This window comes from Budorcas taxicolor, chromosome 8 (assembly GCF_023091745.1).
Source record: "Budorcas taxicolor isolate Tak-1 chromosome 8, Takin1.1, whole genome shotgun sequence".
NCBI lineage: Eukaryota > Metazoa > Chordata > Mammalia > Artiodactyla > Bovidae > Budorcas > Budorcas taxicolor.
Window position 1 is genome coordinate 115,460,322 of NC_068917.1, and position 286,681 is coordinate 115,747,002.

At 51.8% G+C, this 286,681-nt stretch overlaps 2 protein-coding genes across 2 annotated transcripts; both read right to left on the reverse strand.

Moving 5' to 3' along the window:
* Window positions 1-11,840: 11,840 nt before the first annotated feature.
* On the reverse strand, window positions 11,841-45,010 carry TPO (thyroid peroxidase). Its single transcript, XM_052645320.1, has 16 exons — window positions 44,917-45,010; window positions 41,639-41,723; window positions 39,126-39,295; window positions 36,986-37,118; window positions 31,554-31,683; window positions 29,748-29,954; window positions 27,842-28,348; window positions 26,571-26,826; window positions 25,874-26,044; window positions 24,875-25,112; window positions 23,549-23,757; window positions 22,937-23,107; window positions 17,176-17,307; window positions 16,299-16,398; window positions 12,679-12,811; window positions 11,841-11,879 (listed from the first exon to the last, which is right to left on the reverse strand). Exons 1-16 carry the CDS (start codon window positions 45,008-45,010, stop codon window positions 11,841-11,843), a joined length of 2,775 nt encoding a protein of 924 aa, XP_052501280.1.
* Window positions 45,011-52,344: 7,334 nt separating this feature from the next.
* SNTG2 (syntrophin gamma 2) lies at window positions 52,345-132,094 on the reverse strand. Its single transcript, XM_052644572.1, has 17 exons — window positions 132,077-132,094; window positions 129,130-129,267; window positions 119,701-119,757; window positions 119,561-119,618; window positions 110,069-110,112; window positions 109,915-109,956; window positions 106,353-106,440; window positions 104,318-104,409; window positions 93,241-93,368; window positions 83,380-83,509; window positions 81,147-81,185; window positions 73,766-73,882; window positions 67,249-67,320; window positions 61,306-61,512; window positions 58,656-58,748; window positions 57,026-57,136; window positions 52,345-52,476 (listed from the first exon to the last, which is right to left on the reverse strand). The coding sequence occupies exons 1-17, from the start codon at window positions 132,092-132,094 to the stop codon at window positions 52,345-52,347; spliced, it is 1,566 nt and encodes a 521-aa protein (XP_052500532.1).
* Window positions 132,095-286,681: the final 154,587 nt, after the last annotated feature.

A 286,681-nucleotide genomic window follows, 5' to 3' on the forward strand; every position in this document is an offset into this window, starting at 1 on the left:
ACGGCCAACACTGCTGCAGCCTCGTGGGGTCAGAGAACAGGAAGGAGACCGGCTCTTGGGGACGATCTAAGCTTCACCTGTGGTTTGGGTATTTCAAGGACTTCCCGGATGGCTCAGTGGTGAAGAATCCGCCTGCCAGTGCAGGAAACATGGGCTCAATTCCTGGGTCAGGAAGAGCCCCTGGAGAAGGGAATGGTAACCCACTCCAGTCTTCTTGCCTGGGAAATCCCATGCACAGAGGAGCCTGCAGGGCTAGAGTCCACGGGGTCACAAAGAGACAGACACGACTGAGCAACAACTAACTCCGCCACAAGGGTGTCTCAAGCATCACCCTTTCATCTCTGGGCTCTGAGAGCTTCTTTGATTTCCTTCTTGTTCGTTACAAGAGTCAGTGTGCTGGGCAGAAGCCAGCTTACTCTTCGTTATTCTCCTGACACCTCCATTCCACCTGCCTGCCTTTTGGCCTGGCCTGACGTCTCCGGGTTCCCTTTCTCTTCGTGTGAAACAAGACAAAGAGCGTCTTCCTTGTGCAGTGAGACGTCACTGGGTGTGGATTTCCTCTTCGCTTCCACCCCTGGAGACAGACACCGAATCTTGTTGACGCCAGGAGATTTCAGAGGCTGAGCGGACACCCTCTGGCTGAAACGCAGAAGGTGTACGTGGAGTCCCAGCATTATATCCTAGAGCCATCAGAATCTCGTTGCCAATGATGAACATGTAGCTCAGCCCACGGAGGGGACATGAACTTCCCTGGGAGGCCCATGGGAAAGCGAGAGCACTCAGGGAGGCTGGCCGTGGGCGAGCTCCTCTCTGCGTCCTCTCGAAGCTGCCCCGACTCTCAGCGGAAGACGTGGATCTCGGCGGCCTCCAAGTTCCCACCATCGGCTCCCCCAGAAAGATGAGCTCTGTCCCCCTTCACGAGGCCCTGTTCACAGCCTGGGAAATGGCTGTGATCGGGTGGCCTGGGGCAGTGCCCTCCACCGGGGCTGCCCCCGTGGACTGAGGACACGGCCCCTCACATGCAAAACCCCTCCTGGGGAGCGAGCCCCCCTCCAGCAATAGGGGGTCTTTGGGCATGCTGGCCACAGTCAGAGCCGGGGTGCAAGCTGTCATCACAGCCGTGTTCGAGTGCCGCACGGGCAAATCGCGCCTTTAACTACAAGGGAGCCGAGGTCCTTGGCAGGAAACACAGCGCGATCAGGCGTGTGCTCTCGGGACAGCTGGCAGCCATCGGTCACCTCGCCCTCCATTGGGGTTTCTCATCTCAGGGCAGCGGTCAGTGGATCTTACAAAACTCAATGTGTTTCCTGCAGATTTGCCCGAGGTGCCCTTGTGGGAAGCTGATTTCCTGGCATTCTTGTGATCACTGGTGCGCAGGAAACCATTAGCAACCTGGATTGTCCATAAACCAGGAGCGATGGCTTCAGGCCCACGCAGCCTCCTGGCATCTCCCAGCCGGGCCGCTGGACCTGCAGTGCGGTTCTGTCAGGAGGCTGCGTGCTGGGGCTCTGGGAGGCGTCTCTGGTGTTTGGCTGGAGTTGGAGCTGTTGGCGCTGAAGATTAGTCCCAGCACCGCTGGCACGCGCTACCTGGGCCTGACCTTGCCCGGGGCTTTCATCTCAGCAGACGGAAGCTCCTGACCAACCCCTCTCCAGCTTTCTGGTTCACCTGCCGCCCCAGCCCGAGGCTTCATCCTGCAGGGATTCCCGTTCCCGGGACACAGAGCCACGAGAGACGCTGACCCAGGCAGAGCGGCCGGCGTCCCGGGGCTGCGTTTGCTGGGTCCTCACCCCGCATCCTGAACTCCCTGCAGCGGGAGGACCTGTGTCCCCTGCGGGCAGGCCGGCAGAGTCCTTGTTCCACACGCCGCAGCATCAGTCCGTGGATTTCAGGCCCGTGGCCGGCCCCGCCTTGCTGGCCCCGCCTCCACCCCGCCCCTCTCTCGCCCTGTCCGCTCCGTCCAGGATGGCAGCGCGTCAGTTCTGAACGTGGAAACTGGTCGATGCCTCAGATGACAGGGACATCTTGGGGGAGGTGCTGGCCGTCCCACCTGGCTCAGAGCGGCCCCCAGCATCCCAGGCAGCAGCCCCCGTGCTGGGCGGAGGCCCGGTTGGATCTCCAGTCTCCCCTGAACACCCTCTGGGACCGCTGCTTCCCCGGCGCTCAGGTCGGTGACCTTCTCGGTGACCTGGAAGCCCCGCCCGAGGGGCTCTCCTTTCAGCAGCCTGCCCCGCCCGCTGCCCCGCACTCAGGGTGTCACCCTGCTTCTGCGATGGAAAGTCGAGCTGGCCGCGGCCTCTGCCCACGCCTGGAGGGTGGGCCAGCGTAGTGGGCCCCGGGCGTCTTGCTCACCCCAGCTCCACCTGCCCCGACCTTTGGATCCAGAGGGCCTTCTTCTGGCCCCAGCTCGGCTCCGTCGGTGCCCTTCTCGCTCACATCCGCCAGCGCGTCTCCCTGGCTCATGCCTGTGTCGTGGTGACTGGGTCTGCCCGCCGGGTTCCCCGTAAGAGCACATCAGTGAAGTCAAAGCCACTCAGTCGTGTCTGACTCTGTGACCCCATGGACTGTACAGTCCATGGAATTATCCAGGCCAGAATACTAGAGCGGGCAGCCTTTCCCTTCTCCAGGAGGTCTTCCCAACCCAGGGATCGGACCGAGGCTTCCCGCATTGCGGGCGGATTCTCTACCAGCTGAGCCACCAGGGAGGCCCGCGCCTGCATTCAGGCAGCAGGAAGCTAAGCTAGTCATGGTGTCTCACAGAGCGGAGCCTCTGGAGCTGGGCAGCGAGTGGCCCTCTCTGCTGTGCCGTCCTGGTGGTAGGGCCCTTGTCCCATGGAGAGAACCCTCCTTCCCCACCACACCAGCGGCCGCTCTGACGGGGGGCTGCCCCCGCGTGAGTGTTTCTGGGTCTGTGCCGCGTCTCTTTGCTGCAGCCTGCACTGTCCGAGCTGGTGCAGGGGTGGGAGCATCTTCTCGACGCCTGGGCGGAAGTGACTCAACTGAGTCTCTTCTGCAGGACCCTCCATGTCCACAGGGTCCTGGCCTTTCCCAGCGTTTTTTGGTTTCAGCCTGTTGACTCCCTGCAGTGGTTAGGGTTGGTATCGCATTGAATCCAGAATTTAATCTCAATTCGGTTGACTTTGTAAACACTGAATCCTCCCATTCATAAACATGACATATTCCTACATTTTTTAAAGGCTTCTTTAATAGGCTTTGACAAGGATTTATGGTCTTTTCCAAAGATTTTACACATTTTTCTTAGGTTTTAGATTTTCTACACATCCAATCTTTTTTTTTTTTTTTTTTTTTAATAAGGACAGTTCTGATGGTATCCTTCCCATCTTCTATGGCACTGGGTGCCCTGCTTGTTCTTGGCCTGGATGGTGATTTGTAGGTGGTCAGCCTCTGTTTTTTTTTTTTTTTTTGCATAAATAGAGTTGGTACTCAGAAATGGTTTGTTGTTTGAGAAGTTTTGAATCTATTACAGTAAACTTGGGGCCATTTTTCTGCCTTCTTTATGCCATTTTGAAGATACTACTTTTGCAACATGTAACTGCACCAAATTATCTAATTGAGCAACTTCATGGTTCAAAATGTCGAAAGTTCACAAATGATAGTTTTTGCGTGTATTGCTGGACTGTTAAGCCTGGACGATATGAACGGCTTCCTTTGTGTTAACAGTAGCTGTCTTGGTAACAATATGGCTCAGTCCGAGGGCCCCGGGTACCTTCACGGTCTGAACGGGTCGGTAGAGTCACCTGCACCGAATCATCAGACTTCTGTCTGGAAGTGTGCAGCCTGCTTCCTGTAGCCCGTGGCTGAGTGCCCGGCACAGGACGGGGGCGGGGGTCAGAGAGCGGGTGGCACCCGTCTGAGGGTGGGCCTCTGACCTGGCGCAGGTGATACACAGGCTCAGCTCCTTGTCTCCCTGATTCTCGTCCAGCCAAGCAAGCCCAGCCCTGACTTGGCAAGTGGCCTCTGTCTGGAAACATTCAGCTTCACTTTCCTGGTGTGGAGGGTGGATCATGGTGTAAGGGGCAGAGTCTCGGGGTCCCCGGGGCGGGGTGCTGGCAGGGCCCCCCAGGATGCGCTTCACTGTTTTGTTTCTGCTTCTTAGCCTTGCCAAGACAGAGGGTGTTTGAGTCACCATGGGCGGGCCCCGAGGCGGCCACTGCTGTCAGGAAGGCCGGCTGCTCAGTGCTCGCAAAGCACTGTGGCCAGGCAGGTCAGCAGGGCTGCGCATGCACCCCAGTGGGTGGATGGCTGACTGCTCCCAGGGGTGCAAGTCCTTGAGCCTGAAGTGCTCAAGTCACAGTTTCCTTGTTCTCCTTGGCCCTGCAGACGCAACTGAGGATGCCCGTCAGGGCGGCATGAGCAGCCCTGGCCACGCCGGGGGACAGCCCGCAGGGCTGGAGGCTGTGAGGACAAAGGATGGGTCCTCAGAGCTGCTGAGGGCAGGCTGGCAGCCGCGGGGCTGGCCAGCCGTTCCCAGACCCTCCGGGCTGACGCACCTGCTCCTACCTTCAGGCCAGGTGCTGGGGAAACCTGGACACGGCTCGGGAGGTGATGAAACAGAGGTTGGTGGCTCTGCTCCAGCTGACCCGGGGCCAGCCTGGGGTCACTCCGGCCAGCAGGGGCGCACACAGCCTCCTCCTGTGCTTCTGCGCAAGGATGCCATATTAATACAGACGGCTGAGGGGCCGTGCTCTCGGCCAGCAGCCCGGCTCCTGCGGGACGCTCAGCTGACATGTGTTTGCTCCTGAGGCACGTCACTGCCTCCTGGACCGCGGACCCCCAGGCCGCCCCGGCCACGCTGTGCTTGGGCCACTTTAAACAGAGACATCTCCCCGAGCACAGAACTACGACAGCACCCATCGGGCGTGAGGAGGCCCTGCGCCCAAGCCAGCTGGAGCAGAGGCTGGGCGCCGACCACGCTCGGTGATGCCCGTTGGTGGCCTTGAGTCTCGATTCGGGGTCACGAATGCGTCTCAGAAAATAGGTGGTTTGCAGACCTGGAGGAGACCTAGGAGGGAGGCGGCTGGCCACGTGGGGGCAGGGGCGGTGGTCCTGCCGATTCCGGCGCCCCCTGCTGGCCCCGTCGGGGGGCGGTGGTCCTGGCAGAGGGTGGTGGTCCTGCCGAGTTTGGTGCCCTGTCTGGCCCGTCAGGGAGCGGTGGAACCGTCAGCGGGCGGTGGTCCTGGGCGAGTCTGGTGTGGTCCTGCTGATTCTGCTGGCCCCGTCAGGGGGCGGTGGTCCTGCCGAGTCCGGCGCCCCCTGCTGGCCCTCTCCCCTCCGTGCAGGAGCCGAGGCCGGGCTGTGCATCTCCGGTTCCCGCTTCATTGGAAGGCGCGGCTCTGCTGGGCCCCGGGGCTCTGTTCACAGCCCCCCGACCCCCGTGCTTGGCCTGCTCCACGGAGGACATTTCACCTGGAGCGGAGGGACCACGAGCTCCCCAGCGTCTGAGGGGCCGGGGACCTGGCATGTCCCCCGAAGCGGGTCTGGGCTCCCTGAGCTGACCCAGAAGCTCCCGTTTTCCCAGAGAGCCGCTGCAGGGCTGACCGCCTCCCAGGCCCTCCGGGGTGGGCCGTCCACCTCCCAGCGCCTCACGCTCTGAGTCGGAGCAGGAAACGCACACATTTTGGCTGGAAACCAGCAAAACCAGTCAGCGCTCCACACACACGGAAGCACTCCCCTGGGTGAAACCGCAAACCCCGGGAAAGATTGGTCTCGACAACCATGTCAGCCCAGGCGTTTCCAAACGAAAATTGTTTTTCCAGTTTGGGGGTTGGAGAAAAGTGGATTTAAACACTGCCAACAAAAAATAGTTCACATGGCAGTTTGAGACAACTCTATTTTCTCAAAAAGGATTTTTACAGCCCAGAGACCAACTTTAGAGAGATTTGAATGAGCTTGTGCTCAGCGTCCGAGATGTTTGTAGAAAAGAGATGGGAAACTACGGCCAGCCCCCCAGCGACCTGGGTCCCCCTGCATGGAGACTCACATCAGGACCCCCAGGGTTGCCACTGGCACCAGTTAATAATTTTATATTGGCGTATCATTGATTTACTGTACTGTATAGCTTTCATAAGTACAGCAAAGTGATTTATTTGGTTTTATATATGATCTATACATGTGCACTTTTTTATATTCCTTTTGGATTACTTTCCATTATAAGTTATCACAAGATGTTGAATGTAGTTCCCATGCTACGCAGCACGACCTTGTTTATCTGTTTTATAGTGTGTCTACGTCAATCCCAAACTCCAAAATTATTCCTCCCTCAGCTGTTCCCCGCTGGTAACCACACACTGCGTCCTCTGGTCTGAGTCTGTTTCCATTTTGTAAATAGATTCATTTGTACCTTTTTTCCTAATATATTTTACACATAAGTGATATCATGTGATATTTGTCCTCTGTTTGACCCCCGTCACTTGGTGTGATCATCTCTAGGTCCATCCATGCGAAGGCATCACGTCGTTCTTCTTGATGGCTGAGCAACACCCCACTGCCTGTACCTGGCGCACCTTCCGTCCCCACTCCTCTGGTGAGGGACACGGGCTGCTCCGTGTCCCAGCTGCGGTGAACTCTGGGCTTCGTGCATCTTGTCAAGTTAATTGTCTCCGTCATCACTGCAGTCCCACTGAGCCTGAGAGTGAGGCGACCGGAGGGGGCAGAGTCTGGGCCCCACGCGGGACACCCAGGCTCAGAGATGGGAGTGGTGTTCAGGCAGGCTGCTCTGAGCGTCCCTTCGATGACGGGCAAGGGAGTAGGGCTCTGGGACCAGCTGCTGTCCGCTCCAGACCCGAGACTACCCACCTGCTCTCTGCCTTCAGCGCCGAGCTCCTGGAAGCAGCTGGAAGGCTCCTGTGAAGCCCGGCGCCCCCTGTTCCCCTCCCCAGTGGATCTGCAGGTTTTTGGAGTTTGGGGGATGAAACAGCAAGTTCTCTGCCCTGAAATAACCTCCCAGGCCCCAGATGGAGTCGCTCCTCCCGGGACCTTCAGGTGCCCTCATGTAGAGACCCCGCTGCCCCCAGGCCCAGCACCGTGGTCAGCACACCCCCCCGCGCCAGGCCGGCACTGGGCTCCTCACCCCAAACAGGGCCGACGGGCGCCCCAGACGCTCCCTGCTTCTATTTTTCAGTCTTTCTTTTTGCAAAAGGTTCCTGCCCCCACCCCACCCCACCCCACCCCTCCCCTCCCCTCCCCTCCCCTCTGCCAGTTCTCGCAAAGCAGGCTCTCCGCTTGGTGCCATGCTGAGTGACGTTTAAGTGATGGTTGCTGCCATCACTTAAGCGGTCCCTCGACTTCACTTCCTGTGACACCCCCAAGCTTCGCCAGCCGGGGCTTCTCTGCACACCTGGCCGACCGGGGGTTCCGTGTTCCTAGTTCCCGTGGTCACCGGTGGACCGCGTCTGTCTGTCTGTACTGAGCCTGTGCAGCGACAGACGGACAGAAGCAGCTGCTGAGGTGGCCGGGCTGCTGATCGCAGGCAGGCCTCGGAGGTAGTCAGCCTGCCCCCAGTGATGAGGCCTGGGGCCCAGGGGAGGCCGGTGTGGAGCCTGGAGGGCCACCGAGGATCCCAGACTCCCGTACTCCCGCTCTCGGGGACAGGGGGCAGGGGAGCGGCTCTGAGACTCATAGTCCACCAGACTGGGTAATTTTCCTCATAAAGTTCTGTAACACAATCGCAAATGTAAGTGACCCTCTCAGCCCCCAGTTGGGTCTGTAACATGAGAGGAAAGTCATTTATGAATCTGAAGAGACGGATTCCAGCTGGCACGCGTTGTAAAGCTCTACACAAATCACCTCGCGTTCTCTCTGGCAAAGCCGTGAGCTGCTGCCAAACTCAACACCCCACCCTCCTATTTCCCCCAAACCTTCCTTTTCTGGCGGTAGATCGTCGCGGCCTCAGCCTTCTCCCCTTCCTCTGAATTTCTGTGGTCCGCCCTGGCAATGGCAGCTTCTGAAGGAAGCATTTCTTACAAAGAGTACCATGTCCCCCCGACGATGAGCTGCCCCGATGCAGGTCGCTGTAAACCTAGGCCTTGGCTGGAGAGCGGCCGCAGACTGCCGTCCGCCCCGGGAGTGCAGACGGCGACGGTCGGGGAGGCCGGGCCGTGGACGCGGGCCGGGAAGGCAGGCCCCCGAGCACAGGCCCGGTGGGGAGACCGCCTGGGTGCCGCCCGCGGGCAGGGTGCCCCCTGAGGGCCCGGGGGCCGTGGCCAGAGGACGCAGCGGCACACGAGCGCCATGCCCCATAGGGCTGCCGCTTGCCCCGGGAGGGAACGCTTGCCGTTTCTCTGGTGGCCTTTAGCGCACCCTGCTCGCTCACCTCCGACGTGTGGGGCTGGGTCCTAACGCTGCGCACCCCGGGGCCAGGCCGGGAGCGGCCTCGGCGGGTGGGAGCCGCCTCGGCGGATGGGAGCCCCGGAGAGGCCGCGGCTGCACGCGGTCCACCGGGCGGCCGGCCGGCGCCCACGGCGGGCCCTCTGCGCTCTGGATCAAAGCGCCGCGGCCTGGCCCCAAAACAAGTTCCGGAAACTGGAACCCGCTACCTTACGTCTGCGGAAAACATCTCCAGGAGTGCCTCCGCCCGCTAAGAAAATAGGTTTCCCAGCTGAGGTTTCCACTGCAGCCGCAGGCCACTGTTGAGGGACCGTCTCCGGCTTCCCAGCAGGCCAGCCTGGGGGTCTGCGGGCTGACCGGGGAGCCGCTGGCGAACGCGGTCGAGGCTGCACCGTCCACACCATGCGGCGCCCCCCCCACCCCCCGCAAGTCCTTGCCGGGTTTGGGGGACGAGCGACCACCCTAGAGAAAGCTACTCCCCCACCCCACCCCCACGGCCGTGGGGCCAGAGGCGCAGCCTTGAGGGGGAGGTGGGACAGGGTTGCCCTTCTCCAGCGCAACTTCCCGACCCAGGAATCAAACCAAGGTCTGCGACACTGCAGGTGGATTCTTCACCAGCTGAGCGACCAGGGAGAGTGCTACCCGTTTCTTTTGCAACGTAAGTAGTAACTGCAAAACTCTTAACAGAAGTCGTAGCAGAAGGCTGAAACATGCGCGGCCCTGCGGTTTTCCGGGCCCCGCGGCCCCGCCTCTGAGGACACCTTCTCGCCTCCATCCTCCCAAAGCAGCACCGACACCAGCCGGGGCTCGGCCGCGTCCACGCGACGCAGGACGCGGGCTCTGAAGAGGGCGCTGCAGGGGGTGGGGCCTGTGGGGCACGAGGTGCGTGGATGGACTCGGGGGTGGCCATCCCCGGGGGGAGCCCCCACTTTCATTCTTGGAGATTTTGACGCCACTGTCTACCCAGGCTCGATTCTGCTGTGTATTTACTATATTTTTTTCATCTTACGAGCTCAGTGCCAACCAAGCCGAGTGTATCTCACTGCAGAGGGTGCCTGGACACAGAGTCCCCTTCACCTGCGGGGGGGGGCCGGGGGTGGGAAGGGTTCGTGCAGGAGGGGACACTGGCGAGTATTTTGTCTTCAGACCTACAGGTAAGACGCCTCCTGAAGTTTATCACTGATTAAAAACAACTGAGAATGTTCGCAGTGAAATAAACTGACTCCTGCGGGAATCTTTCTGAGAACATTCCCTGCATAGGAAGTGTGTTTTGTCCGGAAGTTGGGGCATGTGGCAGGGTGGCCCTCACGGTGGGCGCATGCCTGTGTGGTCCCCGGAGGCGGGGGCGGGATGGAGGGGTTGGAGCAGAGCAGAAGGGCGCTGACACGCACTGGCGCCCTGCCTCGTTCTCTGGGCCTGTCTCCCGTCACTTGAGTCCTGCTCTTCAAGGGCCAAGTCAGAGAAACACTGCTGTGTCCAGGGACACGTTTCATGGCTGAAACTCATTGTGGAGAAGTTCGCTTTCAGCCTAGAAGCCTTGTGAATAAGCAGAGGTAAGTGTGGAAAAGTGCTTACAACTCAAGGGCTTGTGGGACCTTGGACCAGCCCAGAGGAGAAGCCGAAGGACACGGACGTGCTGTGCGTCCTTAAGGCTGGGGTGCTAAGAGTCTGCCCCACACATTCACCCCAGTCCTGAACCCTCCACTTCCCCTTCGCTTGTACAGATGAGCCTGAATTCCACCCCAAATTCAGATAGTTCTTCAGGACGTTGGCCCACTTTGCTCTCAGTCTGCTGGCTTCTGAGTAAAGCTGCCATTCCTGCCCCACCACCTCACCTCTCGACTTGCTGGCCCGCTGTGCTGTGACCCCAGCGGGACCTGGCCCCTCGGGGTGAGAGCCGACAGGGACGGCGATGAGACTCGAGTCCCAGGAGAGGACGCGGGTAGAGGCAGAGGCTGCCCGTGATCGAGGCACAGATGGGAAAAGACCCCGATGCTGCGAGGAATTGGGGGCAGGAGGAGAAGGGGACGGCAGAGGATGAGATGGCTGGATGGCATCACCGACTCAATGGACATGAGGTTGGGTAAACTCGGGGGGTTGGTGATGGACAGGGATTCCTGGCATGCTGCCGTCCATGGGGTCGCAAAGAGCCAGACACGACTGAGCGACTGAACTGAACTGACCCCAAAGAGGCAGTCCTCTCAGTGGACACCTGGGGGCGCTCAGGCAGACAGCCACGGGCAGAGATGCCCGCGTCCCCCAGCAGGTGGTGCCATCCTCCCACAGAGCGGGTGGCGCAGGGGCCAGCTTCCTCTCAAGGGAGGGTGGTCGGGGGTCTCCTGTGGTGGCCTAATTGTTGTTTAAGGGGTCTTATATCAACAATAAGAACTAGGAACACGGGACAGGCTGACCTAGGACCTACGAGAGGTGGTATTTTCAGGTTACAAAGAGTAACAGCTGCTTCTCAGCGCAGCACCTTAACACGCAGAGCAAACCTTCAGTTCCCGGCCAGCTGCCTCCTTGTTGGCACAGAGCTGAGCTGCAGGGTCTTGTCTGTCCCCACCGTCCCGTGGTCTCAGATCCCGACAGGCGCAGGCCACAGACACCTCTCTGCCCGGTTCTAACCAGGAGGAGGCTCCCTGTGTCCTGGGGAAGGAAGGACCCAGAGGGGTGGGGGGGGGCCTGTCTGGGGCCGAGCCCAGCACCACCTCCCAGCTGTCACCCCCTGCCCAGTCTTGCCGAATCACCAGCTCCCCGTGTGAACAGGGTGACGCTCCCCCAGGACCGCCCACGAGCCCACGGTGGCCCCTTGGAGGATGATGGAGCTGAGGAGGGGACAGGGAGGGGCAGAGAACGCCTGGAGCTGTGGGCATGGGGCTGGGAAGTGGGGCCTGGACTCCAAGTCCGTCGGCAGGTTCCCAGATGACCGGATGACTCCCTGACCCTGTCCCAGCCTCAGCCGTGGAGGACAGGAGGGAGGGACGCGGGTCCAGGTGCCCTGGGGTCGCAGTGGGTCCAGAGAATCAGCGGAGGAGGGGCGAGGCTGGGCGGAAACCCAGTGGAGGTGGGCGGTCACGCAAGAGGGAGCAGAAAGCAGTGAGACAGTGAGGCCCGTGTGGGGGCAGGGAAGCGATCTTTGTTCCTCTGGTGGAGGGGAAGGTTCGTAAACACGTAAAATTCTAAATCCTTTCTTATGCCCCGCCCCCAGGAGGGGCCCATCGGCATGTTTACTAAACATAAATAGGCATAAGACATAAATACATTCTCATGGCCGCCCCCTCCAGGAGGGGCCGCCAGGTGTGCTTACGAAAAGAGTCAGACGACCGGAAGGTGATGGGATTTATTCACCCGGCCTGGGCAGCGTGCCCTGATCAGGCAGTGGGCAGCGTGCGAGGGTCTGGTCACTCCGCCCCACGAGAGTCCAGGTGGGCGTAAGCGCTGTCTGACTCTGGCCCGTGAGCGGCACACGCGCCCCGCACAGGGGTGGGGGCCTCCTACTTGCAGAGGAGGACTTGGGGTCCACAGGCCGGGCCCTAGGGAGAGAGGCCCTGGTGAGCTTCAGACCAACCGGAAGCCACGTGCCGGCCCCCGGGGGCTGGTGAAGCGGCCGCCCGGGTGCTGCTCTGGGGTCGCTACAAGGGCCTGTTTGGGGGCCTCGTAGCCCCTCCTCGCTCGGGGGGAGGGGTCAGTATTCTTGGTTCCAGGATTGCAGGCAGGTGCCAAGGCTGATTTCACTCCACCTCCAAGGACCGGATCATTTTAGCTCTGACCACCACCTAGCCCTGAGTTCCAGGCAGGCCCCGGGGAACAGTAGTGACTTTTTAAATATAACACCATTGGGGTCATTCATGCTTACAAGGTAAAAGTAGTGAAAAGCAAGCTTAGACTGATTTTTTCACACTGATTTTAACTGTTTCCTTTTCTTAAGTAGCGCACTGTAAAAGTAGATGCTTTCTTTCAGCTTCTGGCTCCTCTCCAGGCAGCAGGCACTTGAGACAGTGGATGCTGCCGCCTGAGAGGGACCCTTGGGCTGGAAGCCTTTCGTACAAATGAAAAGCATCTCCATTCCTTTCCCTCCGTGTCCTTGATTCCAATGTGCCTCTACATTTTAAAAAGTAGGTTAACACTTTGACAAATTAGCATCTCCAATGAATGCAGTTCATAGGAGAAGGAACCGGGCAGAGGGAAGGTGCCTGGGGGTGGAGCTGGCGTCAGATAGAAACACGAGGGCCAGGCTGATGCGCCCGCAGCCCCAGTGCTTCCGACGACTTCCTGGGTCTTGACAGACACCCACGAGGCTGCAAACCTCAGGAAGGCCCGCTGTGAACCCACCTGCTCTGCAAGCCCCGCAGGAACATCCTGCGGCGGAGCGCACACGTCCCGGGGTTTCCCACGGCCCAGCCAGGAAGGTCCTTCTCCCTCTCCCTCCACGGGCAGCAGCGAGGACTTGGGGTTGGCGAGCATCCTGTGGATAAACGTGCCCTCTCAGGGGTCATCACCTAGAGGGGCCCGCTCTGGGCAGCCTCCAAGGGCCCCTCCTAGCAGCACCAGCTCGCTCCTCAAACATGGAGACGCGCTTTAGATTCAAGCCAACATCTTGGTTTAGAAAACAAAACTGGAAATTCCGTGGAGTGCGGCTGGAGGCAGATGCCAGACGCCTGGCCCTGCTGGAGCGTGCGAGGAGACTCTGCCTCGGGGAGCCCAGCACCACCCCGAGTGCAGGGCGGGAAGGACAGCAGAGGTCATGGTGTGGAAGTGGGGGTCACTGGACCACTTCTCAGACACAATCTCATGCTGAGCCAGTGGGGACCTTCAGAAACGTGTCCAAAGAGGGGACGCCTGACTCAGGGTGGGCCATCAGCCTTCAGTTCCCAGCGACCCTGGGGGAGGGCGTTGGGGGGAGGGACGGGTGTTGAAGGGGCTGGGTCCCAAATAGGGGGTCCCGGGGCCCTGTGGGGGTAGGAGGGGAGGAACAGGGGATCTGAGACGGTACCCATGGAACACGGCATCATGGGCTCTGCCGGGCCGGGGGCCACGTGCGACAGCAGCCTCCCTGGATGTCAGGACAGGACACCAGAGTCTGGGTCCCCTCACTGGATGGCAGGGCAGGAAAACGGGGCTGAAACTGCCTCCACTCAGCCCCTTAACACAAGAACACAGCTCTGTGCTTTTCTCAAAGAGAAACTGATAAATAGCGAAACAGCTATACTCTGCAGGACAGGCCCAGGCATCTGCAGCCGCTCTTAGAGTGACAGTGAGGGGTGTGTCCTCTAGGCCAGCTCTGGGCTCTGGCCGGCAGAGTGGGCGAGGCCAGCCTCCCAGCGTGCCACCTCCCTGTAAAGAGGTGGGATGGGGAAGCAGGTGTGCTGACTCGAGGTGCGAGTACAGAAGGTTAGCCCTTGGGCCCAGGAGAGGCTGCCCCGCCCGGGTCCCCATCCCAGCTTCTCCAGGGTAAGTGGGAAGCATGCGAATTAACGCTTCTTTCCCGCTACAATTGCATTCCAGTAGAATGCAGCTGCCAGCTGCCTATGGCACAGGATAAGGCTTGTCCTAAACAAAGAGACTCTGAGGACTTCCAGCTCAGGCCCTGAGACTCAGGTGGGGAATTAAACCTGGGACAGACGATGAAACAAGCGCACGTGGGAGGAGCTGAGGTGTGCGCCCCACGGTTCCCGCCGGCAGACTGACGACTGACTGGGAAATGTGATCTGGATGAGATGTACCCTGAAAGGTTGACCTGAGGTGTTCAGACCGCAGGACTAAGTAGGCAGAGAAGCTCTCAGGACTGGAGACTGATCAGCAAGATGGATGTGCCCAGACAACTGACCGCAAACCAGGCCTTCAGTGCCAAAGTTGCAGAGAAAAACATTTATCTCAGCGAATATGATTCAGTGAGATGAACAATGTAAACAGCCGTGTTTCTACTGCAGGAAGAAAGCTGCTCGGACAGGTGGTTTGACGGCGTTCACTGTGGATCCGTCTCTCAGTGGAAACGTGTCCGTGCTGGTATATTCCTGGCTGAGATTATGTTAATCGTCATTACCCCAAAATGTACAGGCTTAGATCTAAAATGGTAGGGAGGAATAAATGTGGGGGGCGGGAGAATTGACACGGAACGAAGGTCAAGGCCCCCAGAGCACCTGAGAGGTGTCCTCAGAGGCATCTCTCAGTCTCTGTCTCTCCCGGCATCTCTCTGTCTCTGTGTCTCTGTCTCTGCGTCTCTCTGTCTCTGTGTCTCTCCCTGCGTCTCTCTGTCTCTGTGTCTCTCTCTATCTCTCCCTGCATCTCTCTGTCTCTCTCTCTGTCTCTCCCTGCGTCTCTCTGTCTCTGTGTCTCTCTCTATCTCTCCCTGCATCTCTCTGTCTCTGTGTCTCTCTGTCTCTCCCTGTGTCTCTCTGTCTCTGTCTCTCTGTCTTCATCTGTGTCTCTGTCTCTGGCTTTCTCCCTGGTCCCTCTCTGTCTCTCTGTCTCTGTCTCTCTCTCTGTCTCTCCCTGCATCTCTCTGTCTCTGTGTCTCTCTCTGTCTCTGTGTCTCTCTGTCTCTGTGTCTCTCTCTGTGTCTCTCTCTGTCTCTCCCTGCATCTCTCTGTCTCTGTCTCTCTGTCTTCATCTGTGTCTCTGTCTCTGGCTTTCTCCCTGGTCCCTCTCTGTCTCTCTGTCTCTGTGTCTCTCTCTGTCTCTCTCCATTGTCTCTCTATCGGTCTCTGGCTCTGTCTCCCTGTCTGTCTCTCCCATCACCCCCCTCCCTTCCGCCGGGCTGGAATCATCAGGGCCCCAGCGTGCAGATGCGCAGGGGCTCAGAGGAGCCTCTGGGAGGAGGGGCTGTGGTTTAGGCTCCTTCCCTCGGGGCTCTGAGGATGCAGGGTATCCAGGGCCCCGCGGGGACTCGGGGGCTCACGCAGAGGTTCGCGTGGTCCCATAAAGAACTCCTGCCCCCACCACCCCCGCCAGCAGTCTCCCTCCCCCATGGGCTGACAGGCGGCTCAGGTAAGAGACACTTTGCAAATCAGAGGCGTGTCTGTAGGGGATTCTCCAGGCTCCAGAGTCTGTAGTCACGTGTGGTGGGCGCTTCCCTCCCAGAGTCCCTCAGGAAGGTGCTCATTTATATTGAAGAAAACAGCTGTTTCTCCCAGTCGCAGGGGGAGGCACAGCATCCTCATAACAATAAGGGGACTGGTGTTTGGCTGCAAGCTCTGCAAACGCAAAGCTGCACCGAATGCTCCGCCATGGCGACACCAGCTTCCCAGCGGGTGTGTTCAGCAGGTGGCTACAGGGCTGCTTGCCTAAGCCCGTCTCATTTTCATTGCTTAACTGATTTCTTGGTATCCAAGGGTTTTAAGAACTGGTAATAACTAAGCTTTCAGGACCAGGGGATTGTGAAAACACAGGGGCCATTCCCTGACACCACACCTCTCTAAGGCTCCTGGTCTGCAGTCAGGGTAAGTCATCTACCGGTGTGCGGGAGGCGCTGAGCTCCCGGGAAGGCAGGCGCCCAGCACAGGCCTCTGGGAGCAGAGGGTCAGCGTGACGTGTGGACACGGGCTGGGGGCTGCACCCAAGTCTTAGAAGCAGGACTCCTGCAGCAAGCAGGGGAGAGCTGGCCCCAGGCTGACCTGAAGGTCTGCTCTTGAGGGAAGGGGGAGGAGTGAAGAATTAGGTTTTACTCAGGAAAGACCTCTCTGCTCTGAGAAGCCTGCGTAAGAACAAGAACCTTCGTCATTCAGCACAATGGCTTAATCGGACCAGCGATCCGGTATCACCGAGTCTCCATCCAGACAGCGGACACCCTCTGCCGTGTAGGGTCGCTCACCCTCATTATTTGGGACTGAAGGCAAGTCAGGAAGCAAATGGCTCTAGACACAGACGGGCACCAGTGGAAACAGCTGGCGATCGCCACCAGCTTCAGATCAGCCGGGCCCAAGGTGGGGAGCCGCTGCAAAGTGGGGACTTACCACCTGCAAACCACCGTCCAGGTGAGGCCAGCCAGACCGCAGACGAGCACGGCGCCCAGCACCAGGGAGACCACAGACGCCCGCGGGAGCCTCCCGGAGTCTGGAACAAGGACGGAGCTGGTCGGTGAGCCTGCCCACCCAGGACTGGGGCCAGCCTGCCCGCCCGACCCCAGCCCCGGCCCAGGTGCGCCAACCCTGGGAGCCTGGCAAGCTCTGTCCCGCTGGCCGTCCATTCCCAGCTGGCCTCTGCTGCTCTTGGAGCTGAGCTCTGCTCCTCCCGCGGGAGTTTACTGAGATGTCTTGCCCTGGTAACAGGTGTTGTACAGGAGCTGGAAGCCAAGTTAAGATTCCAGACCTGCAGCTGCGAGGCTGTGTGACCACGAGCAAGTTGCTTACCCTCTCTGTTTTGCACACGGGTCTCAAACAGCGTGCTTCTCCCCTCAGAGACAGTTCAGGGGGGCTAAAACTGAGCGTCTGCAACAGGGTCCGCACAGCACCCCGGGGGTTCACAGCCTTCTGTGTCTCAGGCACACACCTGCGGGCCCTGCTCCCACCCAGTGTCCGAAGATGTGGCAGTGGGGAAGCAAGGCCAGACGATGACCTGCAGTCACCCCGAGTGTGGGCACAGACACCCCCGGCGGGCACAGACACCCCCTGGTGGGCACAGACACCCCCGGCGGGCACAGACACCCCCTGGCGGGCACAGACACCCCCTGGCGGGCACAGACACCCCCGGCGGGCACAGACACCCCCTGGTGGGCACAGACACCCCCGGCGGGCACAGACACCCCCGGCGGGCACAGACACCCCCCGGCGGGCACAGACACCCCCCGGCGGGCACAGACACCCCCGGCGGGCACAGAGGCCGTGGCCTTACCCACACAGGTCCTGCCATCCTCGCCGGGCACGTGGGGGTCGCGGCACTCACACTGGAAGCCACCCTTGGTGTTCTTGCACTGCGCGGACGCGTGGCAGGGGGGGTCCATTCCATCTTCACACTCGTTGATGTCTGCACACGCGACGGGAGGTCAGTGCCCAGCCTCTGTGCCCCTCCCCAGGTCAGCCCCTCCCCAGTCCTGTGTCTAGGCGGGAGCAGGGGGACGTCACCCCAGGCCAGGGCCACACCTCCCGGCTCCTGCCCTTTGAAGAACACCCCCTGCGCCCCCCAGAGGCCATGTGCCCCTCAACCCCTCAGGACTCTGCTCGGCCCGTGGCCGCCTTCTCTCGCCCCGTCTACGGCGGCCACCAGGCCCGTGACCCCCCACTTGGCCTGGGAAAGGCCCCTGGGACGTGGCCTGGAGGCACAGGTCATGCGGGCCGCTGGGCCTTGCTCAGATGTGGAGACTCGGCCTCCCTGGGAGACACTGGTGCTGTCCGAGTCAGCCCATCCCGAGCTACAGCCTCCAGCCCGATGGTCCACACGGGGCCTCCACCGCCGAGGGAACGCCGGGCGTGCAGCGGGAGCTGAGACCTGCTCCCTGGGCTTGAGCTGAGCTCCCAAAATGGGGAACATGTGCAGCCCCCGCTGTCTCCCTCCTGAACCCATGACTATGCCAAGTCCCCAGGTTCCCGTGTCTAAGTAACAAGCCCCCTATTCGGGCCGATTCCAGGAGACTTGGGCTGGGGCAGGCGTCAGAGATTCTACGTGACCTACACACGCACTGCATGACCACACACCACCCCGGGAGGGATGCAGAGCTGGTTAGCATGGCATCAGACGCATCCGGACGTCGCCAAGTTAGGCCCAGCCGGGTTCCTGGGGAGCCACACTCTGACGGAATCCGGGAGGCCTCACCCGCCATACCCCCTGAGTCCACCGCGCTCATGGCTAAGCCCTCACCTGACGGGGAGCCTGCCCCAGCCACGCCCATGCCCTCCGGGGCAGATCTGGACGTGTGACGAGGCAGAAATGCCCTCACCCCCTCGGTTTCCAGGCAGCAACCTGTGCCGTCGGCTCATCTGCAGCTGGAACCTGGACGTCGCCCGGAGCCCCTCTCTTGCTGCCTAGTCACCCTTCTCGCACCTGGAGGGAGCATCCGCCCCTTCCCTGCTGCAGCCCCCGCCTCCCCCAGGTCCCCCTCCATGCTTCAAAGTCTAGAGGCTGGGGCCCTTCTGAGACAACACTTTTAGAGTCCCCAGAATTGGAATGAAAATCTTGTATTGTGACGACCTGCACACAACAGGAAAGTTACCACATTCCCTGCTTTTCAGGGCACACTCTGGTCGAATTAGGTACCTTCACAGGCCGTCAACTAGGACCACGCTCCATCTCCGGATGGTTTCCTCTTCCCAGATTGAAACTGTGGAACTGAGCATACTGGGTCTTGCTTTCATTTCATTCCCTGTGAACCGGCCCGATTCTTGCCTGAGTCCACCTCCCTCGCTCTGAGGTCCTGCTAACGCGGCGGACGTGGGGGCGCTTCTCCCGCCCGGGAGGCGTCCTGCTTCCGCTCCGTGGTCTCTGCTCTGGGTCCCTCCAGGAGCAGGAATGCTGGGCCCCCGCAGGGAGGAGACAGGTCTCGCCAGGAAGCAGCGACCTCCAGTGGGGACTCGGCTCCCTCGATGCCTCCAGTGAAAATGCTTCTGCTTCACTGCAGGACTGGCTCTGCCAGCTCCGTCCCACAAGCCTCCCTGGGGTTCCAGCCTCTGCTGGCGGCTCTGTCCTTCCCTGGTCATTCACCTGTCAGCAACTGTGAGGTGGCTCCTGGGGCTTCCTTTCTAGAAAGACGACTTAGGGACGGGGGCCCCTGGGAGGGCACCCTTTATCCAGGCAAACAGTCCCTGGAAGGCAGTGATGCCCACAGGCACTTCTGCGTGAGGGCAGTTATGTGTGTATGCACTGGGGGTTTCCTTTTAGTTCTTAAGTTGAAGTATAGCTGCTGTAAATATTGTAAAGTTATTTCATATCATAATATTATATGTTATATTATACAAGTTACAATGGGTTGGTGCTAGTGGTAAAGAACCCGCCTGCCAATGCAAGACATACAAGAGACACAGGTTCCATCCCTGGGTCGGGAAGATCCCCTGGAGGAGGCCGTGGCAACCCACTCCCCTGTTCTTGCCTGGAGAATCTCATGGACAGAGGAGCCTGGAGGGCTACAGTCCATGGGGTCACAAAGGGTCAGACACGACTGAAGTGGCTTAGCACGCATGCATGCACGCAAATTCTATTACACAATTTATATTATGTTCAGTTCAGTCGCTCAGTCGTGTAAGACTCTGTGACCCCATAGACTGCACCACACCAGGCTTCCCTGTCCATCACAAGCTGCCGGAATTTACTCAAACTCAGCTCGTCCATTGAGTCAGTGATGCCTCCAACCATCTCATCCTCTGTCATCCCCTTCTCCTCCTGCCTTCAACCTTTCCCAGCATCAGGGTCTTTTCAAATGAGTCAGCTCTTTGCATCAGGTGGCCAAAGTATTGGAGCTTCAGCTTCAACATCAATCCTTCCAATGAATATTCAAGACTGATTTCCTTTAGGATGGACTGGTTGGATCTCCTTGCAGTCCAAGGGACTCTCAGGAGTCTTCTCCAACACCACAGTTCAAAAATATCAATTCTTCACTGCTCAGCCTTCTTCACAGTCCAACTCTCACATCCATACATGACCACAGGAAAAACCATAGCCTTGACTAGATGGACCTTTGTTGGCAAAGTAATGTCTCTGTTTTTGAATATGCTATCTAGGTTGGTCATAACTTTCCTTCCAAGGAGTAAGTGTTTTCTTATTTCATGGCTGCAGTCACCATCTGCAGTGATTTTGGAGCCCCCCAAAATAAAGTCAACCACTGTTTCCACGGTTTCCCCATCTATTTCCCATGAAGTGATGGGACCAGATGCCATGATCTTCGTTTTCTGAAAGTTGAGCTTTAAGCCAACTTTTTCGCTCTCCTCTTTCACTTTCATCAAGAGGCTTTTTAGCTTCTCTTCACTTTCTGCCATAAGGGTGGTGTCATCGGCATATCTGAGGTTATTGATATTTCTCCCGGCAATCTTGATTCCAGCTTGTGCTTCTTCCAGTCCAGCGTTTCTCATGATGTACTCTGCATAGAAGTTAAATAAGCAGGGTGACAATATACAGCCTTGACGTACTCTTTTCCTATTTGGAACCAGTTTGTTGTTCCATGTCCAGTTCTAACTGTTGCTTCCTGACCTGCATACAGGTTTCTCAAGAGGCAGGTCAGGTGGTCTGGTATTCCCATCTCTTTCAGAATTTTCCACAGTTTGTTGTGATCCACACAGTCAAAGGCTTTGGCATAGTCAATCAAGCAGAAATAGATGTTTTTCTGGAACTCTCTTGCTTCTTCCATGATCCAGCGGATGTTGGCAATTTGATCTCTGGTTCCTCTGCCTTTCCTAAAACCAGCTTGAACATCTGGAATCTCACAGTTCATGTATTGCTGAAGCCTGGCTTGGAGAATTTTGAGCATTACTTTACTAGCACGTGAGATGAGGGCAATTGTGTGGTAGTTTGAGCATTCTTTGGCATTGCCTTTCTTTGGGATTGGAATGAAAACTGACCTTTTCCAGTCCTGTGGCCACTGCTGAGTTTTCCAAATTTGCTGTCATATTGAGTGCAGCACTTTCACAGCATCATCTTTCAGGATTTGAAACAGCTCAACTGGAATTCCATCACCTCCACTAGCTTTGTTCATAGTGATGCTTTCTAAGGCCCACTTGACTTCACATTCCAAGATGTCTGGCTCTAGATTAGTGATCACATCATCATGATTATCTGGGTCGTGAAGATCTTTTTTGTATAGTTCTTCTGTGTATTCTTGCCACCTCTTCTTAATATCTTCTGCTTCTGTTAGGTCCATACCATTTCTGTCCTTTATCGAGCCCATCTTTGCATGAAATGTTCCCTTGGTATCTCTAATTTTCTTGAAGAGATCTCTAGTCTTTTCCATTCTATTGTTTTCCTCTATTTCTTTGCACTGATCGCTGAAGAAGGCTTTCTTATCTCTTCTTGCTATTCTATGGAACTCTGCATTCAGATGCTTATATCTTTCCTTTTCTCCTTTGCTTTTCACCTCTCTTCCTTTCATAGCTATTTGTAAGGCCTCCCCAGACAGCCATTTTGCTTTTTTGCATTTCTTTTTCTTGGGGATGGTCTTGATCCCTGTCTCCTGTACAATGTTTGAACCTCCATCCATAGTTCATCAGGCACTCTGTCTATCAGATCTAGGCCCTTAAATTGATTTCTCACTTCCACTGTATAATCATAAGGGATTTGATTTAGGTCATACCTGAATGGTCTAGCGGTTTTCCCTGCTTTCTTCAATTTAAGTCTGAATTTGGTAGTAAGGAGTGCATGATCTGAGCCACAGTCAGCTCCCGGTCTCGTGTTTGCTGACTGTATAGAGCTTCTCCATCTTTGGCTGCAAAGAATATAATCAATCTGATTTCGGTGTTGACCATCTGGTGATGTCCATGTGTAGAGTCTTCTCTTGTGTTGTTGGAAGAGGGTGTTTGCTATGACCAGTACGATCTCTTGGCAAAACTCTGTTAGCCTCTGCCCTGCTTCATTCCGCATTCCAAGGCCAGATTTGCCTGTTACTTCAGGTGTTTCTTGACTTCCTACTTTTGCATTCCAGTCCCCTATGATGAAAAGGACGTCTTTTTTGGGTGTTAGTTCTGGAAGGTCTTGTAGGTCTTCATAGAACCGTTCAACTTCAGCTTCTTCAGCGTTACTGGTCGGGGCATAGACTTGGATCACCATGATGTTGAACGGTTTGCCTTGGAAATGAACAGAGATCATTCTGTCGTTTTTGAGATTGCATCCAAGTACTGCATTTCGGACTCTTTTGTTGACCATGATGGCTATTCCATTTCTTCTGAGGGATTCCTGCCTGCAGTAGTAGATATAATGGTCATCTGAGTTAAATTCACCCATTCCAGTCCATTTTAGTTCACTGATTCCTAGAATGTCAACGTTCACTCTTGCCATCTCCTGTTTGACCACTTCCAGTTTGCCTTGATTCATGGACCTGACATTCCAGGTTCCTATGAACTCCGGGAGATGGTGATGGACAGGGAGGCCTGGCGTGCTGCGATTCATGGGGTCAGGAAGAGTCGCACACGACTGAGTGACTGAACTGAACTGAACAGATGCAATATTGCTCTTTACCAGACGGTGCTTCCATCACCAGTCCCCTCCACAACTGGGTGTTGTTTTTGCTTTGGCTTCATCTCTTCATTCTTTCTGGAGTTATTTCTCCATTGATCTCCAGTAGCATATTGGGCACCTATCGACCTGTCTCTCCCATCAGGAAGCTTCCATAAGCCTCTTATCCGTCTCCATCAGAGGACAAACAGACTGAAAACCACACTCACAGAAAACTAACCAATCTGATCACCTGGACCCCAGCCTTGTCTAACTCAATGAAACTGTGAGCCATGCCGTGTAGGGCCACCCAAGACAGATGGGTCTTGGTGGAGAGTTCTGAAAAAACGTGGTCCACTGGAGAAGGGAACAGCAAACCACTTCAGTATTCCTGCTTTGAGAACCCCATGAACAGTATGAACAGTATATTAAGTTACATTATAATATTAATACACGTTATCCTTAATTTGAAAAATGCAGACACCAGGGTCGAGTCGTGCAGAAACACACCCACTGAGCCACTGACCTCGACAGATGGGGGGCTGGGAGTCCCAGCCGTGCCGGGTGCAGGTGAGCTGCTCGGGCCCTTGGAGCTGGAATCCGTGACGACAGGAGAACACCAGCAGCCTCCGCCCAGACTCGTTGCAGAGCAGGAAGCCCCCATTCTCCACGTTGTCCGGGAAGCCACAGGCATCGTCTGGGCGAGGTCGGCCGGGGACCACAGTAAGCGCAGCATGCCTTCCGGTCCCTCCGCTAGGGCTGCACCCCCCAGCCTCCCAGGAGGGTCAGGTCCCCAGGCTCCTCCCTCCAGGCAGGATCCCTGCCCAGCTCTGGCCCTCCCGCCGCCCCCTGCCCGGGTGAGGCCTCTAACTCCTCCCCTCGTACCAGCCTTGCCCAGGCTTCCCACCCATCCCCCGGAACCCCATTAATCAAAGGTGATCACAGTCCACACCGCACATGGCGGGGATGGGTCTCAGCCATCTGACCATGCTCCCGAGCCTGGGAGCTGTAGTCCAGGGAGCAGCTGAGCAGGGGGACGCCCCCAGACAAGCCTCCCCTCCCCTCCCCTCCGAGACATGGGGCTCCCGCTCCCAGACCCCGACCTTGACCTTCGAAGAGAAGCTCGTGATTCTGTTACCTGGAGGAGGGGCCTCCCGCCAGGCACGCAGGTCCATCCCCGGGATGCGGTCACATGACTCGAAGTCCTGGGGCCACTGCCCCACCCGGAAGGCGTCGCGGGGCACGTGGGTGAGGCCCGTGTTGTCGCAGATGACACGGGACAGCGAGTGCCGGCCCAGCTCGCGCCGCTGGGCCTCGGTGAACACCCCGTGGTGCTCCCACCAGAACCTGCGGGGACAGACGTGAGGACACTACTGTGAGAGCCCAGGCTGGGCCCGCGACCACGCCTGCCCACCCTGGTGCCCACCCTGCCCCCGCCGCAGGGCACCGCGCCCGGCCGTCCAAGGCCTCGGGGGCAGGGCCGCCCCACCAGGTGGTGACAGTGATGCAGAGCAGCTCCAGTTCAGGAGGGGCTGCAGCCTCAGGAGGGGCCACAGCCTCAGGAGGGGCTGCAGCCTCAGGAGGGGCTCCAGCCTCAGGAGGGCCTACAGCCTCAGGAGGGGCTGCAGCCTCAGGAGGGCCCGCAGCCTCAGGAGGGGCTGCAGCCTCAACTTAGGAGGGCCCGCAGCCTCAGGAGGGCCTGCAGCCTCAGGAGGGGCTGCGGCCTCAGGAGGGCCCACAGCCTCAGGAGGGCCCACAGCCTCAGGAGGGGCTGCAGCCTCAGGAGGGCCCACAGCCTCAGGAGGGGCTGCAGCCTCAGGAGGGGCTCCAGCCTCAGGAGGGCCTACAGCCTCAGGAGGGGCTGCAGCCTCAGGAGGGCCCGCAGCCTCAGGAGGGGCTGCAGCCTCAGGAGGGCCCGCAGCCTCAGGAGGGGCTGCAGCCTCAACTAAGGAGGGCCCGCAGCCTCAGGAGGGCCCGCAGCCTCAGGAGGGGCTGCAGCCTCAGGAGGGGCTCCAGCCTCAGGAGGGCCTCCAGCCTCAGGAGGGGCTGCAGTCTCAGGAGGGCCCACAGCCTCAGGAGGGGCTGCAGCCTCAGGAGGGCCTGCAGCCTCAGGAGGGTCTCCAGCCTCAGGAGGGCCCACAGCCTCAGGAGGGGCTGCAGCCTCAGGAGGGCCCACAGCCTCAGGAGGGCCTCCAGCCTCAGGAGGGGCTGCAGCCTCAGGAGGGCCTACCATGCAGGACCTTCCGCGGGGCCCTCCTCCAGCCTGATGGACAAATCACAGGGCAATTCCAGTGCTGAAGACAGGCTCCCTTCCTCCCCAGAGGCTGCATCGCCATCAGAGCCCAGAGTGGGTCTAGGCCCCAGAGCGCTCCTCTCTCCCCGTCGCATGAAATCCTGCCCTGCGAGAAGAGCCCTCTGCACCGCCAGCCCTGGCCCCTCAGAGGGAGCTGGTTGGGTCCCCTACCGGTCCCCATCCCTCAGGGCCTTCATCTGCTTTCCCACGAGGCAGGCGAACAGCGGACCAGTCCGCGCCCCCGGGAGGCAGCTCTCCGCCAGGCCGCCCAGCCACACGTCGACGTTGTCAGGGTGCCCGTACAGGTCCAGGATTCTGTCGGCCATGCTCCCGTTGGCGGTGGCCGCGCCCAGGTCGGCCCGGGTCTCCAGCCTGGACAAGCCGCAGAACTGCCGCCACTCATTGTACCCTGGGGGAGAGGGCCAAGGCTGCCTGTTCCTGGGGTCCAGACGCCCCCCACCCACCTGCCCGCCAGCTGGGGCTGTGGCCGAAGGGTCTCGGTCACAGCAGCACCTGGAGGCCCCATGCCCGGCAAACCTCGTGCCGGACAGTTCTAGCCCGGATGGCGGGGGCTCTCAGAGCTTGTCCATAGACCAGCGGGGAGTCCTGCCCTGCTGCTCGCTGCTGGCCTGGGCGGTTCCCCAGGACGGCTCAGCCTCGGCCTGGCACCACGGCTGGGACGGGCTCTGGGACATGCATTCTGGGCAGCGGGCATCCCTGCTGCCTGTCTCGGATGCCTGGCAGACTCCTGTCTCCCCACCTCCTGTCTCCCTCCCCGGGCACTCAGTGCCCTTGTATTTCTATCACAGAGTCTAGGCCTGACGAGAGGGTCCTCACTCTCCCCAGCGACCAGGAGACTGGACCAGAGACAGCCTGGAGGCAGTGGGGTAGTGCCCACTGGCCCCAAGGACGGTCAGAGAGGATCGGGGGAGGTGGACACTGCATCCTGGGGCCCAACATGCTGCTGTGTGTCCGGGAAACAGCCTCGCTTCCCAGACTCACTCCTGCTGGACACCTGGGCCCCTTCCCCGGCAGGGGCTCAGGACATCGGCTGCTCCAGGGTCTGAGAAAAGCTGAACAGCCTTCAGTCTCACAGCTAATGTGCCTTACAAGCCGCTTCCTGGATGCGGGCAAAGCCATAGGTTCGGCCCTCTGCACACGGAGGCCCACCTGGCAGGCCGTGGTCCCGGCCCCGCTGCAGGTTGATGGACGCCAGGTCCAGGGTCCCCGCGTCCGACAGCACGAAGAGCCTCTCCGTCAGCTCCTCGTTCAGCAGCTGGTGCTGCACCTGCAGCTTGGCTGGTCTCGCCAGCAGACCCCGCATGACGGGGTCCACGCCGCCTGGAGGAGGCAGGAAAGAAAGGCACGCCCTCAGCTGAGTCCGGGTAACAGAACCAGGCCTCGACGGCACACTAGGCTGCTTCTGAACAAACGTGTCTCATGAGCTCAGGAACTCCCCGCGCTCCCCCCCCACCACCCAGGGATCGCCAAGTCTCCCGGCCCTTAGGGCGCCGCCTGGTGGTGGACTCCCCGTCCGGACCCCACAGCCCGACCACCACGTGCGTCGGAAGCGACCGGATGGCGGCTCAGGGGCAGGGCGGCGGTGTTTCTTTCTGAGCCACAGAAGCATTACAGCAGAAGCACGCGCTCGCTGAGTCTCAGGTGCCGACCAGTGAGAGCAGCCCAGGTGCTGAGGGCGCCAGGGCCCTCCTGGGAGTTCTGGAGACTCGGGCCCCGGGAGAGAGCCTGACGACCCGGGCTCGCCGTTTAGAAAGCGCCTGGGCAGCGCTGCTTCCCTCGAGAGCGTCCAGCCAGCACGCAGGATGCCACTGGCTCTTCTCCTCGAGGGTGGGCCGGGGGTGCCTACCTTCCTCGAGGAGCCGCCAGGGCCGGAAGAAGGCGTCCCTGAGTGGCAGGCGGGACCCCGGGTGCTCCTGGAAGCGGGCGTCCAGCCGCCGCACCAGTGGGTGGATAGCGGCATGGCCGAAGCGGAAGGCAGCCGTGGAGAACACGTTGGACACGGTGGGGTCCACGCTGGGGTCGTAGCCTCTGTAGGGGCCCACGTGCCGCCCAAAGGCCTCAGGGCCCAGGATTCTGGGGACATAATCGCGCAGCGTGATGATCTGCGGACAGAGGAGAGCTGGTGGGAGCCCGGCCCAGACACGGGGTCCCAGCCCGGGCCACGGGGAGGGCCTTCTTCCTGCACAAGCCTGGGGGCCACCGCAGCTCCAGGGTTGTCTGTGGGGTCATGCCGTCTGGCAGGGGAGCAGGAGGCAGGAACGCTATCTGTTCCAAACAAGTTCCCGGGCTCTCGGCCTTTGTGGGGTTGGGTTGGAGACAGCCCCAGCAGGGCTCAGCGGCCTCTGCTCTGACCCCTCGTTGCCTGGGCTACCAGGGACCAAAGGCGGACAAGGAGCAGGCCCATCCCATCTTGAGGTCGCCGTGTGGATCTGGACGAGAGCCACCTTCCTCCTTTGTAACTCAGGATCTACAGGGTCGCGGAGGGTTAAAGGGCTGCTGTCCAGGGTCTGCTGCAGGAGCGCCCACGTCAGAGACCAGCAAGCAGACGCCACCGACTTAGAACGAATCCAACCCCCTCCCCCCGCCCGTGAGACCAGTGGGCTCAGTAAACTGTCTGACGGGTGCCAGCAATTTCTCCAACATCACTCAACTGAGAATGGCCAACTTGACACTCCACCCAGTATCCTCTGATTTGAGGTTTAAAATATCATAATCAATCTTTTTGCTGATTTGCAAATCTCATACAGATTGCTTTCCCTTTTGCTTTTCTCCATTGTCTCCGAAATAAATCACAGTAATCGGTGGATCCCTCTCAAAGGGTTGCCATGAGGATTAAATGAGTTAAACCACCCTCTCCCCCCACCCAGCACTTATAATAGTCTTGGCATCGGGGGAGCACCGGTGGGCCGTGCGTTACTACGGCTTAGGCGGCCGCGGTCTCCTGCGGAACAATCACCGCCAGAGCGATAATCGTCCTCCCAAGGGACGCGGGGCTTCCACGGGGGCGCCAGGGCCCTAGTATTTCAGAAGTGGCGGAGGGTGTATAAATCTCACCCCAGGGGCCCACGCAGCCCTGCGCGCCGAGGCGTGGCGCCCACGAGGCCTCGCCCCGCGCACCTGGTGCAGCGCGCCCACCACCTTGCGCGCCTCCTGGTAGGCGGCGTCCGCGCTCCAGTGCGCGTTGAGGGCCTTGAGCGCGGAGGCCAGGCGGTTGTGCTCTCGCAGCCACAGTGTGTGCAAGGCCGCCAGGGCGGGGACCTCGCTGGCGCGGCCGTCGCCGGCCAGGAAGCAGGGTGCGCGGGCTCCGGGCGCGCCGGGCTGGGGAGCGCAAGCCGGGGGCGCGGACGGCGGCGCGAAGGGCAGGAAGGCGCGGCCCGCGTCCCGGTAGCGCACGTTGACGCGCAGCAGCCCCTCGGCGCTGGTCCAGTTCCGCAGCCGCCGCTCCGAGGCCGCGGAGCTGCCGTACACGGTGGACGCGTCCAGGAACGAGGTCAGCCCGTTCATCTGCTGGCGCGGGTTGGCGGAAGACAGGTTGCCGAACAAGGTGCCTTGGGTCCCGGTGCCGCAGGCGGCCGTGGAGCGGTAAAAGGGCAGACAGGCGGGGCCCGCGGCGTTCGCGGGGAGCTGGGGGAGCGGGAGTCGGGTTAGCGCGCGTCCCGGGCCCCTCCCCAGAGGCGCTAGGCGCCCGGGCTGCCCAGCCCCGACAGCACCTCCGTTCTCCGCCTGCCCGGGCGCTCTTCCGCGCGCAGCCCTCCTCCCGCTCAGGGGGATCGGACTGACACGCAGCTGCGCAGGCGCCCGCTCCCCCAGATTTCCCTCTGGGTTTGCCCCGCCGGCGGGGGCCACCCCTGTGGATTCCGGCAGTGTGGGCGTGAGGCTTGGGGCTGGCTCTCCTTGCCTCTCCCCCAGCCAGGAAGCTCTTCGTGGGGCCCGCATCTCCCCAGCCCCCTTCCTAGCTCAGGGCGTGGGGGATCGCTGCTCAGCTAAGGGTTATGGAGTAAACGTGAGTGAGGACTCCCAGCCCCCGCAGGCTGCTCATGGGTACGAAGTGTCCCTCCCAGCCTCGGAGATAGTTTCTTAGAAGTCTCTGTAGGAGAAGTACAGCGAAACGCCTGCCGGTACATCTTCCTTGCAGGCAGGGGGGAAACCGGAAGAATATTAACAGAACGGTTCCGCTAGCCCTGTCAAAAGCGCCAGGCTCCGGCCCGAGGCTAGTGGTTGAATCCCGGGGTCTGTTAGGAATTCTGCCCCGGATTCAGGGCAGGGCTGTTCTCTGCTTCGCTACGGTGACAGCTGACAATAGTAACAAAGCTGGAAACGACCGACCCCAGTGCCCACCAGTAAGCGAACTGGTTAAAGAAGTTGTGATTTGAACACAGTTGGGTAAGGAGGGCCATTTAACAGCCCAGTTTCTGTCCATTTGATGACGTGGAGCCGCGGGTAAGGTTTATTAGTAAGCGGCTCACGCTGGGTTCACATCATGCACGCAGTAGGACACAACAGATGTGCGTAAGGTGTGTGTGCGCGCGCTCAGTCGTGCCCGACTCTCTGTGACCCCATGGACGGCACCCGCCGGGCTCCTCTGTCCATGGGGTTCTCCAGGCAACTATACTGGAGTGGGTTGCCATTTCCTCCTCCAGGGGATCTTCCTGGGATCAAACCCGCGTCTCCTGTGTCTCCTGCACTGGCAGGCGGATCCTTAACCACTGAACCACCGAATAAGGTATAACACACAGATAATTTTAATTTCTTTTTGTTTTGGCCCTGTGGGGTCTCAGTTCCCCCACCAGGGACTGAACTGGCACCCTAGCCCCTGGACCACCAGGAAATGCCCATACAGATAATTTCATACCCATATATGTGCAGATAGTTTCTAGCAGAAAATACAGGAAATTCCTCACAGCTGTAACAACCCCCAACCCCCGCCCCGGGAACAGGACGAAGAGTGACCCGTCCGTGTTTGACACTTCAAAGTGGTATCTGTTAGTTTCATAACAAAGTGAGGGACGTTCAGAAATCCTACCTGTATGGGAAAGCATGGGCTTCGGGGCTCGCAGGTCAGCTGGCAGTCGGCCCCCGCCCTGGGGGCAGGGGTGCCCGCGCTCTGCGGCGTGAAGGCGACATCGTGATCGATGTATTGGCCCCAGGCCGTCAGGAGGTCAGAGTACCGGTCATCCCCCGTCACAGCCTCATTGGAGGCGTGTATGATGTGCCTGGTCACCTCCCGGACCTGGAGGGGCAGACCAGCCATCACGTGCAGGAGCCACCTGCCCGCAGGCGTGGGGAAGCCGGTGCCTGGCAGTGAGGGGCCAAGGGCATAGCCTGCATTTCAGAGGCTCCGTGCCACGCTTAGGGCCCGGGAGCTCCTGGGGGAAGATGGGATCCTGGAGACCCCCGACTGTCCTCCTTGAGATTCATTGCTCTGTGCTGATTTGGGGCCAAGAGGGCAGGAGGAGGAGGGGACGACAGAGAATGAGATGGTTGGATGGCATCACCCACTTGATGGACATGAGAGTGAGCTCTGGGAGCTGGTGATGGACAGGGAGGCCTGGCGTGCTGCAGTCCATGGGGTCGCAAAGAGTCGGACATGACTGAGCAACTGAACTGAACTGGTTTCTTCATTTGTAAATAAATACAAAATGTCCATCTTCCGGGAGTGGTGTGGAGATTAAACTGAATCCTCCAGGGATTAGCTCCAGATAGTCCGTGGCTGAGAGCGGGTGCCTAGTGCCCGGGGGTGAGGGAGAGGGCTGCTCCCCGGCGTTGAAGCCCGTGGAGTTTGCCTGGCCCGAGCTCAGACCTGTTTGGTGTCAGCGGCTTCTTTTCTCCACTTCTTTGTGACCCTGAACGTGTACGCCTGCTGTCCTCTGCTTGTCTCTCTACTGCATTTGGGGGCAGACTTGCTTTCTGGCTTCACTAGCCCCAAAGGAGGGAGGCTTTGCCCCACGAGGGGTCGCACCCAGAGCTTCCCCAGCCCTGATTCAGATTACTCAGAGGATGGGATCTGGGACTCTGAAAACGACGAGAGTTAGACCAGACCTGGGATTCTGCGTTGCTGCTGTGATGGCTGAGACAATGGGGGCCTTGGAATGGGGTAGGTGGGTTTTGCAGATGGATTGGGGCTAACATTTCTGGGGTCAGAGGGTGGACTGGTACCAGGGTGATGGCCCCCGAGATGTCCACGCCTGCATCCCTGGAGCCCGTGGCAACATCACATGGCTACAGGGACTTAGCAGGTTTGGTGACTGAAAGGACCTGGAGATGGGGGTGAGCCTAGATTCCAGGGGGATCTGATCTAAACACACGGGTCCTTAAAACCTGAGACCCTTCCCTGACTCACAGGAGATGCGACTTTGGAGCAAAGGCACAGAGACGCAGCCTTGCCGGCATGGGGGCCCCGTGAGCCAAGGCCGGTGGAAAGCACCCACTGCTTCGTTCACTGAAGCCGTCAGTCAGACTGGGGGCTGGCCACCCATTTTTGGACCCAAGAGACCAGCAGATTAGGTTTGAGTTTATTTGACAAATGATTGGCCTCTGGGAGCAGGTAGAAATTGCCATCTTTGCCTAAATGAGTGAATTCATAAGTGTCTTTGAACCTGGCCAGTTCTCTCTCTATTTGTAACTTGACTCTGCGTTGGTCCATCTGCTCACTGGCTAGTCAGAGCCACAGTTCCCGGGCTACATGGTAAGTAGCCACCACCCCGACCCCAGCAGGGGCACCCACCAGGGCCTGACCTGTGGAGCAGGGTCTCAGCAGAGCTGGGCCCCCAGGGGAGGGGAGGTTTGCCAAGCTCTGAGACGCGTGCAGCCCTGTTCTAGCAGCACTGACCGGAGGCAGGGGAAAGCCTCTGTACAGGAAGTGGGGGTTCCAGCCTCGGGGCTCACTGATGCCGTCCTCGTAGGCGGGGGGCAGCCATCTGGCCAGCGCTGTGTTGGAGGCTCCCCAGCGAGGGTGGTCTCTGTGGAGACAGAAGGGCACGGGCTGTGTTGCAGTACAGGAGGAGGAGGGAGGCAGTGACGGGCCGGTGCTGGGACCTGGCGTCACAGTCTCTGGGTGAAGCCACGTGGTGCGGCTGCTCCCTGGGGGTGACTGGAGGTTGAAGCCCTTGGTCCAGCGGGGGCCACACGCCCCGCGGTGCGGAGATGCTCTGGGGATGCGCTGGCGCCGTGGTCTCCGGGAAACTGACTTCTACAGCAGCCGCACGCGCCCTCGCCCAGCGCCTGAACCAGTGCGAGCTGCGCGTCCAGTCCACGTGCTGGCGCCCCCGCCGCCCAGCCTCCGCTTTTCCTCTGAGGCTGCCTCTCATCCGGAACTCGGGGCGCGCCACAGGCACCCCCAGGGCTCCCCACAAAGGCGCGCCCCGATTCCTCCGAGCAGCCTCCCTTGGGCACCATGCAGCCCCCCGGGCAGCTGCCCTTTCCTGTCGCCCGTGTTTACCTGGAGGACAAAGTTTCTGCTAGAAAGTGAGGTCGCTGGAACTTCCTGAAGTGTTCTTGATTCAGAAGTGGGATGGCTGTATTCATACTTTTATTTGAATCAAAAATAAGTCAGGCTTTTTCTGGGAGAGAGTAACTGTCAGTTGGTTGGCGGATCAGACAATGAGATGGACTCAGTCAAAGGGGAAAATGGGGATGTTTTCTCTAAACAGATGGATCTGCAGTTTCGATCTACTGGTCAAGATATATTTTGACAAAAACATAAAGTTCCTGATAAGGCAGAGTTCTGCCTAATGTCATTCTGATTTTACAAATGACTTTTGAGCCTGACTTTTGTGTCATGAAGGTGCCTCAAGGAGAACGGTATTAATAAGAATCAATTGATAAGAATCAATCAAACTGGAAAAGGTCAGTTTTCATTCCAATCCCAAAGAAAGGAAATGCCAAAGAGTGTTCAAACTACTGCACAATTGCACTCATCTCACACGCTAGCAAAGTAATGCTCAAAATTCTCCAAGACATGCTTCTATAGTACGTGAACCGTGAACTTCCAGATGTTCAAGCTGGATTTAGAAAAGGCAGAGGAACCAAATTGCCAACATCCGCTGGATCATCAAAAAAGCAAGAGAGTTCCAGAAAAACATCTATTTCTGCTTTATTGACTACCCTTTGACTGTGTGGATCACAAAAAAACTAGAAAATTCTTAAAAGAGCCTGGGAATACCAGACCACCTGACCTGCTTCCCAGGAAATCTGTATGCAGGTCAGGAAGCAGCAGTTAGAACTGGACATGGAACAGCAGACTGGTTCCAAATCAGGAAAGGAGTGCGTCAAAGCTGTATACTGTCCCCCTGCTCATTTAACTTATAGGTGGAGTACATCATGAGAAACGCTGGCCTAGATGAAGCACAAGCTTGAATCAAGGTTGCTGGGAGAAATATCAATAACCTCAGATATGCAGATGACACCACCCTTATGGCAGAAAGTTCAGAGGAACGAAAGAGCCTCTTGATAAACGTGAAAGAGGAGAGTGAAAAGTTGGCTTAAAACTCAACATTCAGAAAACGAAGATCATGGCATCTGGTCCCATCACTTCATGGGAAGTAGATGAGGAAACAATGGAAAGAGTGAGAGATTTTATTTTCCTGGCTCCAAAAATCCCTGCAGATGGTGACTATAGCCATGAAATAAAAAGACACTTGCTCCTTGGAAGGAAAGATATGACCAACGTAGACAGCTTTTTAAAAAGCAGAGACATTACTTTGCCAACAAAGGTCCATCTAGTCAAGGCTATGGTTTTTCCAGTAGTCATGTATGGATGTGAGTTGGACTATAAAGAAAGCTGAGCACCAAAGAATTGATGCTTTTGAACTGTGGTGCTGGAGAAGACTTTTAAGAGTCCCTTGGACTGCAAGGAGATCCAACCAGTCCATCCTAAAGGAAATCAGTCCTGAATATTCATTGGAAGGACTGCTGCTGAAGCTGAAACTCCAATACTTTGGCCACCTGATGTGAAGAACTGACTCATTTGAAAAGACCCTGATGCTGGGAAAGATTGAAGGTGGGAGGAGAAGGGGACAACAGAGGATGAGATGGTTGGATGGCATCACCAACTCAATGGACATGAGTTTGAGCAAGCTCTGGGAGTTGGTGATGAACAGGGAGGCCTGGCTGCAGCCCATGGGGTCACAAAGAGTCGGATACGACTGAGCGGCTGAACTGAACTGAACTGAAGAATCAATATGTCCCAGAAATGTTTTTCACAACGAGAAAATGAGAGACTAATGGTTGGTAACTAGTCCTTGAGCAAATCAGATATGAATAGTAAACCTATACCTAGGTGATCAAATATGTAAACGTATAAAATAAACACATGAATATAAACATTTACAAAATATAAGGATAAAATACCTACAGAACATATGGGAAAGTAAAGGACTGTGTAAAAGGAGAAAATAAAATACTTTTAATCATAAAGGATCCGACACGTAGGAAAAAAAACAAATCAGAATGAAAGTGTTCGCTCAAGAGAAAAGAAGAATGTGGGAGTTTTCTGTTAGAGAAAAATTTGCTCTGTTCTATAAAAATGGATTCTTCTGTTCAAAGCTGTGGTGCTCAAGGCCCCTCGGTCTTTATCAACACAGCTGTATGGCAGTGATAGCCATTTGGGTGGTTGGTGGTGACAGAGTCTCCCAAAAAGACAGGAGCGAGGCTGGAGTTTGCGGGTGAGCAGGAGACCGCTGTGCTAGGCTCTCTGAGGTCACGCTCAGGGTCAGTTGAGTCAGAGAGACCGGGATCTAGGCTTCTCAGCTTCTTTCCTGCATCTGCTGTTCAGGCAGTTAGAACATCTAGGCAGTGAAGGCTACAAGAACTGGGCAAGCTGCTAAGGGTTTTTAAAGCTTTCAAAGTATTTATAAAAATAAATACCAAAAAATCAATGGCTTTCAGAATTGAAGGAGACTCGTGTACCCCAGTGTTCATCGCAGGACTGTTTACAATAGCCAGGACATGGAAGCAACCTAGATGTCCGTCGGCAGATGAATGGATAAGAAAGCTGTCGTGCATATACACAATGGAGTATTACTCAGCCATTAAAAAGAATACATTTGAATCAGGTCTAATGAGGTGGATGAAACTGGAGCCGATTATACAGAGTGAAGCAAGTCAGAAAGGAAAGCACCAAGAAAGGATATTAACACATGTATGTGGAATTTAGAAAGACGGTAACGAGGACCCTGTACGCCAGACAGCCAAAGAGCCACAGATGGAAAGAACAGTCTTTTGGACTCTGTGGGAGAGGGCGAGGGTGGGATCATTTGGGAGAATGGTGTTGAAACACGTATATCACCATACGTGAAATAGGTCGCCAGTCCAGGAGGTCTGATGCATGAGACAGGGCGCTCGGGGCTGGCGCACTGGGATGACCCAGAGGGATGGGATGGGGAGAGAGGTGGGAGGGGGATTCAGGATGGGGGACACATATACACCCGTGGCAGATTCATGTCAATGCATGGCAAAACCGATACAATATTGTAAAGTAATTAGCCTCCAATTAATATAAATAAATGAATTTTTTTAAATCGTGGTTTTGACGCTAACTTATCATTACCAATGGACTGTAACACCCACCCATCGTTCTTATGTGGATGTGGCATCTTTGTGTCCTGCCTGAGAGGGAGAGAAGCCGTGCGCTGAGGACCGTCTGACCGTCTCTAAGCGCCTGTTTGAGGCGGGGCCGCCGGTGGCTCCAGACCCTGGAAAAAAGGCTCTTCCTCTCTCCTGTGGCTCCCGCCCAGCCCAGCTCTCAGGAGTGACGCCCCCTTCTGTCTGAAGGACAGGGAATGGGCGTGAATTCTAGCATCAACCCTCCGCTGCTCTCTAGCACCACTGAAGGGGCTCGCTTTAGGACCACGTTTCATCAGCGGCAGTGAGTCAGCATTCACGTGGTGTTCTGAGCAGTTACAGCAGCCGCTCTTTATCGAAATCCCATAAAATGTGGCTCTTTGCCTCCACACGAGTGTTAGCCTGACTGCTGAGGCGACAGGGTTTTTGCTGACTGACTGTTGGGTTTCAGCAGCTCCTGGGAGGGCACGTGGTCTCCATGACCGTCTCACTGGGGTCAGAGCCCAGCGTCCTGGGCAGGACCCGGGGCACCGTGGAGGGGCCTTGTGGCCCCCGGGTCAGGTCCCCTAGGCTCCTGGCCGCGCTCTTGGAAGCTGCTTGACTGGGGTGGGATAACCCAGTCCCCAGAACGTGGTTCCTTTAGTAGCTTTGCATTAGTGAGCTCACTGGGGATGGTCGCAGAGCTGACAAGCAGCGGGGGGAGACGCCTCTGGAGGGGAGTTTCACAGGGGGACAGGTATCCCCCCCATCAGGATCTGTCTGAGCACCAGCTCCTCTCTCCCGGGCCCCAGGAGCCTGACAGTCTCTGGGCCTCTTCTGATAAGAACTGGATGTGAGAACACTGGCGTTTGGAGCGGGCAGGTCTGAGCCTGCAGAGAATCAGTGACCTTGCGGCTGACCCTCAGCACAGTGGCCCCAGCAGCTCATTGATAAGACAGCAAACCTGGCTTCAAGGCGCTGTTACTCCAGGTCCCTGGGCCAGTGTTTCATGATTTGGGCAGAAAGAGAAGTGTAACATTCCTGTTGGTCATTTGGATCTGGTTACTGTAAATACTGGGACGCAAGATACCGTCGTCACCACGGAAGGAGAGAGACTTGCCTTCACCCACATTTCCCTGGACGGCACGTCCACTCGAGCCCGCCAGCAGCGAGGCTGGGCTGCCCCCTCATCAGGGTCGGGGTAACAGCAGAGAGGGCAGCCCTGGGCAGGGGAGATCAGGGCCTGGTCCTGCTGTCCCCCACACCCGTCTGCGGGTGCAGTCTCCCTGGAACCGGGCCCTGGGGCTCACTGTGCAGGGGTCTGGAGGCGGAGGGGTGACCTGGGACAGCTGGGTGCTGCTAAGTGGACTGACCTCCGGACAGAGCGAGCTGAGAGTGGACGCAGACATGCAGAGAGAGAGACGGGAGAAGACTGGGGTGGCCCCAGGGAGGCCGGGGAGTTTCACAGCGAGCATCCTGGTGACAGTGGTTCTTATCTGCCTGGGAGCTGAAGACCTCTGAGACCTGTGTCTTACTAAAGACACGCACAGGAGTGCTGGGGACGTGGGTGTAAGGGACAGGCTGGACCGCTTCCTGTCGCCGTGGAGAGTCAGTATTATGCACTTTCTTTAACAAAATCCCAGATGATCCAGGGACCGCCCGTCCTGACGGCGACTGTCATGTTCAAATCCAATTTGCGGGTGAGGCGGCCCTGGGAGGTACCTGTTGTTGCAGGCGCCCGTGATGAGTCTGTACTTGCTGACCAGGCAGGTGGCCGGACATCTGGGCGGCAGCATGTGAGGCAGGCATCCGGACAGGTTTGCGATCGCGCTCAGCAGCCCCTCCGAGAGAGCATCTGAGGGAAGGCCCCGGCGTCAGGCCTGTGCTGTGGCGACGACCTGCCTGCCCCGCGCCCGCCCTAGCCTCGCCCCACCCCTGCCGCAGGACTCACACGGAGGCTTTGCCCCTCTTGGCGGGAGGCCCTCCCTTCTCCTTGAAACCAGCCCTTTCTCATTTACCCTTCTTCAGTGTATTCATTGCTAAGAATAGGAGATTTAACGTTTTTTCTTTGCTTTGTGATCTTTCAGAAAAGCGATTCTGAGAGTCCTGGCCCCAGAGATGAGCACTGGGGGCCTGGATGTAGAACCCCGGGTTTGCCGCACCCCAGCCCTAGAGGATGTGAGTGCACGGCCTTGATCAGCCCCCGACCCTGCCTCAGATGCTTCCTAACGATGTCCAAGCATCCCTCTACAAACCCGCCTTTTCCCCTTCGTGTTGATGCTGTTGGGTCCTTCTTACAAACCTCTCTAGTTTTAGGGCCCCAGAGAACAGCCTGTTCTTTCTTTTTGCCGGTTCTGTTGCTATTTGTGACAAATACAAGCAAGGACTCTTAGCTGAAGAAATCGTCGTTTCTCCAAGATGGTTCGTATAAATCTTCGAAGACAATGCCGTAAAACTGACCAGATGCTAACGCAATGAGACACTCACTAGCAAATTCACTCCCAATTTCAAAGGGAGCTTCTTAACTATTACTGCTCACTGCACAGCCTCTATGGAATGACTCTGTGGACACTGAATAAAGCTTAGGCCACAGTTTTGTCCAGCTGATGGAGAAATGGGCATTCCCGAACAAAACAGGCAAAAATTCTTCATACCAGGAGATGCTCAAGCAGACACGAGAGTTTAACAAGTGAAGTCCACAAGAAGGACCACGATTGTAGCTGCATCAATACAGAACCAGCATTGAGACGCATCTGGGGGAGGGTGCCAGCGTTAGATGGTAGATGCCAACTGGTGATGGGCTGGTAGGGGCGTCTGGATCCTGTTGCTGGTGCTGCATTCTGAGTTTTCTAGACTGGCTATGCTGATGACGGGAATAACGAAGAGCACCCTAGATCACAGGGGTCTTCAGTTCTGCACCTTTGCCTGGACTGAACCCGTCCACTGAAGCTCCAGCCGCACCCCTTTGGGACTCTACAGCGAGAACACAAGGCTGAGGACTTCTGGCCGCAGTCATCGCCGCAGGGCAGGACCGCGGGCCAACAGTCCTTAGAAATGGCTTTCAGCTGCTTCAGCGAAAACCTTTTCAAACGGGTCCTTGGTTGCTATGAAGTTGGTTAAACTGAACTGCTAAGCTTAGTGTCTGCGAATTCTGGTTAACCTTAATTTAGCTGAGTGTCTCATTCTAAAGTAAATCAGCATTAAACTAATCTACAGCTAGTTGGGAGGAAAACCTCAGACACTGCGTAGCTCGTGTCACCACACAGGAAAAGTCTGCAGAAGTTCACTGGAACGGACCCTGCTTTTCCAGTTCCTCATCCGAGGACTCACCGCCGGGCCTCACGTTCGAAAGCACTTCCGTTCTGAAGTGGAATGGAATTCCACTTAAGCGCCGCTCTTAAGTCAGCGGAGTCCTTGGTGGGACGCAGCCCCCGGTCTCCTGGTCTGCCTGCGCCCAGCCGAGTGGACTGCGGCGCGACTGCTCCTTTCGGGGCAGCACGTTCGACCCCAGAGGCCCCGGCAGGTCCTCAGAGGCAGTTTGCTCAGCAGTGGGACGGCCGTCCTGGTCTCCCTGGACCACGCTGCCTCCCCCAGAAACTTGTTTCCTCGAGTTTTAACCATGCCGGTGGGGCCTTGGAAGACCCTTCCAGTTACTTCACACCATAGAGCAGGACGCTGAGATTGCTGAGCCGGCTCTCCAAACTCAGCCTCAGCAGCAGAGCAAAGCCAGGACGGCGTGACTCTTGACCAGAGTCTCAAGAGCTGCCCGCCTGCCCCGTGAGCCAGCGGGCGGCACAGGCCTCGCACCCTGCTGGGACCCTCCCCAGCTCCCCGCGCTCGGCCCTGCCCCCTGGGCGCTCACCTGTGGGCAGCCGGGAGGGTCCAGACCGCAGGTGACCCCGTCTCACCGCCTCCTGCACCGAGGCCTCCATGACCTCCGCCGCCCGGGATGCAGCGCGGCTCGCGGGCTCAGGGAGTTTGGAAAAAGACAGAAGTTGCGATGGGGAAATGACTTCCCTTTTGTGGAGGTTTCTAGGCACAAAGAGGAGTGAGCGCGTGTGTGCCAAGTCACTTCAGTCGTGTCCGACTCTCTGCGACTGCAGGGACGGCAGCCCGCCAGGCTCCCCTGTCCGGGGACTTCCCCAGGCAAGCATACTGGAGTGGGGTGCCTGCAGGGGCTCTTCCCAACCCAGGGGTTGAACCCACATCTCATTATGTCTCCTGCACTGGCAGGAGCGATCTTGACCACTAGCGGCACCTGGGGAGCCACAAAGAGCAGATGTGAAGTCAGCTGTTCTTTTATGGTGTTTGGTGACCTCTTCATCATCAGTCATGTGAGCCTGAATCACAAGCGAGGACCGGGGATTCAGTGAAGGGACAGGACGTGAGTGCGGACGGTCTGCTGGAAGGTGAAGGGGCTGACGGGCTTGCCACGCGAGCTCGCTTGCTCCTTGCCACAGCTGTGTGAGGTCAGCCTGCTGGTCAAATCCAGGGAGTGAACGGGCTTGCTCATCGCCTGCCCATTCGCTGTGCGTCTCCATGGCAGCAGAGATCCTGGTGCTTTTAGGACACTTTTTGACAGTGGCTCATGTGTGTGTGTGTGCCGTTGATTCACGTTATTCTTTGTGATAGACTTTCATTTTTGTTTTGATAAGGTGGTCTCACATCTTATATGGATATTTTTTCTAGCCTACTGTGAAATAATGGTTTTTACGGCAACCCACTCCAGTGTTCTTGCCTAGAGAATCCCAGGGACAGGGGAGCCAGGTGGGCTACCGTCTATGGGGTCGCACAGAGTCGGACATGACTGCAGTGACTTAGCAGCAGCAGCAGCAGCAGTGTTATTTAAGGATATTTTAAGGGCTTCTAGCAAAGAACCCGCCTGCCAGTCCAGGAGCTGCAAGAGACACGGGTTCAGTCCCTGGGTCAGGAAGAGGCCCTGCAGCAGGGCATGGCAACCCATTCCAGTGTCCAGGCCTGGGAAATTTCATGGCAGAGGAGCCTGGCAGGCTACCGTCCACAGGGCCACAAAGAGTCAGACACACTGAAGCGACTTCACACAGAAGCACACAAGGCTGCTTTAAGCACTAATCAATCTTTCTGAGGCCATCCCTGTGAATAAGTAAATTATGTAACTTGAAAAGAATCCGGTTGGACATGTGGGTCCCCACCACTGGGCGGGGCTCTGGGAGCCAGCAGCCGTCTTGGTCCCAGACCCCGAGGCCCTGAGGCTGTGACCCCTCGCGTGCACACGCTCAGCGGAGCAGCTCCTCACGGCTGAGCAGCAACAGGCCAGGGACTCAGCTGTCTGGGGCTCTGGTTCCAGTGGGGCCGCCTGTTTTCAAGGTTTCAATGGCTTTCCTTCTGCTGTTACTAAAATCCACTGTTAGCACAGTAAGCAAGTAGCCTTGGTTTCAACATTTGCATTTAAGACGAAGCCCCCAGGCCACACATTTTGTCAACTCTGTGTCAGGAGTGAGTTCCCCCTCTGAGAAGGCAGGTCACCTGGGGACGGGAGGGGCAGCCCTTCACAGCCCCGCAGAGTCGTCCTGCCCCTCCATGGACAGCCGACACTACGCTTGTGTTCACACTAACAGAGTCTGACTTCATGGGAAATATTTCTTCTCTTTTTTTCCCCTTTGATTCAAATTTTTATGAAATAAATAAAACTTGGTTGCAGCCAGTATGGACGACAGGGCCTTTTTCTGGCGGGAATAATAGAAATTTCGAAATAAATCAACCCCGGCCTTGTGATATTTTGTGTCTTGAGAGCTTATATAATTATCGCTTAGTTTCCAACAAAATAGCACACTTGTGAAGATAAAACCTGTGTTTTAGATTTTCGTTTGTTGTGCTTGGAGAGGAAATGGCAGCCCACTCCAGGATTCTTGCCTGAGAAACCCCACGGACAGAGAAGTCGGGCTGCAGTCCATGGCGTTGCAGGAGAGTCAGACACGACTCAGCAGCTAAGCAACAGATGAGACTATAATATCCTCAGTGTTGATTCTGTTTAAAATCAAGGTGTTTCCTAACGACTCAAAAAGACGGTGGGCAGATTTAATTCCTAGATAAAGTTACACCTGTGTGTCTGGACGCCCCCCCCCCCGCCCCACCGCCCAGTCTGCGGGCAGTTTTCCAGGAGCCAGGCCTTTCGAACCGGGAAATACTGAATTCCCGCTGCGTCACTGCCCTCTGCTCTGTTTTGCTAAGAGAGAAACTTTGAGGCTGAATGAGGGTCTCAGTTACTTGCACACGATCCTAGAAGCATGAATCAACCATGTGAGTTTCAGCTCCTAATTTGTAAAATGGGGGACATCGTGAAGAAGACCAGCAGATCCATGCAGACGCCCCACCGCCCCCTCCCAAGCACCGTACCTTCTCATCGCAGCATAGATGGACTTGTCCACCAGGAGCCTGCTGGCCTCCACGATGCCCCTGACCTGAGACTCCTCGGTCTCTCCTACGAATGAAGCATCACAGGATCAGACGGAAATCCACAGTCTCCACCCCCTTAGGTTTCTCCTTAGGTGTCCAGCTCGATGCAGCGACGACCAGGTGGTTCCGGGCCTCCACCCGGTTATGACTGCCCTTCCTCCCTTCCTTTCCCTCCCCCCTCTCCCCCAGGCCCCCCTTCCCTACCCCCTCCCTCTAACCCTGCGCCCCTCCCCCTCCCTCTAACCCTGCCCCCCTCCGCCCATCAGGGCCCCCACTGCCCCTGGTCCATTCGAGTCTGACTCTCTCCTAACAGCCACAAGGCCAAGGCGTTGGAACATTTGCCATAAACGCCTTTGCACTTCAGTCTCGACTTTGCACAAACCCCTAGAAACGAACCACGATCCATGTGGTGATAAAGGCACGTGGTTTCCACGATAAGTACTCTGCGTGGAGTTTTAGAGAAAGAACTTGAAGACTTGATACACAAACAGTCCTACAGTTCACAGACCCGCTGTCAGGAGAGGGCACCTGTTCCTGAGTGTTTATCAGCCAGATTCCCACATGCGTGTTGTGTCCACGAGCGGCCCTGGGAGGTGGGCATGAGCCTGGCCGCAGCCCTGCCATCTCTAAGGCCCCACGGGGAGGAGCAGCCCACCCAGCAGAGACCCCAGCCTGAGGGGCGCCCCTGGACACACGACGGGCACCCGTGGTCCAGGCCTGGTCCTCCTGGCCCGTGCCCTCTGCGGGCTCTGGACAGGTGACAGGGAGCCACCGACGGCTGGTGTCTGTGAGCCTGAGTGACATAACCCAGCTCAGACAAGAAGTCTGCTGGTTTGTCATGGAGGTTGTGGCTGTGGACAGATGTAACTGATGAGGGTGACATGTCAAAGAAAGTCCAACCCTTCCGTATGAAAGATAGCTAAGCAACCAGGACCTGCTGCGTAACTCAGGGAGCTGTGCACTCAGGATTCTGTAACAGCCTCCAAGGGGAAAGAACCAGAAAAGGAGCGCGTGCACACACACACACACGTAAGTGTGGGCGTCTCAGTCGGCACCAGGGGTGAAGAACGTTCCAGCCAGTGCAGGGGACACGAGAGACCCAGGTCCGATCGCTGGGTCCGGAAGACCCCCTGGAGGAGGAAATGGCAACGCACTGCAGTATTCCTGCCAGGGAAATCCCACGGAGAGGAGCCTGGCGGGCTCCAGTCCACGGGGTCACAAAGAATTGGACATGGCTGAGCGACTTAGCACAGCTCGCGTAACTGATTCCCTTGCTGTACACCTAAAACTGACCCAGCCCTGCAAATCAGCTACGTGCTCAGTAGCTCAGCCCTGCCTGGCTCTCTGTGGCCCCAGGGACTGCAGCCCGGCAGGCTCCTCTGTCCGCGGGGTTGTCCAGGCAGGAACACTGGAGTGGCTGCCACTTCCTCCTCCAGGGGAGCTTCCCGACCCCAGGACTGACCTGCGTCTCTGGCACCTCCTGCGGTGGCAGGCGGACTCTCCTCCGCTAGCACCACCCGGGAAGCCCTGAGTCAAGTACACTTCCATTAAAAATAAATAAACAGAAAGTTAGCATGTCATTGTTTCGTTTAAAATGACTGATGGTTTATCAACTGGAAAAAGCGTCATTGTATTAAAGATTATAAACTTTAAACACTATGACTAATAATATTTTCTAAATAAGTAATTTTCAAAAGTAAGCAAATAACTAGTCAGCTTTGAAATACTCTAATGAATAGTACATTAGTACAAAGTACAGTGCTTTTTTAAATCAAATTATGTTGTGTATTATTTAGATATATACTAAAAGTTAAAGAAAAAACCTCTCAAAGGCGGGGAAATAGTAAAAATTGCTCTAGCAAAGCTGTAACTTTCCCAGTTCTTAAAAAATGCGTGATTTCTCACACTCGGAGCTCTTGTGTGCAGGCACTTCTGTATTTTATCGAATAGATCTTGCTCGTGAGGACTTTGTTGCTATGGTTTGTAGAACGAGGTCTTTGATAAGTGTGAAATGAAATGACCAATTAGTTCACAAACATTTACTGCAACTCATCCTGTGCCAGGTCTTGGGGTGGTGGGTTTACTGGGCTTGGAGCACGAGGGGCATTTAAGATGGAGCTGGCCCTTGTGTTTTCTAGTTTGTGTTGTCCAGACAGCACACACTCAATACTTGACCCGGAGCGTCTCAGAGGTGCTCACAAATAGGACCGCAGACAGCACGCACTCAATACCTGACCCGGAGCGTCTCAGAGGCGCTCACAAACAGGACCACAGACAGCACGCACTCAATACCTGACCCGGAGCGTCTCAGAGACGCTCACAAATAGGACCGCAGTAGAGAGCTTTCCAGTCCCCTCCATTTCCGGACAGGAAAGCGGCCCCGTCAGCAGCGTGCAGGGGCGGAGCTGCACCCTGGCCTCCTCTCGGCCTCAAAGGCCAGGTTGATTTCTCAAGGAGCATCTAAGTCCACGAAGGGCTTTGGAGCAACCAATTGTCCATGTGGCCACGAAGCCATACTCAGTGGCGCTGGAGATGTGGGGCTCCCAGCAGGAGGCTCGCTGGGGCTGAAGGTGACTGTGGGGGTTCGGCGGCTCACCAGGCTTGCGGGTGCCCAGGGTCTCCAAGGAGGGGCTGGGGGAGCAGAGCGGCCACCCCCGATAACCCCAGCGGGGCGAGCCTGCCTGGCAAGGCCCCTGGTGCAGACACCGGCAGCCAGAGAGCCTCCCGGAGACGCCCTCCTGCGTCATTCCCTCCAGGAACATCCTTCTCTGTGTTTGAGATTTTTTTCTTTCCTTTTTTTCCAAAAAAAAAGCAGAGTTTGAGCTGTGATGATTTCAACCACAGCACAGCTGTACCTTTCTCAACTGAATTTGGCATTGCGGCCCCCTGATTCCAGAAAACACGACACAGAAGTGACTTAATGAAAAATAATTGTGTGGTCAAGGAGCACACAATGACTCCCAAAGAAATGTTTTTTAAATATATGAGCAGGTAAAACTGAAGATTTCTGTTGCGTAATCATAAGAAAGTCAGTTATTTTTCAGAAAGAATTGTGTTTTAATTCTTCTAAACTCAAGAATTATCGTTCTTTTCTTCAAAAGCCAAACAAACACTGAAGCAGTCTTACCTGACTCTGGAGAACTCAAGATGCTTTCTGATCTGGTAGCTCCAAGCAGTTCCTTTATGATTTTGGAAGACCGTAATTTATCGCTACTCACCCCAAAGGAGGCCCCCGGGTCTCAGGAGGAACGAGAAGATGGCTCCGGCACAGGTGACGGCCAGCACCGCGCCCAGCACGGCCCGTGCCCGCATCTGCGAGGAGGCACATGTCAGGCGGCCCCCACGGGGAGCCCTGTCTCCGCTCCTCTGCGCAGTGGTGCCTGCGTCCTGTCGGCCCCCCTCGGCCTGGGTCTGACTCTGGGGGGCTGATTGCCTGTGGCAGGGACCGGCCTTGCCTACTCGACTGTCTGAAAACAGATCTTTCCTCTTGGGCAACCGTGGTCCCCAGAACAGCTCAGCGACAACCTATTTTAATTCATGGGGATGTTGAATGATGTAAAATTTCTGGGAGTAACTACTAGGAATAAGATAAATCTATTTCCTATAATGCATCTTGGTTAAAAAAAAAAAAAGAATAATACAGGGAATTTAGACTTTAGAAACGAGGTAAGTAAAATTCCTAAATGGATATAGGGTTTCCTACAACTTTCTTTTTCCTGCTTATAGACCGATCTCAGAACTGCACAGCTGTTAAGACAAAGCAGAAGATTCCTCGTTAAATGTCTCTCTCTTCCTAACCTCCAGCTTTCTGTTGATATTTTTGGGCCACAGACTTTGTGAAACTGGGTGGAGCCCAGAGTGCACTGGGGGCCGCTGACTGCGGACCCTCCCGGCCGCACCAGCAGGCAGTGCTTCTGCGCTGAGATCACAGGAAGCCTGGCATCGTTCGCCCAGAGTCCCTCCTCCCGCCAGCTCCAGACAAGCCCGGGCCCAAACCGCCACCTCCCTCAGGCCACTTTGCAGGTCTCAGTGACAGATTGCTCCTAGAAAAAAGTAAGATACAAGGCCTGACCTTCTCTGCTCAGCCTGGAGGCAGGTGTGCAGGGCAGGTGACCCGTGGACACGGCCGGCCGCCCCGGGGCCTGGCCTCCCGCCTATAAAGCGGCTCTGGGTCCTGCCTCCCACCCACGTCACTGAGCTGGACCGGCTCCCGACCCCGGGGTGGCTGGACGTGGGCCTCTGTGTTGTCACAGAGTGCCGCCTGCTGGTGGGTCAGGGAGCAGGTGTGACCTCACCGGGGCCAGCTGGGGTTGAGGCCATGGAATAAGAAAGAAAAGGAAAGAGAGCCTAAGTGTTGGCAAAGAAGGAACCAAGGCCCCTAGGAACCCTGGCGCGGTCCCCTCTGGCTTTTCTGCGTGAAATTCTGTGTGAAGAGCACCGTGGTCTTCAGAGGCGCCGGACTCTCCAAGAAGCCCTGCCGATGGCCCTCCGTGACCCAGCCTGCAGCCCCGTTTCCTGGAGGGGATGGAGCGTGTCTCCCAGTTTGTGGGGGGCAGCTTCTGAACCTCTGCAGCCTCCATCTGAGTCCCGGGGTTTTTCTCTTCGATGCATGAAGATCGTCTTTCTCTTCGTCTTCCCCCCTCTCTCCTGGGACTTGGTCAAGCCTGAGGCACTCTGTGGACATAGCCCGCCAGGCTCCTCCATCCATGGGATTCTCCAGCAGAAATCCTGCAGTGGGCGTCCGCCTCCTCCTCCAGGGAGCCTTCCGAGCCTGGGATCGACCCGGCACCCCGTGTGCCTCCTGCGCTGTTTACCAGCTGAACCATCGGGGAAGCCCCGTCTCCTCTGGGACTTCTTTGAGCCTGGAGGAGGCTTCTTGCAGGACAGCTGAGGTTAGACGCTCACACCCGTGCAAGGCCTCGCAAGGCCTCTGAGCATCGGGAGGTCCCTGAAGCCTCAGAATGCCATCGTCAGTGTTGGAAGGCTCCCTCTGCAGGGACCACAGGCAGACAAGCAGGCGGGGCATCCCTTGACGGTTTTGGTGATTCCTCCCTGAAGCAGTGGGGACAGGCTGGGACGGCGAGAGGAGGGGCCAGACCCGGCCGTCAGGGAGCCAGGGACTCAGAGACTCGCTTTACTGAGAACTGGGACCCCCAGCAGGCTGAGTTTGCCACCTGAAGTCTTGGGGACCCGTTCTGACTCGGGAAACGGTCGAAGGAGGGAGTAAGGAGCAAGGGGAGTGGTCCAAGCTGGGGCTCGGGCTCTGAGCACTGGAGCTGCGCGCAGGCCGGAGCTGCAGGGGTTTGCTTGAGGAGTGCGGGGGGCACAGCGGGGCTGCTGCCTGACACGCGAGGGCTCAGGGAGATACGGGCCAGGAGCCTCTCCTGGACTCTACTGGTGACGGCTGTCAGGGCCTGGGGTGAGGGTGATCCCAGAGGAGACCTGGGACCCCGAGAGCGATCCCGGAGGAGACCTGGGACCCCGAGTCCTCAGCGGACGCCACGTGGACGCTCAGAGGGGGTCAGCGTGACACAGCCTCGGAGGCCAGCCCTGATGTGGCTGTGTCCTCGCTGTGGCCGGCCACGTCCGGGGGCAGCGGGTCCTTGAGCTCTCATGACCCTTGCGGAGCCCGGAGTCTGTGTGGTGCCTGCTGGAGGGTGTAGCGTCCCTCCCACTGAGCCCTCAAGGGTTTCTGGCTCAGTGGTGCCCCCGCTGTGTCCTCACCGGCAGCTCAGAAGAGCTCAGGCTGAGCAAACGCATCAGGCAGTGACGGAGCCTGGGGCCTCGAGCCTTCACGCCTACCTGGGGCTCTGAGAGTTTGACGGAAGCTCAGCCCCATAGCCCTGCCCCGAGGGGGCGGGGGGCAGACCGAGGTCACCGTCCTCCAGGAAAGAGAGGGAACAAGGGGCAGCTTTATTCTTGCTTTTGTGCATTTGAGTCACTTTAAGGGATGCTGGAGGTGTTGGTGGACGTTGAGAGGGTCTCCGGCTTTTCCGGTTTATTAAACACTCTGATACCTGTTTTATATTGTGCATCAAGAGTGCTGATATTTGATGAGTTATAAACAAAAACCTATACGGCTTTCCTGACATGCCCCAGTCACTGCTGACAGACAGTCTAGGAAAGGGGGCCATTTGGGAGGTTCACGTGGACTCTTGGTGAAGAAACATGTGTCCACGGCCCCGGGCCCTCCACCGCCAGTTCACACGCAACCCATGGACGCGGTCTATGCCAGGGACCTGCTCCGCCCCCTGCCACATGTGGGCCCCTCCTGTCCACGATGAGGTGGCCACCGCAGGCGTGGTCCTGCCTGGGTCCCTGGGGGGGCTCTCCATGATGCCACCCCCAGGCCACGTGGGCAGGGCCAGCCCGGGCACATCAGTGGTCCACGCCTGGGCTCTGGCTGGGAAAGCCCTCGAGCCCACCCCACTGGTGGGACCCCAGGTGTGGGCTCAGCCCGAGGCTGCGGGGCTGGCAGGGATCGCCCGACGCCCGCTCTGCAGTGTGGGCTCCAGGGCCCCTTTTGTCCTGCAGTGTCTGGTCTTCCAGCCAACCCTCACCCCTGCTCCCACCCCCGAGGAGTCTGGAATTCACCCTGACAGATGGGCGCTCGGAGTCCCATTTCTGCAGAGATGGGTCCCCAGTGGAGACTGGCGGCTGGTTTAGAGGCGGGTGTGGTACCTGTGTCCTTCCACTGCAGATCCAAGGCGGGGTTCGGGTGGGTGCTCCTGGGGGCCAGCGGGGGGTGAGCCTGGGGAGGGTGGGGTGGGGGCAGGGGTCAGCCATGTCCTCCGAGGCTGGGAGGCAGTGGGTGCTCCTGGGGGCCAGCGGGGGGTGAGCCTGGGGAGGGTGGGGTGGGGGCAAGAGTCAGCCATGTCCTCTGAGGCCAGGCGTGAGTGGGTGCTCCTGGGGGCCAGCAGGGGTGTGAGTCTGGGGAGGGTGGGGTGGGGGCAGGGGTCAGCCATGTCCTCCAAGTCCGGGCCTGAGTGGGTGCTCCTGGGGGCCAGCGGGGGTGTGAGTCTGGGGAGGGTGGGGTGGGGGCAGGGGTCAGCCATGTCCTCCAAGTCCGGGCCTGAGTGGGTGCTCCTGGGGGCCAGCGGGGGTGTGAGTCTGGGGAGGGTGGGGTGGGGGCAGGGGTCAGCCATGTCCTCCGAGGCTGGGCGGCAGTGGGTGCTCCTGGGGGCCAGCGGGGGGTGAGCCTGGGGAGGGTGGGGTGGGGGCAGGGGTCAGCCATGTCCTCCAAGGCCTGGCCTGAGTGGGTGCTCCTGGGGGCCAGCAGGGGTGTGAACCTGGTGAGGGTGGTGTGGGGGCAAGGGTCAGCCATATCCTCCAAAGCCAGGCGAGAGTGGGTGCTCCTGGGGACCAGCGGTGGGGTGAGCCTGGGGAGGTGGGGTGGGGGCAGGGGCCAGCGGGGGGGTGAGCCTGGGGAAGGTGGGGTGGGGGCAGGGGTCAGCCATGTCCTCCAAGGCCGGGCCTGAGTGGGTTCTCCTTGTGGCCAGCGGGGGGGTGAGTCTGGGGAGGGTGGGGTGGGCGCAGGGTCAGCCATATTCTCCAAGGCCAGGCGTGAGTGGGTGCTCCTGGGGGCCAGCAGGGGGGTGAGCCTGGGGAGGGTGGGGTGGGGGCGGGGGTCAGCCATGTCCTCCGAGGCCAGGCGTCAGTGGTTCTCTTGGGGGCCAGCAGGAGGGGACCTTGGGAAGGTGGAGTAGGGCAGGGGTCAGCTGTGACGTCGGTTCTCTGGAGAGAGCAGAGTGTATCATCCACAGAGGTGTTGCTGGACGGACCTGGGCCCAGCTCCTGGGATCACACATCCTCTGAGACCTCAGCGCCCAGGTGCCCACAAGAGTGCCTGGACCAATGCCTTCGACCTTTCAGAATCAGAGGACGCTCTGTCCAGGCTGAGGAGAAAGGCCCAGAAAGGCTCTGTAAGGGCGGCGTTCGCATCACCTCTATTGCTCACAATTTCTGCCACAAGGACATGAGATCAGAAAGCAACTCTGTTTAAAATTCTGTTAAAGATAGAAGGAATTTTTAAAAAGTTCTCCCTTAGGCTTAGTCATGAGTGACTGACTTGCTGGGACATGAAGAGAGTTGATGTGGAGGGCATATTCGGCTCTCGCCGATGAGAATCCTGAATAAACTCAAACCTGCAATGAAGCGTCCTTAGCCTCACTGCAACGTGAAGGAAGTTTACATTCTCACCCAGGCTGCTGGAGGAGGCTGCACGTTGTAACTGCGCGATTCTACTCAGTCACTGCAAAGTCAAATTACAAGTATTTCTAGATTTTACGTACAAGTGCCTGTGTTTTCTGTAAGCCAGGAGTTCCCCCCACTCACCGATCTTCAATAACTTTGCAAAATGAGTTTTCTGAATGTAGAAGCTTGACAACAAGGATGAAGATGGAATGCTGTAGAAAGGACACATTAGAATCCAGGAGTCCACGCTGAAAGGGCTCTGTGGCGAAAAGCCCTGCACTCCAGGTTTGTGTTTCCTTGTGGCAAAACTGGGGCAAATTTCCCGGGAAGCAGAATAGTCTCCTGGTGAGAGGATTTACAGAAACCACGGGCTGAGCAAACGTGGACGCATGTTTCCCAGGCCAGGCGCCTGGAGGAAGGGTGGGACGTTGCACACGTGTGACCGCGTGCTCCTCCCGGAACATCCTGACAAGGCCCTGCCTTCCTTTCTATTTTCACACGAGGAAGCGAGGCTCAGAGATGCCGATGATCCTGCCAACAGGCGGATGCCCCCCTGGTGCTGGTCTGAAGGAGACTGTCACGAGGATGGCCATCTCCCCGGACCTGCCCTGTCCAGTCGGCCCCTGCTCACCCCGAGCCCAAGCGGGTGTCCCCATCATCTGTGGGCCCAGCCCCCCTCACAGGCTCATCCTCCTGGGCCCCCATCCGGCTTCCCAGGCATCCATCCTGCATCCCTGTGGTCCTTCCAGCCCCGGGGACACCTCACTGCATGGTCTGGCCTGACCACGCGGCATAACGTGGCTGTTCCCGCCTCTGCGAGACATGTTTACATCATGTTATTCTCCGAGTGATGATCACCATCTCGTCCGTGAGCACTGGCCCCTTTTCTGGCTCATGGTGGAGTAGCAAGGCCACGGTTCCTCGCATCACCAGGTCAGAGGTGGAGTAAGATGCAGTCCTTACTTGTATCTGACTGTTTAACCCATTGTAACCCACATGGATTATTTTATAATGAATAGTGAGTTAAAATGTGCATTCCGTTTAATTCAATTTAATGACAAATACCCAATACTTTGTGTGCTAGAATATTTGCACATAAAATAAACTCACAATTTTTGATGTATTTTGTCATGTATTCTCTATGATAAAAGTGAATTTTATCAGCCCAGGTGGACAAGAAATTAGTCTTCCCTTTAAATTACGCTGGGCTGACTTTATCCCGGGGTTTAGCCTGTTAGGAGCTTTGCACAGTGTCCACTGTGTGTTTCCAGCAATCCTCTTTCTGATTGACTTCCCTGGGCTTCCAGTGGGTGGCCGGTGTCCCCTCTGCCCCACGGCGGGTCTGCAAGGCAGCCAAACGGCACGGTGTCCACTTGTCCAAGGCGGCCACAGTGGCGGAAAGGCCTCCTGAGATGGGCGCCCTGTGTACACAGCCCTGTGTCCAGCAGGGACACAGCTACAGAGAGAAAAAGGCTTTTCTGTGTGAAGTCAAGTTGGCTGTCAGTGACCACGGCATCTTTGTATCCTTTTCTTTTTGAAATATTAGTGTGCATATGGGCCTCCCAGGTGGCTCAGTGGTAAAGAATCTGCCTGCAGTGCAAGAAACTGGGTTTGATCCTTGGTTAGGAAGATCCCCTGGAGGGGGAACAGGAAGATCCCCAGGAGGGGGGACAGGAAGATCCCTGGAGGGGGAACAGGAAGATCCTCTGGAGGGGGAACGGGGAACCGGAAAGGACCACCCACTCCAGGGTTCTAGCCTGGAGAATGCCAGGGGCAGAGGAGCCTGGCGGGCTGCAGCCCATGGGGTTGCAAATAGTCGGACTTGACTGGGCACACCCAAAGTCCCAGCGTATCCCTCCCTGCCAGCCTTTCCCCTTTGGTGACTGGGTCTGCTTTCTGCGTCTGTGAGCCGGTTTCTGTCCTGTAGCTGAGCTCCTCTGATTTAAGCTTACACATGTGTGCGATCTCGCCGGGTCTTTGTCTTTCCCTGACTCTGTGCTCAGTGTCGCCACCTGCAGCTGATGGAGGTACAGGACTGTATTTGACGTCCTGGGGTAAATTAATGAAATTCAAAGGAAGACTTTTCATTCTCGGGGAAAATAAATGTGGTGAGCTCTTGGCATTTCCTCGCGTAGGCTTTCTGAAAATAGTGTGGGTTTCAGCCGTGTGGGGTGCAGCGTGAGCTGCTGGTGCCTCCATGCGGTCTGAGAAACGTGGGTGAGGGAGTGTTTCAACGCGGAGTTGAGTTTTCTCAACCACAGCTCTGCCTGAGGGGAGGCTGCATCCCCCGTCAGAGTGAACAAGGCTGATTCGTCTCTGGAAACTAGTGACATATTTTATTGGTATCACAACTATAGGATCATTATAAAATCACACAAAGTGGCACTATTGTGCAGGAAATAGTCATCTCTTAAGAAAATAGTTTAACTTTCAGCAGTCCACGGAAGCTCCGCTCAGCTGCTACACATGTATCTTCCGGCGATGCTCTGAGTGTCCATGAACGCGGGGTCCACGGACGCCACCTTCGCAGCCATGAAGGAGTGGACGCAGTGCAGGACGGCCGTCAGGTCCTGGAACTCCAGCTCCTGCCAGAAAAGCGCAACGTGCTTACACCGAGCGCAGCGTGGCACAGCACAGAACTCTTGCAGGCGCTGCGCTCTCAGGCCACTAGCAGTGGGCTCAGAACAGACACGCACAGAGCAGGAAGCGCTGCCACCAGCACGGACACGCGGGGTTTGGGGGGCTTCGTGCACGGACATCCTGACTGATGGGGTGAACTCCCGATTTCCGGTAACTAACGTGGGCTGGCACTCAGGTCCTCTGTGCGGAACCCTGAGTCCATCTGTGTTGGGTCCTCAGCCTCCACAAAGCCTAAAGCTCACGGTGGTCCCTGCCTGGATGTCACACAGCCGGGCTCACTGTGTCACAATTTAGGAGACGGAATCTGGCTTCACCTGCACATGTGCGAATATACATGCACAAATGCGCCCCTCTACAGATGTGCATGTGTCTGCGTATGTGTGTGCACGTGTCTGCGTATGTGTGTGCACTTGTCTGTGTGTATGTGTGCACGTGTCTGCATATGTGTGCGCACGTGTCTGTGTGTGTGCACGTGTCTGCGTATGTGGGTGCACGTGTCTGCGTATGTGGGTGCACGTGTATATGTGTGCACGTGTCTGCGTGTACGTGTCTGCGTGTGTGTGCACGTGTATATGTGTGCACGTGGTTGCGTGTGTGTGCACGTGTCTGCGAGTGTGTACGTGTCTGCGTGTGTGTGCACGTGTATATGTGTGCACGTGTCTGTGTGTTTGTGTGTGCACGTGTCTGCGTGTGTGTGCACGTGTCTGCGCGTATGTGTGCACGTGTCTGTGTGTATGTGTGCACGTGTATATGTGTGCACGTGTCTGCGTGTTTGTGTGTGCATGTGTATATGTGTGCACGTGTCTGCATGTATGGGTGCACGGGTGTGCACCTGTTTATGTGTGCACGTGTCTGCGTGTGTGTGCACGTGTCTGCGCGTATGTGTGCACGTGTCTGTGTGTATGTGTGCACGGGTGTGCACGTGTCTGTGTGCACGTGTTTATGTGTGCACGTGTCTGCGTGTGTGTGCACGTGTCTGCATGTATGTGTGCACATTTCTTCGTGTATGTGTGTGCACGTGTGTGCGTGTATGTGTGCACGTGTCTGCGTGTATGTGTGCACGTGTCTGCGTGTATGTGTGCAGGGTGCACGTGTGTGCGTGTATGTGTGCACGTGTCAGTGTGTATGTGTGCACAGGTGTGCACGTGTCTGTGTGCACGTGTTTATGTGTGCACGTGTCTGCGTGTGTGTGCACGTGTCTGTGTGTATGTGTGCACGTTTCTGCGTGTATGTGTGCACATTTCTTCGTGTATGTGTGTGCACGTGTGTGCGTGTATGTGTGCACGTGTCTGTGTGTATGTGTGCACGGGTGTGCACGTGTCTGTGTGCACGTGTTTATGTGTGCACGTGTCTGCGTGTATGTGTGCACGTGTCTGCATATGTGTTCACATGTCTGTGTAAACGTGCACCTGTGTGCACGTGCACAGCGTGCTGCAGGCATCCATGCACATGCGTGCACATGCATGCATGCACGTGTGCTGCTTCTGGGGTCAGGCAGCTCCAGCAGGGAGCTGGCAGCCGGGCTCAGCCCCTGCTCTAACCCTGCTGCCCAGCACACAAGTGTCGGGCTCAGCCCCTACTCTAACCCTGCTGCCCAGGCAGGGAGCTGGCAGCTGGGCTCAGCCCCTGCTCTAACCCTGCCATCTAGGCAGGGAGCAGGCAGCCGGGCACGCAAGTGTCGAACTCAGCCCTTGCTCTAACCCTGCTCCAGGCAGGGAGCTGGTGGCCGGGCTCAGCCGCTGCTCTAACCCTGCCGCCCAGCACACAAGTGTCGGACTCAGCCCCTGCTCTAACCCTGCCATCTAGGCAGGGAGCTGGCAGCCAGCATGCAAGTGTCAGGCTCAGTCCCTACTCTAACCCTGCCGTCCATGCAGGGAGCTGGTGGCCCGGCTCAGCCCCTGCTATAACCCTGCCGTCCAGGCAGGGAGCTGGTGGCCAGCGCGTGAGTGTCAGGCTCAGCCCCTACTCTAACCCTGCTGCCCAGGCAGGGAGCTGGCGGCCGGGCTCATCCCCTGCTCTAACCCTGCCGTCCAGGTAGTCTCCTCTGCAATTCATTCATCCTAAGGATCTAGATTTTTATTAAACTCCTTAAACGTTTCATTGTGGCTGAAATACTGAGTTTAAATATGATCTGCAGCTTAGTCTAATTACCAACTTCTGAATGTTTTAATACCTTGATCTTTTCCTTAATTAGGTAAAACTCTCAGGAAGCCGAGCGGGTCTGCACTGAGCTGTCAGACTACAAAGAACTAGGTTCCTGAACTTGAGGAAACACTCCTTCTCTCACGAGCCTCACTCTCGGGAATGCTGCGTCTCTCACAAGGGTGATGCTTTCAATCAATGTATGAGTGTGAACGTCGCCTGCGCGGCCTCCGTAAATCTCCTCTGGAAATCGCACTTCTTCGTGGAGCCACCCACGTTACCCTCTCACGGCACACACAGCGGATGTTCATCAGAAAATGTCGTGAGACAGCAGAGGGCCTTCTGACGAGCAGCGGCCGCCCCAGGCTCTTAGCTCTCCCGGAGCGTAATCTAATGGCCCGACGCCTGAAGCAGTGAAGAAGCGTGTCCGACTCCTTGAGATCCCATGGACTGTAGCCTACAAGGCTCCTCTGTCCATGGAATTTTCCAGGCAAGAATACTGGAGCGGGTTGCCATTTCCTTTTCCAGGGGATCTTCCCGACCCAGGGATCGAACCCGGGTCTCTCACATTGCAGGCAGACGCTTTACCCTCTGAGCCACCAGGGAAGCCCGAGGAGAGCTCTAAAGTCTTCTGTAACTAAGAGCAGAGCTTCCACTAGGCTGTGGGAATCCACACTTTGCTGCTGCTCAGTCCCTCAGTCGGGGCCAGTTCCTTGCAACCCCGTGGGCTGCAGCACGCCAGGCGTCTCTGTCCATCACCAAGTCCCGAAGCGTGCTCAACCTCACGCCCATCGAGTGGGTGGTGCCATCCAACCACCGCATCCTCTGTCGTCCCCTTCTCCTGCTGTCCCCAATTCCTCCCAGCATCAGGGTCTTTTCTAATCAGTCAGCTCTTCGCATCAGGTGGCCAAAGTACTGGAGTTTCAGCTTCAACATCAGGCTTTTCAATGAATATTCAGGACTGATTTCCTTTAAGATTGACTGGTTGGATCTCCTTGCAGTCCAAGGGACTCTCAAGAGTCTTCTCCAGCACCACAGTTCATAAGTGTGAATTCTTTGGCGCTTAACCTTCTTTATGGTTCAAATCTCATATCTGTACATGACTACTGGAGAAACCATAGCTTTGACGAGACAGACATTTGTTGACAAAGTGACGTCTCTGCTTTTTAATGTGCTGTCTAGGTTGGTCACAGCTTTTCTTCCAAGGAGCAAGCGTCTTTTAATTTCATGGCTACAGTCACTGTCCACAGTGAATACAAACTGTATTTCAAAGGAAGCCTTAACCACTGTCTTTCCCAAAGAATTAAACGTGGAGATTGAGTAAAGCTATACTTGAAAGAGATGACTGTTAAATAAATGAATGAATGCCTAATGTAAATGAATATCCTGTGTAATTTCCCTCTGAAAATGTCCCAAACAAATACAACTAAACGTGACACTCTCTAGGAATAACCGTGCACAGAACAGTTTCTTATGTCTTGTTCTCCGGGAACTCACATCAGGGCACAGCCACTTTCTGGTTCTCATAATACGAAGGCTCGCACGTCTGGGGTGGAGACAGGCCCACCAGGGGTCAGGTGTGGGTCTTCCACTCGGGGGCTTCGTGACCCAGCTCTGCTCCGAGCCGCAGCGCTGCTGGGGGCTGTGGTGTAAGCGCTCCCAAGGCACTGACGACGGGCTGGCAGAGTTCAGAAAATTCCTCGAGTGGCTCCCTGTGGGGAGGTGTGGCAACGTGGGCCAGGCCCGCTCAGCCGGGTGGAGGCAGCCGGGGTTCCCTGCACACCCTCAGCAGCCTGCGTCCAGCACCAGAGGCCGTGGGGGAAGGACAGTATCCGGTCAGCTCCTGGTCAGCTCCGGGCCTCTCCCACCCAGCGGTTGGCAGAGCAGCCTCAGGGTGGCCAGGGCTGTGTCCCCAGGCCGGGTGATGCTGGGCTCTGACCTGGATTCGGGTGGGTGCACCTCCCCTCTCTCCACATAACTTGTTATGTCCAGATCCTTTGAATTTACAGAGCAGTGTGTCCTTAGTATCACAGGTAAGTCATCACATAATGCAATTTGTACAACTCTTCCCTTAAAAATTGACTTCTGTATGTTTAACCATTGATTTCCTGCTAATATTTACTAAGAAACTTGTGCTTTTCGGTGGAATCAAGTAATGGGTTTCAATGACTACGGTTTTAGGATATTAAGGCCTCTAACAGGAGACACACCCTGGGTTCCCATGACACCCTGGCTGACTCCGAGGAGGGTTCACACTTGCATTCTGGTGATTCCACAGGCCAGGGGAACCGCACGCCCGGCCCCGGACACCCGGTTCACTCAGGCAAGGCTGCACCGTGGACGAGTCCCTACCTTCATCTCGATCTGCTTGGTGTCCAGACTCTGAAACAGCAGCTTCACTCGACCTTTCCCGTTGTCGGAAGACCCCTTCAGCTGGGAGAACTTAAACCTCCAGAGCACAGTCTGTAAAGGAAGGCAGTCCTTAGTGCTTTAGACCCAGGAGCACGTTTATTCAGTTAACATCAGCCAGTGCTGTTAAAGAACCTAAGCAAATGCAGACGCCTGCTGGGTTATCTGTGTGCAGAGACGCCTGTTCGGTTACCTGTGTCACACACGCCCGCTCGGTTACCTGTGTGCACAGACGCCCGCTGGGTTACCTGTGTGCACACGTCTGCTGGGTTACCTGTGTGCACAGACGCCAGCTGGGTTACCTGTGTGCACAGACGCCTCCTCGGTTACCTGTGTGCACAGACGCCCGCTGGGTTACCTGTGTGCACACATGCCTGCTGGGTTACCTGTGTGCACAGATGCCCGCTCGGTTACCTTGGTACACAGGTTTCTGCTTGGTTTCCTGTGTCACACACGCCTGCTGGGTTATCTGTGTGCATACACGCCTGCTCGGTTACCTGTGTCACTGACGCCCGCTCGGTTACCTGTGTCACACATGCCTGCTGGGTTATCCGTGTGCACAGATGCCCACTCGGTTACCTTGGTACACAGGTTTCTGCTTGGTTTCCTGTGTCACACACGCCTGCTGGGTTATCTGTGTGCATAGACGCCTGCTCGGTTACCTGTGTCACTGACGCCCGCTCGGTTACCTGTGTGCACAGATGCCTGCTCAGTTACCTGTGTGCACAGATGCCTGCTCGGTTACCTGTGTGCACAGACGCCCGCTCGGTTATCTGTGTCACACACGCCTGCTGGGTTACCAGTGTGCACACATGCCTGCTGGGTTACCTGTGTTATACACACCTGCTGGGTTACCTGTGTGCACAGATGGCTGTTGGGTTATCTGTGTACACACACGCCTGCTCAGTTACCTGTGTGCACACATGCCTGCTGGGTTACCTGTGTGCACAGATGCCTGTTGAGTTATCTGTGCACACACACACCTGCTCGGTTATCTGTGTCACACACACCTGCTGGGTTACCAGTGTACACAGATGCCTGTTGGGTTACCTGTGTACACACACGCCTGCTCAGTTATCTGTGTACACACACACCTGCTGGGTTACCTGGGTCGCTGAACAAACTGCTCCGAGAACATCACTCGGTGTCGGGTCAGATTTGACTATGAAAAGGAAAAACTCAGCAGTGGTAACTTTCTAGGAACCACCTGCAGAATCATTATCTACACAGAATCATGAATGGCTGCTAAGGCTCGCACGTGAAAGTGAACACTCCCCGCTCATCAGCTAAAGGGCCCACAGTGGTGCTTAGAAAGAAGTCCTTGTTTATTGGGCACGGACGTCACGGTCACACTGACTGGCTCCTGTTGGCTGATGTAGTGGCAGCCCCGTCCGGCTCTGGGCCTGTGAGGTGCTGGGGCCCTGAGCTCTCAGAGAGAGGGTCACCACGAAGGAGCCCGTGCAGAGGACACGGCCGTAGGGCTGGTGGTGCCGCAGCCGTGGACGGGCGTCACAGCCCTGAAATGTAACGCACGCTCCGCCCACCGGCCCGCCCCTGGCTGCTCGGCACATACCTTGGTCTTGCTGTCGAAACAGGTGAATCCGAGAGCGAAGTCCACCGTGAAGCACAGAGTGTCCCCTTGCCCGCCGCACGCATACGTTTTGGACTAGAAAAAAAATCAATTGTGGGAAAATATCTTTGTAAAATGAAGCTTCACATTGATCAGGTGGCTTCAGTATCCTCTGCAGAAGGAAATGGCAGCCCACTCCAGTACCCTTGCCTGGAAAATCTCAGGGAAACAGGAGCCTGGTGGGCTGCAGTCCATGGGGTCGCCAAGAGTTGGGCACGCCTGAGGGACGGACACTTACACTCACACTATTCGCCCCCATCAAAACCTGCTTTTATTTATTTTTTTTCAAAACCTGCTTTTAGAAACCCGAAGCGCTCGGAGGTCCCTGGGACACAGCTCTCGTGGCGCCTCCCACGCTGGTCCGCCGGCAGGTGCAGAAGCCGCACCGTCAGCAGAGGTGCCGGTCTTAGCAAAGTGGAGCCCGACGCGTCCTCCAGAGACTCTCTAACCCCAGACCACAACTCCCCGTGACGCCACTTGCCCCATCACGTGAATGAGCGCGCGCTCTGCTCTCACAGGCCAGCCTGCAAGTGCATCCCGAGACACGAGGCCCGGCTGCGCTCGGGAGACCTTCCGAGGGGTCTGACCCAGAACAAGAGCAAAGGACAGACGCAGCAGAGACTCCACTGAGCTCTGCGCCCGGGGCCGCAGGAGGGAGGCTGCTGTGGGGGTGGGCGGGGTGGGCGGGGCGACCCCGACAGGCTCGGGGTTTGCGAGCATCAGGCGATCGATGCCCACAGCTCCTAGCACTGCTGGCTGAGTGTGAGCAGCAGAGGCGTGGTCGGTGCTCCGGAGGCTGCTCTTCTGTCCAATTCTCAGCTAAGCGCATGGATCCTGGCACAGCGGTGGTGACGCCAGGCATGCCAGACCCACGAGGCAGGAGCCAAGGGTGAGCCCTCCAGCCCCCGGGGGACGGCGCGCCTGCCAGTTCTGTTTCAGGAGACAGTTCCTCCCGCAGTGACATTTCTGGGCTACATTTCCTGTGTCCTTCCATAACACCTTTGGGGAATCGGGTCAACACCGAGATACTTGAGCCAACTTGCTGAGGAGGACACTCCCTATGAAAGGATAAGGTAAGTTTCCCCAGGCAAGCTTCTGCCCCTGTGGCAAAACGGCTCCTGGAAGACGATGCTATCGGGGGGCGGGACCCCCTGTGCAAGGGCGCTGCGCCGGCTGGGGACATGCTCCTCACTCTGAGGCGGGGGCGATAACTGGGAGGAAGCTGCGGTCAGACCCACCTGCTGACCCTCGAGAGTCTCCAGGGAGGCAGGGGCGGCTGGAGATCACCTGGGGTGTGGGTGGTGCAGCGCCCGTGTGGAAGCGGATTCTGGTGCGTGGGCACAGGGGCTGATGAGGGCCATTGTTGGCTCCTCCCCGGAGTCTGTGAGTGCGGGCTCAGCTCCCCCACCAGCCCTGGAACCCCAGGCTGAGCAGTGGATCACGAGGGGACTCGGGCCCAGCCACCAGAAGGCCAGCCCTGGGCCCCTCACACTCCACGGCTAGCTGCATCAGGACGCAGCCTCACCGCCAGCATCTAGTGACCTCCACCCGGGCGGGGCCTGGCAGCCGTCGGGGCCAGGGACCAGCCCTCCAGCAGTGTGCCCCCCGCAGTCAGCCCTGTCTGCACGAAGGCACCCATCCTCGCTGGAGCGCACAGCTCCGGTGTCCAGGGGGTTGTGTGCCGCTGGAGCCTCAGGACACCTCCAAGGCTGGGAAAAGTAACCGGCCCACCTAAGACACAGGCACACAGAACTGGGCGAATTGAGGGAACAAAGGAATGTTTCCCCAGGGACGGAGTAAGAGGATCCCGAGAAGGACTAAGCAAAGTGGAGATAAGAGATCCGCCCAACAGAGCTCAAGGTAATGACCGGAAAGACGCTGAGAGAACTTGGGGAGGAGACGACGCAGGGAGAGGTTTACCAAAGAGTCAGGGACATAAAGAAGGAGCAAGGAGAGCTGAGAAGTTAAAAATACGCCAGGAGGAGCCCTCAGTAGATTAGACGACACGGGAGCAGGGCAGGACGCGGGAGCACGGCAGTGGCAACCATCCATGCTGAACAGAAAAAGAATGTTAAAATGAGGGCAGTTTAAGAGAGCTCTGGGACGACTTTGAGGTCATTATTTTTCACATGATAAGGTCTCAGGAGGGGACTGCTCCATCCACACACACCTCGAGCTGTGGGATTTATCTCCTGTACCGAGGAGGGAGAAACGACCCAAACGCTTGAGTGTGTTATGCTCCTCGTTGGGTCAGTGAGTGTGAGGAATGGCCATTAAGTGCTTGAAGAAATGCCAAGCGTCCAGGGACTGCTCAGGAAACATGGTGGATGAGCAGGGTCCAGGGACCCAGCCGTGCCCTCAGTGAGGGGCTTCCCTTAGCTGGCATCCAGGCCCCTTCCTCACGCTGAACACTGGGGTGAACGAGATGAAAACGCCCACCTTGCTTCCTTCCATGACCTCCCACTGTGGCTCCCGACATGGTGGATTCGGGGATCTGGGCAGGGTCCCCCCGGCTTCTGCTGACGCGTGATTCCCGGAATTACCACCATGCCAGCTCTGATTCAGGTCGCTCAGAGATGAGCAGGCCGCTTACCCCCGTCCTCTGCACGGCCCGGAAGGTGGCTCTCTGGAAGGACAGCTCCCAGGCGGCCAGCTCACTGCCCAGCTCCACACCGAACACGTGGCTCCCGCCGTGGCCCACGAGGACACTGAAGCAGAAGGGCGCGTGGTCCCCGCCGTCAGGATCCTGGAGGCCCGGGGAGAGGCTGGCTTGTGCCCAGCAGTTGTCTGGGAGCCAGAGCTGAAACAGATAGGGGTGACGCCAGTTAGAGGGGATGGCCCCTGGGACCTGCCTGGGCCGCGCTCCACAGGGGACCCCCCGCGGCAGAAGGCCCCCGACACCGCTGCGGCAGAGACAAGCCTGTAAGGTAACATCCGTGCGTCAGCTGTGTCCCGCTCCCGACGCGCCGCAAGCGCCTTTCACCTGCATTATCAGTGACCAGTTTCTGTTTCCACGTCTAGCTTCCAGGACAAAGATAAAAGTGATGAAGTGTTTGTGCTGAATTCAATGAGACCCCCCAGCTGCGCCCCCAGGCCGTGGCCTCAGCCAGGGAGGCAAGAAAGCTGCTGCTGCTGCTGCTGCAAAGTCACTTCAGTCGTGTCCGACTCTGTGTGACTTCAGTTGTGTCCGACTCTGTGTGACCCCAGAGACGGTGGCCCACCAGGCTCTGTCGTCCCTGGGATTCTCCCGGCACAGAAAGCTACATGCAGGAAATAGGACATCAGGTCATGAGCCAAGAAGAGCAAGCCTTCCTTCGGTCACAGACCTGACTTCTCAGAAACTCTGTCCACAGCCACCGGCCTTGAGTGGCAGGACCAAAGAAGGAAGGACCCTTAGCAAGTGTCTGTGTGGGGGACACTGCAGCTGAGTTCTTTCCTACACTGGGTGTGGTTTAGGGGGCTGGGCATTTCAGTAGAATAAAAACAGGCTTTGGGGCTAGACAAAAAACACTTGGGACCTTCCCGGCCAATTGCCAGCTGTTGACCTTGAGACTTTACTTCTCTCCGAGCCTCCCTCTTGAAGTGCAAGTCTTGGGCTAATTAAGGGACGGCAGCAATGAGGCTGCGGCTCCTGCAACCTCACCCCGCGGTTCACATTCCGTTTACGCCGAGCGCGCTGGCCGCCGGGCTCCTGAGCGCCGCAGCGACTGCACCAGCAGCGTCCTGCTTCCAGCCGCCCACCCCGAGGCGCCCCCGTCCCAGACCCTGCGAAGACAGAGGGCACCTAACGATCACTCTTCGGGAAACAAAATGCAAAGACTATTCTAAAAATCACCTGACTGGAGAAGGAAATGGCGGCCCACTCCAGTATTCTTGCCTGGGAAATCCCACGGACAGAGAAGCCTGGTGGGCTGACACAGAGTCAGACACAACTTAGTGGCTGAACAACGGCGATAACGACGAAGACGGACAAGCTCTGCAGGGCCGTGGCGCCAGGGCCCCCGCAGCTTCGTCTGCTGTCTCTGCAGCACTTTCATCTCTGCTGTGGCCATTTAATCGTTTGAGCTGGGTGCTGCATTTGTGCAAAACCCTTGTTTGCATTGTGTAAGTATGAAAAATACCAAAACAATTGTGAAAAGAAAAATTAATCTGCGATCCCAAGCTGAAGATAACCTGGAAAATTAGCACATTCATCATGTCTGACCGCCTTAAAAAAATTACCTGGATTTTTCCTGCTTCTATTTATTAGAAAATATTATAGCCGCAATATGGGAAATTTAAAAGACAGATAATTCCATTTTGACTGCCTTTTTGTCATGTAATTTGTTTTTACAGCCCCTCCAGGCAATGTTTCCAGACTCCAAATCCCTGGTGGCTCAGCTGGTGAAGCGTCTGCCTACAATGCGGGAGACCCAGGTTCGATCCCTGGGTGGGGAAGACCCCTGGAGGAGAAAATGGCAACCCACTCCAGTATTCTTGCCTGAAAAACTCCATGGGTGGAGGAGCCTGGTAGGCTACATACAGCCCATGGGGTCGTGAAGAGTTGGACGCAGCTGAGCAACTCCATTTCTTTCTTTCTTTCACGCCTCTTTGTATACATAATTCTATAAATGTGATTTTAATGGAGTACTTAAAATACACGGCCACACTGAAGCTTTATTTCTCAATGGTTTTTGAACAATTCGTCCAACGTTCACTAATTTAAAACATCACTGAATATTTCCGTGTGCACAGCTATCTGACTCTTGTGACTTTCCCGTGTAGAGTCGGCTCCTAAGACTGAGTTCGTCTGATGGAGCAGTCATGTGCGTGAGTCTTCATCTGAATGGACAAACCTCAGCTCTATGTGCAAGAACAAAGCGAAGAATTAAAAACAGCCTTTGCCCAACCCAAGAAATCCCCGGGGAAGGGCACTTAAGGGTTTCGCAGATGTGGCTACTTCCTGCAACTAAACCTGTTGAGCCCCACCAAAAAACGGCGCGACGCTGGTGCTGAGACATGGGTGAGGTCACTGACCATGCGCAGCTCAGCCCCAGGTGCCGCCCGTGGCCCTTCTGGAGACAACCAGCTCAGTTCTTACGAACTGCAACGTCTCATTATGACTGGAGGCTGGGATCAACGACAAAACTAAGGTCCCTGAGCCGCTGTGGAGACTGAGTAAGTGGGCCCCCATGCCTTTCCCGCGGCCTCAACCGCTGCCCCCGCCCCGTGCCCACTGCCGCCACCTCCCCAGGTCTGCCACCCTCGGAGCAGCCGTCTGAGTCCTCTCTCTGCCCCTGGAGATGGAGATCTCGTTAAAGCCGCCGCCAGCTCTGTGGTGCCCTCCACGCCCCTGGAGGGTGAAGGCCCAGGAAGTCACCCTCCCTCCGAGGGGCCCAACCAAACTGCAAAACTATCTCCACCTATGGAGACACCGCAGAGGCCCTTTCCCTTTGTGGGGGGGTGACCAGGGGCTGGAGGTGGGGCCCACCTGGCCCACGCTCGCCTCCTCATGCAGCTCAGGGGCCCCCTGCCCCTTGTTCTAGGGGAGCTGAGGTCAGTCTGCCCGCACTGAGCATCGTCCCTGTCCAGCTTGGATGGGTACGGTTTCTTCCAGCGGGACCTGAGGAGGGTCCTGCCATTATTCACAAGGGTCCAGTGAGCAGCAGCTGGAGAACAGGTCCCAGAAGGGAAGCTAGAGAGCTTCCTGCAAGGCCAGCGGTGCCGACGAGCGAGACCAACCCGCACTCACAGGCGGGATTTCCAAGCCGAAGCGCTGCTTGCATTTTGATAGAGACTTCCTCCCATCGGCACCAACCTTTCCATCTTTGACACTCTAGGCGGCAAACATACCACTTCATGATTTTCACTTGCATTTCTTTTTTCATTTCTGTTAAAAAATTTTTATTATTGGAGTAAGGTTGAGTTAGGGTCTCAGTGGTAAAAGTGGAGAAGAATAGGCTCGGTGGTAAATAATTCATCTGCTAATGCAAGAGATGTGGCTTCGATCCTTGGGTTGGGAAGACCCCCTGGCAGAGGAAATGGCAACCCACTCCAGTATTTTTGCCTGGAAATCCCATGGACAGAGGAGCCTGGCAGGCTACAGTCCACGGGGTTGAAAAACAGTCAGACGCACTGAGCAGGCACACACACGGGGCTGATTCCCAATGCTGTGTTAGCTTCAGGCGCACAGCGAGGCGATGCCGTTACACAGATGTGGGCGAGCTCTGCTGCAAAGTCGCGTCCGACTCTGGGATCTCATGGACTGCAGCACTCCAGGTCCTTCACTATTTCCTTCACTATTTCCCCGAGTTTGCTCAAATTCACGTCTGCTGAGCTGGCTATGCTACCGAACCATCTCATCCTTTGCCTCCACTTTCTCCTTTCCCAGCATCAGGGTCTTTTCGAATGAGTCAGCTCTTCGCATCAGATGGCCAAAGTATTGGAGCTTCAGCTTCAGCACCAGTCCTTCCCATGAATATTCAGGGTTGACTTATACACGTATCTATGATGTTTCAGATCGTTTTCCCATTTAGGTTGTTTCAGAACATGAAGCAGAGTTCCCTGTGCTACACAATACGTCCGTGTTGGTTATCAGAATGCAGACCGTCCACATTCTTTGCCCCAGAAATTCCACCCCTACACATTTTTCTTGGTTATATACTTGCACTCATGTAAAATGAGTTATTACATTGTTCGTAATTTCAAAAAAGGGAACAAATTAAATATTCCTTGATAAGGGCTTGCTAAAACAAAGTATGATATATTCACAGAATTAAATACTAGTCAGCGGTATTAAAGAGGGGTCTCCTCTTTGTGTATATTGAAGATCCGCAAGTTAAACCGCAGAGCAAAAAGTGATGTGAGGGTTAGTGCATACGCTTCCATTTGCAGAGGGAAGAAAGAATCATGTATATAAAGTAAAATAGGGTTCAGCTGCGCTTCGGGCCATGGGAACCTGGGCCCCTCTGGCTCTGGCGAGGCTTTTGGAAGTTACTCCCGAGTCTGTGCTTCGGAGCCTCAGCTGGAAGACGGGCACTACGAGGATTCCCTCCTGGGGGGTGTGGGGGGCAGGACTAACTCAGGAGGGAGACGGGGCGCTCAACGAAGGGAAGACACCGTTACCAAGCTCCTCTGCCAAACAGGTGAGTGACTTTAGTTCCACTGAGAAATGCGGAAGGGATGCTCCTATGTGGGGCGGGGGGGGGGTATCCATGCAGGGATGCCTCACCGTGGAGCAGTGTTTTTATTATCCACTATGTGGGGCTGCTTATAATTTCGTCACAATTGCAATCAAGTCTGATTGATTCAATTTTCTCATCTCTTTCATGGTGAGTGTGAAATACAGACACATGACTTTAAGAACTAGAAAAAGGAATTTATGGAGAGAAGAAAGTGTTGCAGAAACACACCACCACAACCACAAAATCTGATTTCTGGACTACATATTAACGACTATACTTTGAATGATTATGAAAATAAATCATTAAAAAATTCTAAAGTACTAGTTCTTAAAATAATCATTTATCTCAATTTTTGAAAGATGAATTAAATATTATAATTTTAAATTTATATGTTCAACATCAAGGATTAAAGTCACGTGAGAAAGGGGGAGATTTTGTAAGATCACTATTTAAAGACTTCTAATAGGATATCCGGGCTTCCCTGGTGGCTCAGAGGTTAAAGCGTCTCAGTCTCCTTTTTAAAACTGTCAAATGCTGCGCCCTTATCACTGTTGCTGCTACTATCTGCCCTGGATCGAGTCTAACGCTTCTGCTGTGATCACTCTCTTGGCAACTGCGTGATCTCAGGTACTTCATAGCATATTTACTGATTAAACATTTTCTCGATCTTTCTGAAACAATGTGCTGGATTAAATAGAAGAGGTGCTATAGTCTATTAATGAAGCTCACATAAAATATGATGGTTTCTGAAGACATTCATTCCAGCACCAAATACATGTCTTAGATGTCCGCTGTGCTAAGTCGCTTCAGTCACGTCCAAGTCTTTGTGATCCCATGGACGGTAGCCCGCCAGGCTCGTGTCCATGGGGTGCTCCAGGCAAGAATGCTGGAGTGGGCTGCCCTGCCCTCGCCCAGGGGTGCTTTCCCCGACTCTGGCAGGCGGGTCCTTTGCCGAGTGCGCCACCTGGGAACTCTCTTAAGTGTACGGCGGTGGTGGTTTAGTCACTCAGTCGTGTCTGACTCTGTGCGACCCCAGGGGCTGCAGCCCGCCAGGCTCCTCTGTCCATGCAGTGCTCCAGGCAAGAATCTTGGAGTGGGTTGCCATTTCCTTCCACTTTTAAGTGTACGGAAAGCCATACAAACAAGTTGTAAATATAAAAAGGCCAGAATGAAATAATGCAGAGCCGACATAAAACAGACTTGAAAGCACCTCTGTGACTTTCTTTTGTGGAATTGCGATGAACGGTGGTGGGACGAACCTGTACGCGCGTGTCATTCGACTGTTTCGACAGCGGTGACTCTCTCCCTTTTCAACCACAAAGGGAGCGCTGTCAGCATGGACACATCTGGTGTGCGAAGGATGCTCCACTTACCTTGTGAACTTTACACAGAACCTCACAGAGGTGATAGGTTTTCTCTGCTCGGACCCAATCCAATGTGCTCACCTGAAAGAAACACAAGACAGGTGAATCTTGGGCATTGTCACCCAAAGTAAGGGGAGCTGTGCGAGGTGAGGGAGCTGTTCATTACCGCGCTGTGGGGCTCGCTGGACAAGGCACACGGTCGTCAGACGGTCACACTACACTCCACACGCGTTACACTTTCCCCAATTGCACCTCAATAAAACTGGGGAAAGGGTTTAAAGTATACGCGTAATTAGATAGATGATGTTTCAGTATGAGAATTTAAACATTTACAACAGTAAGGGGAGTCGATGTGTCTTTTCCTTAATTAAACCCTAAACAGGAACAGGACAGTTGGGAAACCGGACTACGCGCCGTGGTGGACTCCGACAACCAGCTGCGCGCTCCCGCCCTGGAGTCTTGGCGTGAGGTTCGATGTTTACACACATTATTGATTCAAGAACCTGGTGATGGAGGAACTTACCTTTACACACAGTTGGGCGTCACTTTAGGAATTCGTTTTGGATGCTCTCACCTTAAGTAAAGGACCAACTCTGGGTTACATTTAGAGGATCTAGGCGGTTCTGGGCTTCCCAGGTGCACGCCTCCTCACTCACTCTGCCACGGGCCTGCCCTGTCTGCTAAGGCCCTGCCTGCTGTGAGTCTGCAGTGGCTACTTGTGGTTGGAGGTGTCTCTTCTATCCAAATTTTCCTGCTGACAGTCAGCCTCCTCTTCCCCGCACCTGGGAAAGACCCCTCTCCACGCCCTGCTCCCGTGATCCTGGCAGGTGTGGGCTCAGCCCCGGCGGCGGCGCCCTTGGACGTGAGTCAGGCTGGGCACCTCACCCTCTGGGTCACGGTGACTGTTTCAAGGAGAACACGCCCCCACCAGGGAGGCACCTGAGGCTGAGAAGAGGCTCGGGCGTCTGGGTGGAACTGTTTCTTCCCTGGACTTGAAGAGACGCGCTTCCGCCCTGAGAGCCTCTGGAAGCTGTGTGGGGACCCCGTGGTGGTGGTCACCCATCAGCTGGGACCCATGCCCACTGAGGCAGGGTGATGAGAGGGGCGGGGCCTCAACGCTGCAAGCCTCACAAACAAAGTCTATGAATTGATTCTCAAAAGCGGGTCTCTTCCTTGCCCTCTGTCTGGACAATGTTCTATTTCACCTGAGCACATCTCACCTGAAACAGAATTGAAACTGCAGACACTCAGACGTAACCTCCTGGAACATTTAGGTATTACCGTGGAACGCTCATGCACCCACAGAAGAGACACAGAGGAATATTCTATACTAGGTACGTAACTGTCTGGTGCGCCTTCAGCTTACACATCTTCTCTTGATTTATTTCGTTCCAGGTAGATAATTTTTAAGTGATATATTTCCCTAATTGACAACCTTAAAGCTACTTCCGATAGTTCTTGCATATTCATAGGAAACTGCTATGTAATGTGTATGTTAATGCTGTTAGATGCTGTAAAATTGGTTTCATAAGTGCTGTTTAACACATTTTAATGGTGTTTGGAAACATGAGCAGTTGAAACATTATTTTTCAGATTCCAATTTGCAAACAGAAATGATTGCCCACTTTAGGGAAGGACAGTCAAGTACGCACGAAGGCCAGAATCCAGCTTCTCCAGCGTTGATCAGCCCTTGGTTATGACCTGGGCTCTCCACCCTCCCGGCTGGCTGCATCCTCTCGTGGGTACCTGGGCCCAGGGAACCCACGGCCACGTTCGCCCCAGGCTGCCTCTTCCTTCGAGCCTTTCTCCCCCCTTCTCCCCAACTCCTTCAGCGTCTCCCTCCTCTTGTCTTGGAGGAGCTCAGAAACCAGCCTTGAGGACAGGACTTTCTCTTTCATTGTTCCTAAATCACTTGCCACAGACTCTCTGGCCTTTTAAAAGTTCACTGAGACATTCTGACACAGAATGGTAGACAGCAGGCCCCACACGGGTGGCCGGGTGTTCTCGGCAGTGCCCGACGCCCCGCCGACAGAGGGGAAGAGGGGTGATCAGACGGCAGGCCGAGGGCTCATCAGACGGGTACCTTCGGGGCTCCACTCTACCAGAGGAATTTATTTGCTGTCCTTCCAACCCCACCCCGCCCCGCAACAGAGCTGTTCCTGTCATCCCAGCCCCGAGAAGCCTGGTGGCCCCGAGCCCCTCCCGAGGCTGCAGGCTGCTTCCTGCTACTCCGGTCACGGCTCTGCTCATTGCTTGCAAACAGGGGCAGGTGCACCCACTGCGCGTGAAGCAGCTCCTGGCCCTGTGCCGCGGCGCCTTCTCCAGGCAGCAGCTCTGCAGCCTTGAATGCATCGTGCTGCACAAATTGCATTTCAGCCTGGGCCTGGACGCAGAGCCCGCCAGCGGGGCCAGGACGCAGGTGAGACGCTGCGAGTCACCAACAGTCCCGTCACCAGCTCGACCTCCCTCCATGTCAGCACGCAGGACATAAATACGTATAGCGGGAAGAGCTTCACACATGGCTGCTTTAGATTTGGGCAAAGCAGAAATCATTACTGGCAATTTGCCGCTATCTCCAGGACACAAGCGCCCAAGGTCAGACAGAACATCCACATATTAAATCTGCACCCGTGTAAACACGTGTGTAAATATTCACTGTCCATATTTTGTGTGCTGTTTTTACAGTGAGAAGTTGCCGAGTACTAAGCGTAAAATTTCATCTGTGAAATGCAAATGCTTTGGAGTTTCAGAGACATTTTAAGTATATAAATGAAGCCTCTTCGTGTTCAGCTTGATCCTATGAAGCATTCAGCTAGCAGCTCAGCAGAGGGTGGGTGCGGCGTCTGCATTCTCTCAGTCAGGAAGTGGGAAGATTCCGTTTACAGCCCAAAGCTTCCACTCCTCAACTTACAACTTTTCCTTTCCCCTAAGGCCCTTTTCTCTAACATTTTGCTGAGTGAATATTTCCATTGTCTCATTAAATCTTTCAGCCCCCATTTTAAAATATGCTTTCGTTATTTCGGACAGTCTGTGAAAATTATTTAAACATTTCACTGTAAGCCAGCATAATGCCATTATGTAGGAGCAATGTTTAACTTTTTTCTGTTCATAAAGTTACTGTGTTTCTGGTTCCGCAGGTAAGCGGCTGAGCACGAGCACTCCTGTGTGACCAGCAGCCTGTACAGGCCTGAACAGATGGAAGCCTCACCAGTCTTCCTGGAGCCAAAGAGACGGACTGGCCTGGGCCCGACGTCAGCCCCAAAACACATGTGGACTGGGTGCAAGGGATGGAGAAAAGACTCCACTGATCAAAAGAAAGCAGAGGGGATATCACTGTCCTACAGAGCGCACCTTACAATAAGGGCACTATCAGGGACAAAGAAGGTCATTACATCAGGATGAATGGTCAGTTCTCACATCAGAGGTAGCCATCCTTAACACCGATGCACCTAGCAACAGAGCCTCAGGCCACACAAGGCTGACACTCACTGCTGGGCTGGGAGCACTTCCCCGGGGGCTGGGAGCGCTTCCCCCACCTTGGACCAGGAACCAGCCGGGTGCCCCGCCCACCATGCGCCTCATCCCCGATGGGGCGCTCACCCACTGCGGGAGGGGCGCGGCTTCACTAGATGGTGGGCAGGGTCAGCACGGAGGGGCAGCTCCTGTGCAGGGGCAGCCGCCAGCCCCCCGCTGGATTCACGCAAACCTTAATTGACTGGTGAGAGCCGGGACAGCCGACCTCGGTCCAGAGGCAGCCAGGGCTTGGAGAGAGGACCAGAGTGGCTGCACCGCCCTTTCCACCTCTGGGGTCAGCTGAGCATCTGCACCCCCCGAATCCAGAGTCAGGCAGGGGGGTGGCGCGTCTGTGAAAAGATGCAGTGTACCCGCTGATCCCAAACTACCTGTGATGTAGAAGTTTTAAAACTAAAAAACACTAGAGGGCAAATCAAGTTTTACTCTCAGACATCTAGGCAATAATGAGTGTCTTCAGTGATCAGCAAGATTTTCTTCAATAAGCTTTTTCTCGGGGAATAATTTTAGAGGATGAGATGATAAGGACATGAGTCTGAGCAAGCTCTGGGAGATGGTGAAAGACAGGTGAGCCTGGCGGGCTGCGGTCCATGGGGCCGCAGAGTCGGGCTTAGCCCAAAAGCCACCCAAGAAAAGGGAGGAGCAGACGCAAAAGCTGCTCCCAGTTCCAGGGAGGCCGGTGCGGGGGGGGGGGGGGGGGGGGTGGCCCGCCCCTGGGGCACAGAGAGACAACTCAGCCCCTCGGCCAGGCCCCCCTCAGAGCAGAGCGCTGAGCAGGTTTCAAGCTTCTGAGCACAGTATTCAGGCGGTAGCAGCTGGCTCCAGGCAAACACACCCCAGCGGCTGAGGTCAGTGATCGATTCGTATGATGTGATGTTTGTGACATGGATCGATGCCAAGAAAATTTGCCGTGGGATTTCAAAATAAACAAGCAAAGCCTGGTGTTAACAGAAATGACACTATCCATCTGGAGATACTGGAGGACCCTGTGACCCCTGGGTTAGAATTTCTGTCTGTGAACTGAAGCTGCCACGGGAAGTGGATGAAATCATCTTTCCCCAGAGCAAGTATGGAAATTTGATTAACATTTAAAGCATTCTCACAATTTAGAATGCTGTGTGTGGGAAAAACTCATACCCTGAGGGCCTTAATAGGACTCCCCTCCTCCCCTCAACTGTCCTGGGCCAGCGGGGTGGGGGGGGGGGGGCCCTCAGCCCAGAGCTCCAGAGTACTGATTCCGGATCTGCCAGCCATACCCCAGCTGCCTTCCGTGACATCATAGGGCCCGGACTGAGGCCATCGGGGTTATCTGTGGTTATTCTTGCTTACTTTCCTAGCAACAATAAAGAACATCACTGCATTTGAGAAAAATTCAGTGATTATGCAAATCTGTAGATAACTCTCCAGCATTAGTAATTCACAGCCTTGGTTTCTGAAACACTCAGGTCCGTGGTGGAATCCTGGCTTGAGTCCTGGGGACAGAAAAAAGCTCTGTGGGCAGATGGGCCTGGAGGCGTCCGTTTAGTTCCCCGTGTTCTGCCACTGATGATCCTTCAGTTTCAACACAGGGACCCCAGTTCTGTACAGGGTCAGCACTCAGGAACCTGCAGGGAATCCTCCCTGGACACAACTTCTCTACCAGGAATTGTTCAGTCGCTAAGTCGTGTCCGACTCTTTGTGGGTCCATGGACTGCAGCCCGCCAGGCTCACCTGTCCTTCACCACCTCCCAGAGTTTGCTCAGACTCATGTCCATTGAGTCGGTGATGCTACTGAATCATCTCACCCTCTAAAATTATTCCCCAAGAAGAAGCTTATTAAAGAAAACCTTGCTTGTCACTGAAGACACGCATTGTTGTCTAGATGTCTGAGAGTAAAACTTGATTGGCCCTCTACTATTCTTTATTTTTCGAACTTTACTGAGGTGTGATTGACAGATGCGCCGTACACGACTGCTGAGTCTGAAGAGGCGCATGAAACCAGCAGCCCCTGTTTGTCATAAACACGTCCATCACCCCAGCAGGAGAGGGCAGCGCCGCGCAGATGTGCGGAGAGTGAACCGCGCGGCCACCGCGGAGCCGGCACGGGGGCTCCTCGGAGACACGGGAGCGGGACTACCGCTCGATCCAGCGATCCCACTCCTGTATATTTACGCAAAGGAAACAAACTCAGTCTCGAGAGCCTGCGCCCCACGTCCCTCACCGTTCACAGCAGCCGGGCCACAGACACGGTTACAGCCTCCGCTGACGGGCGGAGGGCGGATGGCAACAGAGAGCGTCCGGCCCCACAGGGAGGGACACCCTTGCACTTGTTTTTAATGGCAGTAAAGCAGCAATGCTGTAGGCGACCTGCATCTCAACTTTTAGGTCCTGAAGCGATCAGGTTTTGCTGTTTGTTTGCAGCTCTGATTAGCAGACTCAAAAGTGCATCGGCCTTAACCGATAAGCCTGGAGGCCGGGCACACATACACGGGGTCAGTTTTGAGAAAGTGGTGCTGGTGAGAATTAGAAAATAAATCGCAAATTGTAGCACTCGGGATTAAATTTCTGCTGGGGGCCCCATTAGATCAGGCTGTTTATTTTTATAAAACGTGGAGGACATGAGTGAGCTGTCTCTCTGTGTTTCACCACTTGACCATGAAGTTAGAAACGTCTGACGAGAAGGCTGTTCTCCTGCTTTGTGGCTCTTTCGACCACATAAACAGTGGTCTGAGACCCCCACGCCTCTGCACCCCCACCTCCAAGCCGCTGGGACCTTCAGCAGGAAAACACTCTCACGTCTCAGTGGTTGCTTGAAAAGAAGGAAAACGTGGCCGGCTGATGAATGAGTTCAGAGTGAGAAGGGCCCGGGGTCCACAGCGGAGCCCTTTCCATCAGCGGATGTCGAGCTGGAGGTGGGCCCGCCGCACACCCTCCTGACCACTTCCAAACGCTGGGCCTGACGCTTCTTCAGCGACGGCCTCCTCAGCGTCCCTCCCAGCCCCGAGGGCCTGCTTACCGGAGGAGAGACGAAGACGTAGAGGGATGACCCCTTCAGCGCCAGGAACCTGGGTCTGAAGGTCTGAGACGAGCCGGCACCTCCCAGTCTCTCGCTGACCCAGCCCATGTGGACGACCTGGGGAGCAAAACCTTCAGAATGAACTGCCAGGCCCCGTTCAGAGCACGGGGTCACTGGGTGGAGAGGGCAGACAGCAGGCCGCCCACCCCACAGTCCGACCCGGCCACGACCACCCTGCAATCCGGGCACACGGCACAAATGTGAGACACCCAGGTCCAGACTGCTGCACCGGGCCAGGCTCGGAACACGAGCTTCCGCTGCACTGGGCCGGGCTCAGGCCAGGCTCAGAACTCGAGCTTCCACTGCACCGGGCCGGGCTCGGGACACGAGCTTCTGAGTTACCTTAGTTTTGGCCCGTGTTGGATGTCTCAGCTATATCAGAGTTCTGCCTTCCACGTATATTTAACACAGTTATTTAATCACGTTCTATTAGAGATTAGTATTTCTAATCTGTCTCTGAGGTTGCAAAAACAACTAGTATATTTTTCCTTTCTGTAGTAAACATTTCATTAATACATGGGGGAGAAATGGCTGCTTCTTTATAGCTTGACTTCAACACCGAACATGACACAACAACATTAGATTCCAGTGACACGCAATGCGAACTGTCATGAGTCAGAATTTGATTTGAAAAGTTAACAGAGACAGTCATGCAGCTTAAGAACTGAGTTCATGAACTTAACAATAAGCGAAGGCAGAACCCGGGGTGTCTTCCCTGGGTGTCTTATCCCACTTCCCTCGGCGTCTGCTTTACATCACACGCCCTCTGAGGATGAGGCCCATGTCTTTACCTGTATCTGCTCCACACCCACGAGGCAAGGAGGGCTTGTTCCTTAAAATTTCTTGAAAGGAAGCATGAGTGACCCCACCTTTCGCTGTATATGTGCCTGCTAAGTCGCCTCAGCCGTGTCCGACTCTGTGACCCCACAGACCGCAGCACACCGGCCTCCCTGTCCTTCACCATCTCCTGAAGTTTGCTCAGACTCACGTCCGTTGAGTCGCTGATTCCATCTAACCATCATATCCTCTGTCACCCCCTTCTCCAATTATTGCAAATCTTTAAGTCACTAGCAAGCTCAAAAATCGGCTTTGATACTGTGTCTATCACCAGGAATCTTACCCAGATTCTTTCAAACTACTAATTTAGTAAAGGCTGGTAGGACCAAAAAATAAACACCATTCAGAAGGAAAACCAAGTCACAGAAAGAAAACAGCCCTTGGCGGGTCTCTAGCAGAATGGCGTGAGGGCCCCTAAGACTGCAGACATTTCCTCTGCTGAGGACCCCTAGCAGACCAAGCTTCAGCTCGATCTCACAGGGGCAGGGCAGACGCAGTAATTCATGTACATATATGTAAGGGGCCACACACACGTAAGGGGCCTACATACATGCAAGTGACCTACACATATGTTAAGGGGCTAAATATATACATAAGGGACCTACACATATTTAAGGGGCCTACATATACATAAGGGGCCTACACATATGTAAGGGGCCTACATAATATAAGTAATTCTTTTGCCTGTAACGAGGAAAAACTCTGTTGTTTTTTTCTTTACTTCTCAATCATATATTCAAATGCTGCCAAGTCTCCAACAACCTTTCTCTTCATGAAATACTCAGACATGGCGATGTAGGTCCCACAAGAGGTGGATGACACACTGGAGCCTAACACGGGGGAACTTAGCTTAAGACAGAGCTGAATACCCAGACATGAAAATATGTCTATACGTGGGCAGATAGGAGAAGACGATGGCAGCCCACTCCAGTGCTCTTGCCTGGAGAATCCCAGGGACGGGGGAGCCTGGTGAGCTGCCGTCTATGGGGCCTCACAGAGTCGGACATGACTGAAGCGACTTAGCAGCAGCAGGTAGACAGATAAGACAGACGTGGATGGATGGATGGACAGGTGGACGACAGACACACAGGCAGGTGAACAGACCCATAGACGGGTGACAGAGAGCTAAGCGTGGATAGACAGATGGATAGACAGGTGATAGGTGGATAGAGTCCCTTTACAGATGGACCAAGGGTGAGCAGGAGGCTGAATGTGTGACTTCCAGGCTGACCTGGAGAAGCCGGGACTGTCTCCAGCAGAGCAGCAGCAAGCGGTCTTCTCGTGAGGACAGCGTACTGGGGACAGAGACCCCTCTGATTCCCCGAGAGCTGCCCTGTCTCTCTAGAGACACGGGCACCAGCTGTGGGAGCCCCTTCGCTCCAGGCCGGCGGGCACGACCCCCAGGCTGTGGCAGTCTCTAAGCTGCTGCTTTTCCTCCCTTGTTTGGTTGATACAGTGCTGGGCGCACGTCCAGCAGGAGTCACATATTGAGGAGCAAACTGGGAGCTCGTCTTCTAGCAAAGACGGTGATGCACAGACTGTTAATAACCTGACACGTCTGTAAATTGGATGTGAAGTTAATGCACTTCCATATGTAATTTAATTCTGCCTGGATCACTTAGCAAAGAAATAAGCTATCGCTCAGCTGTCACTGGGAACATTGCCTGCTCTATGGCTCTTCGTTAGGTATATGCAGTGCATAAATAATTTTAAGAAAAGGTACTTTTATCTTTTGTATTATGAACTTTCTAATGACTTATTACATATTCCAAGAAATAAAACCATAATTTTATGAACACCTATCTGATTGTATTAAATTAAGGGCATATAACCATTAAAATTAAGAGCATATTTTTCTTTATCTTTCCTGGTTTCAATTTATAGAAAGTTCCTTTTTCTTCGTTTTTCACTTGACTGAGTGAAAATGAGCAGCTAACGCCCAGCAGGTAATAACTGCCCGACTAGTCTCTTCCTTTCCACTGAAGAAGCTCGAATACCTTGAGTTATTTAGGCTTCTTTTGGTTTTGCTGATTCAGGTATCCACTTTAAGTGAGGTTTTTCAGCAGAAATTTATTTTGTAAAATAGGTTCTTGCTGTTTTGGCCAGGTGATCATTTGTCCTGGATTTCCTGGGACAATTCTAAATTTACTCCCGTCGTCTCACTATCACTTTTAGATCAGATGACAAGTTAGTCATTTTATTTGCCAGACATAAAAGTCTAAATCTATACTCTATGCCTTTCTTACTATCCTTCCGGGTCTGTTTCCTTTTGTTTTCATGTGTCAATTTCAGTGGTTGTCAAATGCCTTTATTTTTTCATGCTTATTCAAATACTATTTTTACTACCTTCCAAAATCAATGATTAATTGCTAAAAATGAGAAAAAAATCTTTCCTTTTTTAAATAGGGTCCAACATCATAAATCTAAACTCCTAGCATGCACACAAAATGTTTAGCTTTTGGAGAAATGTGAAATAGTCCTCTACTAAAAACTTGGCATATCAGGGCAGGGCTTAGCTCTCTCACAGCCCCACACAGTGGCAAACATCTCTAATGTTTCCTTCCAGATAATCGAATCCACCCCTTGAGTAAATTCAAAGTTATACAGAAATATTAAGGTTAAAAAAAAATAACCACGTTAGAGTACCCATTCAGTTCAGTTCAGTCACTCAGTCGTGCCCAACTCTTTGCGACCCCATGAATCGCAGCACACCAGGCCTCCCTGTCCATCACCAGCTCCCGGAGTTCACCCAGACTCACGTCCATTGAGTCAGTGATGCCATCCAGCCATCTCATCCTCTGTCATCCCCTTCTCCTCCTGCCCCCAATCCCTCCCAGCATCAGGGTCTTTTCCAATGAGTCAACTCTTCGGATGAGGTGGCCAAAGTACTGGAGTTTCAGCTTTAGCATCATTCCTTCCAAAGAAATCCCAGGGCTGATCTCCTTTAGAATGGACTGGTTGGATCTCCTTGCAGTCCAAGGGACTCTTAAGAGTCTTCTCCAACACCACAGTTCAAAAGCATCAATTCTTTGGCACTCAGCTTTCTTCACAGTTCAACTCTCACATCCATACATGACCACTGGAGAAACCATAGCCTTGACTAGACGGACCTTTGTTGGCAAACTGATGTCTCTGCTTTTCAATATGCTGTCTAGGTTGGTCAAAACTTTCCTTCCAAAGAGTAAGCGTCTTTTAATTTCATGGCTGCAGTCACCATCTGCAGTGATTTTGGAGCCCGAAAAGATAAAGTCTGACACTGTTTCCACTGTTTGCCAATCTATTTCCCATGAAGTGATGGGACCGGATGCCATGATCTTCGTTTTCTGAATGTTGAGCTTTAAGCCAACTTTTTTGCTCTCCTTTTTCACTTTCATCAAGAGGCTTTTTAGCTCCTCTTCACTTTCTGCCATAAGGGTGGTGTCATCTGCATGTCTGAGGTTATTGATATTTCTCCCGGCAGTCTTGATTCCAGCTTGTGTTTCTTCCAGCCCAGCGTTTCTCATGATGGACTCTGCCATTACCACTGTCTTATTCATAGATTAAGAAACTGGGGCTCAGATGTTAATTTGTTCCAACGACACCACCAGAGAAGGGGTCAGTGGGATCTGAATCCAGGTTCTGTTCATATCAGACCACCAAAACTGACATCATACAAATGTGGCTTAATACGTGATAAAATTTATAAAACCATTGCAAAATTACGCCGCTGCTCAGGAGGCCTTTGAAACCTAACTCATTTCATGTCCCTTGTGCCGGGAGTTTTGCTCCTCAGATGGTTTTAACTTTCCTTGAACTAGTTCATGGCTCTCTCGTGTGATTCACTGAGAAAGAAGAGTTAATTTCTAAGTAAAACAAAACGTGTTTTGATTTCCAGATGGGTGCTCTTTTCAACCTGCCAGGCAGTCAAGTACAGCCACGAGAACACAGTGTCCTCGGAACACCTCAGGTTCAAGTCCTTCGAAAGCTGCGTGTTCTCAGCGTAATGGGCACTCGTGCGTGCGTGTTTCCAGACCACCGACCATGTGTGATGTGTTTGGACAGTCCTGGAGGGGATGACGTCACTGTGACAGGCCGCGGAGCAGCTGAAGGGGGGGGCTCTTGGAGGGCAGGCTCTCCGAGGTCCTAAAACCACGTAGGCCCCTCGGGCTCCTGGACAAAAAAGCCCTTCCGTGTCCCCAGCTCTAGCTTGTGGGGAATAGGCTTCACTCAGCCTCGGGGACCTCCCTGGGTTCCAAAGGGCAGATCTCAGCAGCTGCCAATCAGGGACGGCCCGGATGCGGAGGGAGGGAGGGGGAGTGGAGCGCCAGCGCGTCCTTGGGGCTGGGTCCCGCCTCCCCTTGGGGGCACACAGAACAGTGTTTTGAGCTCTTCTGCAGAATGAAAACCCCAACAGATAGAAGATGTAAACTCCCTGATGAAGCCTCTTCATTCCAGAGAGAAGGTATCCATTCGGTAGGAACCACTGAAGCCCAGCACAAGCTCACCTGATGCCAGGCGAACGCGGGCCCTGCATGTGCCAGGATGCTGATCAGCACTCCCCCCCGCCGGACGAGGGGACACCCCGCGGCCCAGCCCCGCCCCCGGGGGGCACACAGTTCTGGGAGCGCCTGCTGCGGCCCCCTTTGGTGGGCAAGGCAATAAAGCTGTTCTTTCCTACTTCACCCAAAACTGTCTCTGAGATTTAACTCAAGTGTTGGGATCCAGAGGCCGGTTTCAGACTCAAGAAGACAGGCTTTAAGTGTGAACTAGGGAGCGGTGGGTCCTGGGGGAAAAGTCCGAGAGAAACGTCTTGGAAACACAAAGTACAGCAGGAAAACTCCACTCTCTGTGTGATGAGATGAAACGAGCCCTATATTAGCTCAGACATTCATGGGGCTGCTGCTGCTGCTAAGTCGCTTCAGTCGTGTCCGACTGTGTGACCCCATAGACAGCAGCCCACCGGGCTGCCCCCTCCCTGGGATTCTCCAGACAAGAACACTGGAGCGGGCTGCCATTTCTCCTTAAAAGGCTGCCGCTCTCACTTAGCTGCGTCACGAAGCTTCTGTTGTTGCTGGTTAGCCACTAAGTCAAGCCCGGCTCTTGGTGACCCCACGGACTGCAGCCCGCCAGGCTCCTCTGTCCACAGGATTCTTCAGGCAAGAACACTGGAGTGGGCTGCCCTTTCCTCCTCCAGGGGACCTTCCCGACCCCGGGCCTGAACCCGCATCTCCTGCATTGGCAGGAGGGTTCCTTACCACTGAGCCTCCGGGGACGCCCCTAAACAAAGCTACTTCTTCGTAAATTTAGAAACAACATCACAAGAAATGAAAGAACTTTTCTTTGTGTCTCTTTTCTAATTTAAACCTGTTGTTTAGAGGGGTTTAATTTAAGACATGGTCCTAATTTCCTAGTTTTCAGTAAATATTTGATTGGCAGGTTTTACGCTCCTGAATGCCTTCCATTCTGAATTCAGATTGTACCCCTCAGCACTGTTTAAAGCAGACCGTACACATTCCTGTTGTTTTCTTGACTTGAGACTACAATGAACACCACTCAAACCTGTGAGAGCTGTGGAAAGCTCATGCACTCTCCAGTTAAAAAATTCCCACTTACAGCTTAAACTATGACTTTATCAAAAAGGAAATAGAAAAAGAACGCAGTGACTTCAAAGTTTATTCATCTGACATACAACTACATAGTTACAGGCCTAGTGAGTGAGCTGTCCTTGAGTCAGAAAACCGGGTATATTATAAGCTGGACTTTGCTCTTGGAGCTTCCTTGTGGCTCAGCTGGTAAAGAATCTGCCTGCAATGCAGGAGACCCCGGTTCAATTCCTGGGTTGGGAAAATCCGCTGGAGGAGGGATAAGCGACCCCCTCCAGTATTCTGGCTTGGAGAATTCCATGGACTGTATAGGCCATAGGGTTGCAAAGAGTCGGATACGACCGAGTGACTTTCACTTCACTTCACTTTGCTCTTGGAAGGAATGGGCTGAGGGCTCCTGAAGAAGTGGGGCTGCAGCAACCCTGGTCCAGGTGAACAAAGGCCTGTGTGCTGGGGCAGGACAGCGCTCTCCTCCCACCCGCCTGCAGCAGCACCTGCCCTGCCAAAGGCCCCCCAGAGTGAAACTTCCCAGTGAAGGAGTTGGCCAAGAAAATTACACGATGCTGACGATTCCGAATCATACAGGCTGGTCTCAGCCGTCAAACCCCTCGAAACCTCCACAGTCACATCTGGGCCATCACTTGGCGACGGTTCCTTCATAAAATGTAGGTGCCCCTAGACCACTCAGTGGTAACCTGGCATCCTCAGGCAGGACGGTTCCTGCCCTGCAATCTCCAGGATAAACAAGCAGCTTTGCAGAGTTAGCTCTGAAGGTGAGGACTGTGACTTCATCACACGTGTGCTAATGCTTCTCTGTCAAAATTTCCAAATCAGGTTTCAAAACCAGAAAGAGGCAACTTTTGGAGACATTGTATGATCAACATGAAAACCACAAATCCTACCTGGTCACAAGGAGAACAGCATTTATTTGCCATTTTCATCTGTAGAGAGAGGGAAGCAAGGAGTCAGTATAATTTTATTAATGGCATAATTATTCAACCTGTCTAATTGGCAACTGAAATTAATTAGCTGGATGAACTGTCCCCAGAAGTAAGTTTCTTTTATAATGCTTTTCCTTCCTGAAAACCAAACCAGAGCACAGAGGACTGTGTGGCAGTGAGTCTCATAACAGGACACCCGAGACGAGCACGCCGACGCTGCTGTTTCTCAGTTAGCAGCACTTTATGTAAGAGAAGCTATGGGGCAGCAGAAGCTTACACTTCAACATCTGAAAGCCTGGGGGAAATGCCTTCTGCACACACCATCTCAGGTGACTACAGTTTCACAGCTCACACTCCCTCCCGATTCTCCCAGCAATCCTGCAATGTCCAACCAGCGAGGACACGAAGGTCCAGAATAATGGGTCAGCCAAGGCTGCCGCGGGAACGGGGCTCTGCATCCGCACTTCTGGCTCTCGGGCGCTCAAGTCTCCTCCCCTCTGCCCCGCCCAGCACCCCAGCGTGCGAGATTCATACGGAGCCCGGTGCTTCTGCAAATACCAAGCGGCCACCACCTGGCCTTTCTCTTTGCCTTTTAACCACCAAGATACCCTTGAAATCACATGTCAAGTTGGAAAACTGAGGTCTTAGAGAGAATCTGGGGGGCTTCCCAGGTGGCACTAGTGGTAAAGAATCCGCCTGCCAATGCAGGAGGCTCAAGAGATGCAGGTTTGATCCCTGGGTCAGGAAGATCCCCTGGAAGAGAGAATGGCAGGCCACTCCGGTATTCTTTCCTGGAGAATCCCGTGGACAGAGAGGCTGGCGGGCTACGGTCCATAGCACGGCACAGCGTCAGACGTGCCTAAAGCAACTTAGTGCACACGTGGCACCTCCTGTGTAGCTGAGAGCCCCTGGGGTCCTCGGAATATGAATCTCACGTGTTTCTGCTTCCCTGGTATTTCAAAGTGCTCAGGAACCAGTGTTGGGCAGCGTCCAGGAGTAAGTCAGCAGTGAGAGAGACGGGGCCGCGGGGGCGGCTGCGGGGCCCTCCCCTCACAACGCGGGCGTCCAAACACACAGGTCCCGCCCGCCGCCAGCTGGCCTGGACCAGAGCAGGCCTGGGGGCGCGAATGTGCACAGTGGGGCGAGTCACCCGGTGGGGCCTGAGGACCACAAGACTGGTCCACGGCCACCTTCAGCCAAGGGCTGCTCCTTCTGTGAGCCCCCGAGGCTGTGGCCACGATGTTACCGCCAGGGTACGGGCTGCTCTAGGGAACTTCAGAATTCATGCAGGTGCTGCTCCCACTCCATGTGGTTTTAGTACATTTATTTGTTTCAATATTGACCTTGATCATCACACGGACCATTCAAGGAGACAGAGGACCTGCTCCCTCCTGGGGACCTGCTGTGAGCCGCTGAGAATATCTGGTGGCCGTGCCTCTTTCTAAGCTACCTCTATGTTTTGGAAAGTTACATCTCTACCCGAGTTGGGTCCCCCAAATACATGTCACATTTCATCAGTGCGTTTGGACAGAGAACATGTAAAGTGCATGCTCACAGGGAACGCTGTGCAGGTGCTTGGCAAGGGGGAGGCAAGAGACAGGCCAAGGTGAAGAGACCAGACGCTGACTCAGCCTCTCCTCTCACGCCGGGAAGCTTTCGGGTGACTTAACCTTTCCCTTTTTCTTAGTTACAGATTCGATGTGTTGAAAAAGAGAGCACGAGGTTTGTCTTTCTCTTTCTGATTTACTTCCCTTCGTATCACAGGCTCCAGGCTCATCCATGCCACTAGGACTGACTCAGATGTGTTCTTTTTACAGCTGAGTAACATTCCACTGGACTCGTGCACCACAGCGTCTTGATCCCTTTGCTTGTCGATGGAGATCTAGGTTGCTTCCGTGTCCTAGCCACTGTGAATAGTGCTCTGTGACAACCTAGTGGGCGGGGTGGGACGGGGGAGGGAAGTTCAAGAGGGAGGGGACACATGGAGGCCTGTGGCTGATTCATGCTGATGAACGGCAGAAACCGTCACAATACTGTAAAGCGATTATCCTCCAAATAAAAGCTTTAAAAGTACGTGCTTCTGTTTGATGTTATGACCAACTGTTTTAGGGTTAATCTTAAATAACAAAGAGTCGTGACTATTTCCATGGACTGAAAAGCAGGCCCAGGGACAGGGGGCTGTCTCCATGCTCACGTTTTGTAGCATCAGCTCACTGATGTTGGCCGACACCACCCTCAGCCAGTCGGCACGCTCCTGGGCCGCGTGAAACTGGAGGGGCCCCGAGCTCACCCCATCCAGGGCCTGCACCTGGATCGCGCTGGACCTGAAGGAGGAAGAGAAGAGATGCTGGGAGGAGGCGCTGGGGCCCGCGGCCTCAGGACTGGGAGGGGGCGGTGCTGTCCCCAGCCCCCGTCAGCCCTGCTCGGCAACACCACGCTGCCACCACGGGAGGCACAGCTCAAGCTGGGGGCTTAAACTACCCTGTCTCAGCATCCTAGACAGATATACTGAAACTAAGTTCAAAACCCTAGAATCCCCCTTTCCTCCTGCAGATGGAGGCTCTCGAGACGTCACTGGGTCTGTCTGGCTTATGGCTGCGTTGGAGCCCAGCTTCTTCTCGAGGCTCTCCCTGGCCCCCCATCCAGTGCTGGCGCCGGGAGCCGGGGCTTCCCACTGTCACTGCTGAGCTGCCTGCTTCTCCTGCTGTTAGTTCTGGCTTCATGCATTTTGGGTTCTGTTTGGGGCACATATAGTTTTAATTGTTATATCTTCCTGATGACTTAAACATTCACCTTGAAAAAATACCTCTCTCTTCTTTATTTCTAACAATTTTAGTTTAAAATTTTGTTTTGTGTGGCACTACTATAACCACCCCATCTTCCTTGTGCTTATTGTTTACGATATCTTTCTCATCTTTTCTTTATCTGTTTGTATCTAAAATGTGTCTCTTGAAGATAGATCTGTTTTTTCTATTTAGTCTGAAAATCTACCTTTTAATTGGGCTATTTAATCATTGACATGCAATTCTATTATTGGTATAGTTAGCCTTACGTCTGCCATTCTACTTTCCGTTGCCCAGGTGTCTCACCTAATTTTTGTTCCTGTTCCTCTTTTTCTGCTTTTTTTATATTAGAGAATATCTTCTAATTAAGCACTTACATTTCTTTAGTAATTTTAAATATATATGTGTTTATACACACAGAGGAGGAGCAAACTAAACACAGTGAAAGCAGACGGAAGGAAATAATGAAGACTGGAGCTGGAATTAGCGAAGCAGAGCAGAGGAAACCAGTGTGAACGAAATCTGGCTCTTTGAGAAGAATCGCAAAACTGACAAACCTTCCGCTATATGGACCAAGGGAGAAAGAAAGAAGATCAAAAGCCCAGGATACGAAGTGGAAGTGGAACCGCCGCCATCGGTATCACAGGAACAAAAGCGATTATAAAGAAGTTACATGAACAACTACGGTTATTAAATGAGAGAAATTAGATGAAATGGACACATCCTTGAAAGATACAACTACGTAAGCTGATTTAGGAAGAAATCTGAGAAGATAATATTACAAGGGTAGAGACTCAATGTTTAGCCCCAAACTAACCAAATAGAAAAGATGAGGCCCAGACGGCTTCACCACTGAGGTCTACAAAACATTCAGAGAAGACTTAATAACAATTATTCACACTCGCCCCCAAACAGAACAGAACATTTTCAACTTAGCTACCTTGATACCAAAACCACAAGCCATCACAAGAAAACTACAGACTAATATCTGTTTTGAATACAGATGAAAAAAGTCTCCATGAAACACTAGTAAATCAGATCTAGGAACACCTATTAGGAATTACATACCATAATCAATGGGATTTACCCCAGGAATTCAAGGTTGGTTTGACACTTGGAAATTAACGTCATACATCATAGCAACAGAATTTTTAAAAATCACACAATCATCTCAACAGGTGAAGAAAATGCACTTGGCAAAATCCAAAACCCTCTCATGCCAGAAAACACTCAACACAGCAGTTGTTTCTAGTTTGAAAAAGGGCTTCAGCAAACACCCGGGTACCGGGTGTAGACAGTTGGCTCTCTGAGGAAAAGGGGTGAGTTTTGAAACCCAGCATGTCCATGCTTCAGCTCCACAAGACAAGCAGACACCTAAGCTCTGGGAGCCCTGTCCACATGACGGACTTCAAAATGCCAACCACACTAAAACGGGAATTCTGGGAGAGACACGTGGGGTGACGAATGTGATTCCAGCGGACCCGCGGGTCCTATGCAAACGCTGCTGCTTGAGGCGGCTGTCTGCCAAGGAAAGTGGTGCAGTTAAAACTGCATGAGCAGAAACAGTGGCAGTGTTGGCATCGACGCTGAAGACAGACCCCAACACACCCGCAAAGTGTGGCAAGAAACCCCACTTTCTGGCTTATTGCTATAGCAGTCATGCTGAGGTCCGTCGCACAAATCGTGTGCGTGCTCGCTCGAATGGAGAAGTCTCCTGATCAACTCTGAGGTTTTGTCTTCTCAACGTTCAACTCGTGCGGCGTTCAGGCTCCCCTGCAAGTCCCTCCCCCTTCACCGTCCGCAGGTGGGACCTGCCTCACGGTTCTACAGTCAAAGCATCAGCTCAGGATTCTCAGCATTTTAACCACATGGTCAAGGTCACGTTCAGAACTAGAAACCGCAGAGTACCCGCTGCTCAGGACTCAGCTGCTCTGTGAGATCACACATCAGCTCTTAAAGATCAGCAGTAAAACCTACACCCAGAGAAGACAGCGTGTTTGGGGCCTGAGTTCCCAGGGAGCAGCCAGGTTCAGGCAAGGGGAGGATGGGCCGTGCCTGTGTGCTTTCGGAAAAGTCTACCCTTTCCAGGATTTCCTCACGCTTGGAGACAAAGTCTGATTTTCAAAGAGAAATCTAGGAAGACAGTTCCCTACTGTATGGATTGAAGTGATTCAGTTTCTGGCTAAGAAAAGAAATCTATTCCAGTAAGGTTCAACGTTCACGCAGCTTAACTTTTCAGGAGATTGGGAAACAGCGAGTTCGACGTCGCGTCAGCTCTGCGCTTGGAGGGGGAGCGGTCTGGGTCTTCTCCTGCCCCTTCACAGCTCCTCCCCGCTTCTCCACAGACACCGCCAGCACGGGCTCTCCCGGGGGCACCCCCGTGTCCTGCCACTGCTCCCCGGTACAGAAGCCAGCCCCCCCCGCCCCGTGGACTCTCCCTCCGTCCCTGCTAAGAAGCTCTGCACAAACACCTCTGCTAGGTCGGCTCCATGACCACACAGCACAGATCGGTGATCTCACGGCCCTGGACACCTGCATGGGTCCCACAGCAACAACCCCCCCAACACCTCCTTCAGCTGTGCCGGGGAACCCCAGCAGCACCCGACTTGACTGGCCATCAAAGCTGCGACATCGGAGAAAAAGAACCCAGAGTTACAAAGCCTCTTTGTAACACGTTGTGTGGTCTTTCGTTTAAAGAACGAATACACTTGATATTCCAAAACGACCCGCAGAACCGCTGACCCAGGGTTCATGGCCCACAGCCACCCAGGCCCCCCGGCCCCGGCCAGTCCCGTCCATTACACCCTGATGGTGTCCAGGGGAGACCAGTATCTCTGCTCTGAGGAACTTGAACCCCTCATGTCTGGAAGCAGAGAGCCTGGTATCTGTCTACTCACATCGAGTTATGAATATTCACTAGCCAAAATGAGAGGGAAAAAGTGTGCATATTCCTCAGAATTTGAAAAACATCTCCAAACTATCATTCACATGTCACACTTTTCAAGCCTGCCTCTGTGGCGTGGGTGGTATTTTTTTCACGGAAGCCAGAGGAAGATTTTCTACCTTTCCCACCATGCAGCGGCAGCTCCAAGGACGCACATGAAATATTAACAAAGACCCAATTTAAATGCAGGTGCCCTTCTCCCTGCGTTTATTAAAAAGCCACTATTACTGAAAAATTCCGGCACCACCCCACCCAAGTTCACCAAATTCAGAAAAAAATAGATAGCTTCCCCTTCGTGCTGCCCCAAAGGCCAGCTTATCCGCCTGTCACCCTTGTCCTGAGCCCAGGCCTGAGTCCTCCGAGCCCCGGCCCGTCAGGGAGCAGGGGGCTGACTGATGGGGTGCGGGTCCCAGCCAGATGGTGGGGCCCCTCCCGGGGTCCCGCTGAAGGAAAGGGAGGAAAACCACCTCAGGCAGGCCTCTCTCTGCTCTGACCTCAGGCCCTGCATTCCTGATGGACAGAAAGCTTCCAGAGGGCATGGACTCCCGGGTTTGCTCATCCTCCCCACCTCCCCACCCTGCCCCCCAGCTAGCTAGCGCTGCACGGAGCAGGTGTGCAAGAGTATTTGTGAATTAATGCTGGAGAACACGCCTCTGGATGTGCAAGCCTCCCCCCTCCTCAAGCCCACGGCCCACGGACGCAGAACCTCTGTCTGCCAAGCCAGGGTGCAGCCTCTGAACACAGGTGCCTGAAGGGCTGCCCGCAGGTGCGGGGCGGTGGCGAGGTGGGTTGAGGGAGAGCCCATGCCCAGCACACCTGGGCACGTGATTACAGGCACAGAGCTGCATCCAGAGCAGGCGGGAGAACCAGCTCTGTGCTTGCAAACGTGTGTGCAGAACCTGTCTCATCATCGTCCTTATGTTCCTAAATCCTTCCTAATTAACCACGCCTTTGAAAATTCCACTTTGCATAATGACTGAAATTAGTCTGAACAAAATTCAAAATACTGTAAATCAAGAAAAGAGAAATAATTCAGCATCATAAAGCAGAACACATTCTGAAAGATTCATAGGTGCCTAAAAGCACGGGGACCTCTAAGTCTTGAAGCTTTCTTTCTACAGCTGTTTTGAATAGAACCTGTAGTTTGAGTCTATAGCTAAGGAAATTAGACACAAACACCACGTCTTTCTCTCCATCTTCTTTGACTTTCCATCAGGATTTCTGTGTCCAGGAGGCACTTATCAGCCTTTGAGGGCTTTCAGTTCTATGAAGCAAACCTTTCAAACCCCTGGACACTTCCGTTCTAACAGGAGTGCCCGCTGACCCAGCGCAATATCCTAGCAGGGGCCACGAGGAAGCAGACGCCACACCCAGTTCTACTCAGCACCCCTTTGATTTATCCCCTGAACTACTGGCCGAAAACACGAGCTTCCTGAAACAGCGTGGTCTGCACGGGGAGTGAGTGCTCTGAACAATTCCCTCCGTGAAAAACACACACTTTACCCACACTGCCCTCCAGCTTCCCCACTGTTAATTAGCCTTTATCTCTAAATTCAGATCCAGACTTTTAACTGCTTAATCCATGTGGTTTTCATCTAAATGAAGAGCCTGTTAGACTCTGAAGCAGCCAAATAGACGTGTTTGTGAAACAGGTGAGTTTGTTGTCCGGCAACAGATTTACAGGTCACGATACTTTGTCCCTTTTCAACCTTCAATTTTATTTTCATAGTAAATTGATTTTTAAACATGTTTTCGTATTTATTCCACCAAAAGGTAACTGTTCAGCTCTAGCAGGCTCTCCTCCCCAGAGCCCCCTCTGCAGGATGGATGAAGCTGGCTGAGCATCCCCGCGGCCCATCACGACCTTGTCCCGAGGCAGGCCTTGCCCAGGCCCTGCCCCTAGAGCCCCCTACCTGCACCTGCCCGGATCAGGCAAGCTCAGCCACGAGCACAGGGGCCCACTCTCCAAGCCCCAGTGCAGAGCGGGCCCTGGGTTCCTGACCCTGCTATGAGCCCCAGCAGGATCCCGCCCTGCAGAAGGCCCTCCTTCTGTGGAGACGCCTACAGCCCCCAGGATGCTGTTTCCCCGGCTCTGCTCCACCAAGTGAACTATGCTTTCAGGATTTCCCAAGTAAACAGGAGGGAGCTTGGCACGAGCATTTAAACATGAAGCCATCCTTTGCAAAGCAAACCAGGCGTCAGCGGGATCCTTCTGACTCCCAGCATCGCTGTTCACAGCGCACTCATCTGCAGTCTGTCCCAGTGTGGCTGCCGTAAAGCCCCTGGGTCCTATCCACGCTCCTTCCTCCGAAACAACGACCCTCCCAACACAGCCAAACGGGGTCTTACTGTCAGTGACAAGATGCCAGATCTCTGTGAGTTTCACAAACAAGGAAGACAGGGGACAAACAGAACCAACACTGTTTAATTCCCTCCCTCCTCCGTCCTTAGAAAGAGGAGCAAAGGGAGGGGCTCCCTGCCCTTCTCGAGGCCACCGTGAAGCGGGGACCCAGGCAGGGCTCATCTGGGCGGAACCACAGGAGCAGCGCCTTGGGCACCAAATCCCCCAGAGCGGGCGGGCATGCAGACGCTGCGGGACTCGCTCAGACTGTCTCCCTGCTCCTATATCAGGCACTCCTCGCCCTACAAACCACTAACGAACCCACAGCTGTCAGCACGCTTCTGAAGGAGTTTAAAAGCTCCGATAAACCCTGAGCTATTTCATGTTTTCTCCATAAAACGACCTTAGGACTAGAGGAGCACGCCCGTGTCTCCCGCCCGCTGGGCCGCCAGGCGGGGCTCCCGAGCCGTGCAGATCCCGAGGCCCCAAGAGCCCCACAGACGAAGCGGGATAAGAGCTGGTTCCCTCCAAACCTGCTCCTTCCTCCACACCACCTGCCTCCCCCCAGGGGTAAAGCCATTGACCCAAGTCCAGAGGCCCAGGCTTCAGAGCATCTAAAGTCCCCTGCGCGTGGCTGGACCTACGACAGCCGTCTTTAAAGCACACGTTTCCCTTGTTCTTAAGGACGGCCCTCCCCTCAGCTTCTGAAATCCAGACAGAGTGGGCGCCTCGTTAGCCCAGGTCTCGGCACCTAAACGGGACTTGTCACGGGGACCACGTGAGAGCGCACGCGACTGCAGAGCGAGGCTGAGAGCGCCTTCACCGGACAGGTTCCGGATCCGAGGCTCCCGGGTCTGAACACGCGGGCACTCGGGCCGGGCTCCCAGCCTCCGAGCGCAGGCAGCTGAGCCCAGCTGCTCTGCGGGGCGCAGAGCCCTGTGCTGCTGCTGGGCTCTGCGAGCGCACAGTAAGTCCCCTACACGCGAGCCTTCAGGATGCAGACCTCAGAGCCGTGGCCGTGCACCCCGCCAGCGCCAGGCGGGGGTGGGCCTGCAGCTCTGCCCCCGTCTCCTGTTGCTGCGGGTCTGCCCCCCGCCCAGGCGCTCTCTCCCCCGTTCAGCAGATTCAGCTCCTGTGTGCCAGCCGAGGCATCGTACTGCCGTACTTCTCCAGGCACTGAACCGCAAGATCAAAAATGCTCTCGTTTTTGTGTGTTTGTTATGTGTTATTTGTGTGAAAAGCGCTATAAACACATCAGAGTACAGCACGATCTGGCCGGCTGTGTTAGTTGGGTGCCTAGGCTGACTCTGTTGGACTTACAGGAACAAATTAGGCTTGCGAACTTGCTCTTGAAGTGGAACTTGCTCGTATGGAGGGGACTTACTGCAGTTAAGATCTGAAGTCATCTGTCCTTAAGTTAGGAAAATTATCCAGCTGGCCCAATGTGGTCTCAAGTCCTTCCCATCGGGCTTGGAGGTCAGAGACAGGAAGTCAGGAGCCGAGGACAAGGGGTCGCCTGCTGCTGCCTGAGAGGCGGGACACGCCGCTGGGATGCATACGGAGATGGGGACCCAGCCCCCAAACCCAAGGAACTGAATGCCGCCCTCCACCCGAGAGAACCTGGTCTCAGGCGAGAGCCCAGCCCAGCCCCACCCCAGGCCAGCCTGCAGAGATCCCAGCATGTGCGCCAGCTGGCCCGTGGGGACTGTGAGAAGATAAACGTGCACTTTGGAAGCTAAATTTGCGCTAACCGTAGCAACAGAAAACGGATGAGAGCCTGCTTAGAAGTGTCCTGCTTTCCTCGCAGACGCCAGGCCTGCTAGGAAGCACGCTTCTCTTCACACAGAGTCAGAGGAATGTGTTAGTAACTGCCTGGTAGCCAGAAGCACGAGCTGCTGCCCAGCGACCTGCGAGGCCGTGTGGCCGTGTCCCAGCGTCTGCACACGTGGTCTGGGAGCGCCGGGACAGCTCTGCCTGTTCAGCGTCAGCGAACCTCCTACCCGAACGCTGTTCTGCTTCTGCGCCTGGCTTCCTTTCCATCCAGACGTTCTCCCCCAGATTCTCACGGAAGCACCTTTTTCTGTCTTGTGTGGTCAATGATTTGACCTTCATTAATGGTGACAGGACGCTTAAGCAAAAGCCTAGCTCCCACTGTGCCTGAGAACCTCCGACTCTAACCTCCTCCTGACAGCGAGCAGGCGCCAGAGACCCTCTGGCCACAGACACCCCTGCAGGCCCTGGGGGCAAAGTCATACCTGTTAAAACTGACTTTTATCATTTCCAAACAAATTTCAAACGTTAGGTTTAAGTACGCATCTGCTTTTTATAGACTCTTTGGGAAACAATTTCAGAAAACCAAGGAAACTCAACCATTTTTGGCCAAATAACTTTCAAAAGATGAGATGGTTGGATGGCATCACTGACTCAATGGACGTGAGTTTGGGCAGATTCCAGGAGCTGGTGATGGACAGGGAGGCCTGGCGTGCTGTGGTCTGTGGGGTCGCAGAGTTGGATGCAACTGAGCGACTGAACTGAACTGAGCTTTCAGAAAAGGCGAACAGGCAGGAGATGGTGACACATTTTGGTCCTACAACTGGAACCCCAGGGTGCTGACCTCTGATCTGCTTATCCCACTTATTTTTATCCACTCAAAGGATCTCCTCAAAATCCTTCTCAGGCTGTAGTCGGGAGCCTTTGATTTTAAAAAGCATTTGGTTTAGGGTTTGCAACTTCTAAACTGTCCTTGCAGGTCTTGCAGCTAGGGTCCCCAGGAGCCACAGAACTAGCTCAGGCTGCTTCGGGCAGCATGCCCGTCCTCTCCTCCCCTCAAGGTGGGGCTGGAGGGTCACAGGTCCGCTCAGCCTCCAGACGCCACTTTAGTACTGCTGTGTGTCTGACAAACACACCGCAACAGGCAGAGTTTCAGTCACTTTACTTTGTGCACCTTCCTGCCCATGTAAGAGTCAGCAGAGCTAGTAAGATGTGTTTGCTTCTGTCAAGGGCTCCCCGAGGCTCAGCTGGTAAAGAACCCGCCTTCATGCAGGAGACGTGGGTTCTATCCCTGGGTTGGGAAGACCCCATGCAGGAGGGCATGGCAACCTACTCCAGTGTTCTTGCCTGGAGAATCCCACGGACAGAGGAGCCTGGCGGGCTACAGTCCACGGGGTCACAAAGGGTCGGACGCAACTTAATGGTAAAACAACAAGCTTTCTTAAAACCACAGGGAAGCCTCTGGTTTGCTGTTGGCAGAGACAGCACATCTCAGGCCCAGGAGGGGCGTGTGGCTGACTCAGGGGGTGGGGGCCTTCCTCCTGCAGAAGCCTTGTGTTTACCTGAAAGCGGCCACGGCGGGCAGGTGCGCTTCGTCAAGGAAAGCCCTGCTTCCAGACCTCAAGCTCTCTTCCTGTGTTCACGCAGCCTCTACTCACCTTCTTAAGAAAGAAAGCAAACGCGCCAGCCACTGGGCTCTCAGCCTCCCTGACGCAGTCACCCACAGGTGACACACTGCTCTAGCTCGGTGGGGAACACGATAGCTTTTCCCCAAAACAGTGATGGACACCAGCCCTTAATGATGAAACCGAAGTTACTTCATCAACCCGGCTCACAGGCTAGTGAGCATCCGCTGAACGGAGGTCTGGTCTAGCCTTCTCATTTTATTAGCAAAGGAAACGAGGCCCAGAGGGTTGCTGAGGACTTTTCTGGAACTGGATCCACCTTGGATGAGAGTGCAGTCTTACATTCAGCCTAATTCTGTTCCCCTTTGAAACTGGAAATATGACTTCTTCTGCTAATGACCACGTCTCAGAGGAGGGAACAGCAACAGTCACTGCTAGACAGACCCACTCCTGACAATTCGGTTCCTGCTCCGATAGCATTTGACCATCACGATGATGGTTACTGCTTCTGCAAACGCTGAATCCACCTGGCGACAAGGACATGCACCTCTGGGTTTATCGGCGCGTCCCACTCCAGACCACGGTCACACACCTGAACGTGTCCGCTCCAGCTCTGCACCTTGAGACTCGGGCCATGGACAGAGGAAGTGACAGGGCGTCTAGCCAGCGCTTCTCGTATTTTGGTTCATTAGCTACAGGCGAGGAAGGCGAGGACGGAGCCTGTGCAGAACAGACGAGAATCAAGGGTCACAGGATCAGTCGAGAGCACCAAAAACAGGGGGGCTGACAGGCCCTGACAGCACGTCTGCAAACTCAGGTCTAACTCGTCTTGGCCGCGGCAAGAGTGTGTGCACACTCAGAGCTCTGGGAAGAAACAAGTGCCCTTCTAGGTCAAAGTAAACTATATTCTTCATCTATTTTTTAAACAAAATACCGCACCAAAGAGAGACAAGTCACAGGAAAGAGGCTGGGGGCAGAGACTGGCTTTGGGAGGAATCTGGGGCCCTGAGGAAGGCTGTGAGTCAGACAGGCTATGAGCTGCCTCCCCCAGCCGGAAGGTCAAATCATAGTGGGATTCATACACGTTAATGCGGCCAAGCTGCTAACAGGTGGTCACAAGCCCAGTTCATTAGCTAATGGCAAAGCCCGCAGCGTCTGTTCAAAAGGAGCGGGGTGGGTGTGGGCGTGGGGCCTGAGGGTAAGGGGAGTGAGAATTCATTCTTAGGTGGATAAGAAGCTCAGGGTCCCCAAGAGAGGAGAGGGATCGGAGCTCTCAAGGGGAAGAAAGGACAAGCTTTCTTTCCTACATTCCTTAGCCTTAAAGTAAAGTGAAGTCGCCCCGTTGTGTCCAACTCTTTGCAACCCCATGGACTGTAGCCTACCAGGTTCCTCAGTCCATGGAGTTTTCCAGGCAAGAGTACTGGAGTGCGTTGCCATTTCCTTCTCCAGGGGATCTTCCCGACCCAGGAATCGAACCCGGGTCTCCGGCACTGCTGTCAGACGCTTTACCGTCTGAGCCGCCGGGGAAGCCTTAGCCACTTAAGACGTTTTTTTTCCTTTAAGCCCAGAGCTGATGCTACACAACAAAACAACTCATCCTAAACTCTGTACGACGGCCATCCAACAGCAACGCGTCCTGTTTCAGACACGGTTCTCCTTCAGAGCCGACTGCCGCTGTCATCTTAACATGCAAATTCTGGGAGTGGGTCTGGTAAGATCTTTACAACCTCGAGACCCTCTTTCGATTTATTGTGATAACCAACTGGAAAAGTAACAGCTCCCTTGCTAAGACTAGCGAGGGGCACTCTCCATCTCCCTTCCGATGTCTGGGCCCGGGGGAGCTTTCTCTGTCCCTTGTTACACTTTAATAAAACTCCGCTACACAAAAGGCTCTCAAGTGATCAAGCCTGGTCCCTGGTCCCGAAAATAAATCTTCAGAGATCACGAATCCCAACTTCGTTCACCATAAGCTATCAGGAAGATGCTCGAAAGGCTGAATGAAGCCACGCAAACAACCACGTTCCGAGACATGACGCCTGCACGTGCCCAGCGAGCCGCAGGGTCAGAGACGGTCCGTCCCCGGTCCTGCGGGCGGGGCCAGCGGCATCCCTCCCCCAGCAGGGAACAGCTGTGGCCCTGTCTGCCTCCCTCTCCAGAAGCATCCTTGCAGCAGCTGTGGCTTCCAGTGACAAAGGCAGGGGTCCCGGCTCAGGGACAGGCGGACAGAACACGGCTCATCCCCAGGGCACAGCAAAGCCACTAACCAGGGCGGCGACCCCAGACCCACCAGGAGTGGCAGGGAGGCCCCGACTGGGGCGGCCAGACCCCATCTGACCCCGCCTGCACTTACACGGGGGCCGACCTGCTCAGCACACGGGGACACTAGCGCAGGGGCCGCGGGCGGCAAGGGTGGGGCTGGGGCAGTGCCCTTACACGACGGCCGACCTGCTCAGGACAGGGGGACACTAGTGCAGGGGCTGCTGGCGGCAAGGGTGGGGCTGGGGCAGTGCCCTTACACGACGGCCGACCTGCTCAGGACACGGGGACACTAGCGCTCGATGGAGCCGCTCCCCCGGGCCCTGCTTTGCTGCACAGGGGACTCGGCTCTACAGTCTGCAACAATCTGACCCAGAAAAGAATTCGGTAAAGAACAGACACAGGCACACAGAACTGAATCACTTTGCTGTGCACCTGAAACTCTCCCAGCATGGCTAATCAATTCTACTCCAAAACAAAAGGAATATTCCAACAAGGCCAGCAAGCTGTATACAGGGATGACTCCTTTCAGGCCAAACTCCGCATGAGCGTTCAACCATCTCGGGCCGAATAGCTGACACTCCCGGATAATACCCAGCAGGTCCCATCCCGGGGGCCTTATTTGGACAAAGTCTTTCCGGGTTTGATTAGACTAATGGTATTGCGATGGGGGGGCTTCCCAGGTGACTCAGTGGGTGGAGGACCCGCCTGCAATGCTGGAGGCGCAGTAGACGTGGGTTCAGTCCCTGGGTCGGGAAGATCCCCTGGAGGAGGGCATGGCAACCCACTCCAGGATTCTTGCCTGGAGAACCCCACGGACAGAGGAGCCTGGCAGGCTACAGTCCACGGGGTCCCAAAGGTCCCAAAGTCAGACACAGCTGAGCAACTTAGCACACGTGCGTGGACACACTCTGATACGAGCCTAACACGATGGCCTCAATCCTTACCCGAGGACACTCTGATATGAGTCTACCCTGGGCTGTCCGGGTGCCCTGACACAATGGCCTCAATCCTTACCCGAGGGACACAGGGAGAACCCGGACAGGGGAGTGGGGGCCTTGTGAAGACCGAGGTGTACCCGGAGCCACGCGGCTGCCGGCCAGGATGCAGGGCCACCAGGGCCGGGAGGGGCAGGAAGGACCCTCCTCTGTGGCCTCTGGAGATGCTGCTTGGATCCCCAGCAACTAGAGGCTGCACACGGGTGTCCTCCGAACGTTCTTCACTTATATTTAAGTCCTCAGCCAGTAGCTCAAAAGCAAAGGCACTGTAAGATCAGAGGTGTGAGGCAGACTTCATGAATTGTCACTGACGGCCCTCTTTCTGCTTTACGTGCTGAAATCTGGTGATGTACCTGCTTTTGGTGTCGCGTGAACGCAGCGCTGGAAAGCGTCAGGTTTATCCCTTTGCTACGGATTTCACGCTGGCTTTACTGGGACGCCGCTCTGCCTGCATGTACTGCTGCCGTGTAAGAAATGGTTGTGATTTGTCATGCACTGGGGCATGTCTTCAGCCACCAGTTTTCACTGAATTTTATCACGGCTAGTTGCATTCACACACTATGTTTATGGTGTAAGAGTTCATTAAGACCCATGTTTTTGTGCATTTTCTTTGAGGGCGGTTTGCTCTTCTCACTGATTCAAACTTGTGACACAAACATGCATCAATATTCAATTATTAGAATAACCCTGCAAAACCACCACTTAAAGATGTTGTAATGGGGACTTTCCTGGAGGTCCAGTGGCTAGGACTTTGCTTCCACCGCAGAGGGTGCTGGTTCAATCCCTGGTCGGGGAGATAGGATCTCATATGCCTCATGGCCAAAAAACCAAAACACAAAACAGAAGCCAATACTGCAACAAATTCAACAAAGGCTTTAAAAATGGTCCATGCTTAAAAAAAAATTAAAATGTCATAATGAATTCCAGTATAGAGTAACCAACATTCAAATAAGCATAGGAATATAGTTATTTTATAAAATCACTTTCAATCTACTTTTTAAAATGTAGGATAAAAAGCAATTTCCCACTAAGAAAAGCAACGTTTTCCTTTATAAAATCAGGTGGCATTTCATGACTCATTGAGCACATTTGGCATCAGACTATATATAGGAGGCTTTTTGTTTCCTCTGCCTTGGAACGCTTCTCACTTACAGGCAACTGACAAGCCCAGTTTCATGTCAGATTTTACTGATGTTTCCTTTAGAAAAATACTTTGTATAATCCCAAGAACCATGAGGCTAAAGGAAGACACCAGGTGTCTGCAGATCAGTGGGTTTTCAGTGATGCTCAACAGCCTCCTAGACGGAGGGTCTGGTGGGAAAGAAGGGGGAGCCCGTCTGGGGTCAGCTCCAAGCTCACTCTAGAGGAGGGTCCAGGGATGAGGGGGAGCCCGTCTGGGGTCAGCTCCGAGCTCCCTCTAGAGGTGGGTCAGGGATGCCCGGGAGAGCAGGAGCCCGTCTGGGGTCAGCTCCCAGCTCTCTCCATCCCTGGACCCGCATCGGCCACAGGACACAAGCTGCCTGCCTGCTGCAGCTCCGAGCCTGGGCCTAGGGGAACCGGTGGCAACACCAGCGACATAGGCGCCTGGAGCTCCGCCTCCTGATGGCCACCAGAGAAGAGGGCCCGGACAGACTTCTAGGAGCTGTGGTCACGGATTAGGCCGCTCCAGCGCTGGGCAGGCTAAAACTCTGTGAGCCAGTCCATGTCATCAGAGGACAGCTCATAGCCTGCAGGACCTAGAGCATCATGAGTCTAACTTCTGCCCCAGATGGGACATCAGCTTAGGGGTGAAGTGAGGAGGCTGCTCCCCAAGCTGGGGGGAGCGCCCTGGGCTGCACCTGTCAGCTCCCCTGACCCCTGACACAGCTGAGGGTACTCAGGTGCTCCGCCACCATCTCCTGCCACGCACCACCCAGAAGCTGATTTCAGAGAAGGTGGGGACAAAACACGCTTCCTTCTGATTTATGATGCTGTCACAGGTGCAGGGGATAAGGAACCAAGGGCCATCCGGGTTCTGAAACATTCGACCGTGACCCACCAGCCCGTGGAGCAGCGACTCTGAGACACCTTGGTGTCTCTGAGCTGGAGAGTCTGAGTGGAGGTGCAGCGGCACTCCGACATGGGCCTCCTAGGACAGCAGCTCACCTGTCTCTCAGGATCCTGAGCATGATGGGAGGTGCCCTGGGCAACTTACTGCCCGAGAGGACCAAGCTGCACAGAGGAGGAGACAAGGAGGAACTCCACGGGGTGAGTGTCAGCCAAGGATGCTGCCTTAAAGCCACGATCTCGCCATCCCTGAATCACAAATACAGGCTGGGAACGAACATGGGCAGGCCTCCGTGCTCCCCAGTGCTCCACCTGTGCACCCCGCGATCCCACCACCCCTGAATCACGAATACGAGCTGGGAACGAGCGTGGGCAGGCCTCCGTGCTCCCCAGCCCTCCACCTGTGCACCCCCTGCCCCACACCTGTCTCATTTCTTGGGGCTGGTATGTGTCTTTAAATCACCTTTTCCAAGAAAAATGTTCAATGTTTTAAAACTTGATGTTCAAATAAGAGACTTGAAGCCGATTTTTCACGTATTCCTGTCTTACTTCTTTGAATGGCTGGGGTCTTTCCACTTTACTCTTTTATTTCAACTGAGCTATATTGATGTAAATTACACGTAACGACAGGTACTGATTTAAGTGCAGTGTGATGAATTCTGACAAATGTAAACACCTTGTGCAACCAAGCCCCAAATTATCACACAGAACAATCCCGCCCCAGCCACACAGCCCTCCCCCCTGTGTCTGTGGCTGTGTCTCTTCCAGCACAGACTGTCTCGGGCGTGACTCCCATTACCACAGATACCTCTGGCTCTTCCAGAACTTCTATGTGCAGAATCGTACAGAAGGTACTTGTGTGTGTAGCTTCATTCTCTCGGCAGGAAGTCAGTGACAGGATCTCCGTGTCTGTGTATTTCAGCAGAAGCTGGGAAAGATTACGGACAGGAGGTGAAGGGAGCAACAGAGGATGAGATGTTGAAAGGCGTCACCGACGCAGTGGACATGAGTTTGAGCAGACTCTGGGAGGTAGTGAAGGACAGGGAAGCCTGGCGTGCTGCAGCCCATGGGGTCACAAAGACTTGGATGAGTAACTGGATAACAACAGCAGACTGTTCATTGTCTTCACTGAGTGGTGTGCTCCTGTGTGTGTGCCAGCATTTCTCCCTTCGTTCACCTGTTGAGGGAGATCTGAGTCACATCCAGTTTCGTAACAAGATAAACAAAGGTGCCGTGCCGTCGGCTAAATCTGGGCGCCCAGTCTGCATGCCCGAGTGAGCTCCGCTTCTCCTGACTCATCACTCTTCTTTGGTTCGATCACACATTTGAAGCTCTCCATGTTGTTCTCTATGACGTCACAGACACCAGGATGGCAGGGCGTCCACGCTCGTGATCCTCTCGGGTTTTGTTAAATATCTAGAAGGCCGAGAAGAATACAAGACTCCCTTTCCTGTGTAGCGTGCGGTCAGTGATCAACAGAAACAGTCGCTCCCCCTGGAATCCTGAACCCGCTCACCCCGTACATTCGTTTTCCCCGATGACTCTCAGAACTGCGATGCATTCACAGGTGACTCCTGGTGCTGGAGGTGAGTTTGTTAGGAAGACGCTTTTTCAAGACAAATGCCACACTCAGAGACACCACGCCGCTCACTGAGAGCCTCCTGCAGGCTTCTGGCTTTCCATCACTCAAGCAGAGAAACATCCATCTTGGAGGCAGGTGTGGAGTGGAGACATGACCCTGGTGACCTCAGAGGGACAGGCCAGCTTCCAGCCTGGAGGCCCCAGTGCCACCTGCCTCCTCAAGTCTCGGGGGCTATGGGGTCACACGTGAGATGGGCAGGAAAGGGGTCCTTGCCTCGGGGAGAGCTTCCCTAGCACCTTTCTCTGTTACTCCCTTTCTAAACGGCTCTGGAGTCAGTAAGAAAGGAGATGGCCCTCCCTGCACCCAGAGGCCACCCTGGACCGCTGCTCTGGGAGGCTCAGCCCCAGGACACATGCCAGCCTTTCCTGAGGAGCCACCGGGACCACCCAGAACCCAGAGTCCATGCCAGACGAGCGCCCAGTGGAAGGCATGTTTCGTGTCATAACAGTCTCAGGGGCTATGAATCCGTCTCCCCGGCCAGTCGCCTGTGCTGCTGGGGGAAGTCTTCCACACATCAGGACACGGGGCATCTCACGGAAAATCTCTGGGGAGTGGCCCTCACAGCAGACTGTCCCCCAGGGATGGGGCTGGGAGCCTGGGATGCCTGCAGCCTCCGGACTGGCTGCGAAGCTGGTGCCCACTGATGTGGGGGGGATGGGAGAAGAAACAGATGTCAGGGGCCAGAGCACAGCTTCGGGCGTGATGGGGTACCCTGCTCATGTTGGGAGTTGGAGGAGCCACCTGAGGCCACAGGGGGCAGTGGGAGAGGGCGGGTCCTGGAGATAGGAGGGGCGCAGCCCTATTGCCAACTGGGCCCCGGGCACTCAACAGTCCCCAGCTGAGTGCCCAGGCGCCCAGAACAGACTGGTGGACTTACACGCTAAGTCTAAGGATGACGGTGCCCAGGGCCCCAGCCCTGGGCGGCAGAGTGAGTGCCTCTCAGGCCAGCAAGTGGGGGCTTGCAGGAGGGAAGCGCTCTGGGGGCTCCTTAGGGAGAAAGAGCCTCGATCTGCCACTGTCCCCGGGAGGTCCCGAGGCTGGTGCAGCCAGGCCGTGGCCCCGATACAGCGGCTTTGGTCTCCACAGGCTTGGTGGGCATCGGTCCTGAGCTGCGCTGTGTTTGCTCCTGACTGTGGTAATGTCCCTCGAAGACGGGAAGCAGTGCCTCGGGCCCTGGGGGCTTGAGAGGCATCCATTTCTTCCCAATTCTGCTTTAAATAGACCCAGAACTAAAATACTTCTGAAACGAAGCTTCAGTTTTCACTGCATTTCCAGGGCTAATTTTCTTTGAAAACCTCCTGTCCAGATGGACTGGCAATATTTAAACTTGTCCGCATCTGACTCTCAGGGGCCCAGCCCTTCCTGGACAGCTAGACCGTCCTCCATGACCCCAGCAGAACATTGCGTGTGGACACGGCAGCCCAGGAAACTCACGCAGCAGCAGGCTCTGTGTGTCTCTGTGAGCCGGCCGAGGGCAGGTCACAGGTCACGGGGACCACAGCAGGCTCTGTGTGTCTCTGTGAGCCGGCCGAGGGCAGGTCACAGGTCACGGGACAAGTGCATCTCAGTAAGGTGACTTGTGGAGACAGGCAGGTTCGCACAGATGTTCACATAGTATCAAGCGTGTTTCTCACTAAAATACTTTGGTTCCTCCAAAGAGCATCTCTTAAAGGCTCAATTAGACGTCAAATATTAGTTATTATTGAGGGAGAAGGGTCGCTGTCAAATCCTTTTCTGCAGCTGAACTAAGACACACGTCTCAGGAAGGAGACAGCAGCGCTGCACTGTGTGGTCTCTGGATGCCACAAGAACATGTAAATAATTTTCTTATTTGAATTTGATGTATTTTGAGTGGAAATGTCTACTTTGCTATTTTACCAAAATTAATTCATTTCCTGAAGATGGCTGAGTATCTAAATTAAGGCTTATACATTTTTAAGTGTTACAGTAATACAATAAAAGCAGATCAACACATCTGATAGCAGATTACTGTTATATTCTTCTAATTGAAATCATTATTAGAATTATCATATAGCATTATCATAATAATGAGAAGAAGTCATTATTATGATGATAAGATTAAAAACATCTCAGGAAACATGAACGGTGGAGTAAAAACAGGGCGCGATTCTTAGACTCTTCTTCGGGAGGTTGTCTGGAAGACAAGTGAAGTCTTTACAGCTACTGGAATCTACTCAAGACAAAGGTCAATAAACTGCCAAAGGGTATGATGAAAATAAGGGAGCAGTGTGCAAATACTATTTTTAGAAACACACGGTATCTTTACACAGGTCTGGGGGCTTCAGAGATGACGCAACGCCCTGGCATGACCCGATGCCCCGCCAAGCTGAGGCAGTATCGTGAGCAGAGGTGCCTCACTTCCCTGGCCAAGACTGTTGGGAGCAGAAGCGGCTGGTGGGAAACGCAACAGAGGAATCACGTGAACGGAAAGTGTCTCCCGAGCTGCACGAGAGGAAAGCCCCCCGCTGGGCTGGCACCTGCCAGCCCAACTCAAGTGGCTGCGTTCCTCTCCATGACTTCCCTCCTTTAATCGTGTTCCTTTCCACAACTTCCCTCCTTTAATCTCCACACGCTTCTGGGGTCACTCGTGTCTTCCCTCCTGAAATGTGGCCTTTAGAGGTTCTCCTAGTGAAAGCCTGTTAGTGACAGACTCTTTCAGATCCTCTTCCTAAGAACAAGTCTTTATTTTAACTTGTTCTGGAAATACGTTTTTGCAAGGAATGCAAAGATAGACCAATAGTGATGGCTCTTGTCTCGACGATTTTGAAAATAGTACTTACTGGGATGCTTTGCGGCTTCCATTGTCACTGTCGAGAAATATGTTGTTAATGAAAGTGTCAGTCTTCATAAGTGACCTGTTTTTGCTGGCAAATTTTAAGTTCGACTTTCAGTCACAAAGTCAGAGGCGAGTACGACTCTACACGAAGCTCAAACACAGGTAAAATGAATCTACAGCAACTGGGGTCTAAACAATGGTCATCTTTTAACGGGGATGTAGTGTGAGATTCCCCACTCCAGTGCTCTTGCCTGGAAACTCCCATGGACAGAGGAGCCTGGTGGGCTGCAGTCCATGGGGTCGCTAAGAGTTGGACACGACTGAGCGACTTCACTTTCACTTTTCACTTTCATGCATTGGAGAAGGAAATGGCGACCCACTCCAGTGTTCTTGCCTGGAGAATCCCAGGGACAGGGGAGCCAGGTGGGCTGCCGTCTATGGGGTCACACAGAGTCGGACACGACTGAAGCGACTTAGCAGCAGCAGCAGCAGCAGTGTGAGATTCTGGTGACGTGCTATATTCTGACCACGGTGCTGCAACATTTATTGAGCTGTTATTTCAAAGTTGTCTGCTTCTCAGCATGTGCCTTATGTTTTAGTTAAACCGTTAAAGATCATTCTATCGTTCACGCATTCATTATCTCTGCCTGGGAGACCAGCCTCCCTTCTATCTAGAAGATTCAAGTCGTTGTTTAACGTATATGTTTGTTTAACATTTTAAAATGTATTTCATTTTAATTGCTTTTTCTTTTTGCATCTGCTCTCCATCTGCAGCCACTGTTTACAGGCTTCTTATGTGTTTCCTTACAATTTCTGCGAAATTCGGTTTCCATTTTGGGCTTCAATATACTGTTCCTGTACACGCCTGAGTCATTCAGTTCTTTGCAATGACCCTAGTCTTTTGCGTTCATTTTCTGAAAAGCTTAACTAGAAAATCAGCCATTTATCATCATAAATTCTTCGTCCTCTAATTTTAGCTCTGTATTCATCTGTCGCGGGTGCACTGGCACCCTGAGCCCCTCAGAGGCCCAGGGCAGCACCCACGCTCTAAGCACATCTGATGGAAGCGCCAGCCGCTTCTCCGGAAAAAGGAAGCAGTTCTGGACGGTCAGGCCACGCAGGAGCAACCCCTCTGTGTTTCCTCTGCGAAGGGAGCCCAAGCAGCGGTCAACCACGGGGGCGGGACGGAGCGCGCGCGCGGGTGCCGGCGGGTGCGGGGGCGGGACCAGGACGGAGCGCGAGGGCGGGGCGGGGCAGGGGCGGGGCGGGGCAGGGGCGGGGCGGGGCGGGGCCAGGACGGAGGGCGGAAGGGGGCGGGCGGGGGCGGGGCCAGGACAGCCCGCGAGGGTGGGGCAGGGGCGGGGCCAGGACTGAGCGCGCAACGGCGGGGGCGGGGGCAGGGGCGGGGCCAGGACCGGGGGCGGAAGGGGGCGGAAGGGGGCGGAAGGGGGCGGAAGGGGGCGGAAGGGGGCGGAAGGGGGCGGAAGGGGGCGGAAGGGGGCGGAAGGGGGCGGAAGGGGGCGGAAGGGGGCGGAAGGGGGCGGGGCCCGCGAGGGTGTGGATGGGCCCGACAAGGTTCAGGTTCAGGTCTGGGTAGGCGGCACTGGTGTGCCCGAGACTCCGCTCAGGTCACTGGTGTGCCCGAGACTCCACTTGTCGTAAACATTCGGCCGGGGTCTGGATGTGAACAAGGATGGACTTAGAACCCTAAGCGCTGTGAGCCGTCCCTGGGCCTGGAAGAGAACACGCAGCCAGGCTCCTGCTCCCGGAGGCGAGGGGCGGGAGAGGCAGCACCCGGGCGGAGAGCGGATAACAATTCAGCTCCACGGGGGGAACACAGGAAAGCTGTCACACACACAAGGCGACACCAGGAGTGTCTCGGGAACCACACACAGTCTGGTTAAACAGGAGATAGGAGACGCGTGCTTACTGTGTTGCTGGAGGCTCCGTTCAGATGCAGACCGCTGTCGAAGAGGGGCGAGGAGGCCCCGCTGCCCGGCTGGCTGGATGGTCCCGGGGACCCTGTGAACGAACAGGCTGTACTGCAGACGGGGCTCCCGGGGCTTACCTGCAGGTCCACCCGGCGGGTCCCCAACAATCCCTGGGGGAAGCGGACGGGAACAGGTTGGGCTTAGACCCCTAAGCCATGTGAGCCGTTCCCAGGTCTGGAGAGAACAGACTGGCCCCTGGGCTGCGAGCCAGCGCGGCCCTCACCGCGCCGCACGGCCGAGCGTCTGGGGCCCTTGGGAAGCGCGGCAGGGGGCAAGCAGGTCAGCCTTTCCCCACCCCCAGGGAGACAGCGGCCTCCCCCGGCCCATCCCCAGCCCCCACGAACCTGCACTCCCCGTTGCTAGGATAACGATGCTAATTTCCTAAGTTATTCTTGACTTTCTGATAACTTGATATTCTTTCTTTCTTTGACACGTTTGATTATCTTTCACTGCAAGCTGCTTTAGTGAAAACTAGGAAGATAAGGTGAGTTCGAGGAAAGTGATATTTGTAAAAAGAGGAGGCAGCTCTGGACTCAGCAGGGAGCCACGGCTGGGCCTGGAGCGCAGACCCGGGTGGACTGGGCGGCCAAGTCCGTCTCGAGCCCTCTGTCTGCTCTCAGCAAGTTCAGAGACAGAAAGGAGTCCCTGTGTACCCCCAGCCCGTGGGCCTGTCCCCAAGCGTCCCCCACTGCCTGCCCCTGTGGCTCTGGGTGGTTGGGGGCAGCAGGGGCACAGTGAGACCAGTGCTCACTGCACGTGGACACAGGTGTGGACACGAGTCTCCAGCCACGTCAGCCCGACCACATATCCAGATCCCTCACCAGATGCCAGACTGGGTGCCAGTGGCCCCAGGACCCAGGAGGCCACCACACTCAGGCTTGCCCCTGCGCCCGCCCCCCCACCCAGTGGGCAATCTCTGGAGAGAGCCAGGGGCCCCACCTCTCCTGTTCTCAGACGCCATGGGAAGGGCCCCGCGGGTCCTGGAGGGTCAGAGCTGCTGCCTGCCTGAATCACAGGTCCTTTGTTTTCCTTTAGCTTGAAGAGTTTCAAGGCTAACATTAACCATCAAAAGCCAACTACTGGGGGATAAGTGATATTAGGCAAAAACTCCAGACCAGCTGGGAAGCCAAGTCTGACCGGCACATGGGTTTGTTGAATCAAAACCCAGACACTGCTTTAAAATCCAGACTTCCCACTTTCCTGGAAGGTGACAAAACCTGACTCTACGGGGTAAAGTCCCCGAGTGACAGGCACTGGCCGGAGCTGCGGGACTTCAGCAGGGGCCGCCCACCGCCCTCATCCCCACCCCACAGACGGGGCCGCGAGCACCGGTGTGCACCTGCAGGGGAGCGGGATGCACACGGGTCCCTCCCGAGTCACCAGCGTCCGTGTCGCGGAGGACGGAGCTGACAGCCCGGCCACGGTGCTGCAGTCACTCCTCCGAGACACAAGCCCCTGGTGTGGTAGTTATTACCACCAGTTCACAGATGAGGAAATGTAGTCGATGTCGTGCAGGTTACTTCTGTGATCTTGGTTTTCTTCCTGAAAAGTCAGGAGCCCGTTTGCAGGCTCGCCCTCGAAGCCCCTGGCACAGTTCGGGTGAAGCAGGTGCCCCATCACCCCGGTTCCCCTTCAGACACTAGACTGCACAGGCAGGGCTTCAGCGGGCTCGAGGGAACCCGATGAACTCGAGGGTCTTCACACGGACGCGTCCAGGCCGTCGAGGAGCAGCTCCAAGACTGAGGCCGTCTTCCTTCACGCCCCCCTTACCATCCCACCCTAGGTTGTGCGGCCAGAAGACAAGTGTGGGCAGCCTGTCTGTCTATCCCTCTGGGATAACGGGACACACACAGCATCCTGACCGTGAGAATCCCTGCTTCTGAACAGGCTGTGGGCGTGTTACACGGCAGGACGTCGCAGGAGCAATAACACATGAGGAGGAAGCTGTTGGCCCCCGTGAGGCCCCCCACTTACCTAACGGGAGCTTCAGAAACGACGGTGCTTCCCTGAGATACTCGACAGTGACGGTCACCTCATCGCCAGCATTTTTCAGAAGATGCACCTGTCAGTGTGACAAAGGACAGCCACTTCACCGCTGCAGAGGGGCCACAGAAAGAAAGCCTGCATCCCCCCCAGGGCTTGCCGGGTGGCTCGGACGGGAGAGAATCCGCCTGCCACACAGGAGACCTGAATTCTATCCCCGGGTTGGGAAGATCCCCTGGAGGAGGAAATGGCAAGCCACTCCAGTATTCTTGCCTGGAGAGTCCCATGGACAGAGGAGCCTGGTGGGCTACAGTCCACGGGGTCGCAGAGAGTCGGACACGACTGAATGACTAACACGCTTCGCCTGTCTCTCGAGGAGCCAGTGTTCACAATTACCTCTGAGACTCTGGAAGCGCCACAAGCCTCCCCAGGTGGGACGAACGGATGCGGTGTGTCCCCAGGCACATGGCTCCACGCCTCATCGGCACACAGGTGCAAAACTCGGCCCGGGCCCAAGGCCAGGCTCCCCGCACACTCGACACCACTCCCCCCACCCCGAAACCAAAGTCGCGGGAAAAACCCACGCGGAGTACCAATCGCCAAGCCTCAGACACGGGCACACGGGCCCGCGCGTCCGCTGTGATGCTGCAAGCTGCAAACACGAGCTCCAGGGTGGAAACGACCCTTTGGTTTGGAGAAAGCGAGTGCATTGCGTCGCCCCTCTCAGTTACACGGTCACCCACCCCCAGGTTCAGGTACTTCACGCGCAGTGACAGACAGCTGCCCACGCTAGCTCTGGAGACAGCTGTGAAAGCCCAACATGTTTCCCGTCAGGCCAACGCAATCCAGACACAGCAGACACAGCCCAGAAATAAGAAGCTGTAAGCGTTCTGGCCCCGGCCCCCTCGGGCAGGTCCCTGATGCCTCCATGTGACCTCCATGTGACCTCCAGGGCAGGGCACCCCACCCAGCCCTCACGTGCATAGGCACCCGCTTCTGCCCGGAGAACCCAGGAATGCCTTTCCTCTCACCCAGGGATGTTCACATGCCCCCCAGACCCTGACGTCCCTGCCCCGCCCCGTGCCTCGGCCTGTGAACCCCACTGAACACCCGATCCCGGGTCAGCTGAGCGAAGGGAGAGCAGGACAGCACCGTGAGCATGAGATCGGACGGCCTGGCAGCTGGGGGCTCGCCTGGGACCACCCTCCGCCCCGCCCGAGGCCCCAGAGACAGGAGCGCACCACCTCAGCCCCTTCCGGCTGACAACCTGTCTGCTGGGAAAAGTGGCCCCGGGCGATTCTGATCAAAGTGCTGGGTCACCGCACTCTCTCCTCCCGCAGGGAAGTGAAGGGACCTCCAGCAATGCCCTGCGGGTGTGGGTGTCCGAGGGTAGCGGCCACACCCGGGGAGGGCTTGGCCCCCACAGAAGCTGCCGGGTCCTCAGCTCATGGGGTTTTACGCTGAACACCCGGGCATCACCTGCACAGCAAGAGCCCGAGCTCTGGGACCCTCTCCAGGGTCAAGTTCGCCCACTGCTTCTGTCACGCGGATCTGCACACGTGTGTGCAAGCACACGCACACACACGCACACACACACCTGGAGAAGCAAGCAACCAGCCTCAGCTCCCGCAGGACACCTTCTACCAAACACAGCTTTGATCTGCTGAGTGAGCCGTGCGGCCACACCCATGAGATGCTGGGAGCGGGGTTCAGAGGGTCCGCGGGGTTCAGGGGGTCCGCGGGGTTCAGGGGGTCCGCGGGGTTCAGGGGGTCCAGGGGGTTCAGAGGATTCAGGGGTGAGGGCTGGGATGCGGCTTGGAATCTGGAAGATTCTGTTTCTGCCATTTTCGAAACACAAGGGAAGGCTTTATTTCTAAGGGTTCTTGAGTTAAAAACCAGCAGAACTCACGATCTGGCCTGAGATCTTAGCGGTAACAAAGCAGCTGCGTGTGACTAAAACGCGTATACAAAAGAACCCATTTCAACCTGAAAAGGAGGCCTCACAAAATGAGTCAGCACCTTTTTGGTGATTATGGCGTTTTGTTAATCAATGGCTCTCACAGTACCTAAGACCCTGGACTGCCGTACTGGACTAGAAGTTAATTTAACATTTGAGATTTTGAAAAAAATTCTGACCATGTTGCATAGAAACGCAGTTTTGCCCCATCTCTCATTCTGAGATCCCTCAGGATCAAGCACAGGCCCTGTTCTGGCCTCAGCGGACGACAGGCTGGGGTCTGCGGTGGGGGCTCCGAAGCAGACAAGTGGGGCCGGGGTACCCGCAGGGGCACCCGTCACCCCAGCGTCCCCGCCTCCTTGCCATCACTAACCTCTGCATGCAGGTCAGACCAAGCACTTTCCCAAACATCGATTTCCCTTCCTCTCTGAATGGTGAGAGGTCTCGGAACTTGCTCAATAAAATTAAGTAAAGCTCCCTCCCTGCCAGGGCTGCTCCAGTTTTCCGTGTCAGTATGGATGGGGACACGGGGTGCCATCAACAGCGGGCATCGGCAGTTCCCGCCACCCTGAAGGAGCGAGGCGATTCCGAGGCAGGAGGCGACGCGCAGGGCGAAGTTCATCCTGTGACCTTTTCTGTTGAGCAGAACTGCCCTTTTCCCTTTTAGTATTAATTGAATCTAGGGTTTACTCTGAAAAATGAGGGTGTGAAACTCTGTGATTTATGAGGTCTTTACAAATTTTAACATTTTTATGAACTTCATGAACCTGAAAAGCTGAGATCATGTATGTCATTAGCCACGCTGATTCAAGCATGGCTTTTGTATCACATAAGACTGTGGACTTATAATTTGATAATTTGGTGCAAAAGGTATATTTATATTAGTCAGATATTGGAATAGCTCTGTGTATTAAGTTTGCACATCTTTACTCGGAAGCTTTCCTTTTGGACGAATGCTTTTCTCCTCCCCAGGGCTGGGACAGAGCTACCGAGCTATGCATTGTCTCGTTTTGAGTTACTGTGCGTATTTTCACCTTAAGAAAGCAAGCTTTTGCAGAAATTGATGAATAACACAAATGTAAGGTTTAGGAAGTAAATTATACGTCATCCATTTGAACCTAAACCTTCAACTATGTGTCCCCTCCAGCTCATATATCTTACCTCCATGCCTGGAGAGAGTTAAAGGAATCCTTCTCTTAGTCATGAACCACTAATATGCTGCGTTGTGGAGCCTGACCCAGCCTTGGTCAAGGCTCACATCTGGAAAGGGGCTGGGGCAGAGCCTGTGGCCCCCATGTCCACGGGCCAGCATCCCAGACGTGCACCACAGGTGAGCGTCCTGAGATGCCCTCCAAGGTGGATGAGCACGCAAAGCGAGGGGGACCCTCACAAGCTCCACACGGGCCACCAGGGAGGGGTCCCCACTCCCTGAGTTTCAGCCTCCATCTTCAAAATAGGAGCCACCAAATCCACCTTTCACAGCATCTGAGAGGCGCCTATGAGCACATGCATGAAATGCACATATAGAAGCAAAATGATCAGGATAAGAGAATCTCTAATAGAAAGAACAGCATCCATAAAAAGTCACACACTTACCACTTCCTCGTGGGTTGCACTTTCTACATTAATGCCGTTAACCTGAAAAGATAACAAATTAAGAATTTTGAGGATAATAATTGATGAGTCTCAGTTCAGAACTAACAGGAACTGACATGCGACAGAGCTAAGGACTGAAGTTCAAGATACTGACCTGGAGCAGGGCGTCCCCTACGAACAACATCCCTGTCTGGTCGGCTGCAGGGTCGCAAAAGGGGCAACAGTGTTAACAGAGACTCAGAGACGTCATACTCCTTGTGGTGGTGGCTGAAGCACAGTCTGCAGCAACTGGTACAGTGTGTGCAGGTGTGTGAGTGTGTGCACACATGTGTGCATGTGCGTGGATGTGGGAGCCTGTGTGGGCTAATGTATGCATGTGTGCATATGGGTACATGTGTGCGTGTGGGTATCTGTGTGTGCGTGTGTGTGTGTGCACGCATGTGGGAGGCAGTCTGCGCATGTGTACAGGTATGCACATTGAATATGAGCGTGTGCACACGTGTGAATATGTGTGCACGCATATGGATGTGTGTGCATGTGGGAGTTTGTGTGCATGTGTGCACAGGTGACTGTATGTGTGTGTACACATGTGCATATCTATGCACACACATGTATGTGTGGATGTGGGAACATGAGCACATGTGTCTGTGCATGTACACATACGTACACGGGTGTGGGGAAATGCAACGTCACAGCACCAGCCCCTCCAATGCGGCTACACATTCAGCTGATTTTAAGCACATTAAGAGAGTTACTTTCCAAACACAGAGCCTTGTTTAATGAGAAGCACAAATGAAGGGTTCCATTACACACGTGGAAAGTCTGATCCCCATTTTCCATTAAGTCGACACAGACAATAAAATAGGAATGATAGAAGTCCCTTAGGATTCCCCCTCTTTCCTGGGAACACATTCACACAGACTGTTTTAATTAAAGGGAATGTGCTCAGAATATTAAAGGAAAAAGGAAAGAAAACCTTTGCATTGTACAGTTTGAGTATAATCTCTACAGCATATTCCTACTTAATTTTCCTATTATCATAGGGGAAGAAAGAAACCTTCTTTTAACAAGACTGAACAAATTTGCACCAAACGTAAAGCATTTTTCAGTGTAAACCCTGACAGCTGTCTTTTCTTTAATGCAAGTGCCCGACTTCGGCTCTGCTCGCCCAGGAACCCCCCCTGAGGGGCCCAGCTTGCAGCAACACTCTGTTGTCCACACCCCCAGACAGAGCCGGGAGCCCCGTACCCGCCCGCTCGCCGGCTCCGGTGTTTTAGACGTCTGGGTTGATTTCAGTGACTGATCATTTGGGCCACTTGTTTTTGCTCTTCTTGGGTTTTTAAGTTCCCGCTGTTATGTTTAAATTCACCAACAAAGAGGGATCCCTGGAAACACAAGCCCCCTCCCTCCTCAGTGAAAACGCCCCCAGGCCCCTCTCTCTCTGCCGGCGACCTTGGTCTCACTGTGTGATCAGGTCTGCTGTGTAATTTCCAGGTCCTGTCAGTAGAGAACCTCTATTTTTTCAAAGTCCCCTCAGGGTTACTGCCGAAGGCGTCTTGTATCCACGGTGAGAACCAAGAAGGCTGGAGCAGCTATGACGCAGGTGAGTGATGGCCGAGGACCCCCCCCCCCCAACACCACACACACACACACACACATACAGACACACACCACACACCACACACACACACACACATACTGGGCCCATTCTCACAGGGGTCTTTCGCCTTCATCTGGATTAGTTTTATGTCTTTGGTTAAATATTGAAAACCAAGTGATAAGCTATTCTTTTTTAACAGTGGCATTCTTTAAATTCCAGAAAAATATTTAATGTCAATTGTCAATGTTAATTCTAGTCATTAACTATATTAAATTTTGTTGAAAATAAAATACAATCTTTATACCACTAAATGCAATGGTATTTTAGGTAGCTAATGAAGTTAACATTTACAGAGACTGCCCAGAAAAGCCTCCATTGCTCATTAGGTGAGACCTACTAATGGAGACCTCTGTCTCTCTCTCTCTCTCCATCATTTAAAAAAGCCAATTTTTAAAACTTTCCAATTAAATCTTTGACGTGTTGTCCCTTTGATGGTTTTTAGTCTTAGAACACAAATTGGTGGTGGTGGTTTAGTCGCTCAGTCGTGTCTGACTCTGTGACGCCACGGACTGTGGCCCACCAGGCTCCCCCGCCCCTGGGACTCTCCAGGCAAGAACACTGGAGTGGGTTGCCATTTCCTTCTCCAGTGCATGAAAGTGAAAAGTGAAAGAGAAGTCGCTCAGTCGTGTCGACTCTGTGACCCCACAGACTGTGGCCTGCCAGGCTCCTCTGTCCATCGGATTCTCCAGGCAAGAGTACTGGAGTGGGGTACCATGCCCTCCTCCAGGGGACCTTCCTGACCCAGGGATCAAACCCACATATTCTGCATTGCAGGTGGACTCTACTGACTGAGCCACCAGGGAAAGTGGTAAAATGGATGATAAAACAGTATCGTGGAAGTTTGATTTTAATTAAAAATTTTAATTAATGTTCCTAAATAAAATAAACTTTTTGGTCAGATTAAGACAGGTTAGTGGGTTTCAGTTGAAAGTGGCTCCAGCTTATTTCTGTGGTAACCCTGTCATTACATCAGGATGTAAAATGGAAATAGACCATATATATTTTAATTCACATAAATACTCAAACATGCAAACTAGCTACAAGGAGATATTCTATATTTCTGTTATACTTGCCTTTTCAAGTCAAATTAATTGCTATCACTAGTGTTATGTGAGGTTATGCACATTTAATCATTCTTTGCAATATAATTGTGTTATAACAGAAATAATTTGTTTTCTCTGCAAATTAATTAGTAAGATTCAGACATGTTAAACATTCATTCACATAAACTTCTGGGGAATGTTAGAAAATGATAATGCTTCCTGAAAAGCTGTAGTGTTAACTGCACGAAGAATCTGGGTTAATAACACGGAAATCCCCTGTCTCTGGTGTCTCATACCCACTTCATTGTCCTTCACAAGCACCGAGTCCTTTAGGCCCAGGACCAGTCACGTGTGGGCACGACTATCACCCAGCAGGGGTCACTGGCGCTGCGGTCACAGGACCCGGGTTGACCCGACCCCGGCTGAGCCCCTGCCCCGCCCTCAACTCCCGAGGAGCCCTGCTTCCCGACACACGTTCACCCTCCACCACAGCACAGGGGTGGGCTTTTTATACGGAAAGATGGTACAGAATACTCAGATTAAAAAGCGGGAGTCTGGGGGAGCACTGACTCACCCCCATGTTTACACGGACGTGCTGTGCGTCTTGTGCGGACGCGGGCCGGCCTGAAATAACCCAAACAATCCTGGCCCTGCAGACGAGCAGACACCCGGTGTCCCCCCAGGAGGCAGCCTCCCGCCACACAAGCGTCACTTCAGATCGGAGGGATGAACTACCAGAAAATGTTACCCATACCTCTACACTTACTGCAAAAATGGATGTGATACGTTCGCTCCTTTGTCGTAAAAGCTCTTTGGTCCTCACTATTAAGCCCAGGATTGCTGGTGCTGGTCACTCCAGTCTGTGGCCCCGTGACCCAGAGTCGGAGAAGGAGAGACTGCCCTTCACAGACCCGAGTGCCCAGAGCATCCTTCCGCCATGTGGTCCACCGCTGGCGGGGTTTGCTGTTTATGAACCACAGCATCCTGCTCTGGAATTTACCACCAGGTCTGATGTGTCAGTCACCTCTTTCTCTCGGTGAAGAATGACCTAAGCCTACTCGCTGTTTCAGACCACCTGACGTTCACACATTGTGAGCAGACAAGAGCGCCAGTGCGTGCATCTAAGGCGACCCAGACGAGCTTTGCCTCCGGTAGTCCAGGGTTAAGGTAACTCATCCAGGAAGCCTGCCCTTTAGTGCGGAGCTCATCAGCACCCTGGGCGAGTGGTGCTGCAAGAGGAGGATAAGTGGGGAGATGGAGACCCTGACCCAGAGGTGCTGAGACACGGGGTGCTGGGGGGAGAGGGGCGGGGAAGCCCTCGTCCAGCCTCGTATCACACACTCTTGGCTCAGAATGGGGGAAAACTCCACCAACTTTGAAAATAAAGATGACACAGTCTGAAGAGCTGTGCTGAGGTTCCATCCTTGGAGGACACGCAGGATGCGTGGAGCCCCCTGGCCAGCAGACTCAGTAGGGACGCCAGCTTGGATCCACGCATCGGAGAGTTTTAAGTAAACCATCTGCAGGACGTGCACCCAGCCCAGCCGCTGTGGCTGCAGGTGGGAATGCTGCGGTAGCTGACCTGGGGGAGGGGGGACACGGAAGCCCCTGCCCCGCCTGTGACTGTCTTTTTGCAGCAGATGGCTGCTGTGGGGTGGGGTGGGGGGACTCGGTGGCAGGCCTGGAGCACCAGAGCTCTGGGCTCCTTGACAGCTGACTTCCATGAGAAGCCCCCGGGGACAGGGTGGGGAGGGTGGTAGGCAGCTGGGCAGAAGCGCTGAGTCTTGGCATTGTAGCAGCTCTCCCACAGGCTCTGCACCCCTCACCTGACCCCCTGCCAGTGTCCTATCAGGCTCCACACGGCTCTGCCTGGCGACCTGCACGCTGCCGTCCAGCGCCTGCTCTTGGGGCTTCTCTGCGGTCCCGCTCGTGAAGCAGTCAGTCCAGGGAGCACTGGCTCTGTCCTGGGTCCTGAACAGGGACCCGCCCAGGCCCTGGGGGTCGTCACCAAGGCGATGTGTTCCCCTCCCAAGGAGCCACAAAGGGGGCTGAACCACCGTCAGAGCAGCTGCGGACCAAAGGGCTGGAAGGTGGATGAAGCGAAGCCGCTCAGTCGTGTCTGACTCTCTGCAACCCCGTGGACTGTAGCCCACCAGGCTCCTCCATCCGTAGGATTCTCCAGGCAAGAGTACTGGAGTGGGCTGCCATTTCCTTCTCCAGGGGATCCTCCCGACCCAGGGATCGAACCCGGGTCTCCCGCACTGCAGGCAGCTGCCTCACCGTCTGAGCCACCAGGGAAGCCCTGGAAGGTCAATGATATGCTTTTAAAAACATTCTCTTCACTTTATGAGAAAGTTTGAGCACAGACACCATTGCGATGGGCTGTGAACAGCAGCATTCCCTGAAGAGGTCGCCCGCTTCCTGAAGCCTGGGGCACGTACGTATGTGGACTCCTTGGGGGACGAGGGGCAAGCGGCCTCAGAAGGAACACCAAGGCAGGAGCTGCCGTGTAGATGGAGACAGAACCAGGGGAGAGGCAAGGACCGAGGGGAAGGGAAAGCTTCCCACTGGATCAGCCAGATCCATTGATTAAATAAGTCTCACAGGTGCAGCTAGAAGCTCATCACCAGCCTTGCCTGGCGGCAGCATTTCACGGGAGTGAGGGGCCAAACACAGGTGAACGTGCTGGAGGAAACAGCACACGAGGCCTCGGGCCTCACCCCCAGGAGGCCCCGCAGCACCCCGAGCTCCGTTTGACAGATCTCGAGGCCGTGCCTCCAGAAGGCAAAGGGCGGCGACAAAATGTCTAAGCACCTGTGCCAACCACATACCCAGGGCCGACGCCCTGCCAACGTGGGAAGCCCCCGTCCTCACTGAGGGGACCCTTGATGCAGCCCCACCCTGACCCCGTGGCAAGGACAGCGAAGCCACAGCTGGGCACGCAGCCTCCCTGCGCCTTTCCTCCAGCGCCAAGGCTGGTGCCCCAACGTTGCCCAGTTCTGGAACATTCTCTGGACAGCAACCCGGGCGGTTTTTAATGTAAAACAGACCTTCTGACCCTGCACTGGACCACCCCAAAACGACCCCTGTTGGCCCTGTCACCCCCTTACTTGTAAACAAGACACAAGTCCCTCTCCAGGACGAGATGCTGAGGACCTGCCCCAGCCTCCCATCCCTCCTCTCCTCCCCAGCTGCCCTCCCCCACTGGCTCCCCATTTCTGAGCAAACAGGCCCATCGACCCTTCATCTTGCCTCCTTTCTGAGTCTGGGATGCCGCCCGGCAGGGCCTGCTCACACCTTACTGTGCTTGATTCTAATATTTGCTTAAGCATCAGCCACGGAGAGATTTCCACTGACCACCTTGTAACAACAGAGATGCTCCGTCCACTGCTCAGCACGCCCCAGCGTCGTTTAATTTTCTTCAGGGCGGTGGTCACTGTCTGAACACGTATTATGATCTGTTCACTGACAGCCAGTTTTCTCCCACTGGACATAAGTGTACACGGGCAGTGTCTTTCCAGAATGCCCAGAAGAGTCTGATCCATACAAGGTGGCCATCGAGAGCAGGTGGGTTGGTCTGTGGGTAAACAACTGAATAAACGGTTTTATATTCTTCTCTGACCTCTGAAACTCCAATACTTTGGCCACCTGATGCAAAGAACTGGCTCATTTGAAAAGACTGAAGATTGAAGGTGAGAGGAGATGGGGACGACAGAAGATGAGATGGTTGGATGGCATCACCGACTCAATGGATGTGAGTTTGGGTAAATGCCAGGAGTCGGTGATGGACAGGGAGGCCTGGTGTGCTGCGGTTCACGGGGTCACAAAGAGTTGGACAGAACTGAGTGATGGAACTGAACTGAACCGAATGGTTTCCAGCCGCTTGATCCCTAGATGCAACGCCAGGTGGAAGTCAGGATGCTGACCCCTCAGGTCCCCACATGAAGCGGGAGAGAAGCCCTCCAGCTCCAGGTCCCCTCTGGGGTGACTGTGAACCTGCCTCCTCAGGGAGGGGACCAAGCAAGGCGAAGCCCTGTGGCAGGGTCCCAGGCCTGCCCCTGAGGGTCTCACCCCCAGGAAACACCCTAACTCAGTGGGCTGGTGGTTGGGGTGCAGGTTACCAGGTTATCGGTGTCACGTGAACCTGCCTCATGTGTGGACAACTTTCCGGAGCCTGGGCTCCTGCACACGAAGGACCCTCCTGACACCGACACACGCGGCAGCTCGGCCAAGGGCCCCCTGCCTGCAACACGCACGCGTCCTGAGCCAGACCCTGAACATGTGAACTTGGTGAGACCATCCCGGGTCCAAGATCTCAGCTCACTGAGCATTTAACTCGGGAGTACAGGGTATAGAGCACCCACAGTGAAGAGGGGGGCGTGGGTGGGACAGTCGCAGCAGAGGAAGGGGCGCCCTGGGGTGGGGTGGGGCTGCTCCCCAGCCTGGCCAGGGCAGGATGTGGCGGTGGAAAGGAGGCCCGGGCGGGCGGGATGCGGGGCCCAGAGGTGCGGGAGGCGAGGAAGACCTGGTTGGGAGACTCGCTGGGTTTGAGATGCTCACGACACTTCCTGGAGCTGGAGAGCGGAGTCTTCTTTCCAGGAGTCATGTCTGCGCATGTGAGCCCTGCCTAGGGGGCCAGACCCAGGGGGCCGCAGACGCGGAGGAGGTGATTCTGTCACCCTGCAGGCCGCCTCGGCCTGTTTACACCTCTGCAGGGAAGGGAGATGCTGTTCCTGGGCTGAGCGATCTTTTTCTGATTTTAAGCTTATTCCTGAGAGGGGGTCAGGCAGGAAGGCCAGGGGTCTCCAAACGGGGCAAACAGGCCGCATGTGGCCGACACGTTTCTCTCTCTCTCAAATGGCAGGGGGAAACAGACTGCCCGTGCCAGCTCCTTCCTTCGCTCTTCAAACTTAAAAGGAGGGTTAAGATTCTGTGCTGCCACGGCGACGCCCGGCCCCTCCTGAACTGAACTTTCCTCAGACCTTGAGCTAACCAATGCATTTTTCTTACAGAAATGTGTGTCGTAAGCTATGTTAATGAACTGTGTATTTACCCTAGATTCTGTTTCTTCAAGTCGTGAGGGCTCTGAGTATTGAGACATCTCTTTTTTCTAATTAGCAGCCTGCTCGTAGCTATATAACACCCAGCTGAAGACTAGCAGGGGAGCACTCTTTCTGCCCCCTTCTGATGTCTATGTCAGAAGTTTTCTCTATCTCTTTTATACTTTAACAAAACTTTATTACACAAAAGCTCTGAGTGATTAAGCCTTGTCACTGGCCCCGGATTGAATTCCTCTCCTCCAGAGGCCAAGAATCCCAGTGTCTTTCACAGCTCAGCAACAACCTTTCATTGCCCTGTTCTCATCCTTTTCTGAAACATATTCATACCCATAAATTTAAAAATTTACTTACAAAAAGGAACTAAGAATGTTCACAAGCAGATTTGAGCAATCCTCTCAATCATTAATCAGCCAGCCAGATGGTTATGGTCCCACGGAAACGACTATACACTCCAAGGCCAGCAACGGCCTGATTCATCCTCCTAGCAGACCCTCGATCTACACACAGGGGCCACCGAGCCCCTGCAAGCTCTTCACTTGCATAATTGCAGCACTTGTGTCACACAACAAAAGGATGTCAGTCCAACAGAAAAGTATATGCTTCTTTGAAGTGCTTTGAAAACCTTGAAAAAGAACGGCCATTTGGTTCAGAGACCTGGGTCTTCATGGTTATAATTAAAGCCATATTTCCTGATAAGACTGGAATCCTTTTGTGTTGCCAAGAAGACCAGCATTGGAGGTCTAGGCTCTTGTTTTTCCCTCCTAACAACAGCTGGGGGCTCTCTAGGAAAATCATCCCCTGCGGAAGGCAAGCGGCGTCATGGGCTCAGGACCCTTAACGCCCACAAAGTGCGATCCACCTGCTGCAGGCTTTAAGGGCGGGCTTTGTGTCTCTGCTGGAAAAACGAGAAACTGCAGTCAAGCTGCATCCTGAGTGTCCTTTTGGTACAAAAGAGTCTTCATGCAGAACACACGTGTTGTTAAAACCTCTTTTCCACACGATTGAGGTCAAAGCCACAGTGGGGGCTTTACCTCACCACGAACAGTCCCTGCAGGAAAACATGACCGTGGACCTCTGGCAGCATGAGGCCCGAGGCCACCAGGCTATGCCAGCAGGCCCCTGCCAGATGTGGGCCAGGTCTGAGCATCCTGGGGGGAAAGCGTGACTTGTTCCCCCAGCCCAGGAGTCCAGGGATCTCATCCAGGACCTCAACACCCTGGCCCTCGACCTCATCCCCTTCAACACTCAGGCTGGCCCTCGACAATGTGGGCTTCACGTTCAGGGTCGGGTGTCCCTCTGCCTGGGTCAGGCAGGATCACCCCCTGGACCTGCCCTGATGGAACAGGCAGATGGGCGGCTCCAGGGAGCGGAGGAGGTGGTAAGAGCTGGATTTGAAAGTGCCACCAAAGAGTTTATCAGAAAAACATGCACCCTGATGGAAAGCCACCTGCCCAGTACTCACTTGCCCTCACCCTCAGCCCTACACACTCTGACCTCCCAGGAGAGGCAGCCCTTCCCCAAACCATCTCCACCATTTCAGCACCACGGCCAGCAGCCTTCCTGCCTGGCCCCGCGGCTGTGACGGGATTTTACACTGGAACCTCGTCACACTGGCCCTCAGTCCACTGCACCCCCCAGAGGGGTCTGTCTTTCCTGAGAAATCACTGCCATGTCCGTGTCTCCTGGGGCCAACGTGATGCCACACTGTGGGTCAGTATCTCTCTTAAGGGCTGGCGGGATTGAGGATGAGAGCACAGATAGCTGTGAAATAAGATGGCAGGCGGATGGCCAGGCGACACACACAGCGGCTGTCTTCCCACTGAAAACAGTGCACTAAGCTCCAAGCTGCAGCCACGCACACACAGCCACGTGGCTGCTTTTACCTGCGAGGTCTCTGAATATCTTCGATATGACCACAGGGACGCCATGTTCCACGCCACCCTGGAAGACAGGCATGGGGCACAGTGGAGAGAGAGCGGGGGCCTCCATGGGGAAGCGTCAGGGAGAAGCAACGCAGTCATACCTTTATGCTCAGGCCCAGGCCGCCCACAGGCTGTCTGCGAAGCGTAACAGTTCTGTGCTTTAAAAAATTTAGAAAACAAACCCGGTTTAGGTTAAAATGGACAATCAGAAAGCGAATGCAAAATGTATACATTAGCTTCTTTATTAAAACTTCAGACATATGGGGACATATGTATACCTATGGGTGATTTGTGCTGATGTTTGGCAGAAACCAACATAATTCTGTAAAGCAATTATCCTTCAATTTAAAAATTAAAAAAAAACTTCAGTAGCCGTTTATATCTCCAAAGGGGAGCAGCCTAATCCCCACAGTGACAGCACCATTTCAAGCCTGCACTTGGCAGTGCTAGAGGGAAACGGGCAGCCTGGCAAGAAACGGCCGCGCTGTGCTGGTTTAAGATCTGCCTGAGGCCCTGCAAAGTCGGCCATCTCACCCCGTTCTGGCTCAGGGATGGAGGCCCCGTCCCCAGGCCCTGCAAAGTCGGCCATCTCACCCCGTTCTGGCTCAGGGATGGAGGCCCCGTCCCCAGGCAGCAGACGGGGAGGATACAGAGCACGTGCTCAGCTCCCCGCTTCTAAAGTCTGCCTTCTCCCCTGACCCCCAAAGAGGCTGCCTGCGCACCGTGCTGCTCTGCACAGCTCACCATTCTTAAATCAGTCGCCAAGTAATCGATGCCAACTTGCGAACGATTGGCCATTTCACGTCCTGACCCAGTTTAAAGCTGCCGGTGCTGACGAGAAGCCAAGACTAACCCTGCCGTTGGTCACGCCCCCTCTCAAGTGTTCAAACATGTAAGGTGTGTGTTTGGCCTACACTGACTATTTGTCAGTGAACAGGGTTGGCCAAGGTTGATCAAGTGGTGTAGGAAGCATGTTCACCTCCAAAAGTAGCAACGGGAATAATAAAAGGGTGTGCACTGCTTTGACAATTTCTGTAAAAACTGGAGAGATTCACAGCAAATACGCTGGCATACGGCCAAGATGGAGGATAATTACATAGGGTTCTGCGTGCTACTTTTCAACTTTTCATATGTTGAAAAACTACATAATTAAAGGAAAAAATTATAAAATGTTTAGTAGACTATGCAAAATGCTTTGCTATCATGATTTTAGTTACGTAAAGTTTCACTGAAAGACACATTTTTGTGTCTTATTTCCTTATCAAATGGCTTGTGTGCACACTCACACAAACACATATAAACCATTATTTATTCTATCCTTAAACTAAACCACAGTGTAAGCTTTTATAGTGAATTTGGCCCTTCCATTCACTCTTCGTGGGATCCCCAGATGGCTCAGCGGCAAAGAATCTGCCTGCAATGCAGGAGACGCAGGTTCAATCCGAGTCGGGAAGATCCCCTGGAGGAGGAAACGGCAACCCACTCCAGGAGTCTTGCCTGGAGAATCCCGTGGACAGAGGAGGCTGGCGGGCTGCAGTCCATGGGGTCGCAAAAGAGTCAGACACGACTGAGCACACACACATTCAGTATTCCGAGGTTTTCATGCTCTCAAAGCCAAACTGTCCTTGTTGAAGAGAAGACTACGGATTGAGTCCACACATTTAATGAGCGAATGCAGGTGCCGAGGGCCAGGACCAGGGCGAATTCCACAAGAGTCCGAGTCCCGACGGCCCAGCAGCTGGGACATTCCTGAGAACTCGCTGGCAATCCATCCTCCATTTGTTGCGAAAACGCTGCCTGCCCTCCTCAGAGAGCGTGAGACTGGCCTCCCTGGTTAAACCCTCAGCTCCCGCCTCCACCCAGAGACGGCGCCCTGGTCCCCGCTCAGGACCGACCCCTGCTCTCCAGGGCCCGTTCCGTGTCTTTCGGATCCATTTACATGCAGGCCAGCCACCCCCCCCCCCCAACACCAGTCCTTGCCAGTGGAAACAGTTCTTCTGGAGATGACCCACCCAAGGAAAAGGGCGGTGGCCCTTCTAAGACATGCAGACTTCAAACAGGACTGCCTCCTCCACAGCACGTGTACAGGGCTAGCTAGCGATGGCCACAAGCAGGGTTTCTCCCGACTCAAAGTGAGCCAGTCAATCAAAGCCTTGAGGTTGGCTCGGGCCAGTGTAGGAAGTGCCCAGAACATAGAGAGAAGGGTTCTGGGCCCGATTCTAATTTCTCCAACGACTCTGTGGATCTGTGATACGAGCCAGACAAAGCCTGTGAAGAAGGCCAAGCACACGCAGGACACACGTGACCCCAGAAGAGAGACAGGAGCAGACACCCCAGGATCCAGCTGAGGGCCCTCCTGATGGACCAGGAGACCCGGGGATGGACCGGGAGAGCAGGCATCCCTCCAGGGCCTTCGGGGGTCCCAGACCCCCGTCCTCCACCAACCCAGGGCTCGCCGGTGTCGGGTCCCGGCTCCCACGTCCCATCTGCCCTCTGCGTCTCCAGCACGTCATCCGCCAGCTCCCCTGCTGCGCCAGGGCCCCGAACCCCTCACCTGTCTTCTCCAGCTCTTGGTTTTCATTCCTGAGATTTCTTCAGATCTACCTTGCAGCTCTGACTTTTCGTTTCCAAATGTTATTTAACTGGTACACTGAGATTTCAATTTCATTTATTTTTTCTTTATTCTCTTTCGCTGGTTTCACAAAGCCTGGATCACTTTATACAATCTCTCCTTCCTTTGTCAGACTGTTAGAGCCTTCTGTTTAGTCTTCAGACGCAATGAACACACGCCTTTCACGTGAGGCACTTGGCTCTCACAGCTCGACGTCTCTGCAGACCCACCTCTTCACCGTTGCTCATGTTGCTTCCTTCGCTGCTTTATCCCCACAGTCTGCGAGAACCCAGAGTGGGGATCCTCTCAGGCCCCGGTGGAGAGTGTGCGTGTTCCTCCAGAAGGCCTGCACCTTCCGTCTGCATGCACCAGGGCCCCCTGCACCTGACACCATCTAACTGCATTTTCAGCGGGAGGATTTTCAGGCCACAAAGTAAACCACAGCACAAGACCCAAGTGAGGGGCAGTCGGGATTAGTGTCCTCAGGGGCATTTGCCTGGCTTTGTCCCTCTTCCTTCAGAAGCCAATGCCGGCCAGGCAAGAATTTTTTCTGCGGGGGGTGGGGGGCTGTCTTCAAGGTCACACTCTCCCCGTGTGACTTGGGACCTCCTCCCTCTGGGTGGACGGACTACGGTCAGTCATTTCCCCTGGATCAGCCCCGGGCCTCCCCCTGAGGTCCGCTCTCCCCGTGTTGCCCAGCTTAAGCTGGGCAGCAAAAACTAGTCCAAGGACTGGGCCAGGCTGGGCTCACACTGTGACCTGTCTCGAGCTTTGCCAGGGTCTAGTACCGCCTGCCCTTCCCTCCTCTCGATGCTCTGGGTGCGACCTTGAGAAGTTACAGGCAGCACCCAGACCCTCAGGCAGAGAGGAGCAGCTCCATGTTGCCTCAACCCTGTAATTAACCCTGTGAGCTCAGACCAACAACTTCCGCTATTTCTTAATTTCCCAAACTGAGGGTATAGAATTCTCTAAAATACATTTCAGCCATAAATGTGCTATGACTTAAAGTGCCAGATACAACACAGAGATCTTTTAAATTCTTTCCTTCTGTCACTACTTTTCATGCAAGCCACAAAGGTAACCTTACAATTTAGAAAAATAAAATATGTCAAATGTACAGACACAATATAAAAATGAAGCAATCTAAACAGAAAGTCTGAAACATAACAAGCCAGCTTCTTCATATGGCAAAGCACATTCTCTCTTTAGGAGATAATTAGAAAACTCAAGTCAGTCAGTCAGTTCAGTCACTCAGTCATGTCCGACTCTTTGCGACCCCATGAATCGCAGCACACCAGGCCTCCCTGTCCACCAACTCCAGGAGTTCACTCAAACTCACATCCATTGAGTTGGTGATGTCATCCAGCCATCTTATCCTCTGTCGTCCCCTTCTCCTCCTGCCCCCAATCCCTCCCAGCATCCGGGTCTTTTCCAATGAGTCAACTCTTCACATGAGCTGGCCAAACTATTGGAGTTTCAGCTTTAGCATCAGTCCTTCCAATGAACACCCAGGACTGATCTCCTTTAGGATGGACTTGGATCTCCTTGCAGTCCAAGGGACTTTCAAGAGTCTTCTCCAACACCACAGTTCAAAAGCATCAATTCTTCAGTGCTCAGCTTTCTTCACAGTCCAACTCTCACATCCATACGTGATCACTGGAAAACCATAGCCTTGACTAGACGGACCTTTGTTGGCAAAGTAATATCTCTGCTTTTTAATATATTGTCTAGGTTGGTCATAACTTTCCTTCCAAGGAGTAAGCACCTTTTAATTTCAGGGCTGCAGTCACCATCTGCAGTGATTTTGGAGCCCCCCCAAAATGAAGTCTGACACTGTGTCCCCATCTATCTGCCATGAAGTGAGGGGACCAGATGCCATGATCTTCGTTTTCTGAATGTTGAGCTTTTTCACGCTCCTCTTTCACTTTCGTCAGGAGGCTTTTTAGCTCCTCTTCACTTTCTGCCGTAAGGGTGGTGTCACCTGCATATCTGAGGTTATTGATACTTCTCCCAGCAGTCTTGATTCCAGCTTGTGTTTCTTCCAGTCCAGCGTTTCTCATGATGTGTGCTCTGCATACAAGTTAAATAAGCAGGGTGACAATATACAGCCTTGACGTACTCCTTTTCCTATTTGGAACCAGTCTGTTGTTCCATGTCCAGTTCTAACTGCTGCTTCCTGACCTGCATACAGGCTTCTCAAGAGGCAGGTCAGGTGGTCTGGTATTTTCATCTATTTCAGAATTTTCCACCTCTTTCAGAATTTTCCACAGTTTATTGTGATCCACACAGTCAAAGGCTTTGGCATAGTCAGTAAACCAGAAATAGATGTTTTTTCTGGAACTCTCTTGTTTTTTCCATGATCCAGCAGATGTTGGCAATTTGATCTCTGGTTCCTCTGCCTTTTCTAAAACTGGCTTGAACGTCAGGGAGTTCACGGTTCACGTATTGCTGAAGCCTGGCTTGGAGAATTTTGAGCATTACTTTACTAGCGTGTGAGATGAGGGCAATTGTGTGGTAGTTTGAGCATTCTTTGGCATTGCCTTTCTTTGGGATTGGAATGAAAACTGACCTTTACCAGTCTTGTGACCACTGCTGAGTTTTCTAAATTTGCTGGCGTATTGAGTGCAGCACTTTCACAGCATCATCTTTCAGGATTTGAAATAGCTCAACTGGAATTCCCTCACCTCCACTAGCTTTGTTCATAGTGATGCTTTCTAAGGCCCACTTGACTTCGTATTCCAGGATGTCTGGTTCTAGGTGAGTGATCACACCATCGTGATTATCTGGGTCGTGAAGATCTTTTTTGTACAGTTCTGTGTATTCTTGCCACCTCTTCTTAATATCTTCTGCTTCTGTTAGGTCCATACCATTTCTGTGGGCTTGATAAAGGACAGGAAACCCAGAGATTTTAACTATTCAGAGTTCCGTATTGATCGGAAGAGACAGGAATACAAATGAAATATAAAGTTGCCAATTCTAGACTCTAATGTTGACTCAGCAGATTTGAGACTCTATGGGTTTTATAAAAGGGTGAACCCAGCTTTCTCTCCCTTTCCTGATAAGAACATCCACCCAGAACTGATACAGTGATTATTTTCCAGCAGTTTCATGAACACTAATACGAGCCTGCTCCTTAATCCTGTCTTCTCAAACAGACAAGAAAGAGCATAAGTGCAACCCCAGGTGTGAAGCTCAGCGCAAACTGGGCCAGGTTCCGGGAGAACCAGGTTCCCTCCAGTCTCAGCTTGTGAGCAAGTGCTGGGGCACAGAGCCTGCTGGTCGTGAAGCAAGCGTGAGCCTCCCGCTGACAACAGAGCTCGAGATGTAAGGATCAGTCAGCAGCACTATTTCTGTTAAGAAAGCTGACCTTGGAATTCAGAGCACCAGCGTGACTCATCCCCGCAGGAGCGGGGTGTCTGCCCTTAGACTCTGAAGGCCTTGCAGCCCCAGCGACAAGCTGACCTGTGCTTGACATTACATGGGTGGTGGCGGTGTTCAGTTGCTCAGTCGTGTCTGACTCTTTACAGCCTCAGGGACCGCAGCACACCAGGCCTCCCTGTCCTTCACCATCTCCCAGAGTTTACTTAAGTGCATGTCTGTTGAGTCGGTGATGCCACCTGACCATCTCATCCCCTGTCACCCCCTTCTCCTCCTGCCCTCAGTCTTTCCCAGCATCAGTGTCTTTTCCTATGAGTTGGTTCTGCCCATCAAGTGACCGAAGTACTGGAGCTTCAGCATCAGTTATGGATGGTGAGACGCAGTAAATGTGTGTTGAATCCAATGATGCATTTTTCATCTCCTGGGCCCCACACAGGGGCTCAAGTTTCAGTGAGATGTGAAATTCACACTCATTTCTTCTGCTGATCAGCTGGGAAATAATTATTACACCTCCCTCTCCCGCAGCTCAGAGTAATTTTAGATGATGGAAAAGGAATGCTCTCCATCCGGTTTTCTGTTGGAGGTTAACATAACGGAATCACTGTGTTCTGAGCCCCCAGAGGTGCCATATGATCTGCAGAAATACCATGACTGTTGTTGGAAGTCGTCTTTTTCATCCTCCAAACTCACGATAAATTCTCGGGTCAAGGCTAGTTTTATTTTTATAATCAACTGAAGAACACGGGTTTCAACTGTTTCTCCAATCAGTGGGATTGGATCCAGTGGGATTCTGAGTCTGGTGTAGAAAAGGCATTCTGATCTCAGGAGCTGAACATGTTCTTCTTGGATTAAAAATGTCCTCTGAGTCCCCCTCACAATTACCTAGCCCAGATACACACGTCTATTCAAGAATATTTCACTCCTTTCCTACAAATGAGGCTTCCTCTGGAAGCAGCAGAGATCATTAAAGATGGAGCCAGGAGGCTGAGAACATAACCTTGGGAACCACCCTCTGATATACAGCAGGCAATTTCAACATCAAGCTTTGGGCACCAATACATCACTTGAAACTGCAAACATAAATTTATGAACATACACCCATTTTTCTTATGAAGGATCCAATAATTTTCATCAAGAAGGTAACCTTGGGCAGAGAATCTGACACTGAATTCTAAAAAGTATAATTTATTTTCCTTGGACAATACATAGAAATCTGTATGCAGGTCAAGAAGCAACAGTTAGAACCAGACATGGAACAACAGACTGGTTCCAAATAGGAAAAGGAGTACATCAAGGCTGTATATTGTCACCCTGCTTGTTTAACTTATACGCAGAGTACATCATGAGAAATGCCAGGCTGGATGAAGCACAAGCTGGAATCAAGACTGTCTGGAGAAATATCAGTAATCTCAGATATGCAGATGACACCACCCTTATGGCAGAAAGTGAAGAGGAACTAAAGAGCTTCTTGATGAAAGAGAAAGAGGGGACTGAAAAAACTGGTTTAAAACTCAATATTCAGAAAACGAAGATCATGGCATCCAGTCCCATCACTTCATGACAAATAGATGGGAAAACAGTGGAAACAGAAAAGTTATGACCAACTAGACAGCATATTAAAAAGCAGAGACATTACTTTGCCATCAAAGGTCCGTCTGGTCAAGGCTATGGTTTTCCCAGTAGTCACGTATGGATGTGAGAGTTGGACTATAAAGAAAGCTGAGCGCTGAAGAACCGATGCTTCTGAACTGTGGTGTTGGAGAAGACTCTTGAGAGTCTCTTGGACTCCTAGGAGATCCAACCAGTCCATCCTAAAGGAAATCAGTCCTGAATGTTCATTAGAAGGACTGATGCTGAAGCTGAAACTCCAATACTTTGGCCACCTGATGTGAAGAACTGACTCATGTGAAAAGTCCCTGATGCCGGGAAAGATTGAAGGCAGGAGGAATAGGGGATGACAGAGGATGAGATGGTTGGATGGCATCACCGACTCAATGGGCATGAGTGTGAATAAACTCCGGGAGTTCGGGATGGACAGGGAGGCCTGGCATGCTGTAGTTCATGGGGTTGCAAAGAGTTGGACACGACTGAGTGACTGAACTGAACTGGACGATATAGTGTAGAAACATTACCTGTTCTTACTATAACTTCTCTGAAACTTCGTATTGATTACAAACTCACCATCAAGAAAGGCGACACGACTAAGAGGCTGCAGAGCCACCCTGGCTGCCTCCTCTGGACCCCTCTCCACCCGCCACCCACGGTCCTGAGAGCACGTGGAAGGTAATCAGCAAAGGGACGGACCTTGTGCAGGCGAGCAGGAGGCTGCCAGCCTGTTGCAGAGGGGCACTTCTGGCTCCGAGGGACTCATCTAAGCGCTGGAGGAGGTGGCTCTGCAGGATCCGCGGGGTGGGGCGGGGGCGTCCTCGAGAGGACGGGGTGCAGAACCCAGGCCTGAGGGTCCGGGGGAGCGTCCTGTCGCCCACCCTCATTGTGAGGCTTCGCCACCCTGGATGCGCAGGGGACACCCTCGACCGAGGCCCGCGGCCAGAATGGGGGCGGGACCCGGGTGGGGGGCAGCCTCGGGCTCCAGGACAGAAGGAGGAGGACGCCATCCAGGGGGAGACGTGCGTGTGAGGACACGGAGGCAAGGTCGTGGTGCCGTCAGTTGACATCAGGGCGCCCGCGCTGATGACGGCACACTGACCACAGGACTGCGGACAGACCGGGTGGAAGCGTCCTGCCCACGTCATCTCTGTGGTAAAGGTTACAAGGACTCAGAAACCCCACAAAGAAGGGGTCTCCAGCGCCCCCAGTAGAGCCAGCCCACCTGGGGATGGCAGAGCCTTGGGGTACTTCCAGAATTCTCCCAGAATGTATCCATAGCCACTTAAGCCCACTGGGAGAACAGGAAACTGCAAATATAAGGTGTCATGTATTTAATACATCATCTGCAGTGGTCTCAAGCTAAATTTGGAGATAAAACTTGCAGAACCATTGTTCCCTAATCTTTATTCAATATTCTAAAACATCCGATACACGCTTCTTACCTTTAAGAACATTTCACTTATAACTGAAGCCGAGAAGGACCAGGCTTTATGTGAAAACTCTCTGTGCATTTACGGAGGCAAGGAGCAGGTGGACGCTGAAGAGCACCTGCTGTACCTTTCGCTGCCTGTGGTTCCAGGCAGAAACCCTGGGGCTCTTACTCCTTCAGGAAGGAGACGACCTTGCTCACCACGGCCTTCTAGTTTCCCATGAGAATGCGCTCAGTCTCATGGTGTGCTGTCTGGGGATGTTTTTAATATAAAGCTCCTCAAGGAAAATATATTAATAAAGAAATTAAGACAGCCGTCGAGAGAGCAAACACGAGCTTGAAAAGATACTTTGCTTTGCAGCAACGTGGGCATCTGGACAGGGCTGAGGACCGTCAGGCCACGTCCTGCAGGGCCCCGGGAGCTTCCGTCTGGGGAGCCCCTCCCGCGTATCGGGGTGACAGGGTCTAGACAAGCCCTGGGGCTGCAGGCGCGGAGGCACTTACGTTTGTACTGGGACGGCTGCCGCTAACACAGACGACATCCTGTTTCTGAATTGTCAGTACCTCTTTCGTCAGCTTCAGGCGGACGTCATAGGTGTGGCCAGACACTTCGTCGCGCAACAGGGCGATCCCAGTTTTAGTCTGAAACAGAGCAGAGGTGGGAGGTGTGAGGACAGAGAGCAGGGACCCTGGCAAAATGTGCCTGAGTCTGAAACAACCTGTGTGTTCACCACACACCCGCACATCTAACAAGGGCGGGGTTCAGCTCAGTTGCTCGCTTGTGTCCCACTCTTTGCGGCCCCGTGGACGGCAGCACGCCAGGCCTCCCTGTCCATCACCAACTCCCGGAGTTTACCCAAACTCATGTCCATTGAGTCGGTGATGCCATCCAACCATCTCATCCTCTGTCGTCCCCTTCTCCTGCCCTCAATCTTTCCCAGTATCAGGGTCTTTTATAAGGAGTCAGTTCTTCACATAGGTGGCCAAAGTATTGGAGTTTCAGCTTCAGCATCAGTCCTTCCAATGAATATTCAGGACTGATCTCCTTTAGGATGGACTGGTTGGATCTCCTTGCAGCCCAAGGAACTCTCGGGAGTCTCCTCCAACACTGCAGTTCAACAAAATCGTGGGATTTTTAAAATATTTCTTCTGAATCAGTTTTTATAGGATTTGCATAAAACATGTTGTTAGCAAGTGAAGAATGGATGAGTCAGAAAGTCACCCCGGATGAACTAGGGGAGTTGGCTCCTCCACGTCGAGTCACGCACGCGCCCAGGCTGAGCGGGGCCTGGTCAGTGGGCGGCACGGGTCACGGGAGACCACTGGAGTGGCCACCCCATCCCCCGGTGCCTGCAGAGCTCTGGCCTGCACGGCCTCGGACACAGCCCCGCACCTGGGTGAGGGGAGAAGGCAGGTAGGATGCTCGGCGAGGCCGTTAGGGTCTGGTCCACCGCCCAGGACCAGAGGACGGCCCCAGGGCCTGCAGAGCCCCGGCCGGGCCCAGGGGTGGGGCTGAGCGCCGGCGGGGGCGAGGCTGGAGCAGAAACAGCGGGGCACACGGGGCCCGAGGGCGGGCTGGTGGACACCGATCCGTTGCCAATACAGAGCTTTTCCTGCTGAAGGAACTGCACACTAAGAACAAAGAAACGGTAACGTGGTATGATTTCCTCTTATTATAACTTAGTGGGATTGAGATTCCTGCTAAAAGACCTTCACTGCAGGTAAAAACAGAATATTTAATACATGTCTAATCCCAGGGACGGGGAGCCTGGTGGGCTGCCGCCTATGGAGTCGCACAGAGTCGGACGCGACTGAAGCGACTTAGCAGCAGCAGCAGCAGGCGGATCGAGATGACACTATATGTCACTAACGTCACTAGGGATACAGCAGATAACCGACGGAGACCTACTGTTTTGGGGAGCTATAACCTAGTGTCTCGCAGCAAACTAGATGGGGAAACTGAATCACTCTGCTGTTTACCTAAAACACACACAACACCGTGAGTCAACTACTCTCCAGCTTGGGGCTGCCCGGGGGGCTCAGCGGCAAAGACTCTGCCTGCACGTGCGGGAGACGTGGGCTCCATCCCTGGGTCAGGAAGGCGCCCTGGAGAAGGAAACAGCAACCCACTCTAGTATTCACGCCTGGAAAGTCCCATGGACAGAGGAGACTGGTGGGCCACAGTTCATGGGGTCGCAAATGAGTCAGACATGACTTAGCGACTAAATAAAATTTTTTTAAAATACTCCAATATGAAATTTTTTCACAGGGTCAGATTCACTGATTGTGATTCACTGAGAAGGACTGTGTCCTTACGTTCTCTACAGCGGAAAGTGAGCAGCGAAAGAGAACACCAAACCTCCTTCTCAACAAAACTGATTAATAAACGTCTAAATCACCACAGACCAAAGGTGTAAGAATCACACTCTCTGACATAAATCACAGCAAGATCCTCTATGACCCACCTCCCAGAGTAATGGAAATAAAAGCAAAAATAAACAAATGGGACCTAATTAAACTTAAAAGCTTTTGCACAACTAAGGAAACTATAAGCAAGGTGAAAAGACTGCTTTCGGAATGGGAGAAACACACCAAGGCATACACACTGAGGAAACCAGAACTGAAAGAGACTCGTGCACACCAGTGCTCACCGCAGCACTGTTTACAACAGCCAGCACATGGAAGCAACCTAGACGTCCATCAGCAGACGAATGGGTAAGGAAGCTGTGGTGCATATACACAATGGAGTATTACTCAGCCATTAAAAAGAATGCATTTGAATCAGTTCTAATGAGGTGGATGAAACTGGAGCCGATTATACAGAGTGAAGTAAGTCAGGAAGAAAAACACCAATACTGTATATTAACACATAAATATGGAATTTAGAAAGATGGTAAGAGGACCCTGTATGCAAGACAGCAAAAGAGACACAAATGTAAAGAACAGACCTTTGGACTCTGTGGGAGAGGGCGAGGGTGGGATGATTTGAGAGAATAGCATTGAAACATGTGTATCACCTTATGTGAAACAGGTCACCAGTCCAAGTTTGACAAATGAAACAGGGCCCTCAAAGCTGGTGCTCTGGGATGACTCTGAGGGATGGGGTGGGGAGGGAGGTGGGAGCGGGGTTCAGGATGGGGGACACACCTACACCCGTGGCTGATTCATGTCAATGGATGGCAAAAACCACCACAATATTGTAAAGTAATTAGCCTCCAATTAAATAAATAAATGAATAAGAAACCATAAAAATTAAAAAAAATCACAGTGGAAATAAGAATCCATTTTGAATAGATAATGAAGTTACAGCTCTTTGAAATGGTGTTTCAAAGAATATTTACATGTTTCAATGCATTTTTATTTTTAAAAAGCTGTTGAAAATCAATCTAATATCAGGGTAGCCAAGGGCCTGTTTTTGTGAATAAAGTTTTATTGGTTCAGCCACACCCACCTGGTTACTCTCGTTCATCACGGTTTTTATGCAAATATTACATTTGTTTTAAAAGCTGAATCCACTATTAAAATTCTTTTACAAAGTAAACTCTAGGGCTATACAGCTTCATCAGTGAACTCCACATATTTCAAGAAAAAAAATTCACAAAGTCTTTGAGAAAAACTAAAAAGGAACACCATTTAACTTGTATAAACCCAAGCCAAGCTGGATACAAAAACCTAGCAAGGAGGTTATAACAAAATAAATTAACTTATCTATCACCTTCTTGAACATAAACGCAAACATCCTGAAGAAAATATTGCCAAACCAGACGCAGAAAAATATAAAAATGAAACTACGTCTTGAGCAGTGAACAAGGAAGGGAATGTAGCTTTTCACCTGAATGTCAGTGTCATTTACTCCGTGTAACAGTCACCCACCAGGGCCTAGTGAGACCCCCTAAACCTCAGGGCTCCTGGGATCTGGAGGGGCCTGCCTGGAGCTTCTCTGTGGGCCTCCTGCGGCCGCAGTCAGTCGTGGGGACGGCAGTCGAGTGGGAGGGGGCTCGGGTGGCAGGTCGGCCCCCAGCTGCTCCCGCACTGCCAGCAGCGGACCCTGGGCTGGGCTCGGGCCGCCTCCCCCTGGCCGCTCACAGCAGGCATCCCCCAAAAGGCTGACGAGAGAGGAAGAGCCTGCCCCAAACTGGAGCCGCTTTTTCTAACTGAGTATCGTCACTCCTGCCCAAGGCCGTGGACACACAGCCCGGCCTGGGATGGAGGTGGGGCAGGACCACCCGGGGCGGGCGGACGGGGCCCCTGGGAGCCCCCACACCACAGCTCAGAGCACAGAGACTCTTGCAGAATGATGAACAAGCCTCGAAAGACACCTAACAAACGTCATTCGCAACAAAGCCTTCTAATAAAAGGTGCCTTCCCCGACCTTCCGGGAAACCTCTAAAGAAGCCTCAGAGCATGGGTGATTCTGTGTTGAATATGGAAAACTTCCTCCTGGAGGCTGAGACAGATGCTCACTAATTTTGTGAGTCTATAACAGACAGGCTGGTTACAACCTCTCTGGTAAATGTCATTCTAGAAGGTGAGACGCTAGAATTCTCAATTCCCTGCTGGGATTCAAATTTCTCAGTTTATCTTTGCCCACCTTGAGGTAGGGAAAAATACTCTTAAAGGCATAAACAATTTACAACATTAACAATATTCACAGATGATAAATCATGTCCATAAATAAGACCAAAGAAGCATACAGACATCTGGAAACTAGGAACGCCTAGAAATATGGAAAGATAAAAGTGAAAGCTATCAGTATGACTCACGCCTTCATACAACAGAACCAGGAGAAAAAAAACGGAGAATATTTCTCCCCCCAAATCATTAGATATTCAAGAATATGCAAAACAGCATGAGTACTTAAAATGAGAAAATTTAATCCTTCATTGAAAAATACTAAAGAAATACTAATTTAATACAGAAATGCCTGTGGGTGGGAAACTGTCCCCAAACTGGTCTACACAGCCACTGTATTCCAGCCAGAATGTGAATCAGTCTAGACCTTGACAGAAAGACCCCGATTAAAGGGAAAACAAGGCCAGGAGGGGTTGAAGCGCTGCTAGAAATGAAGTGGTGGGAGGTTTGCCCCTGGTTCTCACGTGGATTTCTGTTCGTACTTTAGCATCTGTGAAGTCAGGGAGAGCATCACAAAGGAGGTTCTTTCAACACTTCGCTGACAGCCTTACTCTTCATAGTGGTTCACAGAATAGCAGGTATGTTGATATTCACTGCATCTTATAATTGAAGGAATACGGCACTGTCAATTTATAATAATCGAAATTGTGGGGGACAATGATACAGGGTTTGAAAAAATGACCACAAGACCACAGGAGAGCCCAGCAAGAGTCCCTCGGGTGCTGGCGGGTGCCGCTGATGGTGAGGAACAAAAGTGAACACCATCGGGACAATGAACTCCAAGAGGAAACTGTCAACTGGACCCTTACTCCATTCCAGGTGTGGAGAATTCAAAAATTTAATAAACATATTCTTGGCTCAGGAAGGCTTTCCTAACAAGGCACGGAAAACAAAACGACGCGGGAGAAACCGGCACGTGCACTCTGGCTGAACGCTCTCCGTCCAAGCACCCGCTGAGGGTGATGCACATGGCCCCGGGCAGAGCGACGGGGGCCCGGGGAGAGGGCGGCGCTGCGGGCCCACTGGGCAGCTCACCACACCTCCGGCGCTCGGGACCACGCGCGCCAACCTGCTTTCCGTAAGCCTCTGAGTTCAAATGAACATCGGCATCAGCTGAAAATCCATCCGCCTCGTTGACTGAAAGCTGACGGAAAAAGAAAATGAACACGGAGCAAACTCAGAGACCATCGTGTTTGTGGGCGGCCGAGCTCTGTCCACCCTGGAGGGCCGGGCTCTGTCCACCCTGGAGGCTGGGCTCTGTCCACCCAGGAGGCCAGGCTCTGTCCACCTTGGAGGGTCACACTCTGTCCACCCCGGAGGGTCGGGCTTTGTTCACCTTGGAGGGTTAGGCTCTGTCCACCTCAGAGGCCTGGCTCTGTCCACCTTGGAGGGTCAGGCTCTGTCCACCTCCGAGGCCGAGCTCTGTCCACCTCCGAGGCCGAGCTCTGTCCACCCCGGAGGCCGAGCTCTGTCCACCCTGGAGGCCAGGCTCTGTCCACCTTGGAGGGTCGAGCTCTGTCCACCCCGGAGGCCGGGCTCTGTCCACCTTGGAGGGTTGAGCTCTGTCCATCTCAGAGGCCAGGCTCTGTCCACCCCGGAGGGCCGAGCTCTGTCCACCAAGGAGGCCAGGGTCTGTCCACCCCGGAGGGCCGGGCTCTGTCCACCCTGGAGGCCGGGCTCTGTCCACCTTGGAGGGTCGAGCTCTGTCCACCCCGGAGGCCGAGCTCTGTCCACCCCGGAGGCCGAGCTCTGTCCACCCCGGAGGCCGGGCTCTGTCCACCTTGGAGGGTCGAGCTCTGTCCACCTCAGAGGCCAGGCTCTGTCCACCCCAGAGGGCCGAGCTCTGTCCACCAAGGAGGCCAGGCTCTGTCCACCTCAGAGGGTCGGGCTCTGTCCACTTGGAGGGTCAAGCTCTGTCCACCTTGGAGGCCAGGCTCTGTCCACCCTGGAGGCTGGGCTCTGTCCACCCCGGAGGCTGAGCTCTATTCACCCCGGAGGCCGGGCTCTGTCCATCCCGGAGGCCGGGCTCTGTCCACCTTGGAGGGTCGAGCTCTGTCCACCCCGGAGGCCGGGCTCTGTCCGCCTCCGAGGCATCAGCAGCAGCAGAGTCGAGGGGCGGGATGCCTAGGCTGTCATGAGTCACACCTCCTCGGAAATGACGGCTCGTCACTTCTTGTGAACTGATCCTGCCATCAGGTGTGATGCCAATTTCAAAGGAAAGATCCAAATTATTTTAATTTGGAACACAAAGAAGGGAACTTTGTCTTTGAGGACACAAGGTTTCCCTGGCATCAGCAGATTCGTGGGATGAGTGGATCCACCCTGAGGCTGGCAACGGTGGAGAGAAACTCCACACGGAGCCCCAGCACTTCTCCGGGCTGGGGACACAGGAGCCGCAGGAGAGGCTGGGGCTGGCAGGGCTGGGGCCAAGCTGTGGAGGAGGAAGGGAGGAAGGAGGAGAAAGGCTGAGGCCAGGATCTCAGGAGAGGACACAGGTCTGCAAATGGGCATCCTGGACGAGCTTCGGGGACCACTGCCGGGAGGGGGGTCCCACACGTCACAGGCAGGGGGAGCGGGGTCTGGAAACTCCCTGGGAGACTCTCAGGGCAGGGAGCTTTGAGGACGACCCAGCTGGAAACAGGAGGAAGAGAAAATCAGCCTTCCTGGGGGCTGGAGGCGAAAGGCAGGAAGGGGGTGACCATGGGTTCAGGGTGGCACGGGGCCCGTGGGCAGCTCTGGGCTGGAGCCAGGGCCCCTGACCTCAGCTCCCCATGACTGACACCCTCCCCCACCCATCCAGAGCCCCCACCTAGGACAGCCCGACAGGGCTCGGCAGTGGGCAGGCAGAGTCCGGACACGGACACGGGAGGTCTAAACACACACCCGTCCTTCCACAGGGAGGAAGGTGCCCGTGGTGGAGAGAGGCAGGGCTTGTATGTTTCCATGATCCGAGGAAAACGTCAGACAAAGTACTCTAATCATCGGCTTTAAAATCTGAGTCAGACTTTAATCAGCAACACTGACCTTGTAACTGCCACTCGGTATCAGATTCTCCCCACCAACCACCCCCATGACTTCACAGCCATCAAAGGCAGCAAGCAGGATCTGTCAATGACGACCTACTTAAGATGCATTTTTTTGAAGGGAAAAAAGGTAGGACTCTTATGCTGTTGAATGGTTTCTATTTCTGTAAAAACAGACTGCTATAATGAGCCCCGAAGATCAAAAGACTCAACAAAATGGAATAATATTTGAATAACTCGGATTTGACACACAAAAAGCGTTTCAGTGTTATTTAAAACAGATATCTACTTCCTTTAACTGCATTTTAGAATGAAACCCAATTGTGAGGAAAATCTTAAGAAAAAGAGAGGGGTACACGCATTTAAAAGTCATAACAGACATTGAAACAATCACAACAAAATTAATGAATCACCATTTATTATTACCAGATTCAGCTGTCAGTCACTCAGACACTGTTGCTGAAGTTATCAGGACAAGCCTTTATATACTATAAGTGGGGATTTATCTGACTCCAAAAGTGAGAATGATGACTCTCATTAGCACCAAGAGACATTGTTGCTTCTAGCAAGGGGTCTACACCAGCTTCCACACGCTCTACAGAGAGTTACAGGTTTGCAAAGAGCAACTGACTGTCAGGCGGACAGTCTGAACGAGGATTTCAGTCTGGAAAAAGATAGAAAATATGGGCTCATTTGGAAAGCGCAAACAGTCAGTGGAAACAGAATGCGCCCCACATGTCTAAATGTTCCCAGTGTGCCTGGGATTTCAGGGGCGAGGCCTTGACTTTTCACTCTGACCATAAAGCAGGACGCACTCCTCACTGTAGATATCGCGAGCTGTCGTTGCTGAACGCGGCGGGGTTCAGCGGAACGTGACCTGCAAGTGTCAAAACAGTCATACGGCTGAGACACTTAATAACTAAGTCCCTCAGAAGACAGACTCTCCTGTATAATTGCTCACACCCATCTTTACTGCACTAAATTTCTTTGCATTTTAACTCACAATATTACAAAGAAAATGGCACAAATGCCTAGTTGGGATGCTACTAAGCTTTCATGCGTAGGAGAAGGACAGTGTTCTCGCCTGGAGAATCCCAGGGACGGGGGGCCTGCTGGGCTGCCGTCTGTGGGGTCGCACAGAGTTGGACACGACTGCAGGGACTTGGCCGCACCAGCGAGCCTGAGCACGAGCCTGCCCGATGGGAGCTGCTGGCCTGAGGACAGTCGGGGCTGCTCCGCGCTCTGAGGTCAAGGGCAGGCCAGCCCGCGACGTCCTCCCGGGAAGGCCTTCCAGGAAGTGGCTTGGCGGAGCCGCCTTCTACGTCCTCTCAAGAATCAGCCACGCCACAAGTGCGCGTTTTGCCACAATAATCTTTTTGTTCTTTTTTTTTTCCCAGTCTGGTAGTGGAAGCTTACAGATTCACTCTGTGAGAATGTAGTTACAGTGAGATGAAGCAATCTTGCTTAAATTCCTAACAGAAACGAGTAATGCACAAATATCCTCACAGTAAGATGGGAACAGGCCCTTTGTAAAGGTTTTGACCACTGGATTGATCCTGAGGGACTGGATGCTTCTGTAAAGATGGTAACATGGCTCCAAAGATTCGGCAGAAACTCTGACGGAAACCAAGCACAGACCGTGACCACCGACCCGCCGCTCCCCAGACGGGGAGGACACGCCCACGGCCGCAGGTCCTGCTCAGACAGCGGGCGTCAGCAGGAGCTCCAAGACTTACAGCGGCCGATCTGACTGAGGCTTCTAAGACGCCAAAGGAGGGGCAGGTGAAGGAGAGAAGGGGCCAGCCTTGGCAGGAGTGGGGTCACCGCCCGGCAGGGTCCGAGGCATCTACTCGCAAAAGCAGGGACTCACCAGCATGCTGTCCTCATTCACTTCTGGGAAGACACCGACCACCGGCCACATTTTCAAGCTTACAGTGTCTCTTCATCCTTCTTTCGGCAGTCCCGTTTTGTACCTTTGAGAGGCTCTATCAGCTCTATTTTTAATTCTATTTATTTAAATTACATAGAAAAAAACAAGTTCACCACCTCTCGCTCCACCCCCACCCTGCCTCTCGCACCAGCCTGTTCTCTGAGTGTGGCTTCGGTTTTATTTATTTTTTTTGATCACACATGTAAGAGAGACCTCATGGTAAATACTTCCTCTGGCGACTCATCTCGCTGCTGCTGCTAAGGCGCTTCAGTCGTGTCTGACTCTGTGCGACCCCATAGACAGCAGCCCACCAGGCTTCCCCATCCCGGGGATTCTCCAGGCAAGAACACTGGAGTGGGTTGCCATTTCCTTCTCCAATGCATGAAAGTGAAAAGTGAAAGGGAAGTCACTCAGTCGTGTCCAACTCTTAGCGACCCCATGGACTGCAGCCCAGCAGGCTCCCCCATCCCTGGGATTTTCCAGGCAAGAGTACTGGAGTGGGGTGCCATTTTCTTCTCCACATCTTGCTGCACAGTGTGCTGAATGAAGGCACGCTTTCCCGGTGAGTACTTTTGATAGCACACATGATGCCAGTTCTTCACTCTCCACACGAGGCAGCTACTCGTCCCTGCAAGAGCTGGACAGAGTCCCGGCCGCAGAGGCCGCACAGCAGGAAACACCATCGGGTCCTTCACTGGAAAAGCCTGCTGACCCCTGCCCCCAAGAGCCGTCCCTAGTGCAGACCACACACTGCCCTCCCAACGTCTGCATCCCAGCTCACGCGCCAGCTCCCGAGAGCGCTTGTTGGGTGGGTCCAGTTAAGAAGCAGAGGTGGTGGAGCAGAGACGTGGCCACGTCTGAGCTGGGCGGGCACAGTGAGGAGGGGTCTTGGGGAACCACAGGCCCCAGAGCATCTTCGTCACCCAAGCTTCTGGACACCGTGGGTCACCATGTTGTCCAGCAAGAGGGACGGTCACTGGGGTTGGGCCGGTCAGCCTGAGAGCATGCACCATAGACCAACCCTTTGGGTGGCTATCAGATCGGGGACATAACCCGTGCTGTGAACATCCTCATGATAACTTTCTACCTGAGGCATAAATTCATACTTTACACTTTAACAAAACATTGTGTTTAACAAAAAATTAAAGACTTTTAATCTCCATGTTCCAAAACAAAGACTCAGCATCATCTACTTGCACATTCTGACTGCAGAGAATTGCTTTAAAAATAGATTCTTCATCATCCAGACGCACACCCCACATGCCCAGGCAAGTTACTGGATTTTAAGCACCTCTCCTTGTTTTGGAGAAGAACATTCCAGGAGCAAGGCCCGTCCACCCACCACTGGAGGGAGGCCACAGGGAGGACACCCTCTGGCCATCCAGGCTCCAAACTTCACCTCGCCTTCCTGAGTCCAAGCAGGCAGGCAAGGTGGACCAGCCAAATGCCCACCTGAGCAACAGGCCAGATGCCCAAGGCCAGGAAAATGACTCAGGACATCACTGGAGGCGGCGCAAATGTACAGAGACATATGTGAGCCCAGCGCGCAGTCGGAGCTCAGGCCCTGGCGGCAGTGGCCCGGCTGGATGCCCCTGCTGCCCCACTGGACCCCCTGCTGCCCCACTGGGCGCCCCTGCTGCCCCACTGGGTGCCCCTGCTGCCCCACTGGACCCCCTGCTGCCCCGCTGGATGCCCCTGCTGCCCCACTGGGTGCCCCTGCTGCCCCACTGGGCGCCCCTGCTGCCCCGCTGGATGCCCCTGCTGCCCCACTGGGCACCCCTGCTGCCCCGCTGGACACCCCTGCTGTCCCACTAGACACCCTTGCTGCCCCGCTGGGCCTCACAGCTCCCCAGCCTCCAGGGGGCTCCTCCTCCTGCTCCAGCTTCCTCTCTTCCTGGAGGAAACCTTGACTCCTCACTCGCCCTGGAGGATCTGCGGGTGTGCTTCCACCCTCCGGATGAGACGTGCCTTTTCGACCCCAGACTCCAGCGGGCGGGCTGGACCGAAGGGTGGGAAGCAGAGGCCAGGTGGGAGGGAGGTGTCTGGTCCTCCCAGGACGGGGACACAGTCCTCCCAGGACAGGGACACGGCCCCCACACACACACTTCCCACGCTGATCTAAATTCATGCCCGAGCTTCCCCATGTGCCAGGCATGCGGCAGAACGCACGTCTCATCCTGCAAGGATGCAGTCTCATCCTGCAAGACCAACCCAGGGCCACTGCCCACCCTACTTCCCATGGTGGGCCTGGCTTGACCCTTGACCCTGAAAGGAGGATGCGCCTGATTAAATCGGGTCCTTGCATAGGTATGTCCCTCCTGGACGCTCAGAGGTCTTCCTCACTGGCTGGGACCTGGAACCCAGGGGGACAGCCTGACCCACCTGCTCTGACTCAGTTCAGTTCAGTCGCTCAGTCGTGTCCGACTCTTTGCGACCCCGTGAATTGCAGCACGCCAGGCCTCCCTGTCCATCACCAACTCCCGGAGTTCACTCAGACTCACGTCCATTGAGTCCATGATGCCATCCAGCCATCTCATCCTCGGTCGTCCCCTTCTCCTCCTGCCCCAATCCCTCCCAGCATCAGAGTCTTTTCCAGTGAGTCAACTCTTCGCATGAGGTGGCCAAAGTACTGGAGTTTCAGCTTTAGCAACATTCCTTCCAAAGAAATCCCAGGGCTGATCTCCTTCAGAATGGACTGGTTGGATCTCCTTGCAGTCCAAGGGACTCTCAAGAGTCTTCTCCAACACCACAGTTAAAAGCATCAATTCTTCGGCGCTCAGCCTTCTTCACAGTCCAACTCTCACATCCATACATGACCACTGAAAAACCGGCTCACCCTGCCTTCCTGTGGAAATCATAGGTGAGGCTCCTGTCCATGTTCTTCTCCTTTCCTCTGCCTCCTGAGTAATTCTGGCTGATTCTGTCACTTTCCCATGTTGCCCCTCATACGGCGTGCCACGCCTCCTGTTCTAGGGATCCGTGAGAATAACAAACTTCTTTCATGACAGTCATTTCCATGTCCACATTTTTAATCACACCTGATTAAAATAAACACTGGTACCCTTAAAATACAATTTATATGGGACAATATTTTCATTGAAACTTTGGGCAAATGAAGCAAATTCCACATTTGGGTAAAAAATTGACTTCATATGAAAGCAATGAGAGATTTTTCACCTATGAAATTGGCAAAGGTTTTAAACTCATCATTCTGAGTTTATTGTTGTTGAGTCGCTCAATTGTGTCTGACTCTTTTGCGACCCCAAGGACTGTAGCCCGCCAGTCTCCTCCGTCCATGAGATTTTCCAGGCAAGAATACTGGAGTGGGTTACCATTTCCTCCTCCAAGGGATCTTCCCAACCCAGGGGTCAAACCTGCATCTGCTACATTGGCAAGCTGATTCTTTACCACTGAGCCACAAGGGAAGCCCCATTCTGAGGATCAGTTCAGTTCAGTCGCTTAGTCATGTCCGACTCTCTGCAACCCCATGAATCACAGCACGCCAGGCCTCCCTGTCCATCACCAGCTCCTGGAGTTCACCCAAATTCACGTCCATCAAGTCGGTGGTGCCATCCAGCCATCTCATCCTCTGTCATCTTCTTCTCCCCCTGCCCCCAATCCCTCCCAGCATCAGGGTCTTTTCAAATGAGTCAGTTCTTTGCATCAGGTGGCCAAAGTATCAAAATTTCAGCTTTAGCATCACTCTTTCCAAAGAACACCCAGGACTGATCTCCTTTAGGATAGGCTGGTTGGATCTCCTTGCAGTCCAAGGGACTCACAAGAGTCTTCTCCAACACCAGAGTTCAAAAGCATCAATTCTTCGGCACTCAGCCTTCTTCACAGTCCAACTCTCACATCCATACATGACCACAGGAAAAACCATAGCCTTGACTAGATGGACCTTTGTTGGCAAAGTAACGTCTCTGCTTTTGAATATGCTATCTAGGTTGGTCACAACTTTTCTTCCAAGGAGTAAGCGTCTTTTAATTTTTCAAATGACCTCCTCCACCAAACTGCCTGTTTGCTCTGTGAAAAAAACCTCAGTCTGTTCATTTGTAAAATCAGAACCAAAGTAGGAAATCTAAAGAGTGTTACGTAAAAGAAAGGTGTTACATTTTCCCAGTTAACGTCATCACACTTCCTGATTTGAAGTGCTGGTAATGTGAGCTCATACAGTGTCAAGAAAAGCAGCTTCTCTCTTTCCGAGACACTGTTGTAGCTTAGAGGCTTTGCAGTAGTTAGAAGTACATGCTTGACACTGAATTCTATGCAGTTTCTTTATCTGGGAAAATTTCCGTGAGAAGAATCAGCTAATTTCCCACCCTAATGGCATATTAGGTTGAATTAGAGAATTTCCTGTTAGACGTTTTTCCTTAACTTTCAATAAATGGTTCACGTGCTCCATCATGCCCACGCGGTGCTAACCACACACACCTCATTAGTTTATGTTTAAAAATAAAATTCAACACCCAGAACACTGAATGTAACAGCCCTGGGCTTTTCTGTCACGTAATAACACATTTCTTACAGAGAAATCACTCTTTCTTACAAAAATGATGGACGTAAATTGGATTAGGATATGAAATGAAGATAGCTTTTAGTCTCCAAATAAATGCAACTCAAGGCACAAACATAGAATCAATGCTAAAATCACTCCATTGTGCTGGGAAATTCTTATGCTAACATCACCCCTATATAGATGGGTGCTGGGTAACCCCGCATTCTAGAAATGACTGTCCAAGGCATTCCCAACACCTTGACAGCCAGTTTCATGTGAAGTAAACAAAACTCCAATGGGACAGTATACAAGAACAAACCATGTGGTCAAAATTCAAGGAATTTACTAATTGTGTCAGCAAGCCATCATAATTTTGAATTGTAAAAACAGCCTTCACTTTGTTTATTATCCCTTATTTATTATCAGTTGGTACTAAAAACAGCGGTTGAGTAGCATTCCAGTAACAGCATTCAAACACTGTTTTTTTTTAAGTAAAGACAAATTGTTACCTAACGCAAATTCAAGTTTTAATGCTAAGCTTCAGAACCACTTCACTGCACTTTGTCTTTACTGCTTATAATGCTATGATAATAAATTAGATCACCACTCAATGAATTGTCCAGAGACTATACTGCAATGGAATTTCTTAATTCCTTAACTGAGCACTAAACACATTTACCAGCTCCAAAATGTGTGCGGTGATATGGCAGTACAGAGCAGTCTTCACACTTGAGATGCACTGAGCGGGGAACAGGCAGCCTCAGGGCCCCGGGGAGGCTCTTCCCAAGACTGCCAGGAGGGCAGTCCCATCACCCGCCGCCCGGCTCCACTGCAGCCGGACTTCCCTGCCGTCGCCGCGGGATTAGCCACCGGAAGCCCAGGTGGCGCTTTTCTCTAACAACTTTACCATCAGCGCCGTGTTTGGTCAGCGTTTAATTAGGTTCTATTATAGCCAAAGGAGAAAGACTGCACAATTAAGTCAGAGGACTAATCTCAGGTCCCCCTGCAAAGCTGTGGCTTTTACAGTTTGACAGACGTCTTGCAGAAAGCTTAGAGGCTGACAAGGAGAGCAGGTAAGATTACCCACAGCTCACACCGGAGGCATAACCAGGAGGCAGGTGAAGGTGGAAATACACCTGGTCAACCAGACGCACAGGCCCCGCGCTCCCAGCTGGGAAGCCGTGTATCAAAGCTCTGACTCATAAACACACAAACCCGAGCCAACAGCCTCCACTGGTGAACCCCTGAAGGAAATAAACTGTTCAGTTAAGTGCAAGACGCACTACCCCAGGGAGAGAAACTCAAATCCCCCAGCGAAGCGCGCCTTTACTATTCAACCCTGTGACCCTCCTCAAAAGATTCTAACTTCAAGAAGCCCCCACCTACAGAAAACAGCGCACGCAGAAATACCACCTGCAACACTTCTGTACTCCCCGAGGCCGGGAAAGAACAGTGTCATCAGCACCGGTACACCCTGCACCGCCATGCAGTGACTGCTCTGCCACCAAGAGGGGAGAGCCACACAGCAGCACGGAGCCAGGCTAAGGCAAGCTGAGGTATCAAGAGGAACACCAGCATCCAGCATGGAGCCAGGCTCAAGGCAAGCCCAGCATCTAGGGGGACACCAGCATCCAGCATGGAGCCAGGCTAAGGCAAGCCTGGCACCCAGGGGACAGCAGGACTCCAGCATGGAGCCGGGCTCAAGGCAAGCCCTGCACCTAGGGGACACCAGCATCCAGCATGGAGCCAGGCTAAGGCAAGCCCAGCACCCAGGGGGACAGCAGGACTCCAGCATGGAGCTGGGCTCAAGGCAAGCTGAGGTATCAAGAGGAACACCAGGACTCCAGCATGGAGCCAGGCTCAAGGCAAGCCCAGCATCTAGGGGGTCACCAGCATCCAGCATGGAGCCAGGCTAAGGCAAGCTGAGGTATCAAGAGGAACACCAGGACTCCAGCATGGAGCCGGGCTAAGGCAAGCCCAGCATCTAGGGGGTCACCAGCATCTATCATGGAGCCAGGTTCAAGGCAAGTCCAGCACTTAGGGGGACCCCAGCATCCAGCATGGAGCCGGACTCAAGGCAAGCTGAGGCGCCATGCCATGTACACAGTGTCTGATAACTTCCATCTGAAGGATGATGTTGTAAGGAGAGGGATCTATAAGAAAATGAGGAAAGAACATATTAATTTTTCAGAAGTAAATACCATAAACATAACCTAACCCAGAAAGTAACCAAAATGATTACCAACATGTGCAGGAAATATCCAGATTGAGTGAATAGGGACTGGATTGAGAATTCTCTGAGTTTTCTTGTCTATAGTTTTAATTTTTCACAATGTAATTTTTTACAAATTAAAAATTTAATTAAGTTAAAAGAAAAACATTAAAACGCAAACAATAGAAACTGGTTAATTATTAAAGCTGACTGCGTGATGAACTACAGAGAGATAATAAGTGTTCCAAACAGTTCTGAACAGCATACTGATCCATAACTGACTATATTCTAAAGCTCAACAATGAGCAATAAATAAATCTTCAGGACAAACACGTCAGCTGACTTTCTCAGTGTCCACCCTCTCCGTCTTCATCTTGTTCTGAGTGCCCAGGCTCTGTCTTCATTTTGGCTGCCTGAATTTCTGGCCCCATCCTCACACCTCGCACCACGTGCGGCCTGACCGGCTGGCTGTCTCACTGCATTCTCCCTTTCTGGCACGTCATAGTGCCCACGACTTTGTTCTGAATCACAAGCCAACACCCTTCAACCACCACTGGAGGTGAACGGCTCGTTCTGACAGTTCATCCCCTTCTCTCTCAAACACAAAGGACACCAGCAGAAGCTGCGGCCGTTCAACCAGGACACTCCACTCCCTCATCAGACACGACGGCAGTGGGCAGAGAGCACCTTAACAGGACGTCTTCCCCACCGGACAGAGCCCCTGATCTTCTTTAAAACAGAAAGAAGGAAGAGAGGGTGAAAGGAGAGCCCCTCGCTCTCTGTCGTGAATCCGAGATCAGGTGACTCTTCCTGCTGCTCAGTCGCTCAGTCACGCCCAACATTTTGTGACCCCAGGATAGCAGTGCGCCAGGCTCCCCGTCCCTCACCATCTCCCAGAGCTGCTCAGACTCACGTCCATCGAGTCAGGGATGCCATCCAGCCATCTCCTCCTCTGTCGTCCCCTTCTCCTTCTGTCCTCGATCTTTCCCAGCATCAGGGTCTTTTCCAGTGACTCAGTTCCTCCCATCAGGTGGCCAAAGTATTGGAGCTTCAGCTTCAGCATCAATCCTTCCAATGAACACTTAGAACTGATTTCCTTTAGGATGGACTGCTTAGATCTCCTTGCAGTCCAAGGGACCCTCAAGAGTCTCCTCCAAGACCACAGTTCAAAAGCATCAATTCTTCGGCCCTCAGCCTTCTTCACAGTCCAACTCTCGCATCCATACATGACCCCTGGAAAAACCATAGCCTTGACTAGATGGACCGTGGACCTTGACAAATGATGATGAACCCGTGTGTCAGGTGTGTGTGTGTGTGCACGTGTGTAAGTGTGTCTAAGGACTCGACATCAGCGCACCCACATCTCCTGAGCTCCCAGGTGTGACTCAGGTACACACGTCCACAGAACTAGGTGTGGTGGCCACAGAGCAGGCTGCCCACGCGGCAGAACTTTCTCTGCAAAAACAGACATTCCCAGGTGCTCTTTTCCAAACAGTGCGTTTTCCTTCTTCACGACGGTTCTTTGAAAGACAATTGTGTGTGTGCAATTTGCGCTATCGTAATGCTACTCTCTCCTGCCACACTGACATTAAACGCTTTGAAACAGCACTTTCTGTCACATGCACTGATACATCACCAAGTCTGTCAAAAAGACAGACCTGAAAATTACATTGCATGGGAAACTTCAAAAAGTCAAATTTAAGAATACTTTAAATACATGTAATTCATAAGCTTGTCTTTATTTTTATGTAAGAGTAAAACATAATTACTATCCAAATCTTCTCCAAATTAGACGTCCTTTCTTATCACGGTATAAGTGGTAAAACTATTACAGTCTGTTGTAAAGCCCTTAGAATAGTCAAGAGTGGCTATAAATTCTCAACACTAATACCAACGCGAAATAAAATAAAAAAGATAAGATTACCAGAATCCACTCATAGCCTGTGAAGGTTATAAACATACTAAATTCCAAATAACAAATGCAAATTTATTTACAGAAGCACAGGTCAGTATGTCATCTCGAACTGGATTTGATTCACGGCACAAGATGCAAATAGGTATTTTCTAAAAGCTGCAAGGAAGCTTCTCATTAAAATTGAGAATCTTCCTTGGAAATAACTGCAAGACAATCTTAATGCCCATTTTTATCTGTCATCTGTCATGATTTAAAAAACAGTTCGGAAGTCCATGGTGCAGTGGTTGGGCCAGCCACATGCCAGACTCACCAATAAACAGTTCAAACCTGGTTATAACTGCGTAAAACACAAAGTACCCCAACCTAAAAACAAACCCAACTGAGCTCACAACCACATTTCATTCCTACCACCAACTAGCATACCAGGAAAGTTAATAACTGCGACGTCTATTTTTAATAAATCGCTGTTCACTACAACTAGCAAAACTTTTAAAAAAGAACTTTTGTATGATCAATTTCATTCTAACTAGGCTTAAATCTTTAGAGAACTGATCTCATGTAATTAAGATATTTTAGAAAAGGAGTTCCCTTTAAGTAGAAACTTCAAGCATATTGTGAAACAGTTCACGCGAGTCACCGTACGGTCGGCCCGTAGAGGAGTCGACCCGAACGGCATCCCTTAGTGTGCTGTGAGCTTTTTCCCTCACAAACCTGGTCTACTGAGAACACTGTCTCTGTTTTACAGCAAGAACAGGGTTATTCTCAGTTTACCATAAAAAGCTGAAGACTTCAGTAGTGAGAGGGGCATCCACCTTCTTGCAACAGAGACCAAGGACGTAATCTCTGTTGCCGCGGCCAGCACAAGCAAGAGTTGCACCTGCACAGGGAGAGAACGGAGTGTCCCCGCTAAGAAAAATAAGAGAGAGAGACAAAAGATGGGGTTGAGAGGATCAGACCACAAATGGCTGATGCCTTTCTTTATTAGGCTACAGTATTTATAGGATAATGTATGTGACTTAAGACATGTACAGGATTATTTTTTAATCTCAGGATACAATCACCAGACCCTTACCATTGTGTACAGAGCACTATAAGATTATCTATCTTCTATGACATGTTGCAGGAACAAGACATCTTGGAGCCTTAAGGGCTATAAAAATTCTTCAGGGGGGCGGGACAGGGAGCTTAGGAACGTGCCTAAGGCTCTGCATACCTGCCGAGCAGCTCCCAAGACTTAACCCTTCACGGGCAGTCCCCCGCACTCTGTCATGACAGTGATGTCAGGCACGACACAAATGGCAAGGACCTAACAGAAGCAGAAGACGTTAACAAGAGACTGCAAAATACACAGAAGAGCTGCACAGCGCGAGATTTGAATGGCCCGGATAGTCATGGTGTGGCCACTCACCTAGAGCCAGACATCCTGGAGGGTGACGGCACGGGGGCCTCAGGAAGCAAAACTAAGACAAAGCCAGTGGAGGAATGGAATTCCAGCTGAGCTAGTTCAAATCCTAAAAGATGCTGCTGCTAAAGTGCTGCACTCAATATGCCAACAAATTTAGAAAGCTCAGCAGTGGCCACAGGACTGGAAAAGGGCAGTTTTCATTCCAATTCCAAAGAAAGGGAACACCAAAGAATATTCAAATTACTGTACGATTGCACTCATTTCACACACTAGCAAGGTAATGCTCAAAAACTTTCAAGTCAGGCTCCAATAGTAAATGAACCAAGAACTTCTAGATGTACAAGCTGGGTTGAGAAAAGACAGAGAAACCAGAGATCAAATTGCCACCATCTGTTGGGTCATAGAAAAAGCAGGGAATTAGAAAAAACTCTACTTCTGCTTCACTGACTGCACTAAAGCCTTTAATTGTGTGAACCACAGCAAACTGAGGGAGAATTCTGAAAGAGATGGGGATACCAGACCACTTTACCCGCCTCCTAAGAAACCTCTATGCAGGATGAGAAGCAACGGTTAGAACCAGACATGGACAACAGTTCACATTTGAGAAAGGAGTCCGTCAAGGCTATATATCGTCACCCTGCTTATTTAACTTAAACACAGAGTTCAGTTCAGTTCAGTTGCTCAGTCATGTTCAACTCTTTGCGACCCCATGGACTGCAGCACGCTAGGCCGCCCTGTCCATCACCAACTCCTGGCTGGAGCTTACCCAAACTCATCTCCACTGAGTTGGTGATGCCATCCAACCATCTCATCCTCTGTCATCCCCTTCTCCTCCTGCCCCAATCCCTCCCAGCATCAGGGTCTTTTCCAATGAGTCAACTCTTCGCATCAGGTGGCCAAAGGATTGGAGTTTCAGCTTCAACATCAGTCCTTCCAATGAACACCCAGGACTGCTCTCCTTTAGGATGCACTGGTTGGATCTCCTTGCAGTCCAAGGGACTCTCAAGAGTCTTCTCCAACACCACAGTTCAAAAGCATCAATTCTTTGACGCTCAGCTTTCTTCACAGTCCAATTCTCACATCCATACAGGACCACTGGAAAAACCATAGCCTTGACTAGACAGACCTTTGTTGGCAAAGTAATGTCTCTGCTTTCTAATATGTTGTCTAGGTTGGTCATAAGTTTCCTTCCAAGGAGTAAGTGTCTTTTAATTTCATGGCTGCAATCACCATCTGCAGTGATTTTGGAGCCCAAAAAAGTAAAGTCTGACACGGTTTCCACTGTGTCCCCATCTATCTGCCATGAAGTGATGGGACTGGATGCCATGATCTTAGTTTTCTGAATGTTGAGCTTTAAGCTAACTTTTTCACTCTCTTCTTTCACTTTCATGCAGAGTACATCATGCGAAATGCCAGGCTGGATGAATCACAAGCTGGAATCAAGATTGCTGGAAGATACATCAACAGCCACAGATATGCAGATGAAGCCAGCCTTATGGCAGAAAGGGAAGAGGAACTAGAGAGCCTCTTGCTGGGGGGAGAGAGGAGAGTGACAATGCTGGCTTAAAACTCGATACTCAAAAACCTAAAACGGTGCCATCCAGGCCCATCACTTCATGGGAAATGTTATAGAAGGGGAAGAAGTGGAAACAGTGACAGGCTTCCTTCTCTTGGCTCCAAAATCACTGCAGATGTGACTGCAGCCATGAAATTAGAAGACGCTTGCTCCTTGGAAGGAGAGCTGTGACCAGCCTAGAGTATGAGTCACTCAGTTGCGTCTGACTCTTCGCGATCCCATGGACTGTAGCACATTAAAAAGCAGAGACGCCACTTTGCTGAAAAAGGTCCGTCTAGTCAAGCTATGGTTTTTCCTGTGGTCATGTATGGATGTGAGAGTTGGACTGTGAAGAAAGCTGAATGCTGAAGAATTGATGCTTTTGAACTGTGGTGTTGGAGAAGACTCTTGAGAGTCCCTTGGACTGCAAGGAGATCCAACCAGTCCATCCTAAGGGAGATCAACCCTGAACATTGAGTGGAAAGTCTGATGCTGAAGCTCCAATACTCTTCACATCCAATCACCTGATGTGAAGAACCAGCTCATTGGAAAAGACCCTGATGCTGGGAAAGACTGAAGGCAAAACGAGAAGAGGGGGGTAGAGGATAATAAGATGGTTAGATAGCTTCACTGACTCAGTGGACATGATTCTGAGTAAACTCAGTGAGACGGGGAAGCCCGACATGCTGCAGCTCGTGGGGTTGCAAAGAGTCAGACATGACTTAGTGACTGAACAATAACAGCAATTATTAAAAAATAAAGTATAATTTTTAAAATTAAGGTGCATTGCATCTTTCAGGTTCGTTTACATAGCTAGTCAGCAGAGTCTCATCTCTAACAGCATCTGCTTTGCAATAACTCACTTCCTAGACAACACCATTGGGGTCACTGCAATTAGTAAAATGAAGTGTTGAGGGTGCAGCTGGAATTTAGAAGTCTACAGGACAGTACATTAACGAGTAAGCAAAACAAGAAGCAGGACCATTCACAGTTACTTATTTGAGAAATAACAAGGCTATACACAAAGAAAGGTGGTGTTTCAGCAAAACCACTTCAAGTGCACACAGTGAACAATAGTTTTCCAAATTGAGCTGACAGGCGCCCTGCAGAGACATGCATGCGCCCATCCCAGGGCCACAGGACGCCCCCGGATGGACCAGGCACAGCCCCTCACAAGCAGGAAGCCCCCGGGGGTGCCACTGCCCTCCCTCTTACCTGCCAAAGCCCCCAAACCGAGACACAAGAAAGGAAGTCTGTCCAAACGTGGGGAGAAATGCTGAATCTCCCGACACCCCCTTACAGCCAGACGCCTGCCCGTGAGCATGTGCAGCTGAAGGAGCCACGATTAACAAGTCAGGTACAACCCATCGGGAAAGCTGGGTGCAAGCACGGACAGAAGAGTTTCAGCAGAAAAGCAATTAATTGCACTGGAAATCCTGGAGAAATCTGTAAGACAGACTTTATTAAAAAGTTGTCTTTATAAAGAGCTCCACGGAGTTGCCTACACACTTCAGACTGAAAAATCTGTGCCTTTAACAGGAGATCACCAAGGTGGAAAACCAGGACAGAATACACCCAGACACACCACGGTCATACTGATCTCCAAAGACCCAGGGGAAGCCTCAGAAGCATCCAGAGAAACAGGAAGCCTCACTCAGAGACGAGGATGAAACGCACACCGCAAGTGAGGCTAGAGGAAGCCCCAGGGAGGCGGGAGGATGCCTTACAGACAAGACTTACCTAATTACAATCTCCCCAACAGACAGCTGTCCACAGCAAGAGCAGCCATCGCCGCCTCTTTACCCAACCTGCCGTCCCCTGGCTTCTAATGCAGGGCTGCAGGCGTTAAAATGGAAGGTGACATAGTTATGCTTATGGTTTAACAACTGCTTTTTAGTTTCATCCGTCTTTCCCTTGTTGCCCTGCCTTTTGGAGTCAATAATTTTATTACTTAATATTTTCTGCTCTTTTTCTTTTTTAACTTTATAATTCTTTTAAAATGTGCACGTGACTGATTTGGAATTTACACCACACATCTTTAACGTACCACAATCCCCACGGTCTGCCTTCGGGTAATACATGACCTCCCGTATAACCACGAGAACCTTATAATATCATCCAGCCCTTTCCGCATCCTCCCTACTATTGTTTTCAAACCTTCAGCGCTTAAAAGATTTAAATATAAGGCCAGAAACTATAAAGCTCTTAGAGAAAAACACAGGCAGTACACTTTTGACATAAATCATAGCAAGATTCTCTCTGACCCACCTCCTAGAGTAATGGAAATAAAAATAACAAACGGGACCTAATAAAACTCAAAAGCTTTGGGACAGCAAAGGAAACTATGAGCAAGATGGATGACAGCCGTCAGAATGGGAGGAATGATTATAAATGAGGCAGCTGATCAAGGATTAATCTCCAAAGCATATAAGGAGCTCATGTGACTCAACATCACAAAAACAAAGAACCCAATCAAAAAATGGGCAGGAGACCTAAGAGACATTTCTCCAAAGACACACAGACGGCCAAGGAAGACATGGAAAGGTGCCCGACGTCACTCACTTCTGCTGCTAAGTCACTTCAGTCGTGTCCGACTCTGTGCGACCCCACAGACAGCAGCCCACCAGGCTACCCCGTCCCTGGGATTCTCCAGGCAAGAACACTCACTACCAGAGAAACGCAAACCCAAACCACAGTGTTATCAGCTCACACCAGTCAGAATGATCCTCATCAAAAACCTGCAGACAACAAACGCTGGAGAGCATGTGGAGAAAAGGGAGCTGTCCTGCACCGTTGGTGGGAATATAAGCTGATACAGCCACTGTGGAGAGAGTATGGTGGTTCCTTAAACAGCTAAGAATAACCCTACCATATGACCCAGCGACCCCACCACTGGCATACACCCTGAGAAAACCCCGGTTCTGAAGGACACGAGCGCCCCAGTGCTCCCTGCAGCGCGGCTCACAATGTCCAGCCACGGAAGCAGCCTGGATGCCGTCGACGGATGGACGGATAAGAAGCTGCGGCACACACGTGTGCAACGGACTGTTACTCAGGCATAGAAAGGGGTGGATCTGAGCCAGCTGTGGAGAGGTGGGTGAACCCAGAGCCCCTTACCAGAGTGAAACTAGAAAAATACCAATATTGTACATTAACCCATACGTATGGAATCTAGAGAATGGTACTGAGGAACCTATGTGCAGGAATAGACGTAGAGAAGCTCAGTTGGTAAAGTGTCTGCCTGCAGCGCAGGAGAGCCGGGTTCCATCCCTGGGTCGGGAAGATCCCCTGGAGAAGGAAATGGCAACCCACTCCAGTACTCTTGCCTGGAGAATCCCATGGATGGAGGGGCCTGCTGGGCTGGTCCATGGTGTTTGAAGAGTTGGACACGACCTGGTGACTAAATCACCACCAGGTACCGAAGGTTTTTTCAGGTAATTGGAGGAAAATTGCTTTACAACGTTGTGTCAATTTCTGCTGTACCACAGTGTGAGTCAGCCATAGCCATGCACCTCGCCTCCCTCCCCTCCCTATCTCAGGGCGCCAGGTTGGTTTCCCGTTGCCCTACAGCAGCTTCCCGCTAGCTGGCTGTTTCACCTGAGACAGTGTACATCTCTGAGTGCTACTTTCTCAGTCCATGCCAGCCCTCCTCCCCCTGTGCCCACAGTCTGTTCGCTACATCCGTGGTGGTTTGCTGGTTAAGTCTCTCGTGCTGCAGGCAGAGTCTTTGCCGACTGAGCTAAGAAGGAAGCCCTCTTCAACACCTAACACCTTCAGTAAGTCCTATGGCACACTATGGAAGCACACACCGTCAAACACCCATCAGAAGCTTGGACGCCCTAATGATGCCACACATTCCTTTGAGTGAAAATGAAATGCTAACCAAAAAGGACCGCGTTCAACCTGTATCTCAGAGAAAGGATCATAAGTGGGATCAGAAAGCATCTGAGATGAAGTAAAGATGCCAAGCTCAGAAGCTGTGAAAGGCAGCCACAGCGCTCAGGGGAAGTTAATGACACTAAATGTTTAAAATAGAAACGAAAGTCCCAAAATCAGTGATCTGATCTTTCCCCTTAAGAGACTAACAGAAGAATCATCCCAAAGTTAGCAACAAGAAGTAAATAAGTTATAAAACAGACATGAGCTGTTTTTTTTTTTTAGAAAATAGAAACAATAAACAGAATTCTTTGGAAATCAACAAAATGGAGAGCTTGTTAGCTAAAGGGTCTGGGGAAATGGGGGGAGGAAGAGGAGGGTAGAGGTTCACAGCCGGGATGCAACTGAAGTTCCAGGGGTCGGAGGGGATGCGAGAATACTGTGGACGGCTGCATGATATTAAGCTGGCTAGCAAGGATGCAATTAACAAGGGCGTTAAAACAGTCAGATGGCCAAACTCACCCGATACCAGATAGCCCAAACGGCCCTCTATCACCTCTACAAAGGAAGTTCGAGGCCCCAGCTGCTTTCCTGGAAGTTCTTTACAAACCTCCCAGAATGACCAAGAGGAGCCACACAGCTCCCCACTTACCTCACCAAGCGGAATTACGGACATCAAGCCGCAGCTGTGAATTCTCTCCTGCTCCGCAAAGGTTTGCCGGTTCCGGAGTCAGGACATGGGTGCACCCCCATCGGAATTCACCCTCTGGCCCCAGGGTCCACCCTCGGGCGCCTGCCACGACCACTCCTGACCTCAGAATCCCATCTCCTCGTGGTGCCAGGACAGCCAGGCCGGGCAGCTGAGCTTGTCACCACCCGCTGCCCACTCAGACACATCCTCTGGCCAGACAGGCGCCATCTTCCCACACTTTCTGTGACTTGTGCATTTTCCAGAGAACTTGGCCCAGCATGAAGTAAACAATCAACATTCCAAAAATCTGTGTCAGAAAATTATTTGTTAATATATATATGCGTAAACGTACATATAGTGTATTATAGTATAATGAGTCACTCATTGACAGATTAACTACAAAGTAATATTTCAACTTTATTTTAAAGCTATTAATGAGGAAAATATACTGTATTTTAGGAATATTCTGTAAAGTTTAGCCCTTAGCTATTCACCCTGAAAATGCTGAGCATTTTACTGGCTTTCCTAAGATGCTTCATCTTTCAGGAATGCCAAGGACGTTTTCTTTAAACAACACAATCTGTTCTTTAATTTGAAAAGTACTACATTTTGTCCTTTCTACTATAGGAACAAATCCTCTATTTAAGGAAGAAAAATTGTCCCACTCACTAAGGAAGCAACCTCCCTGGATCTTTCACAGAATTGCTGGGAGTCTCCAAGGCTCTGGGCTCTTTAAGAAGACAGCAGCCTCAGGAGTGACTCTGGCCGATGGATTCCTTCCTGCCTCGGCCTGAGCTTCCAGACGCTGCTGGAAGCGTTCCTCTCCTTCCTTGTAACTCAGCACTGTGGGCGCAGAGCATTTGCCAAACTCCAGCCTCTTCACGGAAAGCACTGTTTGATTATTCTAATTCACATTATCCAGTTGGCCACTGAGTCCAGGCCAACTCAAGTACAAGGCATCTTTAAGAACATGGAAATGAAAACAGAAAGCCGATCCCGTGTGAGATTTTCTCTTGTTCTGAAGGTCTAGTTACTTTTTGTTCCTCTCTCCAAAACAACCCTGTTAGAGCCTGAGAGGAGGGTGGCTGGGAGGTCCCAGAGATCATGAGACTCCCAGGAGATCCCCTGATGGATATTCTCAGGAGGTCCCTAACACAAGATCCCAGGAGGTCCCTGCTATGAGATCCCAGGAGGTCCTTAACACAAGATCCCAGGAGGTCCCTAACACAAGATCCCAGGAGACCCCTGCTATGAGACCCCAGGAGGTCCCTAACACAAGATCCAAGGAGGTCCCCTGAGAGAAGATCCCAGGAGATCCCTGCTATGAGATCCCAGGAGGTCCCTAACACAAGATCCAAGGAGGTCCCCTGAGAGAAGATCCCAGGAGACCCCTGCTATGAGACCCCAGGAGGTCCCCTGGCTGTGCTCAGAACCGAGGAGCAGCGAGCAGACACCATCCTGCCCCACCACGTGCCCTAGCTCTTTGCCCTGGCCCTCCAGCCTTGTGGTGTAAGAGGAAAGTGGACATTTGGCAAATATGAAATTCTCTCAGTTTGATCTCTCTCAAAAAAGGTTATATGATTTTACAGCTATTTGCAGGAAAATACACACACATGCATTTTATATCCATAATTTCAGCATATAATCCAATCACACACATTGGAAAAAATGGGAGCAAAGATAAGAGGCCTCTCCCCTTCTCTCCTCTCTCCTCACTTGTCTTCTCAAAATAAACAAATAAACAGCTTGGGTCTTTGAGCATGGTCATTTCCTCTATTCTCCCATCCATGAAGCTGTGGTAATACCTGCCTGCCTTAACACTAATAACTCTTGTGAGAATAAGCTAAGTAGTTATGAGGGCCCGTCAAAAGCAGCAGCAGCCCTGTCGATTCTGGGAAGGGCTCCCTGAGGGAAGGTCCCCGGTCCTGCAGAGGAGGGGTCATCGTGGGCTTGTGGGGACAAACCGTCCTGGGACGTCACCTCAGACAGCCACTCTGGCTGGAGTCCTGAGGGGCCAATGTACCAAGAGTCAGTTTCTCTCTTCAAAGAAAGTTGCTCTGTGCTGTTGCTGCTGCTGCTGAGTCGCTTCAGTCGTGTCCGACTCTGTGCGACCCCATAGACGGCAGCCCACCAGGCTCCCCCGTCCATGGGATTTTCCAGGCAAGAACACCGGAGTGGGTTGCCAGTGCCTTCTCCAGCGCACGAAAGTGAAAAGTGAAAGTGAAGTCGCTCAGTCGTGTCTGACTCTTTGCAACCCCATGGACTGCAGCCCACCAGGCTCCTCCGTCCATGGGATTTTCCAGGCAAAAGTACTGGAGTGGGGTGCCAGTGCCTTCTCAGACTCTCTGTAGACATGCTCTGAAGCTAAAGCACAGATGTCCCCGGGTGCCAGATTTCATCCTTGTGGGGACATCTCTGCCTGGACCAGCACCACGTAAGCCGGAGAATATAAGGGCTGTCTCCAGCAGAAGCCCCAAAATTCAGGTGGAGAATCTGGTTTCTCCCACATCCTAGAAAAGAAAACGCCAACTGAGAGAAACAGACATCCATCAGCAGATACAAACCCTGCTGCTTTGGAAGAGAGAAATGTCTTAACCATACAAGCTGCTGTAGCAAGAAATTCTTTCTCGCCAGTTTCTGATTTGCCCAAAAGAAAAAGAAAAGCAACTAGGCTTTCATCTAATGAAACTGGGCACACATGTTTGGGTAGATTTTCTTTTTCAGACTCTGCTTCTTATTCACTGAGGATAAGGCAATGACTCTACAGGAGGTGGGGTTTTCCTCTGGAGGCAGTTTTTCTTCCTTGGAAACCAGATTGTGTTCAAGAAAGAAGTGATTTACACACATTTGGTTCTTCAGCAACACTTGATGATTGGATTTTGTATCTTCACAAATTGAGGTGATTGCTCTCAGGGAAAAATGAACAAAGGTTTCCCGGGAACAAAGCAATGTGTAATGTACTTGTGCCCAGAGCATCTTTCCCAGCAAATTGTGTAGCTCAGCACATCTCTTTTCTATTGCTACGAAGAAAAAGCCCTGTAAAAGAAACAAGAAAGTCTACGTCCATCCCGGTTAAACTCTGATGCTGAAACTCCCTCTCTCCTATTGAAAATCCAGTCCCAGTCCCGGACCTGCAGACTTCAGACCTGGGCTCGGGCGAAAGCGGTCCGGGGGCCCCGCCCCCAGAGGCGGCACCGACGAGGGCCTCCGCCCTGGGCTTCCTCGCTCACACGCCCTGCGCCGCCCTGGATCCTGCGCCCTTCTGACCCTGCCCGTCACGGAGCGGCGCGCAGCACAGCGGGGTCTGCAGGGCACAGAGGCTGTGGGGGGTGTGGGGAACGGGGGGGGGGGGGGGGGGGGCGGGTCACACCAGTCAGAAAGGAGGAGGCCCCAGCAGAGAAGGGCACTGAGGTGCTAAAGGCAACGGGAAATGAGCTGGAAATGAGTCCCCCCCCGGCCGATCAGGGCCCACGTGCCACGCCGGGTCACCTCCTCTGAACCGTGCGCTGCTCAGGCAGAGGCGCCAGGGCACCAGGGAGAAAGAGCAGAGGGAGAGACCTGGAACAGGAGCCAGGCCAGCAGGGCGCGTGTCCATCCCGTGAGCAGCCTGCCCAGGTGCCTCCCCGATGACGCCGCAGGCTCTAAAGGAGGCGGCGGTTTGCCCCCTGACTTGCTCATGCCCGCTGCCCCCGGGGGCACACGGCCAGGTGGGCGCAGACGCCGCAGTGCTGAAGCTGAGGACGGGGCACTCGGGGCTGGAATGCCAGCTCTGAAGCGTCAGCTCTCACCTGGGGACAACGTGGAAGACCAGGGAGGGCAGGGCCTGGACAGGCCATCAGGATAAGGAAACGGTCCTGCGTCCAGACCTGGGCTTGGGCATCAGCCAGCTGCCTTCCGGCACCGCGTCTGTCACTGCCGTCCAAGAGAAACAAAAGCATCTTCTCTCCGTGAAGCACGTAAAACAAGCTTTCGTTACATGCCTCTATTTTTATTTATTAAAAAGCAGAGCATTCCAGATCGGTCCATTTATTACACTTGTTTCAGAGAGCTCACAGGGCTAAACTTTCAGATAAACATCTGGTTGCAAATACAAGCTCTGCAGAAACCATTGTATTCTTGGTAAAACAGATGATAAACCATGATTTCACTTTATCTTAAATGTACATATACAACAGTGGGTGAAAATGTGGATATTGTCATCCAAAAGTGTTCGTTTTCTCTGTGTGGAGTCCCAGTGACTCAAGAACACAACAGGTCCTGAAGGTGGTGCTTGGCCCCCAGATCCGGAGGAAACAGAACCTTCAGGAATGACTCATCATCAGAGGCTTTCAGTTCACTCCTAGGCACTTTCTCTCGTTTTGCTGTTTACTATGAAAATCACCCTTTCTCATCTGTTTTACCTGCAAAGAGAGGCCCTAACCCTGAGCTGTGGTTGAAAACTCGATCCTTACACGACACCTGGTTAGACTGGAGTGTGTGTGATAAAGAATTAACTACAAACAAAAAGAAGGCTCATCTGGTCGCTCTGAGTTTGAGACAGGCTGTAATGAGACATGCGGTTCCCCACGAGGTCACGGAGACTGCGACCAAAGCATCAGATCTTAAGGTCACCTAACGTCCCTGGAATTTCTTCCACTAGAGATTCTGAATGACAATATGTCTACATATTCCTTAACAAAAATGTTGCACAGTACTTTCATAAATTATTTCATTGCATATACTTTAAATTAAATGAGAGTCTCTTTCTGTAAATTTCAGTGACAACTTGGTTAAAAGGTATCACCACTCTGTGGGCATTCAACAGGCTGGAAAGTTGCAAATACAACATTAAGAGTTAAAATGTCTTTAAGTGGAAAATCGCTCTAGGAGCTGAAAGAAGCCCACACGTGGGCAGAGTCAGTGGCACTGGTCGCTCCTATTCTTGCGGAGCCTCAAGAAAGGGAAATACCTTGTAAAAGGAGAACAGGAAAAGATCACAAGCAAGGAGCGCTTTCCCTAAAACCACGTTTAGAGGAAGAAATCCCTCAGCTCAAAGCCCCGGGAAAGTTTCAGGTGCTCCCCAGCTCCCCAGAGGCAACTCGGGAGGTGAAGAAGCCGGGTCAGTCCACCATCCAGGAGACACGGGGTCGAGGGGTCAGAGAGATGGCGGGAGAGGCAGCTCCCAGCTGTCCCCAGACCCCCTAGACCCACCGAGACTGCTGGCTTTGCCTCTGGCCCCGTCCAGGTCCGGGATGGATGCTGCCTCTGTGCCAGCAGGAGGGCAGGCACGTTGCCGACTGGGGACTGACCCCTGGCAGGCTGACGTCACCACCACACAGCGCTGAGCCCACAGGCATCAGCCATGCCGCGACCCAGCCTGTCGCCTCCGTGCGACCAGCCCTTCACCAAGTTTCCATGAGACCATGAATGGCACTTCAGGCCTTTCCTATGAGATCTGCAGAGAAGAGGCGCGCTCACTGAGCCCTCAGGCTTGGTGCTGAGCAGCCACAGCCAGGCGTCCATGAACACACAGCCTTCAACAGTCTAACTCATATCATGTGCCAGGCAGACAAAGTATGTCCCCATTCACAGCAGATTAAACATGAGTATCTGGAAATCCTGAAGTATTTGGAAAGTGAACTATGTACTTCCTTGTAAACCATGAGTCACTGCAAGGATCAAAGGGCAGAGGGAGAAATACTGTGGCTGGAAGCACGTGTGCTGCGCCCGCAGAACCTCGTTGGCAGGCTCACCAGAAGCATGGATGCGGCCGTGCTCACGGCTGGGGAGTGTCACAGTGGGGCTCAGGATGCACAGCTGAGCCCTAGGAGACACAGGTGGGTCTGGAAGACGCCCCAGGCTCTAACCTCCCGAGGGGGTCCCGGCGTGCCCTCCTGCCGGCAAAAGCGGTGCAGCCCTCATCTGACTGACTCTGCACCGTACTGGGGCAGACCAGACGAGCAGTGGAGCACAGACTGCAAAGGAGGAAGGAGGAGCGCCCGTATCTGCTGACACCACCATCACCAACGTAGGAAATCCAAGAACCTACGGTCCTCCCACTGCTTTGGTTGGGACAGGATGAATCTTTTTCATATAGTTATGACTAGCTGTAATCTCTTTATTTAAAGACAAGTTTATATCCTTTGTACATTTTTTTCCTCGGGTTCTTTTTGCAATCTTGGAAGTCGTTTTTTTTTTAAATTAAAAATATAGCTCTTCAATTATCATTTATATTAGAAATAATTTTCTATCTTGTTTTCACTTTATTTTGTAATTTGTCTATTTTTTTATGAGATTAGAAAACATTTCTTTATAGTCTATCCGTCTTTTTCTTATGGTTTCTGCATTATAAACGCCTTTCCCAATCTTATAACACTCAGAGATAAAGTTTAAAGAAAAACAATTTGCAAAGAATGCTGACCATCAGATTTCTAAGAAACACAAAGAGAAATAATCAAAAATACAAGAAAATAAGTAATACTTCACATTCCCTCATGTCCAGGTGAAATTCCCCACAAGGAGAAGAGGTGCTGTGCAGAGGAGCAGAATTCTCAGAGAAAATGCTGGAGGACTGCTTAGAACCAAGGCCATCATGATACTGAAGAATACAAAGGAAAAAAGGTCTTTCAGACACAGACGCAAACAGTCTCCTGACCAATGACAAGTCCAGTGATGGCAGAGTTCTGAGCAGCAACAGGGGCATCAGAGGAAACACACTTCCAAAAGAGCAACAAAAAATAGACCAGAATTCTGTAAGTCTTTCAGAAGCAAGGTGTGGTAAAAGGAGAGATTTCAGTCCCAGAGAGACCTTTGCCACCTGGTGATGGACAGGGAGGCCTGGCGTGCCGCAATTCATAGGACTGCAAAGAGTCGGACACGACTGAGCGACTGAACTGAACTGAAAGATGTTCTTTAGGAAGAACGGGGATCCCAGAAGGAACACCTACGATAACAGACGGACAGCACAAGAAAAGTGCAAGGTGTGGAAAGAGCTTCTAGAAAAATCAGTAATAAAGTCTCACTTTTGAAGTTAACAGACAAGAGAGCACATCCCATCGACAGAGGGCACTAGTGGGTCTGTGCCCACTGGGTCCCGTCTCTGGGGGCTCCCAGGTCTTGTTACAGGAGCACTCTCTCCTCTCGTCCGCCTGTGCCCACTGGGCCCCATCTCTGGGGGCTCCCAGGTCCTGTTACAGGAGCACTCTCTCCTCTCGTCCGCCTGTACTTGCTTTTCCGGCATCCTCAGCTCTGATGAGCAGCTGTGCTGGGTATAACATGTTGAACTGATGGTGTTTCTTTTTCCCTCAGCACCTTGGAGAGCGCCACCCTCCCCCCCCCCCCAACCCGCCTTCTTCCCTCCATAGTCAGGGGAGAGATGCTAGATTTAGAAAATGAATCACACAAATCCATCCCCAAAACATGACTTATTGCTGCATTTCTGACGAATGAAAACAACCAGCTTGAGAACTGGAAAGGCTTGTGGGATTTAGAAATCTGGCATTTTCTCCCCATGGGATTATGAACCGTGAGTAAACTTAGCAGCTACCAAGGACTCCTAAGGGACACAGTCAGCTTAGCCACAGATGAGCAAGCCGGCAAGAGCAACCTGGAGGGGCTGTGCTGAGTCCTTTCTCACGGGAACAGCTGCAAAGCCTCTCCGTTGATATAATAGACTATTGGGCAGAGATTCGGCAGTATTGATGAATATATCTAAAGTGTGAAAATCATCATTTTATAAAGAGACAATTTAAAATGCAGGACAACAACTGCACCTAGTGGATGCTTTTAGCTAATAGGATGCATAGCAAAAAAAGCCAGAAGTGTATAAAATGCTGCCTGCACTCAGGCGCCCAGGTCACACCCTTTCCTTACGCTGTTCAATGTTTTACATTTTCCACACTGAGGCAGGAACGTTACGTCACTATTCACACAAATTCTGGAATGTGAAATACAGAGACTTAAACTGAAAGAGGTGACAGAGCCCGGATCCCACAGCGGGGGCCGGGGAGGGGCTGGGTGCAGCCTTGTGACCTGCTTCTGAGGTCCAGCCGCACCCCTGCCACCTCAGTCCTCCCTGTCCCGCTCCAGCCCCAGGGCAGCAGGGGGCTTTCACAGCAAACGGGGTGACACCGCCCTGACCCCTCAGGGACTCCACTGGCTGAACCACCATCTCTTTCTCCCCAGGACTCCAGTCTCTGCCCTATTCCAGAACCTGCCGTGCAGGGTCCAAACCAACCCCAACCTCCTCCTGCCCACCTGTGAACATGGAGACTCAAATCCAAAAGTACTTCCACTCCACCCTGACAACAGTGAAAGGAACCTACAGGCCACAATGGAATATGATAAAGCAAAGGAAGGAAGCAGCATTGATGCACAGAGATCGGGGCTGGCTCCACCTACATCAGAAGCAGAATGCGTGAGACTCATCAGTCTTCGCCAGCGCTCTGTGTCTTGTCCTGATGGGAAAGGTTTTCAATTTTACCTCCTCTCTTTAACTGCCAGCTTTTCCCTCTTCATTGTATTAAGTTTTCTGTTACTTAATTTAACATAGTCAACAAAAGAATCTGAAATGCAGTACTTGGATGCAATCTCAAAAGCAACAGAATGATCTCTGTTCATTTCCAAGGCAAACCATTCAATATCACGGTAATCCAAGCCTGTGCCCCGACCAGTAACGCTGAAGAAGCTGGAGTTGAACGGTTCTAGGAAGACCTGTAGGACCTTCTAGAACTAACACCCAGAAAAGACGTCCTCTTCATTGTAGGGGACTGGAATGCAAAAGTAGGAAGTCGAGAAATACCTGGGGTAACAGGCAAATTTGGCCTTAGAGTACAGAATTAAGGAGGGTAAAGGCTAACAAAGTTTTGCCAAGAGACACACTGGTCATAGCAAACACCCTCTTCCAACAACACAAGAGAAGACTCCACACATGGACATCACCAGATGGTCAACACTGAAATCAGACTGATTATATTCTTTGTAGCTGAAGATGGAGAAGTTCCACACAGTCAGCAGAAACAAGACTGGGAGCTGGCTGTGGCTCAGATCATGAACTCCTTATTGCCAAATTCAGACTTAAACTGAAGAAAGTGGGGGAAACCACTAGACCATTCAGGTATGACCTAAATCAAACCCCTTATGATTATACAGTGGAAGCGAGAAATAGATTCATGGGATTAGCTCTGATAGAGTGCCTGAGGAACTATGGAATGAGGTTCATGACACTGTACAGGAGACAGGGATCAAGACCATCCCCATGGAAAAGAAATGCAAAAAGCAAAATGGCTGTCTGAGGAGGCCTTACAAATATCTGTGAAAAGAAGAGAAGCAAAAAGCAAAGGAGAAAAGGAAAGATATACCCATTTGAATGCAGAGTCCCAAAGAGTAGCAAGGAGAGATAAGAAAGACTTCCTCAGTGATCAATGCAAAGAAATAGAGGAAAACAATAGAATGGGAAAGACTAGAGATCTCTTCAAGAAAATTAGATATGAAGGGAACTTTTCATGCAAAGATGGGCACAATAAAGGACAAGCAAAAGATATTAAGAAGAGGTGGCAAGAATACACAGAAGAACTGTACAAAAAAGAACTTCATGACCCAGATAATCACGATGGTGTATCCACTAACCTAGAGCCAGACATCCTGGGATGTGAAGTCAAGTGGGCCTTAGGAAGCATCACTATGAACAAAGCTAGTGAAGATGATGAAATTCCAGCTGAGCTATTTCAAATCCTAAAAGATGATGCTGTGAAAGTGCTATGCTAAATATGCCAGCAAATTTGGAAAACTCAGCAGTGGCCCCAGGACTGGAAAAGGTCAGTTTTCATTCCAATGCCAAAGAAAGGCAATGCCAAAGAATTCTCAAACTACCGCACAACTGCACTCATCTCATATGCTAGCAAAGTAATGATCAAAATTCTCCAAGCCAGGCTCCAACAGTATGTGAACCATGAACTTCCAGAAGTTTAAGCTGGATTTAGAAAAGGCAGAGGAATCAGAGATCAAATAGCCAACATCTGCTGATTGTCAAAAAAGTAAGAGTTCAGAGAACATCTACTTCTGCTTTATTTGTTACGCCAAAGAATTGACTGTGTGGATCACAATAAACTGGAAAATTCTGAAAGAGATGGGAATCCCAGACCACCTGACCTGCCACCTGAGAAATCTGCATGCAGGCCAGGAAGCAACAGTTAGAACTGGACATGGAACAACAGACTGGTTCCAAATAGGAAAAGGAGTACGTCAAGGCTGTATATCGTCACCTTGCTTATTTAACATACATGCAGAGTACATCATGAGAAACGCTGGGCTGGATGAAAAACAAGCTGGAATCAAGATATATAGATGACACCACCCTTATGGCAGAAAGTGAAGAAAAACTAAAGAGCCTCTTCTTGAAAGTGAAAGAGAGAAAAAGTTGTCTTAAAACTCAACATTCAGAAAACGAAGATCATGGCATCCAGTTCCATCACTTCATGGGAAATAGATGGGGAAACAGTGGAAACAGCGTCAGACTTTATTTTGGGGGGCTCCAAAATCACTGCAGATGGTACTGCAGCCATGAAATTAAAATACGCTTGCTCCTTGGAAGGAAAATTATGACCAACCTACACAGCATATTAAAAAGCAGAGACATTACTTTGCCGATAAAGGTCCGTCTAGTCAAAGCTATGGTTCTTCCAGTAGTCATGTATGGATATGAGAGTTGGACTATAAAGAAAGCTAAGTGCTGAATTATTGATACTTTTGAACTGTGGTGTTAGAGAAGACTCTTGAGAGTCCCTTGGACAGCAAGGAGATCCAACCAGTCCATGCTAAAGGAAATCAGTCCTGAATATTCATTGGAAGGACTGATGCTGAAGCTGAAACTTCAATACTTTGGCCACCTGATGTGAAGAACTGACTCATTTGAAAAGACTCTGATGCTGGGAAAGATTGAGGGCAGGAAGAAAAGGGGACGACAGAGAATGAGATGGCTGGATGGCACCATTGACTCAAGACACGGGTTTGAGTGAACTTTGGGAGTTGGTGATGGACAGGGAGGCCTGGCGTGCTGCAGTCCACGGGGTCGAAAGATCGGGACACGACTGAGTGACTGAACTGAACTGAATTTAGCATAACATGTTATATATGCTCATATCAAATCGATAAACTACATTATCCGATTTAGAAATTAAGTTTTAACATGACTTAATCTTATCTAAGCATCAGTTCAGTTCAGTTCAGTTCAGTCGCTCAGTCCTGTGCAGCTCTGTGCAGCTCTTTGCAGCTCCTTGGACTGCAGCGCGCCAGGCCTCCCTGTCCGTCAACAACTCCCAAAGCTTTGCTCAAACTCATTCCATCGAGTCAGTGATGCCATCCAGCCATCTCATACTCTGTCATCCCTTCTCCTCCTGCCTTCAGTCTTTCCCAGCATCAGGGTTTTTCCAATGAGTCAGCTCTTCACATCAGGTGGCCAAAGTATTGGAGTTTCAGCCTCAGCAACAGCCCTTCCAATGAGTAGTCAGGACTGATTTCCTTTAGGATGGACTGGTTGGATCTAAGCATTGCACTTCCTATATATACTACTAGTTATTTTTTCCTGTTTCATTTTGGTAGTTAGAACAAATCTATTTTATATAAAGGGGGGTAGTTAATATGTATGTGACTGAGCATGTCACTATTCATCTTTGATTATCACCAATTTCAGAATTGTATTCTGATTTCTTAAATCTTAGAGAAACCCAATGGTTTTGAAATGTGAAAGTGTTAGTTTCTCAGTCACACCCAACTATTTGTGGTCCCATGGACTATGTAGCCTACTAGGTTTCTCTGTCCATGGGATTTTTCCAGGCAAGAATACTGGAGTGGGCAGCCCTTCCCCTCTCCAGGGGATCTTCTCAACCCAGGGATAGAACCTGGGTCTCCTGCATTGCAGCCAGATACTATACTGTCTGAGCCACCAAGGTGAACATTATTCCAAAATCCTGAATGTCATTAAGAATTGACTATATTATAACTATATTAACATCAGCATCACTGACTCAATGGACACGAGTCTGAGCAAACTCTGGGAGACAGTGAAGGGAAACCTGGCGGGCTGCAGTCCATGGGGGTCACAGAGAGCCGGACACGCCTTAGTGACCGACCAAACAACAGCAACATCAAAATAAAAAAATACATAAATATTATTTATATTGCATCCTAAAATTAAAAATTCTGTAGGTTCAAATTATTTTTTACATCTTTCTGGATCTTAAGTGAATCGATTTCTTTTCAAAATACCTCTGACTTCAACCACAAGAGATTTTAGCACTAAATCCTGGTTCCCACTGCATTTCAAATCCTAAACACCAGATGGTCGACATCGAAATCAGATTGATTATATTCTTTGCAGCCAAAGATGGAGAAGCTCTATACAGTCAGCAAGAACAATACCGGGAGCTGACTGTAGCTCAGATCATGAACTCCTTATTGCCAAATTCAAACTGAAATTGAAGAAAGTGGAGAAAACCACTAGACCATTCAGGTATGATCTAAATCAAACCCCTTACAACTATATAGTGGAAGTGAGAAACAGATTTAAGGGACTAAGTCTGATAGATAGAGTGCCTGGCGAACTATGGACGGAGGTTTGTGACATTGTACAGGAGACAGGAATCAAGACCATCCCCAAGAAAAAGAAATGCAAAAAAGCAAAATGGCTGTCTGGGGAGGCCTTACAAATAGCTGTGAAAAGAAGAGAGGCGAAAAGCAAAGGAGAAAAGGAAAGATATAAGCATCTGAATGCAGAGTTCCAAAGAATAGCAACAAGAGATAAGAAAGCCTTCCTCAGCGATCAATGCAAAGAAATAGAGGAAAACAACAGAATGGGAAAGGCTAGAGATCTCTTCAAGAAAATTAGAGATACCAAGGGAACACTTCATGCAAAGATGGGCTCGATAAAGGACAAAAATGGCCTGTACCTAACAGAAGCAGAAGATATTAAGAAGAGGTGGCAAGAACACACAGAAGAACTGTACAGGAAAGATCTTCACGACCCAGATAATCACGATGGTGTGATCACTCATCTAGAGCCAGACATCCTGGAATGTGAAGTCAAGTGGGCCTTAGAAAGCATCACTACAAACAAAGCTAGTAGAGGTGATGGAATTCCAGTTGAGCTGTTTCAAATCCTGAAAGATGATGCTGTGAAAGTGTTGCACTCAATATGCCAGCAAATTTGGAAAACTCAGCAGTGGCCACAGGACTGGAAAAGGTCAGTTTTCATTCCAATCCCAAAGAAAGGCAATGCCAAAGAATGCTCAAACTACCCACAACTGCACTCATCTCACACACTAATAAAGTAGTGCTCAAAATTCTCCAAGCCAGGCTTCAGCAATACGTGAACCATGAACTTCTAGATGTTCAAGCTGGTTTTACAAAACACAGAGGAAGCAGAGATCCAATTGCCAACATCTGCTGGATCATGGAAAAAGCAAGAGAGTTCCAGAAAAACATCTATTTCTGTTTTATTGATTATGCCAAAGCCTTTGACTGTGTGGATCACAATAAACTGGAAAATTCTAAAAGACACAGGAATACCAGACCACCTGACCTGCCTCTTGAGAAACCTGTATGCAGGTCAGGAAGCAACAGTTAGAAGTGGACATGGAACAACAGACTGGTTCCAAATAGGAAAAGGAGTATGTCAAGGCTGTATATTGTCACCCTGCTTATTTAACTTACATGCAGAGTACATCATGAGAAACGCTGGACTGGAAGAAGCACAAGCTGGAATCAAGAGTTTTGGGAGAAATATCAATAACCTCAGATATGCAGATGATACCACCCTTATGGTAGAAAGTGAAGAAGAACCAAAGAGCCTCTTGATGAAAGTGAAAGGGGAGAGTGAAAAAGTTGGCTTGAAGCTCAACATTCAGAAAACTAAGATCATGGCATCCGGTCCCATCACTTCATGGCAAATAGATGGGAAACAATGAAAACAGTGGCTGACTTTATTTTTCTGGGCTCCAAAATCACTGCAGATGGTGACTGCAGCCATGAAATTAAAAGACGCTTACTCCTTGGAAGGAAAGTTATCACCAATCTAGACAGCATATTAAAAAGCAGAGACATTAGTTTGCCGAGACATTACTTTGCTGACAAAGGCTAGTCAAGGCTATCATTTTACCAGTAGTCACGTATGGATGTGAGAGTTGGACTTTAAAGAAAGGTGAGCGCTGAAGAATTGATGCTTTTGAACTGTGGTGTTGGAGAAGACTCTTGAGAGTCCTTTGGACTGCAAGGAGATCCAACCAGTCCATCCTAAAGGAGATCAGTCCTGGGTGTTCATTGGAAGGACTGATGCTGAAGCTGAAACTCCAATACTTTGGCCACCTGATGTGAAGAGCTGACTCATTTGAAAAGACCATGATGCTGGGAAAGATTGAGGGCAAGAGGAGAAGGGGACAACAGGATGAGATGGTTGGATGGCATCATTGACTCAATGGATATGGGTTTGGGTGGACTCCGGGAGTTGGTGATGGACAGGGAGGCCTGGTGTGCCCTGGTTCATGGGGTCGAAAAGAGTCAGACATGACTGACTGACTGAAATGAACTGAACTGAACTGAAACACTAACTTTGGCAAGTGACTTCAGAGTTTTTCTCTAAAGCAGTTACAGGAAATTCACAAGGCTTCTGTCAGCCCAGCTTCACTAAAATGTCACTTCCTTGCAGAATCAAAAAATCCGCCATGTTTTGCATCAAATCTTGCATTAGATACACTGCAATGAGATAGAAAGTAAAAGTTAAACACCACAGATATTTTATGTTGATATTCAATGCAGAATAATAAAGGAAACGCTCCAAAAAATTCTGTTCTAAAAATTTATTAAACCATTTATCTTAGAGTTTTTAACAGAAACTGGAAAATATTTATGTTTGAAGTTTTCAACATACTAGAAAAGATAACTTAGAAATGCAGTTCTGAGGGAAGAGAGAAAAAATACTTTAAACTTTCGTCTCAAAAGTTAATTCATGGTCGTTGTTCCAGAGACAGGAGGATTCTCCACATTCTCCTCCTGCCCTTACCGGTGAGTCACAGAGAGGCGGGCACCTCCCGCAGCGCGGGTCACGGAACAGGGTGCAGACCCCGAGCCTGGAGTCACCGGCTCAGCGGGCGGCAGACGGGCGGGGAGCCGGCTGAGACCCGCGCGAGAGCTGGGCTCACGCGCCCGTCACTCGAAGGCGAAGCGCGTGCTTGCGTCTCTCCCTCCGCCGCCCACCCGAGTCTGCAATTACCTGAAGCCTCCCGCCGTCTCACGCCATAACCGCGGAAGCTGGAGCGTGTCCACGCAGCCTGGCTGGCTCACCAGGCCCACCGGACGGGCACCACCCGGCCCGGCCAGCGCGTCCCCAGCGCCCCGCGGCCTCAGGGGTCCGCCCGGCCCCGGTGACGGTGAGGCGGAATTCCACACCTCTCAGAGCATAACAAAAAGTGCACATAATTGTCACACGAAAGGTCAACTAGCGGAGTCACTCGGTAAAGTGTGATTATCTGAAGAGCAACCATTCGGGCCGATGCTCAGTGGGACAGAGATGGGACGAGAATACGCTACATTTTACCAGTGACAGTGATGCCAGTTTATACAACTGATACTAAGATACAGCGATTATAAAAACATAAAGGCAAGGTTTTATTCAAACCAAAACAGCTAAGCATAATTACAAATTCTCAGAACAAGAGCCAGAAGCAGAACTGGCTTCTCTTCGTCACAGCGTTAGTACCACAGACTGGGATGAATCCTCGATTCAGCTGGTGCCTTGGGTACCAGGGTCTCACTGACTCATCCAGTCCTGAGTCTCCTTCTGGAGGAAAGGGGACTCTCCGCTGACTCACAAGCAGCCCCTCTGGCAAAGCCGCCATCCTGCCCTTTCCAAAGGCAATCGCTGACGGCGACCGGTCCACACGTACACCCGCGAGCGGGACGAGGCTCATGAAACTCACAGGCACAGCTACTGGACAGAAGCGGGTTCCGACAGCAGAGGAGAAGTGGGCTGAGGCCAGCTGGAGCTAGCAGGGCTAACGCAGGCGGGGACAGACACCGGCCCGGGCTGGGGTTCAGAAGGGAGGCCCGGACCCAGCCGGCTGAGGTCAGCGTCGGGCAGAGGAAGCACGCGCTAAAGCCCAGGGCAGCCCCCAGGACACCAGAGCCAGAGAAGGCGCGCGCTGGGGGGGCTGCGTCCAGAGAAGGCGCGCGCTGGGGGGGCTGCGTCCAGAGAAGGCGCGCGCTGGGGGGGCTGTGTACAGAGAAGGTATGCGCTGGGGGGGTGGGCTGTGTACAGAGAAGGCGCTCGCTGGGGGGGTGGGCTGTGTACAGAGAAGGTGTGCGCTGGGGGGTCGGGGCAGCCTGCGTCCAAGGAAGGTGTGTGCTGGTCCGGGGGGCTGCTGCTGCTTCTGACGCATGAACACAGAGACTGAGCTTCAGGAGGAGGTTATGAGGTGGGTCCCAGGAGTGTTAACTGACCCGCCGGGCAGAGCTCCCAGGGGCCCCGCGATGGGTATCAGTGGGCTTCGAGGGTGGTTTAACCAGAGGCTGAGGCTCCCTGGAAACAAGAAAAGGACCCACAGCAGAAGGTCCCCACCCCCCACCCGCAGAGCCGGAGCAGAGGACCAGCTCTGCTGGGCTCACAGCCCGCCGCCCAGTTCTCACTCAGGGAGGGGAGCTGGGCTCCTGGGCAGAGAACACCCGAGGCCCACGGCGCTTAGATTCTGAAGGTCGAGTCTCCAAAATGCGTGCGAACGTTGACAAACGCACTGTCCATTTTCAATACCAAGCGTGGTGATTTCTGACAGGAGTGACTGACAGTTACGTCACACTTTCTAAATACAGACTCTTCCCCTAAACACTGGTTCAGTGAACAGAAATGTCCCAACGTAGAAGTCGGGTTCCTTCCTGCGGTTATGTTCTTACAGATGGTAACTCATAAAATAGCAAATTGTCCTCCTATGAAGAGGATTCTCATTCATTCTAGAAGTGGAATTTGATTCCTATAATGATTTGTCATTTAAGCTACTTCCGTCAAAATATAAATACTCACAGTTACTTCTCTTTTAGTCAGCGCTTAAATGCACTTACCACTCACTGCGCAGGGGCAGGGTGTCTGCCTTCAGCTGAAGTCAGCCTGAGAAATAAAGCGGCATGAATGCTAATAGCAGCCTGAGTCTTGATACTGAGCCTTACCGTTTATGTAACTTAAACTATAACTCAGCGCCGTAACGCAAGGAATTGTGCTGCCTACCAAAAATGCAGTTGATGTCCAATGACAAGCAGATTTATTCACTCACAGTAAGGACTGTAAGTAACACGCAGACTCAGCGCCAGGTGTGCATACAGAGAGACAGCTCCGGAGACCCCCTCAGGAGAAGCAGGTCAGCAAGGGTGCCGGGGTCCCCGGCAGGCCCCCTGGGTACCCCCACTTAACTGGCCTTTTCTGACTATTTCTAGCAACAACTGCTAACAGGTCCGCTAAGCAACTAAGAGGAGCAGTTTCAAAATTTCCCACTTCTTTGCTTAATCAAAACACAGCTAATTAGTAATGTTTACGGGACGTTGAGCTACAGCTTCCATAGAAAACAGAAACGGCCTCACCAATCATCTTAACTGGAAAACACACCGCAGTCTTCACCACGCTTTTCACCAGCATCAGAGAGAAAGGTGAGGGGTGGGGAAGGCAGGACTCCGGGGTGCAGAGGCTGGTGCTCAGCACAGGATCGAGGGCACTGCGGCCTGGCCTGGGGGAAGGTGGCCTCGAGTGTTCAGCGAGAACAAGCCAGGCCCTCACCAAGCCTGCAATCTGAGTGACAACAGTAACCAGCGGGAAATAAGAAAAAGCACAAGGCGGTTTAAACGCAAATGCATTTCCCCATGAAATCCTCTTGCAGTTTTCCTCCAGAAGTATTTCTTTAACCTGCCTTGGTTCATCTCAGAAAATGCATGTAGATTCTAACTGGTGAGTTTCTGAGGATGCTGGAATCAGATCTCAAAGAACCCTTAGAACCTGTGGTAACCCATGGGCCAAGGAGCAGATAAAACCAAGGAGGGTCTTGGAATGCAGGAAGGAAAAAAACCAAACCCTTATTGTCCTTCCGGCCCCCGTGTTGTAACCATTAGAGGAACAGTATAAACTGTCTCCCCGCCCACCCGTAGGGAGAAGGTGCTTGCCCTACCCTTCCCCCACCCACCACACAGGCCTCATCCAATCAGCAAGTGACCCTCAAGACCCCGCCCACTCCCTGCACCCTCGGTAACAAAGTGCCCGCACTAAGGACCCTGTTCAACGTCGGCTCTCCCCCAGCTGGCCCGCTGCTCTAACGGCGTCGCCCAGCTAATAAACTTTATTTCCCTCTCATTCTGTCTCACGTCTGGAAATTCTTTTCCAACCCGCGCCCGGACCACGACAGAACCCAAATCCAGGTTCTTCGGGTGGTGGAGGTGTCGGGGGACACACGGTCCCCAGCCCCCATCCGGCTGGGGCCACCCCCACGGCCCACGTCCACGAGCTCAGGGGGAGTGTCTGCTCTGTGCGGACAATACACGGCCCTGGGTGCAGAGACGGCCCCACGCGCCCGATGCCATGTGCTTCCCGTGGACCCAGGCGAGCCTCCGGGACACACACGGCCCTCCTGATTCGGCAGCCAGGGTGCCCAGTCACAGACAGGGAGCTGGCTGTGAGCCCACTGACCCGGCTCCCCTCCCTCCGCTCAGATGATAAAGCAGCCCACTGCCTCGGCCGCCACCCTTCCCTGGAATTCAATCTGTGGGGCCCTGCCGTCAGCCTTGCCTCCTGCACGTCTCCTGGGACATCATGGGACATGGGGGCTACTGCTGAAACTTAAAGAGCCATATTTACGCTTATGCAGCCACACAGAAATGCAGATATAAAAGGTCGCTGTTCCTCCTACTTTGCTTGGTGAAACACGGCATATTGTTACATCAGTTCAGTTCAGTTCAGTTCAGTCGCTCAGTCGTGTCCGACTCTGCGACCCCATGAATCGCAGCACACCAGGCCTCCCTGTCCATCACCATCTCCCGGAGTTCACTCAGACTCACATCCATCGAGTCTGTGATGCCATCCAGCCATCTCATCCTCTGTCATCTCCTTCTCCTCCTGCCCCCAATCCCTCCCAGCATCAGAGTCTTTCCCAATGAGTCAACTCTTCGCATGAGGTGGCCAAAATACTGGAGTTTCAGCTTTAGCATCATTCCTTCCAAAGAAATCCCAGGGCTGATCTCCTTTAGAACCTCCTTGCAGTCCAAGGGACTCTCAAGAGTCTTCTTCAACACCACAGTTCAAAAGCATCAATTCTTCGTCACTCAGCTTTCTTTGCAGTCCAACTCTCACATCCATACATGATCACCCGAAAAATGATAGCCTTGACTAGATGGACCTTTGTTGGCAAAGTAATGTCTCTGCTTTTCAAAATGCTATCTAGGTCATAACTTTTCTTCCAAGGAGAAAGCGTCTTTTAATTTCACGGCTGCAGTCACCATCTGCAGTGATTTTGGAGCCCAAAACAATAAAGTCTGACACTGTTTCCACTGTTTCCCCATCTATTTCCCATGAAGTGATTTTTTTTACATCAGATAGTTTCAATAAATAAGCATACTTTTTAAACTTGATCTTGTAAAATGTTCACGTATCTCCTGAAAAAATCATGTAATTCCCCATTTTTAAAGATGTCCATCTTGCTTATGACGTCACAGATGCCATCAGAAGTTTCATCCCTGTCTCAAAGATGAGTCAGCTAGGAGGAGAAACACGTGGCAGGCACGAAGCACAAGGATAGCCGCCCCCAGTCAGCGGGTTACCCGGGGGAACTCCCCCTCACCCGGGGGTCCCGGGTGATCCACCTCCCTACCTAGATGAGGAAGTGGTGACGTTGCCAGACACACACTTCACAGGAGCTGACAGGCTCTCAGCGTCCACTCAGCACGCTCACCGTGAGATGCTCACCCGACCGGCGCTCCCAGTCCCCAAGCAGAAGCCTCCACCAGAGCAGCAGCGTGCATTAAACACAGAAACGTGCGTTCAGCACAAACCAGCCAGTGTCTGAACGTGAAAGCAAGTGGGCGCACTGGTGGCTCTCTCCCGCGGGGTTTATCCACACGGGGGAATCGGGGAGGCAGGTAAACCAGGGCTCAACTCAGGGAACGTGTGCGCCAGGGAGCAGGTCTAATGCAAAAGAGACGCGGACGCTCCAATCCTGAGTAAGGGACACTCAAGCGAGGCCAAGTTCTCATGATTCAAAGCAGCAATCAGAAAGAACATGCTGTTTTGCTGATTTAAAAAAACAAAAAAGATGTTTACAGCTAGAATTATAATGGGTTGAAAACAACTTTCTTAAATGTCATCCTTGTCTAATTAGAAGCACTAAGTTCTCCTTCTTAGCTGAAATGATAAGTAACTAGGCACATTCAGTGATGTCATGGGTAGTTACTGATAGGAAACACAGCGAATCTGCACGGCTGTCCAGACGCCAGGGATTCAAGCGAAAACCGATGGCCATTAGCGGCCAACGGTGCAAAGACATTAGTGCCAAGGCAGGCTCCATCCACGACTGTGTGCTCTGAACCTCCCTGTGGGGAGAGTGCGTAACAGACTCATTTGATTAATGAATAAATGAGCCCCGAGCCTGCTGTGGGCCGGAGCGCTCAGCACCCAGAGCGCCTGGGGGCTCATGACACCACACCAGAGAGAGCATCCCTGGTCTTGCAGCTCCGCGTTCCTCTTCCAGCCCGAGTCCTCAGGTGCTGACGAACCCTGGGCAGCACGAGGTGCCGGGCATCACGTCCTCGAAGGAAGCAGTCATCACAGCTCGGCACACAGGGTGCAGCCCTTGTCTGAGCCCCAGATTTGGTGCCTAAGGAGCCAGCACGTAGCACTCCACAGACTGTTTATTTGAGGATCCGCCATTGACATATTTTTTAAAAGCTGAAGTTGCTGCCAACAGCTCCTCTGGGAGGCGAGTTATGCAGCAAGACAAACCCACTTGATTCCTGAGCTGTAATCTCAGTGGCTGCAGACGGGCCCTGGGAAAGCCCCTCAGCTCCTGGCCGAGGGCATGTGTGTCAGCCCAGGGGGGACAGAACCCCCAGCCTCCCCTTCTTAAGGAAGCAGTTTACTTCCAGCACCTCTTCCCAGTTTAATTTCCATCTGTAACAGCTGCAAATCTCCTCCGTGGCAGAGTAATTCAAACAATCAACAGGGAACTTTACCCGAAACTTCACTGCAAGATGTTGCCGTAGCAGCCCAGAGTGGGATAACTTGCTGGGGGAGGCAACTATTTCTACACATATTTAAAGAAAACCACCCAGTCATTAATACCGCCCTAGTTTAGAAGCATGCCGACACTCGAAGATTTATAAAAGCCTTCAAACCACAATCGCTTGAAACACAGCTCAGTTACCCTAAGAAGGCAGCTGAGTCAACGTGGGTGTCTCCTGCCTCTCCTGGGCTTGGGCAGGCTGTGGGGAGGGACCCTACTGGAGGGGGTCCCGCTGGGGGGCTTTTCCTGGGCCCCTGTCCTCAGACGGCTCCCCGACACTCTGCGAGGCTGGGGGCGACTCCAAGACTCTTCCAGAACTTGTCGTTTCTCTTCGGGGCACGCTGCTGCTTCCCCGCAAGGATGCAGAGATTGAAAAGTAAGAGCTGGGGGACCGTTTGAGGCAGGGCTGAGAAGAGAAGTCACGCACACACGCACCCCGAACTGGTATCATGAATCCAGCACCCAGGGGCTGGGCTGCCCCCAGAGTAGCGGGGCTCCCGGCCGGGACAGGGCCAGCGCCGGGCACAGGCCCGCCAGGACCGAGCTGCGCTCCGGGAGGCGCCGCCTCGTGGGTTCAGGGTTCTCCGCGCCCCTGAACCCCCAAGCCCAGGAGCCGCTCGCAGGAACAGCGACTCAACTCGGGAACAGGCAGACCCACGAATTTCCGTCTGGAGTGCTGGGGTGGGAGGGCGGAGGGTCACCGGCCGGGGACTCGGGGACGGGGACGCAAGGGGGACGGAGGCGAGGGGGCGCCAGGTGAGAAGGGGGCGCAGGGAAGGAGGGAGACAGCGGGCAGAGAAGGGACGCCGGCAGCGACCCGGGCGCGAGGAAGGAGGCGCAGAGGGGAAGAGCGCCGAGAGGAGGGGGCGCGGGGAAGGGGCCGCGGGGACAGCGGGCCGCGCGGAAGGAGGGGCGCGCACTCGCCTGCAGGCGGCCCGGGCGCCCGCGGCGGGCAGCCGGGCGCGGGGGTCCCTCGGCGCTCATCGCCGCCCACTCGGCGGGCCCGCGCTCCGGGGCCCCGCGCCAGCCTCCCGGAGCCCGGGGCGCCGCGTCCGAGCCGCTGTCCGCGCGGGCGGCGCCCAGGCCCGGCTCGGGCTCGGCGGGCCGCGGGTGGGGGGCCGAGCTCCGCCCACGAGCGCCGCCCCGGGCCCGCCCCGGGGAGGAGGGGCGCGCGGCGGCCGAGGCGCGGGGGGCGCGCGCCCGGGGGAGCGGGTGCTGGTGTCTGGCGGCTGCGGACACCCGCCCCGGGTCGAGCGCTCCTCCCGGCCTGCGCCCCCTCCCCACCCCTCCTCCGGGGAGCGCCGCAGCCCCAGGACTTCCCCGCCCTCGGGTGGTCGCAGCCCGAAGCCTTCCGCGTCCCTGGCATCCCTCCCCTGTGGTCTTCCGAGCGTCCGGAGCCTACGTCCGGCCCCAGGGACGGTCCAGGAAAGGAAAGAGCGCGGGAGCCTCACCCGGCGCCGCGCCCCGAACCGCAAGATCGACTCGGTTCCTCCCGGAGGCAGCGCGGACCTGGGACCCCGGGCGCCCCGACACTGGGCTTGGGGGTCCCCACCTCCCACTGCCGGTCAGTGAGGACTCGGGCAGGCACTGGCTGGTCGGCCGCCCCCTTGCTCGTCAGGGCAGTACTGGCTTGCGCAGACTCAAGTCATCCTCGTTCAAACGCAAATGACAGTTTGGGGTAATCTCAGGAAACACACACCCGCCAAGCGACCAGCCTTTTATAAGCAGCAAGCAGGTATCTGCCACGCTTTCCAATCCCTGTCAGCCGGGCACGACACTTACTCGGCACAGGTGCGCGCAGGCTTTCACCTGGGTGGGGAAGCCGCCCACGGTTCTCGGAGGAGGGAGAGCGCAAAGTCCAGACGGGGACCATGTGACCTGTCTCTGCAAGGAGAAAGCCCCAGGCAGGGTGGACAAGTGGAGATCGGGCAGAGAGACTGCTCAGTCTGACTGCCGCCTTTTCCAGCTTTATCGGGAGGTGATTGACAGCTGCTGTTCAGTGGCTAAGTCGCGGCCAGCTCCTTGCGACCGCACTGGACCGCAGCCAGCCAGCCTCCTCTGTCCTCCACTGTCTTCTGGAAGTGACTCAAACTCATGACCATCCAGTAGGTGATGTTACCTAACAGTCTCATCCTCTGCAGGCCCCTTGTCCTTTTGCCAGAGGAAGGATAACATTGTGCAAGCTCAAGGTGTACAAGTCCATCCTAGGCTAGCTAAGGTCACATAACTACCATTTCTTTTTAGTAGTAAGAACGTTCATAATCTGCTCTCTAATAACTTTCGGGTATATAATACAGTCTTGGTAGCGATAGTCTCCGTGCTGTACATTAGGTCCCCAGAATTCATTCATCTTGTAACTTGAACGGTTTGTACTCTCTGATCAACATCTTTGCAACCCTCCAACTCCCAAGCCCCTTGTTACCCACCGAGTCCAGAGTCCAATCTTGCTATTCCCCGCAGGACAAGCCAATGAGTTGGAGATGAGGTGTGGAGGAAAGGATGGCTGATGGAAATCTCACAATAACGCTCTTACTGGGGTCTGGATGCCAGGTTCTTTAGATCAGAGTGGGGAGGTGAGGAAACAAAGTAAAAAGGCCATCAACCTTGCAAATAAGAAAGGCAAGCCTCAGGGAGGAGATGAGTTAATTTCTTCTTTCCTGCTAAAAGGCACTTCAGCAGTCAGGCAGAGGGACAGGGTTCTCCAGCAAGTCGGGCAGCGGGACAGGGTTCCCTGAGGCAGGCGATTAGGTATGATTATACTAACAAAAGCAACAGAGAGCAAGTCAAAGAAACCTTCCAGCTTGGAGTCAGAACTGGCTTTCCCCTGCAGCCCCTTGGTGCCTAACGATCTACTCTGTTTCTCTGAGTTTGGCTTTTTTTGGGTTCAGTGTTTAAGTGAGACCATACAGTATGCGTGGAGAAGGAAACGGCAGCCCACTCCAGTGTTCTCGCCTGGAGAATCCCTGTGGACAGACGAGCTTGGCGGGCTGTAGTCCGTCGGACCGCAGAGTCAGACACGACTGAAGTGCCTTAGAACGCGTACTGTATGTCTTTGCATCAGGTGGCCAAAGTGTTGGAGTTTCAGCTTCAACATCAGTCCTTCCAATGAACGTTTAGGATTGATTTCCTTTAGGATGGACTGGTTCAACTTAGCACACAAATATCAACAAATTCCAAAACAATATGAATTGAGCAGTAACATTTATTATCTGAAGACTCTGCCCTACTCTGTAGTTCTTGTGAGTTTTAGACATAACTCATATTAATGTCAGGTTCAATGAAATAGAAATATGGTAATGATCACAAGTGATACTGTTTTTCTTAAATGGTTAATAGATTTTTCTTTTACTCTTTAGTGAATTTCTAGTTTAGACAACACCAAGAAATTATGGTGCAAGCAGACACACTTTTTGTGTAGCAAATACAGTTTTAAAAACACACCTTAGTTTCCTCTACAGGCAGATGGAGAAAGCAGCATGGGCGTACCTCAGGAAATACAAAGAGTTATTACTACTCCCAGCGAACAACTGAAGGAAATAGAAACAGGATATTGAAGGTATCTGCACGCCCCTGTCTACAGCAACATTATCCTCAAGAGCCAAGACAGGGAGCAGCTCAAGTGTGCAGCTGTGGATGGATGGACAAAGAAGCTGTGGAGTGTGTGTGTGCCTTTGTGTATGCGTGTACTGAGGCAAATATCAGTTTTATGGTGTATGCATATATGTCATGTATACGCATATGCGTGTATATTACATGTATAGATAATGAATATTATTCAGCCACAAGAAAGAATGGATCTTGCCATTTGCAACCACATGGATGAACTTTGTGGGCATTCTCTTAAGTGAAAGAGAGTAGGGGGCAGAAAAAGAAAGAGAGAAGGAAAAAGAGAGAAAAGGAAGGAAGGAAAGAAGGAAGACAGACAGAAAGCAAGAAGGTAAAGGAAAGAAGGTCCCACAGCAGTGGAGGGGGTGGTCCCTGCAGGGCTCTCCTGGAGGAATGCGGCTGTGGGGGGCCCCTTGAGAATCAGCAGTGCTCAGAGGATTCAGAAACTGACCAGGCCTGTGTAGCTGCCGGACAGTAGAGGGCTTTTAAATCAAGAATGGGTTTAGGTGGGTGATCAGTGAGGGCCTATCAGTTCAGTTCAGTTCAGTTCAGTCGCTCAGTCGTGTCTGACTCTTTGTGACCCCATGAATTGCAGCACGCCAGGCCTCCCTGTCCATCGCCAACTCCCGGAGTTCACTCAGACTCATGTCCATCGAGTCAGTGATGCCATCCAGCCATCTCATCCTCAGTTCGTCCCCTTCTCCTGCCCCCAATCCCTCCCAGCATCAAAGTCTTTTCCAGTGAGTCAACTCTTTGCATGAGGTGCCCAAAGTACTGGAGCTTCAGCTTTAGCATCATTCCTTCCAAAGAAATCCCAGGGCTGATCTCCTTCAGAATGGACTGGTTGGATCTCCTTGCAGTCCAAGGGACTCTCAAGAGTCTTCTCCAACACCACAGTTCAAAAGCATCAATTCTTCAGTGCTCAGCCTTCTTCACAGTCCAACTCTCACATCCATAGATGACCACAGGAAAAACCATAGCCTTGACTAGGCGGACCTTAGTCGGCAAAGTAATGTCTCTGCTTTTGAATATGCTAGCTAGGTTGGTCATAACTTTTCTTCTGCGGAGTAAGCGTCTTTTAATTTCATGGCTGCAGTCACCATCTGCAGTGATTTTGGAGCCCCCAAAATAAAGTCAGCCACTGTTTCCACTGTTTCCCCATCTATTTCCCATGAAGTGATGGGACCAGATGCCATGATCTTCGTTTTCTGAATGTTGAGCTTTAAGCCAACTTTTTCGCTCTCCTCTTTCACTTTCATCAAGAGGCTTTTTAGCTTCTCTTCACTTTCTGCCATAAGGGTGGTGTCATCGGCGTATCTGAGGTGATTGATATTTCTCCCGGCAATCTTGATTCCAGCTTGTGCTTCTTCCAGTCCAGCGTTTCTCATGATGTACTCTGCATAGAAGTTAAATAAGCAGGGTGACAATATACAGCCTTGACGAACTTCTTTTCCTATTTGGAATCAATCTGTTGTTCCATGTCCAGTTCTAACTGTTGCTTCCTGACCTGCATACAGATTTCTCAAGAGGCAGGTTATGTGGTCTGATATTCCATCTCTTTCAGAATTTTCCACAGTTGATTGTGATCCACACAGTCAAAGGCTTTGGCATAGTCAATAAAGCAGAAATAGATGTTTTTCTGGAACTCTCTTGCTTCTTCCATGATCCAGCAGATGTTGGCAATTTGATCTCTGGTTCCTCTGCCTTTTCTAAAACCAGCTTGAACATCAGGGAGTTCACGGTTCACGTATTGCTGAAGCCTGGCTTGGAGAATTTTGAGCATTACTTTACTAGCATGTGAGATGAGTGGAATTGTGTGGTAGTTTGAGCATTCTTTGGCATTGCCTTTCTTTGGGATTGGAATGAAAACTGACCTTTTCCAGTCCTGTGGCCACTGCTGAGTTTTCCAAATTTGCTGGCATATTGTGTGCAGCATTTTCACAGCATCGTCTTTCAGGATTTGAAACAGCTCCACTGGAATTCCATCACCTCCACTAGCTTTGTTCATAGTGATGCTTTCTGAGGCCCCCTTGACTTCACATTCCAAGATGTCTGGCTCTAGATTAGTGATCACACCATCATGATTATCTGGGTTGTGAAGATCTTTTTTGTACAGTTCTTCTGTGTATTCTTGCCACCTCTTCTTAATATCTTCTGCTTCTGTTAGGTCCATACCATTTCTGTCCTTTATCGAGCCCATCTTTGCATGAAATGTCCCCTTGGTATCTCTAATTTTCTTGAAGAGATCTCTAGCCTTTCCCATTCTGTTGTTTTCCTCTATTTCTTTGCATTGATCGCTGAAGAAGGCTTTCTTATCTCTTGTTGCTATTCTTTGGAACTCTGCATTCAGATGCTTATATCTTTCCTTTTCTCCTTTGCTTTTCGCCTCTCTTCTTTTCACAGCTATTTGTGAGGGCCTATAATTGTATGTAAATACTTGCATCTTTCACCACTTTTAATACTCAAGATTTTTCTCAATCGTTCACCTGTTGAACAAGAATTGATTCTTGAATGATATCTTGATGCCTTAGGAGACACCAGGGCTGATTCATGCAAGACCACCAGGCCCTCAGGGAGCCAGCATCTAGTGCACGGCTGACAGAATAAGGCCACCGCCTCTTACTTGATGGATTACAGGCATTTTATTGCCCACGTAATAAAAATGTCCTTCCCAAGCCGGGTTATGAACACACGTGTCAAATGCTTTGGAGAATGAATGAGTGAACTATAAACTGGTTATGTCACCATATCCTGACCCAAGGAAGAATATTTGGAGAAGATATTTAAATATACAATAGGTACTAGAATATCCGAATATGTACCTGAATTTTTATAATAGTCTCCAAATAGAAATGAACTATGAATACATTGAATTTTGACTCATAACCAAGTACCAAACCTTATTTTCAGTTACATAAGTGTACGGAGGCTCTGAGAAGAGAATTAGTTTCTGAACACAAAGATACTTTGATTTTCACAGACTTAAGTAAGATGAATAGAAATTTGAGCAACATGGTATTATTCTCCTCAACTGTGCTGTGATAAAAATAATCATGAGGTGAATTTCTCATTTAATACTTTCTTTTTTTCTTAAAAAGTACATTAGAAATGTACACAGCATATAAATTTTTAAAAGTTTGAATTTCTGATGTATTTACTTCTTGCAGAAAATTGCTTGCATGCTACAGATTTTCTGTTACAAGAAAGTGCTTTAGTAAAACATCCAGCTACAACCAAGTATATGAGATTCTTCTGATTCCTAATTTAATAAGGTGAGCATTCATTTATCTCTGTCATTATTTATTCAAAGATATTCACGGACCACGTGCTCTCCTGCGTAGAACACGGTGCAGGAAGCGTGAGCAGAAGCTAGGGGTTTGGTGTCCCTTGGCAGTGAGTGTGGGATGCAGGAAATGCTGTCTGCTCCCCTCTCCACCCCTGCCGCGCCCCTCCCCAGTGGCCACTGAAAAGATCTTCATGACCCAGATAACCGTGATGGTGTGATCACTGGACTAGAGCCAGACATCCTGGAATGTGAAGTCAAGTGGGCCTCAGGAAGCATCACTATGAACAAAGCTAGTGGAGGTGATGGAATCCCAGTTGAGCTATTTCAAATCCTAAAAGATGATGCTGTGAAAGTGCTGCACTCAATATGCCAGCAAATTTGGAAAACTCAGCAGTGCCCACGGGCCTGGAAAAGGTCAGTTTCCATTCCAGTCCCAAAGAAAGGCAATGCCACAGAATGCTCAAACGACCACACAGTTGCCCTCATCTCACACGCTGTGAAAGCTATGACAAAGCGGGGTGGCAGGGCAGGGGGGGCAGGCGGCTTGCCCAGGCCCCCGTCCCCTGTCCCCAGGGCCGAGAGGGCATCACGCCCAGCGGTCCCAGCTGAAACCCCTCAGTATTCCCGGAAGACACACATTTTCAACAGGACATTTCGAGGTTTAGAAGACGCAATTCCCTCCCTTTTTCAAAATGACCGTGAGAGTGATTTATTTTTATTTCAGAAGTCCTCTGGCTGAAAATAAAATAGTTTTTCAAAAAGTTACTGTCATAAAATGTGTCATGTGCACCAGCTGTTTTGCGCTCCGATTTAAATTTTTAGCATCTTTTTTCATTTTTTCTTGAACTATAGTCAACATACAGTACTGTACGCATTTCAGATGTACAGCAGAGCTTTGACACTTATTACATCATGAATTGATCACACAGTGGGTGCAGTCACCACATGTCAGCTGAGGCATCACAGCACTGACTGTCTTCCCTGCGCCGTGTGTTACGTCCCCATGACCTGCTTTATAACTGGACTCTGTCCCTCTTGATCCTGTCCACCTTCATCACTCATCCCCTGCCCCTTCTGGCAAGTCCACACAAGAGAGAAAGGACAGCGTGTCTGCCTTCCTCTGTCTGACTCATTTCCCTGCTGACACACCCTGTATGTCCATCAGCGCTGCTGCAAATGGCAAGCTTTCATTCTTCTTTATGGCCGAGTAAAGTCCACCGCTGATATTCTACAGAAACAGACATATTCTCCACCGGCTCCTCTGTCGATGGGCGTTCAGGTTGCTGTTGAAAGCAATGCTGTAAAGAACCCTGGACTGTGGATACCTCTCAGAATCAGAGCTTTCATTTTCTTTCATGGAAACACCCACCAGTGGAATTCCGGGCCCTGTTCAGCTTTTGAGGCCCTCCTACTGTTGCCCATGGCGACGGCACCGTTTACCTCCGCACAGGGCACGGAGGTTTCCTTTTCTCCGTGTCCAACCCGGAGAGACTGACTAATCTTCCTTTACTGACATGCACGCCGCTATTTCTTATTATTTTATGTCTACAATTGCAGTTTTTCCTAATCTGCATGCAGTTCCATTCAGTGGGGCTCCTACAGGGATAAAAAATGGGCAAGCCATCAGCCTGTTGAAGTCCAGCACTGTTTCTTACCGCTTAGGATTCTAGGCTGACAGGACTGAGCTAGGAACAGCAGCCCCTCTTAAACAGTCATCATGGCTTTGTTGAGGGACTTTCTTTATATTGCAATAATTCCTCTTCTCTGATCGCCTTGCCCTCCCCCTATCTTACATGCATATTTATTTATTTATGTATTTCCTTGGAAATATAGAGTGGCGTGTATGTGTGTGTGCTATAGAAATTTTAGCATTTACTGATTTACTGTGTTAACGTTCTAACATTTACTGACTTACAATGCTTTTAGAACTATTTTAATATGGCATATAAACAATGCATTATCTCAAGTACTCCATACAATTCCACTGTTTCACTTACCTATTTGCCAGGTAAATAAAGGACACTTCTATAGCTTGGCTGCCATAGCAACACTGTGGTGAAATCCTCTTCCACGTTTTCTCCTGTGGATGCCTGGAGAGCATCCTTGTAAATTACGCAGAATTTACTGATTAGACAGCAACTCTTGTCCAAAACTTATTCTTGTTGTCCATCCTTCCCAGTTTTCTTCACATTAAAAACGTCCAAACTCAGCCTTCATCTCTGTCCCCTGAACAATCATTTTGCTTGCCCAGCGATCTTTGTGCCTGTTACTGCCACTTTCAAACAACTAGACTTCAGCATTTCACACGAGGGGACTCTGATTGCAAAGTGAGTCAGTGCAACAGATAAAGAACAATGGGAAGCTCTCTGCAAATTTATTCCAAAGAAGGAGGACATACATTTTGAATGTGGGGAAGTAGTGACTGTTTTGTGAACAGGCTTCAGAATATGGAAGCTTAACTCCTTTCCTTAAGTGGCCAGTGATTTGAACTGAGGAAATGGAGCCCAAAAGTGGCACTGCTCTTTGAACATGTTGCCGTGCAGTGCAGCAGGGTTCGATGTGGTGCGAGGCCGCAGGGTGGGGGAGGAGAGAGTCGGCGCTGCCTGGGCAAACAGTGACCAGTGCTGGGGCCGCCAATGTTTCCCTGGGCTTTCTGTGCAGCAGGCCGGGACCCGAGCATCCTCTGTGCACAAGCGGGCGGGGGCCCGAGCGTCCTCTGTGCACAAGCGGGCCGGGGCCCGAGCGTCCTCTGTGCAGCGGACTGGAGCCTGAGTGTCTTCTGTGCACAAGCGGGCCGGGGCCCGAGTGTCCTCTGTGCAGCGGACCGGAGCCCAAGTGTCTTCTGTGCACAAGCAGGCCGGGGCCTGAGTGTCCTCTGTGCGCAAAAGGGGGGGGGGGGGGCCGAGTGTCCTCTGTGCACAAGCCCTCAGCATCCTCCTGAGCTCAACGCCAGTCTCATCCCATTTTACCGATGAGGAGGTGGAGGCCTGTGTATCCCAGAGCTGGTGAGCGGAGCAGGACCTGGGGCTGGAGCAGTGAGTGACCTCAGCCAGAGCCCCGCGCCCTGTCCCTGCGCCTGACTAAGGAGGTGCAGCTCTCATTCCTTGAATGCCTCCTACTTTGGAGAGCTGTTTCAATGACTAACTTGTAACATGCCTGAAATTATCTGAACTATAAACAGGACTCAATAAACTCACTACAGTTGCTACAAATTTCTTCAATCGCTATAATGACTAGTCATATCACAGACTTAAGAGGCCCCATCAGAGACAGCGGAGCGCTGACCCGACCCAGGGGCCGCCACAGTGTCTCCACGCCAGCGCACTCGCCTCCCTTCAGAAAGTGCTGGAACAGAACAAAGACTACACCCACAGTGGTGCCCAAGGCCGTTGCTTTCAGTGGGCTCTATGTTACATTGTGTATTGTAATACTTCTGCTAATTTGTACTTCAGTGAACTACAATGTGAAGACTCAATAGAAGAAAGTGTCATTTGCTTTAGCAAAAATTAGCCTCTGGCATACAACCAGGCACAGAAAGACATCCATGTGGTGTGAGGTTTCCAAATGAATTTTGCCGATAGGAACGCACAGACTACGGATTAGGGCCCCTGCTACTTTAAGGAAAGCGATTCTTACTCCCGAGTGCAAAACGCCTACTGCATTATGGCTGGAGCTCACGAAGGCGGCTTGTTCTGAAAGACTTGATAAGCTTACATACAGAACAACCCCCCACAGAGACAAGGTTCTGTTAATTTGGAGATCTTTCAGTTCGGTTCGGTTCAGTCGCTCAGTCGTGTCCGACTCTTTGTGGCTCTATGGACGGCAGCACACCAGGCCTCCCTGTCCATCACCAACTCCCGGAGCTCACTCAAACTCATGTCCATCGAGTCAGTGATGCCATCCAACCACCTCATCCTCTGTCATCCCTTTCTCCTCCTGCCCCCAATCCCTCCAAGCATCAGGGTCTTTTCACATGAGTCAGCTCTTTGCATCAGGTGGCCAAAGTATTGGAGTTTCAGCTTTAGCATCAGTCCTTCCAATGAATATTTAGGCTTGATTTCCTTTAGGGTTGACTGGTTGAATCTCCTTGCAGTCCAAGGGACTCTCGAGAGTCTTCTCCAACACCACACTTCAAAAGCATCAGTTATTTGGAGCACAGCTTTCTTTATAGTCCAACTCTCACATCCATACATGACCACAGGAAAAACCATAGCTTTGACCAGATGGACCTTTGTTGGCAAAGTAATGTCTCTGCTTTTAATATGCTGTCTAGGTTTTTCATGGATTTTCTTCCAAGGAGCAAGGATCTTTCAAATTCATGGCTGCAGTCACCATCTGCAGTGATTTTGGAGCCCAAGAAAATAAAAATCTGTCACTGTTTCCATTGTTTCCCCATCTATTTCCCATGAAGTGATGGGACCAGATGCCATGATCTTAGTTTTCTGAATATTGAGCTTTAAGCCAACTTTTTCACTCTCTTCTTTCACTTTCATCAAGAGGCTCTAGTTCTTCTTCACTTTCTGCCATAAGGGTGGTGTCATCAGCATATCTGAGGTTATTGATATTTCTCCTGGCAATCTTGATTTCAGCTTGTGCTTCATCCAGCCCAGCATTTCACGTGATGTACTCTGCATATAAATTAAATAAGCAGATTGACAACGTACAGCCTTGACGTCCTCCTTTTCCAATTTGGAACCAGTCTGTTGTTCTATGTCCAGTTCTAACTGTTGCTTCTTGACCTTCACACAGATTTCTCAGGAGTCAGGTAAGGTGGTCTGGTATTCCCAACTCTCGAAGAATTTTCCACAGTTTGTTGTGATCCACACAGTCAAAGGCTTTGGCATAGTCAATAAAGCAGAAGCAGATGTTTTTCTAAAACTCTCTTGGTTTTTTGATGATCCAGCCGATGCTGGCAATTTGATCTCTGGTTCCTCTGTCTTTTCTAAATCCAGCTTGAACATCTGGAAGTTCTCAGTTCACTCACTGTTTGCTCTTTAATTGCCTGGTAGTATTTCAGAACTGATTCCCAGTGTTACCTTTTCAAAGTCGTTTTACCCAATTTCCTCTGTCAAAATGGTAGAAAATATAGAAAGGACTGAACTGCAGCTTTCTTGAGCTGGACATCACCGTCAGACTGATTTTTAAATGTTGGGTTCCTGCGAAGCCCGGCCGTTCCTTAGCATGCTGTTTGCATTCTGCCTCTGAGCGCATTAAGGTGAGCGGGGAGCATCTGCCTCTGAGCGCGTTAAGGTGAGTGGGGAGCAGGGCTGCTTCACTGCCTTGGATGGCTCTCTGTTGCTGTTGGCTTTGTTCATTTTCTAATTTTTTATAACTGCCAAAGTCCAGCTGAAAGGACGCAGACACATAGATTTGTGGTTGTACATTGTGACACCCACCTCTGTCCTACGGGCACAAATAAACGGAGGAGATCTTTCATCAGAAAAAATGCGGAGCTATAAAATGTCTAATCCATTCCCTCTGTAAATTGAGAATAGAAATTCAGGATAGATTCAGACTGGTGTCAAGAACTCCTCCCAGACCCTCCTGTTCTAGACATTTGCCTTGTTCTGTAGGCACTTGTAAACACCGTTAGGCACCTGTTCTAAATGGTTATTTTCACCTTTTGCATTGCCTCAAGTCTTCAGGCCATTGTAACAAAGCACAACAATCTGGGCAGCCTAAGAGACACTTCAGGTCTCACAGTTTTGGAGGCTACAAGTCTGAAATCAAGGTGTGGGCCTGGCGCCCTGAGACTGGAGACCTGAGAGGTACCCTTCAAAGGTCTTACTGATTCTGAAACGTGACCTGATGCTTTGGACAGAAACAGGCAAGCCACTTCAGTATTCTTGGCTTGAGAACCCTGTGAGCAGTATGAAAAGGCAAAAAGACAGGACACTGAAAGATGAACTCCCCAGGTCGGTAGGTGCCCAGCATGCTACTGGAGATCAGTGGAGAAACAGCTCAGGAAAGAATGAAGAGACGGAGCCGAAGCAAAAACAACACCCAGCTGTGGGTGTGACTGGTGACGGAAGTAAAGTCTGCTGCTGTAAAGAGCAATGTTGCATACGAACCTGGAGTGTCAGGTCCATGAATCAAGGCAAATTGGAAGTGGTCAAACAGGAGATGGCAAGTATGAACATCGATTTTAGGAATCAGCAAATTAAAATGGACTGGAATGGGTGAACTGAACTCAGATGACCATTATATCTACTACTGTGTGCAGGAATCCCTCAGAAGAAACGGAGTAGTCCTCATAGTCCAAAAAGTCTGAAATGCTGTCCTTGGATGCAGCCTCACAAATGACAGAATGATCTCTGTTTGTTTCCAAAGCAAACCATTCAATATCACGGTAATCCAAGTTCATGCCTCGACTAGTAATTCTGAAGAAGCTGGAGTTGAATGGTTCTGTTAGGGGAAGGACACTGATTGAAGCTGCCCACCCTGGCCAGGCACCATAGTAACCATCTGCATGAGTTGTTTTATGACAGAAGATCCTGATAAGGAACACGGAACTAATAAGCCACCACCAACCGGAAGAGTCCGGGAAATGCGGAAAGGAGACACCGCCTGTCCGTCCACTTCCCAGAATCCCTCTCGCTAGCATCCATCTTGGCTGAGCGATGCGTGCGCCACCAGGAAAGTCGCTGAATTAGAATGACTGGCCAAAGACCACCCGGAAACTAATCCCATCACCATAAAACCCGAGACTGCGAGCCACGCGGCAGAGCATTCTCCTGGGTCCCCTTACCCTGCTGCTCTCCACCCGGGTGCCCTTTCCCAGTAAAATCTCTTGCTTTGTCAGCACATGTGTCTCCTCGGACAATTCTTTTCTGAGTGTTAGACAGGAGCCCGCTCTTGGGGCCCTGTAGGGGGGCCTCCCCCTTCCTACAACAGTATGAAGACCTACAAGACCTTCTAGAACTAACACCAAAAAAAACATCCTTTACATCACAGGGAACTGGAATGCAAAAGTAGGAAGTCAAGAGATACCTGGAGTAACAGGCAAGTTTGGCCTGGGAGTACAAAATGAAGCAGGGCAAAGGCTAAGAGTTTTGCCAAGAGAACGCACTGGTCATAGCAAACACCCTCTTCCAACAACACAAGAGAAGACTCTACACATGGACATCACCAGATGGTCAACACTGAAATCAGATTGATTATATTCTTTGCAGCCAAAGATGGAGAAGCTCTATACAGTCAGCAAAAACAAGACCAGGAGCTGACTGTGGCTCAGACCATGAACTCCTTATAAAATTCAGACCTAAATTGAAGAAAGTTGGGAAAACCACTAGACCATTCAGGTATGACCTAAATCAAATCCTTTACAGTTATACAGTGGAAGTGACAAAGAGATTGAAGGGATCAGATCTGAAGAAGTGAAAAGCAAAGGAGAAAAGGAAAGCTATACCCATCTGAATGCAGAGTTCCAACAGATAGCAAGGAGAGATAAGAAAGCCTTCCTCAGCAATCAATGCAAAAAAGAGAGGAAAACAATAGAATGGGAAAGACTGGAGATCTCTTCAAGAAAATTAGAGATACCAAGAGCATTTCATGCAAAGATGAGCACAATGAAGGACAGAAATGGATGGACCAAAAAAAAAAAAAGAAATGGATGGGCCTAAAAGAAGCAGAAGAGATGAAGAAGAGGTGTCGAGAATACACAGAGGAACTATACAAAACAGATCTTAAAAGCCCAGACAAGCACGACGGTGTGACCACTCACCCAGAGCCAGGCATCCCGCAGTCCAGAGTCAAGTGGGCTTAGGGAGCGTCGCTACGAACAGAGCCGCTGGAGGAGGTGGGGGTCCAGCTGCCTATGTCAGACCCTAAAGGATGATGCTGTGAAAATGCTACACTCAATATGCCAGTATATTTGGAAAACTCAGCAGTGGCCACAGGACTGGAAAAAGTCAGTTTTCATTCCAATCCTGAAGAAAGGCAATGCCAAAGTTTCTAAACTACCGCACAATGCACTCTTCTCACACGCTAGCAAAGTTTACTTCACTGGAGCTAAGAATTCTTCAGAGCAAGGAATGTCCTTAATGCTGATTCAGTGTCCTGATCTCCTAACGTGTACTTTGTGTCTCCTGCTGGCTCAGTCCTGGAAGGCTGACCGTGTCCAAGAGTCTGTCCGCTTCTCCCAGGCTGTCGGTTTTATCGGCAGGTCGCTGCTTGTAACGGTCTCTCTCGGTCCTCGTCTTTCCGCATCGTCTGTTGCTTACCTCTCTAGCTTTGTTTCTGATTTTCTCAGTTGGAGGCTTCTTTAGCATGTGCTTTTTGTCTACACCATGACAAACATTTTGAACCTTTTCAATTGAACAAGCACAGGCTTTAGCTTTTCATTTTCGTTTTCCAACACCAAACATTTTGCACCAAATTCCTGAGCCTTTGGCAGCAGCTGTTAACAACCGGTTTCTCACTGCTTGCTTTCCAGGGAAGCATGAGGACTGTTTCAGCAAGACCGATTTGCTGCTGTTTTGCTGCTATAAACACACAGAGCTGAGCTGTCAGGAGCAACTCCCAACACCACGGGGGTTCCTCAGCTTTTAGCCAACTGCCCTGAAACAGCTGAAATGTCCACAATTCTCCATTCACTTAACCTCATGGAAGCAGAAGTTTGATCTCCTTACTAGATACAATTTCACTACAAATGCTGTGCATAACTTTATTTAAAGAGTATCAACATTTAATAGAAGAATCCATGTGAGTTTTTCCACTCTGACTTAATGGAAATGTCAGAGAAGAGTAGAAATATAAAATCTGCACTATTGGAAAGTGTTAAACCTACGCAGAGGCACGTGCACAAAGCCATTTCGTGTATCTGATCTCGCTGTGTTTCCAACAGCTTTCAGACATAGGTGGAAAGGCAGACAGAAGCCGCGCAGCCTGTGGAGAACATGAGCCCTCGGAGCTGGCCCGGCAAAGAGCTAGCTCTCAGCTTAACGTGCGTTTCACCTCCTGAGGCTCCACCTGGAACGGCGCCGTAAATCTCCTTCTCTGATGCTTTACCAGGATCAGGTGACTGGAAGCTGGTGGAGACCCGGCCACACTGGCGGGTAGGGGGTGAGGGGTTCATCTGTCCTCACAGGCGCAGGGCAGGGCTGCCTCACGGACGCACCCGCTCTGAGAGGCCAGAGCCAGGCCTGTGGTTAGAAAGAACCAGTCTCAGCACTGCTTCCCAGACCCCTGGACACAGTTCTGGAGCAGCCTGAGAGCCGAGTAGCGGATCGTGGCTGCAACTGTGCGTTTATGTGCGTTTTCTCATGAAGCCAAGGCTTTGGGGTATTTTAACCCATGAATTCATCTTCACAGCTCTTTAACTAGCATACAGCTAATATAGAAGTAGAATCAGAGTGAATATTTCTTAAACAGTCAACACATGGGCTGTCTTTCATACTTCGGAAGGCAAGTTGTTACATCTGAACTGTGAGAATTTAAATGTTTAGAAAATCGGAACTTAAACAGCAATACTGAAAATAAGGTGTATTAATTTATGACATACTTTTAAACTGATGAGTGTGCTGAGAGCTCTCAGAGGAAGCAGGATGGGCCTGCTGCACCCTTCCCCTTGGAGAGCATACAGTGTAGCCACAGGGCTGTTTTATTATGTTAGGGTGATTTATCTTTACCAGATGGAGGTGCGATCAGCTCTGTAGAAATGAACAATATGTTATTTGCAATATTTCAGTGTCCAGAAGATTCTGTGCCCTTGCAAACTCACACAAGGATATCTTTTCAAAACATTTGGATGCTCAATAGGTGTCAGAAATATATTTCCTCAAAAATCGGTCCTCGACACAGGACTAGTTACGAGGGTTATATACACAGCAAAGCACAGAAAATTGGGAAAAGATTCCTCCAGGACACAGTCCTGCTGCGGTCTGGACCACCATCGGACTCTGCACCTGCTCCAGCGTCTGTGAGGGCCGCTCACGGCTCTGTATTCCACCCATCCCTGGAACATCTCTTGTCCTCCATTTGCATCAAATCTTGATGCCAAATGAGTTATTCTGGAAACTCCACGCCTTCAGCATTCGTAGAGGATGTGGTGTTTCTTTACAAAATCACCCCCTGTTTTCTCTTATACATATCCCAAGGTATGTCAAAAGAAATGAGCTAATCCAGATGTTTTGAAATCCAGAGAAACGTTACTCAAAATTCCGCGATCACTCTGACCGTTGCTGTAAATGTTCTCAGGTACTGTTCCTCCTGTGAGTGTGGTTCACGTTAAAAATAAGTTCCTGTCTACTACTTCCTACTACACTTTCCCAACTGAAATACGTTTAAACTCTTGTGCATGTGATTATAAGTTGATGCCATATCTATTGCTATATAATCCCCTCAGGGTGCAGCATCAGATATATTCAGCTTGTTTGGTGCTGTTGAATACTGTGAGAGTGTATCTTATACGTCCACCTGATGGGGTCCTGCAGGGAGCAGATGCTTGACCCGGTGTGGCCCTGGGGGCTTCTGTGAGGCTGCCTTTTGAAGACACTCACTGCAGGTCACTGAGGAAAGCAGATGGTCCTTCCCCGTTTCGGTGGGCCTCATTGAATCAGTCAACAGCCTGGGATGAGCAGATGCTCTCCCAAGTGAGCGAGGAGTCCCTCTGCCTGAGGACCCTCTCTCTGGACACAGGCTTTTCCTGGAAGAAACACCAGTCTATCCTCAGTCTCGAGCTGGCGGCTTACCCGGCCCATTTGGAGACACTTCAGCCTCCAGCATCACACGGGCCAGTTCTTTACATGCGTGTGTATCCTGTGTGTGTCCCAGATACCAAGTGGCTCTGTTTCTCAGGAGGAGTCTTACTAATACCGAGGCTTCAGATGCACGCGGCCCTTGCAGTTCTGGAGAGGGTCACAGAGAGAATTCCTACGCATGCTTCTTTACACATTTGCTCATTCCAAGTAACAGTCTTCAGTGAAATTCACCCAGTATCTGCACATCCAGGAGGTGGTCGTACTTTAAATTTCTCGTTCAGGGCCTTTCTTTCAGAAAGAAAATTTCTTTTTAGTGGAACTCACTTTCTTAGAATTTATTTGTCCTTTTGTCTCTAGTTTGATAGTTATTATTTGATATTTTCTAGTTTGATAGTTACCATTCTACACAAAACCTGAAGGCAAAGCTCCTGCCCTTCTGTCCTGGGTGGTACTCCATAAATGCTCTGCACATAGTAGGTGCCCAGACATCTGCGGAAGGGATGCGTGAACAATGAAAACTCCAAAATTCAGGTGAGGTGACTTTATTTTTGCAGCTACAGGTAAATCAGAAAGTTACTCACTTCTGGAAGCTGTCTCTAGAGGTATGACTACATTTTGAAACAGATTTATTTAAGCCTCATGGTATACATTCATCCTTCTCAGAACTGAGACCTATTTGCTGCCACATCTTAAGTAAATTGTGAACTGAAAATACAGCTCTCAAGGAGCTTATGTACAAAGTATCAAATGTAGGCACCAGTCGGGGGACAGGAGGCAGGGTCTCTGCAACGTCTCCCCTGGTGTGGCCTCTGCGCTGCTCAGGACAGAGCTCAAATGGCAAAGTTTCCCTCCTCATGAAGGGATTGTTTTTCATTTGTTTCTTTCCATAGTGGTTTTTTTTTTTTTTTTCCCCAAGAACACAGCCACTGTGACCCTGGGAAGACGTTTGCTTTGCACGTTGCAAGGATACTCACCAGCCTTCTCAGGTGGTGATGCCTCATTTCCTGGGCCTTCTCAGTCCAAGACCCCTGGGCATTTCACTACCAGAAGAACTTTCAAAATTACCAGCATGCCATATGCTCTTGCACACCCCACAGGCACACCCCCCGCACACTTACGCTCATGCATGGGCTTCCCTGGTGGTGACAGTGGAGAACCCGCCTGCCAACACCGGAGATGCGGGTTCGGTCCCCTCCGCAGCGGCTCATGTCCTGAGGCTTCACTTCCCCTAGAAACTTCCAGAGCCTCCAGAGTGGGGTCAGCCCTTCCTCCAGGACCCAGAGCAGCTCTGCTTGTCCTTGGGCTCCTGGCCCTTCGCAGGTGTGCCTCCCAACCCCCTGGGCTGAAAACGCCATCGAGGGAGCCGTGTCTCTGGTGTTTAGCGATGCGTCTACAAGTTGCAGCGGGGTGTTAGGCATGGAGGATGTAGGAGCATGTGTGTGTGTGTGTGTGTGAATGCATACATGCGTGCATGTGTATGTGAGTGTATGTGTGTGAATGCATACACACGTGTATGTGTATGTGAATGTGAGTGTGTGAATGTGTGCATGTGTGTATGTGAGTGTGTGTGTTTGTATGTGTGAATGTGTACATGTGTGCATGTATATGAGTGTGTGAATGCGTGCATGCGTGTATGTGTGTTTGTGTGTGTGAGTGTGTACATGTGTGTATGTGTGAACATGTACATGTGTGTATGTGTATGAGTATGTGTGAATGTGTGCATGCGTGTATGTGTATGTGAGTGTGAGTGGTGTTTGTATGTGTGAATGTGTACATGTGTGTGTGAACATGTGCATGTGTGTATGTGTATGAGAGTATGTGTGAATGTGTGCATGCGTGTATGTGTATGTGAGTGTGAGTGAATGTGTACATGCGTGTATGTGTATGTGAGTGTATGTCTGTGAATGCATGCATGCATATATGTGTGTGTGAGTGTGTGTTTGTATGTGTGGATGCATACATGTGTGTATGTGAGTGTGCGTGGGGGGAGTGTATGAGCATCAGGGATGTTTAGTCACTCAGTTGTGTCCGATTCTGCAACCCCATGGACTGTAGCCTGCCAGGGTTTTCATGAGATCCCTCTTTTTCATGAGATCCCTCTTTTTCATGAGATCCCTCTTTTCATGAGATCCCTCTTTTCATGAGATTCTCTAGACAAGAACACTGGAGTGGGTTGCCATTTCCTTCTCCAGGGGATCTTCCCGACTCAGGGATCAAACCGGCATCCCTCACGTCTCCTGCACTGGCAGGCGGATTCTTTACCACCGCGCCACCTGGGAAGCCCATTTTCTATCTATAAGCTATCGACTGTCTACCTACTACCTATGTGACTATCGATCCATCCGCCCATCTCTATCAGATGCTCTGGGTCATCTCGAGAGGATTCACGGCGCCACGCAGACGGTGAAGTCTTCAGTGAAAAGCGCGGCTGGTCCTGCCTGTCCAGCTGAGCAGACCCCGGCCTCTCTACTCATCTCCTGCGATTCTCTGCGTGTAGACATCTTGCTTCCCCATAAGAGTCCTGACTCTTTAGGGTCCACAGTCAGGCTTTACCCTCCTGACCCCTCTGACAGGTACACTGTGAGCTCGTAGCCCTTCCGGGTCCAAGAGTCATTAAATACTTCAAGTCATTAAATATTTCCTGCAAATATTTGCAGGAAAAGGATCTATGGCCCAGATGATCCCACTCCCACGAAAGTAGTTTTAAACATCAGAAGGCATTTTCCTTTACAGCTGGAAAAAAGCAGGACTGTTTTATGTTCATCCTGCATAAGTAGCGTAAAAGGTCTCACGTGAAGGCCGTTGCCGGTTGAAACCCTTGCTGGTTGCTGTTTGGATGGGGAAGGGGGTGAGCAGGCGGAGAAGTGGGGTCTTCCTGATGCTCTGGGTGGGGAGGGAGTCTGATGCCCAATCTCGCTGCTCAGACTTGGCGAAGGGCGTCTGTGAGACCCTGCAGTCTCACCTGAGGAAGCTGCTGCCAGCTTCTCCACCTCGCTAATCTACAGAGACAGATGTGCCATGCTAACGGAAAAGAGGCTATTCATATTTATGAGAGCTTTTTCCCAGAGAGAAAGAGCTTTTAAAATGTTCTCAAGAGCCATATTGAATTCACTATATTTTTCTGAGAGTAGAAATCATGGCCAAAATGACAGTCACAGGTTTTATTGCATATTTCTCATGAAATACGACTGCTTTCATTGGACAAAAGAGGTTCACGCGTCTGTTTTGAAATACACATTGTGGACAGCTAGAAATGAATGGAGAAGTAAGTCATACTGACTTTTCATGAAGAACTGATAGAATAAAGTAATCTTCTGAGAAGTTTCAGGGAAAATTGTTTCTACAATTGTCAAAAACCTATGCGCTTCAGCCTTGCATGGCTATTAAAGTATGAGAAACGGACTTTGAGCCTGGACACCAGAAGTTCAGGGTTTTAAACCTCAGACTCTTGAGATCCTGCTTGTATTTTATCATTGGATGACACAGCCTTGTGACTGGGGGGATTCTAACCTTCTATGTCTGTACTAACAAAGCAGTTATTAAAATATCCACTTGCATTTTCATTGTCAAGCAGTGAAAGACATATTTATACCAAATCATTGTATTTCTTCCAGAATTAATCGCCGCAAGTTAGATTAAAAGAGAGAGCCCCTTGGTAGTGCCAACGCAGAAGAATAACTGCTTGCTTCTTTGTACATCCCCCTGCATAAAGATGCTGCAGAATCCTGGTACAGGACAGTTTCGAGCAACAACAAAATGCTGAGTGCTTTTTTGGGAAGGGAGAACGATGTTAGTCCCTCTTCCGAATAACGCTGTGGAAAGACTTACAGCCCGTGAAGAGGACAGGACACCATCCATCCCCTAGTGGGGCTTCCTGGACTGAGACTGGGTCACTGATAACGTGCGAATGTGTTGATGGAACAGCCTGGATGTTTCTAGTAACTGCAGTCCTGAGCCTCATGGTGAGTGGATGCCTGCCCATCCCAGCAGGTGACCTTATGCCTGCCTGCCCAGGAGGGCTGGAACCTGCTGCACTCTCCCACCCCTCCCCCCAAATGAAGACCCAAGGCTAACTGGCTGCTTAATGGTAAAATGTTACCTACTCTAGTGGACAAGTCCACTAATTCCAGCGGCTTGGGATGGTGAAGATGTTTCACGCCTGAGTCTGTGTTGCAGGGCTTTGCAGTGGGAGGTGCTGGGGGCAGGGGAGGGTGCTGGGGGCACCGGGAAGGTGCTGGGAACAGCGGGGGGTGCTGGGGGCAGCGGGAAGGTGCTGGGGGCAGGGGAGGTGCTGGGAGCAGCGGGGGGTGCTGGGGGCAGCGGGGGGTGCTGGGGGCAGCGGGAAGGTGCTGGGGGCAGGGGAGGTGCTGGGAGCAGCGGGGGGTGCTGGGGGCAGCGGGGGGTGCTGGGGGCAGCTGGAAGGTGCTGGGAACAGCGGGGGGTGCTGGGGGCAGCGGGAAGGTGCTGGGGGCAGGGGAGGTGCTGGGAGCAGCGGGGGGTGCTGGGGGCAGCGGGGGGTGCTGGGGGCAGCGGGGGGTGCTGGGGAAGGGGAGGTGCTGGGAGCAACGGGGGGTGCTGGGGGCAGCGGGAAGGTGCTGGGGGCAGCGGGGGGTGCTGGGGGCAGCGGGAAGGTGCTGGGGGCAGCGGGGGGGTGCTGGGAGCAGCGGGAGGTGCTGGGAGCAGCCGGGGGTGCTGGGGGCAGCGGGGGGTGCTGGGGGCAGCGGGGGGTGCTGGGGGCAGCGGGAAGGTGTTGGGGGCAGGGGAGGTGCTGGGAGCAGCGGGGGGTGCTGGGGCAGGGGAGGTGCTGGGAACAGCGGGGGGTGCTGGGGGCAGCGGGAAGGTGCTGGGAGCAGCGGAGGGTGCTGGGGGCAGGGGAGGTGCTGGGAGCAGCGGGGGGTGCTGGGGGCAGCGGGAAGGTGCTGGGGGCAGCGGGGGGTGCTGGGGGCAGCGGGAAGGTGCTGGGGGCAGGGGAGGTGCTGGGAGCAGCGGGGGGTGCTGGGGGCAGCGGGGGGGGGGGGGTGCTGGGAGCAGCGGGGGGTGCTGGGGCAGGGGAGGTGCTGGGAACAGCGGGAGGTGCTGGGAACAGCGGGAGGTGCTGGGAACAGCGGGGGGTGCTGGGGGCAGCGGGGGGTGCTGGGGGCAGCGGGAAGGTGCTGGGGGCAGGGGAGGTGCTGGGGGCAGGGGAGGGTGCTGGGGGCACTGGGAAGGTGCTGGGAACAGCGGGGGGTGCTGGGGGCAGCGGGAAGGTGCTGGGGGCAGGGAAGGTGCTGGGAGCAGCGGGGGGTGCTGGGGGCAGCGGGGGGTGCTGGGGGCAGCGGGAAGGTGCTGGGGGCAGCGGGGGGTGCTGGGGGCAGCGGGAAGGTGCTGGGGGCAGCGTGGGGGTGCTGGGGGCAGCGGGAGGTGCTGGGAGCAGCGGGGGGTGCTGGAGGCAGCGGGGGGTGCTGGGGCAGGGGAGGTGCTGGGAACAGCGGGGGGTGCTGGGGGCAGCGGGAAGGTGCTGGGGGCAGGGGAGGTGCTGGGAGCAGCGGGGGGTGCTGGGGGCAGCGGGAAGGTGCTGGGAGCAGCGGAGGGTGCTGGGGGCACCGGGGGGTGCTGGGGGCAGCGGGAAGGTGCTGGGGGCAGGGGAGGTGCTGGGAGCAGGGGAGGTGCTGGGAGCAGGGGAGGTGCTGGGAGCAGCGGGGGGTGCTGGGGGCAGCGGGAAGGTGCTGGGGGCAGGGGAGGCGCTGGGGGCACTGGGAAGGTGCTGGGGGCAGCGGGGGTGCTGGGGGCAGCGGGAAGGTGCTGGGGGCAGCGGGGGGTGCTGGGAGCAGCGGGAGGTGCTGGGAGCAGCGGGGGGTGCTGGAGGCAGCGGGGGGTGCTGGGGCAGGGGAGGTGCTGGGAACAGCGGGGGGTGCTGGGGGCAGCGGGGGGTGCTGGGGGCAGCGGGAAGGTGCTGGGGGCAGGGGAGGTGCTGGGAGCAGCGGAGGGTGCTGGGGGCAGCGGGGGGTGCTGGGGGCAGCGGGAAGGTGCTGGGGGCAGGGGAGGTGCTGGGAGCAGGGGAGGTGCTGGGAGCAGGGGAGGTGCTGGGAGCAGCGGGGGGTGCTGGGGGCAGCGGGAAGGTGCTGGGAACAGCGGGGGGTGCTGGGGGCAGCGGGAAGGTGCTGGGGGCAGGGGAGGCGCTGGGGGCACTGGGAAGGTGCTGGGGGCAGCGGGGGTGCTGGGGGCAGCGGGAAGGTGCTGGGGGCAGCGGGGGGTGCTGGGAGCAGCGGGAGGTGCTGGGAGCAGCGGGGGGTGCTGGAGGCAGCGGGGGGTGCTGGGGGCAGCGGGGGGTGCTGGGGGCAGCGGGAAGGTGCTGGGGGCAGGGGAGGTGCTGGGAGCAGCGGGGGGTGCTGGGGGCAGCGGGAAGGTGCTGGGGGCAGGGGAGGTACTGGGAGCAGCGGGGGGTGCTGGGGGCAGCGGGAAGGTGCTGGGGGCAGGGGAGGTGCTGGGAGCAGCGGGGGGTGCTGAGGGCAGCGGGGGGTGCTGGGGGCAGCGGGAAGGTGCTGGGAACAGCGGGGGGTGCTGGGGGCAGCGGGAAGGTGCTGGGGGCAGGGGAGGTGCTGGGAGCAGCGGGGGGTGCTGGGGGCAGCGGGGGGTGCTGGGGGCAGCGGGGGGTGCTGGGGGCAGCGGGAAGGTGCTGGGAACAGCGGGGGGTGCTGGGGGCAGCGGGAAGGTGCTGGGGGCAGGGGAGGTGCTGGGAGCAGCGGGGGGTGCTGGGGGCAGCGGGGGGTGCTGGGGGCAGCGGGGGGTGCTGGGGGCAGCGGGAAGGTGCTGGGAACAGCGGGGGTTGCTGGGGGCAGCGGGAAGGTGCTGGGGGCAGCGGGGGGTGCTGGGGGCAGCGGGAAGGTGCTGGGAACAGCGGGGGGTGCTGGGGGCAGCGGGAAGGTGCTGGGGGCAGGGGAGGTGCTGGGAGCAGCGGGGGGTGCTGGGGGCAGCGGGGGGTGCTGGGGGCAGCGGGGGGTGCTGGGGGCAGCGGGAAGGTGCTGGGGGCAGGGGAGGCGCTGGGGGCACTGGGAAGGTGCTGGGGGCAGCGGGGGGTGCTGGGGGCAGCGGGAAGGTGCTGGGGGCAGCGGGGGGTGCTGGGGGCAGGGGAGGCGCTGGGGGCACTGGGAAGGTGCTGGGAACAGCGGGAGGTGCTGGGGGCAGCGGGGGGTGCTGGGGGCAGCGGGAAGGTGCTGGGGGCAGCGGGGGGTGCTGGGGGCAGCGGGAAGGTGCTGGGGGCAGCGGGAAGGTGCTGGGAACAGCGGGAGGTGCTGGGCGCAGCGGGGGGTGCTGGGGGCAGCGGGAAGGTGCTGGGGGCAGCGGGAAGGTGCTGGGAACAGCGGGAGGTGCTGGGGGCAGCGGGGTGGGGCACTGGGAACAACGCTGAGTCTGTGAGCCCGGTGAGGAAGGGACTGGTTTGGGGTCTAACTGGTCTCACCCACTCCAGCAGGCAGCAGCGCCCTCTTCTTCTCCCCAGGAAGAGAGACACTTTTCCGTCTTCTCTGAGGGAGACAAGCAATGTTCCACTTGGCCTGACTCCCGCTCCAGGCCCAAGACCTCTGCACAGTGAGGAGGCCCCAGGCTCCCTGTCCGGGGAGCTTGAGAGGAATCTGGCCAAGGTCTCCGTGGTGCCCACGGCATCTTTGGACAGACGCTCCTCCTTGCCCACTTGGGTAAGCCGCTTTTCTCGGCCCCTTCCTTTACGACCTGGTTCTGTAGAAGCACATCCGGACGCAGATCAAATCCCCTTTTTCCTTTAGTGAGATTTCTTTTCGCTTTAGATGCAATTGAAGGAAAAAGCAATTTGGGAAAGACACCTTCGTGTCTTGACTTCTGATGTGAGCCTGGAAATTATTCCACCTGCTTAAACATTTCTTAGAGATTCATCACTTGAATAAAATGCTAATTTTTCATATGCTGATAAAAGGAAATATCCTTTGGACAGGGCAGAAGCAGACACAGTACAGCAAACATCGTCATAAAGACGCGGCTGAGTGGGGTGAGAAAGAAGGGAGTCAGCTCGTGAGGGCCGCAGCAGCAGATGAAGGGGGCTCAGGCGGCTGAGGAGGCGGCGGCCGGCTGCTGGCAGCTCGTGAGACCGGCCGTGAAGTCCGCACGGAATCCCACTAAAGCCTGCATGCGCAGCTCGGGGACCGTCTCAGCCCTGGTTCCATGAGCTCCTGAAGCTCCTATTTCTTTGTCTAAGTGTATGTGTGTAGGAAACCCTACGTCTCTAAGGGCTCAAGCTGTCCAACTTGATTTAAAGTGTTTGTCAAGGATTATCAGAATAGGGTCTGCTCATTTAGATGCTGAAGGAAAGAAATATTATTCATTCACAGTCACACTTCTTTTCCTCACCAACATGACCTATTCTTAGATAAAGAGAATTATAAAAATACAGATAAAGTTTAGTTGAGTAGTACTTACTGGGGAATGGCTATAAATGTATCTCTCACGTTATAAAATTACTCTTCAGAGAAAAATAAGTACGCTTTTTCTTTCTAACTGAACAATGAATGGCTAACCTGTTAAAATAAGTAAATACCTACCGTGTGTCCACCGTGGGTGACCCTTTGCCTGGAGCTGGGGAGTGAGGGCAGGAGGAGCTCGTCCCGAGCAGCGCAGGGTGGACACAGAAGGAGAGAGGGGCCTGAGACAATGTGACTGGAAGGAGCCTGGGGGGCTGAGCCATGGTTCAGGGGGGCCTGAGGAGCTGCAGTCCAGTACCTGAGGGTTCAGGGGGCACCTGAGAAGCTGTGGTCCAGTACTTGAGGGTTCTGGGGGGGGATCTGAGGGCCTGGGGTCAGTACCTGAGGGTTCAGGAGGGACCTGAGCTCCTGGGGTCAGTACCTGAGGATTCAGTGGGGCCTGAGGACTTGGGGTCAGTACCTGAGGGTTCAGGGGGCACCTGAGCTCCTGGGGTCAGTACCTGAGGATTCAGTGGGGCCTGAGGACTTGGTGTCAGTACCTGAGGGTTCAGGGGGCACCTGAGCTCCTGGGGGTCCAGGAGCAGGCTGCGGGTGGCTATGCTTCTGGGGGAGGAGAGGAGTCCTACAGAGGCAGGGGGTGGATGCATGGGAGAACCCAGACCTCACAAGATCAAAGAAGAAGCTAAAGACAGAGGTGCAAACCAGTCCTTCTCGTTACAATAGTCTTATCAGCCACCACTAACAGCCTCTGGACTGAGAGCAAGCCGGAGAAGGCAGCAAAAGTCGGGAAAGACTCTTACTAGAAGAAAATACAAAATGAGAATCGAAAGATGAGAGTTTCTGAAGATGCATTGTAAAGAAAATCACCATGAAGCAGAGGAAAACTGAGCCCAGTGCTAGACAGTAGGTTAAACACCCTCACCAAGCATTTGTCGTAAGAAGAAAACGCTTTCATTCAGGTTTATAGAAATGGACAAAGACAGGAGTAATTACAATAACGAAAAACTGTAGCATTGAAGAAAGACAAGAAAACAACCAAAAACATTGCATTAAAAATCAGATGAATAAAGAGGGAACGGAGCGAAGATGGTGAAATGGAAGAGAGACGAGAAAAATCGGCACGCGAGGGGGTAACAGCACCCAGAGCAGCTGTCTCACACATTCTGCCCGGTTTCCCAGTTGTTTATGTCCGAAGCTAAGCTTAGCCCGGTTACTTCATTGTAGCTGGTAACAGAGTCAGTCTATTATTTTTTAAATTATGAAAAAAAGCAATGCTTTACTTTCTTCTTATGAAATATATTTTTAGAAAAGTCTTGTTTAATTGAACAAATAAAAGGATGAACAGGCAAAGAGAGGGATGGGAATGATTCCTTAGCTAAATTTTAAGTGGAATTTAACACGGCCACCTTCCCCCAGATGCGTGTGACCCTAGTGTGCTTTCCTTTGCCTTTGCTTGTGTCTCTTCCTTCAAAGTCCTCGTAACAACAGGCTGAGCTCTGGGTGTCTGCGTCTCTCCAGATCCACACGCTGGGCTGGCATCTTCACTCCCAATGTGATGGTGCTGGAGCTGATGGGGGGCGGGGCTTCCTAATGGGATGAGGTCCCTGGTGAGGCAGACCCCAGAGAGCTGCCCCCTGCCAGGTGAGGAAAGGAGGGGAGACCCTGCCCCCTGCCGGGTGAGGACACTGAGGGAAGACCCTGCTCCCTGCCCTCTGCCCCCTGCCAGGTGAGGACACGGGTGAGGAAAGGAGGGGAGACCCTGCCCCCTGCCCCCTTTCCCCTGCCAGGTGAAGACAGGGAGGGGAGACCCTGCCCCCTGCCTGCTGTCCCCTGCCAGGTGAGGAAAGGAGGGGAGACCCTGCCTCCTGCCGGGTGAGGACAGGGAGGGGAGATTGTGTCCTGAGCAGGGCCCTTGCCCCACTCGCCTGGATCCTGGCCTCGGATGCCAGCCTCCGGGGTGCAGGGACGCCGGCGTCTCTCGCTCACAAGCCCAGAGTCTCTGGTATTTTGCTGTACCTGCCTCAACCGCAACTAAATTCTCTATTTGCTTTCAGCATTAAAAGTCTGATAATTTCACTCGTAGGAAAGAAACTTCTTAAAACAGCACATAATTTATCACTGGGCAGTGACCTGGTGTCCTTCATCCTCATCAGACATAAGTTTCTCGCACTGATGAGCGGTGACTCAAGTCGCACGAGCCTGGGTTTTAGAAGGTGGTGGAGTGGACGGGGGAGCCTGGTGGGCCGCAGCCCACAGGGTCGTGAAGAATCGGACACGACTGAGCGACTTCACTTTCACTTTCTTGCGCTGGAGAAGGAAATGGCAACCCACTCCAGTGTTCTTGCCTGGAGAATCCCAGGGACGGGGGAGCCTGGTGGGCTGCAGTCCATGGGGTCGCACGGAGTCGGACACGACTGAAGCGACTTAGCCCCGGCAGCAGCAGACTCCCTCCAGTTTCGCTGCTGGATTAAGAGGCAGCGCTGAAAGCAAAGCCAGAGAACCGCAGCCGCATCGTCTTTCAGTGAATCAGGAAATGCACTTAAGGGCCAAGAAGAAAGCATCACGGTTATTAACCTGCATACAACATACGTATTAAATTCCAAGTGAGACATCCAGGTTGTCATTGTGAATAGAGAGATATGAAAGTAAATGTTCTTCCACTCTGACTTTGAGTTTTCTCCAGAAGGAAAATTCTTAATTGCAAAATTATTTCTACTTTGAATCATGGACATATTTGTTTTATGAAAAATAGCAGATTTGTATCTAAATATAGTTTCACCAGAAAAATGATGTAAAAAAAAGTTTTGGCTCAGATTTCCACTTCAGATTTTAATAGGAAACATGTATCATTATCACTTTAAAAGTTTTAGATGACGATTTTGAGCATGAAGGTTGAGTTTCAAAAAAAGGTATTTTTAGGCAAATGAAAAAAGTTCAACAGAAAATCAAATATAAAACAGAAATATTACAGTTATTATGTAGCTAAAGTACATTTTAAAAGTATTTTGCCATATCAAACCACATATTTAAAGTTCTGTTTGAATCTGTTAGAAGCTGCTCTTCAGAGTGTTCTGACTACCACACTACAGGACGTGTTTGAAGATACCTCTATGCAGGGGATGTGTTTCCGTTTTTCTGCCACCGTTTGGCAACACAGAGCCCTCACGTTAAGCAGCAGACCTGCCCTGACCCTGTTTCTCGTATGGGAGTCCCTGTCCCAGGGGGTGGCTGACCCCTGGGGGTCAGAGATTTTCCTCCGCTTTCTAATCTTACATAAAATGTTAATTAAGTGTGGGCTGACCTGGGCGCAGAGGCTCCTGGATTGACCAAGACATTTATTCAACTAGTTAGAACCTAAAGATCGTGTTGTGCGACAGAACACGGCTGTTCTAAAAACATGCCGGGGGAAGGCGGCTGTGGGAGGCGGCACAAGCGCCGAGTTTCCTGCTGGGCAGGCACCGACTCTCGCGGGCTCGTTCCGAGAAGCTGGAGGGCGTCCCTGTTCATCCACAGAAACATTCTCTTACAGTAGAGACGGTCCTGTAAGAAGTTGGACACAAAGCGTCAATGTAACGTTCCCATCCATAATTAATAAAGATATTGTGAGCTGATGTCTATGAAGAACTGACTTCACTCATAGGTGCTAAATTACATACCAACGTTCTTCGCATATTGAACTCCAAGGAAGCAGGTGATTTTGCGAGCAGACACTTCAGAATTGTTTGTATCGTCTAAATGTTTACCGTTTGCATTTGCTACTGAAAAATTCTTCCGTCAGACATGATTACTGAGGAAGCATAAACCAACTTCACTTTATCCTGTGGGCTGCTCTTTCCAGCCCACGAGCGGAGACAGCCTCCGAGAGGCAACGCTTCTGAGTCCCCCGCAGGCGGGGGGCTGCGTTTCCTGCCCCAGTGTCTCATATAAGTCTTCTCACACATTTCTTTCCCTTCAGACAGCGGAGTTGTTCTTTGAACTGAGCTAATTATCACATAAAGGACAGGCTTTCCTTTTAAAGGACGTGACACGTTTCTGACTTCATATCCTCTGGGAATGACCTTGGTTTCACGGTGCCTTCAGCTCAGGATGTGTGTGCCGTGATGTCCTTTGCTCTCGAGATAAAGGAGACGTCAGTTGTTTGGATGTAAGGGAAGCCCTCACGCCATCCCAGTCTTAGAGACGAGCGCGGGTTTTTCATCCGAGTCACAAGGATGCCGTGTGGGAAGCACCTCTCTTACTGTGTTGATCTGCTGAACTCCTGATGGTGACCTGAAGACCGTTTCCTAGTTTTCAGTTTCATCTGAGTGTTTCCCGAGCTGGCCTTTTCCGTCCTCCCCAGGTGGAGCACTGGTTGTTTCCCAGGCGCCCGCAGGGCCGTCTCGGCCCGAGTCCCCGCCGGTCTGGCGTCCACCGTCGTGTTGGAACGTTCTCTGCCACTGGCTGTCCTTCCTGGGGTGGGGGTCTGACCGCCCCATGGGACTCAGCTCCAGGCCATGGCTTGCCCTCCAGCGACCCCTGTGCTTGGGGCTTCGACTCTGGAGAACCAGGGGGGCAGGGGGCTGTGGGGGGGGGCTTTAAGGCTGAGTGTGTATCAGGGGCAACAGAACTCGTGATGAAGCTTCACCTTCCCTATCAACAGACACACTTTATGATGGTCGTAGGAAAATCGGGAACATTTAGTACGAGCCTTGAGGCTCCTGTAGAAGTAAAGGTGTTTTTAAAGATAATCTGGTTTGTTCCTGTTGTGCTGGGTCTTCCTTGCTGTGCACAGTGCTTCTCCAGTTGGGGCTGGGGGCTTCCCATTGCAGGGGGTCTCTTTCAGTGGATCGCAGAGCCCAGGCTCAGTAGCTGCAGAGCGCGGGTCAGTTGCTTCGCAGCACGTGGGATCTTTCCCGCCCAGGGATTGAACCTGTGTCTCCTGTGTGGGCAGGTGGATTCTTTTCTACTGAGCCACCAGGGAAGCCCAATAAAGGCATTTATCTTCCAGGAAAGGCAAAGTGGCTCCAGCAAACCCCCCTGAAGGATGCCCGAGACCCAGACCCCGCAGGTCTCTGTCGGGGCTGCACCGAGCCAGGGGCACTGGCACTTCCCGGGCACTGCCGCCTCCCCGAGGCCACCATGGCCCAGCCTTGGAGTGAACACACCGCCTGAGTTCACGCTGAGATCACTGCAGCCCAGCCGGTGTCACCAGCGATTCTGAACAGAGGCCACGTGTGCCCTCACCCTGAGTGATCGGGTCTCAGCAGAACCCAGAGTTCCAGAGAGATAACCCCCCCCTCCAGGGACAGCAGGAGCTAGGCTGCAAATGAGTATCCCTATGGGAGGTCCTGGAGTTTCCTGATCGCTTTATAAAAGGAAATCCAGAGGGTGCCTCTTAGGAGGCAACATCCGTGCCATCCATGGGGCACCGATTTCATTTCTTTGTATCCGACTGGACTCTCCTGGAGCCGTGGCTGTGGTGGTGTCTCATCCTCGGCTGGACTGGGTCTCCTGCCCCGCATGGCTGGGGTCCCAGGATCAGAGGAGGAGGACCCCAGCCTGCAGCTGAGAGCTCACGCCTGTGCAGGAACCCAGCCTCACTAGTCGATTTCCAAAATGGAATCTGATCCCGTAAAAACAGAGAGCACGTGTGAATCGACAGTGTGAGCTGTGCCTCGCTCAGCCGCTTGGGCCTCTCTAAGGTCTTCATCACGGGATGGCGGTCCTCACTGAACCGAAGCACAGTCAACCTTTGACCTTCAGGGCTGGGGTTCAGCTTGTCTAACGGTCGGTGATGAGCTAGTGATGCGAAGGGAGGCTGCTTGATTAGGGAATTCCAGAGGTTTCCTTTAAAATGTGTTAGAGCTGGTAGTGGAGAAGGCGATGGCAGCCCACTCCAGTGCTCTTGCCTGGAAGATCCTGTGGACGGAGGAGCCTGGTGGGCTCCAGTCCACGGGGTCGGACACGACTGAGCGACTTCACTTTCAATGTTCACTTTCATGCATTGGAGAAGGCGATGGCACCCCACTCCAGTGCTCTTGCCTGGAGAATCCCAGGGACGGGGAAGCCTGATGGGCTGCAGTCCACGGGGTCAGACACGACTGAAGCGGCTCAGCAGCAGCAGAGCTGGTAAATTTTCAGTGGACGCGAAACAAGTCTTCCCTGTGAGATTTCTCTTTGCTGGGTTATTCGCTTACATACATGGAGAAAAACACGGGCGTAACTCTGAACAGAGGTGCAAACTTTACTGTATGGCTGCTTTAGCTTCTCTCATCATAGAAGTAGAATTTTAAAGTTCCCCAAGTTTTTATTTATTTATTTTCTATTTCCTTTCTCCTGCACATAAAAAGGTTTTGAATTCCTCGGGGCGTTCTTGACAGAGCATGAATGCATTTCACCTCTCAAAGTAAAAGGAAAACAGTAAAGGCTAAGAAAGGACAGAGAAATGAAAGAAATGTGGCTATTTGCACAAAACAGGAATTATGCAAAAGCATGTCTCGCGTTTGTAAGCTGAAAATCCCCTCAGTGTTGGGATGGAGCTGCAGTGACCAAGTCTAATGGAGCTCAAGGTCGTCACTCTCCAGGCCTGGGTCAAGGGGGGGTTCAGGTCAACCCTTCACTGACTTCTCTTCAGAAACGTGTCCCCTGAGAAGTCCCAGCCTGAGTCCTCTGCTGACCCTGCGACCTCCAGCAGGGCCACCTGGGGCCTGGACAGCATGAAGCAGAAACTGGGATTCTGTTTGCAGAGAATCTCCAAACTGACCTCAGACAGTAAAATCTCTTGAGCACATAGCGTGGGGCAGGTACTTTCTCTGTATTATCTTGTTTCATCCCCGCTCTTCAGGAAAAAATGTGGATGTTCTGAAGCCACTGTGTGTGCGTCTTACTCTCAGACTGGCATGAAACCTGGACGCAGGGGCTGGAGTCCAGGCGAGGGGTGCTGGTTTGGAGACCCCAGGAGCTGAACAGGGGTCAATGGTCACGGTGACCTCAGGGGCCCCCATAGCGGGGCCAAGTCCCACGGCTGCTCAGGGGAGGTGACACCCAGGACAGCCTCAGGAGACCTGGCTTCACAGGGCTGACCCAGTGCGGCCGTTATGTCCTGAGTTTCGTCTCCCTGGGAAGCTGGGCCCCTGCACCAGGAGGCCCCACCCTCCCAGGATGTGGAGTCAGGGGTCCAGGTGGGGGGTGAGGACGGGAATGGAAGCCGTGCGGCCAGCAGACCCTGCAGGCGATTGGCGGCGGGGATACGGGAGCCCGGGCCCGACGGCCTGCCCTGCGGTTTTGCCACCTTGTCACTCTCCACTGCGGCTTCAGGAGGCCGGCAGCAATCCAGGCGGTGACCCAGGCCAGCTCCCCTAGCCCAGGGCAGACGGGCTTTGCAGACAGAAGTGGTGCTTTTTGATACAGAGTTTTATGAGCTGTTTCTAAATCCTGGAGGCTAATCCTGTGTTGGGTGCATCGTTTGGGAATATTTTCTGCAGGTTATCTTTTTGTTTCAGTCATGGTTTCCTTTGCTGTGAAAATGCTTTTGAGTTTAATTAGGTCCTATTTGTTTATTTTGGTTTTATTTCCATTTCCCCAGGAGATGGACCGAAAAAGATACTGCTGCTATTGATGTGAGAGAGTGTTCTGCCTGTGTTTTCCTCTAATACAGTCCTTAGGACAAAACCTCCCGGGTCAGGAAGATCTGCTGGAGAAGGGGCAGGCCACCCACTCCAGTCTTCCTGGGCTTCCCAGTGGCTCAGCTGGTAAAGAATCTGCCTGTACTGCAGACCACCTGTGCTCAATCCCTGGGTTGGGAGGATCCCCTGGAGAAGGAAAGGCTGCCCACTCCAGTATTCTGGCCTGGAGAATCCCATGGACTTAGTCCATGGGGTTGCAAACAGGTGGACACAACTGAGCGACTTTCACTTCTACTTTCCAATCCATTTTGAGTTTACTTTTGTATACGGTGTTGGAGAATGTTTCAACTTAATTCTTCTACATCTCCTTTGCAGTGCTGTTTACAGCAGCCAAGACAAGGGAGAGACCTAGGTGTCCGTCAACAGAAAGATGGACAAAGAAGACGTGGTCCCTCTATACAGAGGAATCTACTCAGTCAGAAAAAGGGACTGAGGTGACGAGGAGACATGGATGGACCTGGAGATATCACACTCGGTGTAATAGATCAGAGAAAGACAAATATCCTTGTGATATTGCGTATGTGCAGAATACTTTAAAATGATACAAGTGAAGTTATTTACAAAGCAGAAACAGACTCGGAGACATAGAAGGCAAGCCTGTGGTTGCCACAGGGGGTAAGTGTGGGGCGAGCAGATTTGGAGGTTGGGATGGACACGTGCCCACTGAGAAAAAGTGGTGAGAGAGTTGGTCACTCAGTCGTGTCCGACGCTTTGAGACCCCGTGGACTGTAGCCCACCGGGCTCCTCTGTCCATGGGATTTCCCAGGCAAGAATAACGGAGTGGGTTTCCATTTCCTTCTCCAGGGGTTCTTCCTGACCCAGAGATCAAAACCAGGTCTCTGGCATTGTGGGCAAATTCTTTACCATCTGAGCCACCAGGAAAGCCTCCCTGCTATTGATACACAACACAGCAGATGAGCAACAAGGACCTGCTGCGCAGCACAGGAAACTCTGCCCAGCACTCTCGACGACCCAGACGGAGAAGAGCTCAGAGAGGAGTCGACGCACGCAGTATTGTTTTCAGTCGCTCAGTCGTGCCCGACACTGCGACCCCGTGACCCGCAGCACGCCAGGCCTCCCTGCCCATCACCAGCTCCCAGAGTTCACCCAGCCTCATGCCGATCGGGTCGGTGATGCCATCCAGCCATCGCATCCTCTGACGTCCCCTTCTCCTCCTGCCCCCAATCTCTCCCAGCATCAGGGTCTTTTCTAATGAGTCAGTTCTTCGCATCAGGTGGCCAAAGTATTGGAGTTTCAGCTTCAACATCAGTCCTTTCAATGAATATTCAGGACTGATTTCCTTTAGGATGGACTGGTTGGATCTCCTTGCAGTCCAAGGGACTCTCAAGAGTCTTTTCCAAACACCACAGTTCAAAAGCATCAATTCTTCAGTGCTCAGCTTTCTTTATAGTCCAACTCTCACATCCATACATGACTCCTGGGAAAACCATAGCCTTGACTAGATGGACCTTTGTTGGCAAAGTAATGTCTCTGCTTTTTAATATGCTGTCTAGGTTGGTCATAGATTTTCTTCCAAGGAGCAAGCGTCTTTTAATTTCATGGCTGCAGTCACCATCTGCAGTGATTTTGGAGCCCAAGAGAATTAAGTCTCTCGCTGTTTCCATTGTTTCCCCATCTATTTGCCATGAAGTGATGGGACCCGATACCATAGTCTTAGTTTTTTTGAATGTTGGGTTCTAAGCCAGCCGTTTCGCGTGGAGAGCGTACATACACATGTAAATGGAGCTAAATCACTCCGCTGCCTGAAGTTAGCACAACACGGCAAACCAGCTCTACTCCAATATATTACTAAAATAAAAACTATAAGACACAGAAGTGGTGCTGGGATGAGGGCACAGGACGGCAGTGTCCCTGAGTGAGTGCTGGCAAGGTGGGTAGACACTTTCTGTCCTAACCTGTATCTGGTTCTGTGGTTTATGAGCATGTCCACCTCCACGAAGGAGAAGTACCACCGAGATGCAGCTCAAACCAGTTAACTTTACCCACCCTGGAAATTCTCACAAGGCTGAAATGTTAATGGAAAATCAGCTCTAAAATTTAGCTGCTCAAACCTCGGTGCAAGGGGTGTCTAATTACACTGACGTCTGTGTCTGATGAGCTGAGTCCTGGTCCAGGCGAGTCAAGGGTTCTGTGCAGGGCAGACTAGACAGGGAAGCCACGCTTTCTCAACCAACTGCCCAAATTCCAAGATCAACACGACAAAGATAAAGATCTTAGAAACTCTCACACATATAAGCTGTTTGTAGTTTCGTAGAAGGAAAGAATTACTTAGACGAACTCCCAGTGCTCATATATTTTCCAGCCAGTGTTGCTACTGAGAGTCAAGCTGCATTTATGAATGTAAATTGTTAACATTGGCCCATTAATACACAGCAGCTAATTTTCAAGATACTGTCGGTAAACACCATAAAATTGTATTAAATATTCATATAATCATTGTGATAATTAATCCATAAAGCAATTATAATTGAAATGATAGTATCTTGTCTTATAAATAACCAAATAAAGTTGAACTTACAAAGACAGGACACAGCTCTTCAAGGCTTGCAGCTGCCAAGTCAAGTGAAATTTCAGCCGCCGCTGTGAGCCTGGCTTCTGAGAGTTACCTGAACTGTCTGATCCGAGTCACACAAGCGAGGTGAGACAGTTTACGCGGGGTGAGGTGAGAGCAGGGCCCCTCCGACTCACCCTGGTTCTGTCGCCATCCCCTTTCGGGGCTCCTGTCTCCCTTGTTACCGTCCAGGTGAGGAAGCCAGGTGGCCAGAGGGTCAGGACTCAAGTGATGCCCCTGGGGCTCGGGTCCGGGCGGAGGGGGCTCCAAGGGGCCCCCAGTCTTTGCTCCCCCCACCCCCGCCAGCTGCCAAGGGTGGGCAAGGCTGTTCCGTCCTGGCCTGGCCGGTTGTCTCGGGACGGCCATAAGAGGCACAGGATGGATCTGACTGCGGGTGGACCCCCAGGTGCCCCTGGGCAGTGGCGAGGCCCGGCTTTCCAAAGGTGCCAGCCTGAGCTCCAGGCCTGCAGAAAGCCCAGGCTTTGGGGGGCTGGAGTCCCAGCATCCTTCCTCAGCACCCTGACTAGCCAGCGCCGAGAGGGGAAAACTGGCCGCCAGGAGCGTGGAGCCAAGAAGATGAAAAAGGAAACGCCATCTAGAATGATCTTCTTTGAGAATTGTAATGTACCAGGACGCACAAATACACAGTACTTATTGGTATAATCTGCTTTCTGATAATGAAAGAAAATAAAGACATTTCAGAATAAGTTTTTTAAAAAAAGGTAATTGCAGCTCCTGGATGGGATGGGCAGAGAAGCGTCTGGATGGCGGGCTCTGCTCGGCACCAAGAGGCCTCTCCCTACTGGGCCTTGCGTGGCCTTCTTTGGCCTGAGGTGGGGGTGGGGCCGTGTCCCCCATCCCCTTCCTGCCACGAGTCCCCTTTCTGTCCCCTTCTTGCCATGAGTCTCTTCAGGGAAAACAGGGCTGTGGGCCAGTGGTCACTGTCCAGAAGGCTGGAAGCTTTACTTTCATTGAAAGGTTACAAGTACACATCCGAAATAAATCACAGATGGCACAAAGAGAAATACTCTGAGATGTTTAATCTGGTTAATAGCTTAGTAGAAAACACGTACTCAAGTCAATTTAAAATGTGCTCTTCTCGTCCACGGTAAAACTGCGCAAGACTGATTAAGTGCTGTTAGCAACCAGGACCACTTCCCTCCAAAATATTCTGCGTTTGAAGAAAAAAGGACTATATTTTAGAATGTAATTTGGAAAAGCAATTTCCTATTCGTGTATAAAGAAATAAGTTTGTGAGCCATTTAACTGGTTCTGAAATGGTATCTTTAAAATCTGGCCTAGAGACATGTTTATGACCATTGTTTCTTTGATTAAACATTTTCTTTAACGCCTTTCAGGAACGCCAGTGAGCGGCTGGCCGTGCTTCTGAGCAGCAGGTGAAAGACTCCCCATGAAAAGGAGGGCGTCTCCCTGTGTCCCTCTGTGTGGCTGCAGCTCTGATTTAGGTGGAAATCAAGTGCCCTTTCTTCCATTACTTCCTGAAATAGAACTTCAGCCAGAACAGAAGTTGCTTAATAAGAAGCCTCAAACTGAGACGGTGTTAATTGATGCGCCTACATGATCCGCCTTTGCCCATGGAATTTGTAACCTGCTGCTCTCAACCTTCACGTGAAGTCGTGCAAAAGCAGAGCCTGTCCCAGGGAGAGAGAGAGAGAGAGAGAGAGAGAGAGAGAGATTGGGAGCCCGATGGAGAAAGGCAGAGAGAGGCGGAGGGAGCCCTGGGCTGCCTCTGTGGGCACGAGGGTTGTCCCGAACCCCTGCGCTGTGCATCTGGGGGGTCCAGCCTTTGTCACAGGGAACACCCCTTGCCCTTGACCCAGGAATGAAGGGGCAGGGAGGAGGGAGGGGCCTGAAGAAGCAAAGGTTAGTCTTCAGAGAGGATTTCAACCAGAAATCAGCTACACGCCTCTTCCCAAACGATGGGGAAAGCTGTGGCATAGCTGACGGCTCGATTCACAGTGAATCCTAGTTTCTGCCCAGTGTAGAGGGGTGTAGTTTAGACCCCTCACGACCACACTAGAGAGAATTGATTGACTGTTGATAACGAAAAGTCAAGAACAGATTTGAGCAGGTTTGGAGGAAGGGGTCATGAGTGTGTAGTGACCAGGCAGTTTAGCACATCACAGGCGGAGCACCACCCTCTGCGCTTCAGGAGAAACCGAAAAGGTAGGAGACACTGTTCCTGCCCTTAGTGAAATTATGGTAAATTCAGGAAGGGAATATGTTTGCACATGAAGCAATCTTTACATAATCAGCAGAAGGTGTAAGCAACGCATCATTGACTAGATACGACAATCACTTGCAAGAATGCATTTTGACAGATTTGTTAACTAAAGTTCATTAGCTAAGCACCTTCTAATGATGCTTCTTTACAATTGAGGAGACAAGTTTCTCTCCTGGGTGAGTGGCATCTGGGTCCCTGACATCCCCAGTTTGCAGGAATCCCTGAGGCTCTGTCACCCTCTGTAAGCTGCTTACACCATCTTACACTCCGGTGAGTGAAGACAGCTCCCAATGATTCTTACAGGTTTGACCTAATGCTTTTATTTCAAAGGTATTACAACTTTTTCCAGCAGAGAATTTTTAATCCACAACAACGACTGTGTCAACTTACAAAGACGAGTCCTTCACAGAGATTTTGCCTGCACTTAGATAAAAATAAGTGATCCTTATGAGCGAAAAGAAACTCAAGGAATTACACAAAGTGGGGGTTGTTCCTACAAGACCACGATGCAGAAACTTCCTGGTTGTGATAATCAACCCTCTGCCTGCAGCTGTATTTTTTTGATTCTCATCATGGTTGGTCCTTCCTGAAGCTTTCTTCCAGCATTTAAAACTCGAGGTAGCTCATAAAAAATGGACACTTGTGCCTTCTCTAAGTCTGAACTCATGACGCAACGTGGCCTCTGTTTTCGCACTGACAAAAATCAGGCGAGGTGCTTGCTTCTTTCAGATGCGATGTGTGGTTTTGCTCTTTTTCATGTTGTGTTGGTTTGCTTTTTGCCGCCATAACTGATAAACACAAACTTAGTGGTTTGAAACAACGTGAACCCATCATCTTATAGTCCTGGAGGCCAGAAGGCAGACTTGGTCTCACTGGTTAAAGCTGAGGTGTGTGCAGGCTGGTCTCTCGTGGAGGCTCTGAGTCTGCTCCTGCCTTTCCTGGGTCCCAGAGGCGGTCGGGTCCTTGGCTGGAGGCCTGGCCTCATCTTCAGAGTCAGCAACGCCCACACTTCTGACCCTTCTGTGCTTACTTCCCTGTGGCCACAGCCGCCTGCTTTTAGAGACCTGCCCACCAGTAACCTCCAACAACCTCCTGCCTCCATGCCCATAACCTTGACGGCGCCTGAGAGTCCCCTTTCCGTGGGAGGTGGCACAGTCTCAGTTCTGGGATCAGCACATGGTCGCAGGTGGGGTCACTACTCTGCCCAGGAGGTCAGGCCCATTCTGTGCCCTTGTGTCCCACTTGCCCTCTGAATCGGCTCACTGCCTGTGCCTCTAGGCTGGGGCACCGTATTCCTCCAGCTGCAGACCCCGGCCATTCAGGGAAGCCTTGGCTGTTGAACTGAGAGTCCGGGTCAGAACAGGCAAACCCCCCTTCCAGGCACAAAGGGGCCTCCTATCCGGCATGTCCTCTTTTCTCTGCACCGAACCTCAGAGGTTTCCTCTGCTGTGGACCTGCAAGGTAAAGGGGATGCAGACAGATGGAGACTAGTTCACTCCAGAAGGACCTAGTGATTTTGTGACAAGTTCTGCAGTAGAAGAAATACTGAGGGTGGGTTTTAGGGGGCGAAATCACTTCATCTGTGCCATTCTCTTCTGTGCTGACATGTCAAGCAGCATTCTTCCTGGTTAGGGTGAAATTTGGTAGCGTTTAAAAGGCTACCGATTTCTGATTCATACATATATTCTTTTTATGCATAGAACCTCATTCAACAGAGCAGCATGGAGCACAGCTGCAGTGCCTGTACAGAAAGCTGCCCTGAAAATGCAGGACGAGGAAGCAGAGGGAAGGCACAGCGCAAGACAGTGTGACTTGGAGGCTGCAGGACAGAACGTGGGATGTGCAGAAGAAGGGCTGAACGGGGCTGATAGGATGGAGTGGTCGGTAGGACCTGCCTGTGGGTGTGCAGAGAGGGGGTGTGCGGAGAGATGGGGTGCAGAGAGAGAGGTGTGCGGAGAGATGGGTGCAGAGAGGGGGTGTACAGAGAGGGGGTGTGCAGAGAGGGGTGAGGTAAGGGGGTGCAAACAGCCTCTACTCGGGTTGAAGCTGAGGGCTCAGTGACCACTCAGCAGAGACAGGTATGTTTTGAAGAATGTGATGGGGCTACAGAAGTCACCTTTCCTGAGCATTTGCTCTGAGCACTGGACTTTGAAACCTTGAAGAAACTGAGATTTTTTTTTCCCTCCCAAATGTATCAGAATTCAACTTAAAGTGGAAGGAGAAAGATATCTTCTCAAAGACTCAATGGGAAAGCACTGAAGTGGCGACAGGCTGTGGGCACCTTAGGATCCACACATTCTCCGTGGGGAAAGCGGTCTCTGAACAATCAAGACGCCTCCCCACCTGGGCGGCAGACCTCGATGACAAGGCTGAAACCTGCACAGATGCTCGTTTATTTCTGAAAGGGAGACATGCATTTTGTTAGAAGGGAGTGTGAGAGCATCAGCATTTTGAGAAGTGATACTCTTGAGTCCATTTGTCTTTATGCTAAACTTTCATTTAATATAAATTCATGTGTATATGTCAAAAAGTAAAATAAGAGGTTGCTTCTAGCTGAATGCGTACGGTGTTTTTCTTTTTTTATCTGATTTGGGGTCAGAACACCTGCCATCCTGCTGTTTTTCTCTCTTCAACCCCGTCTGACATTTTGTTCTAAATAAGCCCCATTCACTGAAGGAATGAGCCCATCATGCAAACAGATCTGATCTCTAGAAGGAACCAAAAATTATACTTTGCTTGTAAAATAGCTGTATTCAGAAGCATGTAACATTTTGGTCTTAGTTTTAAATATTTAGTGGGAACTGATTCTTAGCAGCAACATTTGCCTTCTTGAAAAACTAAACACAAGTGTGCAGGGGTTGTTTTAAAAAATGGATTCTTGGCCTTAATTTGAGGGCCAGAGAGTCGTGGACTGAGTCGTGTCCCCTCCAAATGTGCACGGGGGCTTCCCCGGGGGCGGTAAGAGCCCGCCCTGCGGTGCAGCAACCGCCGGAGAGGCGGGTTCGATCCCTGGGCGGGGAAGATCCCCTGGAGAAGGAAACGACAGCTCACTCCAGTGTTCTTGCCTGAGGAGCCCAATGGATGGAGGAGTCTGGCGATATGCAGTCCTTGGGATCACGAAGAGTCACATCTTAGCAACTAAACAACAATGATAACAACCGAATGTGTATGTTGACATCCTGACTACAGGATGCGACTGTATTTGGAGACGGGCCTTCACGGAGGTGACTAAGGTGAAATCAGGCCATGGGGGGGTCTGTGTTCAGCTGGAAGGACCTGTCCTGCAACGGGGGATGGGGGTGGGGTTGGAGGGGGAGCCAGGAAGCGGTTTGCTCGCGGACGTCAGCTGCAAAGAGAGGCTTGTTCTTGCTTCTCCCTCTCAGACATGTTGACTCACGTGGTGCTCCTTCTAAACACGGAGGAGCTGAAGGCACGTCCGTAAATGAGCCTAAAGTGTCATGAGCAGTAGCGTTTGTAAGGATAAACACGCATGTATTCCACTTGGAAATTTCCACTTTCTGGAAGAATTTCCTGTCTTTGTTGACGAATTAGCTTACATAGGAGAGAGAAATTACTTTAATTCAAGAAATATAATAAACTTTAACCCATCAATAAACTATAAGAGCAACAATATCAGAGAAAACCAGAGCCTAGGCCATTAGACAAGTCCATGGCCGGGCTGAGAAGGGTTGGAGGGAGGTGTTCCTAGCTGGAGAAATGGTAGCTGACCTGGGTGCACTTCCATCGTGATTAACCGCTGTCTGCCATGGACTCTAAAAGCTATAGTTCTTTTATAAAATGTACATATTTGACTTAGAAAAAAGGGAAGAGTTTTATTGCTGTAATACTTATCTGATTAATTTAAATTGCTTAAATGCATTTCTCATGCATTAGTAATAAAGCTAGACTAAATTACTGTCTTCAATTTTTTGCTGATGCTTTTATTGCTTGGTAATTTATGAAAAACTGCAAATCTACAAAAGTTTTAATTCATCTTTTTTCCTTGTCAGCTTCTGGAGACAGGAAAAGTAATAGGAAAATGAAACTTAACCAGTATATTAAAAAGATAAACTTTAAGAAGGCTTATACTAATTCATCTGCAGTTTTATAGCAAAAGAAAAAAGGATTACAAGCTCCATATCGATTTATCATGGGTAATAGAGCATATCTGCAGTCTTTATTTTTTTATGTTTCTTTGTTTTAATTGGCACTTTTTTACTCATAAACTTAAACATTTCTCAAGGTTACTTGATCATTTGAATTCTTCTATGGACTTTTTTCAAAAAATTATTTATTTTTTAATTGAAGGATAATTGCTTTACAGAATTTTGTTGTTTTCTGTCAAACATCAACATGAATCAGCCATGGTGTACATATGACCCCTCCCTCTAGATCATGAAGTGCTTTTGAAAATTAACTTTCAAAAGTTTTAAGACAGATAGATTCAGATTTACAGAAATGCTGTGAAGATAGTTGGGTGAGTTTTTATATACCTCAACCGTTTTTCCTTTTATTAGCATCTTATAGTGGTGAGCGCACGTCACTACGGATGAACAGCATTGGCAAGTACGATGAACGAAAGTCCACACTTTCTGAAATTCCCGTTTCATGTAAGTCGGTTTTCAGTCTCCCCATCCAGGGCCCCCGGTTGCCGCATCTCCCTGGGATCTTCTTGGGCGTGATTGTTGCTCAGTCTTTCCTTGTTTTGGTGACCTTGATGGTTGTGAAGTAATTCCTAGGAATTTTATACATTGTCCTCGGGTAGAGTCTGTCTGACATTTTCTCATGATGAGACTTGAGTGATGGGCTGTTGGAAGGAAGACCCCAGAGGAAAAACACTGTCCTCCCCACAGCACACCCAGGGTCTGTTTGGTCAACCCGCCTCAAGGCTGTAGATGCTGACCATGGACGCCTGGCTCAGGCGTCTGTCAGGTTTCCTCACGGTAGTTACACCACCAGTGCCCCTTCCCACACCGTGTCTCGAGTGTCATGTCAGGCGTCTGTCGGGTTTCCTCACTGTAGTTACACCCCAGCGCCCCTTTCCACACCACGTCTCGTGTGTCATGCTGCTGAGCACGGGCCATATTTAAAGTGGGGCTATGCTCTCTTTCTCTATGGCAGAATATCTACGTAGATTATTTGGAATCTTCCTTTAAAACACATTTTTTCATTGCTTTATGTACTCTACATATCTATGGGCAGTTCGTTATTTAATTACCTTATGTTCTAAAGATCATTTCTTAAGCAATTATCCGGATCTTAGGATATATTTCCTCAGATAAACAGCGTTTATATTCTCTACATCCCCCAGATAAGACAAACCACGGAGGCCGCTCTGATAGCTGTGGGTCCAGTTTCCACGGAGCGGTGGGTTTTGCCCTCGTAACCCCATCCTCTGGGGATGCAGGGAGCTTGTCGGCCCCTTGTCCACACTGAGGCCGCCTGGCGCCCTTCTGCTGGTCACCTTAGCCCCTGCCGCCAGTTCACGTCACGCCTTCCTTGGAAGGCGATGCCCTTCCTGCTTTGCCCTTTTTTCTCTTCTTGGGCTGGTTCTTCCCTTTGCTGGGTGCGTGTCCTCCACGTGCCCTCCAGCCTTCATTGCACCCGGTACTGTGATGTAGGGCTTCCTAGGTGGTGCTAGTGGTGAAGAACCCACCTACCAATGCAGGAGGCATAAGAGACGCTGGTTCCATCCATGTGATCAGGAAGACCCCCTGCAGGAGGGCATGGCAAACCTCCGCAGCGCTCTTGCCTGGAGAACCCCGCTGACAGAGGACCTGATGAGCTACAGTCCATGGGCTCACACAGAGCTGGACACGACTGAGGCAACTGGGCATGCACACATTGGGATGTGAGCCTAGTCACCTGGGAAACCAGAAGCATCCCGTGACCTGAGCCCCCTCCCAGCTCTGCTCCTGGGTGAGGCCTCAGGTAAACCCCTCATCCTGGGATCAGCCGCGGGGCCTGCACATTGCTGGGTAGCAGCTCAGGCTCCCCGCCCATCCTGGGATCACTCAGATGAGCCCCCACATCCTCCTGCGGCAAAGCCTCCCCTCGGCCTGTGCCCCACATGGCCCCGCGTGGCTGGGAGCGCCCAAGACCATGCCCTGCTGCCCATCTCCGCTGCCTGGGGCTGGCTGCGTGCTCAGTGCCCCCAAAACGCCAGGATGGGACCCCCACCCCCGGAGTGGAGAAGAGTCAGGACAGACCCTCCACGACCCGCGAGCGGATGTGAGTGGTCAGCGCCCAGTCTGAACCCGTGAAGCCTCTGCTGCGGTTCATCCCTCCTGGAGCGAGGTCCTGGGGTGCGGCCGCATGCGGCTGACCGGGGCTTAGGGTTCCCCACTCCACCTGTTGCCCCTCGGGCTCCTACCCGTCCCCCTCCCTTGGGCCCCTCGACTTTGAGCCCAGGACCCGGGGCCACGTGGACTATTCGGACTCCGCTCCCGTGAAGGGCTGCCGTGGGCTCCCCTCGAGAGCGTGGCGCGCTGAGTCCAGGCCGCGTGCTGGGTGCTGCGGCAGCTTCGGCACAAGAAGCTGCTGCCTGGGGGCTTCTCTTCTCGGAGACCCGGCCGCCCCGCCTCCTCGGGCAAGCCAGCGACACCCTCCCGTGCCCCTCAGCCCAGCTCCGCCAGCCAGACAGTCACTCTTGAGACCTGGACACTGAGGGGGAGGGCCTGGGCCTGACCCTGCTAGCGAGCGCCAGGCTCAGAAATGCCTGCCGCCCAGTCCTCACTCACCTCACTGACCTGCGTCTTAGCTACTGGTTACACAGTGCCTGGCTTTCACTTCAATTAATGTGATTGACGATTTAATAGCCTTATAGGAAAACCAAAATGGCCCATGAAAATCATGGGTCTGCTATTTAAATACCTAATTTAATGGTAAGTCAGCACTAATTTGTATTTCTAGGGCAGTTGTGGAGTTGGACTGAAAACCAGGGTGGGTTTTGCCTGAAAACTGAAGAATGCCTGGGAGGAGAGCTGCTGTGGAAAGTTCCGGCAGGAGGTGGTCTGTGCTCAGGGTGTGGAGGATGTGGACCAGGGGCAGGAAGCTGAGTGACCCTGGAGCCCATCCCCAACCCACAGTAGAGCATCTGAGTGGGCAAAGGAGAAGAGAGAGGAGCTGAGAAGATGAGAGAAATTCAGAGAAAGAGGGGAGACTGTGGCTCCCCATGCTTCACTGGAACACTCAGGGGCCACCTGCTCGATTCAGACAGGCCTTGGAACAGCCTCTAGTCCGTGGCCCTGAGGTCTCATCAGACATGTTTACTTTATGACCCTATGTGGTAGCAAATATTTTGAAAGAGAGAATTAAAACTTCAGAGGTAGTATGGCCTAAAATTCACTGTGCTGTGTATCATATTTATAAGAAGAAAAAAAAGACTGGGTAGTGAAGTTAAAACACGCATGCTCCTTGGAAGGAAAGCTATGACACACTCAGACAGTATATTAAGAAGGAAAGACATCACTTTGCCAAGCAAAGGTCTGTACAGTCAAAGCTATGGATTCTCTAGTAGTCATATTTAGATGCAAGAGGTGGACTGCAAAGAAGGCTAAGCACTGAAGAACTGATAACTTTTGAATTGTGGTGTTGGAGAAGACCCTTGAGAGTCCCTTGGACTGCAAGATCAAACTAGTCAACCATAAAGGAAATCAACCCTGAACATTCATTGGAAAGTGAAGTCGCTCAGTCATGTCCAACTCTTTGCGACCTCACGGACTGTAGCCTACCAGGCTCCTCAGTCCATGGAATTTTCCAGGCAAGAGTACTGGAGTGGGTTGCCATTTCCTTCTCCAGGGGATCTTCCCAACCCAGGGACCGACCCCGGGTCTCCCCCATTGCAGGCAGACGCTTTACTGTCTGAGCCACCAGACTGTTGCTAAAGCTGAAGCTCCAATACTTTGGCCACCTGATGCGGAGAACTGACTCATTGGCAAAGACTCTGATCCTGGGAAAGACTGAAGGCAGGAAGAGAAGGGGATGACAGAGGATGAGATGGTTGGATGGCATCACTGACTCAATGGACGTGAGTTAGAGCAAGCTCCAGGAGAGAGCGGAGGAGAGGGCAGCCTGGCGCGCTTCAGTCCGTGGGGCCACAAACAGTCGGACACGACCAGGTGACTGAACAACAGGGTGAAGTCCGCAGGAGACCTCGGTCACTCTTTGAAGTGGGAGCCTGAGGGGCAGAAGGCGAAGACAGATCCCCAGCACTGCTCCCCGAATCCATGATGCATGAGAAGGAAATGTACAGAGGTTAGTGGCACACACCGTTACACGCCATCATGACATTAGCTGGGGCAGAGAAGGCAGTCTGGACGGCAGTATACTGCAAAGTAGAAGAAAGATATTTTGTGAGAAAATAGCCTGCTTAGTTAAAAAACAAAACAAAACTGGTTTTTTCATTCACTGAACAACTATTTCTGAATACATACTGAGAGCCATTATCTTTCAGTGAGTGACTATGTAAGTAAAAGTATATTTGAATTGAAATAGAATGAGTAAGCTGGTGGCCAGTATTTCTAGTTTCTTGGGAGGCCCTGCTATGGACATGCCTTTCAGATACTCAGATTTAACACAAAGAAAGCAAGAGGTGAGGGTCGGCGAGGTCACCAGTGGGTTCTGTGCCAACGCCAAGGCCAGGGGACAGTCTTCACTTCATGGCACGTTAGGGGGAGATGTAGGGAACAAGGTATAAAGAAGGTTGAGACGTGCTTGCAAACGAGACTCTCAACCAGGGCTGAACATTTTTGCAAACGAGATGTTCTGCCCAGTGTAGGGAACTAGGTTTAAGGAAGGTTGAGAAGTGCTTGCAAACGAGACTCTCAACCAGGGCTGAACATTCTTGCAAACGAGATGTTCAGCTAAGAATCCTGTTTGTTCCCGTGGGAAAAGAACATTTCTTGCACACAAGGATGTTTCTCTGATTCCTCAAAAGGAGCAGACCCTGGGACAAAACAGATTCTAAGTTGATAAAGAAGGTCCCCAAAACAAAGTCTTCGCTGCAGTAAATAAGCCCAGGTAACGGTTATCCCGCCTGCGCCCGCGCTCTGTATAGTGTCTGAATCATAGTGCTTGGCAGCTTGCCCTGCAGGTTGTTGTGCAAAGGATATAAAATAAAGCAGCTGTAAGAAGCAAGTGTTAAAATATAAAGATTTAAACCACTCTGCAGTGTTGGTGTTTCATTCCGTCACCAGCATCTGGCGCCCAACGTGGGGCTCGACGAAACGGAAAGGGTAAGCACCCCGGGGCAAAAGGCTGAAAGGGGGACTTTCGAAAAATAAAAAAAAAGAAAAAAAGAAAAATCCGAAAGGGTGAACACCCCAGAGCAAAAGGCTGAAAGGGGGACTTTCGAGAAAAAAAAAAAATCCGAAAGGGAGAGCACCCCAGAGCGAAACGCTGAAAGGGGGACTTTCGAAAAAAAGAAAAATAAGAAAAAAAGAACAGAAAAAAAAAAAAAAACTATGGGGAATTCCCCGTCTTTAAAGTCACAATATATGGAGCTGGTTAAGGGGCTCCTGCGTTCTATAGGAATTAAAACGTCTACTCGCCGCTTGAGTGAGTTGTTCTGTCTGATAGAGCAGCATTGCTATTGGTTTCAGTATCAAACAGAAGTACAGCTGAATCTGAAGGAACGGAAAGTGGTGCAGAAGGAGTGAAGGAGGCAGCATCGAAAAGGAAACGTGATTCCTTTAAGGCTGTGGACTCTCTGTAGCGCTATAACGCAGGCTCTAAAATCAATGGCTGCTGACAGTGAGGCCGCCTCATGTTCTCTCGAGGAGGGGGCTTCACCTCGGCCTCCGCCCAAACCTCCGGATGATAGTACAGATTCATCCACTGAGCCAGATAGAGATGCGAGTTCTGGGGAGGATTCAGATTCTGTAGAGGCAATGACTGCTGCCTTTTAAAAGGTTTTATTAAATAAAAAACAAACTTCCAAGGCTGTTAACCCTTCTGCACCACCTTACGCATCCCTATTTCTGGTAGCTGCCGACAAGGCTGAGGTAGGGAAAGAGAGTCAATGGTTTTGAAAGTACCAAAAAAAGTATATTTTGGGAAATGCTTATTAATGACTCTCGTCCTTTAATGTCACTGATTATTGAAGGCAAACAGTTTGAAGGATTAGTGGATACAGGAGCAGATGTTTCGGTTATTTCTCTCCAGCAGTGGCCTAATGACTAAAAAAAAAAAAAAATTCCTCTTGTTTTAATAGGCTTAGGATCAATAGCAGATGTGTGGAGAAGCGCTCAACCTTTGTCATGCCAATTGTCTAATGGAAAGAAAGTATTTATTTCTTTTTACATTGTTAATATACCTATTAATATCTGGGGAAGAGATCTTTTATTTTCTTTAGGAACAACGCTTACCATCTCGTCGGAAAACTTGTAGCCACTGCTCAGATTCCTCGAGCTCTCCCATTGAAATGGTTAACTGATGTCCCTAAATGGGTTGAGCGGTGGCCGCTTCCAAAAGTGAAGCTCGAGGCTTTAGAACAATTAGTAAAAGAACAGCTTCAATCTGGCCATATTGAACCTTCCACATCTCCTTAAAATTCTCCTGTTTTTGTCATTAAGAAAAAATCTGGTAAATGGAGAATGTTGACTGATTTAAGGGAAGTTAACAAATGTATAAAACCTATGAGAGCTTTGCAATTAGGTCTCCCTTCTCCTGCTTTGATTCCACAAGATTGGTCTTTGATGGTTTTAGATTTAAAGGATTGTTTTTTTAATATTCCTTTGCAAATAAAAGATAAAAATAAATTTGCTTTTACTATTCCAGTGTATAATCATGGGCAGCCCGTAAAACGTTATCAATGGACAATGTTGCCTCAAGAAATGATTAATAGCCCTACACTTTGTCAGGAGTTTGTTGATCGTGCTCTTATTACTGTGAGACAACAATTTTCTAATTGTCTTCTCTATCATTATATGGATGATCTTCTATTGGCAGCTCCTAGTAAAGAGGAACGAGATAAATTTTTTATTCATGTAAAAAAGGCTTTAAGTGATTTTAATCTTCAAATTGCTCCTGAAAAAATTCAAACTGAATTTCCTATTTCATATTTAGGCGCTATTTTGAAACGACAAAGAATAAAACCTCAAAAAGTCCAAATTAGACGAGATAATTTGAAAACTCTTGATGATTTTCAGAAGCTTTTGGGTGATATTAACTGGTTACGTCCCATGTTAGGGATTCCTACACCTCAATTGCGTCATTTATTTTCTACTTTGGAGGGTGATACTGCTCTCAACAGTCCTCGATCTCTTATTTCTCAAGCAAAAGAGGAATTACACTTTGTAGAGCAACGGTTAAATGAAGGGTTTCTTACTTATCTACAACAGGATCAACCTATATATTTCATAGTGTTCCATACTCCCTATTCTCCTACTGGAGTTATTGCTCAATCTGCAGGGTTGATTGAGTGGGTATTTTTACCCAATAACTATACAAAAAAGCTTACTGCTTATATGGATAGAATTGCTTTCCTTATTTTGAAAGGTCAAGGCCATATTACTCAGTTAATTGGAAGTGACCCTCAAACAATTATTACTCAACTTACTTCCACCCAAATTTCTAACTGCTTACAGTTTAATAAAAATTGGCAGATAGCTCTTGCATCTTATTCAGGGACTTTTTCTAATCAATATCCTCAATCTAAAATGATAGATTTTCTTCGGCATACATCAATGGTTTGTAAATCTCCTATATCTAATATTCCAGTTGAAGGAAAAACTATTTTTACAGATGCCAATAAAAATACTGCTGGCTATTGGACTGATACTACTTCTAAAGTTGTTCCACATTCCTTTTCTTCTGTGCAGCCTGCTGAACTTTGGGCCATTTGTTTGGCATTACAGGATTTTTTTGATATTCCTATTAATATTGTTTCTGATTCTAAATATGCAGTCTTTTCATGTATTTATCTTCCTGAAGCCACTCTACCGGTAACTTTAAAAACTAATATTGATAAATTATTTTTTCAGGTTCAACAATGATTAATTAGGCGAACTAACCCTGTCTTTTTTACTCATATTCGAGCTCATTCTTCTCTCCCCGGACCATTATCTCAAGGAAATACAAATATAGATGCCTTACTTTATCCTTTACAGTCTGCAACACAAAAACATTGCTTACATCATACTAATTCTAAAGGGTTACAAAAAACTTATTTGTTAACACAAAAACAAGCTCAACGCATTGTTCGTTCTTGTTCCATATGTGCACCATTTATTTTGCCCTTTGCCCCTCCTGGAGTAAATCCCAGAGGACTACAATCTAACCAAATCTGGCAAATGGATGTTGTTTTTATTTCTTCATTCCGTAAACAAAAATATGTTCATCATACTATAGATACTTATTCTCATTTTCAATGGGCTACAGCTTTAAGTTCAAAAAAGGCAGATTCTGTTATTACTCATTTACTATTTTGTTTTGCTATTGTGGGCATACCTATAAAATTAAAAACTGATAATGCTCCCGCATATCAATCCTCTAAATTATCTCAATTTTTAAAACAATATCATGTTAAGCACACTTTTGGTATTCCTTATAATAGTCAAGGACAAGCTATAATTAAAAGAGCTAATCAGACTCTTCAAAAATACATTAAAAAAATAAGAAAGGGGGAAAAAGGTGTGATATCACCAAGGGATGTATTAAATAAAACACTATTAACTCTTAACTTTTTGAATGTCTGGGGAAAAAGTGAGATTACTCCAGCAGAACAGCATTTTGGCAATTCAGAAAAGAAGACAAAAAGCTTTGAACATTCCCAGGTATGGTATAAGGATGAGATAAAGGGATGGATTCCAGCAGTACTTCACTTCTTGGGGCGAGGGTATGCTTTTATTTCTGTGAATAATTCCAGGATTTGGAATGAAATTCTGGGAGTTATATCATGTTCTGATTGTAACTTGACTCAATGTATAAATCGTTCCTGGTGGGAAAATGTTGAAAACAAGATGGTCCATTCCAGTAATTACTCTTTGGTCACTGTGAAAGCACGGACTGAATTTGGTTGCCTGTTAATCTTACGCGGCCTTGGTCGGACTCTTTTGCTGTTACTCATCTTGTGAATGCTGTGCAAACTCTTCTCCATCGATCTCGAAGAATGCTTGGCATCGTCATCGCATCAATTCTCGCCGTGGCTTCAGTAACAGCAACAGCAACTGTAGCAGGTCTTGCTTTGCATCAAGGCATAGAGACTGCTGATTTTGTCAGGGAATGGCATAAAGATGCTCATTTATTGCGGCAACAACAGCATGATTTGGACTCTCAATTGGCTACTGATGTATTAAATTTACGACATACTGTTTCCTGGTTAGGAGATCAAGTGACTGTGTTAGCTACAAAGAGTGTGTTAAAATGTGATTGGAACTCATCTCACCTATGTGTAACCCCTGTTCCCTGTAATATGAGTGAGGGTTGGGAAAAGGTGAAAAGGTCTTTAGTGGGACCCCAGAATTTAACTGCTAAAATTATAAAATTGGAACAAACTATATTGTCAGCTTTTAGTAAGACGCTGCCTGACATTCTTGGTTCTGATATACTGAAGAGTCTTCAAGAAGGATTAGATAACCTTAATCCTTTAGGGCATGTATCTACATTGTTAACAACATCCTTTGTGAATACTTTGTTAATTGTTGCTTTATTTTTTATTGCCTTTATAGTCTACGGTGCTGGCGAAAAGGGAAACAATTAAAAGAAGAAGCTTTGCGTATTCAAGCGCTTATTCAGCATCTACAAGAAAAGAAAGGGGGAGATGTAGGGAACAAGGTATAAAGAAGGTTGAGAAGTGCTTGCAAACGAGACTCTCAACCAGGGCTGAACATTCTTGCAAACGAGATGTTCAGCTAAGAATCCTGTTTGTTCCCGTGGGAAAAGAACATTTCTTGCACACAAGGATGTTTCTCTGATTCCTCAAAAGGAGCAGACCCTGGGACAAAACGGATTCTAAGTTGATAAAGAAGTTCCCCAAACAAAGTCTTCGCTGCAGTAAATGAGCCCAGGTAACGGTCATCCCGCCTGCGCCCACGCTCTGTGTAGTCTCTGAATCACAGTGTTTGGCAGCTCGCCCTGCAGGTTGTTGTGCAAGGGATATAAAATAAAGCAGCTGTAAGAAGCAAGTGTTAAAATATAAAGATTTAAACCACTCTGCAGTGTTGGTGTTTCGTTCCGTCGCCGGCAGGGGAGTCATTAGAGGGGAAAAGCAATAGGCCAACAAAGGATCTTAGCCAAACCTGACGCAGAAACGCAAGAGGCTCCCCCCCGACGCCCTTCCTCCCCAGGGTGACCGGCTGCCTCTCGGACCCACCGTTTCCCTGCTTCTTCCTGCTCTTTCAGGACAGCCGGTCCGTCCATCCTTTATTCCACGATGAGAACGTGAATCCCAACCTTCGCGATTCGATAAGTAGCTTCTGCGGTCGGGACACTGCGGAGCTCGCACGTAGAGGACCTGCTTTCCATCCTAAAACACCTCACGCAGAAGGTATCACCCTTCCTGCTCAAGCTCGGCCAGTGACAGCAGCGTCTCTGATTCTGATCAGTGAAAGGCAGCCTCAGGAGTCAGGCTCCTCGGCACAGAGGACGCAGGGCGCCCCTGCAGACGGCGTCTGGGTGGTCTTTGAAGGCTCTGGGTCAGAAGCTCCCTGATGTTTGGACCTTCAGCCCAAAGAGACCTCACTGGAGCCCCATCTTCCGAGGAGGAGACCATCTTGGGAAAACTGCCTGTGATATTTTCCAAACACATCCCTTCCACACCCGGCTCCTCAAGCCCGTCGACTTCTTGCAGTGGGGCCCAGCCCTACAGTCCCATCGATATCCTCAAATAACTGCTGAATAGGAGGCTGGAGAGACTTACATGTTTTGAGCACCATTCCTGTCTAAATATAATAGAAAGACTCACGGCTTTAGAAAGTTTTCAAAATTATGCTATGTCAACATGCTAGTGTTAAGAAAAATGCTTTAACATACATTCTGTAACATAGGAGTTGAAAATTTTATCAGAACATATCAATAGAATATTCACGTTATAAAATTGAAAAACAGGGAACTATAAGAAAAATTGAATTAAATCTAATATATTAGACAAAATATAATTATAAGGCTGACAGAAAATGTCACAAATATTTCATGGTATAGAAGACATGTCATCTAAAATTATTTCATAACAAATACCAGCATTCAAATCTCAGATTTTATCAGCAAAAGCTGGGAGATGGATCTTGGGAGAGGAAGAAAAGTGGTAAGAAATGCTTCATTTTTACACACAAAGGAAATGTATGACCCCACTTTTTGTTTGCTTTGATAGCAAGGGAAATATCATGTAAGCCGTTTAAGTAAAATTTGTATCAACAGTCATAAAAGAAATGTAATTTAAGAAAAAATATGCAGGATTTGAATCACAGGCTTAAATACAAACCAAATACAATCTACTTAGCAATGGAAGCAGAGAAAAGAAAAAGAAGCACCGAACAGAAAATCAAAGAGCTGACAGAATGAGACACCCTTTTTCACATCGTTAACTTGAATAGTTCAAATTCTCCCAATTCAAAGGCTAAATCTGTCAGATGGGATGAAGTAACAAAAATTCAACTAAATATTTCATAGAGAAGATACATCTTAAATCAATTCCAGTCTCGTAATCTCTAAAATACATATATCTAACATATATAGTTTAAATTCAATCAGACGAATCTCCTGGATAAGACCAGCTTTCATATTTTTTATTGCAAGTACCAGAAAAGGGACATAAACGATCAGTTTAGCATCCCGTAAATTACTGGGTTCTAACACAGTTGTTCATTGCAAGTGTATTGTAAACGGATGTTTCCCAGGTCTCCCCTCAGCGGTGGAGAAGACTTTGCCCTGAAGCCCGGCAGGTTCCCGTCTGTGATGACTTTGCAGGAAGGCTGACTCCTGGGCTGAGGACCCTCCAGTTACCGCGTGGCTCTCGCACCATGCTAGCTGTTAACACAGGCCTTGCTTCTTAGTTCCTCTTATGACAGCTCCAGACAGACCCTGTACTGGACAGAACTTTACCAGGAAAAACCACAAGTTACGCCAGCGCCCTCTGAAATGAGCAGCAGAGCCGCCAAGCTGCTCCTCACTGGCCCCTGCTCTGCGTCTGCGTCCACACCAACCCCCAGTCCACACCTTAGTTCTACTTTCTCACCAACTGTCCGGCTGCAACCCACAGAGGAATCTGAGTGCATTCACCCAACACCACGGTCTGTAACCCTGGGAAAGCCGGACCCAGCTCATGAAACACTTCCAGATCTAAACACTGGCGCTCTCACTTTTGGTTTTAGAATATGGTACATATATTTTACTGGTTAGATTTTTTTCCTGTTCAACACTAGCCCACAGGTACACATAGGTGAAAATATTCTAAATATTTTGACACAGTCAAGTTAAACACAACAATGATATCTTTTTTAATTAGAAAACTTAATGGACTTAAAATCATTTTGGTCACATGTGAACCGAGTTGTAATGTCTTCATTCAATATGACAGAGACGTTAGGGGGCACTAACTACAACTGGTGAAAAAAACATGTGCAAAAGCGCTTTCATCTGTGCAGACAATGGAATCAGAGCATAAGACGGTGGGTGTCGTGCAGCCCAAGCTCACACCCGGGCACCAAGAGCAGTCTCTCCACTTACTGCCACGTCACGTAAAGCATGAGTGAACTCGGCATCAGAAATATCAGTGATAACACTGAGCATGAACGTCACCTGACTCAGCCCCTCAGTGTCTGAGGGCGCCCCTGTATCAACAGAACTACTGCGCTTCCTACATAACTAAGTGATGACGTGCATGCGTGTGTGCATGTGTGCGTGTGCGTGTGTGTGTGTGTGTGTGTGTGCGCACACGTGCGCATGCTCAGTCACTCGGCATGTCCCACTCTGTGACCCCATGGACTGCAGCCCACCAGGCTCCCCCGTCCCTGGAATCCTCCAGGCGAGAACACTGGAGCAGCTGCCATTTCCTTCTCCAATGCATGAAAGTGGAAAGTGAAAGGGAAGAAGCTGCTCATCGTGCCCCACTCTGTGGCCCATGGACTGCAGCCCGCCAGGCTCCCCCGTCCCTGGGACTCTCCGGGCGAGAACGCTGGAGCGGCTGCCGTTTTTTTCTCCAAATTGATGGCTTACTCTACACTAATGCTGACTCTTTGCCTAATCGTTTCTGTAACAAAGAAATTGAAAAAAGAATGCAGTGGGGATTTAAAGTAAGCTTTCCGTAGATAGACCCCAACCTTTCCCAAGCGTCTGTGTCATCTGTGGATTCCTTTTGTTGCTTGGCCTGCGTTGCAGGGTCAGGCACGGGCCTTCCTGGGCGGAGCTCGCGTCCCCGGTGCAGGTGTCTGTGTCCTGAGTGCCGCTGTGTGGTCACACGCACGCCCCTGCCTGCAGATACAGCAGGGAACTCACACATCATTTTACTTGTCACCGCAGTCCTGTGGCTCAGCTGGTAAAGCGTCTGCCTGCAATGCAGGAGACCTGGGTTCGATCCCTGGGTTGGGAAGATCCTGGAGAAGGAAATGGCAACCCACTCCAGTATTCTTGCCTGGAAAATTCCATGGACAGGGGAGCCTTGGAGAGTACAGTCCATGGGGTCGCAAAGAGTCGGACACGACCGAGCGACTTCACTTCACAGTCCTGTCCATCAGTCAGTTCAGTCACTCAGTCGTGTCTGACTCTTTGTGACCCCATAGACTGCAGCACACCAGGCCTCCCTGTCCATCACCAACTCCCAGAGTTTACTCAAACTCATGTCCATTGAGTCAGTCAGTCCTGTAGCATGGATTTAATTGCATTTATTTTCAGGGAAACCTGTAAAGACCCAGTTTAAGTAGCTGCAGAGAATCCCACCGACAGGAGAGCGGTCCGTGTTGGCATCTAGGCTGGGAGGCCCCCTTGTCTGTTGTAGGTTCCTGCCTGCTTGGAGGGAGCCTTTCCTCACCACGCCGCAGGCTCCAGAACCCGTACACTCTCTCTTCCCCACGTCCTGTATCCTATATCCTGTATATACATCCTATGTCCTGTATGGATAGCCCTATGCATGCACATCTATATATTGTATACACACCCTATATCCTGTATAGATACATCTGTCTCCTATATACACACCCTATATCATATATATACCTTGTTCCCTCTGTCCCATATACTATTTCATATATATGTATATATATATTTATTTATCTTGGCAAGGAGATCCAACCAGTCCATCCTAAAGGAGATCAGTCCTGAATATTCACTAGAAGGACTGATGCTGAAGCTGAAACTCCAATACTTTGGCCACCTGATGTGAAGAGCTGACTCACTGGAAAAGACCCTGATGCTGGGAAGGGTTGAAGGTGAGAGGAGAAGAGGACGACAGAGGATGAGGTGGTTGGATGGCATCATGGATGCAATGGACATGAGTTTGAGCAAGCTCCAGGAGTTGGTGATGGACAGGGAGGCCTGGCGTGCTGCAGTCCATGGGGCCGCAAGGAGTCGGACACGACTGAGCGACTGAACTGAACTGAACTGAACTGATTTATCTTGTATATACCCCACTTCCAGAAAGATGTTTGAGGGAAGGAACTGACACATGTTTTCCAGCCAAATGGCGTTTATCCAGCCGTGTCTTATTGGCCCTCACAGCCTGACGGATGTTCCTTGTGGGAAACTTCAGAGCTAAAGCACCCGCGCACCCTGAGCAGATAGCAAAACCACGGAGTTACAGGCGTTATTACTTCTGCCATAAAATTTTAACAACGTACATTTCTAAACCTTAGAAAAATGACGGTGGCATGCTCACACTCAAACCAAGCAATTCAGGCAGCAAACTTCTCACTTCTTAATCTTTTTCTCTATTTCTAACAAACTGTTTCTTTGATGTAAATTTACTTCTATGTGGCCTTTGTTGATGGGAATTGCATTATATCATATTGTGACGTACACATTTCCCATATTCTAAACAGAGATTTAAACATCACAGTATCAGGTAAAAAATCCATTTGTTAAATCCACAGTGCACAGCGCCAGCCTTCCCAGGCGGGAAGGACGCTGAAGACATGTCAAGATCCCAGAGGGAGTTTGGAGCCGCCTGGAGCCCTTCCGCCTGGAGGGGAGGGTATTTATAGGAGGCAGTATCTTCAGAAAAACTCAGCTTTGTTGACTCTTCTATTTTAAATACCTTGACAAAGAACACTTCTGACATTTCAGATAACACAGATATATTTAATGGAATTAACTGTCTGAATGGCTTTCTTTCAAGATGGTCCACTTTCTAGAATAATTATTCTTTTACAAATACAAGGATTTGAACTTTGAAAGAGGAAATACCTAAGTGTTTCTGAGTGCGATATCATTTTCGCAAAGCCTGTGAGATGTAGGGTATTCCCGTTGGTTATTCTCTGGTTGGTTATTCAGCTCAAGGTTTGATTTTCATGAGAACAAGCGAGATAAGGTGAGGCTGGTCCCGGCTCCTTCCGCAGCAGGTGGAGACCTCGGGTGGAGGGCAGAGGAGGCGGGGAGGGGCAAGCAGCCCCCAGGAATCGGACCCCCCAGGTCCGGGAGGTGAGGGCCTCAGCTCCCTGCACAGGACCCTCAGCTGGGCCCCGCGGCCCCAGAAGGATGGGGAAGGATGTGGGCAGGAAGGGAGGTCGCCGGCTGCCCCCGCCTCCAGGGTGAGGGTGGAGCTGCTGAATCCCCACCGGCGACTGTGTCCTCACAGGCTCTCGGGATCCGAAAGCTTGCTCTTAGCCTATTGCTCAGAGAAGTCAACCCTTTAGACAGAAAGAGTGAGCTTCCCCCACGGCTGACTGCTCGGCAGGATTTCTATCTAAAGAAACCTCGCCGCCCCCAGGCCTGGGAGTCCAGAGGAGGCCCAGGCCCGGCAGCAGCATGAAGCGTCTTGCTTGGGGAATTCTACGTTTCACAGACTCTGTTATAAAAAGTTCCAGGTTCAGTTACTTTATTTTCTGCATAGTCCAACACCAGCTTCTAGTAGAAGATGAAAGGCAAGCCACACGTCCCTTCTGTGTTAACAGGAAACAGGCAGACGCTGTAGTTAGGAGCGGACTTCCCCCCAGAAGCACCCAGGCGACCGCGGAGGACTCCTTTCTCGACGGGGCGTTCTAGCGCTGTCACCGGGGATTCCTCGTGGTTCTGCAGGCCTCTGGCAAAGGTTCAGAGAGGCCCCACCTGGTGTCGGGGCAGGAGGAGAGGAGGGCCCGTCTGCTCCACCCTGCAGCCGCGGAGGCGGGAGGGCTGGCTGGCCAGGCAGCAGCTGTGTCTGCGGTGGCCCCGAGGTGGGGACGGCCGGGCCGGGTGCTGGGGGTGAAGCCAGGCCTGACTTTGTGAACAGAACCGACGAGACCTTCTGTGGGACTTGTGCCCTACCTGTCCCAGGACAGAGGGGCCTGGGCCCCCCACCAGAGGGGCCTGCCCGGGATTCCTCCTGGGCCGGACCAGCTCTGCAGACACTGGGGACATGGCCGTGTGCCTGCCCTTGGCCGGCCAGACCCCCTTCTGTGCCAGGCGGGTGTTCCTGACGCCTCAGGCCAAAGGAACGTGAGCATTTTACATTCAGTGTGTGTGTGCCTCGCAACCACCTTTCATAAAAGCTAACCCCGCTCATGGTTCCACTAAGACTATATCAGACATGTTTTCCCAAATTCTACCTAATCAATAGCTCACAAACTAAGGAAAAAATGATAATTTATGATTTTAGCCTTGTTTTATAATAAAGTTAAGCATCCTCAGGGCATTTCCATTCATTTATTAGTAAGTGAAATGATTCTAGGTATTTTGGGCCATTTTTCAGCTTTTATAATTATTTTCATTTTTACCATTTTATTTTATATTGGAGTACAGTTGCTTAACAACATCGTGTTAATTGCTGGTGTACAGCGCACCAAGTCATACTTGCATATGTGTCTATTCTTTTCCCGTTAGCTTGTTACATAGCACTGAGCAGAGCTGTCTGCGCTATACGGTAGTTTTACTATTGAATTGTGTATTTTCTGGTTTGCTCATTTCCTTGGAGACATGCAGCATCTAAGTTGCCAGGACTGTAAATTCTAAATCTTATCACACTTTCGGTCGAGTGTAGGAGCATTTCCCATCTTGATGTCATAAAAAATCTCTCTGGGTTTTCTTCTGGTGCATTTTCGTTTTCACATTTAAATCTTTAATGTAAAAACAGTTCATTATGTTTGAGGGGTGAGATAAGGATTCAATGTAATTTTTTCTGGGAGAACACTGTGTGTTATTCTAAAGTGTAGAGCTTTCACCATTACTTTCTTGAAGCTAGAAACTCCCACCAGGGCCTGCCCAGGACAGAGCTTACTTTGCTTTCCCTCCTGTCGCTAAGGGATTGTTACTCACATCACTGCTGACGTTATTCACGTGTCCAAAGAGCTGAGCTGTGGAGAGAAGCCTGGTGAAAGGAAAGAACCTTATTTTGCTGTTTACTAATTCTTATACATTATTCAGCTGGTTGGAATTCCAGGGGTTGGCGGGCGGGGGTGGGGGTGGGGGGTTCTGGGATGCTAGAGCCACCCTCCTGGGCTGGTCCAGGCACCTGTGCAGTTTGCAAACGTTCTCTGAGCCTGGGAACATGCACCTTTCTGTATAATGCTCTCACTTACTGAAACTTTCTTGAAAACACTCAGGATACAACACAAAAGGCTTCTCCTGGAAAAGGACGGGACAGTTTTAGCATCAGAAATGATAACTGTTAGGGATGGAAGCACCTATTATTACATAAAATTCCATGAATTATTAATGGTTCTCAAGAGTAAAATCAAAGGAATCAGGGATCACTTTTGGGAAATTCTAGACATACAACTCGTAATTTTGAAAATGGAAAGAAAGAGAATAAAGCATTGATCCGGCCTTTCATATAAAAACTGCACCTCAGAGTAACCAAGGAGTTGGTGAAGGGAGGTTTCTCTGTGTAGAAATATTTCAGCTAATAAGAAAATGGTAATGGTGAAATATCATGCCTTTGCTATCCTTAATACATTAATGAGCCTGGGTGGTGATGGGTAACGCCAGTTAGTGAGGGAGACAGAGAGAAAGCGGTGACCAGACCCTAGATACGTCTTGGTCGTGGGGCACAGTGTCACCAGGGGAACAGTCTCACCAAAAACGTGGATCAGCACCATGAAGTTGGTGAAGCATCTTGATCTAAGGATCAATTTATAGAAAATACTGGGAACTGACAAAAATACTTTCAAAGTCACACGTCAGGGGTGCAGTCGTCAGCACCAGCTGCTGGGGCTTCTGGAAGACCAATGCGTTGCTCAGTGTCTTCAACACACAGATTGTAAGAGGGGAAAGAGGTCGACAGTATATTTCAAGTTTCAAAATGTATTGTTAATTTCTTCAAAGACTGTCTCTAGGGTTCAGCCACAGACGAGAACTAACTGGGAGCTGATGGCTTATCCATTAGGTGAAGAGAACGTTCCAGTGTCACGTGTCTATCCGTGTGGATATAGAGGTGTGCTCAGAAACGTACCTTAGGAACAGCAGCACGACCGCAGAAAGGAACACGAAGCTTTCACGGCGGTGTTACTGCTTACGGAGAAGCTGGAAACAGGCTGACGTCTCCAAGCGGTGAGAAACGGCCCACCGCCTGGCGATGGAGACAAGCCCGGCCCTGGGCCCAGCTGGGTCACAGCCTGGACGTCTGACCTCTTGCCATGAGCGCCCTCTGGGTTGGGTTTCAGTGTACCATCTTACGAGTCTTTCTCAATTTATCCTCTTTGGGTGCCTTTTTCTTCTTTTGCTATATTCTGTTTTGGCTTGAACGGGTGAATTTTCATGATCCAACCTGTTCCTCTGTTGACTTCTGTCTCTATTATTTATCTGTCAGTGGTTTCCCTCAAAATCACCATTTTTGTCTTTATCTTTTTATGGTTTACTCTGACATAGTCTCATCCATCTCTGTCATTAGAGACCTTCATGACAGTGAGGCCACCCACAGTCTCTCCTGTCTTGTCTGCTCTTCCCTTCCGCTTAAATTTCGTGTGGTAATCTCGGCATATTTTGTGTTTTGTTCTCTTAAATAGTCAACTCGTGAAGAATGAGGCAGAAGAAAGGGAAACCCTGCTTTTATCCATCTTCCTCTTTACCCTTCCCAGTGTGTGTTATTACTTCGGACACCACGTTTCTTTCTGATAAAATCTCTCTTCAGCCTGAAGAACTTCCTTCATCATTTCTCAGGGTGCAGATCAGCTGGGAATACATTTATCAGCTTTAATTCGTCTTAAAATGTCATTATTTATCCTTAATGTTTGAAAGATGATTTTGCTAGATACATTCCTAATTTGACAGACTTTTTATTCAGTGACATTTTCTTCTGCAGCCAGTCATTATTTTTGTGACAGAATATCCTCTGTGAGTTTTATCATTGCTCCCAACATGGAATAAATCTCTGTCTGCATCTGGCTGCTTTTTAATCTTTGGTTTTCAGCAACTTGCTCCAGGGGCCTGGGGTGTCTTTCCTCGTGATTCCCCTGTTCAGGGTTTGCTGTGCTTTCTGGATCTGCAGATTGCTGTTTCAGATAATTCCAGTTATATTCTGCCAATAATTGCTTCAGATATATTTTCTGTCCATTCCTAGGAAAAGGAGAAAAGGAAAGATATACCCATCTGAATGCAAAGAATAGCAAGGAGAGACAAGAAAGCCTTCCTCAGGGATCAGTGCAAAGAAATAGAGGAAAACAACAGAATGGGAAAGACTAGAGATCTCTTCAAGAAAATTAGAGATACCAAGGGAACATTTCATACAAAGATGGGCTCAATAAAGGACAGAAATGGTATGGACCTAACAAAAGCGAAGATATTAAGAGGGGGTGGCAAGAATACAAAGAACTGTACAAAGAAGATCTTCACGACCCAGATAACCACGATGGTGTGATCACTCACCTAGAGCCAGACATCCAGGAATGAGAAGTCAAATGGGCCTTAGGAAGCATCACTACGAACAAAGCTAGTGTAGGTGATGGAATTCCAGTTGAGCTATTTCAAATCCTAAAAGATGATGCTGTGAAAGTGCTGCACTCAATATGCCAGCAAATTTGGAAAACTCAGCAGTGGCCACAGGACTGGAAAAGGTCAGTGTTCATTCCAATGCCAAAGAAAGGCAATGCCAAAGAATGCTCAAACTACCGCACAATTGCACTCATCTCACATGCTAGAAAAGTAATGCTCAAAATTCTCCAGGCCAGGCTTCAGCAATACGTGAACTGTGAACTTCCAGATGTTCAAGCTGGATTTCAAGAAGACGGAAACAGAGATCAAATTGCCAACATCCTTTGCATCATTGAAAAAGCAAGAGGGTTCCAGAAAAACGTCTACTTCTGCTTTATTGACTATGCCAAAGCCTTTGACTGTGTGGATCACAATAAATTGTGGAAATTTTTTAAAGAGATGGGAATACCAGCCCACCTGACCTGCCTCCTGAGAAATCTGTATGCAGGTCAGGAAGCAACAGGTAGAACTGGACATGGAAAAACATACTGGTCCCAAATCGGGAAAGGAGTGCATCAAGGCTATATATTGTCACCCTGCTTATTTAACTTATATGCAGAGTACATCATGAGAAATGTTGGTCTGGATGAAGCACAAGCTGGAATCAAGACTGCCAGGAGAAATATCAATAACCTCAGATATGCAGATGACACCACCCTTATGGCAGAAAGTGAAGAGGAACTAAAGAGCCTCTTGATGAAAGTGAAAGAGGAGAGTGAAAAAGTTGGCGTAAAACTCAACATTAAGACAACTATGACCATGGTATCTGGTCCCATCATTTCATAGCAAATAGATGGGGAAACAGTGGAAACAGTGTCAGACTTTATTTTTGGGGGCTCCAAAATCACTGCAGATGGTGACTGTAGCCATGAAATTAAAAGACACTTGCTCCTTGGAAGAAAAGCTATGAGCAACCTAGGCAGTATATTAAATAGCAGAGACATTACTTTGCCAACATAGGTCAAAGCTATGGTTTTTCCACTAGTCATGTACAGATGTGAGAGTTGGACTATAAAGAAAGCTGAGTGCCGAAGAATTGATGCTTTTGAACGATGGTGTTGGAGAAGACTCTTGAGAGTCCCCTGGACTGCAAGGAGATTTTACCAGCCCATCCTAAAGGGAATCAGTCCTGAATATTCATTGGAAAGACTGATGCTGAACTTGAAATTCCAATACTTTGGCTACCTGATGTGAAGAGCTCATTTGAAAAGACCTTGATGCTGGGAAAGATTGAAGGCAGGAGGAGAAGGGGACGACAGAGGATGAGATGGTTGGGTGCCATCACCGACTCGATGGACGTGAGTTTGAGCGAGCTCTGGTAGCTGGTGATGGACAGGAGAGACCTGGCGAGCTGCAGTCCACGGGGTCACAAAGAGTCGGACACGACTGAGCGACTGAACTGAAGTGAAGATTTTCATTGATATTTTTTCTGCCCCTTAAAGTTACCTACACGTGTGAGTTGTTCACACGGTCACTTTCACAGGGGATTGAAGCTTTGTTCTTTTTTCTCATTTTTTTCTGTTTCAGCTTGGGTAGTGATTACAGATAGGTCTCAGCTTTTACAAATTCTTCTTTCTCTTGCTCAATGTTCTTCTAATTTCATCCAAGGAACTTTTAATATCTGCTACTTGACTTTTTACCTCGAGAAATCCAATCTGGTTCCTTTCACGTTTCCAGACCTCACCTGAATTTCTCCTTTACCCAGTGTGGTCAGGTCTTCCTGTTGCCATGGTGATGGGCAGGCATCGCCACGTCCTCTGATGTGGCTTCCGGGGCCAGGACACAGTGGCTGCAGTGGTCAGCTTCGGGGCCGCCTCACCTGCCTCGTCCTGTCCCCGAGGAAGCCCGTTCAGGCCACACTCGTGAGTCCCAGCACAGGGGCGAGCCCCCAGGCTCACCGCTGCGGGCGTCCTCCCGTGTCTCCCCCGGAGGTGCCCTGCTCCTGTTCCATGGGCACTGGGGTGCCACCTGGGGCCCTGAATGCACATGCTTGTCTTTTTCTCATGTTTAACTAGACTCATTCGAGGAAAAAAAAATGGTTTCTTTCTACATTAAAGAAAGTCAGTTGTACATTTCTCTATCCCGTAGTGCAGAAGCAGCGTCTATGCGGTCAGGGCTATAATCCAGTCCACCCGACACAGACCCACTCAGCTAAAAATGTATCGTGGGTTCTTATTGTTTGGGATGATATTTTAAATGGAAGAGAGAGAAAATCGGGCCCACGCAGGCGGTCGGCCCTCTCTTCTCGGGCTCCTGTCGCTGTCTAGCCAGGTCTGCCTCCTGGTCATGAGCCTGCCTCTTCCTCTGCGGAGCAGGAGGGGCAGGAGCCTAGCGAGCAGGACTAGCTCGCCACCGACCACACACACGGTGGGGTGGTGAGGGCCCTGCAGCCCGGCCCTGTCTCCCGCACGGCTTCTTACTGATTCGCTCCTTCCTTGTAGATGTTTATTTATGAAACAAGTATTCACCATGACTTTGTAAAACACCAGACCCTGCATTAGGCCAGGAACCTTGATGAGTCAACTGATGGCCCCTTACTTTCGGACTGCAGCTCCAGTGACAGTCACACATGCCGAGTGCCCTCTACACTTTCACCTAAAGCGTGGGAAGAGAGGTCGGCTGGGTGCCACGCCTGTTAGGACCAAACTGCAGCCAGGACAGGCTCTAAGGCACAGGCCCGCAGGCAGTGTAGCTAGACCAATCAGAAAAATCCCCGTAGCCCCGTTGCCAGACCCGAGCCAATCCAGATAGGGGTGCGAGGTTTAAAAGTCCCGCCCGCGCCTAGGTTTAACCAATCAGCTATGCTGTTACAGAAACAAAGAACCGTCTGTATAAAAGTATATGTGATTCAGAGCTTGGGGCCCTTGTCGGATTCCACTGTGCTGGATGAAACCTGGGCCCTGGCTCGAGCTGGTAATAAACCCGTTCACGCTTTTGCATTGCTGTGGACGTCTTATTCTCTCAGTTTTAGGGACTCGGACTCTGGGCATAACAACGCCCCAGCCTGTGAGGTTGGTGCTGAGATCTGCTCTGAGAGCTAAGCCCTCAACTGAGAAGGGGATGGTGGGGAGGCGTGTGGTCTCCTCTCCTCCCCCTGGGTGGGTGGGGAGGCTTCGCAGGTCCGGGCTGGGTGCTGACCGCTCACATCTACTCACGCGTGGAGGGTCGTCCTGGCTCCTCCCCACCTTGGGGGTGGGGGTCCCATCCCAGCATTTCGGGGGTGTTGAGCACATAGCCAGCCCCAGGCAGCTGAGATGGGCAGCAGGGCATGGTCTCGGGTGTGGGGCCATGTGGGGCCCTGGGCACAGGCCGAGGGGAGGCTTTGCTGCAGGAGGACGTGGGGGCTTGAGTGATCCCAGGACGTGTGGGGAGTGATCCCAGGACGTGCGGGGAGCCCGCGCTGCTACCCAGCAACGTGCAGGCCCCACGGCTGATCCCGGGATGAGGGGTTAACCTGGGGCCTCACCCAGGAGCAGAGCTGGGAGGGGGCTCAGGTCACGGGATGCCTCCTGGTTTCCCAGGTGTCGCGGCTCATGTAACAATAGTAGGCCTTAGTTTTAGGTCTCATTTTACCAAATCACTTACCTGAAGCAACGGGAATAAGTTTGTTTGATTATCATCCTAATATCTGCTTTGACATCCACAGGTCTGCCAATGTGCTGTTTCTGGAAGCCTCAGATCCAGGCTGGAGCTGGAGAAATTCTGCTGAGAAGGTGAACTCTTATGGGCTGAGGCCTCATTCCTCCCTTGAGCTCCTCGTGATGCTGGGTGAGGACGTGGGGGACGCTGAGAACCAGGAGTGACCGGCAGGGGCAGAGGCCCCAGGAGGACGTGTGTGGGGTGTGAGCGGCAGGTCGGGGTGGAGCGGTGGGCGTCACACAAGATGGGGTTGGCAGCCCATTTGCGGGGAGCCCCTGGCTGGGGACACAGAAGGGAACTGTGTTTATAAACATCCACTTTCATTTTCCTGCTTTCACTCATCCTTAAAAATTTTTCCCCACTTTTTTTTGCCTTTGAAAAGTCCTTTCTAATCCTTCCAAGTCAAGCTAAAACATCACATCACTGAAAATCTCCCTTGAAATCAAATTTAAGCCTCCACATCACAGAACCAGAGCCTTTCCTGATGCCTGAAGGGCTGCGGGAGTCCTCCAAGCCCAGGGGCTTCTTCCTGCCGAGCTGTTAAGGCTTGACCCCTCCCCGAGGGTCTGGGGGCAGCAGCCAGATGGGGACCCTGGTGGGGATGTGGGGAAGATGCGTCTGATAAGGTGATGTGCCCATCACGCACCGATACCCACACTCCGTCAGTGGTGCTCATGCCAGCCACCCTCCCAGGCCTCCTTCAGCCTCGAGGACACCTCCCTATCAGCAAGGCCTTTCTCATCCGTGCTCCCGACCGCCTCCTTCCCAAACACCCCATGCTTTTCACCAAACTCTCTGGGAGCTGAGCTGGCCAGTCACCTGAGCCCTGGACACACAGTCACTGTTCTATCTAAACATCAGCCCGTGTGGGGTACAGATTGTGGCCTGGCTCCCCCCAACAGCGCTGTGGTGATCAGAAATCAATCACGAAGGCGGCAGGAAAGCTCCAGACCTTACAGCAATGTGAATATTCTCAATAGGAATGTGGGCCTTCACATTCACTGTTTATCAGACCCCGAGGTCTGATTGAAAAAAAGAAAACAAAAAGCGAAAATAAGGCACAGCAGGCCTCCTCAGCCCTAATTATCACAGAGGCTGAGCCTTATGAGGGCGAATTGTAAATCACGCCGCCTGTAGCCTAAATAATCAGCCATGGAATTTTACATAATGGACTCAGAATCCAGTAATATCCACTGTGTTGACTCGAACGTTAAAATCCATTAGGTCTAAGACACATGAGGCTAAAAACACTGCCTCCTCCAGAGCCATCTGCTGGGGTGGGGGCGTGCAGGCCCGAGCCCTGTGCGGTGCCCAGGTCCCCTCATCTCCCAGTGGTTGCGGTCCTGCCGGAGGACTGCTCCAGTCACCCCCGCCTGCCCTCACCCCGTCCCCAGGGGTCCTCCCCGCCCTCACCCCATCCCGAGGGGTCCTCCCCACCCTCACCCCGTCCCGAGGGGTCCTCCCCACCCTCACCCCGTCCTGAGGGGTCCTCCCCACCCTCACCCCATCCCAAGGGGTCCTCCTTGCCCTCACCCCACCCTGAGGGGTCCCACTGGCCCTCACTCCATCCTGAAGGGTCCTCCCCACCCTCACATCATGCTGAAGGGTCCTCCTGGCCCTCATCCTATCCTGAGGGGTCCTCCCCACCCTCATCCCATTCTGAAGGGTCCTCCCCACCCTTACATCATCGTGAAGGGTCCTACCCACCATGACCTCATCCTGAAGGATCCTCCCCACCCTCACATCACCCCAAAGGGTCCTCCCCACTCTCACCCCATCCTGAAGGCTCCTCCTTGCCCTCACCCCACCCTGAAGAGTCCTCCCCACCCTCACATCATCCTGAAGGGTCCTCCCTGCCCTCAACCTGTCCTGAAGGGTCCTCCCCGCCTTCACCCCATCCTGAAGGGTCCTCCCTGCCCTCACATCATCCTGAAGGGTCCTACACACCATAACCTTATCCTGAAGGATCCTCCCCACCCTCACATCACCCCAAGGGGTCCTCCCCACCCTCACCCCATCCTGAAGGGTCCTCCCCACCCTCACCCTGTCCTGAAGGGTCCTCCCCGCCTTCACCCCATCCTGAAGGGTCCTCCCTGCCCTCACATTATCCTGAAGGGTCCTACACACCATAACCTTATCCTGAAGGATCCTCCCCACCCTCACATCACCCCAAGGGGTCCTCCCCACCCTCACCCCATCCTGAAGGGTCCTCCCCACCCTCACCCTGTCCTGAAGGGTCCTGCCCACCGTCACCCCATCCTGAAGGGTCCTCCCTGCCCTCACATCATCCTGAAGGGTCCTACCCACCACAACCTCATCCTGAAGGATCCTCCCCACCCTCACATCACCCCAAGGGGTCCTCCCCACCCTCACTCCATCCTGAAGGGTCCTCCTCACCCTCATCCCATTCTGAAAGGTCCTCCCCACCCTCACCCCATCCTGAAGAGTCCTCCCCACCCTCACCCCATCCTGAAGGGTCCTCCCCACCCTCACATCATCCTGAAGGGTCCTCCCCGCCCTCACCCCGTCCTGAAGAGTCCTCCCCACCCTCACCCCATTCTGAAGGGTCCTCCCTGCCCTCAGCCTGTCCTGAAGGGTCCTCCCCACCCTCACATCATCCTGAAGAGTCCTCCCCACCCTCACCCCATTCTGAAGGGTCCTCCCTGCCCTCAGCCTGTCCTGAAGAGTCCTCCCCACCCTCACATCATCCTGAAGGGTCCTCCCGGCCCTCATCCCATCCTGAGGGGTCCTCCCCACCCTTACATCATCCTGAAGGGTCCTCCCCACCCTCATCCCATTCTGAAGGGTCCTCCCCACCCTTACATCATCGTGAAGGGTCCTACCCACCATGACCTCATCCTGAAGGATCCTCCCCACCCTCACATCACCCCAAAGGGTCCTCCCCACCCTCACCCCATCCTGAAGGCTCCTCCTTGCCCTCACCCCACCCTGAAGAGTCCTCCCCACCCTCACATCATCCTGAAGGGTCCTCCCCACCCTCACCCTGTTCTGAAGGGTCCTCCCCACCCTCACATCATCCTGAAGGGTCCTCCCCGCCCTCACTCTGTTCTGAAGAGTCCTCCCCACCCTCACCCCATCCTGAAGGGTCCTCCCCACCCTCACCCCGTCCTGAAGGGTCCTCCCCGCCCTCACCCCATCCTGAAGGGTCCTCCCCACCCTCACCCCATTCTGAAGGGTCCTCCCCACCCTCACCCCATCCTGAAGGGTCCTCCCCACCCTCACCCTGTTCTGAAGGGTCCTCCCCACCCTCACATCATCCTGAAGGGTCCTCCCCACCATGACCCCATCCTGAAGGGTCCTCCCCGCCCTCACCCCGTCCTGAAGGGTCCTCCCCGCCCTCACCCCGTCCTGAAGGGTCCTCCGGCCCTCACCTCGTCCTGAGGGGTCCTCCTCGCCCTCACCCCGTCCTGAGGGGTCCTCCCTGCCCTCACCCCATCCTGAGGAGGACTCCCCGCCCTCACCCCATCCTGAAGGGTCCTCCAGTGACTCTCGAGGCGGGCCGTGCAGTGAGCGCACGGCGCCCTGGGTCAGCTCCTCGCTGAGGAGTCTCCTGAGATCCCGATCCCCGTCCTGCCCACACCCACGGTTCCCCGGGCAGGACTGGGACGCGAAGTTCTGCCGATGCTCCGGACGCTGCGGACCCCGCGCAGGCCTGAGCCGGGTGCGGGAGGACGGCGCTGAAAAGCCGGTGCTCCGGGGCCTCCGGGCAGCCTCGCCGCCCCCGCCCCGCCCCGCCCGGCGGCCGCGCGCTCACCGCAGGCGAGAAGCCTCCCGGGGGAGCTGGCCTAGTCCCTGCCGAGACCCCCAGACCCGGGCCTCTCCGCCCCTCTGTGGTGGAGGGGTGGGCGGCTAGTGCTGGCGCCAAGCGTGACCCCGAAGGCTCACCCTCCTGGGAGGTCCGGGCCGTGGACCCTGCGGGATTCCAGCGGGGACAGGAGCCCTGAGGGTCGCGGAGGCCGCTAACCAGGGCAGAGGGTAAGCCTGGTCTCAGCGGCGCGAGCAGGACCTGGTGGACAAACCCTGGGAGCCCCCCCATGGGGAGAAGCCAGGAACCGAGGGGGCAGGTTCTCAGAGGGGCCAAGCTTCCCAACCCCGGGCAGGACAAGGGCTGAGGAGCAGTCACTTGGGAACAGACATGACGTCTGACCCCGGAGGTGAGGAGGAGCCGCCCTGCCCCAGAGCCTGCGGCCTGGACGCACGAGGACCCCAGGCCTTTGCATCTGCGGCCCCGGCAACTGAGGGAGGCGGCCCTGGGGGCCCCGCGGACTCCACGTGAAAGCCGGAAGGCTGTGTGTCTCGGCGGTGCCCGGTGACAAGGAACAGAAAGTTACCTTGCACATCCACAGACTGTCTAAACTATGACCTGCATTCCAGCCACATCCCCGAGGGGGAGACGAATGAACAGGGGCCCTGAGGCCGCGGGCAGGGAATTGCAGGCATACGTTCCGGGGAATATTTTTGAAAACAAAATGCTTGTATTATCACATCTTAACTTATTTCAGAGCATCCAAACGTGGTGCCTCTTGCTTCCGGGTCCTAGAACGTTCCTTTTCCTCCCTCTGAGGAGAATAAAGGCAGCTCCTCCAAAATGAGTAAGTTCCGCTCGCGGTGGACGAGCAGCCCGCTGCGGCCGTCGGGCCCTGCGTGCCGTCACCAGCTTCTCGGGGCTCAGAGTGTCTGAGTCACTGCGCCGCGTCCCGCCTCTGGAGGCCGCAGGTGGGCGCTGACGGAGACGCGCCTCCTGCCCTCGGGACGCTGGGAGCCGGGGTGGCAGGCCGCTCAGCCCCCGCCGCTTCAGTCTCCCCATCACCCCTTCCTGTCCTCCGGAGCGTGGACCGAGCCCCAGGCGGACACGAGCCCTGGGTGGATGCGCCGGGAGGAACGCGGTCACTCTGAGCCGGTCATCAGGTTGGAAACGGCGGCGACCTGCCCCTTTGCTGGGTTAGGAGCGGGGCCCACAGTGGACGTCGCCCCCAGGGGCCCGGCCTGCGCCCACATCTCCCCTTCTTTGGGAGGGCTGAGGTTGACCTCCATACCTGCCTTCTGCCTGCAAACCACCGCAGTCAGGAAGGTGAAGGCCTGTGACGAGGCAGCCCCTCGTGCGGAAGGACGACTGCCTGAGCAGCCCCAGGCTCCACTGTCCCCGACGGGCCGCCTCCCTGTCCCTGGGCCTCTGCGAACTCACCCGAGACCCACTCGCCCAGGGGGAGCGCCCCCTCTCTCGCAGCGTCTGTGGCTGCTTGAGATCACGAGCCGCGTCTTCCGCGGGACTGGCCTTGGCCTTGAGCTCTGATGCATCACACTCCTCTGGTTTTTGTTTTCTTTTCAGCTGAATTTTTCATTGATAGTTTGGGGATCACTGTTTCAGATATACAGCCTGTTACTGGCCATAACACATAGATTTTTCAGTAGTTGATTTACAATATTGTGTTAATTTCTGCTACATGGGAAAGCGATTCATGTATATAAATATATATACGGTGGAGGTGGTTTAGTTACTAAAGTCGTGTCCGACTCTTGCAATCTCATGGGCTGCAGCCCGCCAGGCTCCTCTGTCCATGGGAGTCTCCAGGCAAGAATCCAGGAGGAGGTTGCCATTTCCTCCTCCAGGGGATCTTCCCGACCCAGGAATCAAACCCAGGCCTCCTGCGTTGCAGGCAGATGCTGTACCAACCAAGCTGCAAGGGAGGACCCGCGTGTGTCCCTGCACACGCTCTCGCCCGCGTTCTCTCCCAGGGTAGTGTCACAGGGTACTGAACACAGTTCCCCGAGCCGCACTGCAGGACCGTGTTGCCTGTCCATCCTGCGCGAAATGGTTTGCTCTGCTGATTCCGCTTTCCCAGTCCTTCCTGCCCTACCCCCTGAACTCCTCTGGTTTGGACTCGATTCCGGGGACCCTTCTTCCTCTGGAGGGGCCGCCACAGTCCAGCTGACCAAGCCTGGGCCTCGCTCGGTGAGTCGACTTCTCTGATAGAGCAGGAGCCGCAGGCATGACGCAGGCATGACGCAGGCATGTGCAGGGAGCAGGGCTGGGCCAGGGGTCAGGGGTCAGGGGTCAGGGGCTGCCCCCCGAGGCAGACCCCCTGGGGAGCACAGCTGTGCCCTGGGGAGGCTTGCTGGAAGCTGAAAGTCATGAGCTCTGGTTTCACCAAAGGTTGCTGCCTTTAGATAAGTCTCCAGACTGTGTACTTGGGTTTCACAGCTTTCCCTTTTTTATGTTAATAACCAAATCAAAATTTTCCTGAAAGATTATAGGAGATGGCATGTCTGAAGCAACTGTAAGTAGTAAATGCTGTGCAGGAGTTAAGTTATAATTAGTACTGGGAAGAGGCCAAGTGAAGGGGGGTGACGCCAGGTCTGGTGGGTGAGGGTCTCCTCGTCTCCTGGGGTCAGGCGAGGGGAGGTGATGGCAGGTGTGGTGGGTGAGGGTCTCCGCGTCTCCTGGGGTCAGGTATTTCCCTAGCCCTCCCCTCAGCTTCAGCGCCCGAGCAGGACACCCTGGAGCCTGAAAGTCCCATGTTGGATGCTCAAACGGCAGCATATTGGAAGGAAACTTGGGCCTGAAGCCCCTTCCATGTTCCCACCTCAATAATGATGCTTAATGATTGAGAGACAGCAAAATAAACTGCACCCAAACTTAGTAACTATTTCCCACAAGCGGGTAACAAAGCCACCTGCTGAGTTCAGCTCAGTTGCTCAGTCGTGTCCGACTCTTTGTGACCCCGTGAATCGCAGCACGCCAGGCCTCCCTGTCCATCACCATCTCCCGGAGTTCACCCAGACTCACATCCATCAAGTCAGTGATGCCATCCAGCCATCTCATCCTGGGTCGTCCCCTTCTCCTCCTGCCCCCAACCCCTCCCAGCATCAGAGTCTTTTCCAATGAGTCAACTCTTCGCATGAGGTGGCCAAAGTACTGGAGTATCAGCTTTAGCATCATTCCTTCCAAAGAAATCCCAGGGTTGACCTCCTTTAGAATGGACTGGTTGGATCTCCTTGCAGTCCAAGGGACTCTCAAGGGTCTTCTCCAACACCACAGTTCAAAAGCGTCAATTCTTCGGCACTCAGCCTTCTTCACAGTCCAACTCTCACATCCATACGTGAATACTGGAAAAACCATAGCCTTGACTAGACGGACCTTTGTTGGCAAAGCAATGTCTCTGCTTTTGAATATGCTGTCTAGTTTGGTCATAACTTTTCTTCCAAGGAGTAAGCGTCTTTTAATTTCATGGCTGCAGTCACCATCTGCAGTGATTTTGGAGCCCAAAACAATAAAGTCTGACACTGTTTCCACTGTTTCCCCATCTATTTCCCATGAAGTGATGGGACCAGATGCCATGATCTTCGTTTTCTGAATGTTGAGCTTTAAGCCAACTTTTTCACTCTCCTCTTTCACTTTCATCAAGAGGCTTTTTAGCTCCTCTTCACTTTCTGCCATAAGGGTGGTGTCATCTGTTAGGAGTATTTTATTTCCACAGGTCAGGAAAGTGTATGAAGAGAGTCTTATTCAAGCTGCTATTACCTACAGGAATCAGGAAATTAAGTAAAACCTAATCCCAAACTCTATCCTATTGAACATAATGAGTTTATTATAGGAAAACTCGTCTTTATGCATTTTTTAAATCAGCTGTTCTTTTTCAGATAGTTTCTGTTAAACATTAACAGTTATCACACTTTCAAAATACTATAATTAAAATCTCTGTATCACCAAATTCATGTTTTTTAAAATCAGCCAAACTACATGATCTTAGGTCTGAGATAATCAGTTATTCAGGAGATTACTCATCTTTCTGGAAATGAGATAATGAGGGAGTTTCTAAGAGCAAAGCTATTTTTTAGAATTTGTGTTTACTTATTTGAGAAATAGTTGCCTCACATTGTAGGTTATCTTCAGGAAGCAGGATTCCGAGGAGCCTAGTGTCAGAGAGAGAGACTTTCAGACCCGAGACTTGGGGATAGAAACGGCACAAATGAGCGGAGTCAGGTAACAGGAAGGATTCTCTGAATCAATGATTCAGAACACCACGGATATCAGGGTCAGAGCGGGCTGACTCAGGGAGGGCGGGCCTGTCTTCATCCTTCTCAGTAACTCTCATTTCTCTGGTGCTGAGCAGAAAATTAAGGTTCCCACACTCGACGTGGTTCATCAGCTCAGAAACCTACTTTGGTAAGAAAGCGGCCCTCAGCCCCTTAGAAGGAGGCTCACTGCTGAGTCCTCCACACGCAGTGAGTGTCCAGAGTGGGCGCTGACCCACGTGAGAGTGGGCGCTGGCCCACATGAGAGTGGGCGCTGACCCCTGAGACCCCAAGACCCGCAGTCAGGCTTCTGGACCCGGCTGTGTTGCCCTCAGGCTGGGCGATCAGGGTGGGGCAGCAGCTCCCCATTTCTTTGGGGTCTCCTTTCCCCCCTGTTTCTTTGGGGTCTTCTCTCCCTGTTTCTTTGGGGTATTCTCTCCCTGTTTTGGGGGGTCTTCTCTCCCTGTGTTTTGGGGGTCTTCTCTCCCTGTTTCTTTGGGGTCTTCTCTCCCCATTTCTTTGGGGTCTTCTCTGCTGGCGGCCACCCCTAAGCCCCTGCTGCACCCTCAGTTCACCCCACAGCCTGGGCCACCTGCCCCCCAGCAGGGGCTCAGACTGAAAAGGAGGGTGACCCTTGCGTTTTGAGGACGTGGGTCTTAGGTTGAGTTTCACACGGTGAGTAGACGGCCCTCTCTCCCTCCCTCCTTCCATTTTCCAGCAGTGCAGCACCCCACCCCTGTCCTGGCCACCTGGGAAGGGCTTTACACTCGCTTGTGCAAAAGTGAGACCGCCGTGACCAACGCTGTCGTACAGTCGCCATCTGGAGCCCGTATTCTCCCTGTGAGCAGTCGAGTTCCTGTGACAGGAGGCCTGTCCTCCATGCTTTACTAGAAGCGGCTCTGCGCTCCATCCTCCTGCGGCAGAGGAGAGAAGCCGGAGTGTTTTCAGCTCCACCCGGGGACGGACCCGCGTCCTCCCCGAGAGACCAGGCTGTGGCTACTTACAGAGGCGACTTTTTGTGGTTGGGCCTGGAAGACCAGGGACAATATGCAATATTTTAAGGTGGGCTTGTCAACTCTGACCCAAACGTGTACAAAGTACAGAGTCAGTGTCTTTCACTGATGATTAATTAAAATGTTACAAGAGAATTTGTTGGAACTGACCACTTAAAAAAGATTGAAAAGGAATTCTGGAAATGCAGTCACCCCTGATTCATTTTGATAAAGATTAGGAACGGGTCCCCTGACTTTGAAGAAACGGATATCTGCTCTCTCTCTCTCTGCCTGCATAACCGATGACCAGCTTCCGCACGAGAGATGATGGAAGGAGGCACGGAGTCCTTTAGAAACGTGCCGCCCTGGCTGTGGACTGATAGTCAATCCTGAAGAGATCAGTTAATTGGCAAGAGGATGCTCACTTGTCATCCAACGCTTTAAACATTGATATACCTGTGTTCCCTTCAAAGTGAGCTTATAAGGGGCCACAGTGGAGAATTCTACTTCAGTACTGTTTTAGTTCAGAAGGTGAAAGCAGAAATTTGGGATTGGGAAAATTTCTCAATTCTCTATGTTAATCACTTATATGAAAACTTGAATTGAATAAAATATGTGTTTTGACACAATGTCTCTGCTCTGTTTGTTACACGTGTATCAGGTGCAGCAGATTTCTGAGTTCAGATTTTGTAAGTCGGTCATTGTTAATTTCAGATTTTCAGCCGTTTCTTTTTGCTGTGTTGTGCGCTTTTGTCAGCCATGACATATTGGGAATAACAGTTCACATAGTCCTTCCCTCAGGCAGTCTCATGGGCCTGGAGCAGGAGCCAGTGCCAAGACCGGTGGGCCGTGTGGGCGCTGCTGGGGGTGTGGGGGGCCCACGCCTGGGCCAGCAGCAGGGGCAGAAGTGAGCGCAGGACGGCTCCCCGGTGTCCTGCACGCCGCGCTGCTTCCCTTAGGCTTCAGGGCGGAGTCTGCAGCTCCCCCTTCCTGGGGCAGCGATGCTCACAGGACACACAGAAGGGAGCATTCCGGCGGCTGTCACGGCTTCCTCAGAGGCAGCCTGGCTACCCGGTACAGACCTTCCTCTGGTTTTCACCCAAAGTGGTGGTATTTTGCATAAACTAGAGTTGGAGGTTAATGATAAACCATGTGCTTAAGTAACTTAGATCCCGGCAGTCTTGTGGGTTTTATCTTCTGTCTCTTAATCTAGTTTTCTCTGCCTTGCTTGCTTAGTTGCCTAAAAGGCCCATCTAACTTACCTTGTTGGTGGGGTCCTGAGAGAACATAAAAGCGATTAAAATGGGTTGCTTTTTGTTCTTTTAGACACACAGTGGATTTCTGGGGCAACTGCAGTTACCATTTGAATCAGCTCCAAAGGGGGCTTTTTAAACCAAATGTCTGTCTATCCATCCACCTATCAAATGCACACACGTACATGCATCCACCTATCAAATGTACACACGTTCATACATCCACCTATCAAAAGCACACACGTACATACATCCACCTATCAAATGCACACACATACATGCATCCACCTATCAAATGCACAGACATGTATACATCCACCTATCAAATGCACACACATACATACATCCACTGATTAAGTGTACACACGTACATACATACACCTATCAAATGTACACGTGTACATGCATCCACCTATCAAATGTACATGCGTGCATACATCCATCAAATGCACACACATATGCATCCCCCTATCAAATGCACTGACATATATATATCCACCTATCAAATGCACACACATACATACATACATCTATTAAATGCACACATGTACATACATCCACTGATCAAATGTACACACATACATACATACACCTATCAAATGCACACACGTACATGCACCCATTGATCAAATGCACACACATACATACGTCCACCTATTAAATGCACACACATACATACATACATCTATTAAATGCACACATGTACATACATCCACTGATCAATGTACACACATACATACATACACCTATCAAATGTATACATGTACATGCATCCATCTATCAAATGTACATGCGTGCATACATCCACCTATCAAATGCACACACATACATACGTCCACCTATCAAATGCACGCACATACATACGTCCACCTATCAAATGCACACACGTACATACATCCACCTATCAAATGTACACGTGTACATGCATCCACCTATCAAATGTACATGCATGCGTACCTCCACCTATGAAATGCACACACGTACATACATCCACCTATCAAATGCACACACGTATAGGCATCCACTGATTAAATGTACACATGTACATACATACACCTATCAAATGCATACACGTACATGCATCCACCTATCAAATGCACACATGTACATACCTACATCTAACACATTCACACATTCATACATCCTCTCAGTGTGTATATAGTCAGCAGATGCTATCTACAAGGAAACCAAAATATCTCAGTTCTTAGTATTAAAAACAGAGAATTTTAAAAGCACACATAAAATATTTATCTGTTCTTTGAGACTGGTTACTTTTTGGAGAGGAATGTGATAGAAGGAAGAAAGGTTCTGTAACCTTTTAAAGAAAGTGCTTTCTCAAGGTGCCTGGAAGAATAGCATCTCTGCACTCTCAAAACAAAAATATGGAAACCGTCTGCCTCTGAGACAGCCTAAAGTTAAGCAGGCTTTGAAATTCCTTCAAGCAGTTTTAAAAATCATCTTATAAGAAAGCCCTAAATACTATTTGAAATAAAACATTATTCAACACTCTCATCTTTATAAGCATGGAGGCTGTTTAAAAATTAAGCCCAAATTAAACTGATGGCATATGGCTCCTTATTTCAGAAATCTTAATGCCAAAGCTGATGAAAATGTCCCCAAAATGTGTGTGCATGGGATCCTGTGATGGCAAGGGCACTGGCCTTCGAGTGTCTTCCTGGCCTTCCGGTGAGAGGACGGGCTGGTCCCCAGGGTGTGTGGGCAGTTTGTGTTTCTCTCACCCCCAAGCTTGTGGTGTTCAGGAACCGTGGTCAATAAGGATCCGGGGAATCGTGCTGAGTGTGCAGTCAACATGTCAGCGACAGCTATGGAGGAAGCCTCCACCCCCAGGAACATCTGTGTTTACTTAGGGGACGGAGCAGCAAGCAGAGCAGCCGAAGTCTAGTCGATATACAGCGCTGCGATAGTCTCAGGCGCGCAGGAAAGTGATTCAGACGTGTGTGTTTACAGCGATGTGATAGTCTCAGGCGCGCAGGAAAGTGATTCACACGTGTGTGTTTACAGCGCTGTCATAGTCTCAGGCATGCAGGAAAGTGATTCAGACGTGTGTGTGTGTTCTTTTCCAGATTTTTCCCTTACAGGTTCTCACAGTGTATTGTGTGCAGTGTCCTGTGTTGCAGAGGAAGTCCTTGGTGCGGGTCTGTTTCATATATCGTAGCGTGTGTCTGTTATTCCCAATCTCCTGACTTCTCACTCCCCCTGTGTTTCCCCTTTGGCAACCTTAAGTTTGCTTTTGGAATCTGGGAGTCCATTCCTGGTTTGTAAGAAGCTTGCTTTTTAGTGGATTCCATGTGTAGGTGATACCATTTGATGTTTGTCTCTCTCTCCGACTTACTTCACTTAGCGTGGTCATCTCTAGGTCCGTTCATGTCGTCACAGATGGTGTTATTCCATCCTTTTTGTGGCTGAGCAGCATTCCACCGCATATATGCACCGCACCCTCATTGCACTCTGGGATATTCGTAAGAGACCAGTGGGCGCCACTGGGGGCCAGGCTGTGTCTCCAGGGATCTACTCTGGTCAGCTTAGTAGGCACTGACGTTCACCCACTTTCTGGAAGCCACAGGTTGAAAATCTGAAGCTACTTGAATGACATTAGTCATTCCATCGAACCGCCAGCCTGGAGAGCGTCTGTGCTGGAGTCTGAGGGGCAGACGGGTCTTGGGGGGCGTGGCGGAAGGGAGCTCGGGGTGGGCGGGGCCTGGGTGGCGGCGGCTGGGCGCCCCTGCCCAGGCGTTTCTGCCCGAGAATCCCGGGAGCTGCAGTGGAAAGGGCGCCCTGGATTTCTGCGAGCAACTTTAGCATCTGGAGACACTGGGTTTGTCAGGCGTGAGTAGCGCATGGTCAGACCGTCACTGTACGAAGGCGCGGCAGTTTTGAATAGAATCAACCGGTTTGGGAAGTGCTGGTGTTATTCGCATGGAAACCAGTGTGTGCTTCTGTGTTTCCTCGATGACCGGCGAGCCGTGCGTGGAGGGGAGGCACGACACTTCCCTCCAGCCGGGATGGCTTTGGGGAGACGACGCAAAGCAAGCGCGGGTCTCGGTCCACAGCCTGCCCATCTCCACGCCCTACCGTGGAGGGGCTGGAGAGCAGATTCTGCTTTTCAGCTGAGTTAATACGAGGAAATTTTCTCGACCTAAAAATGCTGATCCGAAACACCCTTTGACCAAACGTTGAATTTCCTTTTGCCGTGTGGAGGAGACATCAACTGCTCCTTGCTGAGAATATTTGAAGATCTGAAGGCCTGCAGGAGTTTAAAGCTTTTCTGTTAAAATGATGTGTGCCCTGAAGCCTGCCAATGAAGGGTGCGCGGGTTGAGATCATGAGCTCTTAAGAGTATCTCATAGTTTTCAGGAAATTGTAGTTAGTGAATAATGGGCAAACAAGGCAGGGAGCGTCTGAGGGTCTCAACATGTAACAGCCTGAGCTGTTCGCACCGCTGTGAGAGACGAGTGAGAGTTAGGACCCCTGCACCATGGATCCGGCTTACGATTCACACTTGTAACCAACGCGCCGGGTTTACCAGGAGCGCGTGATCTCTGCCCTCTGGGAGCAAGAAAATGAAACGGGAGAAGTGAATGGATGGGGCAGAGGGCTTCTTCTTGGGGAAGGAAGCAGCCGAAGCTGAAGCTGAGACCGATTCACATGAGAAAGTGTTCCCTCTTACTGGTGGTGAGAGATGTTGAAACTAAAAGCTGACATTTTTACCAATAAACAAACATTGGAAACACACACACAGTGATAAGACTTGGCTTAGATTAAAGGAAGCTGGAGTTCTCTGGCATTTTCCCTGGGATGGTAAACTGGTTCCATATTTGCGGGTAAATTTTGGTACTTTTCCCACCGAACACAAACACACCTATAACGCAATCCTCAGTAATAAATAGAAATGGAGTTAAAAGTTTTTTCTTCATAGTCCTGTTGTTAACACCAAAAGCAGGAAACACAGGAAAATGCTGTACAAACACGAGATTTGTGTGCGTGGTTATTAGCTGATAGACTCAGAGTAGTGGCTGAGGTCGGTGGGTCCAAGGTGCAGTAGATAAAGCTGGTGGGTTATTGTGAAGAGTGTGATAACATCTTAACTAACTGCTCATATCGATAACGGCACAGCAGAATGCCGTGTAACCCTAAACAGTGTGATCTGTGATTCCCGCTGGCCCATGAGCGGTGAGTTTCATTTTCTTCTTTTCCTCCACATCGTAATGAGCATTCAGGCTTCTTTCCCCATGAAATAAAATCCGTATGATAAACGTAAGTCTCAGGCAAGCATACGAAGAATGTTTTTTGTTTTTGTTTTTTTTTTTTACTTCATAAGCACTTTTTGCTTTCAAGCTAATCCAAAATGGAAGACTTTGCAAGAAAAGCAAATGGGACTTACTTTTGAAAAAGATGTGCTCCTTTTGGTAATTGTACAAGAGTAACTCTCTTGAACCCTAACTGACCTTCAAAACTAAATTCCCCAAAGAACTGAGACTTGTGTTCACTTTGAGAGGAGAGCCCTGTTGCTTTATTTGATGGTAGACGTGGACACAAAGTCAGCGGTAGGTGGAGCCTCCTGGGGTTTCGTGGATGTGACTGCTCTCACCGCCGACACAGAAGACAGTCTTTCCGGGTCCTCAGGAGTGTCTGGCTTGGCCTCAGGGCAGCGGTTCTGATGCCAGGGTGCTCTCTCCACAGTGCTCCCTGCCCCTCAACAGGAGACCGCACTCCCGGTGATGAGCCTGAGGCCAGGAGAGGAGCCAGAGCCCCCGGGTCCGCGATGGAAGGAGAGACACGGTCATCGCAAGAGCGGTTGATTCAAGCCCAGACTGTCTTCCTCAGCTTCTCCGCCTCAGTGTCCGGGGCAGAGAGTTCACTTTACTGAACTTCAAGGTTCTGATCTGTAACCTGGGAATCAAAAATTATACTCCTCAGTATGGCTGAAATAAAGATAATTATGGAAGTATGTGGCATAGCCCATTGTCCACCAAAGCCGTGTTGTGCGTGAATTTAGACTGTGATCCCTGTGGACTGTGGCCCGCTGGGCTCCGTCGTGGGATTCTCCCACTGGTGTGGGCTGCCGTCTCTTCCTCCAGGGGATCTTCCTGACCCAGGGATCGCACCCGCGTCTCCTGTGTCTTCTGCGGTGCAGGTGGGTTCTTTACCTGCTGAGCCCTACCCAAAGCCAGCACCCACTAAACACTCTTTGTTATTTCACTGTTACCATTAATTATTAGTAGTAGAAGTAGCTCTGTCTCCAAGCAGGAGACTCTTCGAAAGAGCTAGAAAAGCCCCCTGGCCGACTGAAGGAAGCTGAGTGTGTAGAGGACGTTAGCTTTACATCATGCCTTAGAAATAACCTCGGCTGCGCTAATAACTTGCACTTTGAACTGTCGCACTGTTTAAACACCGAAGAGAAGGAGCCACAGCTTGTCCTCTCTGTTGCTTCTCTGCTTCTGAAGCTCCCGGCCCTCTCTGCTCACTCCTGTCAGACTTCCTTACGAGCAGGTCTTTATCTATCCTTAAGGGAAGGGAAACTGAGGTACTAAATTCCTACCTTATTGTTGTGTATCAGAATCTGGGTGTTAGCTTTAAATTATGCAATTCAAAGCAATTTTATTTTATGAAGTATTATTGCTTTGAGGGTTATTTAGTATTTCAAAATAGAAGACAATAAAAATATATCTTAAAAGTCAGTAAAATACATTGCTCTTTTCACAGAACAAAGCGATTCAACTCCCCCACGTGCTCCTTCCCTTTAATAAGTACCAGACGGTGGGTCTCTTATCACGCGTAGGGAGTGACTGGTGTGCACGCCTCCCGGTCGGGGGCTGGGCTTGAGGACAGACACGCTTGCACGCCTGTGCCCGTTTAGTGCTTCCAGATGATGTCACAGTGCTGAGAGGACAGGCCGCAGTGGCAGGCTGCGCCATCACGCCATTGAGCACTGCGGTGATCCCACGCGTGGTCTGCACGCTTACCCCTCAAGGCCGCACCCAGGTAGCCGCAGGGCACCTTGACCCCCGCACTCCATGCAGTGGGCACCCCCACATCCGTTTTCCCAGCTTCCTTAATTTCTGAGGAAATGAAGGAAGTGAGAAATCCAAACGAGGATCCCATCAAAAGTGGGAAATCCCAAAGAGGATCCCTGGGCCTGGCAGGGTCTAATGCTCCACATACTCAGATACCTGGCACATAAGCAATTCTCCCTTCCCTGGTTCTCTTGAAGCTTTCCCCATGTGTTTAAAGATGTTTTCTGTGGGAACAGGGCTGACAGAATTGTGAGCGTCTCATCAAAACGGCAGTGAGCTGATCAGGAAACATTTCCCCAGAGCACCTGGACGGAGGCGCTGCACCTCACACCTGCTCTGGAAGCCCCTCGACCTCAGGGTGCCCCATGGCCAGACCTCAGGATCCTAAGAGCAAATACGAACTCATGAGCTCCCAGCAAAGCAGTGACCAGAGCACGTGAGGGCTGGTGACCCCGTCAGCAGAGCTCTCTTAGGAGCAGGGAGAGAGAAAGTCTCCCCCGAGGCCAGTGACCCCCTGGAGCTCACCTGAAGTGCGCTAAGGACACTGGTAATGGACTTCACTGCTTTATTTCACTATCGCATGCTCTTTAAAGACCAGCTTCATTCTGCAACAAACACACTCATTCGACACGTGTGCCACTGCTGCGTAGACCGGAATTACTGCAGAGGATTTAATTAGGGGGACGTTTGTCTTTAGGCAACAGCTGGAACTGAAATATCTCAAGCAGAACACCGTCATAAAAATGGGCTCAGCCCTGTTGACACACTCTCCAGGACAGAATCTACCTGATGCCCGTCACCCGGGGTTCCTGGGGAACGTCTCTCCTCCATGAACCTCTGTGTGCCTCAGCTCAAGCTGGATGTCACCACACCCTGCTTTGATGTTGTGTTCTCTAAAGTGATCTTCTGGTATGCAGCCATCTTGAAACGATAGTGTATAATGCGCTTAGTACAGCAATTGCTGTCCGCACCAGCCTTGGGTGAAAATGCAGAATCACATATGTAGCGTCAGAGAGTGTTGTCCTTTGGGGAAGACAGGGCTTTGTAGACTCAGTCCTAATTATGCTCATTATCTTCAGTTGCATAGTCTATTTTCTTTGGCCAGATGACCATTAACACTGCAGGAAATGCCCCTCTAGAGACAAACTTCATTCCTTACTGCATATGGCATTTTCTTGGTGCTTTGTAGTCATTTGTGCTGGCTAGGAAAAGGAGGACATCACGGCTGTATATTGTCACACTGCTAATTTAACTTCTATGCGGAGTACATCATGAGAAACGCTGGGCTGGAAGAAGCACAAGCTGGAATCAAGATTGCTGGGAGAAATATCAATAACCTCAGATATGCAGATGACACCACCCTTATGGCAGAAAGTGAAGAGGAACTAAAGAGCCTCTTGATGAAAGTGAAAGAGGAGAGTGAAAAAGTTGGCTTGAAGCTCAACATTCAGAAAACTAAGATCATGGCATCTGGTCCCATCACTTCATGGGAAATAGATGGGGAAACAGTGGAAACAGTAGCTAACTTTATTTTGGGGGGCTCCAGAATCACTGCAGATGGTGATTGCAGCCATGAAATTAAAAGACGCTTACTCTTTGGAAGGAAAGTTATGACCAACCTAGATAGCATATTCAAAACAGAGACATTACTTTGTCAACAAAGGTCCGTCTAGTCAAGGCTATGGCTTTTCCTGTGGTCATGTATGGATGTGAGAGTTGGACTGTGAAGAAAGCTGAGTGCTGAAGAATTGATGCTTTTGAACTGTGGTGTTGGAGAAGACTCTTGAGAGTCCCTTGGACTGCAAGGAGATCCAACCAGTCCATCCCAAAGGAGATCAGCCCTGGGTGTTCATTGCAAGGACTGAAGCTGAAGCTGAAACTCCAATACTTTGGCTACCTGATGGGAAGAGCTGACTCATTTGAAAAGACCCTGATGTTGGGAAAGATTGGGAGCAGGAGGAGAAGGGGACAACAGAGGATGAGATGGTTTGATGGCATCACCGACTCAATGGAGATGAGATGGTTTGATGGCATCACCAACTCAATCGAGATGGGTTTGGATGGACTCTGGGAGTTGGTGATGGACAGGGAGGCCTGGCACACTGTGGTTCATGGGGTTGTAAAGAGTCAGACACGACTAAGCGACTGAGCTGAACTGTGCTGGCTAGTTCATCTTGTTGGAGAAGGAAATGGCAACCCACTCCAGTGCTCTTGCCTGGAGAATCCCAGGGACGGGGGAGCCTGGTGGGCTGCAGTCCATGGGGTGGCACAGAGGGGGGCACGGCTGAAGAGACTCAGCAGCAGCAGCTCGCCCCGTAGCCGGCAGGCCCTGTGCCACCTTCACCCTGGACATCTGTCAGGCCAGTGAGAGGACACGGCTCTGCAGTGCTGCGAGTCGGGCGCTGGGCTGCTCTCAGGGGTGAGCGTGCAAGGGTTTGCTGCAATGCTCTGCTTTAAAGCTGGAGCAGGCAGTCACAGAGACTGTGGTTCTGCCCACATCACTTACTATCCCTGGGCCACAGATGATTAAAGAAAGGCAGTTTAATAGTCACTAAACACCTTCAGGTTTGAAATTTGCGTCAGTGTTAATCTCACAGACCACGCATGTGTGCTTTACCTGAGAGGGCTGAGCTGAACCACCGCCTCCAGCTCCCGTGACTCCAGAGCCTGGATCTCGCTACTGCCCAGGACGGACGAACATTTAGTCCACCGATAAGCTGAGAAAAGGCAACAAGGTTTCCCAGGTGGAAGGAAGGGCAGACAGTCACACTGGGTGGTTAGCAACGTGACTTGAAACCAACCAATGGGCGACGGCCTGACCCGGCCCTCGGTTTCCTCCCTCACTGACTGGACAGGCGCCCTGGAGGGAATCGGCTGGGGCTGACCCAGTGTAGACAGGCCCCCACCCAGTGTAGACGCCCCGTCACCAAGCACTGGCCCCCATGCGGTGGGAGGCAGTGAGCTGGAGCAGACTCGCCTGCCGGCAGGGGTGCCCAGGGAGCCGTCAGAGCCTCCTCTCCGGAGGAGGGTTTCCAGCCGATGGAAAGGAAAGTAGCCGACGAAGCCTCCATCTCCAGTGATCCTCGAAGGTAAGCTGTGAGGAGTTCCTGGGAGACTGTCGATGAGAGTGCTCAGGACCACCCGGTGGGGACAGACGTCAGACGTGTGGCTGCTGAGCTCACGCTCTGGGACGGGGACAGTTACACTCCTTGTTCACTTACGCAGCAGCTCTGTGAGCACGCCCCTACACTCACACCTGTGTTCCTTGCTCACTTACACAGCGGCTCTGTGGGCACGCCCCTACACACACACACACACACACACACACACGCACACACCAGTGTTCCGTGTGTGTCAGGCAGGTGCATACAGAAGCCTGTGTGTCAAGACAGAGCCTGCGTGGAGTTCTCAGGCCATCGACTCGGGGTGCAAGCTTCGATCCCTGCTTTTCTGAAGCTGAACATAAATTACTATTTCAAGCCTTCCTTCTGCCTGCTGGCAAGTTTCCCTTTATTAATTCATGTTAAACTCCATCAATTCAAGGTTTCCTTAATCAATTCAGGTCTTTTCACAGCAGCTGAGCCTGGAAAAGCCTGCGTGGTGTTGAGAAGCTGAGGGTGGGGGTCCTCGCCTGCTCACAGAGCATCCGTGGCTGCACCCCAGCTTCTCCGGGCCCTGAGGCCACACCATCAGCCCACCCGGCTGCGTTCTTCTCACGTGAGCCCGGGGGTCAGTGGTGTGGACTCGGGACACCTGCCCAGGCTTGGGGATAGAGGACGCTCTGCGCCCACCATCTGCTTCTGCTGCGCCTCTTCTGGGGGCTCAGGGCAGGGCTGGGGCAGGAGCGCCTTGGGGCCACGCACGCTGGGGCCTGAGAAAGCCTAGATTCCCTGCCTCAGTTTCCTCGCAGATGAAGTGGAAACAGGGTCAGAGGCACCTCACAGGGTGCTGTGAGCATCAGATACAGATTGGACATTGTGGAAGAGTGTCATGGACGCAGGAAGCAGGCCCTGACTGCAGTGATTGTTTATTAATGGTTTTGCCATTTTTAATAAATGAGTTGCATGCACAGAAGCTATTGAGACAGTAAGTCATGTTCTGAGACGTCAGCAAGTGGATCCTCCCGGGGGTGGGGAGGGACTCCCAGGGCTTGATTCCGCGCGAATTCTCTCTTGTCTTGACTGTGCCTCTGATGGCAGCTGTGCCGGAAAGTGGACCCCGTGCCCGGAGGACAGACCTCTGAGCGTCTCCACCGGAGTCCACGTCAGATGCAGTCATGTCCGCGAACTGGGAAGAGCTCCCCGACCGTGGCCAGGGCTCCTGACCTCGGGAAGTCTGCCTGTCTGCTCGAAGACGGGGCGACCCAGGCGGAGGTTACCCGTGACCCTGAGCAAGGGCATCACAAGGCCACCAGGGATCATGGAGTAGGGTCTGGATTCTCAGGCACGGCCATGCTGATGCCGAGGAGGGGGCGCTCAGGCTCTCAGTGGCCTCCCCGCGGGAGCAGGAAGGGACAGCAGGCCGAGGAGAGACGAGCAACAGGAGACCCGGGAAGATCAGAGCTGCCAGGGGCCCCAGGTGCTTCCAGACTCACTAGGGCAGAGGCTGCAGAAATGACAGCCTGGAGTCCATTTTCTTCCCTCTCTCTTTTCTGTTTAGTTACATTTAGGGCAGATTTTTTTACCAAGTGTGTCTAGGATAGCTTTTTGTTTTGCAGTCAGTGTGACAAAGCTAATGGATTCAGTTCAGTTCAGTTCAGTCGCTCAGTCGTGTCCGACTCTTTGTGACCCCATGGACTGCAGCACGCCAGGCCTCCCTGTCCATCACCAACTCCTGGAGTTCACTCAGACTCATGTCCATCGAGGCGGTGATGCCATCCAACCATCTCATCTTCTGTCGTCCCCTTCTCCTCCCGCCTTCAATCTTTCCCAGCATCAGGGTCTTTTCAAATGAGTCAGTTCTCCCATCAGGTGGCCATCAGGTGGCCAAAGGATTGGAGTTTCAGCTTTAGCGTCAGTCCTTCCAATGAATATTCAGGACTGATCTCCTCTAGGATGGACTGGTTGGATTTCCTTGCAGTCCAAGGGACTTCTCCAGCACCACAGTTCAAAAGCATCCATTCTTTGGTGCTCAGCTTTCTTTATAGTCCAACTCTCACATCCACACACGACCACTTGAGAAACCCTGGCTGATGGATTAGAAAACAGAGTTACAAGCACACAGTTGTGCCGAGGGAACCAGTATTGGCCAGAAGCGGCGGGGGGGGGGGGGGGGGGGGGGGGGGGTGGTGGGGGCGCGGGGACAGGATGGAGGTGTGGGCAGCGGAGGAGGGCGTTGGGGTGAGGCAGCCACGTTGAAGAGACAGCACCACATCGGCCGTGATCACAGGAGAATCACTGCGAATAGGAGGCCGGTTATGATTCTGGAAATAAGCAAACTGGTCTTCGATTGTGTGCTGTTTGTTAGCTGGTTGTAATGTTGGAGATGATTCCAGAATAGAGCTTTAGCAGAAAACACAGCTCATTCCTACACTGTGTTCAGATCAGACCTCAGACATGTGGTCGTTCCTCCAAACCACGCAGAGCCCCCGAGCTCTGATTTCAGGGGGGCTCCTTCTGCAGAGGGACAAGCTGGTGGTGTTTGGAGCTAGCAGGTCTGAAACCCCACGCTCTCCTCGCTGGGACGCAGGTCTGACCAGCCCATGCGGATGTTTGCCCCTGGGGAAACTGGTCTGTAAGAAGCGAGAGAGCCGTGAGCTGGGGGTGTTCACAGGCCCACAGACGTCTCACGGTGCAGGGTCCATGCCCCTCAGGTTGGGGAATGGTAGGTAGAGCTGGGCCTGTTCCTCCGTGAGCCCAGCTGGGGGCTCCAGGTGAGCTGGGAGCACCTGGGCAAGTGCGAGCAGACCCCAGGACAGAGGTGCTGGGGGGTTCAGATCTCCAGACTCAGTGAGGGGCCCGCCCAGCAGGGTCAAATACGGAGACCAGAGGGGTCGGCCAGATGGCCCCGGCACGCAGAGACAACAGGACACTGCTCGCCAGCTGCCCCCAGCATCGTCCCGCTGGCCTCCTGGGGGAAGGAGCTGGGTCTGGCCTCCATCTCTCGCGGGGGAGCCCCTCCAGATGACGTGGGGGTGGTGGGCCTGGGCTGCGAGCCTCGGGACGAGATCGGGCCCCAGGGACGGCTCTCCCAGGAGGAGCCTGTGTGCGGGGCTGGAGGTTCAAAAAGTGGAGGGGGGGAGCTGTTCAGAGTCCAGGGCCGTCCACACCCAAGGACGTGGAGGGGGGGTATTGATCCGTCTTCATAGTTGGGGGGTGGGGAGGGGGTATTGACTGGTCTTCAGAGTTGGGGGGTCGGGGAGGGGGTACTGATCCGTCTTCATAGTGGGGGTGGGGCGGGGAGGGGGTATTGACTGGTCTTCAGAGTCGGGGGGGCAGGGAGGGGGTATTGACTGGTCTTCACAGTAGGGGGGTGAGGAGGGGGTACTGATCCGTCTTCATAGTGGGGGTGGGGCGGGGAGGGGGTATTGACTGGTCTTCACAGGGTGGGGCGGGGAGCGGGTACTGACTGGTCTTCATATTGGGGGTGCGGGGAGCGGGTACTGACCTGTCTCCTAGTGTTCGCGTGTGAAGAGAGAGGCGGAGCCGGGGGGGAAGGGGTCCTGGCCCCCCAATGCGGCTGGGCCCTTCCCCGCAGGGTCTGCTCACCCCGGGTCATGGGTGAGGGGCTGACGCCTCGCCCCCAGTTCAGTGCTCCGAGGGCTGAGCAGCAGCGGCAGCGGGCGTGGCCCTCCCCTCGCTCCTGCGGGACAGGGAGCCCTCTGGATGGAGGGGGCGGCCTGCCCGACTCAGGCGCGGTCCCTCCTCTGAATGTGGACCCATCACCCACCCCCGCTTCCTCTGCTGAGGCCCAAACCACAAAGTGACCAAAATCCCCACCTCAGTCTCTTTGTCAAGAGCTTACAATCCATAAAGAAAACATAAAATGTCTATTATTCAGACTGATTAGCTCTTTTCGGCCCTGAGGTCGATGAAAGAGCAGCAAAGATGGGGCAAGTTTTTAGTGTTTCTGCTTCTAGAAAATGCACACTTAAAAAAAAAAAAAACAACAAAGCACACAGCTGCCAGACTCAATACGGCTTCACCGGCTGTCAACCTGGAAATTACTATCAAGCTGCTAATTCTCAATAGGAAAAACGTGCACCCAAACCAAGGAAGAAAGCCCTACTCTGCACATTGCGAACGTTCGGGTGAAAGCTCTGGGAAACTGAGTTGGCGTGAATCCCCTGGGAGCTGCTGTGTGTCTGTCCTTTCAGGAGCCGCTGTCCGTCTGTCCATCAGCACGGCAGAGCAGAGCAGAGGCTGACGAGCAGCCTCTGTCGGCGGGGCTGGGAGGGGTCTGCGGCCGCGTTCTCCCTGGAGAGACTCTCGGACTAACAATTGGTCAGTTTCTGTAGACACACTCGCGGGGCTCGCACAGAAATCCCATCGAGCAGGCAACGCATTGCGTGCCTTAGAGTATCCCTAAAGACGGCAAGGGGCCAGCCAGACGCCCCGTGGCTGCCCGTGTTCTGACCTCCCTGCCAGAGCAGCCCCCCGCCGCCCCGTCCACCCGCCCGAGGCCAGGACGCAGCTGACGGGATGGGGCGCCCGCCTCCATGGGAGGGCCAGCCGGCTTTCGGGTGGGGACGTCTTGGGGGCAGTTTCTCAGTGGGACGGGCTCACTTCACACACTCCCATCAGCCAGGACCTGGTGCCGACGTCACGTCTGGACTTGTTCCCCTCATGGACAGACCGGGAACCTGCCAGGTGACGGGCGAGCCGACGCGTCCAGGGGGACAGCGGGGCCCCTGCTGAGAGGGGTCAGACCCCTAAGGGAGGCCTCTGCAGCCTGGGGAGGGGGGTTCATTCCAAGGCTGGAGGGGCCAGCCCCAGGCTTCTCCCTGGAGAGCCTCTTCTTCAGGGTCTGCAGACAAAGTATTTTGTACAACAAAGGATGTCCAACATCCTGGTCTGATGTTTTTCACAAAGAGCACTTTCCAAAACCTTCAAGAGAAGGGTTCGAGGCCATCAGTGTATTATTTAACCTAAAGATAAACCTTTTCAAAAACTTTCAGGTACTGCATTTAACTAACACTCCTGTGAGCCCCGGCCAGCCGTCCCGGGAGGGGGACGGAAGGGAATGGGATCCTGCATCTCAGGATGAGATATGAGCACCTGCCGGGGGCCTGGAGGGTGTGCGTGAGGAAATGAGAGAGTGGAGACCCTCCCGGAGCCGGTAAAGCGCGTAACTTTCCGCGTGGTTCCTGAGTGAAGGCAGCGCAGACCGCAGACCCGAGACCGCGTGACGCCTAAGAGCACAGTCCCAGCACCTCCAGTATCCGCGGACCTGATGGGAGAGCCTGTTCACTGCCTCCTTGACAGCGCAGGTTTCCGCCCCAAGCTCTTCGCTTGCTTCTCCTGGGGTGGGAGTTTGGGGTGGGGCACGCTCGAAAATGACCACAGAGAGCTGCCCCAGGGCTTCGATCACTTCTCCGTTTTCCTGCTGGAGAAGAAGCTGAGGGCCAGGTTGCAGCAGTCTTGACCCCCGGCCCTGGCTTCGTCCCTGGTCCCCCAGTGGAGATGCCCATGGGAGCCAGCCTGCTCTGAGGGACCTCAACAACGAGTCTCAGCACCAGCAACCAGGAGGCCTGGCTCAGTGTCCCTGCCTCTTAGGTGCCCAAGGTCAGCCTGGCGAGCCGAGGTCTGAGTAGCCCTGCTTCTGCGAGAAGACAGGTCAGGAGAAGAAAGACAGAGGCGATGTCCATGGACCATGGAGTCCAGGGGTGTTCCTTCACCTGTCACCCTGCTCACCTGGTTAGACCCGTCCCTCCCCTCCCTGGACTCCAGCGTCCTCAGGCCACCAGGTCCCAGCTGCCAGGGGCTGCACCCTGGCCTCAGCCCTTCCTGTCTTGTGCTGCTGGGCTGGAAGCCCATGGAAAGTGAGCAGGGAAGGGCCTTGTCCAGGCCAGAGGCAAGTGTGTGCTCCCCCCGCAACAGGCCAGCTGTGTAATCTGAGGTGCCCACTGCAAAATAAAATGCAGGGCCTGTTGTTCAAAAATTATGAAAAATTTCAAGACAGTGATAGCATTAAAAACAATTTCAATAAGTATGCAAGATCGACTGAGGCTGAAGCTGAAGCTCCAATACTTTGGCCACCTGATGTGAGGAGCCGACTCATTGGAAAAGACCCTGATGCTGGGAAAGATTGAAGGCGGGAGGAGAAGGGGGCGCCAGAGGATGAGATGGCTGGATGGCATCACTGACTCGATGGACATGACTTTGAGAAAGCTCTGGGAGATGGTGAAGGACAGGAAAGCCTGGCGTGCCGCAGTCCATGCAAAGAGTAGGACACGGCTGAGCAGCTGAACAACAATACAAGATGGAGGCCTTTCTAAGCGCAGACGCCTGGGTGGATGAGTTAGAAATGCCGGGAAAACATTCAGAGATATGAAGTTAAATATTGGCAAATTGTGAATTTCATGCCAAAACTCAATGCCCCTACCAGCATGTACACATATGATCGTATATATCTGTGTATCCACATTATATATTAACATGTACATATGTACATAGACATACACAGGCGATTTGCTCAATATCTAGTGTTGGAATCAATTCAAGCATCTCTGATGCACAGTTTTCTTCTTACTTATAGCTCGTGTGCACCTTGGTTTTCTCCTAATTCGCTTTGATCAGTCTTGTCGGGAACACTGACGCTCGGGCCGGAGGATGCTGCCTGAATGTCTGGTTGTCTCTTTCACGCCTTCTTTCCCTGCGGTCCTTTAGAAACTCTGCTTTCAGAGAGCTCTATGCAATAACGTTTTTAAAAAGGAAAGCTCCTCTAGGATAGATCAGTGTGCCCTTTGCTGCCAGCCTGCCCGCTTCACCTCTTACTTGCTCCTAGGACGGCAGTCTCAGGCCCGTGGAAGTCTCGTAAGTAACTGCTGGTTCCCTGAGAGCTGACACGTCCTTTCCTTACCACTCTTAATGCCCCAGAAGGAACTCCCTTATTTAGAAAGAAACCCCAACACCTTCATCTCTCAAAGAATAACTAATTATCCCTGGACAGGAAGAGAAAAAAGAACGGGAAGAAATGCACTCAATAACTAAGATGTGTGTGTGTGGAATAGGTTTTATTTTTATACTTGGTATTTAGAAGATTGCAATGTGAACATTGTTACTTGACAGAAAGATGGATTTTACAAGATAAAAGCTATATGACACAATTCTGTTACACCTCATAGACAGAGCGCAGCTCTTTCAGGTTAATGTGTAAGATCTAGGCAATGAACAATGTGCCTTCTGCGCTGCGAGGGCAGAGTCTTAACCCCTGGACCACAAAGGAAACCCTTAGAGCAACCGTTTCTGAATCTTTGCGGTGAGTCTACTTTCCCTTAATTACTGTAGAAGTGAAGTAAGTCTTCTGTCTGCCTCAGTTCAGTTCAGTCGCTCAGTCATGTCCAAATCTTAAATTAAAAGACGCTTACTCCTTGGAAGGAAAGTTATGACCAACCTAGACAGCATATTCAAAAGCAGAGACATTACTTTGCCAACAGAGGTCTGTCTAGTCAAGGCTATGGTCCATTCTAAAGGAGACCAGCCCTGGGATTTCTTTGGAAGGAATGACGCTAAAGCTGAAACTCCAGTACTTCAGCCACCTCATGCGAAGAGTTGACTCATTGGAAAAGACTCTGATGCTGGGAGGGATTGGGGGCAGGAGGAGAAGGGGACGACAGAGGATGAGATGGCTGGCTGGCATCACCGACTCGATGGACATGAGTCTGAGTGAACTCTGGGAGTCGGTGATGGACAGGGAGGGCTGGCGTGCTGCGGTTCATGGGGTCGCCACTTGATTTCCTCATTCTGCTTTTTCAAATTTTCCTTTGCTTAAATGGGACTCCTGTACTTCCATATAAGTGTTAGCCTGACTTTCACCAGTTCTACACATTTTAACATCTCACTGAGTGCATAGATCAATTTCGGTGCGATTGACATTTTTAGAATATTGAGACGTCAGCATCATGATCTATGTCTGTGTTATGCATCCAGCAATTACGTAATTTTCTCTAAAAAGATCTTACAAAGATGTTAGGCTTATTGGGAGGTGCCACATAATATTTTATTGCAATATGGTATTTTTATCATTGGTCCTTTCTCAATTATGATAATAAATTATGCTTTCTTAGGTAATTTATTTTGAATCCATTCATCTGTTAAGCTTAACTCTCATGGATCATTGTAGAATGTCTTGAATTCCCTTACTAATTCCCTTTTCTTCAATCTTATGTCTCCTTAGGAGGGAAATGTCATTCCTTTACTTAAGATACTCATGCCTTCAATCCTGTCCTTCAGTTTCATGGTGATCACACAGTATTCAACATTAGCCATGAGAGAGTTTATCTGTGCCTTGTTCTTGACTTCAAAGGAAATGCCTTTAAAAAAAACTGAGCATAACACTGGTAACCTTTAGAGAAAATCACTTTAAAGTTTCACCATTGTTGTTTGATTTTCTCCTTGTGAATATCCTTTATCGGGTCAATGCCAGCCCTCTCCTTTCCTGTTCTGCAAAAAAGCTCTTTTGTTATCATGAATAGGAATTAGACATTATTGACAAGTTCATTTCTGAACCTTTTAGATAATCCAAAGGTAGTTTTTTATGGTGTTCATGTGGTATTTACAGTAATAGCTTTTCTTTTCTTTTCTTTTTTTAATATAAATTTATTTATTTTAATTGGAGGCTAATTACTTTACAATATTGTATTGGTTTTGCCATATATCAACATGAATCCACCACGGGTGTACACGTGTTCCCCATCCTGACCCCCACCCCCACCTCCCTCCCTGTACCATCCCTCTGGGTCATCCCAGTGCATCAGCCCTGAGCATCCTGTATCATGCATTGAACCTGGACTGGTGACTCGTTTCACATATGATATTATACATGTTTCAATGCCATTCTCCCAAATCATCCCACCCTCGTCCTCTCCCACAGAGTCCAAAAGACTGTTCTATACATCTATCTCCCTTTTGCTGTCTCACATACAGGGTTATCGTTACCATCTTTCTAAATTCCATATATATGTGTTAGTATACTGTGTTGGTGTTTTTCTTTCTGGCTTACTTCACTCTGTATAATAGGCTTCAGTTCCATCCACCTCATTAGAACTGATTCACATGTATTCTTTTTAATGGCTGAGTAATATTCCATTGTGTATATGTACCACAGCTTTCTTATCCATTCATCTGCTGCTGCACACCTAGGTTGCTTCCATGTCCTGGCTATTATAAACAGTGCTGCAGTGATCATTGGGGTACATGTATCTCTTTCGATTCTGGTTTCCTCAGTGTGTATGCCCAGCAGTGGGATTGCTGGGTCATAAGGCAGTTCTATTTCTAGTTTTTTAAGGAAACTCCACACTGTTCTGCATAGTGGCTGTACTAGTTTGCATTCCCACCAACAGTGTAAGAGGGTTCCCTTTTCTCCACACCCTCTCCAGCATTTATTGCTTGTAGACTTTTGGATTGCAGCCATTCTGACTGGCGTGAAATGGTACCTTACTGTGGTTTTGATTGGCATTTCTCTGATAATGAGTGACATTAAGTGTCTTTTCATGTGTTTCTTAGCCATCTGTATGTCTTCTTTGGAGAAATATCTGTTTAGTTCTTTGGCCCATTTTTTGATTGGGTCGTTTATTTTTCTGGAATTGAGCTGCAGGAGTTGCCTGTATATTTTTGAGATTAGTTGTTTGTCAGTTGCTTCATTTGCTATTATTTTCTCCCATTCCGAAGGCTGTCTTTTCACCTTGCTTATAGTTTCCTTTGTTGGGCAGAAGCTTTTAATTTTAATTAGGTGCCATTTGTTTATTTTTGCTTTATTTCCAATATTCTGGGAGGTGGTTCATAGAGGATCCTGCTGTGATTTATGTCGGAGAGTGTTTTGCCTATGTTCTCCTCTAGGAGTTTTATAGTTTCTGGTCTTACATTTAGATCTTTAATCCATTTTGAGTTTATTTTTGTGAATGGTGTTAGAAAGTGTTCTAGTTTCATTCTTTTACAAGTGGTTGACCAGTTTTCCCAGCACCACTTGTTAAAGAGATTGTCTTTAATCCATTGTATATTCTTGCCTCCTTTGTTGAAGATAAGGTGTCCATAGGTGTGTGGATTTATCTCTGGGCTTTCTATTTCATTCCATTGATCTATATTTCTGTCTTTGTGCCAGTACCATACTGTCTTGATGACTGTGGCTTTGTAGTAGAGCCTGAAGTCAGGCAGGTTGATTCCTCCAGTTCCATTCTTCTTTCTCAAGATTGCTTTGGCTATTCGAGGTTTTTTGTATTTCCATACAAATTGTGAAATTATTTAATTTAGCTCTGAAAATACCGTTGGTAGCTTGATAGGGATTGCATTGAATCTGTAGATTGCTCTGGGTAGTATACTCATTTTCACTATATTGATTCTTCCAATCCATTAACACGGTACATTTCTCCATCTATTAGTGTCATCTTTGATTTCTTTCATCAGTGTTTTATAGTTTTCTATATATAGGTCTTTTGTTTCTTTAGGCAGATATATGCCTAAGTATTTTATTCTTTTCATTGCAATGGTGAATGGAATTTCTTAATTTCTCTTTCTATTTTCTCATTATTAGTGTATAGGAATGCAAGGGATTTCTGTGTGTTGATTTTATATCCTGCATCTTTACCATATTCATTGATTAGCTCTAGTAATTTTCTGGTGGAGTCTTTAGGGTTTTCTATGTAGAGGATCATGTCATCTGCAAACAGTGAGAGTTTGACTTCTTCTTTTCCAGTTTGGATTCCTGTTATTTCTTTTTCTGCCCTGTTTTCTGTGGCCAAAACTTCCAGAACTATGTTGAATAGTAGCAGTGAGAGTGGGCACCCTTGTCTTGTTCCTGACTTTAGGGGAAATGCTTTCAATTTTTCACCATTGAGGATAATGTTTGCTGTGGGTTTGTCATATACAGCTTTTATTATGTTGAGGTATGTTCCTTCTATTCCTGCTTTCTGGAGAGTTTTTATCATAAATGGATGTTGAATTTTGTCAAAGGCTTTCTCTGCATCTATTGAGATACTCATATGGCTTTTATTTTTCAATTTGTTTATGTGGTGTATTACATTGGTTTGCGGATATTGAAGAATCCTTGCATCCCTGGCATAAAGCCCACTTGGTCATGATGTGTGATCTTTTTAATGTGTCATTGGATTCTGATTGCTAGAATTTTGTTAAGGATTTTTGCATCTATGTTCATCAGTGATATTGGCCTGTAGTTTTCTTTCTCTTTTTTTTTGTGGCATCTTTGTCAGGTTTTGGCATTAGGGTGATGGTGGCCTCATAGAATGAGTTTGGAAGTTCACCTTCCCCTGCAATTCTCTAACATGTGATCACACTGGCTTCTTTGGGATAAACTCAGCTTGGTCATGCTATATGCACCATTGCTAGATAAATGGGTATGCTGGTTTTCTTTTTTAAAATAATTTTTGCATTTAGATTTTTAAATAAGTTATTTAATGATTATCTTCTTTAGCAAAGCTTTATTTGATGTCAGAGTTTTGCTAGACTTACAAAATTATTTGCCTCGTTTTATGTGTTCTTGTTTTCTGGAGCTATTTTTTTGTTTGAGAAACATTATTAATTCCTTAAAGTTTGGGTCCTATACACTGTGACTCTAAATAAAGCTTATCCATTTTTTTCAAGGTGAGGAGAAGTTTGGATGGCTAGCTGGAGGAGCTATTTTGAAGCAGCACTTAGACTTAAGTGTTCTTTTCCTTCTTATTAATGAAATTATATACAGGTATACAGGATTCCCAGGTGGTGCAGTGGTAAAGAATTTGCCTCCCAAGGCAGGAGATGCTGATTTGTTCCCAGGGTCAGGAAGATCCCCGGAGGGGGAAATGGCAACCCACGCTATGATTCCTGCCTTGAAAATTCCCTGGACAGAGGCACCTGGTGAGTTACAGTCCACGGAGTTGCAAAGAGTCAGACATGACCAAGCAGCTGAGCACGCCCTCATGCATATAACTACATACATTTTGAAAATGAGTTGCATGAAATCATTCAAACTATTGCTAAGTGTGTTAATTGCTGTCACTATTGTTGATTTTTTTCCTTGCTACCACAGTGGTTCTCATGGAGGGTGCTCAGCACTGCCCACAAACTAGTCAGAAACGCAGAGTCTCAAGCTGAACCAAACCTATAGGATTAGGACTGCTGGGTGGGTCCAGCGATCTGTTTTAACAAACTCTCCAAGCAAATGTGATGCACGCTTGGGCATGGAAACCGCTCTCCCCTCCGTGTCCACATCCCCGCTTCGGGGAACCTTTACATCCTCAGTGTCTCCCCGCCTTGTCCCTTGCCCTGCCTGCCGCCCTGCATCCCCTCCGCTTGTTAGCCGCCTCAGAGTTGTCTGCCTGTGAGAATTCTTTGCGATACCGAGTCTGCTTGCTTCCAGTTTCACAGGCTTCTGCTTCTGTCTCTATCAGTTGTGTGTGTTATTGCCTTTGTTGTTCATTCTGAGTGCAACTGACCTGCTGTCTCTCTGGACGGGTCTGGTCTCCACCCTCATGGGGAATTATACAATGTGCCGTCTTCTGCTGCTGGCTGGTCACTAACGAGGCCGCAGCAATGTGTTGGCACAAGAGTCATCCTCTGCCATCGCCGACCGGCACCCTGCCACACTTGCCATCCTCTCATCAGACAGTGGGCATTTGGGCTGCACCTGCCTCTGGCTGCTGTGTAGGTTTGCACATGAACTGTGTGTAGGTTGTTCATCATCCATGAGTTCACAGGGCATTTCTTTCCAACCTTTAAGGTCCTCTGACACACAGCTTCTCCTAATTCTGCTCCGGCTTCGGTGTGAAGCCCCTTGTCAGGTGTGATGGGGAAATTAACTTCCTAAGGAGCGGACAGTTTTACTCAAAGGCCCAGGAAAACTCCATGCCGGTGGGACAGTTAGGATCACAACCAAGCCCTGATGGCTGTGACTGCATCACAGAGAAGCGAGCGGAGAGCTTTATGATGCACAGAACACGCGTCTTTGGAACTCTCACGCCTTTGGCAGGGGCCGAGGGGACGGAAGTCGATGTTTGTGAGGATTTCAGGGCTGCATGAAGAGTGCTTTGGCCAGGACCCAGCACCCAGGGATCACTCAGTGACTGCCACCTCATGGGAACCTCTCCCTCTCTGTCACGCACACACATACACACGCGCGTGTGCACATGGAGCTTTTGGGTAGGAGACAAAGGGAGAACTGGGGTGAAGCGGAGTCTGGAACCGCATCACTTGGTCGGGTCTGAGTGGCTCTGACTTGGGACTTGTGACCCTGCAAGTATGGCGGTGCCCCCCGACCCAAGGCTCCAGTGCCCCTAAGCCTCTCCTCCCTGGAGTGGCTCCTCGCCCTGCCCCTGCGATCACTTAGCCCCCTTCCTCCTCCTCCTCCCCCTGCGCTTCACTTCCCTGCGCTCTGACCCAGGCTCGCGGCTGAGCAAGGACGGGTAAGCTGATGGCTGAGAAAGCGGCAGAGGCCGTGCAAAGAGCCTCGCTTCATTAACTTCAGCACCACATGCTTTCTGAGCCGCTCCTGTAGTTTTAGCATGACGTGTTACAGTGACAGAATTTTAATCGAGACCTACAGGCAGTGTGCATAAATTGCTAACTCACGAGCACCTCCTTGGGAAAAGATTGCTTGGCCGGGACGCACTCAACACAGAGCATCCCTGCTTGGCCTGATTCCAGGGGAGTTGGGTTGGTGGGTGGGCAGAACAGAGAGGCTCAGACCGGATTCCATTGCCTTCTCGACAAAGTAGCTCAAGGCGGAGGCGTGTGTGCATGAAGGGCCGTGTGAGCGCACGGTGGTGAGCAAGGACCGCAAGCACAGGCGGCGGTGCATGAGGGCAGGGGAGTCCCATCTTGGCCCCACCGGCGGGGGTGCCCTTGTGAGCTCCTGGTGCGAGCGGCTCCCTCGTGCCTGAGGCTCTGGAGCCTGGTCCTCACTGTTGTGGGAGCAGCTCAGGGCTCCCCACACGTCCCCACCATGAGAACCAGCTGGGAACCTGGCTGCTTCCTGGGAGGCTGAGACTGGGGAACTGCTGCACCGTGTCTTGCTCTCTTCCTTTATGAGAGGATGAGCAGGTTTGGGGGACAAGCCCCACAGCAAGGGCATCCTCGGGAGGGGTGAGGGGGTCATTTCTAAAGCTCATCTAGGGACTTCCCTGGCAGCCTGTGGTTAAGACCTGATGCCTCCACTGCAGAGCTCAGGTTCGAACTCTGGTCTGGGAACTAAGATCCCACCTGCCTCTTCAGTTCAGTTCAGTCGCTCAGTCGTGTCCGACTCTTTGCGGCCCCATGAATCGCAGCATGCCAGGCCTCCCTCTCCATCACCATCTCCTGGAGTTCACTCAGACTCAACGTCCATCGAGTCAGTGATGCCATCCACCCATCTCATCCTCTGTCGTCCCCTTCTCCTCCTGCCCCCAATCCCTCCCAGCATCAGAGTCTTTTCCAATGAATCAACTCTTCACATGAGGTGGCCAAAGTACTGGAGCTTCAGCTTTAGCATCATTTCTTCCAAAGAAATCCAAGGGTTGATCTCCTTCAGAATGGACTGGTTGGATCTCCTTGCAGTCCAAGGGACACTCAAGAGTCTTCTCCAACACCACAGTTCAAAAGCATCAATTCTTCGGCGCTCGGCTTTCTTCACAGTCCAACTCTCACATCCATACATGACCACGGGAAAAACCATAGCCTTGACTAGACGGACCTTAGTCAGCAAAGTAATGTCTCTGCTTTTGAATATGCTAGCTAGGTTGCTCATAACTTTTCTTCCAAGGAGTAAGGCATCTTTTAATTTCATGGCTGCAATCACCATCTGCAGTGATTTTGGAGCCCAGAAAAATAAAGTCTGACACTGTTTCCACTGTTTCCCCATCTATTTCCCATGAAGTGATGGGACCAGATGCCATGATCTTCGTTTTCTGAATGTTGAGCTTTAAGCCAACTTTTCACTCTCCTCTTTCACTTTCATCAAGAGGCTTTTTAGCACCTCTTCACTTTCTGCCATAAGGGTGGTGTCATCTTCATATCTGAGGTTACTGATATTTCTCCCAGCAATCTTGATTCCAGCTTGTGTTTCTTCCAGTCCAGCGCTTCTCATGATGTACTCTGCATAGAAGTTAAATAAGCAGGGTGACAATATACAGCCTTGACGTACTCCTTTTCCTATTTGGAACCAGTCTGTTGTTCCATGTCCAGTTCTAACTGTTGCTTCCTGACCTGCATACAGATTTCTCAAGAGGCAGGTTAGGTGGTCTGGTATTCCCATCTCTTTCAGAATTTTCCACAGCTTATTGTGATCCACACAGTCAAAGGCTTTGGCATAGTCAATAAAGCAGAAATAGATGTTTTTCTGGAACTCTCTTGCTTTTTTGATGATCCAGCAGATGTTGGCAATTTGATCTCTGGTTCCTCTGCCTTTTCTAAAACCAGCTTGAACATCTGGAAGTTCATGGTTCACGCATTGTTGAAGCCTGGCTTGGAGAATTTTGAGCATTGCTTTACTAGTGTGTGAGATGAGTGCAATTGTGCAGTAGTTTGAGCATTCTTTGGCATTGCCTTTTTTTGGAATTGGAATGCAAACTGACCTTTTCCAGTCCTGTGGCCACTGCTGAGTTTTGCAAATTTGCTGGCATATTGAGTGCAGCACTTTCACAGCATCATCATTCAGGATTTGAAACAGCTCAACTGGAATTCCATCACCTCCACTAGCTTTGTTCATAGTGATGCTTTCTGAGGCCCACTTGACTTCACATTCCAAGATGTCTGGCTCTAGATTAGTGGTCACATCATCATGATTATCTGGGTAGTGAAGATCTTTTTTGTATAATTCTTCCATGTATTCTTGCCACGTCTTCTTAATATCTTCTGCTTTTCTTATGTCCATACCATTTCTGTCCTTTATCGAGCTCATCTTTGCATGAAATGTTCCCTTGGTATCTCTAATTTTCTCAAAGAGATCTCTAGTCTTTTCCATTCTATTGTTTTCCTCTATTTCTTTGCATTGATCGCTGAAGAAGGCTTTCTTATCTCTTCTTGCTATTCTTTGGAACTCTGCATTCAGATGCTTATATCTTTCCTTTTCTCCTTGGCTTTTTGCCTCTCTTCTTTTCACAGCTACTTGTAAGGCCTCCCCAGACAGCCATGTTGCTGTTTTGCATTTCTTTTCCATGGGGATGGTCTTGATCCCTGTCTCCTGTACAATGTCACGAACCTCATTCCACAGGCACTCTATCTGTCAGATCTAGGCCCTTAAGTCTATTTCTCACTCCCACTGTGTAGCTGCCTCTTGTGTCACCAGAAAAGTCAAGGTGCATCTAGTATCTTTAATCTTCTTAGCATTCTCAGTTCTTAGGAACTTAGAAATTAGTGTAAATACTCTTAAGCCAACACATTAATAAATATTAGCTACTTTTTAAAATAAGAAATTGATTTTTCAGTTATTCTGTCTTATTTTCTTATTAATAAACATGTAAAGTAAAAATTCAATAAGAGATAAAATACGATCAGTAATGATCTTGCAATTATAGAAAAATATGCCCAGAAATAATCTCGCAGGTTAATGAGCTGTAATATTGAACTTTAGATGATTCTAGTTCAGAAAAGTTGTTATGCTAACTCATACACTTACATTGCTTATAAAAGTGTGAGCATTTTGCATTATACTGCTTCATGCAACCTACTTACATCGCCTATGACTATAAATTAAAGGATAACAATCCATTTCTAAAATATAATTTTTAACAATGAAAACTTTAAAATACGAAATTTCACCTACATTAGCTTATGAAGACATGGAATCTATGAGTTTAGCTCCAAAATAAATTAGCTCTGGACGCTTCTATTAATGACTAGCTCCTGCCCAAGGGCCTCTGCACCCTCTTCCAAGCTGGGCTGACGTCCTGCCCTTCAGCCCTGCCCAGGTGCCACCTGCCCCAACACAGTCTTCCACACTCACCCCCCACACATCTTCAGTCCACGTCTGGAATACAGACGGGTCTGCCTGCTGCACTCACTGACAGTCTGGTCCCAGGGTCGCCTCATGCCTGGACGCACAGGCGCTTAGCACCTTCTGGGCTAAGGAGGGAGCAAGTAGATGGTGGAGGGATGACCCAGGGAGCCCTCCTGCCGCAGAGACACATCCCTGGACTGAGGGCCTCACAGAACTCGCTCTAACCAGACTGACCCCAAATCTTTGTTTCTCAGTTCAGTAAAGTTTGCTTTTCCAGCTGACGCACAAAAGGCAGGTCTTAAGGGTACATTCCGATGAGCTATGGCCAGCGCATCATCTGTGTTGACAACCTCCCCCAATCACGCCAAGAGCAATGCTCTAAGGTTATGATGACTTAAATAGAAAGATTTAGCCAAGTAAAATAAGCAAAGCTGACTGCTTCACTAGCTGTGCATTAATTAATCTATAACCTGTATGTGATATTGATCAGTTTAACAATGATGTGTTTCCTTCTCGGCTGTTCTCTGTGACAGTTTTTAAAAAATGTGTTACTGATAGTCACCTAGGTAACCAAAAAAAAAAAAAAAAACCCCTATAATTGCTCTATTACTACTTCAGAGGTGGAAATGATTCCATGTTTTTCATCAGTTTTAGGCAAAATCACTCTTTCAAGGCTAGAAATAATTGCTTCTTGTAGGACCCCTGGCTGTTAGACTCCATTATCATTGTCCTAATTGAATTTATCAGAAACTGGAAAAAGACGTGGTTGCTTTCAGAGCTCTGGTCTAAGAAGGCTTGTGAAGCTTCCAACAGTGCACCTCCACGAGAAGCGGCTAATTGAAAGGCTGACTTTTGAAAACGATCTCTGGGCCGTTCTCGTAAAGAAGAGGTCACAGCGAGAGTTGGGCAACTTGAGGAGCTGCAAATATATCAGAACTGGGAAGAAAGTGGCCACGCTTCATAGCAAGTTCAAGCTTCGTTGGTGTTTCTGAAGCACCAATCCAGGGTTTAACAATGAATAGCCACACTTTACATTACAATGGAAGTATTGCAAAAATGTACTTCTGGACACAAAAATATTGCGGACCAGCTAATATGGCTTAAGCATTGTGTCATCTTTTACATCTGTGCATAAGTTCCTGAGAATTATATACATTGACTCACCAATCTGAAATGAAAAATCACTATTAAATATAGAAATAAAAATGAAGGGAAATCACCTTGCCACCAATTGACCATGTAAACCTCATTGTATTTCTCTTTCTTTAGGGTAACTTTAACTTAGCTTTTAATCCCATCTCAGGCAAGAAAGCGGAAAAGGAAGGTGGCCGAGAGCCCGTGTGAGGTGCAGTGAGGAGGCTGGGCGGCGTGAGGGCCCAGGGCTGTGGGTGCCTGTGTCGGGGGCGGGCAGAAGGGGATGAGGGTGCATCAGGGCTGGCCCCTTCCTTAGAGACGCCCCCCCCCAGCCCCCTCCACCATCAGAGCCAGCTGGGCCCAGAGTCCCTCAGGCCACAGAGAACTCTGGCCACCAAGTCAGACTGAGACTGCCAGAGTGTGACCCCACTTCCGAGCCCCTCTGGAGGGCCAGGCTCTTTCAGAGAGAAGACGGGGCTTCACAGCTCTCTGCACGGTGCCTTTGCGTGTGTTTGTCACAGGAGTGGGCACTGTGTCTGGTTGATGACTGTGCCCTTTTCCTGAGTCTCGTCCCCGCAGTGGGCACTGTGTCTGGTTGATGACGGTGTCTCTTTCCTGAGTCTCGTCCCTGCAGTGGGCACCGTGTCTGGTTGATGACGGTTCCTCTTTCCTGAGTCTCGTCCCCTCAGTGGGCACTGTGTCTGGTTGATGACTGTGCCCTTTTCCTGAGTCTCGTCCCTGCAGTGGGCATTGTGTCTGGTTGATGGTGCCTCTTTCCTGAGTCTCGTCCTCGCAGTGGGCACTGTGTCTGGTTGATGACGGTGCCTCTTTCCTGACTTTCGTCCCTGCAGTGGGCACCGTGTCTGGTTGATGTTTTTCACAAACACGTCATGGCTGAGCTGCTCCTTTGGAAAACCCCTCAACTTGTCACTAAACACACCATAAACGCGGTGGCAGTGCTTCCTGAATACCCAGCTACCCTTCACCAGAAACAGAGGGAGTGTGTGTTTTTTAATGATGCCTTTCTGACAAACAAGCCCTGAAGGAAAAGTTGGTGGTTGTGATTTAGTCGCTAAGTCATGTCTGACTCTTGTGACCTCATGGGCTGTAGCCCACCAGGCTCCTCTGTCCATGGGATTCTCCAGGCAAGAACACTGCAGTGGGTTGCTTTTCCTTCTCCAAGGTTAATTCCAGGAGCTGAACCTGCAAGGGGCCTGACTCTGCTGATAGCTGCAGATGCTCTGGTGTCGCCATGACGACAGCATCGCCCGCGGTGACTTCTCTCCCACCCAGCACCTGAGACCCGCGCTCTCCACCCTAAGAAGGTGTGACCGTGAGTGTGGGGACAGCCTGGCAGGTGTTAATTTAGTGGAATAAGCATGTCACTGCCTCATCCAGGCGGTGCGAGCGTAAGTTCATAAAATCACACCAAACACAGGAGTGTGTCACTACGCATTGGCTGCAGCCGTAGTGAGGACTCTGCCTTCCTGCTGCAGGAGGAAGGCACCTCCTGGACCAGAACAGCCTTGCCAGGTGTCTGGTCCCCGTTCCTTTCGGCTTCGGACACGAACGTGTGTGACCCGGGGGTGCCCACGCTGGCTCCCTCCAGCACCTGGTCACAGCTGGCACAGTTCAGCCGCAGCAGAGAGCTCTTACGGCCACCACTTCATGAGCGTGCACGTTTCCCTCTGAGGTTTCCTGAGTCTGTGGATCAAGCAGGGCTTGCCGGGTGCCAAGTTAGTTACTGATACTTAGGTGTGTGCGTCTGGGGGTTGTGAGGGTTGAGGGGAGCTATTTATAGCATCACTTGGAACATAAAAGGCCCCTAGATTCTCTTACAGTGTATTTGGTTTCTTTAAATTTATTACAAGCTTCTGAAATCTTAGAAAAGAGATTCGATTCTTAACCAGGTGTCAAATTTGACATACTTTGAAAACAAATCAAAGTAAAAATGTAAATCTAAGTTAAAATTTATACCTACTCAATTAAAAATAAATTTTGCCTCAAAGCTTTTCTATGAGGAATAAGCTATTTTTGTAGGAAACCCTCTGCTAATTAAAACTGTCAAGGACAGGCAAGGGCTGCTGTAATTTAAGGCATCAGATTTGCCAGGTCCATGTCCTTCCTGCAGGCCTCAGAGGAAGCCGTGTCGGGAGCAGCAAAGAAAAGGAAGATTAGGAGGAGCAAGTCTGACTGCAGCATGATTAATTGGGGGGTAAATCAAGATATCAAAAGCCATACATTTAAAAACTCGTGATTTCTCTGGGTGACAAATTCACAGGCACAGTTGAGTTCTGTGGTTTGTGGCCTCTGTTCTCAGTGGGAGAAAACACCAGATGTTGCTAAAAGGTCAGTGAAGAGGGAGACACAAGCGCCCCCTGGACTCCCTGGTGCTCCACGTTCACAGGAGGCAGGACTCTGCCCCGCCAGCCTGCGGGTCTATGTGGACCTGGCAGGACCACCCAGGGACCAAACTCAGCGCCGGGAGTCTGTTTTCACCTCCAGTTCAGGACTTGGCCAAGCTGTGGGGACGGCTACCTGGTCCCAGGACAGCGTCTCTGCTGTAATCACCATCTCCAGGGACAAGGAGCCCCTGTGGCTTTGAGACGGAGGTGAACCCAAGGAACAGGACACCCAGGGACCCCTGGATCGTCGTGGCCAAGGAGAGGCCCAGGAGGGTGGCTGTGGCCCCTCCCTGCAATGACACCCTTTACAAACTCTGAAAGCGTGAACTTCAGAAAATGATGAGACACTGAAAATTCTCCAATAAACACCTAACTCTCCACTCCCCCCAGATCCAATCTGGTGAAATAAATATTTAGAATGAAAAGGCAAAAATGTAATAAAGTACTTTTGAAAGCTTTGTCTACCATTTAAGGGACATAAGAATTAAATTATGGTGGCACAATTATCAAAAGAAACCCAAGGCACTCCTGAATTTAAAGAGGGAAGGTGGAGTTGCAGGCTGGCACCACGGGCTTGTGCAGCGACGCGTGGAGCATCAGCGATGCTCCCTGGAGGAAACAGTCACCTTGAGGAACATTTGCGATGCTGCTTTCTCTGGTAAGAGCCAGAAATAGTAAAAACCAGACTGTTTTGGCGGTTTAGAGGGAGGAGGTGTTTGTGCTTGTATCTATTGTATCTTGCTGTCAATTACATTCCAGTTTATAGCTAACAAACTTAACTTTTCTATAATTGAATATTTTTCATATTGGGAAAATTACTGATGGGAAAGACCACGCATGATGAGAGTCAGCTGTGGATGCCGCCAGGAGCCAAACACTGTCCACCCCGAGGCAGGATTACTGGGAAAATTCAAATGTTTGGGGGGTGAAGCCCCCCACAAAAGGATGCCATTATTTAAAAGACTAAAATTATATTAGTGGACAAACAGGTGAAAGAGTTGAAACTGAACTTTCTGAACGCTTGGGGGCTTAATTTTTTTAATTAATTCACTCAAACCTTCACGATTGCAGTCTGAAAAATACTGTAAGGGCTACATAAACCCTCACAATAGAAATAGAAGACTGAAATAAAATTACTTTCTCATAAGTACATGTAAGCTCATCACATTGTGGGGAGAAAAGAGAATTGAAGTATTTCCAGATTGTGGCTTTGAAAAAGTGAGTAGTATATTACTGTAACTCTAGATAAGGATTGTTCCAAACTCAAGGCACCCGCAGTTTTCCAAACCACATCTGCCAGCGGCTACATACGGCCTCCAGCTCTGCTCTGTTCTCGAAGCAACCACTCAGGCCCCAGTCCCTGCGCGCAGCCAGCGCCCTCGCCTCCTGCAGCTCCAGCTGAGGTGCTTGGTGAGCGGCTCCCATAGCGGTCACCTGGCAGCTCTGCCTTCCTAAGTCCCCTCCAGCGCTCGGGCCAGCCAGCGGAGCACAGCATCGGCGCCTCTTGAATCCGCGTCTCCTGGCTGCAGTCTGAGCAAGTCCCTGGCAAACATCTCTGTATTCCCATCAGGTCGCCTTTTCCGAAACTCTGGCTGGCATAGTCAACAGTGAGACAAGGCGCCGGTGAACTACAGAGCTTTCTACTGTTCTCTCCAGAAACTTCGTGATTCCCTGCAATTGTTTGTACATCCATTCTATTTTCTTCCTCTTTCAAGGTTATTTATTTTGAGAAAAAAATAGGCAATATTAAGTAGAGTTTCTGCAGAGCCCCTAAATCCTCCCAGTGTCTGCAGGCGTCTTGGTTCAGCCCTGGGTGGGTGGTGGGCAGAGACCTGAGCCAGCAGGTGGCACCTGGGGGAAACGGAAGGGAAGGCTGGGAGGTGGGCAGGCACGGGGGCCGTGGGGGTGCTGTGGCGGGAAGGCGGGGGTCTCCCTGGGATGGTCGAGGGCCTGGGCCGTGCGTGTTCGCAGCCCGTGCGCTAAAGGGCTCTGCTCACCACGACACCAAAGAGTATTAAGATTCAGCTAAAATGTTGTGTAGTCCCGGAGCCTTGCGACACAGCCTGCATCACTGACGTCCTAGCTTCGCTGTCGAAGACGCTTTGGCAGCCCGAGACCCCCCACCCCGGGAAAGTCCCCGCTCCCCCAACTCTGGGAAAGCCCCCGCCCCCGATCCCCCCCCTACTCCAGGAAGGCCCCGCCCCCCGAAAGGCCCCTCCCTTAGAGCCCCCGCCCCCGCCCCGCAAGCCCCGCCCCCCCAAGCTCCAGCCCCCCCCCCCCCCACCGGGAAAGCCCCGCCCCCGCCCCCGTCGCCCTCATCCGGATGAGCGGAGGGGAGCTGCGGGCCGGGCACGCTGCCGGATCGCCGCCGGATCGCGTTATGGCCCGAGGTCCGACAGCAGACTCGCTGACCAACAGTCAGTTTTTTATCGGGTGTAAGCTCATTCGGGGATGGACGTTCCAATGTCTGTTCCTCTGAAATATATTTGTTCCTGCGCAACCTGCTGCCTGGCCCTTCCGAGGCCCCACCTCGTGGTCGAGCACCCGGCCTAGAAGTGGGGTCTCGCCATCTGTCCGGTTCAGCTGCGCCTGACCTTGGAGGGCAGTGTGCGACCCACTTGACCAAGACCCTCTGTTGTTTGTGGGGAATAATACGAGCAAGCGGTAAAAGCAGAGCATCGGCAGAGGGCATCAAGTGCAGATTTAGCTGTTTCCACATATTCAGTCTGCCCCCACCCGACATCAACACAACCAGCTGAGTTAAAATCCAGCTGAAATCACATAATTAGATGAAAGAAAAATGTTTTCTGTGACATTCTTCAAGCTTAGTGTTCACACAGGGAGGAGGGTTGGCTGCTCAAATTAAGTTCCTTGATAAATATTTATAAATGCCCTTTAAAAAATATTATTAACAACAGCTGCTTAAAAAATACAGCTAAGGGTTCAGTAAACAAAATCTTTTCAAAGAGAGAAATCAATGTGATTTCGTGAGACAGATGATGAAGCACCTAATTCTCCATTTGCAAATTAAAATTCCACATTCCAGGTGTTCAAACAATTCTAAAACATTTTTTTAAATTATAACGGATGCTCAGGCAAGAAACCACTGAGTTGGGGGAGAAACCAGCGCATCCAGGGGTGACGGACTCTACAAACACAGATGCCATACGCACTTTGGAAAAGGAGATGCTGGAGCCTGAAGACGCCTCAGGTCGCAGCTGACGACAAAGAGTCTGCAAAGTTGAACCCTATCAGCTTGTGTTTATATATCCACTCAGTTTTCAGTTGCAAACGTCTCTGGAAAAAGCTTCCGTAGTCATCTTGGAAAGTGCTGGAATGCGCGGAATTCTAGGTTGCTTGGCTTCTGCCGGTTACTCCCCAAAGGCTGAGGCTAGTGCCTTGTGGGCCGCGAGCACCGTGCCGTGTGGCCCCGGGCACCGTGGAGGCCAGCCCCCGTCACTCCATCTCCCCGCCCCGGGGCGCCAATGCCTCTGCGGGGAGTTTACGTGGGGGCTGCACTCCTCACACAGAAAACCCTTCCCTTGCGACAGTGAACGGAACAGCACATTTTGTCAGAAAAGCCCTTTCCAGTCTGGTTTTACAGCAAAGCTGTGCGTCTGTGCGTGCTGGTCCACGCGGTGGCATCTCACTGACCCTTAGGGTCTGCTCAGAAGTCGTAATTCATTTTTCTTCCTGCTTCACCAACTGAATAATGTCAGTTGGCCTATTCCAGAACATGGTCTTTCTGGATATTGCATGAATATTCAGATTATCCTTTTCACACTGAGTGTGTTTTCTTTGGAAATGGTACACTTTGTGTTGTCAGATTCATGTGCACAGAGTGGGCTGAATTCTTGTTGTGTTTTAACATCTGTGGCATCTACAGTGACATATTGCCCTTCGTCCTTCGTGCTGGAATTTTATACCTTTTCTCTGTTTCCTGTCTTTCAGTCTCACTGGAGGCGTATCATTCTTAAACTGTTTTAAAAGAACCTAGCTGTGTTTCACTGGTGGTCTGCATGCTTTTCTTGTCTTCTGTTGAATGGATTTCCGCTCCTACTTTCTTTTTCCGGAGTGAGGATCGCTATGCCTTCTGCACAGATCAATCTTTTTATCCATAAGTAATGTCTATCTTGGTCCCTGGTAAATTTTTTTGCTCTAGGGTTTATCTTGTGTAAATATAATAATCCCTACTTTTTAAAATTTAAATTTGTGGAGTACGTCTATTCCCAGCCTTTTATTTCGATCCTACATATGCCCTTCTATTTGAAGTGAGTTTCTTTTAAATATCTTTTATCATCATTTGAAAAGTTTATTCTGACAATCCCTGACTTCGTTGGTGTATTAAGCCAGCTTCATTTAATGTAAATAGTGACAATTACGGCTGAAGCTTGCCATTTTACGGGCCTCCTCGGTGGCTCAGCAATAGAGAGTCTGCCTGGAATGCAGGAGACACACCTAGATGCAGGTTCAGTCCCCACGTTGGGACGATCTCTTGGAGGAAGGCATGGCAACCCACTCAGTCCATGAGGACAGAGGACTCTGGTGGGCTGCAGCCTATGGGGGTGCGGAGAGGCGGGCGCATCTGAAGCGGCTGAGCAGGCACACACTGACCTTTTACCAAGGAAGCTGTCATCTTCTCACTTCACGATTTTACCCACAAACTATTAGTGGATTTTCCATCACAGCTGATGATATTTTAATTAAGGAGTCTCGATAATTTCCAGTCTGTCAAAAAATAACGGAAGATTTATTATCTCTGTGCAATGACTGTTCGGATTCCATTTAATCATCTAATAGAACACTTAATTATTTTGTCAATACATTTATCTATCAGTAGCATTAAAAACATTAGCCTCTGCTTAATATATTTGATTTAAAATGTTGTTTGTTAATAATAATTCATCTGCTTTTATAATCTAAAACCAGTTTTAAATTATGACTTTACAGTCTTTCTCA

Bases quoted from the DNA above. Each gene is read 5' to 3' on its own strand.
- TPO (XM_052645320.1), bottom strand. From the start codon at position 45,010: ATGCGGGCACGGGCCGTGCTGGGCGCGGTGCTGGCCGTCACCTGTGCC. The intron at 29,955-31,553 runs GTCAGTGCTGCT...CTGCCCCTCCAG, and splicing joins GAGGCTTTCCCCTGCCTCCG to GTCCGGGAGGTGACCAGGCA. The intron at 26,827-27,841 runs GTGCGCGGGGCG...CTCTGTCCGCAG, and splicing joins TGGTGGGCGCGCTGCACCAG to ATCATCACGCTGCGCGATTA.
- SNTG2 (XM_052644572.1), bottom strand. The intron at 73,883-81,146 runs GTAGGATTTGTG...TTTGCTCCCCAG, and splicing joins GCTGTTCTCCTTGTGACCAG to GTCGTCCACATGGGCTGGGT. The intron at 57,137-58,655 runs GTATGTGCCGAG...CTTCCTTTACAG, and splicing joins GTTTCGACAGCAAGACCAAG to ACTGTGCTCTGGAGGTTTAA.